This window comes from Battus philenor, unplaced genomic scaffold (genome assembly GCF_028537555.1).
Source record: "Battus philenor isolate CCGP_79_NKW_IND1 unplaced genomic scaffold, ilBatPhil1.0.hap1 SCAF_22, whole genome shotgun sequence".
In the NCBI taxonomy this organism is placed as follows: domain Eukaryota; kingdom Metazoa; phylum Arthropoda; class Insecta; order Lepidoptera; family Papilionidae; genus Battus; species Battus philenor.
The window spans coordinates 6,309,767-6,547,426 of NW_027181685.1; the positions used below are offsets into that span (position 1 = coordinate 6,309,767).

General features: G+C 32.1%; 1 protein-coding gene and 2 non-coding genes across 4 annotated transcripts; all 3 read left to right on the plus strand.

Moving 5' to 3' along the window:
* Positions 1-75,708: 75,708 nt before the first annotated feature.
* On the plus strand, positions 75,709-75,780 carry TRNAD-GUC (transfer RNA aspartic acid (anticodon GUC)). Its single transcript has one exon. It is a non-coding gene; the product is annotated as a tRNA-Asp (tRNA).
* Positions 75,781-86,637: 10,857 nt separating this feature from the next.
* Positions 86,638-86,709, plus strand: TRNAD-GUC (transfer RNA aspartic acid (anticodon GUC)). Its single transcript has one exon. It is a non-coding gene; the product is annotated as a tRNA-Asp (tRNA).
* A 7,244-nt stretch (positions 86,710-93,953) lies between these two features.
* Sox102F (transcription factor Sox102F) lies at positions 93,954-234,954 on the plus strand. 2 transcript variants are annotated; one of them, XM_068766981.1, is made up of 8 exons: positions 93,954-94,059; positions 145,952-146,497; positions 166,790-166,934; positions 191,064-191,087; positions 220,761-220,931; positions 226,360-226,588; positions 231,979-232,273; positions 232,657-234,954. In XM_068766981.1, exons 2-8 carry the CDS (start codon positions 145,956-145,958, stop codon positions 232,904-232,906), a joined length of 1,656 nt encoding a protein of 551 aa, XP_068623082.1. In that variant the 5' UTR covers positions 93,954-94,059; positions 145,952-145,955; the 3' UTR covers positions 232,907-234,954. The 2 variants fall into 2 exon arrangements, with proteins under 2 accessions (XP_068623082.1, XP_068623084.1); XM_068766983.1 differs by lacking the exon at positions 191,064-191,087.
* Positions 234,955-237,660: the final 2,706 nt, after the last annotated feature.

The following is a 237,660-nucleotide window of genomic DNA, read 5'->3' on the forward strand; positions in this document are numbered from 1 at the left end:
TTACTATTTTGTAAAGAAATATTTTGTTTTTGTTTATTCATTAGAACCTTCCATGTGCCTTAAAGATTTAAAAAAAAATAGTCGAATTTACCAAGACGTTCTCTTCTAAGTCGGTGACTTCGTTTCTTCTGCGGAACTTCTCATTTCTGATTTGATCCCGCATGGAAGCCCCGAGCGCTTTCCATTGCTCTCCGGGTGACCTTGAGCCTTCTTATAAAGCCTATCGTATGCGAATACGTCTCGAATCCATATGCCATCTCTGAAACACAAATTACTTACTATGATTGTTTTTTTAATATTATTAAATTGTTGTCTTTGTCTTATTCCATATGTTATAGTGATATTAGTTTTTTTATTATTATTACTACTTCTGGTACACGTGTTCTCTAAAGCAGTACTTAATGTATAATTTACACAAAGTATGTCTTTATTGAAAATTGAAACTACGACTTAAGATCGTAAATCACAGACTTTAGTCAGTAAACTTGTTCCGCAAGTGATTATTATTTGAATATTGAATCATATTATTTAGATTTCAGAACTAAATCAAAATACGTTATAATCATAATTATAAGCATTATCAAACAACTCATATATGTAATTACATAAAACAAAAAGAACAACATTAGTAAAAAACAGGACAGTGGGCGGGGAACATAGATCATTTAACCGATGGCCATAAGGCTAAAAAGTTCTAGGGTACCGACCCACGTGCCACAAGGGGTAGACGCGGATTGGGTAGGCCCACCACTAGATGGACTGACGCCATAAGATCGCGAGAAGTCGATGTAGATACGGGCAGTGCACGATTGGTCATCTTAGCGATCTTTGGGGGAAGCCTATGCCGTGCAGTGGGCGCATATCCGCTGAAACGAGGAAGAAACACATTAATCCTTTTACGACCACTGTTACTTCGGTGATTAGGTGTTTGTACGTTAAGTATCTACCTACTTTAAGCCTTTGTTAAACTTTAATATGACAGGAAATGCTAAGTTTTCTATTTGTCTATAAAATTTAGAAAATCATTTTGGTTGTGGACCTTTTTTTAATGTTTATTACTTAATATAATACTAAAAGTGAAGAATTCTAATTCTCTTTTAGCTAGTGTACACTATTATTTCAGATGAATATTTCTAAATGTTAATTTTCTATATAAAACAATGAAATAATTTGTCATTATAGCGTTATAATGCCCATACGATCTTATAAAAGGTCATCTAAACACTCTACCTCTCTTATTTGAGATCTATGAGGAATGCGTATGTCCGCTCTACGGATGAAATAACAATGGTGATGATTTAACGTTAACAAGTTTTAACAGCTTATCGACGTTTAACTTGCCACATAATTTAAATAAATCCAGGTCTAAGAGGCGGCCCTAGATTTAGATAAAATAAAAATGTAATGGCAGAGAATTTTGAGCCTTCGAGGTTAGTTAAAACTTTATCAAAAAGGTCTAGGATAATCTTGAACTAAGTAAAGCTGTATGAAGCTTTTAATCTATTTGTTCAGTCCGATGTTTATTGATGCGTGCATTTTAAAAATCGAAATTAAATTCGCAGCAAAAAATTAATTAGGGAAGATGTTCGTTCTAAGTTTATAATTAAGATAAAGTTAAAGGCACTTGAGTATTTCAAAAGTCTGCTTGAGAAATGTGTGTACATTAGAATGAAGCATTAAGCTACTTCAACTTGGCTCAATATCTTATACCTGCGCTAAGACAAGGCAGTCAGAAATCTCGCAGGAACCGGTCCAAGATAAAGATTAAGATTAATTAATAATGGTTTATTTTGTAAGGCTGCATTTCGAAGAGCAGGTGCAAACTGGCTTTTAACTGTAGAGTACAGTGACACAACCAATGTGATTAGATATCTTCTAAAACAGATAAGACGAATTATGAGAATAATGCATATTTGTGATCAACTTAATATTTTGAAATAGAATTTGAAACTCATAAATATTATTATCAAAAGACATTTTGCTAAATATATTGTTAGGTAAGTATTAATTAAATTACTTGTAACAAATAGCATTATAAGTACGAAAAATATAGATAAATTGACCTCGATAACATTTTTTTTGCACTTAATAATTAAAGTAAAACTTCATTACCAAGAAAGGGATTAACATATAGCGAAAGTTGCTATATATTAGTCCCTTTCTTAGCTAGGATTGACTTCCGCAAGGTAACGCCTGATTCTATTAGATAAAACTTCATTAAACATACAAGTTCAGATGTAAGAATCAGATGCTTAGAAGGAAAATAGCTTTGAATATACTTACCTTTTAAATTCATCATCATCATCTTTTTTAGCCGTGGGTCGTCTACTGCTGAACATTGGTCTACTTTATAGATTTCTAAAAGGACTGATTGGAAACGGCCGCATATTAAATTAAATCGTAACTTTAATATTATATAAGCTAATAGTTATTTAAAAAATATTAATTTGAAATTACTACTTTAAATAGGTCAAATTTTTTTTTATATTTCATGCTTACCTGTTGGAGAAACAGGAAGCAATTTTATGTTGTTACGTTAATAATGGCTTATTTTTACATTAATATTAACACGTAAATGGTCACATCGATAATTGTAGCAAATTGCTTTATTCGTAAGCGTTGCTAAAGTAATCGAATTTTTATTATACGCGATGTTATTTGGAACGGAGGGTGCTTAAAATTTTATTGTTCCAATTATATACACCATTAACATGGCAAAACATGCTTTAAAAATTCCATCACAGCAAAAAATATGAATTGTTTAAGTAAGTTGAAGAAAATTTTATGGGATATGCTACTATTACGTAGCCCGCATTTATTTGATAAGCATCAATAAAAATACCGTCGATTGGACGGCTGGTTTCAACGCATACCTCGAGTACATGTATGCACCGTTAATTTTAGGGTGTGTATGCACCCTAGTGTCTTTTTTTGATAGCAACCTCCAGAACAAACACTTACCGCTGCAAGGTAGCTATAATCGTCAATGCGGTATAATGTATTATGTATTTAAACATTTCTTTTGAAGTAACTCTGTGGTTTTAATTTATAATTTTGAAAACATTTTAATTAATTCAAAAATAATTTTATAAGCTTATTTACAAGCAACGAACTAATTTAAAAAAATCTTAGCTTCTTAAGTTCCATTTTTCAATCATTTTCACTTCATATACTTGCTTATAAAATGCTTTATATATTTAGGACTATGCGACTTACAAATGTTTATATGTTCATATGTAAAGATGCAGTCTTATTATTTCTACAAAAAATGTTTTCAAGAACGAAAATCACATTTTTGTAGTACGAAAAATGGTACAAACCTTTTTAAGCTTTATATCTAAATATATGTAAATAATTGAAATTAACAGCTATTTATATCGTTTTATAATTAATCCATAGATTTGACCTGATACCATATAAATTTAAAGAAATACCATGTGTTGACAACGATTTAATAAATCTAGTCTGGAAAGACTGTTTTTGTTTATCATTTTAAATCAAAAGTTTAATATACCAAAAACATTTGTATGACATTTTTGTCCAGGCATCCCGAGAAACCCGCTATGCAGTTCCGATGGTATGTCAGGTTTCTAAGCTTATGGCTCAATTCTAAAACTTTAAATCCGTATTAAAAACTATGGAATAGTGTTGTAATAAAAATATTGAGTGAATGTTGATTTTATGCAAAAAATCTTAAACAATGACCTGATTCACGGCACTTATTACTAATACGAATAACAGGTTTATTTATAAAAATTATTGCCAGTAATGCTACTGATCTATCGATGCATCAGGTGGTTATATTTTATGTAACCTCTTTAGATAAATTTTATCAGAAATAATGACCTAGCACTGTCTGCCTTATATGTGTTGTGATTTTTTATTCGTTTTCTAGAAATATACTGATAATGAGCAGTGGTAGTCCAACGGTAGAGGACTGAGACTTGCGATCGTAGTTGCGGGTCAGATTTCCGGGATGTTATAAAGTTCCTCATTCTCGTCGTGCTTATCAAAATACTGCCATCATCAACCAACTTGCCCAGCGTGGCAATTATGTTGGGGAATTTGTTTGGGGAAGGGCTATGCCTTGCAGTGGGCGTCTGTGGGCTGAAACGATGACAGAAAAAAATTACCATAAAATAAATAAACATATAACACAATCCTGCAAATCTTCCGTTAAAGTATTTGTTGACCAAAACTGATTATTTTACCAATATTCATTATAATCTCTGATATACGACACACGTATCATTATTCATAACAAATCGATAGTTTATATTCACCCATCAAAAAATTTGCAACTTATTTATGGGCAAATTGAAACTGTTTTTTTTCTATTGTATCTGCCCTATCATGAGTGGACAGAGACACTATTTTCATTTAATTTTTATTTATAATTTGCATTTTCTGAATTTATGTTTTTATTTTCTCGATCTTCTTTTATCCGTCTCAAAGACTTTAACAAATTCTTATTTTTTCCATCACACAGTCTTTCACTTTGAATTATTTTACAATTAATTTTAATTCAATATCTATGTATTATCGTCTCAATAATAAAAAAATAATTGACTAAGTGAGTTCTTAGACTAAGTCTTATTAGGAACCTTTGTAACTTTGTAGAAGGATTCATTACATTAAAGTTTAATTTGATTTTAGTTTCAATCAAGTTGCGTTCTTCTACCATTATTCTCACGACGTGCAGAAGTGGTCACTATAAATAATCTTAAGTAAATAACAATAAGAATAAATAAGAAATTTCTCATAGCATTATTAATAACACCATAAATATTTTTTTTGTATATTTCAAAAAAGTCGGAATGTCAATATCACAGAATTTATCTTTGTAGTTTACACAAAAAGGTTTTATTAACTATACATGCTCTTCACCACTGAGGTTAGACTATACATAACACATAAGACGTGAAATTTGTTTAAATAATTTTTAATAATAAAATATATATAAATGACAACAGATTGAGGTTAGCAAAGCAACTACGTAAGGCCATTACGATATTCCACAACATTTTATATCTCAAGAACTTAGATCCTGCTTCTCTATATTTATTTTATTACAGGTAAATAGTGAAAAAATTGGTGCCACAATATTTCCGACATTATCATCATCGTCATCATTTCACACATACGACGCCCACAGTTGGACATAGGCTCTCCATAGATTTCACTAAGACGAGTTACAGCCGGAATCCAGCATCTTCTTTGAAGTTGTACTATGGGTCACTCGCTGGTCCGTGGACTTCAGAACATTAAAGCCCATCGATCTTCTGTTCTGCACGCTATGTGGCCTACTCACTGCAGACGTCTTTAAGGTAGCACAAAGCTGGTCAGCGTAGTGATGTATGGAGGAGGCTTATTACTTCCAGTGAGCGTCTCTTGAGTGATATGATAATAATGATGACAATAGTTTGCTTTATAATCACATATGTTGTTTTCTAAAACTTTAAACTAGTCACTATTACAATTATTATTTTAAGAAATAATAATTAATATTAGCAATATAATTACACTACGTTGAATACATTTTAAAAGCGCTGGTTTGTAAAGAAAATTATAAGTTGTTTTTGAATCTATAACTTTTAAATTTTATTCCCTTCCCTTTATTTTAGGAACCATTAGGTTATTGTCATTAGTATAGTTTCTCTGTTGTTTTTAATGTAGTACTTTCTATAATTCAACACTAATCCAACTATTTATACAGGGTAATTGGTTTTAGATGTAAAAGATTTTAAAAGGGTGAATGTATAATTCATTGACTGTCTATATAAAAAACCTGATGATGTAAGAAAAAGTGTTTACAAAATTTAGATTACTATATATAAAAATTATTGTTTACTTTTAGTCCACACAATCTTTGTAATGCCAGTTGTTATGGTAACGTATTCCAATAGAAAAAAATTAATGTAAATTATTTCAAAGTGATCAGACTAGACGGGATTATTGGAATTAGGAGAAAAAGTCAAAACTTCTTGCTGAGAAATGAGCATCAACCTTTTTAAAGTTTTTAAGACTATAACTATTGAACTCCAGAGAGAATCACTGAAAGTATCATAAAATAATTAAGTACTACAAAACGCGGTGGTTTTTATTTGTAATTAAACTGCGGCACCGCCACGCGCTTTTGCCTTGCGTCTCGCGGGTAATCGTTAAAATAAATCTTAGTACGATAATGCTGGACTAACGAGTGACGCCACAATGCTGCGACAATCGGCGGCGGGCGCTTTCATCTTGACACTTTGTCTTTTAAACTGACGTCGGCGCGTACTGGCCTTTGGAAGACGTTTTGTTCGATTAAAAATTGTCGTAATTATAAAGGACTCTGTCCTGGGAAACTAGATTCTTCTTTACTTTGAAGCATTGTTTTAAAACAAAAACCTATTTAATTTGTAGATGTAAATGCTTTCCAGTAATTTAACGTCAAGTCGAAATCGGGCGGTAGCGCACGTTTGGTAGGTTACCTCAAAAAAATTAAATAAATATAAAAAAGATACAAAACATTCGATTGAAAAATGGATGTGTTAATAAATTTAAGTTCATACTTGGTTTGAAAAAACGGTTATTACGTTATCATAGTATTATTTTTGTACCTTATTTAAAGAAGGAAGGAAAAAGATTTGTAGTCATAGTAATGGAAATAACGTCATTGGGTACATAAAACTCATTATTTAATTTATCTCATTATTTTATTATACTTATACTCATACACATACACATCATATACTTATACTTATTATTTTATTTTAAATATATGGAATAATTTATTTAAATATCTACGTATACATTTGAAATAAAACAAACATAACTATGCAATCTATAAGACTTTAAATATATTTTCAAAGATTTACAACAATAATGATGTTTTTCACGATTTATCACTGAACTAACAAAATGTATATAAACGTAACTAGAGAACCTCTATAAAATTTTATTACACTTTTATAATTTCAATTATTCAAATTATATTTGTGTTGCCATTCTTAATCTTGTCTTGCTTAATTTTCCCCGAGACCAATCCTTACCTGGACTAATATACGCGTTATTGATTTATCAGATGCCGGGGTAATCTGCAAATTTCGCCACAGAGGCGGCGTCTTTGTTCCCGCGCCTGTTATCTTTTTTTTATTAAATTATCCACCTTCAAGAATCGATTGCGGCTTGAAGTCATCGCGAACAGAATTCGCACGGTGAAACTCAAAGCATAACTCGTTTGAGTGATTGGAGCTAAGTTTTAAGTGCATTTTATTAATTTAACTCGGGCACTGTTTTGTGTTCGAGTAACGTGAAATTTCAAATTGATTTGGACCGCAGCATTTTATGTTTATTTAACAATGCAGACGTACTTCGCTTAATGGCTGCAACGGCTGCGTTGGTAGTTAATTCAATTTTGTAAAAATGTATGTACATAACGTGGAAGTTCTATCAAAACAGAGACTTTGTTTAAAACTCGTTTAAAAAAAGATCATATAACTAACAATGTATTAACACTTGTTTAATGGTAAATCCACAAGTAATATATTACAAAATTTAAAAAAATCAATTTTTTTTCTATCTATATTCAAGAATAATATCATCTCACTGAGAATAAAGTAAATATTTACTTTTGCTGGTATGTATTCTGCAAAAGAAATTCATTAATTTCTTCATATTATTATCTACTTCAAATAATTTATACTGGTCACCTAATCAAGAAATGAATTTCAAAAAAGCCACTGGCGCCCTGAGCTACAAAATACCAATGACTATTCTTAATTCAATTAATACATCTATTAATCCCCAAGATTTTTACTTGTTGGGGCATTATGGTCAACTGTATACGAAACCATAAAGGATAGCAAAACGATATGGTCTTATGTTGCCGCAGTACAACGAGGATGCCGGGCAACGCTTAGCTACCCCCGGGATGTATCTTGGCTACTATGTTTTCCGAAAGAGAGTCGACAGCTAAGGACCAAGAATGACCAAGGATTCCCACGTAATGTCCTTCCAGAGAGTAGAGTCATAAAGAATTTTGTCCGCCCAGAAGATAACCCCTGAGGGGGTACAAAAAAAATTATACATTTATTATAAGTTACAGACAGAATCCGTCAGATAAATTAAATATTCGCTAATTTGAACAAAGATTAGTTTTATTTAATTAGAAAATAGTTATAATTGTGGTGATGCAATAAAGTTAGATTATATAGAATTTAGAAAGTGATTTAAAAACTTCTCAATCACGAGCTGTCACAAAATGCTCAAAATTCAAATTAACTATTTATTTGTATTTAATGTTTGAAGGATTATTATAAAAAAATGTTTTCTTAATAACAAATGAAAAGGAACACGGTAGAAGAAATTAAACATTACTTCTGTAAAGTTATTCCATGTCTTACATAGGAGTCTTAGTCTTATGTACTCTCTTATACGAAAGAGAGTTGGCCCGAGGTATTATAATTGTGTATGTAGGAGGATCTAAGCCTCTTTTTACATTGTTATTTAACCGTTTCAGTTCTAGAGAACCAATTTCCTTGAAATTTCAAAATCTTATGACTCACAGTTTCCATCACAGGTGTGATGTTATACAGTATTTTATATAACAAAATACTATTTGATACCCCACTATTACCCCATCATCCTCCTCCACTGCTAGATATGGATCCCCTTCATAGACTTCCAACAGGACCAGTGGGAAGCGGCCTGGATCGGTATTAAATACGTCTTCGATCAGACTCTACTTCAGAACTTTTAGACCTCAGCGAATATCTGTACTGCACGCTATATAACCTGCCCTCTGATCATTTTTTTAATCCGCTTGATATACCTGTCAAATTTATTACAGGATCTATAACATTGTAGTTGATGTTGTTCTCGTGTCTCGACAAGACTAGATAGAGTTCATCTCGTTATAAAATATGATGTGAATAAAAATCATCCTTAAATTCATAATAAACATCTTTTGAACGTTTAATCCCTATAATTATTTCATTAGCCCTCCATAAAAATGTATTGCGGTTAAATTATTCAATAATCGGTTCTTAAACCTTACCCCATACCGTTACATTACGAAAAACGATTTACAGCTGTACATTAAATTATTAAAACAACAAAGTTATTTGATTGCGTCCTATTTTGATTGCTTGTTAGTCCATAGTTTTATTGTGGAATTTTATTTTTCTATTATGGCAATATTTAAATCATCCAGCATGATTGAGCTGCAACAGTTTAGGATGTAATACATGTGGGAGGCCGTCGCACGCTGGTACTTTTTAACACGAATGCCGTAACGTAGTCTTCTTTATGTCTTAATAAGATATTTATGATTGTTATAGGGGAACATCGGCTGCTAACATTTATTAGTGGATGCTTAGTAATAACGGCTAAGTTCTATCCTTTGAGGCAAAATCTTAAAATTACTATGTAATACGAGAAAATATTCTTACACTTAGATGTCGTATTTATTTTACGAAACGGAATCCTAATTTATTTTGTGAATAAATAAATATTTAATATGGTTGTCACCATGTTAAAAAAAGAATATTTTGACTCTTTTATATATTGACACTATTTACATTTCATTGTAATTACTTCTCGAATACATATTTTGAAAAAAGGAATAACAGCTCTGTGTTATTTATTTGTATCGATTTTTATTACAATTGTCTATTGCTACTAAATTGGAATAGATTTTTTTATGAGGTTGATAAAAACAGTAATAAAAAACGTTATGTATAAACTACAGAAGTAAATGATTTTTAGATAACACGTAAATAAAAAACTGAAAGATGTCTCAAACTTCACGACTTACATATGTATTGCGTATAAATAAACATTCAACACCTATTTGTATATTTCGGACGTGAAAGAAAAATCCGCAAAAATTTCGACGCTAGCAAGGAATTAGAATTCCATCCGACTGAAGAAAAAATACAAAATGTAGCGGCCGATATCGGGACTGATCTTTGGCCATTTGCTAATTACTATACCGCGGAAGGCTTTGTGAGCTTCCGAAAAACTTTGATCCTGCTTTACGTATGAGGTAAAAAACAAGTAGCCGCACATTTTCAATCAGCCTAGACTTAGTTCAGATACTAAAAAGTAAAAACATCAAAAGATTACTTTCGGATCTTCCATCAAGTATTACGAATACATAATAGGATATGTTGAGGTATCTTTTAATAGAATAACATAAGTAAGCTAACTATATCAAAGAACACTAAAAGAGATTCTAAGACTTGCATACACTATATATGGAATTTTTAAAATCCTTAATTTTTTGTAATTTTAAAATTCTAAAAAATAATTTGTGTTTTTGATAGTAAAGTATTACAATGTGTTTATTAATATTAAATCCTAGACATAAGAATACTGCTAACATTTTTATCATAAAACGTCTGTACTTGTACATTTTGTCCTACAAAAGATGTTCAAAGAGTTTTCGGCTAAAATATACTGTAACTTCGATATTTAAACATTTATGTGACGATGATTATTTTATATTTTTTAAATGTTTTTGATTGAAGCTTTATATTTTTACATAAAGTTAAACGCATGGTTAGTAAAAATCATTGAAATCTTATATCTTCATAGAATAATTCTTTTAATTGTTAATTAAGCGTTACAAAATGTTGCTCTATAACCGAGATTCATAATAAACCTCTTCTACTAACGATCTGAATTATTTAATAACATTTGAAGCATATCTACACAGAGGTAATAATAACTTGTTTTACCTGATAGTGATAGAGGGTGCTGATCCGAAGCTGGAGTTACAAATAAATACTACATAACAGCTGATTGACTGAATCTGAAGAAGAAGGTTCTCAGCATTGAGAGAAACATTTGAACAAAAAAAGACATAACTTCTCAGTATTTTACTTCATCACGGGAAGCTTTTTGCATACATTTTTTTTCGTACATTTCCCTCTGGGTACGCAGGGACAATTTTTCAAATAATTTATTTACTTTCGAATTTTATTTCCACTCTCTTCTCCCATACCTCTCAAATTATATCACACGTTCATCTTTTTTTTCCCACATATTTTTTTATTACTTTTCATTCCATCTCCATTCATATTTCCTCCTGGACTATTTTTTTATAATTTTGATTTTATTATATATTTCATCTGTATTTATTTAACATTTCTGCTTTATAATTTTTATTGTCTTTTAATATTATAATTAATTTGTCTACCACAATTTTTATTTCTTATTTCATTATCACAGATTTTTCGTTCTATTTTTAAACTACTGTTGCGTTTTTTTGTCTTGTATCACTCTACTTTTCGCCTTTCTGCAATATTCCAGGAAAGTCTACCGGTTTGCCTCTTGTTCCATTAACAGGACGACATTGCTCTCCTCTATTTTAGATAAACATTCAACTAGTAACGCGCCAAATGCTGCACAGCCAGTGATCAGGTACGTCACATCCTGGTCCACCGCAAGTTCACAGATGCACCAGGTACTCTCCCTGAGTTTCCTTGCATCTACGTACAAATATAAATAATAACAAATTTTTAATGACCCTATTAATATGTATAAGCCTATTTCAGAAGTAAGCTACTAGTTGCTCATGGCAGACCTAAATTCAGCTAGTTATAGAGAGATTTCATTAACATACACGTAGCTAATCTTTTAATATTATTTATTGAAATAAAATTGAGTTAAACAACGATAATCAAAAAAATTCCTTCTAATTTTCTCGAGGTCATTGACATAAGAAGTAGACATAACGTCGCCGAGCCGTGAGAATTATCGAAAAACGACGGACATCGTTGCGATATTAGCATAATCAACTTCGAAAATTTACGGGTCTTGTAAAACCAGAGTCGACTTTACGCCCAGCGCATAACAAAACATTCGCTGCCTCAGATCAGTGTTTTTTTCTCATTATAAAACATAATGTTTGGTTTCATTTTACTGTTGCCTATTTTATAGACGACAATTCATAAATCTTTAATTAAATATTACAGTGAATTATCTTAAAAAGTTGTACACAAAAACCCAGAGGTCAATAACTTTTAAAATATCAGAATTCTTTATTCTAACGTTAATATGAGCTGCCACAGAGAACTGACCTCATCGGCCAAATTTAATCTAGACACTTTAAGATAAATACAACCAAGAATACACAAAACTACTAATGTATTTAACCCCATAAAAGTTTAACATAAATATCAGTGAACGTATAATCAAAATGTTTCTTTTATGTTAGTGACACAACTCACGCATTGTTGTGTTACTTTAAAATTGCTTATATATTCATTTATGTTAAATTTTTGATAACATTAAAACAAAAGCATCCCATTTTATGTTATGGCGTGAAATTTCGTCTTTAAAATTCGGTATCCGTAACAGCGATACGATTTATAACTATATAAAAAATAATGTCTTCCGTTAATAGAAAAAAAAAAATTCAACATATAAACATTCTACAGAAATTATTTCGTATAATTATTGCAAAATTAAATAAAAATTTATATCATCCATATATAAAAATAAAGGTAGATTAAAAAATAGTTATAAATTAATCCTTATATATCCCAGCGGACTGCCAAGGTGGAGTAGCAGTGGGCTCATGACAAGTTGCTGGGTCTTTAGGATTCTGGAATGGAGTCCACGGCTGGGCAAGCGAAGTATAGGACATCCATTCTCAAAGACTTCCTTTACTTCCTTATATGGGGAACGTTTATGTCTATAAGTGAATGTCATACAGCTGAAATGATAATGGCGATGATGCAACAATTTACAATAATTTGCATACGTCATATAGATTTTAAAAAATAACAAGAAATTTATCACATTTTATTTTATTGATCAAAAATAAATAAATTTATGCATGCGAGCGTCCATCCCTTTTTAGATAAAATACCGATCAGTATTTTGGATCTCACTTGACTTACGTCTATTGCCTTTGTAAGCCATAGAGTAGATATGTGTATAAAATATTCGAGGATTGACATTAAACATGCGAAGTTAGAATATTTGATATACCTTTATTCAATTTCTGAAAAACTTATTCTAAATCTAACATTTTGATACTTATCTATTTATTTCTAGTGCCAGTCTAAACAGAAGCTTATCTCCTTAAACTTATTTTCATTATTATTACTGGCGTTTTTTTCTACCTATTATTTAACTTGATTTTAAAATATGTTTTTAAGTGTGTATTTATTTAGTCACTACGTCTGATAACATAAATATAATCCATAATGGTTTTCCCATGTTATCTGCTTTCAAAACTCTTTCTTCATAATGTTAATTAAAAGGAAAAAAATGTTTAAACTTTTTGTACATCAACAGTTAGGTGAGCTTAAGACGGGTCGGCTTTTGCGCACTCAGACATTTCATAGAGCATTCGTCAAGGTTACCTGAAGGCTTTTAATCCCCAAATGCGGGTTTTTGAAGTAGCTCTCAGGTTTAGTTACTGTAAAAATGTTTGTGCTATAATCCTTCAACGCTTTATCACCACAAACTGGACCAAGTTGAAGTTCAAACCTCTCAGGCGTTCTTATGACGGTACCTGAGTGAATGCTGATATCCCCACTGGGGGTCTTTGTGCCAGATCACTGCACGCAGCGCCAGTCTTAGCGATTTTAGAGCACGGCGGCTTCCCAATCGGATAATAATGCGTGCAATATAACCGACAAGCTAAGACTTCTCTGGTTGCTCTTGAGCTGAGTAACGTAAACGAAATAAATAAACTAAGCGCGTTCTGCGCTCTGTGCCTTTAACCTTGCTGATAAACGTAGTCAGTAAGGTAACGGTTTAGATAAAACCCGAAAAAGAACACAAGCTTTGAGAAGCTGTCAACCGAAATTGTCGATAAGCAAAAAAATCGTAATATTTTATTGTTTATTAATTATTCAAGATTTTCACTTAAATCTAAATTGGTGTAACTTCAAGGATATTTTATACAGAATTAATGTAACAGAAAATCTGTTCTGCCTGTCGTATCTGCAATCGTGGCATGCTCTTTGACCAAACACTACTCCTATATTGAGAGTAGGCTTTCTTTGTGAATTATTGCGGGCCCCGTTCACAGAGCCGAACCCACCGCGTCAATACCTTAATGGGGCCCACGTTTTCACCTGCTATACTCAAAAAAGTAAAAAATACACGTTCGATGCTCGGGAAACAGAAAAAATCATTGGACGAATGCACGGGCTCACTTATGTTTTCACATAAAGGAGTAACGTCTACTTTACGCAATTTTGTCTTTAAAAAATATAACTATTTCTTGCGAATTAAAATATACTAAGTTTGTTAAAAACTTGTTCAACAATACAGATTTAGTTATAACTACTAAAAAAGTTATCAAACAAGCCTCTAAGTATATGAAATCTCTTAATTTAAAAATAAAACTGTTTTTTGATACCGCCGTTTAAAATTTATGAATTTATTTCTAAGCGGCAGCAATATTTTATATTAGTACATATATATGTAAATTTATAGCAAAAAATGCAATATTCGAGAACTACCAATAACATTATATGATATTTCTAATTTTTAATAACACAGAGCAGCGCACAGCGGTAGAGGATTGAGATTTGCAATTGTAGGTTGCGGATTCGATTTCCGAGATACAATTTTATACAATTCACACTTTGTACATTAAATACATAGGATTGCCACTGCTCACAAACGAGCTTCCAGAGGATTGGCAGCAGCATTCTCTGCGTACCATAATGCCACATGGCTATCGCCAACCTGTCTGCCGTTGCCGCTGTGGTCGTAATAGTGTATCCACCAATAAATGTCTTTGTGGAGGCCTTCACCTTCCAGTGAGCGTCGGTGCGCTAAAGCCTAATAATATACAAGGAAGGTTCTTATGAAAAAAAATGAAGTTGCTAAGATATTATTAAAATAAACTCTTTTCTATACCCAATGTAAGTTAAAATACGTCCCCTCAAATATTTGATGTAAATTAAAACCAAATAAAGATGTGTTAAGATATTATACATCAAATAATATACGGCGATATTATACCTTATGTGTTTCTATTTATAATTTTTGCTTCGCTCTCCCTATCGTTCATGAAGTGATAATATTTTAATCGAAGTAAATAAAGATCGAATATTTTATCAATTGTCGTATAAATATTATTCTTAAACCACAAGATTATTTCACGAATACGAACCAGTTAGTGGTAAAACTTTTAGTTTCTGAGGGCAATAGTGCTTGAACAACTTACCTAAGGTCACCTTGGACGTCTACATGTGTGGCCTACAACCTCTTTGTTTAATAAACCCTCGTGATTAAAAATTTAAAGAATATAAACGATGCCGAATACCGATATCAATTCACAAAATAGACTAAAGAGGGTGAGTTGTAACATATCTTAAGAACTCCTTGAAATTTTCATTCGTATTTATAAACACAAGACCAGGTAAACAAGAACCCTTAAACCTGATTGCGTTTCCCCTTTTCAGCTTATTTCCAATATCTGTAGAAGGGGATGGTGGGTCAAAATGAATGGATAGACGTAGATCACTCTATAAGGTAGGGGATCGTGGATTTACAACCCTTTTGCTGCAGATTTATGTGGCGTACGTTGGGTTAACCCTCACATGCAGAAAAGATCGCGTTTCTTTATTTTATAAATTACTAACGAAAATAGACCAGAGCCACGAATAATGTATACGTTTTATTTAGTGCTTAAAGAAAATGATTTATAGTTTAGTTGTGCGTTGATAGTTCCATTATTTATTACACATCTGTATGAATAATACATGGTTTATGTTAAACTAAGGTTTTTTCTTAATCTGCAGTTCTAAACACTATGGACGTTGTAAATGATACTGACAGTAGATTAATTATTAATACTATTTGTAACCAAACTCTTTTTTTGCTACATAATACAGGGTTATTTGGGTATTGGTATAAAAGCTCTAAAGGGGTGAACATACACCCGTTTCCAATTACTGACATAGATTTCATTCTGAAAAATGTTTAATTTTTTATTTATTCCATTAAATGCCACAGGCGAATAACTTCTGTATGAAGTCTGCAAGGACATACAGCACATAATAAATATTTTTAATATGTAGCAATACTTAATTTGAAATAGCTTTTTTATTGTATTTTCATTACGTTATTTATTATTTCTAAAACCACTGATTTTTGTATAGAATGTTCATTAGTCGAAAGTAGAATAGTTATACATCCATCCCTTTATAACTTTTCTTAGCAGTTGGTTTGAAAAAAATATTGTATAAACTTTATCGTTTTCGTTTTTCATTAAATTAGATTCAGCCGATTGAAAACTAGCAGCTGTGTGAATTGCATACCGTGCACCTACATACACGATTCTTAAACTTATGCGTAATAAATTTGGAATATATTCTTATTAAATGTCAATGATCCTCAATAATTATTCATTTATTAATAAGTAATAACTTAATCATGGTGACTTTGATAAGTATTTTAAATTTACAACCCAATAGTTATAAATGCAAACTAGTTGATTATAAAATTTAATGAGATAACGAATACATAAATTGTGTCTACATAAAAAAAATTAAGCAATCATAATGTAGCAATTAATGATTATTCCATATCAAACTACTTTAAGAGTCACGATAATAAATCTCTTATCTCCATTTAATAGTGGCTTTGATCGTTATTTTCAGTTTTGAAAGATATTGTCAAATACACAAAAAGTAAGTCCGCTTCATTTGTATGATAATTATGTTATCAATTATGATAATTTAATTACATTTTGTGTATTAGAGCTACGACTTTATTATTCTCGAAGTAAGTCGATGTAGCCTTAATTGATTAAAGTATTCTAAAGATAATAACTTGGTTACATAAACGGCTGCATCTCACTACACGACGTTAAAACCGTGAGAGACTACATACGCACCGCTTGCCTGGCATGAATATTAATTTATAGTTTGAAATTAAATCAAATGATAGTTTGATACGTAATTCAGTTAGTTGATAAACTAAAAGAGATAATAAGCTCACCGGATGACCATATAACTATAATGTTTATGCTTTAATAGAAGAGAATAGACCATGCATTTTTTATGTTTATGTAAACACATAAGTCCTTCCCTCCGTCTATTTTCGCGAACTTAATTTGTAACGCTTAACTTTGCGGGTGGATTTTTGTAACGTTCGTTCTTAGACTAACATAATTTTAAATTCATATTTCTAAACCTTATGATTCTAGAGATATCGTGATGAGTCAATGTGAAATCTCAAATATATATTCCCTTAATTTTATTATAAGTTTCCTTAAAACTTGTAAAGGATTCTTATGTAATAAAAAGCTGTAAACTTGGACTGCGACAGGTCATTACAATTTGACTGTACAAACTAGACAGCTACTGACATAATACAAAACAAGATATCAATGAAAATGAAAACAAATGTTTGAATTATGTCATTAAATGTTTCATCAAAACAATGTCATTAAGTTTTTATGAAAATATAAAACAAAATGAAAACAATGCGATTTAACTACAGCAACGTGCACTGAAACGGCGATATCTAAACTCATTACCTCCTCCACGTTCAAGGCCCGGGAGCATGTTCCCCGGTATCGATGCCGGTTAATTTTCCGGCAAGTGTAATTACCGCGTTTCGCTTTGTTTTTGCTACCAACTTTATTTGCATAGCGAAATAAGGAGAACGCTTCCCTTCCGATGGTGCACGTCGTGGTAAAGAGACTTCATTCAATATTAAATAAAATTAAAACATGACAAATCTTTGTAAAAATTTAATATTAATATGAATACAGAAATTGCCAGGAATCCCAAATCAGACAGAGCTTGTATCTAAGGAAACCTTTTACACCAATGAGCACGAATTGCCCTAAAATATCTGCTTGTGACGTCGGCCTACAAGGTAGATAAACTACCTTGTTAAGAACGTCGGAAGAAAAATCTATGAAAGAGGGCGAGGTCTAGCAGTGGACGTTCTATGGCAGAGGAATTCTATGAAATTATGAATCTTTCTTTGTTTGAACTGTCTGATAGAGGATATCGGGATCGAAAAGATTCATAGAAGAATGTAAGTAACCGAATTAGCTTAGCCAATTGGCAAGTTAAATTGACAAGATAAGGCAAGTAGGTGCCGCTTCCAACCGCTCTATTTAAAAGAAAAGTCTTTTTTCCAGCTTTGGAAGTTCCGCTGAAGAATGACAATGACAATGTTACGGGCATAACAGGCTCTATATAGAGAATCTTAGAGCTTAGTTATAGAAGTCTGGGCAAGGCATCTACACTGTTTTGTTAATTTAAACTAAGTTCCTTGCTGAAAATATTTTAGACAAAATAAGAAAAAAATGTGATTAATAAAAAAGAGTGGAGCTTTAAAGAATCTCCAGTGTTTCCCTGTCCAGGTCTAAAATCCCAGAATAAGCTAATAGAGACATTGTTCGGTGGCTCGTTAGCGGGATCAGATGCGCGTGCACCGCGGGGGTCTGGCGCGCATCGCGCTTGCGGATCTCCTCTTACCTAATGCATCCGTGCACTTAAATACTATTTAGTCCATGCGCGAATCCTTGCTCTGGCATTAATTAAGAAATAAAGAATAACTTTGTATTCCGTGTGAACTAAGATCAAATGCTAAAGTATATTTTAGTTCCTTGATCTTTTTAATAACTCACATTGTAAATAAGCATTAGGATCTAGTCAACGGAATAACTTAAAAAAAATTTATCATCAATTTGTAAGTGGTGGAGGCAGGAGCGAGATATATAACAAAGAACGCCCGGTTTAAGTAACTGAATTTCGAAAATAATTACGACATTTAAAAAAATAAGGAGGGCTTTAGATACTTTCGTTATATTCAAAGTATATCAAATTACTAGTGATATCACAAATCTCTAGAAACTACATAACACTCGTACTCATACATATATATATATATATGTATGTATATATATATGATATATACCATAATCCCCTCACTTGGCAGGCGGGTTGGCAGTCGCAGTGTGGTGATGTCAATGTACGCAGAGGACGTTACTGCCCATCCTCTGAAAACTTGTTTGTGAGCAGTGGCAATCCTATATATTTAATGCTAAAATTGTGATTTTTTAACATTGTATGCCGGATATCGAACCAGGGATCGCAAGTGTCAGTCCTTACCGCTGAGCAACCACTGTTCGACATGGACGCTAATTGTATATTTTCAATTTTATTGTTAGATAATTAATTCAGAAACATTTTGTTAATGTTTTATTTACACTTTTTTGCAAAATAATATCGTAAACACAAACATTTCAGTAAAACTCAAAACTAGTGCCAATCTCAATAATAGGTGAGTTCAAGATTTTTTTTTATTCAGGTACATAAACGGTTTTTCCGATTTTAATAATATTAATAATAATTGAATAATATAAGCTAGTTGGAAAGAGAGATAAAAACTAATAAAGTATATAACAACAGTAATAAACAATTGAACATTATATAGCTAGGTAACAGCTCAATCCGAAACAAAGGTTCTAAAAACTATTCAGCCAACTCTTCTTAGAAAGCCTTCGAGGTTTTGTTTATAACCCTGTTTTGGGGCCCTGGTTCAACCACTTTTATTGGTGAACCGGGTCTTTATTTACGTTACAAATTTTCAAACCATTTTAATTAATTTTGATTCTCATCTTTCATCCTTCTCAATGTATTACATTCTTTTGTCCGATTTCCTTCCATACATGGCTTCACTTCCTTCGCCTTCCGTCCAGATTTCTACATTTTTACGTTTATTATTTTTATCATTTGTTTAACAGAGCCTTCGAGGTTAGTGACTGCAAGGATTCGAGACTAAGCCCCTTCAGTTGTCAACCACCTAGTCATCTAAAAAGTCTGTAAATGCCCAAAGTAAACTGAGAGACGAGCGGAAAATAATGAAACATATCAATCTCAATATGTTGAGTACAGATGTCATATTATGTATACACCGCTATGATTTATTATCAGGTTAACGACCTGCTTGTTTAAAAATAGAAAAGTCATCCTGTCAACTTTCCGTGGTACATTATACAATCACGTCTATTTCTAAAATGTATTAAAACAACTCTCTGGTAGCTGTCATAAATGTTACTTCGACGAACGTCTGTTTTATTGGTCCGCATCCTCGGCTGTCAACGAAACGTGACGCTTGTTCAGGATATTAGAATAGGTTAAATAGGTTAGAATGTATATTTAACGGCGATATATATATATTTTACGATGTTAAAAATTATAGATAAATTATTAACACAGTCTTAGTCTATATAAAGATAACGTAACTTTATTAGTCAAATTCATCGTAATCATTCATCATTTCAGCTGCAGGTCTTCGACTACCAGATACAGGGGATGCCCATGGAAATCCTATATGATCGGTTGGCAGCGGCCTCCGTTGAGCGTTTTCAGATCACGTTAACAAGGTCTTTTGTCCACCTTTTATGGAACACGTAATACGCTGCGCTTTCCGGTCTGTGATCGTCACTCCAAAACCTTAATGTCCGTACGGCCGTCTGTTCTACGCGCTGTATGCTGCCTGGCACTGCACTGGCATTTCGACTTAAAAATCCGCTGGATTTTGTCGGTTACTTCCATACGTTTACAGAATAAAATAACAGAAATAGTACAATTAAATGGTTAAATGAAACAATGAGAAAGCGTAAAACCTTTACGTTAACTAAATTTAAGCGAGTGTAAAGCCAAGGAAACTCCTTAGAAGTGTTCGATTATCTTAACTTAAAAAATACATATATACGTTCCAAATCAGATAGTGCGGGGATGTAAAATTTTCGCACGGTTTACAGACTACGTCTGAAAAATTTTCATTACTTGTAATATTTTATAACAATAAATACTTTTTAATATTATAATTATTAATTTTCCGAGATTAAACCGATTAAGAAACTACAGAAAATCATTTATGTTATGAAGTTGCTAGTCATTGATCATAAATGTACAAAAGGTAACAGACACGAATAAATTTTTTAAATACCTACAATTTGTTCCATAATTTTACAACAAAATGAATATTTTTAGGTTATGAAGTTGTCGCGAGCAAAAAAAGATATTATATACAATTACGTTTCCTACTGACATTATTTGCGTTATTTATTCACGAACACTACTTATAATTTTGCTTGGTGGTAGTTTTATCATCACCATCATCATGTCAACTGATGAATGCCCATAACCATAGGCCTCCCCCAAAAATCGTCACAATGACTGGTATTGCACTGCTTGTGTCCAGCGACTGCCCGCGAAATAAAAAAAATTCTGCCATTAACAGTGTTTGCAACCTCAAGACAAAAGTTATGTCTCATTATCTCAGTAATAAAAAAAAATATTTACATCATAAAATTTAAGCACAATGTAGTTAAATCAGCCGTCTCGTATTTCACTTATTATCACACAATAAAAATTTGAGAATAACAATCAAATACACTTTTATCACCGATACTTCGAAACGGCAACTCTCAATAAATTTGTTAGAAATGACAAAACTTTATTAAAGAATACCTCGATTATACGGCATATGAACTGGTAGAACAATTAAATAACCCGTAAATGTTACAGTACCATAAATTACACAATTAAAAAGGCAATTACAGGGAAAACTTCGCTTTCAAAAAAGTGACCGCGCAAGATTGAAAAATAACGTCGGCCATTAAAACGAAATGCGAGTTCTTAATTGAGTCACAATGACAGGGGGAAGGATAAAACACTCGGATGTACTAAAATAGAAAGAATAACAAACAGATGTTTGGGTTGTAAAAAAGGCCAGCTCGCGTAACGAGTTAAGTCATGTTCACACAAAAGAATGAGCGACTAAGTATACTTGTTATTTTTTAAGTTTTTTTTTTTTAATGATCGTTATTATGCGTACGTAGAAAATTTAAAAGAGTACTCAACAGTTCTCTTCTGTCATACCTTTTTAAACAATGAAAACTATTATCAAGACACTGAAATTACATCCAATAATTATAAAAAAAGCCTCAAATATTTCCAAAAAATTAACTTACTTTAGATTAAATAAGCTTTAAACAAACGCTTAAAAAAACAAACCAGCATGTATTTCTGTAAAATAATACTTAAAGATTTTTTCACAATTCGACGAATATCTACAGTATAATCGATCATTTATTATATTATTTTAACCCATGAATGTTTGTAATTGTTAAAATTTTAAATTCAATACAATGAAAATACCTAGTTTGCTGTGTTACATAAATTTTTTTGCATTAATTTAGATCGTAACAATATTTTTTTTCAGTTAAATCTATAAGTTTTATTATTATAAATTCTTTCCAATAACAGCGCTCATAATATGCTATATGGTGCCAATTTGCATATGAAAAATAAATCCTTTTAAAAAAAAATATGTATAAAATAAAGTGTAATGTGAAAATGCGCTAAAGGTAAGACGCACCTCCTCCACTATTTTATTTGTCACTCCATATTTATTGTTTCAAAATCGCTTCGAATTACCCCTTAAAAACGCTTCACAAGAACAGGAACCAGTTAAAATTAACCCTAAACTGCCACCGATTTGTTAATTGTTGGGGAAGCTTTTTTGGCCGGCAATTTTTTCTTGTTATATTTATTTATAAACGTTCCCTCAAGGCGAAGGGTTGATGCTAATTTGAATTTTATGATCTCTATATTTACATTGCGTTGTATTCCCGAGAGATGTTCACGTTCGCGGCAGTAATTTATGATTGTCTTGTTTCTCTGTTTGATTATTACTTTTCGTATGTACCTGCACATGTACATACGCAAATATATACAATTCAACATATACGGCTCTCACTTTAAGTCCCATTGGCAAACTCACATCTGCTCAACCATCTATGACTACTATGCTCGGAATTTTTGTATTATTCATTTTTGTAAGTCCTGTAGTGGCGATCGAAAACCGGCACAGCTCAGGAGATCCATCTTCAAGACAGACTTTGTCAAGATCGTCGGAAGACGCTCGATACTGAATACAGCCTGCTTGCAACCGGTCATATTGTAAATCTTTGAAGGTTTCCTACGGCTAAAATAATGATTTATTTTTTAATTAATTATGATGTCAGATGTTTATACAACATTTGTACTCCTCCTAAAGATATAAAAGCTTTGTGTTTCAATAATTGTAACTTGTACCACTACATAAAAAGTCTTAAAGGCGAGTAGTATGAAAGTTTGGAATAAATCTGTTCTTAATTGCTTTGGATATAGATAAATAGCAAGGTAAATTATAATTATTTTCATTTCATTTTTATTTAATATTGGATTTTTGTAAATTATTTATTTTCTTTTTCTAGTACAATATGTATACTACTTACACTATTTCATTGGAAACCAAAGTTTTACAATAGTAACATTAACTTTCTTAGGTGACGATTTTGTTGGTTTTGTTAGATAAAAGTACATGGAACAAAAACAACAAATTTACTTTTATCTTGTTCACGCGATCTAAAATATATACAACATATATTTGACACAATAATAGAGTTCATCAAATAATATCGTAAAGTTGCTGCCGTTAGGGCAACTTTGATTAGATCGTTCTCGTTAGCCTCAGGATTGTGCGGGATGTGCTATGTACGGGAACTTATTAACGATGATGGAAACACACACAAACACAGACAAGTTTTTGTTATTATAAGTTTTATTACAGTATAATACTTATGGAACTCTGTTGTACAATACCGGGCTTAATAAGATTTTATAAAATGATAAAAAAATTGTTTACTGAAATACTTTAAATATAGGTATAAACATTTTAAGTGCTTTTACTAATTATCATCTTCATTTAAGAGGTAGCAGCTGCAGGACGTAGGACCCGAAGATATTTCCACTCAATGAGGTTGTGCTAAACTGGACTTGCTGGTCTGTGGATTATACTCGTGAATCTGAAGGCGCCATCATTCAATCCGCATGGCTATGTTGTTTAATTTCACTCGGCTATGAATTTCTTCATAATTCGATCTCGTAGAGAAATCCCAAGCATAACTCTCTTTATCGGTTGTTGAGACTAGTTATTTACAAATTTTATCTAACCTTTTTCAAATGTAGTTAAAGGCTATTTTTTTGCTACCTCTAGTCCGCTCCGACAGATATATTATATTTTCAATATGGGACGTGGAAGCTATAAGTTCCTTAGTTAGCTAGAGCAGCCCTGGCGCAAAGACCCATACGAGAGAGCATACTTTGGCTTGGCTGTCACTCGGTACGTATTTATATATACAGACACCGCGATATCAGTGCTATGAACCATATGATTTTACGTGTTTTTACGCATTCATTGAGACTAAAAAAATGTTTATGAATTATCCTGCGGTGACATAAATATGCAATAGCCTCTCGCAAAACTGATGTCCCCACAGTTAACTTTATAAATATCTTATCGTTTGTCGTTTTTTAAATATTTATTTCAATATTTTTACCATATAAAAATATTGAATCGCACGCATACGTTTTTTTCTTTTAATTAGGTCTTTCAATCACTTGAGTAAGAAAGAAAAACTTTAAGAAAAAATTAAATAATGACATTACACCATATTATTATTATTATTTACATTAGATTATTTTAAACGAAGTTGTTTACATATATCGAAGAACTTTATGAACGCCATTACAACTAATGCATATCAAAAATTTTAATCAAACGCCCGATATTAAAACATAAACAATGTGAAAAGGAAATTCAAAAGTCGAACCTGTGAGAATAAGATCAAAAGAAACACAATTTCATCCACGTCGAAAGAATATCTGAATTTATTAACAGCGGAAACAAAAAATAAAATGCACAATAAATCGTACTGGAAACCGCCTCTTCTTGATATTTTCTCTCGAGAAATTCCAATAAAACTATAAAATTATCGCACGTACTGTCGTGTAGTTTCAGACGTAGCGGTATAAATAACCATTTTTTATTCTTATGAATTATTTTATTATGAAGTACAATAAAATCCTTGTCTGGTTATAGCTGGATTGACAGCTCTTGAGGTTTTTTTAAAAAATACAGAAAAATTTCGATTTAAAACTTTTATTTTTTAAACTATCTGCAATATTCCGTTCTCCTATCTTTGTGATGACATAATTGTTGTTGTGTTCGATGTATGTGTGACACAAAAGGTTCCTCTCCAAAACGAAGATTATCATACTTTTATTATTAACAATCAAAATAAATCTGTCCTGTCACCGCGATGTATATTACAAGTAGGAAACCATCCAGATACATCGTGGACATATATATATAAACCAGTAAAATTACATATCTTAAACTCATAAGTCGCACCATGTTAGATTAAGTGACGTGATAGCAAACGAGGTGCTTTGCAAAACAGTTACCATATCTGGAAACCCTCTCAAATAAATCAAGAAATTAATAATTACAAAATAAAAATTTATATTTTCATTCGAAAAAATAAAAGTAAATATAAATATTATTGTTATTAAATTAACCGCAGTAAATTAAAGTATGAATTGTTAGTATTAGATAGGAGGCAGACAGTTAATTATTCTTTCTCCGAGAGAAGCTACAAATGTAAATGTAAATGACGTCATAATTTATGATCGGCCAGTATCAAAACAAACGAAGCGCTGTAACCAGAATTATGAATTACGACCGTGGCCTGCTGCTCTACGACACGTATAAAATTATTTCCAGTTTCTAAACTATTTATAATATTATAATAATTTTCCGCTCCAATTATTCCGCCGCTGACACGTTTTATTAGTATATATACGATTGTTATGCCCACCCCGCAATAAATAATTTTTATATTAGGCCCGCCCTGACAATATTATAAACAAAATTTTCGGTATGTGATGCCACATAAATTATGTAACCGCCGCTGTCAAATGCATATGACAGGAATACTCCTGTTAACATGACGGTTGCCGTTTAACTTCTGCTTTTATTACTTTATAGGATTTTAGGTGTTGGTAATGAAATTCGTTAATATAAGTTCATCTATTTATAACAGGTTTAATTTGTATGTAGTCCGACATTGGTGTTAATAAATGTAGATTATAAACATTGTAATACAATGTATTTTTGTTGTTATATGTTTAAGATATTTTAAACTAACTTACATTGTACACCCACTTCAAGACTCTTGTCTTTTTATTATTTCCATACTATGTTTGCTGTAAGGCTTTACCTCGAGTGATAAGACCGCCGATTTGACTTTGTATGTTATCACAACCTTTTTCAAATACTTTTTATGATATATATATAATATACACACACACTCTCACACATAAATATAAATTATATATAATATGAATTATAATAAAACCATACTTCCCACTTTTACATTAGTTTTAAATAAAGTATATAGTTGTTACATATCAATATATTCATGTATATAAGCTTTACCGTTATAGTTACATATTTTATGGATTTTTTTTCTTATAAGATGAATTTATTTATTTCTTTTATTCGCTTCTAATTACTAAATACAAAGGTGATATTAATGCAGCAAGCATTCACTACCTGTCAACCTTAAGGGTGAAGCAGTGATAAAGTTAAAAATAAAGATATCCTTCAAAACCCTATATAAATATACTTAAGAAGTGTATGTCTCGTTATTTAAGTACTAAAAGTAATAAAATTAATAAAATTGTCATTAGGAACTATATTCTTTATTTTAAATTTATGTTAAATAAAAAAATTACAATTATGTAAATTACAATTTAAAAATGGGGGGCATGATTTTATTAACATTAAAACTTCGAAATAAATAAATGTAAACAACTCCTGTAATAAACATAATTTTCAATGCACATGTATCGTTATATGTTGCTTTAACATAATACATTTCCTATAAAACATGATGTGTCTTATATGTGAATGTTCTCATTATACGTCAGAAGCCTTATTATTACCGGCTTCTCTTCTTAATCAAACTTCGAGGGAAGTGTAGTAATGCCTTTATTATCGTGTCGTTAAGAATGATTGCACAGAATTAGCCAGGGATGAACTAGGATTCTGTCATAAATAAAAAATTACTCAATTATAATTATGCATCATAACATAAGTGATCCTTAAATTTATTTTTGTACATTAGTCACAAATTTAATATTTTAGTAAATTTTATGACTTACCATCATCATCACCATTACAGTCGTTGAACGTAGCCTTCTGGACATACGCTACACCTAAAGATTTGTAGCCTCTCGGGAGAAGGTGAGAAGTGGGAGGAAGAGCTGAAATATTTTTTTTAGAATTATTTTATGGCGAAAACCTTAACAAACAGTAAACAATTCATAATTCATGTAATTTATATATATATATTTTGTGCTAATGTTAATAATTGGCCCTTTAGTGCGGGATTATGCTCTATTGAATACAAACCACTGTTCGCTAATTTGTGGAAACCAATATTGCGGTCGACCATTGATACGCCTCAATGACATTTATTCAAAAAAGCCAACAAAAAAAATAATAATGCTTTGTTAATTATTACTCAAAAAAGAATAAATTGAAAAAGGTTCAATAAAAATATCGTATTATAAATGTTCAAATAAAAAGGGAATATTGAAAAACATTTTTTTACGTAATAAATATAATAAAGTTTCATGTACCCAGCTCTAAACTAACAGCGAGAGGTTCGAACAGAGGGGAGCCGTCATAATCCCTAATATTCGTGGGCTCTCGATCATAACACAGACTCGAGCCACAAAGGTGACGTAATAACGACCGCTAATCCCCTATTGTAGCGCCATCTCTTGACAGATTGCGACCAGGTTCAATGGAGATTACGGTGCGTGCCGCTAGGGGGCGCTTTGTTACCGCGTTTATTACGGGAGAGCCGCATTGTGCGGTGGAACGCTTAGGATAATTTGTTTTTCGTCGAGTTCACCGCGGGTTTTCGATTTAGAATTCTCCTAAAGAGTTGTATTAGCTGGAAAGGCATATTAGAAGCCGCTTTTATGGAAAGCTTTTCACAACGTGTCCTTTTTTATACGGTTGTTGGAAATGTGCTCTTTATAAAATGGTGTGATGAAAGTTTGACTAGTGACATACACGCGACAAAGCAGAGTACAACACTTCATTTACGTGTATTATAATAAAATAAAATAACATTTTTAGTAAAATTTTATCAGTGAACACCAATAAATTTATTTTATTAACTGATTTGTCAAAATAACGATTGCCAATGTGTGTGTATTATATTTTTAATTATTTACGCAATATTTATTATCATGAATTCATATGACCGCGAAACATGCTGTATATGATGAAATACTACAGAAGCATTTTTTTTACATTTTTTTCAGTTAACACATTTATAAAAATTATAAAATAGTACAAAATTGTAATTATTTTTTTAAATTTGATTTTACTATTTATTAGATAACATTGATATAAGATATGACGTTAATATTTAAAATCAAATGACATATGGTTATCTTCGCTCTAGATTTCATAATTAGGCGAAGTATTCTAGGCCAATAAAAATAATTCCAATGAGCTAAATCTATATAAATAAATAGTATTATTAATAATGTATCAATCAATCACATTAAATACGCCATTTATTACATAAGAAATTAACTTTAATAAATAAATTAAAGACGGATACTTGGTATATAAACCTATTGTGTTTTATGCAAGTACAATTAACGTATAAAGATTTTTTCATACTGTTTATTGTCTTTTCGACCGGTAATTAGCAATGGTTGGTTAAATTATTAGTAAAACATTGTGTCAATAAATACATAGTTTTTCTAATTGAATTTAAAAAGAATTCAAAAAGGTATGCAATTTTTTATATTATATTTAAATATTCATATACAATTCAAACGCATTAGCGTTTTAATAGAAAACTTATTTTGTACTCATAGGATTAAATGTTTAACCCGAAAATTATTTAGTTGTGTCTCCCGTCAGTCCAGATGATGGATCGCGGCAATAATTGCGTCAAGCCCGCCGCACCCCGTGTAATTTGTTGGAAGAGGGGGTATTGCGGAATGGGGGGCGATTATTGATGGGTTTGCCAAATGACGGGTTACGCTGGCATTGTTTTTTTGTTATCGCCTACTGCTTCGTTGATTTGTTTAACTCGCTATTGATTTTAGCAGAACCTATATCATGTGCAGAAACGTGTGGTATATTTTTTTATTATCGGCTATTGGTATATAGCTTTGTATGTCTCGATATTGATTTTTGTTGTACCTACATCAAGGACTAAAAATTCTGGTAGATTTCTTTGTTATCAGCTATTGCTACATCGAGTGTGTAAGATTATTGGGGATTATTAATTCTAGCAGTAGATTCTCATTATCATGTACATACATGCATAGAGTCTTTAATGTTTATATTATTTAAGAATTATATCTAATAGTATGAATAATAAGAATTTATAAGAATAAAATGAAACATTTTAATTTTATTCAGAAATATTCATATATTCATTTGAAGGTTTTACTAATAATTTTCGCTGAACTTATATCATATGCAAAAATGTATGATTTATTCTATTGTTACTACGTCGATTTGTACGTTTAACGGTTCAAGCAGAATTTGCATCCTGTATAGAAAATTACGAGCAGTGGTAGCCCTGCGATAAAGAACTGAAGAGTTGTTTGCGATCGTAGGTTGCAGTTTCGATTCCCGGAATACATTCTTATATATAATTAAATTTTGTACATTAATTACAAAAAATTTCCACACTGCTCACAAACATATTTCAAGAGGAAGGCAGCAGCGTCCTCTGCGTACCATAACACCACACTGCGATCGCCAAGTCACCTGCCAAGCGTGGCGATTACGGTATATCCTCTCATAGTTATCTTTGAAAGAGGCTTATGCCTAACAGTGGGTATCTAAAGGCTAAATCGACGAAGATAGAAAAGTAGTTTAGTTTAGTAGTTTTTTCTTAACACATATTGCTATTTTGATTTGTATGTTCCGCCATTGATTTTAGAAGAACCTACCTTAAGAAGAGGCTACTGTTATATTGAATTGTTTATCGTTATCAAACGATTAATATATAATTTTTATATCGTAAACAAATTATGCTTATCACATTAAAATCATTTAAAAAGTCGTACAACCGGACCGACATCCAATCGCATGCCGGACTACTTTTATACGGGAAAATGATTATTTTTACTCATCATCGACTTAAAATTCCCCGAATGCCAATCAAAATCACATTTCAACGCCAAAGTACGCTCTTGGGCATAAAGTTCGTTCAATAAAACATAGCGTGTCATAATCGAATCTCTCGCGTTGTCACTTTATAGCTCGTATTTTCAAATGAAATATCCAATTTGGTCGCGTAAAATTAGCACCCGGCTGTACGATGCGCGAGAATACTTATTCTTTATGAATTTTTTGACTCGTTCGTTTGTTTGAATTTCGTTTTTTGTTATGCGCAATTGTAGACAGGTTTACACTCGCGCTGTATGGCCATTTAAACACAAAGTCCGGATCAAAAATACCAACTGCCTTTTATCAATTTACAAGATGCATTTAGAATTTTATAATAAGAAACGTGAAGTTCACGCCATATTCGTAATTTTTTTTACTTTATATTTTAACATTAGTTTTTTTTACCAGTAATATTGATTTAAAAAAGGTTATCTTTGGATACCAAATAAAAATATTAGATCGACACAATTTTTTATCATTAACATCCAAGTTTCATAAAATCTTTATTAGTAACCAAATGTAATGTAGGTAGTAAATTTTTTTTAAATATCTTAACTATATTATTCATGTTAATGGGTGTAAAATATTAAAATGAGCGAATGAATAGATGCCTAAATATCCAAAAATAAAGGGTTGTAAAAATATTTAATAACACAATAATTATATAGTAAGAAAATACCTTTTTAAAAATTCGGATTACTACGTATTAAAATTAGACATTGTTTATTACATGTGCCTGAAGGCTTTGTGATGCCAGCAATACTTGACCTTCGCATTCCATAGCAAAAAATCTGGTAATGTAACAATTTTAAAAACTAATCAATTTATACAGGGTGATTGGAAAAACGGGTCTTTACTTTGCAAAAACAAGATTTAAGCAGCGGCAGGTCTATTTTATAATATGTCATCTAGGCAGGTATTTGCGCGATGCACATTTGAACTACAGCAAAATATTATATAAAAGCATTAAAAGTATTGAAACGTTGAAACAATGCGCTGTATGTGATTTTGTTTTTCATAACCCTGGTTTATCGGTATAACTTATTATATACGATCAGGTTATCCAAAAAAATTACTATATTATTCAAACAAAATGATCAAATATAATGGACTATTTCTAAATCTATATAGATAATAAGACTCTTATATACGCCTCTTAAACAACGAGAGCTATTATTTTCTTTTTTTTTTTATATTTACGAGTAGCACTTAGACTACAGAGTAAGTGGGCGTTAATATTTGTTGCATAATTCTAAGCTAATGCATATATTAGAAATCACTTGTGTTGTTCTGTATTTTGTATTTATTATTTCTACACATATTGTTTTATTCTAGACAGCAACAGATTTGACGAGACATTGACAGCAATTAATAGTTGCAGCCGCTTGTTTTAGTAAACAATGAGCAGTGGTGGCCAAGCGGTAGAGGACTCAGACTTGCGATCGCGGGTTCCATTCACGGGATGCAATTTTATATAACTGACACATTATACTTTAACTATGCATCAGTTTTCAGAAGACATGCAACTGTGTTCTCTGCATACCATAATATCAACCTGTGATCGTAAACCTACCTACCAGGCCTGGCGGTTATGGTACATCATCTATAGATATTTTTGAGGCAGGGTTATGCTTTCCAGTGGGCATCTATCGGCTTAAAATAGAGATATATCTACTCATATAGTGCAGAATAGATTGCCTCTGATGTTTTCAGGTTACCAGAGAGATCACCCATCAGAAACTGTAGCCCAGGACGACCACCCATATGGTGGACAGTTAACACTGGTGGACAATAATGAAATGTTATTTTATTAATAATTAGTCTGATACCATATTCACAAGTGCATAAAAGTCCACACATTTCCGTTCTATAGACAACGTAATTTACGTCAAATATTTCTTTACCGTTGCATCCATTACGTCTATGTTTAATATATATTTTTTTTTATTTATCACACGTTTTCTATTCTCGTAGCCGCTTATATAAAAAGCAATTGTAATAAATTCGGTTATTAGAATCGAGCGTTTAAAGTAAATTATATCACAAAATGTGAAGATAATATAAACATTGTAAATGAAGATAAACGGGACACGTGTGGTGATGGGCCGCAAGCTTCCTCGTGAATTATATAAAGCATTATGTTGTTAATATTTTAAATGCAACTATTAACAAATGCGTTAAGGACCAGTTCTTCACAGACAAGTATTGTATTATAAGAAAACGCATTACTTTTCAGTTTATAATTCTAAAATAACTTTCAAAAATAGAACAGTCATTGTATTATTAGATTTTAGCTTTCAGTAAACACCTATGCAAATTAATGTCAATAAAGTTCCAATATCATTATTTCAGCCGAAGGTCGACCATTTCTGAACATAGGCCTCCTTTTTATATTTCCCATAGAACAATAGGTTGAATGCAGCCTGTATCCAGCGCCGATGATATTAATAAAGGTGTGTCTGGCCACTTTATACGTGAATGTCCTACGCAAGGCGGGATTACAGGTCCGTAGTCTTCGTTCCAAAATTTAAAGGCACTAGCAGCCATTAGAGCTGTTCGTTACATCTGCTCACTGCTACTTAAACTTGTCATCAGCTGAAGGTATTAGCAATGAATCGTATAATTGTATTTTATGTAACGCAAAATGAAGTGTTCTAACAAAAAGCAAGAATACGATTTAGTAGAAGTTGTTGAAAATTTAATAGTTTTAAACGCTACAATTGCTTCGCGGAAGATATATCCCTTAAAACAAATCAGAGTGTCACATTATAGAAGAATTATGTAGTAAGAGTCGAAATACAAAAAACACAAAAACTGGAACATTTGTCTGACGTCAACAATGCTCTAAAATATATTATGCGGAGCCGCATATTAATTGCTTGTTGTGAACGATTAATTACATGTTTATCGAATTTTACTGCAGTTTATATTATGTGACGTCAAAACATTTTTCTATTTCGAATTTCAAGAAAGAATGGATTAGCCGTTAAACAAAAATATTACTAAATACAATTACACGCGATCAATTACAGTTGTATATATTTCTTTTATTAACTGAAAAAACTGAACATGAGAATTTTGAAACAGAATAGTAGTCTAATATTGTACCACACATATCATATGTATATTTCATTCTATGTTTTTAACTCCTACTACAGCTTTAATATTTGCAAATCATAAAGCGCGCAAAACAGGGTGTTTAATAAATGTGTAAAAGTAAAATTAAATATATGAAGAGACTCATGCCCAGCAGGACAAGTTTCACAGCGCAAGAGATGGTAAGAGATGTGCAATTTTAGGCATAAAAATCTTTCTCTGAAAAGTAATATGAGAACAACTGATTAACTATATTAGCATTTCATTTGTTTATCTATAAGAAAAGTAATATATTTTTTTATGAATGCGAAAGTGCCTAACTAAACATATTTTTTTTGTATATTATGCGAAAAATAATAGATAAAAGCTATACCGATTGTAAATAATAAGTTACAATATATTTCCAGAAAATAAAGTCCTGCTTAACGCCGCAATGATTTGACTGCAAGACCCAAACGAAACAGAAATCTGGTAATACTGCTAGTAAAATGCCCCAACTGGGGCTCTCGTATGAGCCTTCGATCTTTGCTACCTGTGAAATAGGTTTAGACTAAGCTCCGAAAGCCAATCTGCAGCACTGAAATAAATTACAAAAAAGAAAAGAAATGTTATATGAAATTTTTTAAAGCTTACCTTGCTTTGTTGTCAAATTATATAATAACGTTTAATATTTAAAAATGACTTTTACTTTTGCTCGAGTTGTATTTACGTTACTTATTTTCACATAAAAATCCTTACTTTACAATCAATTTCTAAAGTTACGTGCCGATATCGACACACAGAATAACATGGGAAAGTTTCGAAAATAGCTCGATAAAGTTTATGCATATCTGTAACATTATTTCCAAATAAAATACCAAAATGTAACAGAAACGCGTTATTATTTTAAACTTTGTTTACTTTATTTCTCATTTTTGTAACGGCAAAAGTTGTATTAATTATTTTTACACGCCCAACGCTTGCGCCGTCATTCTGGTATAAACAAACCGAGGCACGTATCGCGCTGTCATAGTGCGCTTCTGGTGACAACCGCCTTGATATTGTAATCCCCTAGATTATCACATATACCCAAACCATCCGAGAAACGCGACAGAGAAAAATTAAAAAAAAGAAAAGTAAGTTTCTTCTTAAAATAACAGTTCAATATTTTACGCGCTGTCTTCGTACGTGTTATGATTATACGCCTCAATGCACGAAAATACAATTAGTCACCGATACGATGCAGTTTAAAGAAATCCCACCATTTTCGCCAAAGTGCATTCAATAACAAAAGCAGTAAATAAAGAAGTTTAAACGTCGCTATATTTCATTCAGTCCAGTCAAATTATGATGATGCGAAGATATCGTACATCATAATGAAACTGGCTATCCAAAAATAAAAAATATACACAAAAAGAAACTCAAGCGTTGATTTAAAAAACAATGCGTTCGAAAATGGCTGGAAATAAACCAACCGGGTAATTTGTCAGTCGTCGAAGTTTGACGTTTCATAGACAATTGGAATATTATCTGTAATTTTCTCCACCGAGTTTCCTTACGATCATTGCCTGTCAACACTTCCAGCCTATTGTCGTCATGACAACAAAGGCTCTTTCAAAAATGTAGTAAGGTATAAACCATGCCTTTCTAAAATGAATCTTAGGTGTGAGACTGTAAGACAAAAATAAATAAAATCAATTCGAGTCGTATTTTCATCAGCCGGAGAGTGATTTTAAAAATAAAGTGGGAATATTTTAGTAAAGATTGAATTGTATTCTGCGCTCAGAACAATAGACCCGATATTTCGGTCGAACTCTGGGAATGACAGGTGCTGAGTTGTTACTAATGTTTGAAATTCCAGTGTACAGTCAGAAGTCAAAACAAACAGATAAAATGAAAAGAAATGTACTTTGTTATCGGCGAAAGCTGCAAATTTCTTTGCAAATGTACACACGTCTAATACATAAGTAATTATTACAAATCACGCACCGCATTCTATTATATTCATGTTTATATGGTTTAATTGTTTTTAACAATATGGCTAACTTCAGTTAGCACGTGTTATTAAAAGCCCATCTTACGATTACATTGCGTTTAGTCAATCATGGAGTTTATTTCATATAAACCATATATCACAGATTAAATGTTCCTAAAATTGAAGTTATTATAATGCGAATGGCTTAATGAGACGGACAACTCTATGTAGTGTGCAGACAGAGGCATATATACTTATACAAATAATATATTTATTATATACTATATAACATATTTATTATGTTAATATATTTATTAAAATATAGTGTGTAATATTCTGGTCAGTTTTACTAAGCGGGCTCCATATTTTCATAGATATAAAACGTGTATACATTTATCAACAATATACCTGTGGAACCTTAAGAATTAGACACTTGAATTTTTATAGAAATGTATTTTTCACCGAGAAGAGTTCGGAAAAGGAAGTTACTAAATTCTGCAAAAGGCTTAAGGAGGCGTTCGTTAAAATGCTTATTTTCAAAATATAGCGTGTCAACTTGGCTAGAATATTATGTTGGCTTGAAAAATATCCAAGAATAGATTTAATGAAATTACATCCACAAAATTCAGTGCGGGTTATTGAAAGTGATCACGAAGGGCTAGTAATTAATATAGCTAATATAAAAATTCATATTTGTCTGTGTATAGATGTACTTTTTATAAATACAAACAGCACCGAATTTCACAACTGTGTGATATTAAAAAGTTTCATATTAGTACGGGTACAATAAACGGACAATTTACGCCTAAAACTTGCCAAATAACTTTCAACGATATAACTTCAATACAAATTTGAAGCTCTTTAAACATCATAAAAAAATTACAAATATTTCATCTTAGTAATATACTAGGAACAAAGTACTCGACAATAAATATCAATAGAACAGAAAGCGTTTAACACAAAGAAATTTTTAAATTTCGAAACACTACGCAAACGACAGCCGAATATAAAGAACACAAAATACAACCGCAATGTTAACAATAAACAAAATTAATGTGGTTTTCTAAAGCCATACACATTCCACTTTTAAGATGGTAACATTATGCTATCATTTATAATCGTTAAAATGCCGCCGTAATAAAAATATCCAGTTATTGTTTAAATAAACAATGGACGAGAGACTATAAAGAGCGAAAGCATAGACCACAAAGTGACATTGTGCCTGACGTGTGAAAATGTAGATTATGCAACAGACAGACGTACCAATGCGAACAGTTTTTTGATCCATAATTTTATTGAAAATTATTTAAGTACTAAGTATTAAAAATAATAGCAAATAGATGTAGAAGTAAGAACAAGAATAATTTTAATCCCAATCGGGTTTATGTGAACCTATGGTATAACTTCCTAGTTAGAATATCAAGACTGTTCGCAAACGAAGCTTTGCGCAGAGTTTACAATTAGCAAATACTACACTATAGTGCATACACATCATTACCTTATGAATATTTAGGTCATTTCAACCGTAGAATGTCACCATCATGGACACCCCCATGGACATGGGCCACATCCACAGATTTCCTATAGAACCGGTAGAGACCTCCTTTATTTAGCGTCTGTCAACCTTGTAGGTTGATATCTTACACTACGTTTGCCGGTGAGATTTTAGGCCAAGAGCAAACAACACCCTGCCCTCTGACCCTCGGAATTCGCAAAGGCTACCTGGACCTGCTAGCAGTGCAAATCAGTTTAAAAAAGTTGCCGACCTGAGGTCTCCACTACAGAAACCCAGCTTAAAGGCCCCAGCTACCACTTATTAGCCACAATAAATGGCGCTATTAATAACAAAATTAAAAATGTTTTTTTACTGACAAATTTAAAATAGTTTTATTTTTCACTGATATATTAACTAAATAGCCATATTATATCACCTTCAATTCTATCTTTTTTTTAAATACGAGTAACCAAAAAAAAATTACAGAGTAAATATAATGCGGAGGTGACGCAACGTAAGCATCAACTGTACACTGGCATATTCTTTGAGCGACCGAGTGCGGCGGTCTTGCAACCAAAATAGCCATACAAAAATATTGAAGAGCGTTGAAAAATAGATGTCAAACATAAATGAGAATAATAAGATGCGACGACGAACACTCGATATCTGGGACGAAATACTCTTATGCTCTTTTACATTTAAAACTAACTACTAAAAGTTATCTGTAAAATGCGGAATGTGATGAGGAAATATATCTCTATGTGATTATCGATTTGGTTCTTTTTTACATGATTTACCTCAGATGTACAAAAAGGTGTAGATTAACAAAAAATAATCGATACAACTTTATTACGTAACAAAAAATTATACATGTGATTTTTCACTGTATGTCCAGACTCATCACGATGCGTATAAAACCATAAACCTTATTGAAATAAAATTTCGTAGTAATATTCCTTATATCAACTACAATTCAGCTATCAATGAATTTTATCAGATTAAACCCGGAATAAATATAAAAAATAAACGAATTATTAAACCATAGCTCTTCTACATTATAACTTGCCCGAAATAAGAATGAATTTTATGTAATTTCATCCACAAGAAGCAGTGCATCCAGGGCGGCTAGTATATACTGTATTGAAGTATCTTTTCAATATTATTTACCAAATGTTTCTAAATATAACACAAACTTTTAATCATAAATATGGACATTATTTCGTAAATACGGAGAACAAAAAAAAATTAGAAACCCTGCCTGCATCCAGAGACTTTTCGCGATTTTAACCATGTCCCCCACGGGCCCCCCACGGGCCACGGTACGTCTATCAGCTCGTGATCACTCGATCTTATCAAGATAATCACAAAGTAGATATGTGTTGACTAATAAAAAACATTTTTGAAATTTTTTCAAATTTTGTGGACGTTTTGTCCTCTGATCTCTAAAATTATTCCACTCGCTATAAGTAAACAGATACGATCTGTTGACAACGGTGTGTTAACTAAATCTCAACCCAAGAGAATCCGAGAAACAAACAGATAAGTTGGTTAAATTGTAACGTATCCCCTTTCTTATACACTGATTGTAAATATCAAAAGGGTTCAAAAATGTGTTATTATTTTTTTAAGAATTTCAAATAATTATTAAAAAAATTAAAACACACTCACTTGTTTTTTTTAGCCTTTGATTGGTGAATTTGTTTTAAATAATACTGTTCTTTCGTATAAAAAATACTAGTGTAGTTTCAACTATTTTTAGCGCGCATTTTACGTACTATATTTTCTTCTTTTGTAACCGAATTTATCGAGCCGTTCCCGTTCTTACCAACACATCTAATAACTCAATTTTAGTTATTTGTAATAATAAAGTTTATTGTTAGTGCTTATAATATAAAGTGTTATTAACTTTTACGATTTTAACAGTTTCAACTAACTCAAGTTACTTAAAATCCGCAAGCTAAAAATTCAATGTTGTAAATCTGAATATTTCGTAACGACTCATTCTCTAGACAAACGTAATATCGTCTCGTTTCGCATGCGCCACTAATAGCGGTGTGAGAGGCACGTGTTTTATTTCTAAATCAGATACATTATATTTGTGTGTAATAGTATTTTTTCCTCATAAAGCGTCACTAATAGCGGCGGCCGAGCTCGCGCGCATCACTATCAATCACCCGCCCCGAGCCGCAACAATCTTGTTTATAGGAATGTTAACCGTGTTTATTTCTATAGCTACCACATCTGTTACAGGGTGGACGTAGTTTAGCACTGAATTTTTTACATCAACCCAATCATTATCGGCTACCGTAAAATATATCACATTACCCGAAATTATCTCAGATCTTAGAAATTTCTCGAACCATCAGTGCTAAGAACTTGCAAATACAGTAAGTTATCGTCATAAATCGTCTAGTTTAACGCTGTTCAGTACTTTCAACAGAATAAAATCGGAACTATTTTTTTCTTTGTAAACTAAATGCATCTACACATAAAGATATTTTTCACAAAAGAATTAATTATTATTCATTCGTTCATTCATGTCAACAGATAGATGCCCAATGTGAGGTATAGGCCTCCTTCAAAAATTGTCACAATAAATGAAATAATTATTATTAGTGATCCATATCAAATATTAGAATGCTTTATTAACTAAAGTAAAAATGGTTATCTAAATTGGAGCCAGTTTGAATGAGCCACTAGTAGACTACAGCGATATGCATTTTACAAGATTATTTTTAAAAACCTGTCATTAAAACAAATTTCCCTTGATTACCACAAATTGCGTCTTTGCTTTAGTGTGCTAGTTATGGTAGTTGCAAACAAAATCTTAATAGGTATCGGATTATCATCAATTAAGGCATAAGATGTCTGCTAAACATGGGTCTACCACAAAAATTTCCAGTAGCACTTGTTGGAAACCGCCTGCTTCTAGCGTCGCCCGACAACCTTCACAAGGTCGACCGTCTTCACTGCGTTTACCAGTCTATGGTATCAACTCCGGAACAGTATCTACAGAGTCCGCGTGCTTCATCTTCGACCATAATGTGGCTTTCCACCAGACGAGCTGGTGGTCAAAAGCGGAAAAAAAAACGTTAAAAATTACTGCCCCAGCGGCGAACTGTTCTGCACGTTATATGGCTGCCAACTGCCAGAGAATGGAAAACTTGTGCCAACAAATAAAATATATTTATGTCGTTTATATCCTTATTATATTGTTCCTTTGGCTGATAGCTTCTACTTAAGCAAGAAATTATAGAAATTATAGATGCATATGGATCAATTGTCTTGTAATTTTGAATGACATTATTTTAAGTAGATAAGAAGCGATTTAAACATTGATAATTCAACGGTTAAAATTATAAACGATGGCAATTATTATAGCGTTAAAAAATATCTATGAATTATATCAAAACTAATAGATTTCTGCGCAAAGAACTAAAATTATGTTTTTTTTTCAATTGTTCCTTCGTCTGACTTACACGATTGCATCCATAATGACAATGCAATTTTCATAAATGACAAAAGTTTTTTCTGTTTCGTTCAGAAGTCTGTTATTTCCCCCCGCATCCTGTACCAATAGATGCGGAACGGTATCTTGATAAATACAGGGTGTGCCGTGACAAATGGTAACAGAGTGTTTTTAAGTATTTTTAGAAATAACGCGGCGGTGTGGCCCGCTCTGTTACTAATTGGACACACAATACGTCTTCGGCCGGGCAACGGCTAGGAACGGGATCTAATGTTATTTCTGATGCTCTGTACTCAGTTCACAATTACAGCCATCTGTCAAATTTGCCTGCAAGAGACAAAAGCTCTTAATGAGACGTTTCCAGGGCGAATATTTTCACGTAAATATAGCAAGCAACGTTGATTGTTTAAATATTGTTTTATCTACGTTGTACCATATTTATTTCAAACGTTGTAATATTTCAATGTTTCTATGACCTGGATACAAGATTTTTCAATGAAAGAGAATCGGAAGACCAGATCCACCACGCAGTTTTATCTATTAATTGTTCATTTATTAAGTGTATTTTTCACTTTGAATCATTTGTGTTTGTCTAGACAAATATGCACGGAGAGTTGATAAAAATGATTGTCAAACTGAGCCCTACCATCAGGGCTTTACATTGTAGGTTTTTAGTTGTGGTCATATCCACACTACTTTCATTCAGCTTTGACAGTAGTAATGATATAATTAACATAAATGTACGGCACACGAACGTTTACTAAATTTTAGTTATAATTTATACAATAATACAAAACAAGGCGATACCTACATACGATACAATACTATACCATATCAAATATTCGCTAATATCTGCATCAGTAGAGAACTGCATGCATCCTTAAAGTTTAGACAAACATTGTTATGTACTATATTTTCTATGTTACTTGTAATGATATAATTACTATATGTGTAGTTTTTTTAGTAGAACTTAATACACTGTTTCGCAGACATTCATGTACATCTCAGTAGTTTAAAAGTGACAGTGTGGTTTCGATAGTATATAAAAAGTTGAATCACAAGAAAAAATATTAAATAACTTAATAGAACAATGAAGGTATGTGAGTTCCTTTTAAAAATAATTCAGTGTATTAATAATAAAATAATAATAATGGAACATAAAAAGACCGGATCTTTTTAACAAATTTTAATATACTTAATAATGATTGACATCTTTCGATTCATAAATCAATAGCATATGATTATCTTATGGTTTGTGACATGATCTACTTATAAAAATGCCGTCAAAGATATCAAAGTAAAAATATGCACAGTAACATAAAATTTTGACGCATAATCTGATAATTATCTAATCCAATAATTTGTATAAGTTCATCAACCTTGGAATTCGAACTTTTATTTATATTCTAGACTGCAATAAATTCGACGAACTTTGACAGAAGCTTGAGAATAACTTAAGTGTAATGTTACACTTGTAAAGATATGTAATATTTAGCTTACTAAATTATAAATGAGCAGTCATAGCTCCGCGGTAGATTATGGTTTAACCCCTATAGATATCTTGGGGGAAGTAAATCACTTTATAAGAAATCGGTCATTCAGTAAAATAAAATGTAAATGGTGCAGACAAAATTTATCTGAAACCAAATAAATAACAATTTTTTACTTTTTATGTATATACAAAGTAAAAGCATATTTATACTATTGAGATTAACAAAGCCCAATATTGTTTTGTTATTAAAAATTTATTTTAAATGATTTATATTTACACTTTGTCTAGAGAAATCGATATTTGTCTGTTGATAACACTTAATGAAAATCCGCTATAGAACTTACATTTTAATATTTGAAATGAAATTGTGACATAGGATTATTGTAAAATATCCTATTTATTTTTTTAAGTTTTGTTACCATTTATACTTTATACAATAACTTACTTGCTGTGATAAGAGAATCGTAAAATTTTCTTTTTAATTTCAATATTCACCTTGCTTGTTTAGTTTTGTAAAAATGAAGTTAGCATTAAAACGCATATTGTTGCATTATTTACGATAATTCATTTAAATTATGCTCGGTATTGGCCTAATCTCATCCTGTACGCAGCTGCGCAATTCATACGTTCCCAGACCTCCAAATAAACTTCAGCGCATTCCACAGTGTGAGAGATAAGTGAAAATTTAAAAGATGAAATGTTGACATGCGAAGCGAAAATAATATTCCGACAGCGAATATGTCAGACACCATTTTTCATCTTCAAGTAGCGCTCATAGAGTATTTCCTGAATAGAAAATCACAAAACTAACAAGCTGTTTGTTAACGGAAACTTATTAACATTCTAATTCTTATAAATTAATTATAACAGACGTTTACAGATATAATAAGTTATTTTAGAACAGGAATACATTTATATCCACTATTCAACCTAGCGGAAAATTATTTTGACAAACATCGTTTATTTTTCTAGCTCATACAGAGAGTATACAATTATTTTATTATTTAAAATTTACGTCCAAGCATGTCATTATTATAATTCTGAGTCACCGGACTAATACATAATATATTTACTGAATTTAATTTAAGTTTATATAGAAGAAAACAACTGTAATGAGTAAATAAAAATAATTAAATATACGTGTAAAACTATTATACTTATAATTACTATCTAGCCTAAATAAATCGTATAAAAACATTTTTTGTTTTTCTTTTGTAGTAAAAGTTATTAGTGCCTACGAAATAAAAAGAACATATATTTTTTTCACTGTTTACAAGCAATTAAAACCATGAAATTTAAAACTAATGTGACGTTATAAATAGACGACATTGTTAAACTCTATGGGTGGGCCTGCAGTCTATATCGGGACAGTTGACAAAAGCTACTTCTTACCATAAATAACGCGTTTTCGGACAATCAATAATAGCTGGTTTACTGTGTCCGTCATTTGGATTAAAACAAAATTTAAAGCCAATGTTTATTTTCTCGTTCCTAACGCGAAATGAGAATTTTAAATTAAACACATAATGCTAGCTCCAGAAATATAGTTTGGTATACCTTTTACCAAACTTAGCAACTGTCTATGGTACAGTACACTCCCGTATAATGCTTCTGATTGACATCTTTTTTAAAAAGTCTCTTACAGAGGATTTCTAAGAGAAAACAAAACTTGGAAATTATTTTCTGTACTATTTTAAGATATTGTGTCCCCATAATAAAAAATTATCTAAGTTTGACGTGTGTTCTTCCCGAATAGGGGCAAATTTAGTAGTAGCTTGAAGTTAGAGGATGCTATTTTAGTAGAGCTCGTTCTGATTCGAGTATCTATCAAATTATGCTCTTCTGATATTCTTCTTGTAACGTCAGTAATAAGATTTTGAGTGATGAAAATAAATATATGAACAGGAACGTAAGAATTTCTACCAACAATTTTTGCTAAAAATTCTAACTTTAATATAGTTATTCATATAACGTATATGGAACATGGTTTAGAGTTATTAGCTTGCATGTGTTTTGTTTATTACAACCACTAAACATTTCCTTGAACAATCTATCGATAAGAAAAATTTAACCAAATGTTACATCTCTACGGTTTCTTTAAAATCGTTATGCCTTAAAGGGTGCAGTTTAAAACAAGGTTTTACTTAATAGCATTTCTTAAAACAAATCTACTAGCGGGAGCAACAAGAATCGTTTAATTTGTATGAATGACTTGCACGTCGACAGACTGCAGTTGATAAAAACATTGTTAATGGTTTAAGTTTGAATGTTTTCACCATATATTTGTTTACCCTCGTAACAAATGACTGTTCCAACCTCTTTCGCGTCTTATATTGTGTAGATTTCTTTAAGATTGTAGTCAACAGTTGTCTCTAAGAAATTACGGAGGGCGATAAGACCAACAATTGTACTTCTCCTTAGACCTAATGAAGTGTCGTCTATTTCTATAACTTCAACTATTTTTATGTTCACATTCAAATGTCAATGACAACTTTGTTATATATAAGTAATTGAAAGAGTCTATCTTCTCTTGGATGGATCGCTCCACTTAATAAACTGTTTATACCTTTCTTCAAAATCATAATTTCAGCCGTAAGATAACTGTTGCTTGGGCCTCTCTTTGATTTCCAATAGGTTGGAAGTAGCCCGCATCAAGCATCTTCCGACAACCTTAATAACGCCGTTTGTTCACCTAATCGTTAATTATATCATATCCGTACAAATTGGTAAGATTCAGTTTGTTACGATTGAAGCCAGCGGAGATATTTAAAACAAAAAAAAATTGAAAGAAATATAATTTAAAAAGCATTGATCTTTTTCTCTTCATAAAACTTTTCGTAGATGGTAGTTGTAGGGCAACTTTATGCTAAACATTTATATTTTAATGACAAAACTATTTACAAGCTCGATTCTCTTTCTAGATGCTATAGAAAAGTTATCAAAAAGTTTTATAAATAATGTGAAGTTTTGAACTAGCATTTTTTTGCCACATTTTAATACCGATATGATCCTAGATCAAAAACTAAAGTACAAAGGTACAAATCAGCATATCCCAATTTAAAATTAAAAAAGTCACGGAAAAAGTTTTATGAAAACAAAATATAAGCAGTTATTATCACTGACAAGCGACATGCGACGAACTAACAAGGCGTGTAATATTAATCCTACACAGAATCGCATCACCTGACACATTGACTTAAATATGACACAAATATCAAGTATTCCAGAACGCACGGCATCACTAAGAAGCATAACAAAAATTAAAAAAAAATAGTACAAAAAAATATTCATTTGCTTAAGAAAAGTAACCCATCGTTGTCACTCATTAGTCTCATCCCTTGAGCAATAAAATAATTCAACTTATTATTTAGGCCAAATTGTTTTTTCGTGTACTACTCGTTGTGTAGTCTGTTATATATAAAATATTCGCGTTAAAACGGTAACACTTATTGTTTTTTCTCTACTTAGTCTCACCTCTTAACCAATAAAATTATAAAGCCGTGTTAACATTGACCAGTTGAAGTAAGTAATGCAGAAAAAATGGAAGCTTCTTCATTAGATACTTTGATGAGTCACTATTTTCTTAATACAAATAGACTATAAATAATGTGGAGGAAAATAATAATTTGTGAAAGAATGAAAATGGAAACATAATGATGTCAAGATACGTATTAATCACATGAACAAGTACTCCAATGAAAGTGAAAAGAAAATAATTGAATTGTTAAAAAATAATAACAATACGCTACATTTGACCGTAAAATGCAACAACCAACGAGGCGCCAAGTTGCGCGTACGCGTCAAATAAATCAAGTCCAAATCCAGAGCCAAACAGTTTCGTAGCCAGAAAGATTTTAATACAACAATAAAGAACCGCTGCGATGTTGTTAACCCACAAATTTGCCCGCTCAAAACAACACATCCTTTTCAACTCCTTCCACGGCACTTATAAGAAAGGAGGGAATAATTGACCGACACGTGATATTTTTTACGACTTCTCAAAACGTAACAGTGCCCTAACACTCTATAAAGATGGCATTTTCATTAAAAAACGTTTCGTTTCATTTAAGTATAATGCATGAGGAATATTTGTATACGAAAGTTTCGGACACATAGTTAAAGTGTTGGACTCTTATGGAAAAAAACTTTTGTATCGAAAAAATCTCCTCTGCATATATAAACTCCAAATTTTTAATTCTTTTTTTATATATTATTTACACAAGTACAAGTTAACCTTTTGTAAATTGAAACACATGTAAATCAAGATAGTAGAAACAAAGCACAGGTGACATAATAAAGGATAAAAATAAGTTATCCTCAAAATAACCCAACAAGAATATACTTACAAAAAATAAAATCCATCCTTATAATATAACCGAAAATAATATATGGATATAAATCAATATAATTAAAATTAAAAATACTTGCACTAAAATATATATATGTACAGCATAACAATTATCCTCGTTTTAAGGCGCTTGATGCAAGCTCTTTCAGCCGTTCCTATAAAAATCAATGGACGAGGTTGTGTCCAGATCTGAAACGATGACGATGATAATAATAATTTATTATAAACAATGACCCTATGAAGCTGTTTCCATAATTTCTTAGCCCAAATATCTTTAAGATTTATTTTTCTAGATAATATCTGATTATAAAATCTCAAATTACGGTGATTTTTTATGAGATACCTAACATTAAATTTAGCTCGAGGAGTTGGTAGTTTGTTTCATCTTTTATAAAATTACAATTGCATTAAATAAAAACTTTCCATTTATAAATTTAAATGGTATTTATTTCAAGTGATTCATTACGAAAATATTTTATTTTCGCTTATTAAGACGTGAAAAATGCTTTAAATTTGTGGAGGGAAACACAATAACAATTAAAGTTCTTGTCCATCCAGCCGTATTTACGGTTCCAGTCTCAATTAAAGACACGGAGACATCCTCGCTGCGTTCCCGCTTGATTTATATCGCGGCCCACACGGCACGCCTCTGTTAAGGGTTAATTAGGGATGAGCTCGGTGCTTTAAATTTATGCGCCTCTCTTCGCGAAGACAATTGATTGCAGAGCTACCACCTCTGACGCATTATTTGGACATTTGACAAATATTTCGACAATCCGCATGAAGTATTTTTTTTTCGATATGGCTGCATTAATTACATTATTTCTCGTGGTCTTTAAATTCGGACTTCATGAGCCATGTAAAGGCCTATGCTCGAGACTTGTCTTTGTGATCTAATCAGAAATGATAATAGCTCAGCGATTTAGTAACTTTCAGTGCCAGTGGGCCACTCTATTTAACGCGCCGACATTTGGTATCCAACACAGTCTTATTGTAAATCTCTAAAAGGCCTATATCCACCAGTGACCATCCAAATGGCTGACATGATGACGACGATCTTAAGATATAATTCATCATAATTTGATTTTCATTCTAATTAACTACTTTTTTGTTTGTTTTAGGTACCTACCTATGCTGATGAAGTAACTCCGATAGACTCCAATCACTGTAATCTAGAAATAATACAATTAGTTATTTTCATAGGTTTTTAACTTACACTTTTTTATTATGAGGCAGTGTCGCTGAAATTAATTCTACATTTATTTTTGAAAACGGGGCTATGCGGGCTATTTTTAACTGAAAAGCTAGAGATTCCCTGAGAGATGTTATTAAAGAAATTTTTCTAAGAGTTTCTTCTCAATAAATATTTAAAATTATATTATTTATGAGCCAAAATATAAAACCTGATACAAAATACTTACTTCCAAACTATGTTATTTCTAAAGGTTAAAAAAAATTACAAGAGCAACAGTAGGTGGACATTTTGATCAAGTGTAAACACAAACTTGAGCAGTAGTAGTCCAGCGGTAGAGAATTGACATTGATTATTGGAATACGGATACAATCTTATATAGTTCAAACATTGTGCATTATTTATATAGGATCGCCATTATTTACAATTAATTTTTCAGATGATAGGCAGCAGCGTCCTTTGCTTATCATAATACCATACTGCGATCGCCGTCCTGTCTGCCCAGCGTGGCGACTATAGTAAAACCCCCACAGGTATATTTATGGAAGGCCTCCGTCTTGCAGTGGGTATCAAAGGGCTGAACCGATGACGACACACAGCCTTATCTCGTCATTATAATGCTACTGAAACAGCACTACCGTACCTCAGGAAAGCACAACAAGGGACGAAATAAAATCAAGCATGGTGTAAAGCTCAGTAAATTAATTCCATTAGCACCATAAACAGTAAAGTTATAAATTTTGTAGCATGTAGATGCTCTGTCCGACAAATACAGTATAATAAGTTTGTTAAAAGCAAAATTAAAACTATCAAATTATGGATTTTTATCGTGAACGACAAATCATGTCGATTATACAATATAACGATACGTACACTAAAATAATGTCGATACTTTGTTTATCTGTCCAACACTACGAAGTGGGTATTCGAGAACATTTCTTGCACATCGATTAACGGTTTTACCAGTTATATTGCTAGCTATTTGCCTCTTTGACTAAGTCTACAAGCTTTGTAGACAACTTTTGTTCTCCTTGGAATGCCTGATTGGAATTTTAGGTATACACTTTCTACACACAATAATTTTTTTTAAACAGTATTTTACTCGATGTTCCGTAATAACTTAACTTGAGATGTCGCTAGACGAATAATACTTTTGTCTTACAAATACTCCTATATGCCTCATGTAAGCAATTTATTAGTTACTTTTTAACTAACGCTAATATTTACTGTTTCTTATTCAGTTATTGATACTTGAATATATTCTATCAAAATTGTAGACAGGAGTACGTACATCTACAGTTTACAACATTTTTTTTAATTTGGAGTCTGTACATGAAACTTATATAAGCTAATATTACCATATTTAATTTTTTTTTCAATGTATTTTTATCCTATCGCTGTATGCAGCGATGTACGATGTGGAGCAAATACTTGATAGAAATTGTTAGAATTGTTTCCTGGCAATCTTCAAAAGTAAGTCGAAATCGCTTATCACTAAACCTACTATTGTTTCAAAGGCAAACTAATCTAAGACACGAATACTAATTTGTTAACAACAGCTTGAAATCCAAAATACTTTTATAGCCAAATAGATGGCTGTGATACAATCCTAAAAATATAATTATGTTCGGGGATTCTGAGATATGATTTAAGAAAGAGCCAACGAATGTCACGCAGAGAACATATATTTCATCCGGAAAGATTACAACTAAGACCCATTATGACGTTTTATACGACACAGTAAGCGTTTAAGTGGGGCTATTTTAATTTTAGAGTTTTTGATAGTTTGAATATTATTTTAATAATATTATTCGGTCCAGGTTTACTGTCATTAAATTATTAAAAATAGTAAATTACTAAAAGCGATCGAGTTGATGCTATTATAATATTACTGTATAATAATAAAAATTTCTGAAGACTAATAATGAACATGATTATAGATACATAACAAAGATATTTAGTTACATTACAGTTAAAGGTAATCTAAATGAAAATAAGATAATAAACTGAAGTACCCTATTGTGTAACATAATTCATTGTACTCACATGTTAACTAAAGAAATATCGATATTAAAAATCGATAGATAAGTGAAAGCAGCTGAAGCCCAGCGGTAGAGGACTGAAACTTGCGTTCATAGTTCAATTTCCAGGTTACAGTCTTTTATAATTCACAATTAATGCGTTAATTATGTCTTATCACCACTGCTCACAAACAAGTTTCCAGCGGATAGGTGGAAGCGACCTATGCGTACCATAATACCACATTGCGATCGCTAACCCGCCTGCCAAACATGACGATTATCATGTAACCTTCCATAGATATATTTGGGGGAGGCCTATTCCTTCCAGTGAGCGTCTGTGGACTGAAACGACGAAAGACATTATATAGATAAGTGTATGCTTGAATTGAATACATATTTAATTATTGTTTTATTTCTTTCGTCACAAACTTTGTAGTGCCAGAAGTTATAGGCCCATTGCACTCCAATTAAAAAAATATATCTAACATTTTTCAAAATAATTACTTTTAACAGTAAATTAGAAATATGTGTAAAAACTGTAATGTTTTTGTTGAAAAATGAGCTATACTTTAACCTCTTAAAGCTTTTAGACCTATAACTAATCACCCCGTAATATCGATTAAAATACGAATACACGTTATTTATGTTGAAAAATACAACAATGTAAAATAACAAAATGTGAAATGTATGTACGTATATTACACTGCGCAACCTACAAGTTGAAAGCTTTAGCCGTATCGACGATAATAACTCTTAGTTGTACAATACGCGACCCTAGACACCTGAGTGCGACCCCTATTATCTGCCGCTATAATTAGTGTACGGAGGCTTTCTCCGGTAATAATTAGATAGGTTGCAACCAACGTGAAATATGCGCAGATACCCGTTTCACAGACAAAGCCGGAAGAGAACAGCGGGTTTAGAATATCCAAAGTGTTATGATACACTCGTTAAGATGTATGTAATATTTAGGTTACTAAATTATAAATGAGCACTATTAGCTCAACGATAGAGGACTGAGATGCGCCTGTAGATCGATAACCGTAGATATAATCTTATACAATTCAAGCTTTGTGCATAATTTATATAGGATTATCACTGCTCACAAACATATACAAAAGTTGGGCAGTAAATGTCTCTGCGTACCATAATACCTCACTGTGTTCGCCAACCCACCCAATATGATATATCCCACCATAGATATCTTTGAGACATACCTATATTTTGCAGTGAACTTCTATGGTTTGAAACGACGATGAAATTATAAATTATTTTTTGTACAACATCTCATTAAAGTCGTTTGTAGACGCTGAATTTAGACCGCGTCCAACCAATGCTATTCTATCTATTCTATTTATGAGATAACTATGGGGTTCAATTATGTCCAACATTGGACGTCTTGCGGATAGAATGATGATTATGTACATCAACACAGAAAAAAAGGAAATCAGATGAAAAATATGAAAAACAAAAGGAGGTTTCACGGTCACGTTCATATATTTGAATTAAGATAAAATAATTTAAATCATGTCAGTAATTATAACCAATTTAGAAAAAAAATGTATACTGTTTATACTTGTATCGTTGAGTAATAAAGTAAATTATTGCTGTAATTTGAAGGATCAGCACCTCAATGTATGTACCTAACCTGTAAACCTCAATGTAAATGAATAAAAAATATGTTATAAATTTGACATTTATGACATAGACGGTAACTTAACAACGGTAATAGATGCACCATAAATTAAAAAAGATATTTATTAATCAAAATAAATATAACCAGAAAAAAAATATTATTCATTTTATATCGTTTTAAAATGAATTAACAATTAAATTCGCTATAACGACAATTAGTTGTTTTTTCTTTAATTACACAGAAATATTGTAACGATTTTATTCCATTATTAGTTACGAATGAAGTGTCGCCACATGTTCATTACCGCGAGCCTTGATGCTTTTTATTGCGAATCGCGATATTAATATAGACAATACATTCAAAACAAGTTGTTAATAACCACGTACAGTTTGCTAGTACAGTAGTTCTGTGTCAATAAAATGAAATTACACGTCTGTAAGAAAAATACTCTCATTAATTTATCTTTTTGTAAGACGCGTTGTGGACACAGTGTCTCATTGAAAAAAAGGGATGGGAATCGAACATTTTTACTGTTACATGAATTTCAAAAATTCTGAGTTTTTTTTTAATTTGATTTTGACACTTCCCGTATATTTGTAATTTTTTTATAGATTTAAAAACTAAATGAAGGTTATATGTATTTTGATGTTTATTAATCTATACGAACTGAAAGTATATATTACCTGTTTTATATATGTGCGAAATATGTATATATGTTCCTCCATATATTGTTATCGCGTTATTTATTATTTCTAAACTAAACATTTAACCCTTTAAAACTTTTACACATATTACTAAACATCTTTTATGTTCAAAAAAGATAGATAAATATTGTGAAGGAAACTATATTTGGAATATTATATTACACAGTAGAGCACTTTTCAATTTGTTCTATTGATTTGATCATAAGTATAATTTTTTTAATGAAAAATTTAAAAAGAAACTTGAATAAGCGGTACGTCACTACGACGATCGTATAATTACGAAACGACAAAGTGTGGTTGACATCAACTCAAATGTTTAAGAGAGTGTATATTCTATACAACGCCTACAATGCCTTTGAAGCGACTTTGTCTCACTCCGCAATTATGACACCCCTTATGTATCTCAGCATAGTCTTCTTTGCAGTTCATGACTAAGATGTGTACTTTATAACTGAAGCATAAGGTTCATAATTTAAATAAACTTAACTTAATTTATGAACACAGATGCGCTATAACCCGTACATAGGAAGGTGGTAACAAAAACACGTCAGGTTTTGGATTGTTCAAGACTATTTCAATGGTCGTTATTCGTTAAGGTGGATGATTTTTTTTACTTTTTTAATGAATTTATTAACAGCCTAAGGGGAATAGTTCCTTTAATTACTCTTTTAAAGACTACTTTTCGCTTGCCGGATTATTCACACCAATTTGCGAAGCGAAAAGTGTGTTTTATTATTTATTTAATTGCGATGGGTTATTATCCAAGAAAAAAAAATTCAATGAAATTTTACAACTCTTTACAATTATATTAAATTTAAATATATTCGTAAAAAGTTTCAATGGGTGGCAGTTCACTAAACAAATAAGTATATACATTCATATTGTTTTTTAATACTCAAAAGTGTCTCATTTTTCCGTTTTCTAAAGTATAATAGTTTATATGTGTTTACCTTTTAAATACCGGTGACAATTGTAGACATACGACATCTGTTTTATTAATGAAAGATGGCTTATAAATAAAGTGACATGTAAATTATTTATCTTAAAGCAGCAGCAGCAACTCCCGACTGGACACATATAAAAACACTGTAAAGTCCGTGATGACAGTGCTGTCTTTTAAGATAAAAGTTACATCTATTTTGAAAAGTCTAGTAGAACGATTCCTGGAAAATAAATATATCTAAATACCACAACACAAAGTGATGATTTCCGGATCCAATACATATCGCTTACGGTGGGACTTATAAGAATGATCAAGGTCACCCAGAGAGGAAAGAGCTAAGCTTGGAGTTTCGGTCAAATCGGAAATGAGGAGATACTCGGAAGGACCAAGGTTACCGAAGAGTTATTAGTCCGAAATGGCAGGGGGTGGTCCATTCCTCTTGCAATGATGGCCGTTAGGGCACAAAGGTAGTTTAGTGGCGATCACAAGCCGGTACATAGTAGTACATACATACATCGCGGGAAGTGGCTGGATGCGGACAGCTTATGACTGGTCATCGTGAGAATCTTTGAGACAGGCCTATACCTTGCAGTGAGATCACAACTGAAGTGAAAAAGTACTACGACCTGGTCAATGAAATAATACATAGTGAAGTTGAATGGGGATAAAGTAACATGTAACTCTCTCAAGGAGTCAGATTGATGAAGATGTACCAATGTAAACCAGCTACGTCGGCCTTTTATTTACCCATAAGAGAAAATTGTGTAAGAAAAATTGTAAAAAATTATAAAACGCTGTCGTGCCTCGCAGCTGGGAGAAGAAAGATCCGTATCAAATAGCGACAACCCCCTCCCAACTACCTGCGTTTAGTAAAAGCGAAAAAAAAATTAAAAAAAAAACACCAGCGATACAAATTAGAATTAATAAAAAAAAGCTACGTCAGTCATCAGCTCCAAGCCACGTACCTAGCAATGGATCCGAAACCCGTTCATTTATTCATGAATTAATAAAATATATCAATGTTACTGTTTGGCTTTATACAACCATTCACAGAATAATAAAAGAGGTCGAAAATTTCCAAGTAAATGATAGGAAGTTAGTTAATATTTAGTTATAACGGCGAGGTATTACGTAAACAGCGTAAATATGGATCTATGAGCCTGGGCAAACGTGCAAACATCAGGTTATTACCTAACGCGGTAAACAGTTTGCCGTTACTCTCAATAATGCATAGCCGCTTAACGTTAAAATTTATAATGTTATGTAATATTAAAAATAATATTCAATATCACACAAATATTTACATTGCCCATAACACGTACACAATGAAATACACAGACACCAACAAGCACAGATACATATGTAAAGAAACAAATATCTAACAATTATATTTTGTATTGTGCCGCGTTTATTTAATGTCGGTAAATCAGTGGCTGTTTACCTTGACACTTCATAGATGGCGCTGTTAATAATGGTGTTATGATGGCGTCCATTACGGTCGGCGGTGGGTAGAGCAGTAGATTTATTGTGATGTCAAATTGATAAAAAAGATGGGAGAATATACTTTTGAAAAGTAATCTACAATTTAAATTTTAACTTTAATTGTCGTTCATCTGTTCTAAAACAAGGCATTATTGTTTTTTTTTTAAACATACACCAGTATAGTCGAGAGAAGTTGTCTTATACATATACGCAACAGTTACAATTGTAGTTATTTGACGCTTGATAGACTAACACTGTAAAGTTTTCACAAAACACTTTAGCAAGCTAAAAGAGGCTGAAAACCAATACTACTAGGCACTGCCGTACTGTTTCTTTTCCTGTATATATATATAAGAATCTGCTATTATTAGTGTAATACAGCAATGAAATGATTACATTATTTCATTATCATCATTATCTCAATGGTAAGATGTCCACTGATAGTTGTAGGAGATATTCACCGTTTTCTGACGACTTTAACAAAGTCATCTATTCACATTAAGGGTATTACATAAAAATAAATTAATTCAAACACTGCTAATGTGAACAATATGTTCTGGTGTTTTAACAAGGATGTCTTTCCGTCTTGTGGGCAGCTATTCTACGTTGCGCTTACCGATCGATGGTCTTCATAATCATCGATCAGCCACGACAAAAAGAAAATTATAGATATCAGACAAATAAATATGAAGGATCGCAATAGTGCATATAACTCGAATGTCTATAAAAAACGAAATTGGCTTTCGGTATGTTTTTAAATTATTAATAAGACTGACCTATCCCATGCAAGTACCACAAAGGCGCAATAAACATAAACAAAAAAATAACGGAGGGTTCAGCGGACTAAAAATTTCACGTAGTAATGAGAGTGGGCCAGTACATTCATATTTAATTGGCGCGGACTTGGTCGGGCTAGTTTACGAGTCTCTATGGGGCTCGGGGGTGATTTTAACATTTTTTTTTTCAAATGCCCGATAGGTTCAAGAGGTATTGTGGAGAGGACAGTGTGAGGACACGTTCGAAAACAGAAGACTATTTTTTATTAATATTTGTGACGTGAAATTACTTAATAATTTCTACATATTTACAAAAATATATTTATAATTTCAATTAGGTATATTTATTTACTGTTAAATAGGTATCGTGTGCGCTATAGCCTCCAACTTTTATTAATTTATATAGTGAAAACTTACTCCTTTTTGAGAATAAATAACAATAACGGATTTTTAGTATAAAAAGCTTCGTTGAATATTTTCTCAAACAGAAACATAAAGTTATGTAACCGATCTTGTGAAAACAGTAATAGTAATTAAAAATAAGCGCTGTTAAATAGCAACATAGATAAGCTATATATCTTTCATATGTTAGAGACACGGTCGGCCTATAAAGCCTTACTCACATATTTTTTCCATTTATATGTTTTTAAAACATAGAATTGTATTATTAAACTAAAAACTATCCTAGTCAATATTTAACAAAGTATAAAATACGCAAAGTCATATCCATAAGATTCTTTCCGCGGAAGAGCCCTGCAATAGTCTACAGAGCGAGAAAAAAATGCGAAATAATATCGAAAAGCAATAAAAGTGAGAGCGATACCGCTATAAAGTGCAGACAAATACAGGAGATAATCGAAGCGAGTGGTGTACGGTATTGTAGAGTTTATAGCTCCGTAATATTTTAGTACAGGTTTGTTTGGCGCGAGCTTTTAGAGTGAGCTGAAGTGGGGTTGTAAAACATTTATATTTCTTTATTTGGTTGAGTAAAGCGTCGCATATCCGCTGACGAGGTATGTCATACAAACTTTTGTGTTATGCGCTATAAAAACATATGACTAAGGCAATTCGTTTTACGACCAGGATCTTCCAGATGAAATAAAGATTCACTAATCATGTTAATATCTTAAAAAAATAAAATTCTAGTAAGGAATACAGTTTTATTCATAACTTAAAAGTAATAAGGTATATTTTTAGCACATACACAGTCAACATTTTTTAAATATGTCCCATAAAACAACGTAAATCTAAAATAAAGTAAGGTCAAGTAGTTAATCAAAAATGTACTAGTAAAATAAATATCTATCCATCATTTTGAAAATAATTGCCGACAAAATGCTACCTACACATACTGCGACAATCTTTCTGTTTTTTTTTTTTTTAAATAGCTCCTTCTATCGGGGCCTTTCCTACCCCTAACTTGTTTCTGGAATAGGGGCTTTTATTTTTCTTCAATCTTTTTGTTACTAAGACTACAAATTTTTAATTTTTTAAGTTTAATTTCAATATCACCGTGAACATTCTTTCTGCTATCATCATGCAAGAAGAGTGTGCAATGGCTTGTTTCGCAAAAAAATTGTAGTTTTAGTTAAGCCATGAGTTCAAAGCTGTCTGCACGTAAGGAAAAAATGTTCTTTAAATGAATTTTCATTAACTTTTCTGAGGAAATACCTGCCCTGTCACCAGATGCACGTTTAACTTTGAATTATGGGACAGCCTTTAAATTTCCCCTCGAAGATATCGAATATAATTGACATGTTGTTTTTTATATAGATATATAAACAAACAGACATACAAAACATCCAAAAATGCCCGTATTCAATCTACTCGTGTGCCAAATACTTACGTTGTCCAGATCGAAACAAATATTTAAATTGTAAAATGTATCGAACACATCACAAAATCCCTAAAATAACCTATAATCCTTACGCTATTAAAGTTGGTATTCGTTCATGTGACGTACTAAAATACGCGTAAAAACTGAATAAACCGATTGCAACACTTACATTACGGCATTTTAATTGAAAGTGGAAACTTTTGTCAGTACCGACTTTTCAATGAATAGTCATTAAAGCGAGTTTTAGGGTTCACAAAACATTTTCACAAAGATTTCATTTGTACAGCGATGAACAAACGTAAGCGCACTCTAATCCATGTATTGTTAACAGGAATCCAATTTAAAATTCCATTGAGAGAGCAGACAAAGCTTGATTGATCGTCGCTTTAAAGGTATTTGTAGCGAACGCTCTGATCGTACTGTACGAATGTTTCTCTTGCCGTCTGCTGTATTACTATGTTTTCGAATCTGATTTATAAGACATTTTTTTATTTGTATAATTTTTGAATTTATACAAAAACATTTTTATTGCAGAAATATATATGACTTGGATATTTTATAAGCTGGAAATGCTTTCAAGAATAGGAAGTTTAAATAGTTTCCGTAATTTTTTTTTCTTTAATAATACAGAGATGAAAGTATAATTTGTTTACATAATTATTTTACCATCGATTGCTTGGGTCTTACATTGCTAATATTAAAAAAATCATATACATTTATTTTTTGATTTATTTATTTATTAACGTATATTTATAACCCAGCAAAATTATTTTTATTTGTACGACGTTATATGAAACTTATGTGAACATAAATCATGTTTTGTCGTTGAGGTGCCAAAATTAAATAAATAAACTACAAGCGATTTAAAACGTTATTTCGTATAATTTAATATATTTCTATTTTAATACACGTAAAGAAAGTATGACAGGAAGGTAAAGTTAAAAAACCAATGTTGATATATGTTGAACGGACGGAAAGAAATTCCATAATTAAGTAATTTAATAAAATATTTTCTGCAGAATATTCCAGAAGTACGAAAATTTGTTATCCAAAAAGTCACATGAAAGACAATCAAAATACATTGATTCATTGTGCCGTTTATTTTTAAAGAAGCTTTGTGTAAAATTATAAGAATATATGTAGCTCACTAATGATAAATTATATAATATGTTAAATCTTTTACTGTGATACATTAAACGAATCTTATGTTATATAATATAAAAACAACGTTAAAACATTTAAAGAGCGTGTCCTTTCTTCGTTATCATAATTTCAGCCGTAGGATTTCCATTACTAGACATAGACGTCCTTCAAAAAATTCCAAAAGGACCTTTTGAAAGCGACCTGGATCCATCTTCTCCCGGTAACCATGACTAGGTTTTCTGTCCACTTTGGAGGTTTACGTACGATTGCAAATCCGAGGTCTCCACACCAGAACCAAAATAAAATCATTCCAAAACTAAAGTGGATGATATTAAAGTAATTTTGGAATATAAATTATGGAGACTTCAATAATTTTACTTGTAGATTGAAAAAGAAAAATAACTATTATGATTTTTCTGTACATTTGCTTATTATAGCAAATACTTTAAATTTAGATCAATACCCAATCTAACCTATTATGTATATAAGAAAAGCCAATTCGCAGTAAAAATACTTACAAAGATGATAAATTTGCATAATTTTAACAATTATCCAAAATTAATCGCACACAGTTTCGACGAGCGACTGAATGGAGGGCCTTTATATTTCAGTTTCATATTCAATGTTCTCTTATTGCTCTGTGCCGTCTTCCGGTGGACAATTGCCAAGAATCGAGCTAAGGATATCTCCTAGTTCTTTCTCACTAGTGTAGAATCTATATATCTATCTCACATTAGCGCAGAGAATTCCCTGAATGAAAGGTTCATTTCATCGTTTTGCAATACCGCGGGATATGAAGCCAAGTAGTGAGTGAATATAATTTTGTCAATCCTCAGATCGGTAGCGGGTAATGAGTGTTCGTGATACTGCCAACAGAGAGGTCAGTCCGGGCCACAATTCTGTAAGCGGTTCGCATTAATCATCATTATAAATTAATTACTGTTGTTAGTTACTCTATTTAATTTAAATTCTTTATTCAACATGGTATGGATTACATCGCTAGATTAAATACCTCAGATCTGGCAAGAACATGCGAAGGAAACTTGGCAATTCTATAATTCTTTTCAAAGAATATAATAGTAATAATTTTAATTACAATCGAAATATCCTGGAAGCGAATACATCAAATGGAATCATTTACTATTTTAGTAACCATTATGTAGTAACAAACGCGAGAAATAGCAACAATTGTTTTTTTTTTTAATTGTTTAAAGTTGCTTTCTGAACTTTATATGAAATCTTATTGTAAAAGCTTACACATTGACTATGGGAGAGTAGAAAGATTTACACGATGAACTCGAGTCTTCACACCTTTACATTTATTATATCATACGTAACACTTCCACTTCTGTACATACGCCTCCATAGACCATAGAACCGATAAAAGGCGCCCTGCACCTTTTTTCGACAAACTTATTAAGGTATTGACATTGTAAAGTCCTAGGCATACAAAATTCATGCAGATTCAGGGCTTAAAATTGTATATCACACTTACTAAGAAATCTTGTAATTCTACAAAAACATTACCGATTTCTTAGAAAGTTGTACCGAAATACTCTGTTTTTCTTTTTATATATATTTTAAATAAAAATAGCAGGAATAGCACTTTTTTGTTGTAAATAATCAGTGTTTATTGTGGCACCATTACCACATATATAGGTAGTATGAAGTAAGATATATTCATAAAAGACATCGCAGTAGCTACTGAATGATAAATATCACCGATATGTTTAAAATAATTAGGAGATATCATATAGCAACCTTGCAAATCATTCAGAATTAAATAATTAATTCGTTTGAAATTTTCGCTTGTCTCGTACAGTTCCGCGGAAGAATGACAGACAAGAATGTAATCGTTGGTGGTTGGATATAATTTCCAAATATCTGTCAAAGTGAATAACATCTCAGTCCGTTTGCGACCAAGGGAGCTTAAATTTAACGAAACGTCAAAACTGAGTTTTAATTTAATAAAGATTTTAGGTCCGATTTCAACGTTTGATACGCTTTATCACAGTTTTAATCAACATCATCCGACATTGTTATTGTTATATATTTATACTTTAAAATTAATGTTCAATCAAAGAATATATGTTTTTATTTAATTAAGATTGTAAACAAAGATCACATTAAAATATCGTAATAACTGTGTGCCGTTAGTTATTTCCATAAACGGGATGACATTTACGTCAATTCATTCTTCTTCACCATCCATTCTTTCGCTAATGTGGTAATGTGTGATAGCCTGGCCAACCGACGAAATTCGAGCAGCCCTGAGTCAAAATAATAAACGTGTATTTAGTGACATTAAGTCACTCCATAGAACGTCATCCAATGTGATCTAATAGTCTCTCTATTCGGTAACAAAGTAATATACAACGCCCCTAACCTAGAGCCTTCTATCTTAGCTACTTAAAGTGAGATTTAAGCCAAGCGTCATCTGCGCTTTGTTTTGAGCCTCTGGAATCTGTTAATGCCAGTAAGGCAACATTGTTGTACTCTACGTAAAAAAAAAATGTGCAATTTCCTTATATATTGTTTCAACTGTTTTCATATCACGAAACTTACTTTTTTAATGATGTTTAACTGTGTGTATATCATCATTACCATCTTTACAACTGCAGGATGTCTACTGCTGGACGTAGGTCTCACCTATGGATACCCAATAGGATCAGTGGGAAACGGCGTATATCCATCGTCTTACGACGACTTTAACAAGGTTTTTAATAAATAATATTTTTCGATAGCCTTAGTCGAGCACAGTAGAATAATCACCAGCGTCGGAATAATATGCTTAATCATGCGTTGCCATTTATCGTTGGACAGACTTGAGAAATAAACATTTGCAAATAGGTCTAAGTATTTGTGTTGATATAAGAAAAGGTTTTTTGTAACTGACGTGAAAGAAGCAACGACCAACCGGTTTTAGTATACACACAAACACATCTAATCTCCGGAAATACATACCATAACTAACGGTTAATGAAGGAAAATTGTCGATAATGAAAACACTATTTAACCTACAATTGTTAATGATCTTAATAAGGGAACCTAAATACTTTGATAATTATAAAATAGGAATTCGATCGGCCATCGCGTAGTACTAAGAACTTGTTAGGATTCCTATATATTATAGATCATTACGTGATCAGAAATTAAATCGTTTTACAGTCAAACACTTTTATCAAGAGTGATACACAAAGTTTATGAAGAAACTCACCGAGGTTGGTTATTTATTTTGTGCGGCTATATTTAGTGCATGATTGATAGATCAGCAGTTTTTGTTCATAATTAATTTTGTACTTACATTCAATTTATTAGCAACAAGACGTGACAAGGTATCTAAGTTTGAAATGCTAACTAACAATCAATATGTATTACTGGTGATGACTTACGGCAGTAAAACGTGATCACTCACTTCTAGTCGTTTCGGCAAGCTCACTGTAGCTTTATGGAGAGAGTTGTGTAGATGTTCGAAATTTTTCACTATGCTACAAGATCAAATTAAGCACTATGTTCAATAGTGAACATCCTACGACTAAAATGACAATAATGATCAATTAACCGCTTGATTTACTGTCACATCTCTACGACAAAATTGTATCCTAAAGTTAGATTGTAAAATTATTACTTGTAACCCATCAAATATCACAGTTAATTCACGCTTAAAATTCTTAAATGAATTTACTTCATCAAAATTACTAGCAAGTCTTCACTTACACATTACGGTACTATAAAATTCAACTTAACTGGAAGTTATACTGGCGTGCATAAACAATAGTTTACTATTAACCGCGAACATTAGCGCGGTGGATACGACGGCACGGATGCTTCAGTTAACTGGCCAATAAATGTCTTCACTTAATTTACGCCAGTTGTAAATAAATAAGCATGTGTTTAAGGTTAAACTCGCTATATATTTATAGAGACATCGGTACGTTTAATATGGTGAAAAATTACTTCCATTAAAATGGACACGACTTCTTTTTATGCTCTTCACTTTCTAAGCATTATTATAAAATTATATTATTCTCGTAATGCATTGATATAGGCTAATCAGATACTTCTTAAAATTAATCGTTAAATAAGGAAAACGAACGAAAGTAATCTATACACCTCAGCGTATTGACATGATAAAATGGCAGGTCACATAGCACGCAGAATAAAGACCGCTGGAGTCTAAAGGTGTTGGCCAAAATCCACCCTCAAGAAGAACAGTTGATCTTGTTATGGTAGTAGGAATGCCTTACATGCAGGCCTATGTGTTGTAATAGGATGTCTTACGTCCTTTACCACTGAAAATCTTGTCCATGTTTAAACACCTCGGAATCGTCAACTATCTATTTCCAAACATCTTCTGCTTTTCTCAGGGGTAATAGTGAGTCCTTTTTAGACTTCTTCACCAGATCATCAGGTAGATCTTCAACTAGATAATTCACCGTCTACTTTCTCTACAATAATCACTTTGTTATAAAGGCGAGTTCTAATTGAAATATTATTTTATTCACAATTACTTTTGGGGGAATCCTGCGGTAGCTTGCAGTAGGCGTATATCGGCTAAAAAAAGAAAAATATGACTTTAGCTGACCTTCTTATAAGAGATCTTTGGACAGCTACATTTAATAATAATACTGTTTGTTTATTTTTGGGTTTATAAATCTAAACTATAACGTCACATTTATTTTATATAAAGAACTTAAGTTGAGATTAAATTAAAGGGTCTGTCTCCTCGATGATTCTGTAACATTATTATCTTGTAATAGACAAAACACTAATCACGAATTGTCAATTGTAAAGTCAACGTTTCTTAACGAAGTACTTCCCTTGGTAATAATACATTCACGGTTTACAACCTATTAAATCTTGAATGTGAATTGTCAGTTAATTTAGAGAATTACGAGTATTTTAGCATTAATTTTAATTGATCGACAATTATACTGTTCCATGACAACAACTCGCGTACTCGCACGGCGGACATAAAATCCGCTAAAGCTTATACCATCAGGAAGGGAGGTAATGATTCGTAACTAACGACTATTTTAATGACTAAAAATATTAAATAACTCTCTGGCTAACGAATTTTATTAAGACGATTAAACCTTTTTATTTAACATTGTTATATTTATTATTATGTATTACAATGTTTTTATCACTATTAGTATATACAAATTAATGAGCTGTCTACCCCAACGGTACAAGACTGAGATTTGCGGTATTAGGTGCAAATCCCGGGATACAGTCTTACCTAATTCACAATTTGTGCATTCATTATTTGATTGCCACCTCTTTTTTTATGATAATTTTAATTATTAAATTTAGAGCAATTGTAGCCCAGCGATAGAGGATTGAGACTTATGATCGCAGATCACGGGTTCGATTCTCGGGATACAAATTATGTAATTCATACTTTGTGCATTAATAACTTCGGATTGTGACAGTTCACAAACAAGTTTCTAAAGGATGAGCAGCGTATCCATACGCAGTATACCATACAGTGAACGCCAATCTGCGAATAAGCAATTTGGTAAAACTATATTTTTTTGTAGAGTAAAGCTATCTCTGTGTTTGTTTTAATAACTGTATGTGTACAATGAAGGGAAATAATTAAGCACAGAATTGTTTTTTTTTATATCATCTAAACCTTATTGCAAAATCTCTAGAATTCATTTAAAAAAAATTTGTCACGATCGTTTTTTTTTCCAAACATGAATTATTTATCACAGTAAGATTGAACACGTACCAACTAGATCAATTTTATAAGTTGATAATGAATAAAGGTACGATTAATTATAAATGACTAAGTTACTAGGCGTTATGACTATAATCATATTATATTAATTAGAAACAAAATTCTATTTTATGTTCAATTGGACTCTACTGGCATTTTTTCCTGACCATCCTCTACTGCAAGATTTAGCGCTACCCGCATGCCAGCGGCTTCCTGCATTCTAACAGACAATAATTAAAAGCCAAAAAATAACAGGAATTATTAACGAATAAATTATATTAGCGTTAAAAGGTTCGCTTTCCACAAAAGAGAGAGACACTGCAGTAAACGTAGATATCGTTAGTGATTTAAACGATTTTAAAACGTGTGATAAAGTGCTGTAGGATGTGAAAATAAAAATCGGAGCTAAAACAGAACGCTCGTCGACAACTCCGCGCGCAGGATTAAGCCGTGTTCTTCCAATACGAGAATGTATCAAAGCGTCTATTGTGAGCAAGGTTAGTTCGACGCTAAATTCAAAACGTACCCTACTTTACGAGTACACGCGGCGCAACAAGTGCAACAACATGCAATTGAGACGTCGAACTACCCACGCACCATTGTACGACCAAGTGCAAGATATTGAGCGTTGAAACAACAAAAACGTGATTTGTTAGCAATTTACAATAAATTTTACTTAAAGCCATTGACAACTGTTTGTGATTTTATATAGTAGTATTTAACTAAATGCTATTTATTACAAACAAATTGGGGGAATACCACTGTTTTCAATCAAATTTTTAATAAAACTTATGTAGCACACAAAATAACATTGTATTATTTTTCATTTAAAAAGTGAACGTTTTTTCGTTGTTGTGGATACCGGGCATTCCTAAATAATAATCATAATTAATCACGTAATTAAATGTACGGCCATTTTGTAAACACAGTTAACTAAAACTCTGCATAGTTCACACTGTTGAAATCAATTAATTAATTAATAAATTCTGTGCAGCCGTATTAAGTAAACTGACCAAGTTACAACGAGAAGGTGACCGGAGCAACCATTTTAGTCAACTAAAGATGACTTGAGAGCAATTAATATTCAATGTTAGTTCCGAACGTCTGTGCCGGTAAATAGACGAGAGTTTTACTCCCTTTTATAAACCGCAACTAGATTATCAGGTTGCATACATCGCATGTTACTCTTTCTATATATTCGGCCTTTACTTAATAAGCTAGCACAAGACTATAAAGTTAAATAAAGAACGCCAGTTACAATATATTTGTACAGGCATTTCTTCCGAGTACAAATATTTTGTATACGTAAATTCCATTTACCTGAAAAAGAACGAGACCATAGAGCGATAGCCTTTTTGAAAAGACTAAACCTATATGTAAATTATTGATAATAAATTTGCAGACAGTTATGGCTTGATGTACACTATGTTAACATTGCCGTCTATGGTATTAGTCGTTTTGACTCATTGATGTGTTCCATATTTAAATTTTTGGCGTGAATCACACCTAGCCTTCGCGTTTAATTTTGATACTAAACTATGTAACAATTTTTTTAATATAAAAATAAATTAACGTGGTTTATGTAACCATTTATAACAATAAAATGGGTGTGAACTTTTATTGTTTCAATCCTCCGGAAGTGAATGTTCGAGCCCTTATCAAATCTGAAATAAATTCATTGTTAGGGGAGCAACAAGTGAGCCCTTGCTGTGTGACGTTAGTATAGGGCTGTCGAATGTTAATATTGTTTATATCAGTAAATTCAATGCTTTCCAAAAACAGTTATATTTAGAGATTTGTATTTTAAATTTATTATTTTACTTAATATGTGTATTAGTTTTAATGAAAATATATTTAAATTTTAAGACAAGTGTTGTTAAGCATATATTCACGGATATTTGTAACAATTACACAAAAAATTCGAATTTTTTTTAAAAAAAATTAAAATTACAAACTAAAATATAAACTATTTGCAAAGTAGTTATTAAAAATAGACTAATAACAGTACAAAATCAAAATGGTTTAAATCTTTGAAAATACAGGAGTGGCAACCCTAATAACAATGTAACCCTAAATAATAGGGGTTGCTCGTAAACATTTATCTAGCTGTAAAGTGATTCGTCAGAGGGCGCAACAAGTCGCAAGTGTGTTTGTGGTCCATGTCAACAATGAAATAATAATGTTAGAATGCACATTGTAAAATCTTTGTTAATACAACCTTATTGTTACGTTTTTCTAACATGTGCCGACAAGGACATTAGTGAATGTGCTCCCTCACCTTATAGCATATCTTGATTAGATACGTTATTTACACGTATAAGAAACAAATTACCTGAAGATAAAGCGGTGACATTGTCCAGACCAGACTTATTTGGTTTCAGGAATATTGAATATTGATTGACGTGTTGTTCTAATAGAACTTACTATTCCGTGGACAATAAACATAGCTAAAGCACATACTACTTAGTTGGACAAGACTTACGACCCAGTCATCAAAACACCTAGGAATGTATTTACTATGAATTTGTATGATGTCAAGTAGGCACGAGAGGTTTATTGCTGCGATATCTTTCTATAAGTTGCTGAAGGTTTTTGGCCTGCCACAGGCGAATATCAGCTTATTTCAGTGCCTAGCTTCAAAAGTAGCATTGGTAGGATTGTTCAAAATTTGATCAGAGGGGAGTTTGATGGGTGAAGTAGAATGCTTATTGCAAGCAGGAATCTTTAATCATGCTACGATGGTCGTCTGCCTTATGCACTGTGCTTAGTCTCTTCCCATACAACGTGATGGCGAATCGATGGTATGCTTAGAAATTACGTCTCTTTTTGCATCATTTTACGGTCAGATATAAAAATGAATTGAAATTTTGTTAGTTATTATAAAATTAATCATAATCTAATTAAAAGCATACTTTAACGCAACAGTTAATAACGTAGCGTTGCTAGGCCGGCGGACAAGATTCAGGGCATTCTTAACACGAACGAACTACATGTACTAATTTTTAAATCCCTGTGTTTGACGCCTGAAACCCTATTTTGTCTTACGGTATATTTTTGTTCGTTAATATTTAGAGATATTGTAATCATTTTCTAACTATTATATTGTTTTGGCTTTTAATTCTTGAGAGATAAAAATAGCTTGCAATAGAGATATGTGCAAAACTAAGAAAGGCATAAGGCCTAAATAGTTTAATTTACTTCTTTTTTATTGTTACACAATCAGCAAATAACAACATTTCATTAACTTTTATATTAAAAATTGTCGTAAAAAATACCGATAGAGTTGAGTAGATCTTTGGCGAGTGAATGATCAATGTACGTACTCTGGTCATTCACTCAAAAATCCTTGTGACCACATACTTGTATTTTAGTGATCTCTATTTGATTCTAACATTTATATCAAATTGAGCTATTTTTGTATTCCTAAAACGTACATAGGTGACCACTGAAAATGATTGACGTAGATATTAATTTATGTTACAGAACGATATATTATATATAATTTGTGTTGTGCCCTAAAACATATATGCGCTTTGTAATATCAGAGTAGATATTTAAATGATAATTTTTTTCAGTAGTTAGTTCTTCTGAACTATGTGAAATTGTAATAAGAAATTTATTATACGTAAAATTTCTCGTAAATTTTTAACTAAGTATGATAGAGCGAGTGTGTAAAGACTAAATCCGTTCGCACCGGAAACGACGATTCTACGGTCGGGTGGAGATGCGACGGAACCGCGGACATTTTGCGAGGACGCATCCGCCATTTGTAAACTGAAAAATATTGTTCTTTGTCTATATTCATTCTTTTATCTTTTTCCTTATAGACGTATAGCTGAACGTTTTATATAAATACCTTGAAACTATAATTATAATACATTTTATATTATATTTTATTAGTTTTAAATAGTATTTAGTTATTGGTGTGATAGCTTTCAAAGGGGTGAATGTTGCAAACATTTAGCCCATTTTTTGTCAAATATTGTATGGTCAATTAACATGATTAAATAACGTTATGATAATATAGTAGTAAAACAAACATATAAAAAATAATCATTGTTTACTATCTGTCCCTGCAGATTTTTTACTCCAAGAAGTTATTGGCCTCTCGCATGCATATAAAAAAGATAAATTGGCCATCTTATACAGAGTGGTTTGAAATAAATGTCTTTTTGCTGAGAAATAAACAATCTGCTTTCATAATAATTAAAATGTATTCATGATAATATTAGTTTGTGTCATTTATGAACTCGACTAATATTGCACCACTGAAGACAATCTGATTAAAAAAGTTGTTTGATCAGCATAATTTTCAATCATTTATTCATGTTCATTTTAACCATAATTTTTTAATTATGTTTCAATTCGTTGCATTGTGTTATTAATTATATAATTTTTGCTAAACGAGTATATTAAAATTTCATGTTATTACTGTAAATTTATAACAACTAAGGCTGAACTAATCAAATGAATAATTAAATAAATATAATAAAAAAAAACTTTAACATAATTTCTAAATTCAAACATAAACATTTAATGGTTTAATTCGAAATCAAGATAATTCAAAAAATGTATACATTTTTGTCAGAGAAACGCAAATGTAATAAAATATCAATTTAAGATTTTTATTTATCAAAAAAATATATATATTTACAAAGTTCTTTAACAAGAGATGTATCATTTTTTTTTCTATACGTCTACGAGTGAACCAATCGTCGTCGATCATCTGTTTTTTACATAAGAAAGTATTTCATAGTACACAGGGCTAAATGTGAAATAAATAAAATCTTACCGCAAATAACTCTAAAGTAAAAATCAATAAGTATGCACATCCTTTACAGAAATGGAGTGCATAAACACACGCATGCTCATGCAGTGTCCATTCTTAAGAGAGCACAGCACTGAGAATAGATCACAATAATTCATAACCGTTATGCGCGTGCGCTCGTCGATAATACCGTAGTCGGGTTATTACGTATTGGCTCAAATCAAATACTGTGAATAAATATTTTTACATCCTGAGCGAGCTTAGTCCGTCGAGCGGCCTTAAGTCGGAATGTTAAACTTACATTAGCAGCCAGTGACAGGTCCCCTTCAGGGGGCCTTATAGCCTTATTACTCCACAGAGCGTCCGCCTAAGCGATCTAAGTGTTCAGTTACCTCTTAATCCGGTGAAACTATAATATATACTCATGCGGAGGATCTATAGAGAGCCGCCGAGCTTTTCTACCTTAAAAGAGGCGCCTAAGTACCCTCTGACCCCTGTCAGGCAAAAAATAAGTTTAGTTGCTTTGAAAAGGTTTTGGCAAAGTGCTGTATGAATCATAACTAGTCATTTTGAACTGGGTAACTATCAGTAATAAGAGAAAAATTATCGAAGCAACTCAAATGAAATTATTCAAATCTTAGCTTAAACGGCGATTTCTTTAAGGCTACCACTGGATCAACCTATTTAACAAGAAAGACCTTTATATGTTCCCATTGCAGGAACAAATACTTCTTCTGACAGAGAGGTTAAGTGTACATAGTGCACTATGTGGAATCACTGGGATTGGTAATTATCATATGTCTATATACTAACACTATTGAGTAGTTTGAATTTTATATAATTCAAATAACGTGTGGTTCTGAAGTCGAACCGGCTGGCTTCAATCGGCTACAAATGTTCCGAAATATATATATTAAAATATGCATAAAATAAGAGTTATAAATTGTAACATGCCAATATGATCAGGGAGTTGTACAGGGACTTCAAACAAAGCGTGCTTCTGACGTCGCGGCTACAATAATAAGCGGAAACGTTGCCAGAATGGCACGGCATGTCTCGGTGGGCACTGTTCGAGAGTACAAACTATATGCACACATAATGCAACGATTGACAGATATATCGCGAGAAAGAAAGCCGAATGGATCACTTGAAGGAAATAATAATATCGTATTTAATGTGCTTTGATGTTCTTCCACTATATATGACAAGTATTATTTCATGCTATGATCGGTTTATTTTATTTTTATGTTCCTGTCGTATCAAGTGCGTTCCATCACTCATGGTCACGGTTAGAACTAAAATATAACATTGTTATACCGAAATACCCTGTACTAAGTCAACATAAATAAATATAAATAATCCAGTATACAATCCAAATCATAGAAAATAAATGTGAAAATAACATGTTATCTTCATTCAAACAGATTCAAATAAAAAAATTTGATGATGCTTTATATTCTTGTTATAATAATCAAATAACTCGTGTTTATAATTAGGTATGTAAAGGTATAAAAAGCAACAGAGGTGTTTCAATTTATACTACTACGTCTTTTATGTTCAATATAATACTGCAAATCCGTGATAAATAAAATTTAAAAAAAAATGCTCGAAGAATTTGATTTTATAGTGGTTATGAAAAAGACAGTAATATGATGAAGTGATTTGAAGTTTTCGCATCATCTATTTTAAATTTTATAATTTGAATACTCCAATTTAATTGGATTATAATTAACAGAGTAATATAGCGCTTACTTTATCAAGCTATAAATAAAATAAAACGGCATACTAAACATATAGATACTATTATGTTATTTAGTACATTCCTGTGCATATTTACAAAGGGCGTGCACCAGATTTCGATGTTACACTAAATTTAATGTGTTCCAAGACGACATATTTATCTCTTGCGCAGACTTCTGTTTCAATCATATCAACATGTTGTAAAGCTGTCTTTCTGTTCGTCCCGACGTCCTCACAATAACGGCATTGTCATTCCGTGCACTTGCCAGGACATGTTCTAGGAAGGGATGAGCGTAATAAACAACAGTGTAATGTTCCAATGAACGCTCTCTACTTAACATTAAATGTACGGATGCATTTTCAATACTGAGAAGTTAATGGAGACAAAAGAAATGTAGTTTTCCCCATTATAATAAAATAATAGTTAATAAAATGTTATTATTAAAATCTAGATGTGAGTCAGTGAGGATATTCAACTAAACTAAAAATGAATCTGAGACCTTTACACAAGATAGATTTAGTCTTCCTAGGTCATTGTTTGTCGATTAAATATGTATAATAATTCACTCTGTAATAAAATACAAAAATTTATATTTTCTATATAATATCGTGTATAGTTATTACATAGTTATTTCGCTTTTTATTTTATTATTTTATTTTTTACAATTGTACAGACCTAGTTTACTTCAGTTATCGAATTAATTTTTATAATATTATTACTTATCTTTACTTACTTTTGTTCCTATTGCATTTGCAGTGGGCAATAAATATACAGAGTATGCCATATCGATCAATATTTTTTATAATTAAATTCTAACAACCGACCTCAATATACAATTTCATGGCTCAGTTAACGCAAGCGGGGACTCTAGTCACATCGATTATCAGCTTGGCGGTCGTGCGAGAAATTATCTTAAGAAGAGACATATCGAAGGGAGGTCACATTACGTAGCCACCACAAAGTCCAGATTTGTTTGTGATAAAAGGAAATTCTTCTATGACTAACTCTCCGAAAATATGACACTGAATTAAAGCATATTATATGGAAAGAAATGGCTGCGGTTTCACTAACTTACACTTGCAGACATGATTTTGAAAACTTCCACAAAAGTTCCAGAATCTTATAGCCCCAGGGGCCTTCTGCGCGTTATGTAGCCTGCCCTAAACACGACAGTTCTACGTCCTTTGAGCTATGCCGGTTATTTGACGCTCGTTCGTCTTCGGATCTGCTAATTTCAGATTTGATCTCAGAGACAAACCTAGAACTTAGCCCTCTCCATGACTCGTTGAGCTCTTGTAAGCTTTCGAAGGAATACCAGAGGTATTCTACATTTTAATTCATCACGGGTACTAACCAGTGATGACTTCAATATAAAAAACGAACATTCGTAAAAATTTTGAATTTACAATGTTTGTTAATAGAATTATAAATATCATAATCTGACTATGTTCTTAATTAAAATTAAACGATAAAATGTTGTTTTTAGATATGGAAACCATATAAGCAATGACGTGTATTATAAAAGAAAAACATGGGAAACTGAAAGTTTAGCATAGGCAGTGTCGTGAGAAGTCACCAACAATTTAAGAAAGTCGCGCATGTCTTGCCTTGAATTACGAGTACCAGCATGTTTTAGCCTTAACATAGGCCTGTTGTAGTGTGGGAAATCAATGTTACATTCGCATCTAGCTCTCCGGTAAATCTCAGGATTTTAATACACTTTACATTATTGTTTTAACATTAACTTGTATATTTAAATGACTTTATTAATTTTCCCTGATAAAAATTGATTCCTTTCAGCTTTGAAAACATTGCTAAATTTAAAGAAAGATTTTTTTTTTAATTAGCCTAATTGCATAGTAGTTATTAATGACGAATAGCAATCAGATCTTGCATGAACATGTAATATGAACCAAAAAGTCAGATAGTATAAATAAATATTAAAAATTTCAGTTTTGTCATTTTATTACGTAATAAGAAGACGTATATACTAAATACGCATAATTACCATATTACGAAATTACAAATCCAATAAAAATATTAAAAAAACTATGTTATGTGTACCAGATTTTATGAAATAAAAATCTGTACGGTCAGGTGAACGTACACTCAATTTGTCGCTTACTAATAATAAAAGAAAATGAAAAAACATTTTGTCATGTCACTACTTTCTTAAATTGATAATACATCAAAGTCATTTCGAATATTATACGTCAGACTTCAATCAGACTTAAATCGATTACTGTGCCAATTTTTTTAAAACTCAAATCGTTCACAATCATTGTTAATGTTTTAAATTTGTAATACGAAATAACACAAAGCAAAGCTATTTTTTCGAATCACTTGCAGTACGTCTTTGTTGTTGAACGCACAAAAAACATTCTCAACAGGACAATCAAGTTCTTTATTAAATGAATATGAGCATAGGATAAAATATTATCGCTCGCAACAAAGTCAGCATCGATCAGTTTTTGCCTTATTTCAGACCAGATTTAGCTCAGACAATTGACTTTGTTCGCCATAAGTCAGACATAAAACGGATGCCAGTGTCAAAGTCAGATCTTATTGTGTGCTTGAAGGATATTAATTATAACGGAGACGTTGTTATTATGCGTAAGAGACTGGATCGGCTTTCAAGGGAACCTCAAGTGCGGACTCAGGTTGAGAAACGTCGGTCAAAACATATTGTGCTATTTTTTGTAGCAGAGTGTGAACTTGTTTTGTGAAATAATTTAAGTCACTAAATTTACTATTGATTGTTCGCGATAACATGTATAAAATGCATTACTCCTTAATTTTTATTAATAAAATTTTCTAGTTTATAATACCGTATAACTATAAAATGCTATCTATTTCTAAATTTATTTTTTGATTTGAGAGATGATGCAATCAAGTTGTAGTCTTGTAGTTAAATATATGTTAATCATTTTATCGTATACTCGGACTAACAATAAAATTTATAAAAAGATCGCTTTCGGACGCTATTTAAAAGGATTTTTGACCGACTGAAGTTGGTCAATAGACAAAACTAAAATAATATTTTGGAGAAGAAATACGTTAAATATTATATTTAAATAGTTCATAATTAGTTTTTTTTGCTATTATAAAATATGTTACTTCGGTCTTGCACATGTGGGTCCAATGTCAGGTTACCGATAAACATAAAGCACGAATCGATGACCGAACATTATCGTAAATGTGTTTGTGACTGAAAGGATCATTTAAAACCTCTTCATACTTTTATTTGTTTTTTACACTTTTTATATTGACAGCTTGTGTCGCGAGGTTTGTTCGTTTGTTCTGTCAGTCTATTGTTACATATTATTTTACTGTTACCTAGTTTTTTTAAATAATAAATAAATTACCCTTATCATTTTTATTTATTTAATCCATTAATACAGTCCAGACGCTCACCGACATTTTTGTCCTGTATAAGTTTTATGTTTCTAAAATACTTTTCAGTTAATTGTTTATGCTCTTAAAGATATGAGAATATGTCTTAAGATATGATGCTGATATGATGATGATATAAGAACAATCATTACTATTTTGCTTATTTGGATCGGTTTCTCACTGCTGCCCGAATGGCACTTGCAGATTTCGCGTATTCGAGGCGTCAGGGCATAGCAGGCGCCTACACTTAGACCTCTTTTAAAGTAGTGAAGCTCGGAGTCTCTTAGTGAATCCTCGGCTTGGGCCACTACATACAATTATTTCACCGGACTGGGGCGCCGCCAAGCTAATATCTCGCATCGGCGAAGGCAGCTTGGATCGACTACGATTAAGGTCTCCCACGAGGGGATCTTAACTTGGTCTGATTCGTCCATAATATCCGCTTAGCATTCCAGCACAAAAGCGCCAAAAATCGGTCGATTTGGACAATTACTATTATCTGACAAATAACTTTACTACTACTTTAAAAAGCATCAACTAGGAGAGGAAATGCCAGAAGAAAGTCCAGCAATGTATCTATCTAGTATTATCGGGAGTAAGCCTCACTTGTAATAAACGTTCCGGCTTCGTTTTTGACAAGATTGATTGGTAAAAGAGTAGCGAACTAATTTGCTGCAAAACTCTCTTTACCTTATCAAATTTAAAGATACAACTACACTGTAAATATCAATCAGGTAAACAGGTTGATTGGTTATTTGTATTAAAGGTTTATAGAGGTGAATATATATATATTTGAATCGTCAGCAAAAAAACTTTAAAGTTTTTCTACCCGTTTACAATCTAACTCTATAAAGAGATCGCTGTAATATGTTACATAAATATTTTCCTTCTATTGAATACAACAGTTCAATAACTTGTGGCAGTATAGTCTGATAGTTAAGAAAGTAAACAAAAATAATTATAATATGACGTAAGGCCGATTTTGAAAACTTTTTTTATACTTTACTATCATTATGTGATTTGCTGTTTCTGAGACTATTGATTTTTTTATAGGTATCGAACACACCAGACATTAATTGACAACATATCTTTAACCAATCAGTCTGTATATACACTCTGTGTATAAATGACAAAGTGAATAAATCTTCTGTTCGCTGAAATAGTCTTCATTCGTTTGATACTGCCCTTATTTACGGTAGCAGCGATTCCGATCGGACGCCCGTGCACTTTGATGCATCGGGGCTTCCGAACGCTTGACTGCCGAGGCATGCGGCTCGCCGACGAAGCGTCTCTTTTCTATTACAATGAATACCGAGCGCCACTTTAAACTAACATAACCCTTCATACTTTTACTACTTTAAATGAATAAGTATACTTAACGATTAAAAAGTATTGATACAATAACAATATTTATTTCAAAATAATCAATGGCGTCGCTCCGAGATAGAAGCATGAAGAACCAAGATCACCGACGATCGTCAAAGAATTACTCATCTGAAGTGGTAATGGTCAGAATACATCGCTCGTTTTACCAACAGCCATTGGAGCCGAAAGGTTTTCGAGTGGTAATCACAAGCCGTGGGTAACCTCCTTTAGATGAACCGACGACATAGCTAAGATCACGGGAAATCGCAGAGTGCGAGCAGCGCAAGACTGATTGTCCTGGCGATATTTGGAGTCGGCCTATGCCTACCAACAGTCCTCTATCTTCCTACAAAATACTACACTAAGCACCGCTTGTTAAGTTAAAGTAACATTATAAATGATGTACGGTGTTATCTTTTTTCAATATCTAATACTGAAAAAGGATAAAGTTGTAGCATGTCCACCCACAAGGTGGACGGGCTATCTTATTAGGGTCGTTTGAATACTGATTCAGGTCACTTCCAATTGGACCTATACGAAACTTATGAGTAGGCTTATGTCCAGCATTGGACATCCTACGAATGAAACAATGATGCTAAAAGAAATAACTACACGTCCATTTACGGCACACTAATAAAGTGAATATAAATACGGAAACTAGAGTATTTGTATCATATAATGAGAAATAATCAACATCACATAAATAAATATCAAGAGCACTAATTCAATATGCAAAGAAAGAAGACCGTAAATCGTAGTCCAATAAGAATACTAGATCGCTATTTCGGGTAACTGTTCCGAAAGTTCAAAAGAGCTCGGAAAATCTGGAGAAGCTTATAGTTGTCGGCAATGTACAACAAATATACATATATAAATATATATATACCCGGAATCACTTATGATAGTTTTAGCAGAGGTTTAGATATACTCGATTTCAAACAATTAAAAAATGAAAACATAATTCTGTATTGTACTTTATCACAGACTTGCGATAATTGAATATTATTTTGGTCTCTTGGCACGCAGTCCTCGGTAGTATAGTGGTAAGTATCCCCGCCTGTCACGCGGGAGACCGGGGTTCGATTCCCCGCCGGGGAGGGATCACTTTTAGGTAATATTTTAAAAGTATCGTATTTTAATTTTTTATGATTTAATTATTCCCTTACATAAGGATAAAAGTATTATTTTGATAAATAAATTTAGTTCTATCTGTTACTTATAAATGAATTGAAATTTATTAAGTCATAAAATAATTACGACTAAAAATAAAATACCATTAAGCCCGGAAATAGTAGCTATGAAATACTTATTCACGTCTTAATTAACAATCGCAACGTGGCGACCGACATTATGCCATTATTATGTCAAACAGCAAGCGGTACCATCGAAAATAACATAATAAATAATAATTCTGCTAATAAATAAACCGCAGCCAGCATACATAGGCCATTAGGGCGGCTTAGTGCCCTAACTCCGATGCTAATTGGTCGTAAATTACTATAATTTGCGTTTCTGCCCACCCCGTACCGCTTTAGTCTATCATGCACGTAGTTATCGAGGTTACGTAAAAATGCAGTGGTTATGATTTACGATGTTCGGCTCGTTTGCGCGAGTCTAAATAAAAATTGTTTCATTTTTCTTATAACATTTCTACGTACAATATTATTTTTTTTCTCAAAAAAAAACCCGATTTATGATACGTATATGATATCACTTGTAAATAAATATATGAGATTTTAGATTAAAGATTATTCTTACTTGTTTTAAACGTGTACTCCTAAATCTTTTTATGATACCAAACTGTAGTACACAATACACATTTATTAATTCATTTGTTCATTTATATCTTTGGTCTACTTAAGATCAGCGCTAAGATATTTTATAATCATAGTTTTATTTTTTTAACTAAAAAGATATCCAATATTTTTCATGATAAAATATATATCTCATTATTGATTTATTAGAAGGACATGTGAAAATAGTCTCTGAGTGCAAATGTTTAATAAAAAGTGTAAAGGGTTTCAGTGCTGCTTGTGCTTTAAGCTACGTGCTCATATAAGATATTTCATTTTACATCAACTTAATGTTACTTACGACTATATTCTCCCGTTGTTCTCCACGATGACCAAATAAGATCTACTTGGCTAGACTGACTCACATCGAGACAGCTGGACCCCAAAAAGTGACTGTCTTTTGAGGGGACTAACATAAGACCGAAGTCTAATCCAGAATAAACTTGACGGGCTGTTTTTAAATGAAGATAATGTATTAAATAGGAACATATCTTAATTAGCTGATTTTAACATTCACGACATTCTTATCAATTGTGAATAAGTTGCGAGCTTAATACGAGCAAGGCGTGTGTCAAATACGGCGTTAGTACTGATTTCTTTGACGCTCCCCGCAGTGTAATTTCACATTTATGATACCATAAAGAAAATAAAACATGTCCAGGATTAGACCTCTATCGTTTAGCGACCTCTAGACTACTTTGTGCAAAACATTTTATAAATGAAATAAAATTGAAAAAGTCATCTTTCTTAATTAAAAAGCGAACCCTCGTAATGTCTAATCTAAAGTAAAATATCGCTATAATTAACTGCCATAAAACGATCTTACCATTAGCTTTCTTTCCCTTTGAATTAATACAGATTAAACTTAAAAAAACGCCAAAAAGATTCGTCAATGTATATCCACATATCCCTACATTCTTTTATGAATCGACACAAAGTGTCTCTTAATTTCACCTCCCCACCGACAAGCTTTACAAAGTTGTATCTGTAAAGTACAGACAGGAAAAAAACACATTTAATTTCCTTTTATTTTTAATCATAAAGTAAAGTAAAACACCTGGCTGCAGATCTGTAAAACCAAATTTTTTATGGGCTAATGTTATCTTCTGGAATGCTTTACATGTGATATTTCGTTCACACGAGTTTTTTTTTTGGTTAAATTTTTACCACATGCATGGAAACTTAATATTTTTTCATTTCTTTCTTTCTCAATTATCGATTTTGGAAATAATTTTTCCTCTCTCCGTAACTTCCTTACTCATATTTTTTAATCTAATATTTAGTCCTATTGTCTTTAATTTCAAGTGTTATATTTACAACTGTTAAATATTTATTTTTTATATAGTCATTTTACATAACCAACTACAAGAAAGTTTCCGGTTTTTGTATCTTTCTTTATACATTTGTATGCAAAGACATTTCTATACACTTCTAACTGTAGTGCATTGAAAAAGGTTACTGATATAACCCAACGAATCGGTAATTTGTAGAAATAATGCGTGGGCTACATAGCACAAAAGATGCCCGCTAGAACTTTTGGATTTTGTTTAAGTTCTGAAAAGAAGACCACGGACTGGCGAACGCAACTTATAGGTAAACATCTTGCGCTTACGATTGATACTGGCCACTTCCAACCTATTCTATTAGAAGTCTCTGGGGGAAATTAAACCTAATGTCTTAATGACGTTTAACAGCTAAAATAATTATGATGATGATGCATAGAAGTACATTAAAAATCTATTTACGCCTTGAGTGATGAAATAACTTAAGGCACTTATATGACTCCTACGACTATAGTCTGTTCGCTTATGAAAATAAGAAACGCGTGTTCATAATACCAACTGGCAGTAAGCATTTCGAACGAATGTCTGAAATACGGAAGGTCACAACTTCCTATTTATTGAGAATTTTTTAAGTGTCATAAGCTAAGTGAACATTAGTCTTTATTTTTTAAAACATATAGACATAGAGATCATAAATTAAAAATTATGTTACTAAATAAATAGAAACTTGAGTAAATGCTGCTATTATAGATTTTTAATATAAAATAATAAAAATTTTATGAGGTATTAAATGTATCTTATTTGTGGACGGTACTTTAGGAGGGTGTCACACAAAGACCCGACTGCTCTCTTCCTCCGAGCTCTTTCCTTCCACTTTTTACTTTTTGGCCCTCTTGTCTCCCCCTGTGTGCCTGTCCTCTTTGCTATGTCCTATGTGAGGGTATTTTGGTCTTTTTACTTTTTCGACACACAAACGTCTTTTGTTAAATACAGCGCTTTATTTATATTTGCTAATACATTCATCAGTATGCTCGTTGAGTTAATTAATTTGTTTTTTTGTTTCATTTTCATTTACATGTAGATATCCTGCCATTTCGAGCATTGGTAGTATGTTGTTAAAGGTTCGCACATTTTGTGAGTTGTACAGGATGATTAGTTATGTATAAAAGCCTCCAAGGGGTGAATGTATGGTACAACCCATCCAAAAATTAAATATTTCAAAAATAATAAATAAAGTAATGAAAATAAGTGTTTTCAAAATTCTGATTATTACAATTAATTATGGTATACTATCTATTTCTTCAGACTATACTGCCAGGAGTTATTGATCTGCCGTATTCCAATTGAAAAAATAAATGAAAAAAAATATTTTACATATTAGAGTATGTACTTCATGGATTGGAAAAGGTCATTAGATATTGGTTAAAAAGCTTTTTAAATAAATATTTAAAAAAACAGCCTTTAAAAGCTATACATTCAGCTCATTAAAGCTAATACACATATAACCAATCATCTTGTACATGAAATTGCCTCAAAAATCTAGTACTAACTCTGCGTAACGGCTCGAGCCGAGCCTCCCATAGGAAATTTGAGCTTACTTACTTAAAATTAGGTTTACCCCAAACACGAACAACGGTAAAGAAATCAAGAAATACCTTTACTACGCAACTAACAATATACGTACACATTTTTATAAGTGTGTGGATTATAAAGAAAAATTTATTATTTTATCATTCTAAAAGTATATACATGTTTTCTGATGGACTTGCACGCCTTCCCAAGAAGCGCACTTGGTCACTAATTAAACAGAAAATAATACAAAAACACGCTAAATTATACGTTAAGTATTAATTTCCACTTTTCGAAAATAAAAACAAGAACAAGAAAACGTGTTCACACCTTCAAACGATTGATGTAGAGAAATTTTTCTCACATGTCTACAAATCCTTACTTCGTTATTGTTGATCAAATTTATATGTATATATTAACTCTGTGAGGTGAATAGAATATAGGTACAATTAATTAATCATGTTTGCGTGACACAGTACAAGAACTTCACGATAAGACGTGTCGGTTGCAATGTCGGAAGCGAAAAACTTCTCACGCAATCGAACCTCACAATCGATACATCTTTGATTCTTCCCAGAATTTTAAACCTTGTTACTAAGAACACATTAACCAGAAACATTCTTCTTATTTCGGCCTCAGATTAAAAAAAATAACATCGATGTATATGTTGCCTTTCGAATATGATTTGTACTGAATACTTAATGCTTATTAAGATTCTTTAGTAACTTATTTGAATTAAACAAACTTTATAATTGCTTTTGGCTTTAAACACATTGTTCCTTTCACTGATCAAGATGGAACGATCGACATGGTCATAATTAAAAATGTCCGCTTGGTGATTATGTTCACTTAATCATTTCAAACTACTGCGACATACATCAATAACTTCAGATACATTTTAACTAATTAATAGTTTTTCTCATGTTCTTTTTGAGTGTAGTGTTTTGTCTTCATTTTAATTTTTTTTTGGGTTATTGTTTTGCATGCGCGTTATTGTGGTATATAAATTTTTATATATCCCTATCTATATATTTACTCTCTTGATACATCTTCATTTGTGCAGTAAGTCATACTTATGTACAGCTTTTGACCAGTAATGTAATGAAAATAAAGTAAAATAAAAAATCTTTTTTATTTCGTATCCTTATATTTTAACTAACATTACACTACATTCAACCAACAATACTAAACAAGTAACAGCAGACTCGTGTTTTTATTACTTTTATAAAAATTATTGCTTAGTATACATAATACTTAAGCGTTTATTTTGTATATGGGCCCTTCTTACATTGACGGCCTCCTTCGTCTTCTTCTATGTCTCTCTACCATTGCCTTTTTTTTCTATTTATTAGGTCTTCCCCCTATTCTTTACATTTTGTTGTTCCTACGATCTACCGTTTGTCTTAATATGATGTATGTCATAAGTGTATGAGGCCTTTTTTTTAGTTCGCTTTTAAGCAATAGAACGAGACGTAGGACTTGTCCTCGCGGGTATCTTTATATCGGAAGGCTAAGTATTTCTAGTAAGGCCGAAGGTGAAGTCTTCTTATGTCCTTGCGCACAGTTACTCCAACGTCGTCGTCGTTATAAATTCGTGCGTCGAAAAAGGGAGGGGCCTCCCCCCTCCCTGGAGTACCAACGACCGCGGCGTCTGCGGATTCTAGTCGTTGTTATCTTTTCAAAATGAACCTATGAATAAAACCTATACGCTTCACAGATGACAGCACATTATACATCACAGATATTATAGTTCAAAATACTTTATAGAAACATGTGTGTCTTCAAAATACCGCACCCACGACTGTAGTACAGGCGTCTAGGCGCTTTCGGTGTTTTGTGAACTCGAACCTATTCCTTGACTTACAAAAAGATCTTGAAAAAAGTAGAAATCTACTTCTTAGAAATGAATGTGGCGTTAATTTAATTTAATGCTCTTTATTGTACTTGTAACCGAAAGATATAAACGGAGTTACACTCAAGACAATTTCTTTCATTATAATATGGAAATAAAAATAGGCTAATTAAAGCAGATTATTAATTTAAAACAATTATGAAAATTACATCGAAACACAATATATATATATATATATATATATATATATATATATAAATATATATATATACATATATATATATATATATATAAATATAAATATATATATATATACACGAATCTGAACGTATTAAATAAAAAGAGAACAGTTTAATTCTGTCGCGAGTTAAATAGATCTTTCTAGTCTATTCGTAAATACCTTTTGAACGATATCCTTTGTTGCCTTTATGTATTGAACGTAAATACAAAGTCCTTGACTCAAAGCAATGTTTACATTCATTCAAATACAATGAAAAGAAAGCCAACCACATTTTCATACAAAAACGGTACCTATCTATTTCGCTTGAAAGCACCGAAGCAAGAATAAGGGACAAACAAAATGTCTATAGAGGCGAGACTAAACATTTCCAAGACGATGCTCTGGGGGCGTCAGGAGAGGGTGGTATGGGGTGGGTGGCACCACACATATCTACACCGCAAATTTTCGTACAACCTCACACATAGATCTTGCCAGACGAAATTTAACTTTATGTTTCTTAAAATAAGGTTGACACAATGTGAATAATATATATTTATGTTTCCTTAAAACAGTTACATATTGTCCATCCAAGAAAGGTCTCTGATAGTGCATTAAACAACCCTTCGTTGTACTGTGCCGGCGCTGATGGAAGAGACGAAGTGGTTCATGTAAGAATGGTTGAGGTTGGTTTACAAATTGTTCACGTGTGCGAAGTACAAGTTTATTTGAAACGAAACAAATCTAAAGCAACATAATACGTATGTAGATTCGCAAGTAATGTTTGTATAGCGCTGAAGACAATTTTACAAGATTGTTTACTTTGCGCTTTCCTGATTGAAACTAGCAAAGTGCAGCCTGCACTTTCCTAAACTACATTTCTGGTTATTATGTTTTTCATAGAAAGAAATAACTACACGAAAAATATTTACTAATAATTTTGATGAATTATTGCTTTACTGCCAGTCCATCACATCACCAGTTCACTATTATTTATACCTTTCTAAGGCACATATGATAAAAGTACATGCTAATTAGTTATAAGTGTAAAAGGTTTAACAGGAATGTATACTACATTTGCTTTCAATTAGTTTATGGTACATACATTTCAAAAAACAATGGACTTAGAAATAATACATAACACAAGGAACGATTAATACATACATATATAGAAAAAGCGTTTTTGAAATTCCGAAATTCCGAGTAATCCGTTACTGCATATTAAAATTAATTATTGTTAAATTTCTATCCCTGCTGTACTGCCAGAAGCAACTGGCCTATCGCATTGCAATAGAAAAAGTTTATCAATGTTACATATATTAAAGTAATCATTTTATAAATGTTGATTGGAAATAGGTGTAAAGCATTAAAGTTTTTTGCTAAAAATAAAGCTACACATTCACGTTTTTAGTTTCAAAGCTTTTTCATCTATTTCCCATCATCCTGTATTACGGGGATTGATAGTATTAATTTAAGCTTTGATTGCCGCTAAAAATATAACAGAAAAGAATCTCACAGACAATCAAATGATGGTGAAACTTAAAAAAGCATTGAGAAATCTGTTTTTTAATGTAATCAATAGAATAACAGCCTTTTCTATAAAAGCTTTCAATTTCAAATGAGTCGTTCTAAAATACAACTCATACGTTTTGGTATTAATATGTTATTTACAATTTTGTTATCTTTGCCGGTAGATGTCGTTATTTATTTGCTTGAGATAAATCGTGTATTCTGTTAGTATAACATAAAACACAAAAGAAATTATAAAATAAATATAGAAAGTAACAGGGGGAATTGTGTATAAGTATTTTTTTATTCAACAATAGAGAGACAAATAAAACCGAATTCAAGTTCGTGAGAAAGTCCATCCCCATTGAACAGCGTAATATTTTTACAATACATTTATTATATAATAACATTTCCTTGTATTATACTAAGCAAGGGGCTTAGCGAATACATAAGTACAGTCGTGTTGCAAAATCATTGTTGGTACATTCGCGCACGACGGCCTATTGCGCGGTTATTTGTCGCCGTCGGACAGGCAGCGACACCTGTCGCCGGCATCCGGTCCTCCGCTTAATGAGCGAACGCTTTTAGTGTATTCGACACGACATTATCTTAAAGCGGGTATTCAATACATTTCGTTTCTGATTCTCATGATATTTACATATCTTGTATACAAACGTATGCAAATATTAAGAGTAATAATTAAAAATACTAAAGAATTCATACGCAGAGAGGATTTAAGAATGTGTCTGAATTAATTTTACTTTTTCCGAGGTTGATTTTCGTTCAATATACTATGTTAAATTTAATGTAAGGTTTTGTTCATTTTGTCGGGTTGCTCTAATATTCTTTACTACTACTATATTTAAACTAATAGATCTAGATAGATAGTAGATTTAGATAAGGTACCAATAGATCTAGACTACAATTTATGAATAAGAAAATATTATTAGATTCGTATAATGCACATATTTAGAACGTAAAAAATATTTATACATGTTTATCAATATTTCAGCCGAAAGAAGTCTATTGCTAGACATGTACACTTCGAATAAGACCGTTTAGAAACGGCCTTTATCTAGTAATTTCCGACGGCCTTATCATTGACAATTTCGTTCACAATGTTAATTACATCGTATTTTTATTATACATCGACGAAACGAAAATCATCATCGTTAAGAGACGTTCGCTACTGGACATAAGCTTTTCTCAGAGACTTCTAATACAATTGAGAATAAGACAATCATAATGGAACAAAAAATATGAATTTTCTATTATTTTCTAGCGATTGACCAACGCCTGATTTTGGTATCTTATTAAGTTTTCTACCTATTATTATACATAAATTTAAATATCTATGGTAATGTATACAAACAGATACAGTCATTGAACCGTCGCTATTAAGATTCTTACCTGCACGCATAACTATAGTTGAATACTGTTAGAGCAGGCGCTAAGAGCACTATACCTCGTTCGCGTTAAGAATGTAGTGAAAAACTGTAGTTGTCCGTTGACCTAAGCGTATCCAGTAACTAATTTATTCGTTACAAATTATAAACAATGACGAAACATCTATTCGAATGTAACGATTGTGTCCAACTATAAGTTTGATCGGACGAACAATGATGTTTCACTGAATTCTTAACGCGAAAGAACTATGTACGCTCTCGTGACGTCACAAGTGCAGTCACACACGCGATGCGTTTCACGTCGCTAATTGTGCCGACGGTCAGTCAGCCACACCTGTCCACAGCATCCGGCCAACGTGCGGCTCTTAATGACCGACCGCTTTTAGTATCCCAGTTGAATCGCTTATGTAATTATAAACCGTGTAATATATCAAGTTCGGTAATCTCGCGGACTTGGGCATTGAGTGTATAATGCCGCGATAAAAACAACGTGAACACGCAGTTAAATGCTTCGTGAATATTAAAATAGTTGATAATCGAAGGCTTTAAATTAAAGTGTACATGATTTCACGTGATAAATAAAATCGTCACGGACTGCTTAATTTGGGAAAGATTTTCATTTTTAATTTTACCATCTAATGAGTGTAAGGCCAAGCCGAGGCGATAAAAGAGCTCGATGGCCTGCCAATAAATGTATGTAAATTTCGAATTAAGGCTGTAAAATGAATCCACGGGCTTAGTTACAGAATAAACGACCTGCTGACTGTTTCAACGTCCTACCCTCTCAAATTCACGAAATCTGTAAAAATACTAGCGTTAGTTCTTACCGTACACTGACTTTCTGTTACAAAATATGATTTCAACAGTTTGCATCTACCAAAAATTTTATTCTACATATATCAACACATGCTATAGAAGTCTATCGTGTGGTAGCATTATAATAATATTAAGAATCGTCAAATTTTTGATTCGATCCTGCTACTTTAATTCTTCAGAACTTGCTAATAAACTTATTAGGTTAAGGTGATGAGGTTATAGCTGTTAGTTGTCTTCGCTAACTCAATGATATATTCATGGAATGTTGTATTTCTATCCCTGTTTAAAAAAAATTGATTTTACTTCCCTAAAATAATTATTTATCTAATTATAGGGTATTGGTTTAAGATGTGGAAGGTTTAAAAAGTCTATCTAGTCTAAGGTTTAAAGAATCTATAACTCATTCGTCAGCAAAAACCTTTAAAGCTTTCACACATATTTCCAATCAACCTATATATAGTGATCATTCTGAAACACTACTAAAATGCGACAAGCCAATAACTTCCGGCAGCAAAGTCTGAAAGGTCTGAAGAGTGAAGAGATAGTAAAAAATAATTAATTTTAATATGTGATGCTTCGAATTTCTAAAAAGCTTATTCTTATTATAAAATCATTAGGGTTTTTTTCTGAAGCAACCAGCAGCAAGTACTTGCTGTACTGCAGCAAAAAAGCTATTTCAAATTTTTTCACGTATGATCATCCTGTATATTTTAAGCAACGAGAAACGGGCGGCGGACAGCTTCTATATAACTAAATAAACAGTTTATGCAATATATGTGCAAAAATAGTATTCTGATTTCTAGATGTCAACTAAGAAAATAAATTATCACTAATCAATGTCTCCTAGAATTATAAATATATTTACATCCCACATTCATTTACATTCTTTCACACTTGAAAAAAATTCCATTTACGTATTATTTAATATCCTATGTATATTCCTCTCTAACTACTGTTGCTTATTGTATCATGTTTTTTTTATACATAGCATTGTTTGATGTACCTCTATTGTCCAGAAAACAAGTAAATTTTTACCATCAACATTACTAATTACTTTATCTATTCACTATTTTGTTAATGAGGTCTGTATATTCCATAAATTTATTAGAAAAACACTTACATGGATTTAAATTTTATTGTTATTAATATTAGAGTTTTATCTAATGAAATTTTTTCATTCATTTATTTCAACTGATAAATGCCTACTGGAAGACAGGCCACCTCCAAAGAACGCCACAATATCTGGTCATGCGTTGCATACATCCAGAGAATTCCCGCGATTTTGATTATGTCGTCAATTCAACTAATACCACGTCTATGGATTCCTCGAGAACCTTTCGGGACTTATGGCCATCAGCGATCCGTTAATCTTCTCATTTCTAATTCAGATTCGCAGCGAAATTCCGAGCATAGCCGTCTCATTAACTCTTATTTGACTTATAATTACATGAGTGTAATATAAAATTTAAGATTAGAAATATATTATATTCTTTCACCAAAGTATACATAATCCTCGGTAGTATAGTGGTAAGTATCCCCGCCTGTCACGCGGAAGACCGGGGTTCGATTCCCCGCCGGGGAGAATTTTTTAGTTTCTTTTTTAGGCACTACATAGAAGACCTATGGCCTATGACCCAGAACTATACTATCAGTAGAGATGATGTAAACAATACATCATAAGATCATATTTTTAAATAACTCTTTTTTTAATCATTTGTACTATGAAATATTGTTAGTACAAAACATTTAAATGTCGATCATTAATTACCAAACGCACTTTGAATCTTAAAACCAATAGAGAGTATATTTTTTGAAAAATTAAAAATTACCTTTATATTAATAATTAAATATAAGATGATGTTTTATGCGTCTAATTTAGATAGAAAATATTATTTTGCTCTCTATTCGAATTTTGAACTAATATTTTACAAGGATACAGATACAAAATTATTATAAAATTTCTGGAGGTAGACAAAGGAATATGATTATCTATGACATAAGCGCCAAATGCGCATTCCCGTTCTAAATTTGAAGCGGAAAAGTGAACAACGCCAATCCGACAATAGAGCGGAGACGGCATTCCAATTCGGTGCGCTATTGTTGAGCATGGCGCCGCTATTGGCCGGGCCTCACAATGGGCCACGCCCGCCGCACAATGCCCTATTGTCGTGGCTACCTGACGTGGCAGTGTGACGCCCATGGGAAAACCGACGAAAACAATCTGCGTTCGGTAGCATAGTAACCTGTATATATATAGTTATATTACTTCACGGGCGTAGACGTTACTAAAAAAAACAACTTTCACGTTCAATTTACAAACGAATAATATTTTTTATTTAGGATTAATCTGTTTTTAATCATCGATTAAAATGATTTGCTTTCGCCTGAAAACCGTGTTAGTTTTAAATAAAAATTGATCAACGATCAACGGAAGATGAAAGGTTTTTCTTAAATCAACTTATCTGTAAATTTTATAAAGTAATGCAATATTCTTTAAAAGATAATATAAGTTTTAATCAGTTTTAATTTGTATGATTTGTAGAAGGTCATTAGTTAATCAATTGCTATTTCAACATATGAAATTTAAAAGTAATAGTGATAGTTTATATTGTTTATGAAAAACATTCATATAAATAAACTAAGACAATAATCCTTTATGTTTATGTGTAAAATGAGACAAAAATATATAATTATTTGTTAAACTGTGATTACCGTATTGTTTTTAATGAGAATTTTCTGAAGTCAAAGGCAGATTAAGAGGAGCTTAACAGTTGATTATTTTAAATATAATACAACGTGACTAGTTCTGGAATAGAGACCATGGATCGGCAATCGCAAGGTAGGACATCTACCCTCAAAACCTTTTTAAGATCGTTGGAAGACAGGATGCGTAAATCTATGAGAGAGGCCTTTGTGTAGCAGTGTACATCCCACAGCTGAAATGATAATAATAAATGTGACTATTTTGATAAAGCTTTTAAAAATTTACGTCTAGTATGTTACCGTTGCACGTTAAATTAATAGCCTGAAAACGTATCCGGTTTATCTATTTAAAATACAATAACTTATAACTCATGTTAGTTGTAAAACAGTTTCCTTAGTATAAATATATATAATAAATATAACGTCATTAAAGTGACGCCATACAAGCATCGTTCATAATATTTAAGCTGACCAAATAATTTGTTTATTTTAATTGAAACTATAAAAAATTCAGGCGAAATAGTTTATTAAACACTCCAAGCAAAACATCGTTTTAAACGTTTCCTCTAACCGCGTTATAGCAGAGAGCAAAACCGTAAATATAAAATCTTTCGGTAATAAAAAAAGCGAAACGTAAATCGGTTCCGCTCTTAAGTGCTCCAAATGGGACGCGACATCTACTCATTTTTCCTGTAAAAGCATCGGTTTTTTTTTATAAAAAAAAAACTAAGTGAATCGGACATCATCTGTGTTAAATACCATTACGTGGCCGACAAAATATCAAGAGATCTCCGGAATCTCTACAAATGAAGATTAGTCTGACTAATGTATCCATTTGCGTAAGTTAGTGAGGATATTTTTACGTGAAGTAGCGTAAAAATGTCTCCCCTCATAGGGTGGCGGACGCGATTGACTTTTGGACGGCGCGGGAAAAACCGACACTGACAGTTCAACTTGTTAACAGAATGTTGTCGCATTTTTAAAAATAACCATCTAAAAAAATTTACGCTCTTTTCCATTTATCTTTATACGTATTAAATTGAGTTTAATTGTTTTTAGAAAAATTCTATCACAGCAAATTCGTTATATTTTAGATTGACCCGTAGAGAACGCCTAAATATATTAAATCCACCATTACACGCTGTAAAAAAAGTAAATAAATAAATGGTGTCATCGTTCACGTTCTATTCATTATCACCATAATCAATGCGGCTACATATCGTTCTCTGCTATGCTTACAAAATATAAAGTGCAATGTGCATCCTAATATAGTAAATGAATATCTGCTGTTTGTACTAATAATAACAAATATTTTAAAGGATGTAGCATATTATTAGCGACCATTATTTGTCATATAATATTCGTAAACACATAGAACCAACACTGAAATTTGTAGTTAATTAACTTAACTGGTAGTGGCATTAGACAGGATACACAGCGCGCAGAAAGGATGACCGCTGGAGCCATAACTTTATGAAAGTAGATCCCGTACGAACCGACAAGTACAGTGTAAGACTTACACCAACAACTTTGTTGAGGTCATCGGAAGACACTTAATGCAGGTTGCAAACAACTAATCTTATTGGAATATACTTAACGATCGATTCAAAAGATAACATTCTTTAATTATTACAATTAAAATCAAGCATATAATGACGCTTATGAAGTAGGTAAGGAACTCCTTGAAACACATTAAGCAAACATTCATTAGACGCTTTCAAAGAAAACGCCTCATCAACTCCCCACAAATACACGTCATACGGCGTCTGTATTCGAACCGATATAATCCGCATTCCTTCAGACAACATCAAAATGAACTTAGTTTGCGCGTTTGATATGGGAAAGTACATGCAGCGGAGGGAAGGGTGAAATGAACCAGTTATGTTGAAAATGAGGGGGAGCTTTAAAGAGTCGAGCGTGGGGACCATCTTGAACTTTGCCGACTTAATTATGATGAGACGAATACCTACGCAAGTGTTAAGATTGAGATACACGCCGGGTAAGGTATATCACTTATCTCATTTATAACTACATTATGAAAATAGATTTGACAAACATTTAAATAGACTTGTTCTGCCGTTTTATTTCATCCTTGTGAGCCTTCCAAATGTAATTTTTTGGGTAATACTTTAATACTAAAGTAATTACCTTTTATTATTTTTTATGTACTGTTAAAAACTTTAACGTTTTAAAAATAGTTTGAGATTATTAATAAAGTATTTATAAAGTTGATGTAGCAAATAAAGTTAATAATGCATAACAAACAAACCGGATCACAAAGACAAAACTGCCAGGCACTCGTTAAACAGTGAAGCTAATGGTGGTAAAAAAAAGTTGTCAAAAATGTCAATTTTATGTAAAAAAAATAAATGTTACAGACGAAAACATTATACATGTTAAAATAGATACAGAAATCCGTTTAAATTAATTTTATTTATAATCTCAGAACTTTATCTTTTTATCAAACTGTTAGAAATGGCGAACACAATCGCTAGTAACTATTACTAACACGTCTAGAGAAGAAATGTATTTGCAACGTTTTATTACTAAAAAAAATATGTAATAAATTTATACATAGTAATTATAATTTTAAATATGTTATATTATGTAGATTATATAAATAACATGTATTAATGTACAATTAGATTTTGATGCAAAAAAAAAGTTTCGCTATTCTTTCAATATTATGCTTACTTGTTATATAGCAGCAAATTAGCTAAATTTAGCAGCTGAAGTGTGTTAAAAATCGCATGTCAACAGATAAAATGCGGAGAATTAACTAAAGGGATTCGGTGGGATTTTTCGAATGAAGGCAATTCCGGATTTGACAAAGAGCCGGCTGGTTCACCTTAGCCGGTGTCGGCTGAGGGCGCGGCGGGCTAATTGGCGTCACTTAGCGCGTCCGCGCTATCTATTTAAAGATCTCCGAACGCCCGCTTTGAATCTAATCCGCGAGAGTTCACGTCGCATTGTGGCATTTCCGTCTCCACTCTGCGACTTAAACCTTTTCTTTTTTTTTATTACACAAACAATGGCATTCGATTTGCAAATGCATTTTATTTTTAACCGCGTTCAAAAATATTTAGATTAGATAAACTTTTCTTTAAATATGTATTACATTTAAATCGTTGAGCAGTTGGTGTCGAAAGGTTCTTGGGTGGCCATTATACGTTACGCTTCTTAGTCAACGGCATACACTTCAGAACTTTAAGGCCCATGCGGTCATCTGTGGCATATCTTAATATAAATGACCTCATAATTAATGACAAAAATATTGACCACTTAATTTTGTACTAATTTGAAACATGAAGAATATATTTCAATTAATTCATTCATTTCGATCGTTAATATTTATTTTAATAGATAATATAACGTATCGTAATAGTCAGCAGAATTTACAGCATGTAAAGACTTCACTTCGTTTGTAAAATAAAGCTATATTTTACAAGCACAATAAATCACTGTAAGTATTCATAGCTAAAATATTACTTTTGTAGAGGTTAAATCTCATAATCTCTGTAACCGAGAAACTTCTGAAGTAACCTCATTCCACAAAGTCCCTTATTCCTTTATTCAAACAAAACACCAAAAACCAATCAAGTAATTGCTCGAGCCCCGGCATCGCTAGCGCCGCATCCTCCGTCGATAATCTTCATTACTGAGGACAAAGAGGGTACGACAGAGTCCGCCCGCCACCCTCCGCCTCACGGAGGACGTATTTTTGGCCCCATCGCACATTATTATCACAAAATTATTTTCCGAGAATTCCGCTCTCGAAAGCTCAAGCGCTATCAACAAACAAATATCATAATTTCAACTAACAATTATTGTATTTCAATATCGTAAAACATAAGACAAATTTTGATCACTTTTTATGTATATTTTACTGGCCAATTTACAATATACTTATCTCGCTAAATGATTAGATTTCATAAGAAAAAAGGGTTATTCCTAAAATAATGAACACAACTTGCATTATTATATTAGAGTTAATTTGAGAGAAATATTCAAGATAAATGTATAATCTATCAAATTTAGATCTTACCTTGTTACTGCATGAACAAAATCTATAAAGAGGTGAATGCTGGCCCATATTATTTCACACAGGCTTCATCGATATACCTGATGCCGTTAATAAAAACAACTTTTCGTTTAAATCAAGTTCTAGCGTGAACTGTGAACAACTAAAGTTGTTGCACACAAAAGACTAAGCTTCGACTGCATCCGCTTGCATGTATAGAAGCAACGTTTCGAATAAAAACCCGCTACCCAACCCATCCGACGTTTTAAACGTCAAACAAAAAGCAATTTTCGCTGAAACCAGTATAATAAAGATAGGAGGGGTCACCTCATCCCACGGCGTAGATAATACCCCGTGTGCGAGGGGTAGGGGCGTGTGGATACCCCGAGACACACATTCCTCCACGCCTGCGCTGCGACGCTATGTGGGTCATATTGTCCTTCGTTTACAAGGAAGCTCTGTCTGAAAGGAAACTGTATTGAATGCCCGCAACGAACCGCCGCTGCCGAAAGTTACTCCAATTTTAACAAATCTCTTCTCTTTTTATAAATAATTAAATGATACAGTATGTTATTTTTGTGAATCTGTTGTGTTGACAATTTTAATTTTGTAAACGTATTTGCAAATTAAAATTAATTTTACGCGTTACATTTTCTCGAATTAAAGATGATGAATATGTTATAAAAACACAATTTGTCAGGAGATGATCAGAAAGGAATTCTACATAAATATAAATTGTCATAAACGTATGGGTAACATCCGTTCTAAATTTTATGATTCGCCTATTTTTAGCGTCGCGAAGCTTTACACCAGGCGCCTTTTTTTTTTCTTTTAAGAGTTATAATGGTGTCGTAAAATTTACAATTACACGACACTTAAATCGCAGTGTACGCGATTAAAAAGTTAACAGTCGTGTTCAAGTGACGAGCTCTGAATTTTGCGTGATTTTTTTTAATATTTTTTGTGTTGAGGAGTATTATCTTAGTATTGCAAAAGTATCAACAAAATACAACCGTCTAATTTTGTTGTGGGCTCTTCTCCAGGGCACGTTTGAAAACCTCGTAGCTGAAGGATGCTTTATAGTGGAGTACAGTCTGTTCTAGTTTATATCAATTTGGACTTTACCATCATTTTTCTAATGACGTACGTTAGTTATGACTGGATGTGTTCTATGAGAATAATAACATCAATAAATAAATAAAGGAAAATTTTGTTCATGGAGGATACCGGTGGCGATCCGAGCCGCGGGCACAACAATAGACCGCGCCAATCGCACAATCCGACCGTATCGCACAATAGAAACGCTTTCCTCTGGCCACGCCTTGCCGACACAATGCCAACACGCCCAGCCGCCGAATAAAGAAAATTTTCTTCACAAATACAAATGTAAGCGATTGTATCGACTTTTTAAACGCCCTCAGACTAGATCGCACTCCCACCTGTGCCTCATTGTGGTGTGCGAAGCGTTTTCACAATGCTCGCCGCGCGGGGCCACGCACACTGCATCGTGATGCCTGGGCGGGGCGTAGAGAGGGACGGGCGTTGTCTATCGGCCCGGGCACGACAGAGAGGAGGCACCGACGCACACAATGTTGCGCGCTGGAAGAGGACGGCTTCGAGCTCTTTGTATAGATTCCTCGCTGTTATTGCTCGCAGACAATTGATTGTGAGCGTATTTCTGATGAGCGGTGATGAAAAGGTCTCTCCGTTCCAGCGGTCGAGGCGAGGACCTTCACAGCGGGACCTGGCGGGCCGCGTTCGGTTCGGCCGACGGGTGTTGAGGTGTCGGAAGGACAGCATTGTTTTCAGGGCAGTGACATTAGGTCGGTGCGTCCCTGTCGCTCGCGGCGCGGGGCGGCGTATTGTACGGCGTATTGTGGGCTCGCTTCGATCTGCCAGCATTGTGTATCAGCCGCGCGCGTTGTACGGACGTGCGCTCCGTTGCCTCGCACTACACATCGTCGCTCTCGAACTGTTCCATCGCTGATTTTGTGTTCGAAACTGTTGTGTTTTGTTTTCATTTATTTTGTTCTGTGTAAGTGACTGAGACTGTGTAATTATGCCAAAGAATCGTTGTGATAGGACGACTTTGGTGTGTCAATTTTAAGTTTTTTTCATTTCTGTTTCTAATTATTTTTTTGTTCATTTCAATCTGCATTTTCACTGATGTTCCAAAAGGCGAGAGGAACAATGGTAACACAATTAAAGGTATTTATTATTTTTATAATAATTAAATAGCGTTGTCCATTTATTTTATTAACAGTTTTAAAAGTTTTATGTCTTATAACAATCCGGTTAAAATTATGATTCGCGTTGAACGTCGAGCGAAATATTTTACAAGGAGTGAATACAAAAACTGACATTTTTTCCTAAGATATCAATGTATTAAAATCGAATGCTCGTAAGATATCTATTCGTTTAGTCTCTGACAAAAATATTTTCAGAAACGTTTTAATTAAATTTAATAGATCGATATAAAAAGGATCGTACGATTAAATAGCAAGAATAATATTCAATTTATTAGTTAAGCACGTGTTTAATTTTTTTTTTTTTTCGTTTCGGGCAAATCTCTCTATACCATATGATATACTTTCCCCGATGTTACATAAAAAGAGAAACGATTGAAATAGTTATCGCCTAATCATCTCTAATTGCAGACATGAATATGACACCCGAATTTAATAAAAATATATAATGCGAAGAAATGAAAAAGGTTATTAAATATCAAGACGTATGCTTATATGTAAATACCTACCGGTTTTTGCAACGTCAGCGGACAGTCACATGTTCGCTAGTCGTTTTTAATCACGACTTAAGACACTGTTGTATTAGAAGATTGTAAATATGTCTTAAAATATTTCTATTCTCAAGGTATTAAATACGAGACGAAGTATTCCAGTTCGATCTCCTCCGCGATGGAGATAATTGGAAAACGACAGTATGAATATAATGACACTTTTGATTATCTAATATATATAAAAATTAAATACACGATATTTAAATCCACATCCAAATAAAAACATAAAAGTAATTGACAAATTAGGATAAAAATATTTTCATAAATTAGCGAAATGATTTTTTATAATTTTATTATGAAACCATCATAAAAATATTAATGACTTTTTTTAAGTATTTAGGATACCCTTTAAAACTAATATAATCAATATTTCTTGCTAAGTTTAAAGTCACTCAAGGAGTCATGGTGAGGACTATGTTCAGGATTTCTCTAGTTCTTCGAATCAGGGATGATGAGATAAATAGACGAACGAAAGGAACCGATGTTGCTTCACGTATTAGCATGCTAAAGTTATAATAAGCAGACCACATAGCGAACAGCTTATAGATCTGGAGCGGCTACCACCGACCGGCTAAAGTCTCGTATCGTACTTGCTTCGGCAATACATATACTAACGTCGCATATCATCAAACATGTCCTATTGGAAATTTATTTAGGAGGTAGATCTCTAACAGATGTCATCCTACCGCTGTTACGAAAATGATGATGAAATTACATTTATTTATATACTGTATGTATATATGTATATACTGTTAGAAGTATCTTCTTTAGACGAATGATGGTGTATGTATTATGCTAGCTTGATAATTAAAGAAAGTGGATAAGTAAATGGTAGACTTTTTTACTCCGTGCTTATCTGCAATCCATCCCGGACTATAAACAGTCTTTTATCACCTCAGCAGGAGTTATCTCATCCTTCACCATCTATCACCAAGTTTATAGACATAATCGCGCTTCAGTAGTTTTCTGTAGTTAAATGAAGGAAAAAAGTTAAATTCTAAATGTGCATGATTTATTATTTATTTATACGCACAAAAAACAAAACATAGTATAATTTTCAATTGGTTTCATTTAACAAAATACAAACCTAAATTTGTTTGCCTACCGTATACTTCTAAATATTACCCGTAGTTTAAAATTGATTAAATTTTTAAGATTTTTCTATACGATCCGTAAATTTACATATACATCTTATTTTTATGCTACGACATGTTAATGAAATAAAATATTATTACGATGCAAATTACATTTGTGCACCAAAATTCTGGGCAATGGGTTGTCGTCATTACATTTACCTATTTTATTTATTTATTTATTTACTCTTTATGCACACAAAAAATGTACTATGGCGGACTTAACACCACATGCGTTCTCTACCAGTCTGGTTTAGGGCAGAGGGTAAATAATCGAGACAGGTGCTTAAACTATAATAAAATAGAACATACCTACTAATGATATAATAACAAGTTCTTACATATATACATTTTTTATTTTGTTTTACAAAATAATTCTTAGAAACACTGCTGAGTTTTAAAAAGGAAACTCTAGCGTAAGCTGCCGCTTATTTTCTAGCATTTAAAACCGTGTAAGCATTACAAGACTACTTAGAAATTTTAGAAATTCAGCCGAGTTCCATTCATACTGTGGCTACGGACCTAAATGGATTATTTCCCATTGAGCTCAACCAGAACTAAAACAGCGGGTTGTTTATATGTGTGCGTATATCGTACGCATTTAACCTGGCTATGTAAAACTAACCATATTCTTTATCATCGTCCTAGGTTTTTTTTACTTACGCACATAATCCTCCATTAGTATATTTATTATTAATATAAATGTGCATTTATTATATTAAAATTGGGAAGGTTTTGTGTAAATATCATGATATTTATATAATTCTATTACGTGATTGTCATGGTTTGTCTTATTGACGTTTATAGATTTCGCAGGTTTGAGGAGAAAGAGCGCAGAAGGCGCTTGGGCTCACCCTCGTTGACGTAACTTAGCTCGAGGGCTCCCGCAGGATCTTCAGTTCAGACCGTTATATCACATACATTATTACCGGATTGGGAGCTCTTATTTAGGTTATTATGTTAAATTAGGTAGGTCCTTCATTCAATGACTTGGTGGGAGGCTTTTATAAATCTGTCTTATCGACATTTATAAGGTGGCGGTATCTACAATTACGGAATTTAGTTCAGTATTGAGGTACTCCGAATTTCTCCAAGATGAAATTCCGCTGACTCTAAATACACGTTTAGTATTCATATTAGAGGGTCAAGAGAGGTCCAAAGATCGTTTCATCAACATCATCATTTTAGCTGTAGGATGTCCACGGTTGGAAAAAGTCTTCCGGCTTTGATTTCCAAAAAGACCAGATCTAACAAGTTCTAACGACTTTAAGGATAGATGATCTAAGCTTAAACTCTGTGGTCTCCTCTCACAACCCTTAAAGACCTCGTGGCCATATGTTCGGCGCTCACTAAACCAATCACTGAACTTATGCATCGCAGGGTTTTGTTCTGTTTTAACTCCATCGTGTTACTATAACTTTTCCACTTACTTTCTAGAGAAAACAGGATGATTAGTTATAAGTGTAAAACTATCCAACCACCTTGTATGAAGCGATGACTCTGAATTAACACATAATATTTTTTTTCTACAGAAATGTTACGGGTCAATAATTTCTGGCAATACAAAATTTTAATTAAATATTAATCCATGTTTTGTAAACGTATTATCATTAATTTATTTGCCATTACTGAAAATCATAATTTTTGTGTAAGGCGTATCATATAATTGGCACGTAATGAACTATGTATAAACCTCTTTAAACTTTTATACCTGTAACCAATCACTATGTACATAACGATATATGAACTAGGGCAGTGATAAAATGATATTTTAATGCACAATAAATATAATGCGTGCGAAATGCGATTTGAAAATAATTTTATAACATTACGGTAGCCAATAAAATAAGATATAGCATGGAAGTCCATTATAAACATTGCAGTAGCAGTTTTTATTGTTTCGTATAAACTAGTCGTATGTATGATTTCTTTATAGATTTTCTACGCCGTCATACTTTATTAAGTTTATATATGGGAACGTCATAAGCAAAGATTATATATTTGGATAGATATAAAAGCAGGCGTATGGCGTATTAAGGAATGCTTATGTATCAGATAAATCGGGGGAGGCTAGGAATCCGCTAATATATTTTTTTTATTTTATTTATTAGTATTTTAATAAAGCCGTCTCCATAATTTCTATTAAAAATCGCAGACAGTTATCCGTCCCATTATCCGGTTATTTTGTTATTCAAAATATAAAAACACCAAGTATTCTTCCAGAAAAGAAAGCTTTGTCCACCACGTGGCACCATCTATTTAATATATTTGCGTTAAAAAAATAATGACTTGCCGTTGTATCCTAGATTGTGCTAAATCATGAAAACGAGTTTCTAATTTCTGACATGCTTCAATTGGCGAATGTGAACACGGTTTTATATTTTAAAAAGTAAGAAAAGTCTTTATAATAATGACGCATGTGGATTATGAAATTGCTATCGTCGTTAATTTACTTCGTAGGTTTTAAATGACGATTTGTGTACAAGTTTTGACATGATATTTTCAATAGGTAACCGAGTTAACGGGGAGATGCTCGAATGTCCATCAGGTGCTGGTAGACGTGGGCCTTTTGTTACGCTAGGTAGGTCGACAAAAAACTCTATGTCGCTAGATGTCCCCGGGTGCGGGCGGCGCAAGGCTGGTGATTGTTGCGATCACTTGAGGAGACGTTTAACTTGGAACGGGCGTCTATTACCTACTACGATGATGATGAACCATATAATATTAATTCAATAAAAATTTTCTTTAGATACAAATCTCGCTGAAATATATTTGAAAATATATGATCGCCTCATTGATCCATATATCTCATTAGCTCAGGAAAAACATTAACTGCGGCGCCATCTAACCGGAAAATAGCAATATACGCTATTTTTTGGCACCAGACATAAGTGCCGTGGTACTTCCTGTTTGTTTATGAATGTATATATGAAAATAAGATTAATAATCTGCGATGTATATATTTATGAAAATATTAAAATTATATTTGGAAAGCTCGCAGTCGTTCAACGAGCAATGGAGAGGGCTATACCCGAGGTTTCTCTATGAGATCGTATCTGGAATAAGGAGATTCGTAAACTAAAGACAGTTATCAAAAGAGTCCAGTCGAATTGCCAAGTAAAAGTAGCAATGGACAGTCCACATAGCGCGCTGACCACATAGCCGTAAGTACCATCGGCACGTCTCCCTTCCACCGAGAAATTAAACGTGTAATCTTATATAACTCTACAAATTTTAACTATTCATACACGCCTACATATTTCGCCGATAAATTTTCAAAAAGACTGATTAAAAACGACCAGCTTTAAGCATCTTCCAACTAACTTAACAAGATTGTCTATCTAACTTGCGGGTGGAGTCGTCAGCTGCTCTTGCAGATCCGTGGTCTACACTTCAGATCCTCAAGCCATCCGTTCTATACGCTATGTGGACTACCACTTAAAATTGCAAATTTACTGGGCTATGCTTACTTTCATCCTTCTATTCAATATTTACCATAATACTCTCCATGGTTTGTTGAGCGGCCCGAAGTGAGATTCGTGTCCACAGTTAGTTATAAATGGCAACACATTGGTTGTAGGTTTAGTTTCGAGTACACAAGAATAAATAACAAATCTAAATAAAATAAATACTCACTGAATAATGTCTTATGAGTATTTTGAATAGAAAAGTTGCATTAAGATCCGATATAGATTTACCATAGTATAGTTTGTACGCACGTCTTAATTAAAACAGAATATCTGTTGTAGCCGTGAAGGGTATTTGCATACCGAATTTTTTATCGTTTAGGAGTATGCCATCGGTTGATATATATAATGAGGCACAAAGGGGCGCAAGGCGTTTTTGGTTTGATTAATTTAATTTATCGCAAATAAATTCCACGAATTAGTATTGAAATGGCATATATTTAAATAATTAAATACGATTTTAACTTAATGGGAATAATCGATTACTCGTAATGAATATTTAAAAACTAACAGGTACCAACAGGTATTTGATGGTTATTGAAGCTTAGAAAACATCGTAAACTATAATAGAGATTTTAGAAAAAATATTCGTTTATGATTAACGAAGTTCATTAACTTTAAACTCGAGTATAATATCGTATCATATATAATATAAAGTATAATATCACGAAGATATTAAAACATGTTATATTACGTTTAAATCTATTTATTTTAGGAAATAATAGTTCAGATAACTTAAAATATAATTTCGAAGTGATGATGTGAATTAAAATGAAAATATTATATCAACGAAACTCTATGCAAATAGGCAGATGCTATATTTCTACAAAAATAAAGATATTTGACCTAACTTTGCTATGTCTCTTTCTAATAACCGTCTGCATCACACGACATATGAATTTCAGCTTGTCTACACGGCGAACCAATATTGGTCACTTGTCACCGATGTGTGTGTGTGATTCCTATTATTATAAGATCACACACACACATGGGTGTGTGTGTGTGTGTGATCGCTTAAAGACGTAGATATTTTATACGTAAAAATCGAAAATTTTCAAGTAATCACAGTGTAAAGTAAGATTTTATTTTTTATTGCATGAATTCATTTCTACAAAATCGTACGTGTGTACAATTTTGTAGGTGTTCCTTTTCTAATGTATACTTACTCAATTTATAGTCTATGTAATCGATTAGGTTAGTAAATCAAATTAAAAAAAAACAGCATATATACTTGAGAACTGGCAATACAGCAGTAGAGGACTGAGATTTGCGATCGTAGGTTGCGGGTTTAATTTCCGGGATGCAATGCTATACAATTAACACTTTGTGCATATAGGGTTGCTATAGCTGAAAAACAAGTTTCCAGAAGTTGGACGGCAGCGACATCTGCTTACCATAATACCATATTGTGATCGTGAAGGCTCTCGCTGCCCAGCATGGCGAATGTATTATATCCCTCCATTGATATCTTTGAGGAAGGCCTATGCCTTACAGTGGACGTCTATGGGTTGAAAAAACGATATATAGTTAGTCACGTTTTTACCAAAATTCTTTCATAAAACTCGGCTTTGAACATAAAGAACTATACAGGTATACAATAATCAATGACTTTACTTCTCATATTAAACATCCTAATTCTTTGATTGGAATTCATGACTTTTCACGTGAAAATGTGTGGACTATATTTACCTTGCATATTATTCAATAGCTATAAGGGAATGTGAATAAACTTCAGAATTTTTTAACGATTAATTGCGGATATTCTCCGCACGTATATAATTTCAATTGATGGACGCCCACTGCTGCACAAAGACCCAGAGATCGTCTGTGCTCCAGAATTTTAAGGCCCCTGCGGCCATCAGTTCCACGCGCAACGCGATCTACCAAAATGTCACTTGAACACGCCAATCCGCTGCGCTTTATCGGTTACGTTCGAAGAGAAATTTCGAGCATAGTGAAATTGTTGGACTATTAACAGAGGTAAAATAGTTATTTCATTATTCATTTCTAACCACTTTAGACATTCTATTATGATCACGAGAAGAAAAGTGTAAATCGTAAAATAAATGCCACAAGAGATCAATTTAATAGAAACAGGAATCAAATTCAGGTCTACTTTTGAATAATTCTATTATTCAACATAAAATAAGAGGCAACGAAAGTTTCAAACACGCACTGGTCTGACAAAAATTCACAAAAACGCAGCGTGTTTTGTTTAGTGTTCGTGTTTACATACATAATTAATAAACTACAATGTTAAGATAGCGTTTACGCGCTCGTTTAAGTTCACGCTCAGGTGTTTGTTTTGTTATTCAAAATGGGCCTAAATTGAAAAAAAACGTAGCCGTACGTTTAACTGTCAAATGAACATCTTGTCTTGTAAAAAAGAGAATCATTATCGGGATGTGTTTGCTTTCAATTTCAATGAGAACGCTAACATGAAATAAGTCAGCATAAGACAAAAATTAATAAAACGTCGTTTATGAATCAAGCAACAGATGTACAGTATTCCGTTTAAACGTTACAGTGGCGTTCGCAGATGTTAAAAGTCGCCCAAATCCACTTGATTTATCGCTCGTCACATTTTTACCGTTACGTAAGTTCGCTCAATCGGTTATTTTACGGCAAAACATGTAATCATCATATTATATTAAAAATAATACGTATTCGCCATAACTGCGTCATTTGATTATAAGAAAGTTATAGTTAAAATGCGTACACATAATAATATTTTGTAGTTACGTTTAAAAAAACATATACACAATGATAAAATAAGTGCGTGTACACTTATTATTTTTTTTACTTATAATGCGATCGTAATGCGTATACAGTAAGGAGGTCATATATATATAAAATGCTTCCACACAATGAGACATAAGAACGTCCAAGTAAAAAAAGTCTACAAAATGATACTCAGGAATACGCTCTTGTTAAAATTAATACGTTTATACAATGACGCTTAAATAAGCTATACTCAAAAAATAATGCCTGTACACATTGATACATAAGAAAGCCCAAATACAAAAATGCTTATACACAATGACAGAAGAGAAGGCAACATTTTTAACTCTATAATAACGAGGTTGTAGTTAAAAGTTGCATAACATGATAATTACAATTCGTTCGAAAAATATGTCACTTTTACAAAGACAAGTGTCGTAATGATACAACAATATAAGCTAACAAGAACTTTTCACTACATGAATGTAATTCATGCATTCATTTATATACAGTGTCATGTCCTTTACGGCTTTTGCAGCCACATCAGGCTCAAGGGTCGGGTGGCTCCGCGAAATAAAATGTAATTATGGGAGTACAAACAATGCTTGGTTCTTTTACTTTGAGCGATATATACAGGATGATCGGAGTCCTTGGATACAGACAGCGCAATATCAGTCATCCTGACGATCTCGGACGTGAGGCCTAGGCCTTGCAGCGGACGTTCATAGACTGACGCAATGATAATAATAATTATTTTTCTATTGGAATATATTGGGCCAAAACCTTTTGTCTGTTCTGCAAGAACACGTAGGAAACAATTATTAATTTTATTGTCATTACGACATTAATTATTTCTGAAACCATTAATTTTTGATAGGATATACCAAACATTATTTGACAGCGAATGAGTAACAAACATACACGTTTAAATCTTTTGCATCTATAACTAATCGTTCTGTATAACAGTATATATCGTACATAATGAACTAAAGTTCGTATAATGTATTCACACAGCTGTCGTGTATAAACGGAACAAACGTTCACATGGTTAAGTGCAATCTTTGTCACCGGTTTTATGGGTGACAATTGTTAATTGCGAAGTTCGTTTTGAAGCGTCAGATGCTGCGGTGAGTTGCAAAGAGTCTTACAAGAGGCGTATTACGGTATTGTAGTTGCCGGGTTGACATCCAAATTGCCGTTCACGATTTAAAATTAAGCAGGTCGTAAATTAATGCGGTGCGAGGCGCGAGAGTTGGATCGCGTTCCGATACATTTGCGTGAGAATTTATCTCATTCTTCAATATACTTTTTAATGGCCGTAGTGTTATTGGTGTGATAAAAAGAAACACAGGTGCTAAGGGTCTTAATAATAACGTTGATTTAAAATTCGAATTGAGAATATCATTTAGATTGTTTACACGGGATTATAAATGATTTAAATTTTCTATTTACTAATAGCTTACCTTCAAACAGCAATGAAAAGATCCGTCGAAAGTAACCAAAATTGCTCAGGGAATTGGTAAGTTTTGGAGTGGAAACTACGAACGTGCAAGCGCACATAAGACTTCCACTCTCATGGTAGATTTGTTATCAGAAAACGCTGCATGCAGATGCACCCTTCCAATCTTATTGGAAATCTATTGGAAAAGCCTATCTTTAAAAGTGGACATCCTGAAATAACGACGATGACAATGTGTGGTTTACAACGCGGATGGTTCGAAAACTCGAGCTCTTTTCAACTAGCTATGTGAGTTTAGTCAGAATCAAATTTGCTTATCTACACATCAAATGCGTAGTCATAAATTTCAGATTTTTAATTTTTAGAATCAAAATATCGTTATTTTATTACCTAACATCGAGGACATTTCCAAATAAGCAAAGAGTTATAACTATTATTTCTACGACACATAGTTACATATTAAAAATTTTATTGGAAACTAAATTGTGTGTTATAAATTTTATTACTTATTTAAACAACCTGAATTAGTAATATACTATGTGCAATTCGGTCGTAAATTATTATCTGTATAGAATCAATCGTCGATATGAATCATTGGTAATTATAAATGTTTTTTTTTTTATTTCATTAACTTCTCCGTATTAATCATTAATAATTAATATTTTAGTGAAGTCAAATATTTATTGTTCACGACTATTATTTTTATAATGATTCCGCCGAAACCTTCATTTTTTATGAAATGTTATTACAGTAAATAGTTATCGATAAATGAGTAATTTTTAGTTTAGTGACCTCACGTAAAAGTCTATGAATATGCAAGATTATTGTATTTCAAGAATTTTTGTGATAATTCAAACCACTCTAACCTTGGTACGGTACTCACAGGCACCCTAAATCGAATGCTAAACACATTTTGAGTGACAGCTAGGTCTTGAACTCCAAGCAGGAGAACGCTGGCGGCCTTTCAACCCTGTAGAGCGTCTAACTTAACGACCTTAGTCGAGGTCCTATGTGGAGCTTAGTTAACTTAAATAGATCAAAACGTAAATAGATAACAGAACAAATACCAAGTAAAACTTTAGTGTCAACTGTCAAACAGCACTTTTCAATGACAAATATATGAAACAAAATACAACAAAACTCCACTGGGTTCTACTGATTCGAATTTAAAATAATATTATACGCCTAAAATCGTGTTAAACACTCTCATCGCTTTATTTCTAAAATAATGATAATGACGATTTTAAAATACATTATTCGGTGTACTCGTAAATAAGAAATGTCATGTCCCGTCAAAAGGACACGTATGTTCGAAATTTAAAATAAGTTGAAAACCAGAATAACACCGGCAATTGTTTTTAATAAATATTATTTATCATATTAACCAACAGGAAACCGTCTCACGTATTTATATTAAACAGTGCCCGCAATGAAAACAGTCGTAAATCCAATCGAATATAAACCCTAACACGCACCGGATGCAATGGTTATTAAAAAAAGAGAGAAATTGTAACTATTTAACCGAACAGATATACTAAATAGGCAACGTCAAAGATAGTGTAGCCGTAAACATATGAGATGTGGTTGATTTTATAAGCGATTCATCGATCTTTAAAGAATATTTCATCGGATGTGGGTGAGACGTTTAAGCGGGCAATGGTTAACTGAAACGCTGCGGTTCTTCAAAACTGTTTAATGGGTCATAAGTAAATGAAGTAAGCCTGTGACGTAATACTGGTTGTTTAGTTAAGGCACTCTGTTACTTTAAGCGCCGGTTACTTCACTGGGTTAACGATTACTTTATTGTGGGTTTGTTAAGTTTGAATCGATTACAAAAATCGATTTGGATTTGGTACTACGACGCAGCTATTTAGTTAGATTACTAACAGTAATAACTTATCGGTCGCATTTTTCGCAGAAACTCGGGGATTATGATCACAAACATTATACTCTTGTTTTGGCACGCCAAAGTTTTTAAAGAAGATGAAGATGGACCATAACTTTACGGTGTTTCATTGGCGTACGGACTGCACTGTGGAACAACGAAGCTTTCTGTGAGAGATCCCCGAACATTTATAATTGACAATCGAAAACAGATGGGTTTTTAATGTTTAATACCACATGAATCTTCCAAAGAGTACATAGACGAACAGTATTGTTAAAATAATCTTTTGCTAATCCAAAAATAGTTGTAAGAGAAGAAGTTGTGCTCTGTTGTAAGAGAACTATTTCAGTCCGTCAAATGGCATGTGAGCTTATTATTTTATTGTAATCCCAAATTTGTTCTTAATATAGTAACATAATTTTGCAAGTCGTTGCGTGTTTAAAACGATTTATCTCGTCGAGAACCAATACAATCCGCCCAAATTAAGTAGGTCGATCACGTAGCCCGTTACAATTGTGACATGTAATTCGCGTTACAATTCGACGTAACACCCTTCTTTTACCGTACGTAATTTTCAAATTAATTCCGAACACGTAAACGTTACGTCTTTTTGTTCGTTCTCTCGATTTTCTTATTCTATCTGTAACGTGAAGTAATGGCTACATTAATGATTTTACAACACTGCGTTCCACTGTTAGGATTAACGTTAAATCAATATTTATAATGATTGTAATCAACTATTTAATGGAATCAAGCGTTACTTCGCGGAAGTCCATCCTAAGTAAGAAAAGGACCAATATTTAGCCACTTCTGGCGGCACAGAGAACTCTGTGTTTGGCACTAATCGGTGTAACATAGCTCCTGAAGATGCCCCGTGGAGGGGTGAAACACGTGTTGAGTGATTTGGTGGTGGCGGTTGTGTGATTCGCATTGTTTGCCGCATGCGCATTTATCAACGGGCTGGCGGGCGGTGCATTCCATTGCACGACTACCACTGCATGTGCGGAAGTGGCTAAATATTGGTCCTTTTCTTACTTAGATTGTAATCAACTAACAAACTGTACTTTGTACTGGTAGATTCATCATAATCATCATCATGCTAGCTCATATGTACAGACAGCCCACTGCAGGGCATAGGCCATCGACTTCCCCCGTAACCTTGAGTATTTCATTGGTCCATTTATGTCCCACCGACAACGCGTCTTCCGGCTCCTTGTCAACGGCCTAAATCTTAATTTAAACCTTCCGTTTTTTATTATTTTTATTCTCAGTAATTGTTTTTACCAGATGTATAGCTCTTATCTGGTTTTACTTAATCCAACTTTTTCAAAAGAATCTATCCACGACATATTTAAATCTACAAATGAGAATAGGTTTCAACTATTTGTTATTAAGATTTTATTTATGATATCTATTTCGATTATTTGACTTACAATAAACATAATCCTACTGTAAAATATTTACCAAAAAAAATGTCGAAAAGTTTTACAATAAATTCATCATATCAGGGTCCTGTATTTTTTTAAGTTACATTTTGTCATTTCGACTTAAAGACTTTGTAGGTAGCCCAACGCAAATTCAATTCCCGGGATACAATCTTATATAATTCACACTTTGTACAATAATTATATAGGATTACTGCTGCTCACAAATCAGTTTCCAGAAGATGGGCAGCAGTGTCCCCTGCGTACCATAATACCACACTGGAATCGCCAATTCGCCTGCCGAACGTGGCGATTCTGGTATATCCTACCATAGATATTTTCAGGGGAAGTGCCTTTGCCTTGCAATAGCAGTTAATGCAGTTAAAATTAAGTGATAACAAGTAGGCGTGTATGTAAATATGACTATATTGTTTACAATGTATATATAAATTATACATAAACGTTTACATGTAGTATGTGATATGCAGGTAGAATGAAGGTAATTACGGTAATTCTTCCAACAGTAGACATCGAACCTTTTTTCATCTGTTTTTAAAGTTCATGGATATACAATTATCATCCACCTGCTATCACCATTTTATCAGACGAAATCGACTATTTATTATAATTAAATGACTCTTCTCTTGCTCAAGTATTTTACATTATTTTTTTTTAATCGTAATATCTTTAAGAAAATACGACACACCAAATTGTATTGGTAGTAAAGTGATTACAAAATTTAGGGTTGAATAAAAACAAATTTATTCGAATTTCACAGTGAATAAATTTAATTGTGCCGGTAACAATAGATCACCCCTATTCAAAACCCCTTCCGCAATCTCGATTCTACTAGACGAGAGCCTTCCGTTTCTTTCGATGAACAATCTTACTGAAGGACAAATGACTTTGACTGTGGTGCAAAGCATAAACTCCTAGCGATATTAAGTTCTATAGTTTTACTCGAGATATATTTATATTTCTGCTGATTTAGCTGTGTAGTTTGTGAATAATAATAGCATATACCAATTTCTTTAGATATAAGTACTCTATATTTTAATATATAAGTACCTCGTGTTAAACCTTAGAACGTTCACTGCTAAACATAGGCGTTAGAATATAGATTAAAAATAGGATCTCTAATGGATTCAGGCGTTATTTTGCGGAAGTCCATCCTAAGTAAGAAAAGAACCAATATATAGCTACTTCCGCCAATGCAGTAGTAGTCGTGGAATAAAGTGCACCGCCCGCCAGCCCACTGATAAATGCGCATGCGGCAAACAATACGAATTACACAACTATCACCGTTAAATCACTCAACACATGTTTCGCCCTTCCATGGGGCAACCTCGAGAGTAATGTTACACCGATTAGTACTAAACACAGAGTGCTACACAGAGCGCATTGGGGTCCTAGTGTCTCGGGGTAAGTATAATCTTGCCGCGCTAATCAAATTAGCCATGTGGAGTATAATATTTCGAAAATAAATATACAACGCGAAGTACCTTAAAAATTTAATGAACAAATTATTTCAAGTCGATGACTCGATAATGAATGCTACAATGATGTAAATTTTTAATCGTAATTAATTACTTACACACCCACCTGTGTAGTCTCATTTAATGCCTAATTACCGTATACACGCAATATAATATATAATAAGTATAATTATAATCGTGGTCACCATTTTTATTACTAGACATTATATTAAAATCTCGTGTTACACGATAATAAGTCAGAGCGCGTAACTTATGAATATTAATAGAAAAATATCTAGAAATATATTCAAATTTTTCTCCAGAAATTTGATAAAGCCAGTGTTCTATTAATCTATTACAACTAAATGTCAAGACCTCGTCATTTTTAATGGAATAGCAGTCATAAATTTTGTGCCGAACTCGTTAATCAAGAAATAATTAAAATACAATGATTTTGAATGTTATATATTGATCGAATAACTAAATTATTTGTATGACAATAATAGTCGACCGAGTCGAGGTTCTTTACTCTCGGAATACAAAATATTAATTGATAGCTTATGCCGTAGATTTCTTCGGAGGGGCCGGGTGGGGGGAGGCTTGTCTCAATCTTAGCGAAGAATTATTTATTTTTAGTAAACTGACAACTAAAATGTTATGGAACGTACGTACAAAGAGGTTATTTTCATCATTTCAGTCATAATATATTACCAATAGTACCTGTTAGATATAGCCTTCATCCAGGATCTTCCAACAGCCTTAACAAGGTCCTCTATCCAGCTTGTGGATAAATGATCTACGGTGTGTATGTCGCTTAGTGATCTTAACTCTAGAAACTTAGAGCCCCGGCGGCAGTTAGTTCTGCGCATTATGTAGCTTGCCTACTGCCACTAAAAATTGCCAATTCGCTTGGCTCTTGATTCCTAATTCGATCTCGTCGAGAAATCCCAAACATAGCCTTCTTTTTAAGGCTACAATTACCAGACCACTTTTAGTGCCCGAAGACATTACTAGATATCTATACCTACCTACCCCTTACCTTTTAAGCTAATTATCTTTAAGCAATAAATCTACTTCTGCTATTTTAAAATTGTAAGGAATACTCGCATTCAATACTTTTTCTGAAGAATGCCTCCACCAGTCTCTACCGGTAAATGGAGACCTTGTTTGAATGGTGATTATATAGTCCCAGCAACCATCCGTTCCCGGTAAGAGTTCGCCGACCTGTAAATCCGGTGGAATATCTATTTTAACGCCCGGGCTAAGACTCCTATGGGAGCTTTCGAGTTCAATTATTAAATAAGAACTATACCCTCAACACCTTGACACTGTTAGTCCAGGAAAATTGTAAAAGTCATTACTATCAACATTGGTGTAGTTATCACCCGCTAGATGTCATCACTTGTACCAAAACAGGTTAAAAATTGTACTAAGAGGGTTGTAGGTGCAATCTACTTTTAGCTGTTCATTGTTCGCCGGCGCCGACCCCTTTGGAAGCGAGCACGTGTTTTATTGTGCAATTACAGGACAAACATTGTGCGATCACCGCATGAATACTAAGGAAGTTCTTTTGTTAGACAGAGAAAAGACGCATACTTCTGGTTTAATGCGCAAGTCTACGACCCTAGCATATACGCCGCGCCTTGATTTTCTCGAAGTCCATTACTTGTGAGTAGTTATCTATATATATATTAGTTTGTTCGTATAGGATAGATTCTTCATGCCTCTTATCTATATCCAAATGTTGTCTGGTAGACATCGCGTCCAATGATAAGACCGCCTCTTGTACCATATGAAATGTTTCTTTTCTCCCCTATTTATTGTCTATGGTGTACAAAAAAGTGTTAATAAATAAATAAATAATATTACTGAACACACCTTTGGTATTATAAAGGTACGGATATAAACTAAAAATACAATTCGGACTTTTATCTGTCGTTGAACACTTACATAATCCTTTCGTTCTGTCCATTGATTCGATGCTTGATTTAAATGATGAACACAAATTGGTAGAGAAATCACTACACTTTTTTATTTATATAAATGTAATACCTTCATGAAGTCAATTTTCACTCTTATAAAGCATTAAACTTAAATACCACAAAACATCTATCGACGTTTCAGTCAAATTGCCCACTGCAAGGTATAGGCCTCCCCCTAATATATCTATGGGAGGATATACAAATCGCCACGATTGGCAGGCATTTCAAATACAAACCAGTATATAAAATAATATAGATAATGTTTTTTGACCATTACGAATTCTTTGGGAAACCCTTCTTTGTAATAATTGTTGAAAATTCTAAATGGAAGCGATGACGTCATCAATAAAATTATTCTGACAATTCCCCATTAATGTGTTCTCCCCAAAAGTTTCACAACATAAACATTTTAGATATAACAATAACACGTGTCGAATCCTTTGATAATTCACTCGTTCGAAATTATACCTACGTGATTTCTCGAAGCTCCTTTGGATTCAAAAATAAAGGGTTTCCTGTACCAATTGTCAAACGACATTCGACCCTGTTCAAAGGAAATGGCCATTATAACGCACCTTAACAATAAGGCATGCACACGTGCTCCGGTTTAGAGCTGTGAGAATGGATTCGTTTTGTGGGACAGATCGAACTTCATGGGATCATTTCGTATCTTAGTTTATACACGATAGATATCAATATGCCTTGGTAATTAAAATTAAAAACATATTGTGCAGTGCATCAAGTATTAGATGAGGAAGGAAATCCAATGTAGATACGTATTAAAATGCAGATTACTTGTAAAGCATATATAATATATAATAAGAACAACTACATTTTACATAGTTAGGCAGAAGTGTAGATTTCTCTTATTTTACACGACGGTATATATATATGTGTGTGTGTGTATTCTTGTATGTGTGAATGTGTGTATAGTAATGTATTTATTTGTAGGTACGTACTCCATAAACTGCACTCCCTTTCATGTCTCTGATCTCCATCCAAATGTTGTTTAGTAGAGATCGTTTCGAGCGATAAGACCGCCTCTTCTTCTTCAATACACGTCTTACACAAAATATGTATAGCGGCGAACATTATCGGTATCGACTTTTCTTAGTGCTTAATAGGTATTACTCGAAGTTTGTTCCAGACTGAAAAATAATTCGTGTAAACGCATCCTTAGTATATTTGTTCATCGAATACAGTATAGTTACAGCGACCTTCAAACCGGTACAAGATAATTTTTGCGGACTACTGTTTGACGGCATAAATAGTCATGACTATAATCTGTTAATTAATTTTTATATGTTCATTAACATTTTTAAGCAGGATATAATAATAAACTCAAATCGATTTTTTAGTAATTTACAAAATTTTTAATGCAACTCGTTTTTGCTATAGAAATAAACTGTAAACATCAAATTAGTTCAACGTGTTGTGAACTAAATAAATATGTGATATCTAATTAAATTTTGTATGAAACTAAGAGACAGTTAGAAGTAAACATGGCGGCTGTGTAGACGTCTGTTTGTTTGTACAAGTGAAAAATGGGTGATGGAACAAAACTCGATTGACATGAAGCTTTCGTACTGTACAGGGATTAATTTGGAATAGGTTAATTATAACGTTTAATTAACTAAACCATATTTATTGTCATATGTTATTTCTACGAGTATGTGAAATCAAACCTTAACTAAAGTTTTTTTCAAATTTTAAAATGAAGAATTAGAGATCCGCAGAAGAGATAATCATATAGCTCTGAAATTGTCTAGTACAGTGTATCCCAACCTTTTGGTGTCAAGCCCCATCTCAGCATTTCTTAAATACTTATGTCCGGCTTATGTAACATGAATATTTTTTAATACTAAAAAAAATATTGTTCACTTAACAAACTTATATGTTAGGTTTTAAAAAGATATCACTAAAAAGTTCATATCGAAACACGATAAGTAAATTTTCTAAAATATAATTAAAAACTAAAATTCAAATTCCGAAATATTTACAATTTTATATAATTACTAACGGTAATTATTTAAGAATTTGCTTTTTCGAAAACGTTAAACTCCGGATCGAAAGTGTTAACTCTGACGAGTCAATTTTTAAATTCCCCACAGTAGGGCATGGACCCCACGTTGGGAAACACTAGTCTAACGATTAGGATGTCTCCCCTACTCTTACTAGGATTCAATTCCCGTCATCGGAATAACATTCGAATCAAGAAATCCAGTAAAAAAAAAACAAGTAGAAGGTACTCATGACTGTGGATTTAACAGTTCTTAGTGGCATTAGACCACGGCTAGGCGTCAAGAAAAACGCTCACAACGAAGAACTGCAAATAGTAAATTATTAAATTGATAATTGAATATAATATGAAAATAAAAATTATAACAAAAACCATGCGAACAATTTACTGTTAAAGCTAAATAACCTAATCATGTACTATCAATTTTCAATTCACATTGAAACCAAATTAAAATAACGCAGAATTGTGAGCCTTTTATGAAATAAATTGAAGAAACTTGGCGTTTATACGATGAAAATAAGCCATAACAACAATATAATATAAAAAATCTGATACACGCATATCATTTTGCGACAACCGCTACTATAATTTACTTATGGTGACAGTAATCTTTTTATAGTAAAAATTGATTTTCAATTATAGGAATATTCACAAAGTTTGAATGGCTGGTTTTATATAAATATTAAAAAAATCTAAAGCAAAAATATCTTTTTGTTACTAGGGCAATCTTAATTTACTAAAAGCAACATAGCAATTTTTTAATATTAAATTTTATTAGTAAATTAGTTAAAAATCCAATTGTCGGAATATTCACAAAGCCTACATGGCTTTATTTTAACTACACCTCTTTAACATGATGTAAGGCTGTAGCGGGTAATTTCTTTATTAATAACTAATAGAATCGATCTACGTTAAGCATTATAACGTATTTTATAGTAGATGCGCAGCCTAATATTACCTCGCTAGTAAACCTAGTTATAGTTTAGTGATTGAATTTAGTTAACACGTTTATATCTAAAATCGGAACGAATTAAAAGAAAAAAAGCACAAAGCTAACGGCCGTAAACATACACGCTTTCTATGAACTCGAGTGGTAGATAATATAAAAACTATAACGTGTATTCCGATGAAAAGCAAACACATTGTTCTTACAATAAAGCCGTTGGTCCTGCATCCTGTTCATATTTTTAGTACAGTTCGATGCGTAAACTCGTAAAACACATTTATTATAAATATGAACGTGAGCGATAGTAACGTTTTATGGAAAAAAAAATGTTATAACAACAATCGAGCGCGTTTTGAACTTCCGTGGGCGTCTGCCAAACTTTTGTAGGTGCTATACATATAGACACAATGTACGATCATAGTTTGTTTTAGTACTCAACTCGCTGTCCATCGCCCGTTTCGCTTTTGTGGGTGTAATTTTATAAAATTTTGTTAACTTCTAACACATCTAAACAAAGTCTATAAGTTTTATACCCATAAAAGCTATAATTTGTCATTGTTCTTTTTTCAATAAATCCTATGGTAACCCAGTGGTAGAGACTTGTGTGACCGACACAAATTAATATAATTCACACTTAGTGCATACATTATATGGAAATGCCACAGTACACAAAAAGTTTCTAGATGATGGGGCGTAACATCTTCTGCATACCATAATACCATACTGCTATCGCCAACCCGCCAGCGAAGTGTAATGATACTGGTATATCTCCCAGTTGGAGTCTATGGGCTGAAACAAAGACAGCTGATTTCCGAATTTTATACCTACGATATCATGTATAAATCTCAAAAAGAAAAACTTCAGGCTCAGTGATAATAATGTAAGATATGCTCTGAGAAATACAATAACCATTAAAATTCATACAATATTGTCTAGTATTGTCTATCTTCATTGGCAAAAAAGCGGCTTTTTTTATACGGAGAAATGGTTAACAGATGTTTATCTATATGGACGTGAATCATTCCAAAACTGCTAAAGTGAAACGCGATTTTTACCGCTCGAATGTTATGTTTTTTTACTCGATTTTTAAACACACAGGATGTATCTATTAGTTAACTAAGACAAGTAAATATACGGTAACAGTCACTTAATAGAAAATTATTGTTACATCTGAAATATAAACATATTTTACCAAATGTTGGTCTAATTGTTCGATGGGGAACATATAATTCGATGCTATAATTACTTCTACCTCTGGGTAACTTTGTCTTTTCAAATATAGCCAGCCGGCATAAGGTATCTATTGAGAAATCATTTCCTGAAAATAACTCGCTCGCCTCCGGGTTTTGTCTCGGTTTTATGGTCTTACTGACACATTTACGTGTGTCTCCCTTTTGACTATATAACGTTACTGCCGGTTCGTTTTACACTCAATTATTTCATTGTTATAGAATGGGTTCTATTCTATTGATAGCCAATATCCATAGTAATAAATATAGCGACCATAATGTATATTACATACTATCTAAAGCTACATCTAGTTAAATTTGACTTTAGCAGAAAATTGTTTCCGCCTTTGAGACCTACGGTATTACATTTTTTCAATAACACTTCTCAGTATTTTTTGGAATTATCTTACGAGAGTCGGGTTCATCGCGTTGTAGGGAGAGGCTCCGGACATTTAAGGAGCTCGGCGCTGACGACAATCCTATGTTAATCTACACCGACCAAATTCCCTGCCTCAAATTTGAAAATATTTTGAAACGAGCTCATTAATGCTCTTGATAGGCCTAAATCATTTAAAAATATTGAAGTTATACCTTTAGCTTTCACCTCCATTGCATACTAATTTATATTTGGTTGACCAGGTCATTCTTATTGTTCATGTTAATAACTAACTTATAAAATGAAACTCTAAATATCACGAAGTTTCCAATAAAACAGCTTTTATATAAAGAAAGATATTAAGTAACGGTTTTTAAATTAATTTATTTATTTAATGACAATCTTCACATTCTCATTGCTTACATCATCATCACCGTCATGATTTTAGCTATGGGACGTCTATGGGACATAAGCCTCCCTTTTTGATTTTCAGTAAGACCGATTAAACCTCATATATAACAGTTAGCTTCACTAAATATAAATGGATTTATAATAAAAATTGTAGTATATATTTTAAATGTTGTATATATTTTAATTATCTAAATGGATTTTGACTATAGACAATAAGAAACAACATAATCGATTCTATAAATAATGTCGAACAAGAGAACGGATCCGAGCGTGCACTCAAAAGCATTGTACTGAAAGATAACGCAGCACATGCATTACATTAACACATCTGGACGCTCGCACTGAGAAAAAAATATCGAATTTCCAAACTCGACTCTCGTTTTGCAATTTTTTTCTCCCTTCTCCCACACGGGAGATGCTTTGTTCCTCTCTTTATTGAATTAAGTAATTTCTTGTTAAACCGAATACTCATTTCGACAATGCTTCGAACTGTTGGAGTGTATTTTATTTTTTACCGACATATTCGTATTGATTACAAAATGTCTATCGTGCCAACACGATTGAATCAACAATGTGTATTTAAATCTTTTATTTTTATATTGGTCTAAAACATTATTTTTCTTTTAATACATAAGTCATATAGGATTATTGGTTGTAGGCGCTGTAAAGAGATGAATGTATAGTTAATTTGTCAGTGTAAAGTTTAACTCTTATTTTTAATCAATCTGTATAAAGTGATCACTCTGAAACATGTATTTTAATGGGCTACACAAATATACGTAAAAAAATTAACAAGGTGAACTTTTTAAAGTTTTTAGATTTATAACCAATTACCCTGTATATTAACATAGTATTTGAAAATATATACAAAATTTGGGTTTATTTATCCATGTGATTAAATATTTATTTTTGTTGCAGGTATATCAATTTAAATATGTTGACCATTTATAACGTAAGTAAAAATTAACATTATCATTATCAATTATAATTGTACTACATTATTTATTAATTAATTTTATACGGCTAATTTTGTTAGAACTATACTTTTAAGTAAAATTTATTAATGCCCTTTGTTTATAATTAATTATTCAAAATCAAACCGTATTAATTAGAATCCATATTTAATTACGGATGGCGCCTTTCGGGCAAACATTACAAAGCCATTTTGTCTCTGGTCAAGTGTTACCAGACGTCTGCCCGGCCATAGACAATAATATCTTTGTAAAGACGAGTGCGCATATAAAGAGCATTGTGGCCGAATCAATTAACTCATAATGTGGTCATTGTGAAATATGCGCGTAACATTGTCTTAATGTATCTCTTTGGTGTATCGTAAAATAATGTTATAGTTCTATTTATGGCCGAGACGAATTTATTTGACAGATAAGTCGAAGGAGCTTTTTCGTATAGTGTTACTTACCAGTCGAGAATAGTTTATGACTATCATTTAGAGGAGGCTTTAAAATATAATTTGTATGTAAATAAATGATGACGGAAATATTTTATTGACTATTTAATATTGAAATGAAGCATTCGGATTGTATATCTGTGTAAAGAAGCGCTTAGCCAAAAACTTATATCAAGTGACACTAAACACTTTCTGAGAACATTGAAGATGAAAGGTGCAATGACCGGTAATTTAGAATATAGTGTAAGCCGTTCAAAACATGAAATTTAATGGAAGCGAGAGATACGGGAAACTTTAAAGAGGCGGTTATTATTGTGGAGTAACCCAAAACCGGCACATGTGTCACATATCGTCCAGGATTGCGATGCCACATGTGAAATGAAAAAAATGACTAAAATCTGTTGTCACTACTCCCTAAGGTATGAACAATGCTGTGCTCGGATCTTGATCTTTCCATTTTTAAATTCAACTTTATTTACGCTAGCACAGAGTCTAAAGTGTTATGCTACACGCGAAATTTACGGTCGATTTCAAAGAGACAGTACGTTTTGTGACGATTTTTTGTCCAACCTTCCGTAACCTTTAGCCTGTGACATGGATTGTAGATTAGGCATATTGTTGACCTTTTTTACTTCCAATTTAGTTGCACGTGTTGTTCTGTTTTTTTGCTTCGACTCGTCATTTTCAAGGGCCGCTTGTTTTTGTTGAAGATTGTACAAGATTCGCATATGTGTGCCGCCGGAGAGACAACTGTCTGAGAGAATGTATTTCGCGAAAGTCAATTAATGGTGTGTTTTAATTATCGTTTTCACTCTGTACTGTTATCTCACTATTGTGTACAATTAAAACTCAATTGTACCCTTTCGTTATATTCCTTTTAATAATCCATACAACACTCATAAAAATCCTATAGTCTGCAATAACTAAATCCAAATGTAATGACAAAATCTCACTAAATAATTTTGATTTTAATCTTCATTATCTAAGTAATGATACGTCTTATTTCTACTTTAACGACTCTCCAATTACCGGCGTTTGGCATTCTTAAATTTATTTTTGTGTATACAATATACATACACTTATACATGCTATAATAATATATTGATATCTATAGATTTTGCCTATCATCGTGATAATGTAATGATCTATCCAATATGTCCAATGCTGATTCTACCATACCGTCAAAGCAATTTTTAATGAGATTGGTCAAACATTTCGACCGTTTTCCTTATTACACTTCGACTAAATAAAACTCGTAAATTTAAAAATTAAAAATTTTCTTGAAGTAAACATTTTATTACAACACAACTCTTGTTATTCAAAAAAATATTTTTATATTCTTAATTGAACAGGAACAATAGTACCTCATTAAGCAAAGTTTCTATGCATAATTTTATAACGGCATTAATTAAAAACAGACATTTAAACCCACATAAGAGTGTTTGCATAAAATCTCTCGACAATAATAAAATAGGGCTTAAAATGAGCACTGTGACAGTCTATGGTGAAAATATTCAAATAGAAATCAAGCTCCCCATTAACGTCCTAATTGGGTGTGAACCAACGCCTTGTGTTCTACGAATCCTCATTTCCATACTGTTAAAGGTGGAAACGTCTGCCATCACAGATTTATGGGCAAATCTCCGAGATGTGTTACGAATAAAAATAATAGAATTGTCGTATCTAATAATAAAGCGGTCGTTTCCGTTCGGGTTTTGGTTTATTTTGGTTGTAGACGCGAATATTATAGCGCACAACCCCGTCCCCCGCGGGCCCCGGGCCCACTACGAGCTAAGCGGCAACATTTTCATAGTTTACTTTTAACTACTATTATTGTTAATGGCTCGTGTACGACTACTGGTCTTTAATTAGCTGCAAACGTATAATGTGTTCCGTTAAATGTCATAAAAATATACTGCGATTTATATTTTATTAATTTTAGAATTTTAAATTATCACAGAAACAAAAAAAAACCCTGTTTAAAAAAATCTTCTTGGAAAACATAAATAATCATTAAGTACATACATATATAAATATAAAATAAAACAGACAATAGCCAACCTATTATGTTATTTGTTTTAACAAAAAGCTTAGATACAATCTGTATTAAGAAATTCAAATCTAAATACCTAGCGTCGATTTTGATATATTAAAGCGACGGTGGAGTCAATATATTCAAGGTGTAAGTTTTAATATATGTGTAAATTCTATATGTGCTTATATACACACAATGATGCACGAAAATACTCATTGAGTAATTGCATTGTGTAGACAAAAGCTATATATTTTTTTTGTTGTACAGATAAAAAATAATAATTCGTTCACATTACATAGTTACATCTTATTCTTATTGGAATAATTAATATAAACAAAAACGTTTTAGCTGTTCTTGTGTAGTTTGTTGTAAACACTATGTAATACTTTTAAAGACGAGTTTAAAATGACAAGATACAATGTATATGTCTTAGATAAAACTAAAGCTATCTAACGAAAACCGCTCAAAACTTTTTACTTCTGTCAATTTTTATAATATATATACGAATCGTGTTAATTTATTAATCGTAAATATTTATGCAAATGTTTTCCTTTAAACAGGAGAAACAATAAAAAAAGCATTGAAAGCATATAGCCGGGATTTCACAAGGTGGAGCCGTCACGACGTTTTAATCCGCATAAACGAGCTCTTCCCGTGAAACAAAAAGAAATCCGATGAATAATGTCTAGTCTTTACTCCCTCGCATGCAGTACACAATAACACGTGGCTCCGTTTCTACCGTTGCCGGCTCAAAAGAAAAAAAAACTTATCTAGTATTTAGAAACTGTTATCATGAACATAATACACAATTAAATGTAGTAATATGAAAATGCAATAAAACTTTGCAATCATAGATTAAAGAAGATATTTTTTATTTATGGAGTTAGACTCCATAATATCCCCCTAGTTTGAATCAATTTTTAATTATCTCATCGTTATGGCTACGACTATGGCACCTCACGATCACCATTTTCTTGAATTCAGCCGTAGAATGTTCACTGTTCACTAGATATAAACCTCCTCCATACATTTCTAATAGAGCCCGTTGAAAACGGTCTACTTAAGACTTTAACATGGTTATCTAGGCATATTTTTATGTTCACGGACCCTTGCTTCGTGAAATCAGTTCCGATGAAGCTGTAAAAGCTCCGTGACTGACAGAATCGACTTTAACCAAAATCAAGCTGTGCATCTTGTTCCCGTCGACGTCCAACGCTGCGCTTATCTAACATAACAAAATTTTAAATGACCCCACCAACGCTGATTTGGAAGGACGTTTCGTAAATGAACTGATGTTGGCTCATGTCAGGCCTAAATACTTCGGCAGATTATAGATGAATTTCGTTGTTATACCACTCACCTCTTCATCCACCGCATACAAATTTAACCATTAATTTGTTCGCAGTCATTTCGTTGACTTTGTCGTAGTTTTTGATCAACATAGTATTGGATTCACGTATATTTGTTTACCAAGGTAATAGTAACTACACTCTCCAATATTCCTAAACATAAGAATAGGTATGTTTATTTCATTTATTACAAAAATATTATTCCGTATAATATCCACAAAGGAATCTAGCAACTACAGATAAACAGATCTAACAAAGAAGAACACTTGATTTACTTGACTACATCGAATATGACGCATTTAAGATTTAAGAAGTTATGGCTAGCAGAAGATATAACGGGTCAATTTTTATGTGTAGGATTAAAAGGAATTAAATACGCTCAGTAATAAAAACTTATTCCACTAAGAATATAGGGGCACTTTCGCTAACGTCGAAGTAGAACGAACACCACTTCTGTTTTATTGTTGGAGCCACGCTTTATGACTGGATTGTGTACACATTTAGAAATATAATGCTTGGTATTCACTTTCAACTATCAAGTTTAAATATTTTAAATCATATATCCTATATTTTAAATATTTGTATACATAAATAAAATATATTACGTATTTCAACAAAATCTAGTATGAAACTTATGCACAGACCGTTATTTTTTATTACAAGGAGATATAGCCCAAATAGTGTAGTAACTCTGACATCTCTAAACACACAATAAATCAGCGTATCATCTTGAAACATCGAGACCATTTCTTTTATATGCCGTCGGAACAATGTAATTTGAACCAACCTACATACACATGACTTACAAATATTGATCCACGCATAGTTGTAATAGCTTTAAAGTGATAAATGTAGAGCTCATTTGCTTTCAATTAATGTGGCGTAAATAACCCTATACAATAATAAATGATAGTAAGAAAAAGCGTTAAAAATGCAATTACTAAATATTAAAATTAATTAATATTTACTATCAGTGCTTGCATACTTTTTAATACCAAAAGTTATTGGCCTATCGCATTACAATAGGAAAAATGTAACATTTAGAGAGTGATTACTTTATACGGAATAATTGGTAATAAGCTTATAAACTAAAAAAGGGGTTTTGCTGACAAATGAGCTTTAAATTTACCTTATATCTTATACATTACACAATTCAAAAGCGTAAAATTTTTAGATCAAATCACCCCGTTCTTTTTTACAAAAATCGATCTACAACGCGGTCATGCTAACAAATTTGTTCATTTGGTAAACCAAAATTATTATTTAAACATAGTTAAGCAAATATTTCATGTCTTTTATTGTTAATATATACTTCATTATAATAAGAAAAAATACTTTTTGAAAATTTTTTAACATTGGTTTGTTATATTAATAATACTTCATTCATTCTCTCATTTTTTTAATCTTTTTTATAAGAATCATAAAAAATATAACTTTAAATCCCTAAGTAAAAATACGACAGTGTGTACTCGCCACGTAGTGTTCAATCACACGTCTGTTCTGGTATCTTTGGGATTAAAATGAAACTTTTATGGCTTCGATTACGATATGCCTAAACACAGATGCCTTACAAAGTATTGCTTTCGTTTTAAACCTTATACATATACCTTTAACCGTTTGGTAAAATTAATATTCAATGACTATAGATTTTAGACAATAGGATATTAGAATGGGGATTCGTATTAGGCACATTATAAGTCTTTATAAAGAAATTTCCTTGAAAGTAACATTTATAGAAAAAAGATTCCTAATACAATAATCGAAGGAAAGAACTTACATTGAACAGACCTATTCACTGCTGGTTTTCATTATGTTTCATTTTAATTATGAGTAATTAATTGCATGTTTGTCAAAATTACCTCGCTACCGTAATGTTTATTAGGTGTATATTTTAATAAAAACCTTTCGGAATCCGCTGTACGATTTATTTGACAGCCATTATTATTTTATTGCCATTAAACCGCGGCAACAAAACTCCATACCAACTAAATGTAATGACGATGTAGAATCTTCCAATAAAAAAATCATCTACGGGATAAATAAAAGCTTACACAACAATGACTATTGTGCTGCCAGTTGCAATCATTAGTATTGATGACGCAAATACTACAAGTCTCAAAACATACGATGAAAAAACATCGAGAGCCAATCAAGAGCGTACAGAAGCACACAATGCGATGTCTATTAAAGAATAAGATGTATACAAATGTGTAACCTCGTAATAAAGACGAGGGAGCGCACACACAAAAGTGGTAAAGAACGTAATGATTTGGAAGAGAGTGGACGTGGAAGCGTGAATGCGAGGAGCGAACCGTGAAAATTAAAAGCGAAGCTCAATCGCCGCCGCTCCTTTGTATCGCACAATGTACGCACGACGCTCGGTCAAGGCCTTGATCCTGAAGGACAAAGGGTTGCAAGGATTTGTAGATGGCTGTGAACTTTGCGCCGGCGATTATCCTCTCGAGGAAGGCAGAAAAACTTTACAATATAGTTGGGATACGCCCAACCGTACTCAAGTATTACAAGATTTTTTATGCCATATTTTACAGTTCCTTATATATGTTGTAATAAAATATGACATGTTATTGTTACGTAATCTAATAACTTTATTTCAAGCAACGTACATCAATATGTTGCGCAAAATAGAGCACTGCCCGTATGTAGTCGCTTAGAGAATTGTATCCAAGTTTAGTAGCATCAAAGTGAGATCAGCGCAAATAAAGGCATCGGAGCTGGACCAAAGCAAAGGGGTAGTACACAATGTCGGCGAGGTCCAAACAAAAACTGACAACACAATGCGGAGTGGCCCAACAACAGTGGCCGCTCATAAATCAACCTCTGACAAAAGTAACAATGGTATTGAGGGTACCTTATAAGAGATCTTAGCATTGTGTTCATTCTTTGATGTTCACTAATAAAACCTTTGATTAATATCGTATAGACGGAACCAGTTGGTATGCAAATAATGGGTACAAAAGGAAGGAATTCCTCGGTAGTCGAATCACACGTGCTAGGGTGTGGACAAAGAAGCTAATGCTACATCTCTTTCAAGATGTTTTTTGTTGGCGGTAGACGTTATTCTCACTGGACACGGGCAAGCATCGGCTGGACTAATTCCTGTCTGAACTGTCCTGACCGTTTCAAGTTACGTTTTTCTTCGACAATGCTAACAATTTTTATTATTATAGATAACGGAAAAAATGACGTAACAAATAAATTCATAACAATTTAATTCCAAAGATTCAACTTTATATTACATTGATTTTTCTTAAATAAAAAAAGTAAAGAAAAACAAGAGAGATAAAAATATACATGACCGATATACTTTATTAAATTCTTGGTAATTTGTCATCTTATAATAGTTTCTAAGAAGAAAATAAGTGGTTGCAATTGTAGCGAGACATGTCATATGATTAATTAATAAAAAAAACTACGTCTATCGAGTTAAATCGAGCATCTTTATTTAATTTTGTCTTGTGTGATATGGGTCAGACATTTGGCCGATCGGTGACCCTCTGATAATACAGTTTTTGTGGTTGAACCGTTTTATTGTTTCCATTTTCGTGACATTATCAATTGAATTGTGTCTGTTTAATTTGGGTTACACGAGATAATTGTGTTGTTGAAGTATAATGTTGTTTGGTTGATTACCTTTCGTTGCTAAGTGTATACTTGTTTAAATTGATATACAATGTTTAAATTGATATACATACTGTATTGTTAAGTTTTAAAGTTTTTTTCTTTTAAGTTAGTAATGAACACAAAGTCTTCAGATTTAGCGATTGGTAAATTTCCCATGATAACGACTTTGAAGTCATTTATCTAAACCGATAGAGATGTTTTTAATTAATATGTCAGTCTTTAAAACAACTGAACAGGACCTGAAATCGGAGAAAAACAATAGGTTCTCTTACTTTTAATTGTATTTCCTTCCTTAGTACAAACAAAAAATATTTCTTGGTAGAAATAATGTGAAAAATATTAAATTCAGATCTGGTAGCATTCCATTAAATTGCTTCAGGTTTATTATGAAAAATAGTATATTCCCCGAATTGTAGTGTTTGCAATAAAGTGGAAGGTGTATATGTTATAATAAGATGTTTTCGGACAATAGACTTTACTATTGAAACTATCTTTAAACAAATATGATATTGGTGCTTGTGATATATATATTACATCGCTTTTATATAATAGGCAAATTTTTATACAAACCAATTTGTTATTACTATCTGGTAAGTAGAAAAATATTTTTTGAATATGATGGAGCGACATATTAAATAAACCATGTAACTATATATCAAGTAATATTAACTATCGAACATAACAAAAAATAATTTTGTGTAATTAATACCGAATCATAAAGGCTGTACTTGTGTGTCGATAAGTATAGAAACCTTATCGGTTTAGATCAGAAAAAAGTATAAAAATTTTTAACATTTTTGTTATTCAGACAAAATTAATTGATTGATGTCTGTTTTTACTGTCATCATTGCAAAATATTATTTCTAGGTTATCTTAAGTTCCTTATTTCTTCTTAATTGTGAGGTTATCTGTTTTCAATATTATCGGTTGCGTTTATATTTATCACACAAACATGTAAACGAAATTTTTTATCTTTATTAAAGTTTTGTGCATGATTTCGACGTATTATTTTTACTTCATAGCACAATCGGTATGTCAAGCGTGTTATTTGTAATTTTACACCCTGACTGTATTGAAAGAATATTTACGTTAAGGATTATTATAGAATTTCCTCCTGAATTACATAGAGATATGGTGATTTCTGTCCGTAAAGATTTAAGAAAATGTCTTTTGTTTAATACATTATTTTAATAAAAGAAACTTTAAGTATAGAAAGGGTATAATAAATACTACGTATTAAATTAATTAATTTACGTAATTAATTCCTTGATAAAACAAGTACTTCTTTTGCATTATGATTTTCTCTTCTTTGCGTGTTCATTTACCACTTCAAAAATTAATAAATATATTATTGATAGAAGTATTAGCGATTGTAACGAAGTTTTTTTTTTATTTTTGTTATTTAATATCGTAGATCGTAGCAATAACTTGACAAGTCTTCATCAAACAATAAAATTTGGTTAGAACATATTTTTCATTAATTAATTGGCTATTTTGACAATTAAAACGTTATATCAGCGTATGAAACCAATTTTCACATAACTTTTAATCAATAGAGTCCAATGATTTATCGTTAAGAAACATAAACGTTATTAGAAATAAACATACAGCCCGTACATAAGTCTTTGCGTTAATCATTAATCTATTTATTTCAATTGGTGCGGAATAAAATGTCAATATTACAGTGTTAAAATTTGTCTAACAGTCTATGTATGTACCGTCAAAAAAAACTAATGAAAAATTAAAAATGGACATATATAATGTTTGTTTTTATGTATGTACACTTGTATTTAATCTTTGTATGTTATTCAACGCTATTATTGCAAACAACTCTGTATTTTGGCTTTGATAATATTCTAGAAGGCACGTCTGGTGAGTTTTATTGGAAAATAAACGGAATCGGGCACAAAAACGAATGAAGCAACATCCGTTTCCTAGAGCACTGAAAAATGTTTGTTGTTCTGAATAACATGAACGTTTTATGCTAAAGTATTTGACATATAAAAACAAAATAGAGCAAACACTAAACGTTGTTCAAGAACCACGGTTGCACATATTCTATTTAGACTTTGATTTTTAATTCTAATTTCATTATTAGGTATAAAATTGCATGATTAAACAAAATTTAAAAATATTAAAACTAAAAGCTATACCAAATTATTGTTTACAGGGATAAAAGCTTTAAAAGCGTCAATGTCTAGTTCATTTATCACCAAAAGTATAATTTATCAGCGCATAACTTTAAAACTTTTACACCGATATCTCATCACCGTGTATAAAGTGATCACCTTGAAATATGTTGCAATAGTTTATGCATTCTATTGGAATATGACAAGTCAAAATGTTCTGCTAGTACAAAGCCTGCAAGTACAGATAACATATATTATTTAAATTTAATAAAATATGTAGTAATCAGAATTTTGGAAAGGCTTTTTTTATTATATTATTGTTTTGTTATTTATTATTTTTCAAAGCATCGATTATGAGTTATAAGTCTTCACATCAACCTACTGTCATAGGACTCTAAAAAAAAATAACCACGATGACGGGTCAAGCTCTCTGCCTGCATCCAGTGACTTAACTATAAGGTGTACCAAATTCGAATCAACGAAATTTTTAGATGTCAACTGAAAAGTAAACAATGGTTTATGTGCAATAGTTATTAATTATTTCCATTAATGAAACGGAAGTCTCTTAAACGAAAATACTAATATTACCAGCGACGGGCGAAACGAACAATATGATATCATAGTGTCTATAAAACAAACCTGTTTATAACTTGCAAAGATTATAACAATAATTCTTGATTAGTGGACTCCTCTTTGTCTTTAGTCAGGCTCGCAATATCAATCCCTTGCTACAATATTAATACAATGTTGACTATAATGTCAGACGGCTTCGTGTTGGTCATAATTCTATTTGTCATTTGCTTTGTTTCCTCTTTAGAAGAGCGTGCCAACCGCGCTGTCCATTTGTATTGAAATAATTCTCGTGATCTATTAACAAGCGCGATATAAAATTTTTTCTAGTATATCACAAGGTTTTTAAATTCTATTTTTTACATATTTAAGTGTCTTCAAAGAATTCCACAATGCTTATGATTTTTGATTATAACAATTCACAGTTACGTCGCATATTGTAGATTTAAAAGATCACAGAGAAACGAATAAACAAAAACCACCTCTGAAAACTATTATTTTAAATCATCCGTTAATACGTTATACTGAAATATTTTTCAGTGATTCTGGCACAGCCTAGAAAAAATTTACGCGTCATTGATTCGCCACATTGTTCAAATGCACTATACGCTTATTGTGTTCTCCCTTTGATGTGATGAAATTTATTCCGGTTTTAACATTACGAAATTTTTGTTTTTTATTTTTGTTATTCTATTGATGTTCACACTTTACATTCTCAGACTAAGCAAACATTTTTTTCAACAACAGAACATAAAATATTTGAGCCGTGGTAGCATAACGATAGAGGGCAATATAATATAATACACATTTCTTGCATTGATTACATAGGATTACCACTGCTTACAAACAAATCCCATCTCCAAAGATTTGGTAGTAGCGTCCTCTGCGGAACATAATACCGCACTGCTATTGCCAACCCGCCTGTCAATCGTGACGATTATTGTTTATTTGAAGAAGGCCTATGCCTTTTAGCGAGTGTCTGTGGGCTGAAACAACGAAAACATAAAAAAAATCCTATTAAAAACATCAATTTTACTTAATAGTAAAATTCAGTGTTGCAGAGAATTTAACGTTTAGTTACATTATTGAAACAATGTTGGCTGGAATTTTGAAATAAATTCAAACTTTTATGCGTATATTTATTACGTATATACTTAGTCTACAAGCTGCGACCAACCTACCATGCCACGGTTGAAATTGTAATAGAAAAATTGTAATAAACGCAAAAAACAAGATGAAAGCACTTATTACCCTGATATGAATCAGTATGTATTAATCACCGATGTATAATCAGATATCCAAATCAATATGGTTATTGGTTATGACTACTAGTGCTTATTCGTTGCGCAAAAAATATAGCATGACAGAACTTGTATGAAATACCATTGCAATTTTTTTTGATGAATTGTAAAAGAAAACTGTCTTAAACAACATTTTGCGTACCTCGGTTTTAAGTGTTTTAATCCTAATTTAAAAACGCCATTTAAAATTTAAGTGTTAAATTCACTTGAGGTAACACCCATCAATTACTAGATTCAGATCATAAATTGGATAGTCTTTAAAATATTGTTTACTTCTAACTAAATAATGTTATTTTTTACATGTATTTCTTCGTACGTGAAATAATGTAAGAAACAGTGATAATTACTTATCAAATAACTACAAATACACGTTAAAAGTATTAACGCAAACAAAATTAATGGAAATATTATTCCCGATCATACAATGGACCCTCGGCTCTTTGATGTGACAAGAGAAACTAATCAATGGCTATTGCTGAATACATACGTTTCTTTTTGATCTGAAGTGAACAAAAGTCGTGTGATCTTACAAATATGAAATCTCAATAAATATTTCGACATTTCATATACTTTCTTTGTATTAAATTTGTTTAGCGATAAATAAAACATTTTATTTCTTATAAATAAATTATTTTTTGTTAAATTAACAGTTTTGCCCAGACGAGTAGTGGTAGCGGTGGAGTACTGAGACTTGCGATCGATACGTCGCGGATTCGATTCCCGGAATAGTCTTATCTGTATTTCACATTTTGAGCAGTAATAATATGAGATTACCACTTCTTTCAAATAAGTTTACAGAGGATGGGCGGCATGCTCTGCGTACTATAATAGCACACTGTGATCGCCAAACCGCTTGCTAAGTGTGGCGATTATGGCATTTCCTCCGTAGGTATCTTCGGAGGAAGCCTGTGTTTCTCAGTGGGCATCTATAGGCTGAAACATCGACTTATAGACATTCTAAACTAGTTGATGCAGTCAAAATTGTGCGATAACAAATAAGCATGTATGTAAATATGGTAAAAAATAACACAAAATTTAAAAAAAAATTCCATCTTACATTTTATTTTTAAAACTATTATTAAAAAAAATCGTATCAAACCGACTTTTTTCGCATTAATTATTCTCTGAGATCTTTATCTTAATTTAACGTATGTGATAAAGTATCGAGCTGCGACAGCGGTTTTATTATTAAATTCATTACATAATTTACTGCCATGTTTATATTTTTCTTTGATAATAACGTTTATTTTATGTTATATCTTAATTGTAGTTGACAACTTTTATGAATTCAAGCTATTTTTGATAGGCATCAGAAACCATAAATATCGGAGCATTTGTGTCTTTTATCTATAGTAGATATCACAAGTTGATAATTAAAAATCTTAGTAAAAAATAATTTTAAAATCCTTTACGCCCGTATATTACTTTAATTAGTCTTCAGTAATTTTCCACCGGCTAAAAGCAAGCAAATAATAGCCTGATAATATATAAATCTCACAAATTTCTTACAAACATCGGGGTTATTCGCTTAAGACTACGTGGTGTATTTTCAAAACCACTTAAACCATTTTTTTAAAAGCCTTAATTTTTTAAACAATTAGCTGATTCAGATGTGGAAAAGATGTAATCTCTTTTTTCTAGAGAAAGGTATAATTTAAGTCTAACATTCGATCAGATTATTTAGTTTGGGTAATAAACAAATATTAATGAATTCTAAATAAGATAGTTATAATAATAGACAATAAGCACAGCTAACTGATAACAAAATCTTTTAGGGAAAATTAGCAAATAAGTTCAATGTAAACCTAATGGTTCACATATCATCAGCGATAGAATAGTAAAGACATCATTATTCCAACATATTGTACATATCCAATAGAATAACAAACGCACATAGCTGAACGCATAATCAGAATCGATTCTAATTCGTACCCATCGAATTGTGTATCGCAATGAATCGAGACGCATTACAGACGAGCCCTCTTGTTTGTCGGATCGATTATTCCGCATCATCTCTCTTTTATTGGGTACAAACAAGGCTTGTGGGGAACCCTCCCAATCCCACGAATAAAGTTTGCGTACATGAAAAATAGTTGTGTATAAGTTGGGATGTAATCAAATAATGACAATTTTGTTTTTCATAAATAATATTAACGTGATTGGTATTTTATAATTAATTAAATATTTGCAATGATTGGATAGAATCGACAACATGTGTAAAAAGCCCAATGGGTAAAAGAAAAAGACGCCGCCCAAGAAATACATCGAGTGACAAAATAGTAACAATACGGAAAAAGAAAGGAGAAGTATAGGAAAGTTTGGATTAAGCTGAAGGAGGCCTTTACTGAGTGCGGGGTGCCAATGAGAGAATGACGATGAGGAATTTTTTTTAGTTGTTTGAAGTAGAGGCTTTATATATATTTGAAAACAGTAAATAAACATAAAGCAAACATTTAGTCTTAAAATATCACAAGTGTATGGCTTACATATGTTATATGAAACGAAGAGAAATTTGTATTTCGAAATTTTCATTATATACGTGATTACTTCAAATAATCACAGAACTCTATTGATGTTAGATTTATATTTATATCATAAAGCATCTATTTTAGTTTCCTAACATCATTGCAATACATTCGCGTTAAAGAAATAGTGGCTAATATTTGTCAATAAGCCAAGACGTGGCTTAGTAACGTGAAAATACTGTACACTAAACTTGTCCCTATTTGGGCCCCCGAGCTAAAGAAATTAATAAGAACATTACGTATCTCAAATATATAAAGTGCAGGTGTGATCTTTTACGGTATTTTACACAACATAACCTGTTGAACATTGTTATGAACGAGCCGTGTCAATTATAACAAAATGAATGTCTGGGATCTTACGTTTATAGCGTAAAAAACTTAATAATTACTTAGTCTTAAATTCACTCGAACAAACCACTTAAATCACGTGAGAACTTGAAAGATTATAATAATCAACGGCCGTTTAAACGTAATGAGTGTTAAAGGCGTTATGCAAGCACAAACAAGCGCCGCGCAATTACCATTATAAAGTAACCGCAAAGCTAAACACAACAAAAACGTTACGAAATTAACCCGAAAATCTCACTTCAGGAACGTTAAACGAAATGTTAAGCACATTACGCGACTCGTGACAAATAACCGCAAATTGTGATTGTGACTCCTTGAAAGGGTTAATAATGGGCACGAAGGCGTGGGATTGTGTTCAGAGCGAACGTAATTCAGTTAGAAAGCTCTCTTGTGAGTAGATTGAGGTATTGTGCCGCTGTGTTTGAGTCAACAAGACGCTCGCCTTCAGACGGTTCGCGATTAATAGCGCCTACGAACGCACTTGACTGATTTTGCGTCGTTTAATTAATAGTTTATTATTATTACTCTATTACTGGCTCACCACATGCAACTACAACTACACATACAAATTCTAATTCAAATATCTTTATCCGAGAAGGGATTTAAATTTAAGAGGCCACTGTAGTCAATCTATGTAAAACTACCATTCGGCAGGATGTTGATCTGTAAAAAGAGCGAGCCAAAAATTTTGGTTGATGTTTTTATGAAAAAATTAACATTTTATCATACATTATAATATTAACTTTGCTAATGAGACAACAAACTATGTTCCACACATTTTGATTTATACTGGCTCTTGAATGCTATGATAAGATGTATTTAATAATATATTTTAATGTTACATTTAAAAACTAATAATAGGTGAATGCCGGAGAAATAGCCTTCGTAGTAATTTTTTAAAAGCTTTCTATTGTTTTAATCACTGAAATTATATAAGAGATTATACACATTTCCAATGGAACAAAGTTTTAAAAAATCTTATGAAGATATTCGACTTATAGCTTAACAATGTATTTACTGATCAACGACAAGACTCTTTCCGTCGGCACATTGTTATTGACACCTATAAACAAGCTTCAATGATCACTTTTCAACAACAAACTTTTTAAAAGATATGGAACTACTATCAAGGGAATTTAAAAAGCCGTCCAGCTGACTTTATTTTTTAAAATTGTATAAATAACAGGAGACAAATATCATTTGCAATAGCATAAGAATATAGTGAACACAGCATGTATTTTAACAGTTTAAATGAAATCAAAAATTCATTAAAGATTTAGACATTTTAATTGTAACAGAATAATTTTTTTAAAATTTTGATCTTATTCGGTACTTTATGAACAAAATATATTTAATGTAATGTTTTGACTATCATTTGTTAGGAAATATCAGATCGAAGAGCCTCAAGGTTGATATACAGTCTCGTCAATGCACCTCCTATTACGACTTTTCTACAAACAAAATTATTATAGATCAATATAAATTAATATATGTCCTTGTGTATTCAAAATCAGTTCATAATAAAACTTTAAATGAATGATAATTTAAAGAAATTTCATTAACAAGCTTATAATTTTAAAGATAAATTTAATGTCCAAAAGCTTTAATTTAAAATGCTCGGAATAATTACTTTCATCTATATAGATTGATTTTAAAATAATGACCGTTTACCTCAATTCCTGCTTTACTTTTTATTTTGCGTTCACTTCTTTAAAATTTTGTACCTACGTTTATTTGTAATTTCTATTTTTTTTTCTTCACCTATATTATTAAAATTTGAATAAAGGACTAGTTTATTAAACTCTATAAAAATATATGTACTTATCAATTTTATCAATTAGAATTATTAAGCTATAAGTTTATAATCATCTATATATGTTAAATTTTTTCTTAGTTGCTTTGCATATTTTATCAAAAGCGATGACTGGAATAAAATTCTTACAAAGTTAAACTTGCCGATCTATTCCTTTTAGTTGTTTTTTTGCGGGTACTTAATTATACAATGTATATTTTACAATAATTATAAAACGTTTCATTAAAAAGCCAGTAAGTATTAGGAGAACCGAAAAGTAATGTTTCTGTCGACATATTTTACAGAAAAAACAATTGATTTTTACCGCTCCGGCATTGAACATTTGTGTACTAGTTGGCAAAAGGTTGTTGATAACGAAGGTGAATATATTGTTGATTAGAAATAAAAACTTGTTAAAAATATAGTCGTGTGAATTTAAACTTAAGAAAGCAGCATTACTTTCCGGTTCCTAAAACATTTTTAAATTTTATTTGTGTTTCAAAATACTGATATAAACGTATCAAGTGAACAGTATTGCAGACCGTCCCCTTTAAAAATTATACGTGTCTATCGTCTAAATTATTCATAAAGGTTGAGTAGATGCGCCAAAGCGACATTATGCATTATATATACATTATGTGATATTAAATCTACTTTCGGGTTTTCTTCTGGTCATATTATGCGGTCTGTATCGTAAACTGTTCGTTTGTTATGAAATAATCAAATTCCCACAATGTACATTATTATTATTGACTTAGTAATAACACCTAATCTCCGTAATAATAAAGCTAGCTGTTCACCACCCGCTTCACGTGGCCCGCTCTCCCTTTTGTGGGTGTAATTTTACCGAAACCTAATCTTGACAATTTACTGTGTTAAAAATAAAATATACTGGCCAAGATATATACCTATAAGGTAAACCAAAAAATCAAAATTATTGTAATACTCTTAATAAACATGTATATACGTTTTTTTTAATATTTACGGAAGAACAATCATTATTATTATTTCACGTTTTGAGATTTAAACTTGTCATCAATGTTTTCGCAAATATCGGCTTGTAAGACGTAATCATATTCAAAGTGGTCAGTAAGCCGTCGGGGTCAGGGCTCCACAGACGGGGGTCGAGACTGTCACAATAAGTGTCCGACGATCCCATGGGTCACGGTGATCGTCTCCCGTTCGCCTTTGGGTATCTTAAGTTACAACCGATACACGAAATAAAATAATTCTTTTATTTGGATACGGCATTTGTACTAAAAAACAGATTTCACATTAAGAATTATTACTTATGTTTTTGTGTTAATTGTTGATATTTAATGAAATGCTCAATTCATTTATAAAATGAAAACTCTAGTAAACGGAGTCTAACATGAATTGAACATCAAAATAAATTTAAAATATAATTATACATCTACTATATTAACATCGGACCCTTTGTACTTCTATGTTCGCAAAATGTTTAGTCAAATACTCAAGAGATTAAACAATAATTCTCTAAAGCCTCTGTTATGTCCAGTGAAACCCGAATTGAAACGAGCTCAGTGCATCTTAGACAACATTTCAATTTAGATTATTGCGTTCGTTCTCTCAAACAACAGAAATTCATATTGAATTTCAAAAATCTTTGTTCAACACAGGATAGATTGCTTATTGACGTCAAGATGAATAATAACTGTTCGCATTATAAACGCCTTAGACTGGAGAAGATTAGAGAACTTTGAGATTATTATTACTTAGAGAAATTAGCAGGACTGTTAACAATTTTTTTATATGTTATTACATATTTATTTGAGATTGTTCTAATGTTTTTGTATTTCGGTGTGCTCGCCAGATCATTCTCAAGGTGTGGTATATTTTATGAAGTCATTTACAGTGTAGTAAATCTTAACACACAAAATCGTTTATTGATAGTTTTCTTTTTAAACCAGCAATAGGAGATTTTGGAACATTACCTAAGACAGTATTTTAAAGCGTATAAGTTACAGTTAATGAAACCGCGCCATAAGTAATTGTCTTATTAATACTTTCTTGCTATATTTTCACCGTCAAATATTGTGAGATATTTATTCAATTAATCTCAATTTCATAGAAACTAGAATCAGATTGTGCTCCCTTTATTGAACGCGTTCTGAAATGAGAGCACGCAGTTAACTCGGTGGTTTGTTTTAAAAGTTACCAAAGCTATCACTACTACTGCATACTAGAGATAAATAAGCATCGATTTTTTAAGGTTTTTAGATAATTAAAACATCGCTCATTACACGGAGACATCGTCAAACGAACGGCTGCGGACTCAAAGATGAATAATAAAATCGTACTGTGTACTTTATTCATTGACCTTCCAAAATTAACAGAGATAACGCTCACAAAGGCGCGGATTGAAAGGGGCACCTTTCACTGATTCGCCACTCTTTAATCTTCCATCGAAACAAAACTTGGGATCGTAACAGGATTGTCTGCCCGTTCATTTACTTAGCAAATTATTCTTTGTCGAACGGAAACGAAGGCTTTGAATCCATTAATTCTCTGATGGGGTCACAAAGAGGTGGTACGAATTAAAATAATGTATTCTACGACTTCAATGGGATCCCTCCGTCCGGTGCGGCTGTTATTACAAGAATAATGTATTTAAATCAGAGTCTGCTTTCAGATGAAGATGCCCCGCTTTGTGAGTCCACCGAATAAGTGATCACGTACGGTGCCATTAGGATGTGTTTTATGTGCAAATTATAGACTACCGTTTTTAAATTCGCTCGAATTTCAACTCGACCGCCTCGAACAATTTGAGTTCGTTATAAAGATTCAATGGCGCATCTATTGTAAACTTTATATTTTTATGATATGAAATAAAACAAATATTATTATTGAATAATTCACAAAATATACGTAATTTTCACAGAAGCGGTATTGGAACAAAGTTCGTTTTAATTGCTATCCTGATTGAGACAAATAGTACACATAAACACGGAGTCAATCCCCACTGTCAAAAGGGTTTTGTGAAACTACCCTCATGTTACCAGATAATTTAGAATATCATCACCCCATTGCCGAATATTTGAAACAAACATTTCGATGTATTTATTTTGGTGTTTATTTTAAAGCGTAATATGTCGTGTTCCACTTTGATGTCATGAAATCGCTTCTGTTCTTTGTCAAACGCTCAAGGAATTACATCTATAAACTTAGTCGTTTAATTCTGAATTTTAATGTCTTCTATTTTGAATTGAGTTTCCTTTGTAATTTGATCGTGATTTACTGCTATTCCACTACACGTGAATACGTACAGAATTATTGCATATGGTTGGTTGGAGTTTGTTTGGCAGTATGAATGGTTCATTATACTTAGGGATAGCTCGAGCGGGGTGGAGATAATATTTGCGATGTACACCATTGTTTATGATTTGGACAATTGTTTGTGTTTCTCTGTCAAAGGATGCGCACTTGTTTGTTTTACAGGAGGTTACTTTGAAGGGAGTGGGGTTGAATAAATAATAATACATGCTCTATCGTTTAACATAAAAGACGATGTTGCGTCTTAAAAATAATTATAATAAATCTATTTTATTATTTATGTTTAATCTATCATTTCTTATATTATTTATATTTTTTTTATAATTTTACCTTAATGCTTAACTACAGTCTTATTTATCTATTATAACATCCAAGGATAAATATAATCTATATTACAAAATTTTCACACATCATCGACTAATTAAATATAATAATACAACATATTTCGTTAGTATAGAGCATTAAATATAATATTAACAGACTATATACGAACTCGATTTTTCTTCGATTTTGTTAGCAATTTCACAATAGTGTTTTCGGAAAAAAAAACATGAAATAATAATCGTAATATAGGCCTCGGAGTTAGACTAACTAATCCAATGAGCTCGCATGAATTACTTAGTAATATTTCCATGTTCGGTCAAGTTTCGTACAACGGCGTAGAAGGAACACCTTTGAGCAAGTTTACCCCGGCTTTCGCTATAATGCTCGAACAAAATTCCTCCATCGAAAGCGTTCCTTTGCGTGCAACGGAGCGGGAGTGTAGTGGGTCTTGACTTCAACGCGGCGCTTATTTTCATGTTCAACTATGAACCCGCTATTTTGTTGCTACTGTTTCGATTACGAGCACTTTGAACGAGAAACTAACGCGAGACTTTTTTTTCAGTAACTGTGAATTTTACTATTGTTTTTGTTTCTATTTATTTCTATACATTAAACGCGATAATTATTAGCTGTTTCACATTGCTACTCATCAAAGCAGCGGTACAAAATTTCTTTAGACGCCTTGTCTACAAATTGAAGTCTATTCGACCATTCGTTAAGTTTTAAATTGGACTTGGAGTCGCTGATAATGCACAGTGATGTTCCCGACACAGATCAATTTTTCTGCTTTTCTTGGTATTCTATCGATCGTTTAATAGCGTTACGAAAAAATAGCGTAAGATTTAAATTTGAAAGAAATCAGTTTCTTATTTTAAATAATTAAAAATTTGTTCCATAAACGTTCCATACTTCATAATTTTTTGAATGATCCTACCGATCGACCTAGCAACATAAGGTCGATCGATATTTGCTTCGAGACCGTTAGAGATAGATGGGGCCGATACTTATTTCTAAAATTTAGTTTATAAATATATATCTAAATCCAAATAAGGAACAGTTCTATCAATATTAAGTAAAAATTATCATTTTATACAACGCATACAATATTGTTCGAATATAATCATAACAATTAAGCAAAATACAGAAAGGTAAAATTTTCGTGATTCCCCCTAAACAAGAGGGTCTGATGAGGATTATAGACTATTGTGCTCTCGTCCTAAGGTCACTGTACTAGACGAAATTGTAAGCGGGAGAAACAATTACGCAACATTTGCTCCATACAATATGCTTTTTGAATTTCTCTCAGAGAAACAACAGAAGGAAGCATTTTGATTTACATCATTGTCAAAAAATGTTGTGTTAATTACTAATATAGAAAAATATAATGAGACACATGACTTATATTTTAGTCATCTAACGAACCATAGACATCAATGGATAAATAAAATATGAGACCGAAGAAGAAAAGCTTAAATTTTTTTTTTACCAGTAATTCAACTAAAAAACAAATCAATGCCAAGCTTAAACTGGACAACCTTAAGAAATGATTAAAAAAGTCTTAGATACATATTTTTGAAGTATATTTATATCATGATAAAAATTTTAAGTCGAAATCAGGCCGTTGCAATATGTTTTTGTATGAAAAAAAATCAGAAAAGATAATCCATACGGTAGTAGAAATAACATGATAGAGTGCGTCAATACTTTTGCCATTATTTAAAAAAATACTTGCATTCATTTTTGGTAATCTATCCAGATTGTTATAAAGTGATTATTTAGTAATGGTTATTCGTATACGGTTATTTTATTTGATTAATACCTAAGCACCTAATTTGGTATTTTTTTTATTCGTAAAATTGTATTTATAAAATAGAAAGTACTTATACATTGTAAAATAAAAAAAAAACTCTTTTGAATCGTAAGGAATAATCGTACGTTCGTGATTGAGCGTAAGTTTCATATCTGTTGCGCTTTGTGATAGAATTCAACTTGAGATTCATCCGTATCTGTGTCTAGCCACAGACATCTCGTTTCAAGTGTAGCAAGTTGCGAATACCTGAAAGCCGTACATAAGTAATTAACGCGGACTGTGCAACAATAGCCCTCGCGGGTGATTGGTGCATTGTTCACGCGATATTAACTGTATTGTTTGCGACGGAATAATCATAATGTCGTCATTACCCTCGAAGGGAGGAGGGAGGTCGTGCTCCTAAACATGGAAAGGGATTACATTATTCATACTACTGTTCAGTTTTTGACATTTCATACAAGTAAACTGAAGAAGTAACTATTTTTGTGTCCCATGTTTTTTAGTTATTATATATTTTGAAATTTTTGTCCAAAAGAATCTTCTAAAAATATTTAATAACTAATACAAAAATATCAATGAAATCACCTGTCGTGATCAAGTGTGACCAAGGGAAATAAAGATTCCTTTTTATCTACATAGATTTCCACATATATGTCCTGAAAATAATAAAAAAATATATTTTGATTTCGTTCTTTAAAATTGATTTACATGGAGTCTCGAATTTTCATAATTATTTATAAAACATATCATTACTTTGTTCTCAGGTATTAAGTAATAAATCTTTTTACTTAGATTTAATTATCAATTTAGCTATCATTATTAAGCAAATGAATATTTTAAAATATAATTGAAAATATTTGAAAGAACTTAATCTGTATTTTTTTGAAGGAATTAACAATTTTTTATTATAAATCAAATAAATTATTGAAGCTATTTTTATTCTCTCTCCATGTTTCCGTAGCATTGCAAACTCGACTCGCGTTGTCGCGCACCCGATGGGTAATTTCCCCCATTGTCAATCACAAGAAAGTCTTACGCACAATAATGACATGTTATTTTCTAGATATGACAATTTTTGTGTGCCTTTTATTTAATCAGGGTTTTATACAAAAAATCTACAATTTACATAGGAATAATTTCGTATAATGCAGTTATAAAAGCCCAGCGGATTGGTAATTTGAAATGGGTATTGGCGGGCTATATAGCGCTGATGATCGCTGGGAGCTTAAAAGGTTGGAATGGAGACCAAAAACCGACAAGTACAGCGTAAAACAAGGAGGACAGACGACCTTGTTAAGGCTTTTGCAAATATCACAACGTTCACTGTAATTAATAACTTATTATGGTATTTACGTTATATAAGAAGACAACAAATTTACAACCATTCAAATAAACTTTTATCAAATTTAAAACGAACTACAAAAACGTATGAGAATATGTTATCTGACTTATTCTTGTTTACAATTTATATTCTATTTAAAATAATGAAAATTGACAATATGAATCTCATGCCGCATCTAGAACCGGCCCCCGTATACATTCTACGGTAGTCTTATACTCTTACAATACATAAATAAATTAGGAAAGGGAGTTTTCTTGTAATTTTCCGCCGATAATTCCACCCCCCTTCATAGCGTTCAATGGATGCCAATTGTGCGAACGCTACGCTGTTTTGACATGTCATTTTCTATGTTTTCATTTGTGCCGCAACGTGTTTCAGTTCATTGAAAGGTATAAAAAGTAAAACTAACACATACATGTCTTTAATAATTGTTTCAAGTGTTTAATTTTAATACAATAAAAAAAATAGGGGTTATGTCTAATATGTACCAAATGATATTAATAATAAAAACTGTTTCCATTCACAAACAGACACGTAACTAAACGATTTTTTTTAATTCTCTTTGAAAGGGCTTATATATATATATATATATATATATATATATATATATATATATATGTACAAATATACTGTTCTAAGTTTAATAGACAAATGATCTTGAACCAATATTTTTTTTTGTGACAGGCAGTCATGCTGTGAATTAATCGGGTTGATAGAAATTACGTGTATATAAACTTAGCTGTCTATATCTATGACATACTCGACCAAATTATCAACGTTTTTATCACTTTTGAAAGACAAGAAAAATACGCGTAAATTATTCTCACAACACGACGAATGAACTAGAAAAATAACAAACGAAAACCTAATTCCTCGAAGTGATTTCTTCTTCCATCTTATTGTAAATAAAGTTATTATTGAATAGAATAATTCAGTTATTGGCCAATGAAGAAAATTTCTTTTCCAGTGTTTTTTTTATCTGTTGAAAGGACGAGAAAAGTCTGCGCATTCCTCATTCAATTACCGTCGCCTCACAATATTTCTATTTAATTTTTATTTTTCATTGTACCGCCAGCGAACGTCCCGCGTGTTTTATCTGCTTATTCGATTGAGACAATTTATTCTGTTTCTTATTTTTGTTGAATGGTTTCGATAGGAAATAATTCTAATATTCTCTTCAAGCATATTTATTCCATTTTATATCGATAGATTATAAGTATGATAAGCGATATTTATAAAACAGAGACAAACTATTTACGAACATTTTTCAGCCTCTTATTTATGAAGGGTATCAAATTTCTATAGATTTTATACTCAATCACTGTTGATGAAAGTAATAGATTTGTTATCCTCTCTTCTAAAATGTGCCAAATTAAAGCATCTTTATAATACTTAAAACGACATAAAAGCGTAAATAAAAATCATAACGTCTTCATAAGGATTTTTAAAGTCACTATAACACTACATTCCGGTTATTAAGGAATACATTTTATTAAAAAAAAAACAAACGAAATATTCTATCTAAATCTTGCTATAGCGAATGTTGTAAATGCTTACTACATGTAAGTGCAGACGCGATAATGTGTTATATCATAATAATATAGTAAGAAATTATAATTAAAGTATAGTCAATATATAAATTGTTGTATCATATATAAATAAGTAAATAAATAAAATGATAATAAGAGGTAATAAGGAATAAAGATTTAATTAAATAGAATCCCGTGTAGATCAGACGAATATTGCACCTAATGCTAAAATTCGTTTTACGAAGACGCACTATTCCTGACCTTTAGGCGTCTCGTCGAATTATCTAAGACGGGGCGTAGGCAATTTCCTTCAACTAATAGATTGGAAACTGCAAATTCGTCACGATGACTTGCTTGACGGACCGTCCGACCGTCTCTTATTAGTTTCTAAACGGATGCGTGTTAATATGTTCAATAAATTACAAGTCGTGTGACCTTAAACATCGATTAAAATCATGTGACGTATTTCGAATAGTAATCGAATAATCGATTCAGATGAAGAAAACCTGCTACATCAAAGGAAACATCTTACTACATATCTGGTAGGGATAGATGAACGCTGACCTCACAAGCATAACGTAATAAGTTCTTACAGAACACAGAAAATGTTTTTTATAAGTACTTTGATCCGTTCACAATTAATCGAATATTTTAGTAAAACCTTCGCTCCAGTGCGAATACAGTTCAGAAATTTTAATGCACAATAAAAAAATTAAATTAACTGTAAAATAAAATATTTATCATAATAACTATGTCAAATACAAATATCTTAAATTATAAATGTACTCTCACAATTTTAATAGTCTGACTTGTATGTTATATATGTAAATCGATAATAATACAATATAGCAGTACTGAGCTCATACGTTTTCTCTATACACGTGGATTTCAATACGGAGCGTAGTAAATGAATATCCATTTTGCACTTGACAATAATAACTTTGAAACTGATTTATAGAAACGATTTGCGATTGTATTCACGTCATTCTATCCCTCAATAGTTTGTTTCAATCTTGCAAAGTTATTCATGCGGCGATATGTTCCAATTTCAACTTTATTGTTTAAGTCTCAAGGAAATGTATGGTGCATTAGAAATGTGTAGATTGTAACTATTAATTTCCTTTCCATTACGGTCACAATAACATCACGCGGTGACGAGAACAATATGGCGTGTTGGCGGGAAAATCGTCAAGTCAATTACATTCGGAAAATTGATTTAAAGATGAAGAAGTTTCTCGAACATAGCCATTCTGTGTTGAATACTAAATAACACCACCTACTTATATTTTATATTTTTAAAATAATATATTATTTTAATAATATAGATAATATTGTTTATTATAATTAAAAATAATATTATTTTTTGTTAACAGATAAAAAAGAAATATTTTTCGAATAGTTTTTTTTATTTTTTTATTCAAATTAATTCTGTTTAAACTATCTTTAGGAAATGATGTGGAAAAATGTTAAATAAAAATTTTAAGCATTTACCTTTTCCTGAATAATATACGAGGGTCAAACTGAAAGTTCTTAGAAAATCAAAAACTAAGCATTCTAGCAAGTTATTAGTTTTATTATAACTTTTCAAAATAGCGTCCATTTACATCAATACATCGCTGCATTCGATGGAACCATTGAGAAAAGCACCTTGCCCACTCGGCCTTAGGGGTCTCTTCGACGGCGTTTTGAAACGCAGCCACTGCTTCTTCGGCGTCCATAAAATGTTTTCCTCGAAGTTTTTCTTTTATTTTCGGGAATAAATAAAAATCGCAGGGTGCGAGGTCGGGGCTATACGGCGGGTGACCCAGTAATTCCACGTCTGAGGTCGCCAAATAGTCGATCGTTTGCCTGGCGGTGTGCGACGAGGCATTGTCGTGATGAAGGAGGATCCTGCTGCGAGGTCGTTTCTCTCGAACTTTTTCCAAGACAAGTGGCAAACAGTTGTTAGTGTACCACTCTGCATTAACCGTTTTCTGATCCTCTAAGACAACTGTCGCGTAATGACCTATCTTTTCGAAGAACGAGGCCACCATCTATTTTCCAACACTTCGACCTCTCTTCACTTTAGTTGGCAACTCTTCGGAAGGAAACACCCACTGAGCAGACTGTCTTTTGGTTTCCGGATCATAACAGTAAATCCAGCTTTCGTCACCCGTTAGTATGTCGAACACAGCATTTGAGTCACCTCCGTTAAATTTTTGGATCATTTCTCGGCACCAATCAACACGGCGGAGTTTTTGAGCCTCGGTCAAATTATGCGGTATCCAGCGGGCACAAAGCTTCCTGACCGCTAAATGTTCATGGAGGATTTTGTGCACTTGACTCATACCTATGCCTAGACTTGTCCGAATCTGCTGATAGGTCACTCTTTTGTCAGTCTCTATCATACGCCGCACAACACTGATATTGTCTTCAGTCGTCGCTGTAGAAGGCCGTCCCTCACGCAAATCATCGGTGAGATTAGTTCGACCACGTTTGAATTCATTAAACCAGTTGTAAACTGTGGCACGAGATGGGGCTTCATCGTGAAAAGCCAATCGAAGTCTATCATAACTTTCTTGTTGACTTATATGACATCGAAAGTCATAAAAAATCATTGCACGAAAATTTTCTCGGCTTAAATTCATTCTGACGTGCACAGACAATTTTCAATTTGCCGCCAAATCGTAAAACAAATGACAAATGAATGAAATGTATACTCAATATTATTGGTAAAGAGTTCTATTCTCAAAATTTAAACTTATTTTTTTAATATAATGCTTTTAAGTTGCCAGTTCTAAAAACTTTCAGTTTGGCCCTCGTATTTACCAAAAAAAAAGTTTCAGGCAATAATACCTATAAAATAACAAAATTACAAATACAGATAATAAAAAAAAAACTTCTAAAATGCTTTCAAAGAGTTCAATGGGGCAACAGCTGATTTCAATTTCGCGACGAAGGGGAGACGAAGTGGAACAATGACATAACCAAATTGAGGGCAAATTGTTTTTGTTAAACGGGACTTTAAAAAGAGATTTTACCAGTATAACACCAGGAAAATGCCTTATGGGATTTAGAAAGATAAAATATCTTTACCAATTATCGAAATACTTGTTTCACTGTCTTAATAAGTATCCAAATGGTATAGTTCTGTTCTGTGTGTGTGTTTTTTTTTAACTATCATGAAGTCTTTAAGTGGAAGGCTATAATTAAATCTATATAAAGCAATACATTGTCCTCTTTTATTGATTCAAAACTGCAACATCGTACAGCTGCGGTTATTGCCGAAGACGCAAGGAATTCTATAGCAAATTGGCGTGGGGTTACGAAGAACTGATTTTTTTAATATTAAATTTTTTTGATAGTATTTTAATTTTTTATTTATATAATAATTCCACTAAAACGGGTTTTAAATATTTTTTTTTATTTCCACACTTATATTAATAAAAAAATAGGTATATGCTAAATCGCCAAACTTAAAACACAGTTTGTTGGTAAAAAAAAGAGATTATTAAACTAGTGTTATTTCCTTTCATGAAACTAAAAAAAGTATTATGTTCAAAGTGATTTGACAAGAGATGTCTCATATAATAAATTAAGTTTTATTACATCGATCGACGTTGATCGTATGCTTACATAACAAGGATATTAATAGAACATATGTTAAACCTTAAAACAACTGAATGTCTACGCACAAATAAAAATGAAATTAATTTTGGCTAGGATATTGACACAACTAAAAAAAACTATAATGTCATTAAACCAGTATCGATTAATACAAAAATAAAATCATTCTTAGGATTCTAGAAAGCGGGAACTGCAGCGCAGCTCGTCCATCGGACAAGCCACTTTGTTAAGAATATCGGTTCTACTGAAATACTATGGGAAGGTCTATGTCTAGTTCTAAAATTTAAATATTTGCTAAATAACCTATGAAGGAAGTAAAAACTATCTTCTAAGCTTATATTTATAAGTAATTGTTATTTAAAAAAGTGTATTAGTATTTTTTACAACATAAACATTAGAACTATAATTATAAAAACTAAAACATACAAAGGGACGTCAAGAGATATTTAGTTAGAACTTGTATCGAAACTAAATTAACTGACTGTATACAACTGATTCGAACGCAAATAAGCTTCAAAGCAGAAACTCCAGACACTATCTGAACAAGAAATTCATTTGTTGGCACAACCAATGAAGACTTCCTGCCCAGATAAATGTGATCTATACGGATTTACAAACGGCACACTATGACCCGAATAAGTAAACATACGAACACATGATGGTGTCCTATCACAAATGCGATATGGGAACCTTCTTCGTCGGTATAACGCACACATTAACAAACCGTATTAGTTGCTTGAATGATTACGGGCTTAATCGGATCCGTCCGCCTTTCTGTTTCTTGGATATACAGACATTAAAGAGGAATTTCGTGAAACACTTGGAGATCTTACACGATTGGACGGCAGTCATAGTGTAGCGGACACCTTAAGTCCAAAGGAGGCAGAAACTGCAATTAGTACAATTAGCAGAGCCCAATTAGGTGCTTTAACGAAGCGAGTTTCCTAACTAGTCGGAGAGTTTGGTGACAAATACGACGTTTGACGTCCGACCTGAGTCGGATCGTAACGTTTGAATGTTATGTTTGTGTTAGTTAAAATATATTTCCATGATTCATTGCGATGGCTCCAATTAGATTGCTCGAATTAATTTAGTGCCTAGATATAAAAACTAAAAAAGACTTATATATATCGATAGTCGTGAATAATTTATGAATATAATAATTTTAGTAAAAAACAATTAAGAATTAAAATATCAGTAGTGTTGATCTTTTAATAAAAAAATAAAAGATTCTTGTTTGGTTTTGATTTATTTTAATCGTTAGATGTCACGGCCATTGAATTGATTATTTCTATTAAATGCAAAGTTTAATATGTTATTAAGCCGCATATTTTATTTTACTTTCTTCTTTTTCTTCTTGTATGTTCTGATAGAAATACTGATATAGACAAATAATTTCGCTTTATTATATCTTGCGGACAATAGAAATAAGTCGTTGAGTGCAAGAGAAATGGCCATAACTATGGTGTATACTCAATTAAACGGGTTTAGTATTACAAGAATATGCAGTTATTGTTAAAAAAATTATTACTTTAGCATTTCCATTACTTGACATAGCTGTCCCCAATAAATCTCCTATAAGACCTGTAGGAAGAGACCGACAACCAATGTTTTCCGTTAATTTTAAAGTGAATCGTTTGTTCACCTCGTGGGTGGACGTCTTACGCTGCGTCTGCTGGTTTGTGATCTTCATCCTAGAACCTTGGCCCCAGTCGCCATCGGTTCTGCGCTCTGTGTCGCCTAAAATACTCATCTATATTGTTTGTTACAGAAACATGTCATCTAAACGAAAATCGCCACCGTCGAAATTGCAAGAAGGCGCCGCCGACACTGAGAGACCTGAAGCCGGCCCGGCCAACTTAGATTTTTCCGACCACCAAGAGTCAGACGATAACGAGCAACAAAACTACTACAAATTCTCACCAAGCTCCTCCACGAGAAGTTCCATAAGCGAAGAGGAACCTTCGAACTTCGAAGACGAGCGACCCACAAAGAAGCAGCGATTCGATCAAACATTAGACATGACAAACAATCTACTAGTCCCATCATCTTTCCTTAGCCTGCACCAAGTCAATGATTTGCAAGCAAGAAGACGCGGCTCTTCCGAATGCAGCAGCCCCGGTGCGGAAGCGAAAGTTTTAGGACTCTGCAATAATAACAATTCATTGCTGAATCACAACAGTGCGTTATCCCTAGCGCCTCCTCACAAGCGGTCTATGGATGATGTTCTAAAGAGATTAACGTCTAAAATGAATAATAGCACTATTAAAGAGGAAAAGCGACCTACGCCATCGACCACGCCGGTCAAACAAAACAAGTACGTATTTATTTACTTTTAATCGTTTAAATTTTTCTGTTTTGTATTAATATACGCAAAGAAATCTCTGAAATAATTTCGACGGATATTTCGCCGGCTTACACTTAGTCGACAGAAATAATTAAAGGGAAATTTTGCGGCGGAAGTGCAATAGCTATTTAATTGTAAATATTGATATGTTTTCTAAAGCATACAATGATATTTATATATGAAAATAAAAGGCATCTTTCATAAATAATATTTAATTTCTGTAGATATTCGAATTATACTTATGAACTATTTCTTTACTTTATTTTGACAAATTCTTTTGTAATTACATAGTTATATGTCATATTGTCATTGGCTGACATGGTGTCGATTAAAAAGCTCTCCTAGACATATTATAGTGTTAATTATATTTGATATTTTAAATTGTATCTCAATTCATGAGCGAAATTAATTAGTAATTACATATAAACGTTAATAAGTACGTATGATCTTCACGTCACCTTCATTATTGGCAATTTCCGATATCATCTCACTAATCAAATGTTTTGTTTCATTAAACATATCGAGAGATACGGAAACTATTATTCAAATGACGAACAAAGTTATTATTAATGCGACTGTATTATAAACAATTCATATTTCATCATAACATTCATTTAATATTTATTTTTGATATTGACCTGTACTGAAATTACGTATTTAATTTGTATGTGGTTAATTATACGCTAGTTTTTTTTTATGTTTTTGTACACAAACAATATGGAAAACGCTGGATATGGGTAGTTTCCAACTGGTCTTATTAAAAATGTATGGATGGGACATAGCGGTGGACGGCTGAAATGATGGTAAAAAATAATTAAATTTTAATACGTGATTATTGGAATTTTTCAAAACGATAGGAATAGGGTGTATAGCTCATCTGCTGTCTATTAAAATATTAAGGGGACCGGAAAGTAATGTTGCTTTCTTAAGTTAAACTCACACGACTACATTTTTAACAAGTTTTTATTTCTAATCAACAATATATTCACCTACGTTATCATCAACCTTTTCCCATCTAGTATACAAATTTTTGATGCGTGAGCGGTAAAAAATCTATCGATTTTTTTTGTAAAATACGTCGACAGAAACGATATTACTTTTCGGTCCCCCTAATATAACTGACAGCAAATGAGCTATTCACTCACCATTTTAAAGATTTTACATCTATAACCAATCACCCTGTAAAAATTTATTTTTTAAACATAAAGGCCGTGTAAAGTTAATAAACTTAAAAGGCTGGTCACTAACTTTTATAACCAACAAAATATTAATGTACCGCTAATGTTCATACTAAAATAAATCGTGTACACACCACGTTACTATCCTTAGTGCGCTCACAATTTAATTGGCCGTAATATGACTCATTAAAAACAATGTTAAGAGTCGGACCACCGCACGCTCACTATAAAAGCGTTAAGCGCCGCCTTAACTAGGTTTTTATAGATATTTGACTTTAAGCGGGACTCGTCCTGGGATGTTCTGTGACGGAAGTCGTAAAGTTCCGGCAGGTCGCGTTGCTTGAGTTGGGTTTATTTTGACTAAATATTATTATCACTCCCATTAGCGACAGTTAACGATGTGTTTGATTGTGCTCAGTGTTGCAAATTTATAGTTTAAGCTTGTAGAAGCGATATTACTATAATAATGAAATATATTACTTCATAGTCTCATATATTTAGTAAGTTCTTCATTATCCTTTCAGCCGCCGGATGTCTACTGGTTTTAAACCTCCTCCTTAGATTTCCATTACGACGGTTAGAATTGCTTGCATCTCTCAAGCTCTCGCCTAGTTAAATTCACAAGGTTTACGCTAAGATGTTTCCTTAGAAATCCGTAGAAACTTTTATGCGATAATGATGCGAAGAAAAGGCAAGATACAATTATTAAAAAATATATCCCGAACGAGAGGTCCCCAATAACGGGGACCACAAAAAAAACAATTGCAAATTCACGGAATATCTTTTAGTTTCGGTAAAAAAAATTAAAAAATAAATACATAATTAAAATGTCCGATTGTTTTGATAACTACTGATCATTATAAAATAGTGACTATTTTTTCGTCATACGTGAAACTCAATTATGAATTTTCGTATCGTAATCACATCATCATCATTTCACCCGTAGGACGTCCACAGCTGTATGTTGGTGTTTTCCATAGATTTACAAAAAAACGGGTAATAATAGGCATGCATTCAGCATTTTCCGAAGGCCTTAACAATATCATTTATCCACTTTATGAATGGAAATCATACGCTGCTTTGTGGGTATTTTTTATGTTCTTCACATTATAATAATGAATCTAAATTGTATCTGTTGATATTAAAGCTAGCATAGAAGCTTTTAAAGCAACATAGGAACAGAGCTCGCGTAACGGAAGGGTCCACGAACTTAACAAATTAAAACAAGCCCGATTTCGTCTGTTCTACGTTCTCTCATTAGTAGCCTATACGCGTGTAAGTATATAGTGTAATGATTAATAAGTATGCTGTATCATTGTACCGTACGGTAAACTTGTACAATGTCACATATTGCAAAAATATTCGACTTGAAAATGCAGTTATAATAATTTTAAATTTATTACACCCAATAAACCACAATAAAAAATATTGTTTTAACTAAAAAAACATTGTACACAAAACTGAAGTATAGTTATGAAAATTAAAACAGTTAAAAATTATCAAAATAAAGAAAAAGCTGGGCTAATAATAACTACCAATGATTGTTAAAAGTATCCGCCGTTTATGAGAAAAGTGCTCTTTGTACTAAATGTATTAAAAACTCCAATAAACAACCACTCAAAAAATGTATTAACATTGTTTCTATTACATTTTCTTAAGTGAAAACATTTAATATTGCGATGAAACTGATGTCCCAGTAAACAAATCCAGATGACAAACGGGAGAAATAATCGCATCGGATACTTATTATTTAGTCTAAGCCGTATCAACATGAACTGTATCAAACATATCAACTATATACATTGCAATTAAGTATCCAGTTTAAATAGATCCCCGACCTATGGTTGTTAGTGGTATATAAAACTAGTTTCCCGCTTACAATACGTTATCAGAGGTCATGATATTTTGGACGCAGCTCACAATAAAATTAGATATAGATAGTATTTAATAATAGAGGTGATAATTGTAAGGGTTAAGGCGGTGTCAAGCGCGAACTATGTCAATATTTGTATTTACGCGCTCTCCGTATCGCTGAATAGTGCTTATCTTCGTAATTAATAGCTTTTTCGATAACAGCGATTGTTGTCGCGGATGTATTCGTCTGTTGCTAAGGGTTACATATATTGTGAAGTGAAATTTGTAAACGGTTTTGTTCTCTTATACGTTACTGTATAGATCATAACATAAGTCTTCACTGGTGAAATGAACGGAAATAAACCAAGAAGTCAAAGTCCGTATCGGTGGCCAGAGCAGATATCGAAGAAGATTGAGATGCAATTGAATGCAAGCTTTACATAGTCCTTTGGCGGATATCCTACGCTACGCTGCGCTTCCGTGGTCTCTGCTCCAGAAGTTTACGATGAGATATAATATAATTAATTACATATAAGTTTCATTAAGTTTTAATTAGAAAATTCTAATTAGAAGTTACTGGTAGACATGAAAATTACGAACAAATTTATTGGAAAAAGTTTTTTTGTTTTGTTAGCCAAATTAAGCTGTTTAAATTATTATATGTAAAACAATGGAAGTAGACTTATTTTTAGTTTATATGATATTTAGTTAAATTATTGACTTTCTTACACCTATTAGGAAAAATTAGAAGTGAATTATCGGTAGAAACTTATATTACTTACTTATATACGGTAGAAATTTTGTTCTCAAGTTTCTACCGTATCGTGCATATACCAATTTTATCACAATAATTTTATAAATACGAAAATATCTTTCGAAATTTCAACAGGCATTATATCATACAAGTCCGTGCAATCAACGTTCGACATAAGTGATGATGCAATCACAGTTCCGACAATACAATACACGGTCGCAACTCTGGCCAAATCAATCCAATTCGTATAATTAAAGATAGAGCCATCAGCGGTCTATTTCCTAACAAAAGATCCTAATACCCTTTCACGGGTTTTGGGATATTAAGACAAATGCACGGCCATTGTCCCGCGGGCGGTGTACTAATTAATCGCCATGTTAATCGCCATCGCTTCAGATTAAGACGTGAACTCGTAATGTGCCTCAATCTATCTCAGTTATGGCTGTGTCGAGCCCATATTTTGCTGCGTGGAACATGTTAAAAGCGCAAGCGATGACGATTATTATGCCCCTCTATCCAACGCCTATAATCTATCGTTCCCAAACTGGTTATAAGGTACTTGACGTTTCCGAGGAAGCCCTCGAGCCTTCACGAAAGGACTTTTACACTAAACACCTTCCGCACTCTACTCCCTCATGCTTCCGTTACCTGTAAATGTGAATAAAGCAGCAGTGTAGCTTTATAATAGTGCAAATATATTACAGGTAACAATTAAAAAATATATCTTAAAAATTATTACTACTCCCCACAATCAGCAAAATAAAACATCGGTAGAAAATCGGTACTTTTTAGGACCTAGAACAGTTTTCCACGCCCGGCGCCCGAATGGCGGATTACGTGTCGTTCTATTTCTGAAAAGAGGTTTTGCCCATAATAGTTAGTTGCTAATAGACAATGATTTAATATAATATTGTCTTTCGTCTATAACTTAATCCCACACAACCAGCGGGCCGGCCACAATGGAACAGGCCGTAATTTGTACAATGATAAATATTTTTTGAAAGCACAATATAAGTATTCGAAATTATAAAAGGCTGGCAACATTAGTTAATGTGAATATCATATTTATTATTGTCGAGGGATCACCCGGCGGCGATCTCATTGTACTCTGTATTTAAAACAATGCTTTCTGTAATCTACATTCGAGTATAAATAATGATTACGTTTTATTTGCAAACAATGATATATTTGATTGACTGTCTTTTATTTCGTATAAAGCAACTATTAACAAAGTGAAGGTAGTCAATTCTTACTAGAAGCCCTCGTTCAACTAAAATATTCAATAAATTTTAAAGTATAGAAACGGTCAAAGATTTTTTTAACAAATAACACAACGGAATACTTAGGACTATTTATGAGTGTGTGGATGGTTCTAAATAAATATTAATTGAATCTGCAATGATTTGTAGGTACATGAGCTTCGCACATACTGTTTTTTGCATCTTTATCGCGCAGCTATATCAACAGAAACACGGACTCAATGATTTCTGTATGTTGCTCACAATCCTAATTGTTTCTGTGCTATGATAGTTTTTATTTTTACATTTCTTTTTCATAAAGAGGCGCTTAGAAACATTTTTATGTGTGTATAGAAGCCCGTTGGAAATGGGTTAAAAAGCTTTTAGAGGTTATTATATAGTTCATGTGTCAGAACAAAAAATTTTATAGCTTTTACAACAGTTTTTAAATCAATTTTTATAAAGTGTTCACCCAATACGGTACATTATTTTATTTTCTATTCAAATGCGACAGGCATATAATAAACAATAAATAACTTCAATATGAAGTAATTCAAATTTTAAACAGTGAGCCATACATTCACACAACTAAACACTCTTTATAAATTAATTAGGAAAAAAGCAAACTTTTAAAAAGCCACTTCGTTTGACCGAAATTTTTTAGATATTACTAATTGAAATGTAATGAAATAGTGTTGATGATTACCAAGGAGCACAAAAAAATAAGCCAGTAATCGAATCTGACAATGTGCTTTCATCACGAGAGACGTTGATGTGCGAAATTCTAATAAAAGATCTTAGTTGGTATATTAAAATCGCTTACTTTGCGTAAGAGATTTGAAATACAGTAACAATAATTAGTAATAACCCTGACACAGTTATCTAAATAGAAAAATGATCTGTATATGTTGCAAGTAACGACATTTGTGTAAACATCTCTAACCGCAAAAGTAACGTATTACAATTTGCAACCTACTTGTGTGTCATTTTTTTTAATACGATCAAAGCAAAGGAGGAAAATGGCGTCCGTATTTATTTTCTCGAGATTTCTAAATATGCAATTTTTTATCTGTGTAATACTTTTTGAATGTTAGCGGGTAAGAATGAATGATGTACTTCATAGTTTATTTCTAATTTTATAAGGTACTTATTGGCAATAACAATTTATATTGATAATTTATCTTATATATTATATACTTAAAATCACTATAACGTTAGTATAATGCCCCATTACCTTATAGTATCTTGTTAATAAATAATTTAGTATCGATTATTTAAAGTTTGATTTTTATAATTTAAAAACTTAAATAACATTTTATGACTAAAATAATAAAAGTCTAGTATGAGTACGTCTAAAAAGGCAAACATATTTCATAGTTTTCCTGTTGAAATTTTTTTTTAGAAAATATTCCTTTAATATTGATCCGTAAAGACCAGTCTCGTAGCAATCTTTGAGGGAGGCCTAACCTTACAGAGAAAATATTGGCTGACATAATGATGATATTATAGTGAATGTATAAATTGTCCTATTCTTTCTAACATCGGTTCGTAATGAGATATAAATATGTTTTTTTTTCTATGTATATTATATTAAATGTACAAAAAAACAATTATTACGTTCTCTGATCATTCCAAAATTTAATATATATAAAAACGTCACCTTATACTAAGCAAAAACCGAAATCTGAACGTAATACGAAAAATAAACCACAATGCTTGTGTGCGGTATTCACAATTTATATTGTGCGATTTCATTGATTCAGGTTTAAGTGTATTGCTTAACTTATGGTTATATTTTAAGTTGCATGTAGTTGAACAGGATTTAAGGAGGGAAATAACATAAACCGTTTGACAAATCCGTCAGTCTCTAAAGATCAAGACCGCGCAAACAATATTGTCAAGGCGAACCCAACCGGGACATGTCAAGACAATCAACAAGGCGCGGACACAATGCCCCTTTGTAAGGCACAACGACGCTTTATGACCAATGACAAAGTGGCATTTTGCAAAGATTTGCCCCACACGTGAAAACAACAGTACCGCATATTATATTAAATAGAATTGTCTATTTAAATTGATGGTTTATGTTTATTGAATATAAGTAGTTTCATTGTGTACGATGATACTTGTATTGAATATTTATTAAACTTTAGCATTAAACAAAAGTAAAATGGAATGTAAATCGTGTTACAATTCAGTGTAAATATCTATCTCTTTCATATTTGGTCTAAGAACACGGTAATAGTTTAATATAAATGACAATGTATTTTATCTTTGATTAAAAACGAAGCGATGTTATGGTGAAAAAAGCCAAATAAGATAATATTTTTTTCTCATTATTTGTTTTTTTTTTTTCTCTGACTTCGATCTCTCCTCAACTTTAATCCGCAGCCACACGCATGGGCGAATGGTTCAGGATATGGAGAATTGAAATATACACTCACACGCCTATAGTGTACTTTCGGGCGAACGAATTTTATTAAGTTCGTGAACACTTTAGTTCCGCGAAGTTAGTTCCGATGAAGCTAATGATGAAGATGAGGCTTTTGCCTCCGGACAAGTAGCATTAACATCATAGATTCAAACACAAAGAAAATTTCTAACAAGTCTAATTCTTTATAATTGAAAAATGTAAATAATTGTGTGATGTTAATGTAATAAAAGTAGTGTATAGTATACGGTTATAAACTGCCCCATAGCTGTGAAAGGAAAGCTATTTGTTGCAAAGATATCATTTCACAACATTCCCAGCGCGGTTGCTAATTCTAAAGTTTATTATAATTTTCATTATGAATATGGAGTAATGTATTTTATATTACACTAGTCTACGTCCGCAATTGTAAAGGTACGTACATATTCATAAATATTATTTGTACTTTGCTAAGTGAAACACAAATTCTAACGCGATGTTGCGTATTTGAAAATTTTGAACAACCGTTAAATTGTTATTGCAGGATAATAACAAATAATTTATTTGTTATTATAATTGAATCTTTACCGACAATGTAAGCACGACATATGTGAGTACTTATACTTTTGTTTTTTTTTTCTGTTTAAATTCTAATGAAAGGGAGAAATGAGACGAAAGATTTGAACAGTTACAAGTAATATAAAGATGTGTTTACATACGAGAATTAAGATGTACAATAGCGTACAAGTAAAGATAGATAAAATTCGATTTCGACATCATCTTCTCGTTTTAAGGACAACTCAATCATGGGTCAAACAGGGATTAACGCATATACTAAATCTGGTTGAATAGCAATCAGAAGAAAAATGTGCCAAATTGTAGAGTAAACATAAAAACCACCATTTGAGCATGGGCAAAAAAAATGCATGTAAACTTGTTCTTACTTAAGCCTCCCACATAGATTTCCAATCGGACCGGTAAGTATAGACACAGTAATTCTACACGATATATGTTATCTTAAAATTTAACATATTATAATCCTTAGTTTGAACATAAATAAAGAAATAAATCTATATTTGATATTACTAACAAACACATAACATAAGAATGCTGCGCTAATTTGAATCAATAGGTTAACAACAGAATGGAGAACTTACATCATTTGTTCATGTCAACGATCACAATAGGCTAGACCTTAATTAGTATTCATAGATATCCTTAACAATTCGAATACAATAGAGCTTTGAGAACGAAACAATATACTAAATCCTTCATAAAGTTAAAAGCTCTCTATGTTTGGAATGTAAGGAAATTATTAAATGTCTGATGTATGCCACGTATTTTTATTTGACTGTGTTGAGATTTATGTGTTTTATAATTATTTGTATCTATACGATTTGAAAGATTTATTTGTGAAAGAGCTTTTGTTTTATGATCCCATCATCATCGTCATCAATATTTCAGCAGAAAAAAGTTCACAGTCAAACTTGAGCCCGATTTTAAATTTCCAATAAGACTGATAAGAAGCGGCTTGCATCCAGCGTCTTGTTTTTAAAAACGTTAATCAATAAAGAATTTGCTAAAGCAAAGGTACTGTTGTGTCAGTTTCAATAAATTATTGATCTGTAAATTTTCTGGCGCAACAATGAAGGTTCTAATAACATTTGTAATATGCAGCGTAAACTATTTAATAAGAAGTTTATCACTCGCATAAAATTGACAGTATCAAGTTATAAACTCAATCAAGTTTTCCGTTGCGCCAATCGTGTAGAAAACGTAATGACTCCTCATTCCTTTGCAATTATGTAAGCTCAGAATCCGCTGCCTACTTTTGCCTAAAGATAGTCACTTTATCTGTTCAGTTCAACGATTCGACTGCGTAACGAATTATGACTATTGCAATACTATTACATTGCAAAAGAGCATTTTCTGACTACGGTTTCCCGCCTTCATCATTTGAAATTGGAATGCAGCGTTAAGCGCAGCTCAGTGATTGGTTCATACAATATTCAGGCCGGCCAATCGCGACTCGGCTGTGTCGCCAGTGCATCAAAAATTCTATCTGAATATACCGCCAGTGTGGCGAGCACTAAAAATGATAATACCCTAACATGGACAGCCATACAATTTGAAATGAAGAATTCATGCAATACTCAGCGTTTACATTTCGTATGTATTTTTATCGATAGCACTGAATTGAACAGGTCCGGTCCATTTTATTTATTGACATGATATTCATAGTACGTTTACGACGCGATTCTTGAAAAACAACTTTTTATTAAGCGCATAGCAGTAGTGTGTTCGAATAGAAAATGGTAGCCGATATGTATGTACATCGTGTACACGTTATTAAAGGGAATTTTTAAAACAAGCTTTATATTGTTATTTTACTAAAACAGAAGTTCGAGTGGTAATACCTTTTAACTATCTCATCATTTCAGCCATAGGAGGTCCACTTCTGGTCATGGACCTCTCTTAAAGATACCCTATAGTGCCCATAGCTACTTCAACTTCTCAATCCGCTGGGCTATGTCGGCTACTTTGAGTAAATAAAAATTAATTTAAGTTAGTGTCTACTTACATAGTCTGATTTTAAAGGAATAACACTTCTTAGAACTTCTGGTTAGTAGATAGATAGATAATTTTTTTTTCAGATTGCAATTACCCAAACACAACAATAAACAAAAATATGGAAGCAGAAGACAAAAAAGCTACACATAGAGTAACCGTGAAAAAATTAAATTTAATAATAAATTAAAATATTTCTGCAGATATAATTAATGTGTGTGTCATATTATATTGCATGCATGGTATGTGGAAATGACAAGCGATTAAGTCCATATTTACAATTGTATAAATAAAATACATGAAAAAGTATTTCGTTTGGAAAAAAAAAATTAATGTAAAGCTGTTTAAAAAAATTTAAAATAATAGACACTGTAGTTTGAATTATGATGTGCATAACATATAAAACTTTCCATTGATTTTTTTATTATTATCAGTTAATTTAAAAAAAAATCCAAAAATAGTTCATAGAACCTTCTCGTAATGTTTTCAAACACAACATTCAAAGTAACCTTTAAATTTTTGAACGCCAAAGCTCGCGCGGCTTCTTTCTGACCTTAACCTGATTTAAAATGCTATCAGTCGACTCCCCAGCTCGGTGCTTCAATACGCTACGCTCCTGTCGTCCCGGCCTCAATAAAAACGCAAAGACATGACGGACGGCGGCGGCGAGTGCCTTTTAAAATAATAATGAGTGCATTGTTATCTCAAAGAATAATGTGGATATGACTTATTGCAAAATTTATAAATAATGGACCGTACATCTTATGGTTAAATATCAATAATTTATACTAAATAACGATTGATCAAAAAACCTAATGAATTACAATTACTGTTTTCTTTGATGAAATGTCCACATTGTAAATAAAACATTTCCTTTATTATTACATTGTTAGACTAGGGCACAATCCTACGCGTGACTGTGTCATCATATTTTATGTCATTTATTCTTTTAAGATTTTAGCCAATGAACGTCGTACTTTTATGCCTAAATTTAAACATATAATTCCATTATAAGCATCAGTCTTACCTAATTACATTTTAAATGACTTCATAGGAGATAGCATATATAGGGAATGACGTGTTCGCTTCCATGCTAATATGAAATTATATATTCTTTAAATAAAATTTATATAATGCGGCTGATTTCCTTTCACCTGATCATCTCACGTCTGATCTTTGAAATTTAAATAATCTAAATGGTAACATCTGCATCAATAAATAAACATTTTTAGTCCATTAATAATAGAGAACGTTATAAGTTATTATTTTGTCATAGAAATAATTTGAAAAAAAAAACTGTAAAATAAATGTTTTTCTGTAGGATATCCACACTAATCGAACACTTGTCTCGCGAGGGGCAAACAAGATGAATAACCCTAGCAAGTTACCGTTGCCTGGCGTTAAGGGATTTTTTATTGTTGCCCACAAATTGTGTCGGCGTGTGGTTGCCCCCGGTGTTGCATACTTTATGTCGCTCACATGATGGCATACGGCACTCCTTTATCCACCGGCACAAACTGCCTACTGACGAGACGTCAATATGTACTTTTAAAGACGTACTTATAAGCTTTTAGTTTTTACCAATTTTCATATTTTAAAGCCTTCTCAAAATATCCAAAAAGTATCCAATACTCCGAAAAGACTGACTACATGATTCTCATAAGGGTGATACAACTTGCGTCCACTGAAGTGAACGCTTCTAGAAACTTCCTTGTTGAGAATCGAAGTCAATATCTTTGCACAATTATTCATTTTTATTTCTCTTTTCATGAATTTCAATCAAAAGTCTGATTCATTTGATTATTGTTTAACGGGTTTGTAAGAACGCGCAATACAAGTTTATGCGCATCCCAACCAAGTTTAATTATAATATTAAATTCATTATAATATAATTTTAAATTCTGAAATTTTTAAAAATATTTACTATGTACGAAAAGTGAACAAAAACACTTAGATTGGTTAGTAGGTGTAATATACATATATACACTACATAAACATGTAAATAATAATTTATTTTAAAAGGCCTTCGCCAAAGACTATGGGCGGACATACTATTATCACCATGCATGGCAGGCGTGTTGGTGATAAGATCATAGCAGTGTGGTATTATGGTATTCAGAGGACGCTGCTGCCCATCCTCTCTCGGAATCTTGTATTTGAGCAGTGAAAATCTTATAATATCAATGCAAATAGTGTAAATTATATAAGATTGGATTGTGGGAATCGAATCCGCGATTTATGATCCCAAATCTCAGTGAACTACCACTGGGCTACCACTTTTAAGCTTTGATAGGGTGGGTATCTTAAAAATAATAATTAATAATGGCATTTATGATTCCGGTTAACGTATTACTGGACGGAGGACAAAAATAAAGTTAATTTGTTTCAAATTATGCAGGAGAAATTAATCTCTCGGATCTGATTAATTGAAAATTTACTCGATCGGGAAAAAAAAAGTTATAATTATCGTCCGTCGCGCACGTCAAAGAAGCCCTATCTGCGAATAATACAGCTGCAATTATTTTCTCATTTACTTTCTTCTCTTAGTTGTAAGCCATCAAAGGAACGTTAAGAATTTTGATCGAAATGAGGGGACGAAAAAATCAAAGTACAGTTTCCAATGTAAAAATGAAGTTTCATAAAGACATGTTTTCAGAATTATGACACCGTCAGATGGGAGCGCTGTTCACGATATTGGATCGATGTTTTTTTTTTCCCCCGCAGTCTCTTAAAAGACATCGAAGTTTCGAACACAGGGTAATTTGAAAGCGAAACGAACTTTATCGTTCTCACCGGACAGGGTGTTCGTTTGATGACAAGTTTCGTAATTTTACGATACGATACTAGGCGGAGTGTTTGATGTAAACATGAATCGGTATTACGTGAAAATTTATTTAATTTAAATACTTATTACTATTCCGTTATAAAACTTATATATAACTCTTAAGCGTATTTTAAGTTAAATTAATCGTGACAGCAATCATGTAAAACTCTAAGAATTATATATTTAATTTAGTCTAGTCTTTTCTTATCATCTATTTACTGTCAGTTCTGTGAGGGTAATCTGAAACTAACCAATTTATAAATTTAGTAGCAACTTAACCTACATCAAGTCATTGTGCGTATATTGGACGGACTTGACTTATCCTGGGACAGTTGGACCCCATCACTGTATGCATTAATTGCGTCTTATATAAGTATAAAATCTCATTCCTTATGAGTAACGGAAAGTTGAGACATTAGTATGGAAAAGCCGGTATAATTTATAATAAGGTGGATTTTATGTAAAGTGTCTACAAAAAAGTAAGAAGATGAAGTTGCATAGTAATCTTCCTCCAAAGTCAACACGAAGACAGGTTTACGTATTCAACGACTTCCCGTTATCTATGCCGTACCTGTCCAATATGAATAAATGAATAATATTTCTGATCCTTCAATTGATTTTATTAGAAAATTTTATTTAGATAAATTTGTTTACAGAGATACCCTTTCTTGTTCACGTGTTGTTGTAAATCAGACTGTATAATGTCAAAATTCATCGTGTCGGCCCCTTCTCGGCATCCATTTTAATGACGTCACCCCTGTTCCAGACACAACCCTTGAGAGATGTCGTTGTATTCATGATGCGTGCCACTTGCCTTTGTTTTTCGTCACGTTATAACCAGGTGCTCTGTTTACTTACACACTTATACACTAATAAAAATAAGATCCTGTTCAGTTGATAAATATTTATTTATTTATTTCAAACCAAGCACGCTGACAGCAATACATAATATAAGTTTATATTTGTTTTATTTAACAAAGTACAAAAAAATTTTGTGTGTTATAGGCATTGCTCTAACCGTAATTACCTTAACTTGCATCTAAATGTTAATTACTGAATAAAACAGAACACGATAGAACTTGACATGAATAATATATCGCATGTTAAATTAATTAACGCTAAGTTAAATATAACCAATACTTATTTCAATATTTAATACGAATTAAATTTTAATTATTTTTTAATATTATCCTATTTTAATATGTAAAAAATAACTATTTGTTACTTTTACTTATTCAAACAAACTTATACGTTTCAATGGATATACATTTCACATATTACTTACTCTATTGCAGCGCGCGTCTGAAAATGACTAATTCTATATTAGAGAGACTTACATTTCCTATCCTCCTCCCCGTTGTCTCGTCGTATCCCTGACTTCTAAGAATCGTAAATCATTTTTTGAAAAGTATGTGGCGTACTACATTAAGCAATCGATGTCGGTCGTCAGCGATGTGCAAATGCTTCAGCTATAGTGGTATTGTTCCCTTTTCGGACCAACGCATTGGCTTGTGGCGTCGTTGTCGCCCTCCATTTATATTTCCAGTGATCAAGAGTTTGTCCGAAATCCGTTACTATAAGCGATATTCGTAATTTTATTTTATAAGATTAGAGTCCATTTTTAACAGGTTAAACTTTTGACGGATTTCCATCGACATTGTCTTACAGTGTAATTTTAATGAGTTATATGAATTACTTCAAAAAAAAAAAATAATTTACTATCGTTTAAATATAGAACGATATTAAAAGGGTTGTCGATTCGTTGCCGTAACCCGTCAGCGGAGCGAAAGTAAAAATAAAGGGAAACTGTAAAAAGGTTATCCTCTCCGCTAAAACAATACATTAGCTAGTAACCCTGTCAGCCCCTAACAGGGGTGACTAATAGAGCAATCCACTATCGCTCGATGTTTCGATAGAATCGATTCGATTATTCCGACTCACGGCTCACCACTTCACTTACCTTCGATTTAGTTAATTCTCTTTATGGTTTACAATTTTGATCTTTTTTTACTGTCAACGTGTTCACGTTGCAATTTATCTGTTCGATGTTTTGGTGTCAATGTTACAATCGATATACGTTGGTTCTCTTAACACAATTAAAATATTAATTTTACATATTTTATTTTCATTTTATATGTGTACAACATATTACCAAAAATTTGCCGACTGCGCTAAACCTTTCTTTGTGGTGATCTTTGTTGGAAGTTTATGCCTTACGGTGGGCATCTATTGACTGATTTATGATGATGAATTAAATTTAGCGATAATCACGAATAAAATTACGTTAATACAATAAACTTTCTATTATAATCAGCTGATTAAAATCTTTGTGAGTAATATGTTAAGTTAAGCAAAAGATATTTCAATATGTACTACAATATATAATGTTTAATATGGTACTTTAATTTAAGTAAAATTTTTTAAAACATCTTTATTCTATATTGTATGAACTAAATGTCTTTTTGGTGGCGTGCTGTGATCGTGGTGTAAGTAGGGTGAATTTGTTAATAATATATAAATACTTTTTTATTTTTTCAAATTAACTTCATTCCCTTCAAAGTAATCTCTGTCCAATAAAACTCACTTTTGCCATTGCTTTTTACAGTCCTAGAAACAGTCAGAATAGTTTCTTTCCGCTACAGCCTTCAAGACCTTCTTTGATTCGGTTCTTATCTCCTCAATCATGTTACAACGACATCCCCACATCAGATTTTTGAGTTTGCTGAATAGCCAGAAGTTGCACGGAGCCAAATGAGGTGAATACGGTGATTGCAAAACCATATGAGTCGAGTATTTGACGTTTTTTGAAGAAAAAAAAAATTGAGCGATTTTAGTCCAAATCCAGACTTGACGAGTTTGCGACACAAAACATCTTTTAAATAGGTTTGGGTTGAGCCAAATTATATTCTATCCTTTGACAAACAGACGCTTGGTAAATATTATAGGCAGTCTTACCAACCTAGTAAAAAAATTACCTGCCTTCCTAATGCCTGGGAGTTATAAATATCAGTTTCACCTTACTTTTGATCACAGGTATTCCTCGATGCTCTCTCGATTTTTAAAGATCACAATTTTTTCTTTTTTTAAAAAAATTAAAAAAGTTAGCTTGCACTGCAGATTTGTTTGTGACGACCTTTGCAAGGCCATCACGGTGGACACAGGTGGACGGTCTACGCTGCGCGGTCCAGTCTGTGGTCTCCACCTTCTTTCTGCTTAATGAAATGAAACCATTGCTAGGTGAAAGTGAATTATATTTACTTGTAAAGCCTTCTTTACCCTTTTCTTAATAATGTATCTGTAGAGATACATCAGAATTAAAAAAAAAAAACAGTGGCATCAATTTTGAACGCAAAGTAATCATTTGTATGTGAATGTTTAGATAATTTCTTAATTTTCGAACGCTTGTTCAGTTTTTTTTTTCTGTTGGCATCCTTGGGTCTTAAAAGTCAAGTGGTATGAATATTAATGTAATATTAAAAAAATCTGCTAAGATAAGGGCTAAAAGAGTTTAAAATATATATGTAATTTATCATCATCATGTCAGCCTGACCTGTCTACCAATACTTTATATATATATATTATACAATTATTTGACATTAATTGTGTAATGAATAAAAAACGAAAACATTAGTAATTGTGGTGTGAGTAGTACGAGGGCGTTCTTATTTCTTAAGACGGTAAATTGTAAGTGGCGTCCCAGTGAGCAGGAAAATAAATACCCACGCTCCCTACAGGCTGCTTGCATTACACTGTCCTGCGTGCGTTCACCGGGCACTATTTTGTTTTCTATTGACTTATAGTAATTCATAGTTAATTATTAAATATAGGCACGCTGTGTGAACTACAAAAATAAATAAATTACAAGAGTGCCCTTTTAGCGGCGACTTGTGGATTAGCAGTAAAAATAAGTAGATATTAATTTTTAATTCCATAACATTTAACACAACTAAATAACGATAAAACATATTGCTTAACAAAACATTACACATATAAAGAATATAATAATAAATACTGAACATATCTTGGCAAAGAACAAGATGGAAGAGGATTGTGGAGAAAACAAAGACGCCAAAGACTTAGATGTAGTTCTTTAGGAAAAAAAAAATTAAGTAATAGAAATAATAATGAAAAAAATTATAACAGTTTATTTTAAAGTAGTGTTTCCATTTATCCGTCATAAAATATAAACAATTTATATTTATTCTATCAATGAAATAAAAAATTAAAAGTGTAATTTAAATATTTTACATAACAACAATTATTATAGTCTGTAAAAAAAATTCACGTTCAAAAACCTTTTTATAAATATTTGTTTAAATTTTGTACCACTTAAACACAAAAACAAGATTTAGACAAGGCAATCAAAATTGCCTATGGCAATGACAGTAGTTAAGAAAGTTAATACTTCGTATACAATTACGTATTACCCTTGTAGCAACATACTAAATATTTTATGTATTGAAAATATTTATAATTTGATTTATATCAATTATTGATTTCAAACTGTCAATTGAATGAAGCTAAAAAAATTAAAACAACTTTATTGGGTCACATGAGTGGTCCAAAATTGGTGAACATATGACCTTTATATTGACAAGTGAAAGCAGATTGATTGTGCCTGTTGTCATGGTTGAAACGGAATAAAATATGAAAGTGACCATTTGATTTGGCTTCGACCTTATATAATTTTAGTTGATAAGTTTAAATGTAATACAGTTCTTTTCAATTGAAAAGAACATACAACGAAACCTTTCTTATACCATTATTTGGATCACCTACTTCGTCTGATTAAAATAAATCTGCCATAAATTTGAGTTTATTTCAAACCTATAACAAATCATTGTGACATCACAACAAGTGAAGCTATATAGTTTATTTAATAAATAAATCTCATAATTAAATATAATCTAATACACTCGATATTGCATTATTACTAATAATAACAGATTCTTCTATTCAGGATATCGCCGTTTTAACCCACAGACGTCCACTGCCAGGCACAGGCCTTACTTAGATCAAAATAATTAAAAAACTCAAAATAATGTATACGTACATATACATATTTTAAATAATGTATGGTAAATATTTATAAATTATCACGTTAAGAACTATATCTAATTGTATGTTAAAACAATAATTTATAATATAACAATATTTGTTATAAGTTGCCTATAAAGATGTTGACAAAAAATAAAATATAATTTCATTTTTGACAACGTGCGAAAAAAAAATCCCTGAGTAAATTCAAAACATTTTTAAGCATACAAATGTTGGTTTCGCTTTGTAAATAGTAAGTCCGTCTTATGATGATAGAAGCGAGATATGTCATGTGACAGCGCCTTAGAACTAACTCTGAAGTCCGGGCGTCGCATTAATAATTCAGTTCCGCTTCCGATGCATTTGTTTGTGGCGCCGACACTGCAGAAACTACAGAGAGACCGCCGGAATACCTTATTACTTCTCTGAACTTATATCTTGAACAATATGATTTTAATTCGAAAGATCTTTAAAGATGTTTATGCTACTTTCAAAAAGTATTTTTTAATTCAGGTTCTTAAATCAAAAGTACAATAATTAAGAAATCTCCGTTAATATTTCACTTCAATGTGTCAATGGACTTAAAAGTTAATCGTTAATGACGGTTGAAAAAAGAAAAAATATTTTATTTAAATAAAGAACGTTTCAATTTATTTCGCCAATCGTTTGTACTCGTAACTTGTTAACACAATGTATCTGCGAATATAAATTTATATCTCCACAGTTTAGGGGTGTATCGTGTAATAGCCTTCTTTGTTGCCGTACAACATGTTCTCTGTTGGCCCGGAATGGGGTCGTCATGAATTATTTAACAAGACCTATAGACACTGTGTACTGTAATTTCGCTTGGCAATTTCACTCTGTATTTGTGCATTCACTGGAGATTATTTTTACATTGCGGTCGCTATTTTATAATAATTGTGATAAGGTTTTCTTGTCACAAATATTACAATTAAAAAAATACAATAACCACTTGACGTTATCATCAGAAGAATGCTAGAAGAGCCAAGTTTTTAAGAAACTGGAATCGTATTGACTATATTGACCCTATACTGGCGTTCCTAATCTTAAAGGTGCGAGGGTTCCAAACGCACCCTCGCAAGAGATAAGCCCATAACAAACTTAGACGGTTATTGTTTTGTCACTTTTATAACATTCTTAATATAGTAGTAGATCAATTAATTAATCCTATGCTTTATTATCACTTAAAATGCTTCAGGTTATTTTTCGATTTTAATAAGGTTTTGTTTAATGAACATCTTTTATTTGTAACATGATAATTTAGAAACATTAGGTGTTAGTTTATTGCAATACTAAACATAGTTGTCCACAAAATAAAGCCCAGAGAAAGAGATGACGAGCTTTTATTTATTTCTATTGCTAACATACATCGCTGTTATTCAAAAATTACTAATATTTTTATCCACATTGTCATATATGACACAATCGACTATTTATCATCACAATGTTTTCCTAACAAAGGTTTTTTAAACTCTAAGTTTCTAGATCTTTAATTATAGATTACATAAGCATTTATCTTTGTTATTAATTCATAATGTAATTAGATACACAATTTCGTAGTTCATACTTGTCGGGTCACGTTTGTTCTTCTCTTTTATTTACCGATCTAACTTAGTGTTGGCCTTTTACATGACTACCCGCAACATACGATAACGCGAGACAATCAACATCCAAGGTCATCTATCGGCGCCATCAGAAATTACAACGTCACAATCGCCATCTTTCATTTTTGCTCCACACTAAATTTTTTAAGTTTTAAATAATATTTTACGATTTTCCTTCTCAAAGAATGTTGACGTGCTATATAAAAAATACAAATACTCTTTCAATTTACAGCAAACGTCATTACATTCCATTCGCCATATTTCAAAAAGCAGTACAACACGGAAATGGTTTAAAAGGTACTTAAAACCATTTCCGTTCATGTGTTAAACGGAAATTCTGAAAACATTCGACAAAAAATAGTTTTTGCCATCAACCGCCATTGAAACCCATAGCTCACAATACTATTGATCAATCCCACCTTTCAATCCCCAGTCTTCCACTCGAAACCAATACACGCGGTTAACTATTGCTTCTATTCAACCCAATCTACTAAATCCCAATTAGAGCTCGACACTTATTACATTATACAACAAAGCGATACCGTCGATATGATTTGTCACACGTAAATTATCGGAGCCATAAAATTTGCCTTCCTAATAAGGAATGAGGTTGTAATAACAACGTAATGAAAAATTTTGTCTCCATAAGTATTTCTGAAAACTACGTTGACATATAACAATTTTACATTTTTTTTTTTTAAGTTTTAAAAATTTTAATTCTACCACTAAAAATCGGGTATTAGATATGTTGTTAATAACTTTTTTTTCTTGTAGTGAGAGACGAGGCGTTTTAGACGCAGCCGCTCTTCAAGCCCTGGCCGGTGAGAGTGTGCTGGAGAAAGAACGACAACTATCGGAAATGATATTGCAACTCCAGATGGTTAGAGAGCAACTTCTGGCACAGCAAGAACACGCTAAGGTAAGCTATTTTTGTTATTAACTGTTAACACCTACAAATTCAAGAAAAAGAGAAACCGAATACAGAATAAGACAGTACAATTTTGTTTATTTAAGCAATATTCATATTTTAAAAACTCAAGCGCACCACATATGTACGAGTTAATTTTTAGTACATTATTCTGGAACGGATCTTTTTTTTACTAATTAATAACATTTCAATTTTATTATAAGTTTTCAGTATGTAATTTGCGTCTAAAAAACTACTCACAGATTTTAAAGCTCAAATTGAAATTTGAAAAAAAAACGTTGATTTATTTTAGTCAAAAATACGGCTTTTACTTTGAGATACAAATAGCTTTATAAAGAAATGTATGTAGATTTCTAATTGTCAATGTTTTATAGACTGTTGTTTACCCTTTCAGTAAATTAGGTTTGTTTCGCACCGGTTCTGTTAGGAAAAGTTCTGCACTCCACAAGCTTTGCAAAGCACGCTTACGTCCCTTCTCAAAATTGGATTTTGTTTTCAATTCGTACGTTTTGTATTGAAAATTCAACCTACAAAAGTTACCTAACACTGCAAAACTGTGTCAAGTATGTTAAACAGAATTACAAAAAAAAAAAAACAATTATATCGGGCTTGGTGGTATATGTATTACTAATAGTTGGAAATGTAATATTAATAAGTAGCCTTGTATTATTGTTGCCCTGTTGAGACGAAAGCCACATCATTCATGCGAGTCCGGCTTAGTATTCTAAATGTTAACGTCCGAAGTTTTGCCATCTTTAACTTAGTACGTGATAATTTCATTTGTGTCTTCGATTTGGAACAAAAAAAATTATTTGTAAAAGATTATTTCTTAATTATTACTATAAGTATAAAACGTATTTTTGAGTTTTTTTGAGGGAAGACTGTGAATATTTTTAATCACTAGAAAAGTGACTGGCCGCTGCCCTAGTAGCCGAAGCAATACAAACCGCCGAAGATCGACAAATTTGCTTAACATACCGCGCGACAAATATTCCTCTTCTTTCTAACTTGATTTTGTGACACAAAGGCTTTTGGAATCGACTTCAAGATAACCACTATACTACCGTTGATTTACGAACTAAAATATTGTTCAATTTTTATTTATTATTTAAATTACACCACAATCAAAGGAGTAATATTGATGCAAAATTGATTTGCGTACATAAGTTTATAATTATGAAAGTTCTGATTGGAAATATTACAGTGTTTGTATATTGGACGTGCAATTTGTCTTTAATTTGACTGGCGCAGCACAATGGGCTGAAAGCCTTTCATCTCAAATCAATTTTCACGTTGAATACGGCGCGTAGTGTAGGCTGCGTTAGGGCGCCGCCAGTCTGCAACAAAGACACTCTCATACTAATGAATCAGCGATAAAAACTCGAACAACACTCGATCACATGCCCTCTGTCGCAGGGCTGCCAATATTCAGACGTCGTCTCTATTTTTTAATGATCCATAAATCATTTTCATATTCATCATTATCGTTTCGGCCATAGAAAGTCCACTACTGGAAATAGGCTACTTCATAGATTTTTAATAGGACCGAATAAAACAAATCTGCATCCTGCGTATTTCAATGATCTTAACAAAACCGTCTTTATTTCTGTGGATGGATGTTCTACGGTGCAGTGTCAAGCAGCCATTTGTTCTATGCGTTATATGACTTTCCCACTGCCACTAACTTGCAAATCGCTGGGCTGTCTGTTACTTTCATTCATTTCGGATTCTTTCGATTCGGTTCCTGGTTCTTTAAATAAAACTCCACGTTTCGTTAAGCGACTGTCATGAGTAGTAACACAAATTGGCCCGTAGACTATCGTTTCAAGACATTGAGGTATATTCGATAATTTAGATTTTTATTTAAATTTTTTAACAATACCATGTCAAGTAAGTAAATTATTTTGAATTTGTTTATAATTAATCGACATTTAACTACTATAACTATTGTCTAAATAAATATTTTTATCAATTTAACTAGATTTGTGATTAAATCCTTCAATAAATTTATCTATATGGCATTATCAGAAATTTTTAGATACACTGACGTATAAAGTTTATAAAATAAAAAAAATAATACGTGAGAGAATAATATCTTGGATATAATTTAATCAGCAGCGTATTATAAGTTCAAGGCAGTATATTGCTTTGCATTATTTCAGTTAGCCTGGTATACAGTGACACCCCTGCGATTGTTGACGGTACAGATTGAAGAGGCCTGCCGCTATAGATGCACTGCAAATGGGAGCGGCTAATGGCGGACTCACGTTCGCATTCGCGCGCTTTTTTCAAATACAGAACGTCCCTTTGTTGACTTCCGGATCCATTCGGTATAGGCGCAGTCGATACCGCCTGCTACGATTTATGTTTTCTTTTTTTTTTTGGTATACGTTTTCTGTCGTATGTAGTGCCAGTGTTATTGCGCGTACAAGGTATAAGAAGTAAAATTAGTATTTATGCTGAAATGAGTACAGACTACTCTCCACAGATCATCAAATATTTGCGAATGGTTGATGCACGTTCATTAATTAAATATTTTATGTAAAGATTAATAAACTTGTAAAACATTTTTTTTTCATATTAATGCAATAAGAGAAGCAAGGTACACGATACGTACTCTCAATGAAAATTAATGTCATACTAGCCGATAGACGACTACTGCAAGACATAGGCCTCCAACAAAAGTAACTGACAAAACGATGTCTTGCAAAACGGAACTTAATTGACATTAAAGTTGTATCATGGCTTAAGCAAAGATTTTATAATGAAAATATAAAACTTTTATGAACAATAAAAACAAAGTTTCCAGATTGTTACTGTGTTGCAAACACTTAACAATATAAAAAAAATGAAAATGAACGATATTCAAAGCCATATGGATAATTTTAATCCGTCTGGAAGAGCACTCATTCGAATTAAATATCAGAACGCGAAATGGAGAGCAGTGTTGATAACTACGTAAAACACCCCATATTGTAACCACCCACCCCTCCCACTCCCCCAGACGACCAGACAAACGGAAATATGAAAATGAAACGTCGAAACGGAAAAACGCATCAAACGTCCGCACTCGACGCCAGCCGGACAAAAAATGAACACAAACGCCGCTTAATTCGCAAAAAGCCCGTTTGATGTCGCTAATTGACAATCAGCTAGGGGACGCGTCTCATTGGTCCGCTTCCGCGTTCCATTTTTAAAAATTAAAGACAAATAAATTACCGGGGTGGGCATTTTTTCTTTGTTTTTGATGTGATACATTGGGTCGAGTCGCGTTAAGCTATGAGAGGTATAACCTCGAATACCTAGGTGCTCTTTCAACTCCATATTATTGTAATATTTATTACAATTTATTTCGCTGAATATTTGCACAGAATATTTAACGTGGTACAAACTACTTAAAACAACTGGTATATTTCTACGTAGTAAACTGGCATGTTTTTCTTTCGATGTTTCGATTACTCAGTTTCTTTTCATTTTAGACATAGCTTTGTGAATACATGTAAAAGCTTGAAAGCTTTAATTAATTTATGGGTATGTTCTATCACTTCTAGGTTTCAGACCTAATAAGTATCACTATGATAATATAGCAACAAACAGCGTTTTCAAGATTCGAATTGCCGTATTAAAATTATTCATTATTTACAATTTGTCCCTGTTAGTTTTATGCTGCCAGAAGTTATTGGCTTATCTCATTAGAAATTATAAGTTAATTTTACATATTTAATACTAATAACTTTATGCAAGGTGATTGGACATAGATGTAAAAGCTTTCAAGCTTCTTGCTGACTAATGAACTTTACAAAGGCCCACTTTGAGAGTAATGCCTTTATAGTTAAAATCAAATCACACCTCATTTTATGTCTTATAGTACGTTACTAGAATTTTAATAGTTATGTAACTAAAAAAGATTGCGCAAATCGCATTCAGCCCACATACTGGCAGCGTAGTTTGTATCTCGATGAAGAAGAAACGAATTTCAGTCTTAATGGGCACCGATTAAAGTTGCAAATTAAATAAATGCGGTGCGAAATATAATCGTTGTAATGAACTATTTCTATATTCACTTGAATTTCTTTAAACGATGAAATACTCCGCGCCGCTCGTTGCGCTTTAACAGCCCGTTCCAAACCACGCCACCTGCATTTAACCGACCAACGACGGCCACACGTGTCGACAGCTCACACCTTTTAAAAAATCCTCTCATATGAAAAAAAAATGTATTTCCCGACGTTCAAGGGTTACCGGTGTCAGACCAATTAGTTGCTGAAAGAAAGCTGAAGGACCGACGGTCATGACAACGTTTTTTTTTTTTATTTAAATAAAGTTAAAATCTTTGAAAGAATATTAAAAAGTTACGGCAATGAGTGACACTCGGATGTATCGTAGAGGTGTTTCGTTAAAGCTTTAAAATTAACGCCATGTGACGGCAGCGGAAATATAGATTTTTTTTTCGTCTTACAAACATAGCAGCCGCGGATTAAAAAATAACAGATGTATTTTTTTATAGCGCGTTAATTATATCTGCCTACTTTTTTAAAAATTACACTACTCTTTAATATATTTCAGGATTAGTCAAATATTCTTAAATTCACACTTCTGAACAATAATCGTTTCATAGCTATCATCTATATTAGAGTCAATGTAGTTATTTTTGGCGCGAAAAACTAAATATTAACCATTACATAAGATCCAGATGCTTATAATCTTAACTTAATTTCAAAAAAGCTTTCAATAATAAAGGAAAACAATTTAAGAATATATATTTTTTTTAATTTGTAATGTAATGAAGAAAATTTCTTAAAAACATATCGATATTTGAAGTAACTAACTGTATATATTTCTTGTATTATACATTCATTCAAACATAAGAGTAATAAATACTATTAAAGATAATTATAGTGTAACTCTATGAGTTTGGACGGACTTTTACAGCGTTCGTAGCATAAAAGCTCAATCTCTCATCAGAATTGATTAAAACGTACAGCTTCCATTTTATAATATCAGGTATTACGATTGGAAGATGTTTGTTTTTTTTTATATTTTAATATAACATTTTATAATTGAACAATATTATAAATATTTTTAATCTCTTTCTGTATTGAAATATATACATGTTTCACGTAAGTATCAATAACTTCACTATTGAGTGCATTATGCTTTTATCTTAATATTCGATATGATTTTACATAACTATTAACTATCGAAAATCTTTCTTTATTTAAATTTGTAAAATCTGAAATCATTCTTTATTTAAAACTTACTTTTTATTTAGTTCATTTTTTGCGCTTTAAAAAGAGTATGTCCATTTTGTTGTAGTTTTTGCCTGCTTTGTGGTTATCGTTGCGTAAAATATTTATTTAATTTTGTTTATATGTTTAACGAATGTTAAAAATAGAAAATGGAACTAATGACAATCATTGTACAGTTATGCATTAGTTGCGTGACTAAACTCCCGCCTACTCAAACCGTCGCCAATCCACTTTATATCCACTTCAAAGCTCTATTTATACCTAATACACTACCCATTGTTTTCCCAATGATAACGAGCGAATCAAATTATTGGCCGCATACCTCTACGTAGTATCGCAAAGCATAATAAGCCTTACAGACATAAATATATACGTAATTCTGTTAAAATTTGCGAGAATCGCTTTTACTAGGGCAGTACAATAGAGTGGTAGGGATAACAATTGTCTATTGTGTGATGCCTATCTCTTTTGCGCATCGCCGGTCTGAGTCTTTGTAGGAACGGGTCCGGTATATATTTCTATTGCGTTCTAGCACAATGCTCCGTGAAAATGGGCACGCCTTTGTCGTTGGAATTTTCCGCCGCTCGTCCCATTTCTCTTCGTTTTTATTCGAAAGCTCGCCAGCTAATGCGCATGTGTAGTGCTTCCTCGATCTTTAAAATAATTACATATGGAATAGAGGTTTTAAGATTTTATGATCACTTATCAGGTAAACAGGTCGGCGTATTCATAAATACGTATATTTTCATTACATTTTCTTTTCCAGCTCTCGGAGGCAGTTACTTTTGGTTGCAACAAAATAATTTCGCAGCGTATACATTATTCGCTTTATCATTTCCTAACCGTTTTGATTAGATAAACGAGAACTGTTGGTGAGACATATCACCGTTTAATACGAGTGAGAAATCTTTATATTTCGCGGAAATACCCACATTTCTATTATTTAGCAATAAAATAAGTTAAAGATTTTATTAAGGTATACCGCATTGATTTCAATTGGGTTGATTTACCATCGATTGACCACGTTTTTAGGAGGTTCTTATGGATAAGAAAGAGTGGAGAACTTTAATTTCAGAACTTGAATGACAATTCAAGGTTTATGTCTTTGACAGTTCGCTATGACCTTCGTGCATTTGACAGTTTACGGGCAGCGCATTTATACTGTCATTTAACTAAAATCACAAAAATATTTAATGTATTCCATATTTTAGTAATAAGTAAAGTGATCTCTCAGAAATATGTTACATTAATTTTTTATCGCGTTATGACAAGCCAATTACTTCTGGTAGCACAATCAGTCATAGCAACTGTTATGATTATATATGCATGTATACATTAATAAAAATTGTTGATTTAAAATAAATATTTAAAAACTTTGTCTGAATATTACGTATTCAAAAAAATCGTCATATCTTATTATTATATTATTGTGTATGTACATCACTAGAGTATTAAAAAACGAGACAGAATTCAAACTAAGATAACCGCAACCAGTGAATTTAATTTGTGCAAAACACGTAAGTGGATACTTCAAATGCGTAAATAGCGGACAAGTGAGCCGTGGTCTGTATTGGCGCAGATAGTGCCTGCCAATCAAAGCGCTAGGCATTGAATGCCTAATAGTGCTGTCAGAGCTCTAATCGCAGCCTCAGTGCTCGATACTTAATTGCTGGGATGCATCAATGTATACTAAAAAAAAATCGATTTAAATAATTACATAGATACTCTGTGCTAATGTCGACAAATTAAACTATTTTATAGGTTATTTAAGGCTTATTAACTACGCTATTTAATTAGATGATATCGATGATGCATAACAATCAGATAGTTATAAATAAATAAATATTTAATTAAAGGTTAAAACGTTCGAGTTACTTTTTAAATTAGATTAATGTATAAATTTATTTTACGTCTGATTATAGTTATAATTTATTCTAACCTAACGTATGTTAGCTTGCCTGTCATTAAAATTGGATTTTTATTTTTTAAAGCTATGTACTTGCATGTAATAATGTTAATGTTGTTGAAGTAGTATGTAATTTTTAACAGCAATGAATAAATATGTGTCGTTAATCTGATAAAGTGATTCAAATTTCGTCCGAATTTTTTTGAGCGAGTGCGTATCGAGTGCTATTTATAAATGCACATCTGTTCGCAGTAGGCCACCTGTGCGAACGATCTTAGCTGTGTCCAAAATTTTCTTCTATTTACGATTAAATGGTCACGGTCAAATAAATAGTTACCGGTTATTTTCTTATTTTATCGATTCATTAGGGACAATGTGGTACAGATATTTTACAACAATATAAAAAAAAATTACCGACCTATTTATAGAATCGTTTAAAGATGAGTTAGTATCGAGAGATAATAATATGTATGAATATAACGTACATACAATCGAATGCAGAAATATTACATTTGGATATCCTTAATAATTTTACTGAAATTAAATAATGTATATTTAAGTATAAAAATCTGTATTGTATTAGGACATATTTTACTGAAAAATCGATTGATTTTTACCGCTCCGTCAGAAATAAAAACTTGTTAAAAATGTAGTCGTGTGAATTTAACTTAAGAAAGCGACATTACTTTCTCTAATATTATCTTGTATGTAATAAAATTAAAATCGTTTAATTGTATATTGATTTGTCATCATTTAGAGAGCCCTTTTACAATATTTTTTTCATAAACATGACCAGGGCTGCTAAAACCCAAAATAAGCAAACATATTTAAAATTTTGCAATGTTCAACGAAACTTATGAAAATGTATTCACACATTTAACGTTTATAAGTCTATAGATTTGATATATTTTAATTTAGATATGCTGTTAAATAAGTTCGCAGTATGTAAGCTAGCTAAGTCGCTCACATTAGATGTTCTAGTTGACACAGTCATATCAATAACGGTAAAGCCTTGGTTCACTGGAATGATCTTCTTGCACTTGCACACCTAGCTTCACCTTTGTCGTTTAAGTCACGTATCTAATGGCCACATTACTTTGATTAGCTATTAAGAGGTAAGATGACTTGATGTTTTACATCTTAAGTACTGTTTGAGATAAATAGACTGTATAAAAAATCGGTCATACTACATAGTTAGTACATTTTATTGGTTACCCTTGCGAGGGAATGTTTTAAAGCATAAACTATCACATTTTTATTGCCAATGCTGTACTTTGTAAGGCAGTTTGCGTTGCAGGCATGCGTTTAGTACTATCGCAATATACATCCATCTACGTCGTAGAGTCTGCATGCCTGTATCTATTGAAATATTAAAATCGTTCTAAGATTCATAGGATAATGTCTCAAGAATGTTAACTGTTTACAATTTATGACTTGAATGTTTAAACATGTTACTAAATGTGGGTACGTGTAAATTATTTCAACTTTTATGGGTATAAATAAGTGGGTTAATTTAATTTGAAATTCTCGATCTCATAAGATCTCAATGAGAAGCTATTACTGAAGACGAGATAAATTGTTGCCTTTCGTATTTATACGTAACAATGCAAATGCATGAAGTTTTTTTTTGGCAAAATCCCTGAAAAATTGTTTCTGAAATAAGACTCCAAACAAATATACCTTCAGGTTAGGTTAGTTCAGGTTAGGTTTTTTGTATTTATAATAGTATTTTACGTTGCCCAGTTTCGGAAGCCAATATGCTGATGGAGATTTATTATCAGATCTCGCTGTGAAGTGTCGCAAGTGCCAAAATAGGTGAGAATGGAGCCAAATTAAATAACTATTGTAATAAATACAATTTTCAATCTGAACAATTGAAAGAACGGAAAAATTACATGAAAATGTTATAGGTAGAACTGTCTGTAATTATATCTGTAAATATTTAAATGAATGATTTAATTGAGAGTCTATGAACTTATAAAGGAGTATTCGTATAATACGTTACTGTATTTTAATTTTTAAAAATATAACAATTGTTCAAATAAAGGGGTTTGCGTATTATACACCAAATAGGAATTGGTAGGCCAGCGGTAGAGACTTCTGTAATCTAATATAATACACACTTTGTGCATTAATTATGTGGGAGCGTCCTCTGCGCACCATAATATCACACTGGGATAGCCAACCAGTCTGCCAGACTTGGTGATTAAGGTATATACCCTTATCTTATAGATATCTTTAGGAAAGGCCTTTGCCTTGCAATGGATGTTTACGGGCTGAAACGAAGCCGACGGCTTCAAAGTATAGACAACATTATTGAACTGTGGGTGACAGTTCAACAATGTTGCAGACAGTTCAACACTATATCATTATATATATATATATATATATATATATATATATGTATATATATATATATATATATATATGTATATATATATATATATATATATGCAATGAATTAGCTGTCTAATATTTTCGATGGTTTATGGTTTTCTAAAAGACATGTCAGACTTGTTGACATGACTAATATTATTGCGTTCACTAAGACATACTTCCAACAACAAAAATATTTCGGACAATCTTCTCGTATTCGACCAACAGCGAAATGTCCCTAAAGTTCAACAATGCAACACTTCTTTTGTGCTATATTATGGTATGTCTATATTTAGACACAACCATAAGTAACTTATATTCATCTACTCTCAATTATTGCTGAAATACATTTGTATGAAACAGTTATTATTTTTGTAAAGTGAAAGAAGCTTTGAAAAGCAATTTTAATATTAATTAGCCTTTCCAGAAAAGATTAAAATTTCTTTTAAACCTTCCACGGAGACTTGTTCAATGGTTGCATTTTGTACGAATTCATTCTAGTAAAAGTAGTCTGTCTGAAAGAAAAGCCTTTGAGAAAATCATATTTTCTGCCTTTTTCTGGACGTCAAGAGGGTGTTCAGAGGGGTGGTGGGGGCGTTTCATAATTAAATAGTGTACGCTTAGTTACACGAAGAAGTCTTAAAAGTTTTGTAAGGGAAATCGTGGACCGCGTTCTGTACAGAACCGACATTTCGAGGGTCGTTACTAATTTACAAGTTTCACATTATTCCTCTGTTACTGTTAATTAAGAGTAAAATGTCATTTTTAAATTCTTGAGTTACTTTATCCGGTTTGTTCTCGTTAGAAAAGAATAGCAATTTTATTTTAGTTTTGATATAATATATTATTATAAAAATCATAAATCCAATTTATACTTAGAAAATTAATATACATCTTTAGATATAAGCCAGCGGTATTATGATCAGGGCTGTGTAAGCCTACAATAAGCAAACATTAGCTTTGTATTTCGTTTAATGAAACTTATGCAAGCTTATATTACGCATTTCTGTAATGCAATTTGTAATTTGTTTATCGAATCCTTATTTTAAGAAATTAACACATTAACCGTAGATTATTATTAGTAAAAATAATAATCGTTGGATAATGCTAAAAGTTTTTTTTTATAAAAAAAAAACTTAAATTCTCGTCAAGGTGCGGAAACAAAAATCAAACGGAAAAGCAAATTAACCTTTCCAATGTACGAAACTCATTTACCGATACAAAACATGCCGGCAGCCAATAGAGTTGCCTGAATTGGAAAATAGGTACGTGCCGAATGAAAAGAAGTCTGAAACTGGTACCGAATCAACACTGAAACCCGGCGCTTTGTCAGTCCCATTCAGGCGGAGGCACACAAATGCTTTTCTTGGGCCTCTTTCACAGTTTTCTATAGAGGCAATAAAGGTTCCCACGGACACAATGAGCCGGGAAGGCAAGGAGAGTGATGAAAAGTTGGGAATGTGGGCCGCGCTCCCGAGGCGGCCTAGTGATGCGACCTCGCTCTTTTATTCATATATCGACAATAGTTCTACTTAAATATTAACAACGACTTTCGTTGTTAAATTATAAACAATAATTTAATTTGATAAGATACGTAAGTCTCTAATATCAACAACAAACAACTGACAATTAGAGAAGACAAGGCTATATACAGACTTACGTATCTTGAGAATCATTTGGACTATATTTTGGGAGGGTAATGGCCTATTCAGATCTGCTTGGCCGAACTTGGCTTGTCCCGAGACACTAGGACACCGCAATTAAATAAATTAATATCGATTATTGTCTCAAAGTTTCTGGTGTGTTATGGGCTGACAACCGTAGTGTAGGACGTTCATTCATAAGGGGGATAGACGACCTTATGAAGGTCGTCAGAAGACCCTGGATATAGACCACTGTAGGCCATTTTTAACCAGTCCTATTGGAAATAAATGGGGCATCCATATATTATATATGATTTAATCTCTATAAATAACTTTCGAATTATTATCATTAATTTTATTCAAAATGATTAATGTCTAATTTGTAATTATAGAAAGTATTAAACACATTCTTGTTTCTATATTAAATACCGCCCTTGTCGTATAAAAGCTTTGAATAATCTGCTTCCAAACAGTCCTATGACAAACCTGCAAAGGAAGCCTATGTCTAGTAGTGAACGTCTTACTTCTAAATCTATGATTATGATATATATTGTTATTAACATTTAAATTATGAAAAGGTTATAGTACAGAGGTTACACTTTCACATCTAAAGTATTATTATGAAAAACATCGTTATTATTCTTTGTACTGGTTGTAAGATGTAATTGTAAGTCAAAGTTATGTAATATATCGATAGACGTAACGGCTACTGCGGCCCTGGCTTGTAGGTCTGGTTATTCCCGTCACTTTCCAATTATTTTTGCGGGCTTTCTTCGCTACAGTCCGCGCTGAATGCGGAACAGAATAGCGCCTGGTTTTAAGGAATTACCCGCTTTGTCCACGAGTAAATGAGAGAGCCGCTTAGTTTTTCCTTTTCTAGCAACTTGCGGTTAATTTATTTAATAAGTTGTTGCTGAATAGACCTCAGCGAGCTGCGAGTGCCGAGGTGAATCGGATTTTCCATTTTCTTTTTTATATTTCCACGCACAAAAGGGTCTTGTGTTTTCGGTTTTAAATATAAATAAGACATGCTTTCTTTTTACGATAGCTTTATCCGGGGAAATCTTATTTTAAAAATTAGCAGTGCGAAGGTGAGCTCCGTTTACATTTTATATTTGAATTTCTTGAAAAGACTTTTTTTTTCTTTGTAAAAAGGGCAAGAAAGAAGGTTTTATGTTAAGGTAACGTGGGTAATTCCCAGTACTATGTGCAAGTGTTTCTGTGTTTGAATACGATACGAATTATAATTTCTTGAATAAAATTGAAAAGCGTTTAGTTTCGTTAAAATACCATAACGTCTTTTTCATTCATTTACCTTGTAGTTAATTTTTATTTTTATAAAATTTCGTAACAATTAACCGGCACTGAATAACTATATAAGATCCTTTAGTGTTTTATAATAAATTGTGCGACCATGTTTACTGAAGCCGATAAGAATTGTAAAACCTTTGAAAATGGACGACAGTCTGGTGGTTAAGTAAAGGTGATACACACTAATATATAATTCGCTATATTATTAACATTTTTAATCTTTTTACGTATGTAAATGAGGTTTTCACTAAAATAATAGAGGTCAAGAAATGATAAACATCATTACAAAAAATAAGAAAAGCTTACAGCGAATGGGTGGACCCCGACTAGGTTGACCAACAACATACTTAAGGTAGTAGAAAGTCTCTGAAGGCGGGCACTGCAAGATCAAGATCGTGGTGAACTTTGTGCAAGGCCTAAGTCTTGCAGCGGATATCCGCCGAACTTTGTTATTGTTTTCGTTTAATGACTCTTAATCCAATCAAAATTAAAAAAGATTACACGTAGAGTACAGTATGTAATAATAAATTTAAGATTAAGATGTGATACATTACATTTATATCACCAAAATGATTTTTATTAAGAAATGAAAAGTAATCGATTCCCTTTAAACTTCAAAATCGATTCGTCCGCATCTAGTGTGGGAGTGCCTTTAGGCGTCCGAAACTTGAATTCATCAAAATAATGCGTGGAACGTGATCTCGTGCCGAGTCTCGGGATGAGCGTTCATTTCGTGATGCGTTACGTTTGACGTGAAATGTTTCGACGTACGGCAACTGCCGTTTCGTTCGGGTTCTTTTTTTAAAAATTCTTTTATTAATTGCCCACCCATTGTTGGCCGGCGGTACACTAGTGTTGCTTTGGATGTGGGAACGTTTCTCTGCAGTCCTCTGGGATTATTTTAAATATCCAGCTTATCCAGACTCCAATAATTTATTTTTGTTTTTTTTTTTGATCTTAAGCTTCCTAACCACACTAGTCTGATTTATATACTCACAAACCATTAATATAGAAACATTATAACAAGGAAATTTCTTCGGGAATACAACATTCTTTACTTACTTTAAATACTACCATAAGATAAATCTAGTTAAATAAGCGTTGTTTGTAATATGTCCATATAAAACTAATTTGATTAGTCACTAAAGACTGCGTAAAGTATAGACATATTACTTGAATTGAATCCTAAAATGATGATTTTTACTTCCAATGTTTTCAATTTCAATTCGTTTCATTGTGTCCGCAATTTATGTATCCGTGTTTCGTGTGAGCTAGTATGTATGTAATTTACAATTATATATTGTCAAGAAATATGTCAAAGCTGCTTATAACATTGTATTAATTATATTACGTGTATAACTTATGTTATTTTCAACTCATAATTACCTTAACATATTCATAATGACTTTAAGAAATCATCAATTGAATAAAAACGTCTAACGACGAGAAACAAAAATGATTACAAATAGTTTAAATCAAAGGTGTTTTCTATAAATTATAAAAATTGAGAATGAGGCTTATATTGGATTCCAGATCATATTCACTGTCATCTTATTGAACTAAAACTACAAATTTACTCAGTTATATATCTATAGAATTAGTGTAATACGGTATGATATTAATCATCTTCGGATATTTGACGACATATTTTTATTTTACTTGTTAGGACTTGACCATAAGACCCGAGACCTCATATAATGTTTTCGAAATGGTATCAATTTTAATCGTATGTATTAAGTTAACAAAAATCTGCCTGTTTTGTAACGTACAGGCACGCTATAAGTATCATGAAACATTAAAAATACGCGACATTTATTATTTTTGGTAGTATCAAAAGACTAACAAAGTGTAAAAAACAAAAATAGTATTAAACAACTAAAGCAGTTAATTTCGTCAATCATTTTTAGTTGCAACAGTTTCTGAATTTAAATAGACAACAATATTAATATCCAGCCCATAGTTCTTTCAAAGCATAACTTCATATTTCCCGGATGAATAAATTTGTCGTATTCATTTCATAACAAAGCCAAACAGACGATGTCATTTTGGTGCATATAAGATGAGGGCGTTGGACGGAAATGTATTTATTCATTATTCATTTACCCCATTAATATTTAAAAATAAATTACTTTTGAAATATCGAACACAGAATGATTAACTAGATGTTTAAACTTTTTGGTTGGATGTACGTTCTGATATCAGTTGTCTTATAACAAATTTCAATATCATAGAATTAAGAAAATAAAATTCCAAACAGAAATTCCTGCAACGGTATCTGTATAAAAAGGTATAAAGAAATATTTGCGTAATAAACTTATATTCGCGATTATCATTGTGCGATCTCCAAAAGAAATTATACGGTATCAAATTTTTGTATTTAGTTTTAGAGATTATTTTTAAAATTTAATCGTTATATAAGTATGGGCAAAGATACAATTAAAACCTCATTTTAACAAAAAAAAATCTTTTGCCGGTAGAGATTGTAAAAATTACGAAATACAATTTAACAGACAATATCAAATAATTGATGATAATATTGTTGTAAGATGGTCATATAATTATTGAGAGATAAATATTTGAGTGCACGGTTCTCGCTTGTGACTTGTACCACGCTGCAACCATTCGGACAGCGGGCCATAGATCCGTCATCGGCGGTCACCCAAATCCTGCTATATATTCACGACCATTAGTATAATAGACGTCAGAAGCTGCAATCACTAACCAGATATTATTTAAACGCTTTGTTTATTTAATATTTCATTGCGACTTAAGACGCGATCTTTTGTATCAGACAATACATAAATTTTTAACGAACCAAATATATTTCTTTAGAAATTTTTGTGACATAGTTACAAATAATATTCTCTCTTTTCATTAAAACAACGATTAATTACAGCATGTGTTTTCGTTAAGACTGTCTATTTTTTTTTTTAATTGGTTCCAATTATAAATATGAAACTAAAATATATGACATTAAATTCACACTAAGTGTAATGTATTATTTCTTGTAAGCAATCACCGTTAAACCGAGCAACAAACACTAGGCTTTCAGAAAGAAAGAAAAAAACTTTTTGGGGCTGTTATTTTTTACGCGTTTAGGTTTTTTGTATGTTTTTAAACTTCGTTAATTGACAAAAAAATGTATATAACAATTTCTTTAGGAATAACTTCAATTACTTTTTAGATTGCTTATGTGCCCAATCTCTTATTTAAAATTTCGGTTCTTCATTTAATTTCAAATAAATATATGTATTATATATCCAACAGAATATTTAGCTCCTTCTAATGTATTTGTCACCACAATCGTTTAGAGCATCACGATTGTTTTTTTTTTTTTCAAGAAAATGTTTTTACGCGGTCATCCAGACAGATTTACGGCCAAAAAGCTATTCCATTGTGGCTAAACATTTTATTATTGTCTACCGTTTGTTCTCGATTTCATATTTCAGAGACAAGTCGTTGTGGATTGTAAAAGTTTTATTTCAATTCCCTATGGCCTCTTAATTTTAAATTTACAACATTTTGTAAATCTTCTGTCTTCGGATTTATTTATTTACAATTTAAGTTTAGTTGTATCATCGTTCTTGTCGTAAACTGCTTTGTAATAGTACTTAATTTTAGTAACAATTTTGTTTGTTTGAAACACTGTATTTTAAACGTTTCGTCTCATGAGAGAATAAAACATTTTTAGTGCGAATTTTCGTACATTTGATAGCAAACAATTTTACTAATATATATTAGTTATTAATAAAAAATAAACAGTATTATTGTTAACAAAATAAAATCTAACGATAGATAGTCTAAATCTAAGGCAACGAAGAACTTATCGATAGTAATCCAAAGTAAATAAAATTATGTAAAACATAATTATATTATATACAAATATCTAAACCATCTAGCTTTCGCCCACTCGTTTCTCATGGCCCGCGATACCTTTTGTGGGCCTAATTTCTTAAAATACATTTTTGATATTTTTTTAAAATGCCAAAAAAATATTCTAACCAAGATTGATATCTAGAGTTAGTTCAAAAATATGCATTTATAATAAATGCTCTCTCATCTGCTTGCGGGGTTAATTAAAAAAAATCCGTTCTAAGCTGACCTCTACTTTGTAATAAAAATATTTCTACAAAATTTCTTGTCTTTAAGCCTTATGATTTCTGAGATATCATGATGAGTCAGTACAAAGGAAATCTCGTATATTTAAATTAACAATTCCTATAAATAAAGTTGACTTCCACGTCGGCCGTATAAAGTAAAAGCTCAGAAAAGCACACTAGTTACTTAACGAAATAGAAGAAGACATGAAAGTAGCGTATCTAGTTTCCAACTTTGTTTACTGTTATCTTAAGAGAGAGACGTTATCTGATCGATCGTTGGTCCATTTTGTTATAACAACATTTTTATTGGCCAGTCCGTTTATTACATTTACAAAATTAAATGTAATGCACAAACTTTCATTTACGTTTGCATTGCCTATTTGTTTTTAATTGTTTCTTTACGCTATGTATTATCTGCAATACTTATTTCTTTTTTCCTGCCTTGTACACTTATTGTGTAATTATTATAAAATACATTTTCTAAAGACAGTGGGCAGGCCAGAGATCGAGCAGAAAAGATGACCGCTAGCTCTTTAGAAGGTCCTATGGGCGATCTGTGGAGGACACCTATTTACAACGATTGACATCCTTCATCTGAAATAACAATGATTACTTTCAAATGTCCTTAAAGTCCTTTCAATAAATGTAGGTGTTTTATCTTCTACTTCATACGATTTTAATTTTTATCAACATAGCGACAAACAGTAAATTTATGAATTTTTTCGTTTTTTTCTCCTCTAAATCATACGACAAATTCACATTTTGCATAAATAGGTAATTATATATATCTTTTACTGGCAAATTAAAACTGGTTGCTCATTGAAGGTCAGGAAATGTTATTATGAAGTTTTTATGCCAAAAATTTAATCAATAATGAATACCTATGATATTAATGTTTCCTCCATTATACAAAGACATCCGTTGCTTTATTGTTAGGAACGTCGTGAGACCGATATAAATGCGCGTCGACGAATCACGTTAAAACTCGGGAAGTAGATTGGCTGGCTCACATGTTTCTGAAGGTTATTCGGCAGTGTTCACAACTGTTTACGTATATTCAGTTATTTATTTATTTATACTGCAAACATAGTTACAATTAAAGAAACATTTAGGTAACACTAACATTTTTAAAATAAAATACAAAAACGTAACCTACAACGTTGTCCGCGGGGAAATATATATATATATATTTATATATATATAATTTACAATAGATTACACGATATACATAATTGTGAGATTACTAAAAGTCTTATAGGCTTCTCATTTCCCATTACTTCACATCAATAACCCCATCCTCGACCCATTACAATCCAACACGAGGACGCTACACCAAAGTCAAACATAAGTTCGCTTCTAGGGACAGCCGATTCCACCCCGCCACCGCACACAGCGGCTGGCCGAAGTAGGACCTGCGTCACACTTTTGATCAAACAATTGATCAAATGTACTTACACACGTGTGGTCTACCTTCGTACGAACATCTTCATTCAACTAACGTCAACTGACGACGTTCTGAATTCATTTTGTTAATTTCGTGAACTCAGTTCTGAAAAAATTGCAAAAACCTCCCGCTAGCACCATTAACATCAACATATACAATATATAGTTCGCATTATATTCATGCTAAATATTTAATGTCATTAATGTCATGCCATGACAGCTTAGCCTAGTGGCGGTAAGAGACAATTGATTTCCGGCGCGGACGCAGCCCGCGAGAGGTCAGTAGTCTAGTGACAGGGTAAACAAGCCGCGAACAGAGGTTACAATGTAAACGAGCCACGCGAGGTGCTTCTTTGATCTCACCGGTCCACGATATAGGGTTGTCGCATACTTTTGTCATTTGAATACAAGCACAATTTATTTATTTTCATGTATTTATTCATTATAAACATAACTATGAATGATCTCTATATATACAGGAATATTTACCTTTTCAATTAATATGTTTGCCGGTAAAAAATATTTACTGTAGGGCAGACGAATATTTTGTGAAATTCACCTTCATCATCATCATCGCATCAGCCGGTAGACTTCTACTTCAAAGCCTCCACCAAAGTTCGCCACGATGACCGGTCTGGCATTATCCGCATGTAACGACTTCTCCCGCCTGCCAACTTATTGAAAGTGAAAAATTTATTACGATGGCGATTGGATTGTCTCTTTGACATCTGAAAACTTTATTATGCGACTGATAGTATGTGTACAATCTCTTAAACTATTATTTGGATGTATAAAGAAAATGACGTCGCTACTTTACCGATGCTATTTCTCCGACGTGTAGAATCCAAAAGATAATGTTATATCATAATATCTATTTTTATAACAGTTAATGCTAATATAACTACAGCTTCAAGCAGCGTCCACGTTTAAAAAATATTTTGGATTAACTTATTAAACTACTAACTATTTATCTCTAGTCTTGTTTATGTCAGAATAAAATTGTTTTTAATACTATTTAACCATATGAATTACTCATTTAATAATATTATACACTTTTTATCACTTTAACGCATATTAAATTCAAAATGCCCTTAAAAACACATTTATACATGAATGGCTTATTACTAATAAATTGACTATTATTTAATAAATAAAAAAATACTTTCGTGTATTACGCAGCGGGGTCTTGTTTGGTATGCAAATTAAACGTCATTAGAATAATTTGATTAGGTTTTGATTTTAATTAATTGCAACCGAGATGCTAATATTTGTACTAGACATGTGATGAAGACGTTATATTGGTGATTTAAAATAATTGGATTTTATTTCTATAGCTTTAAGATAAAATTTAAATTGTTTCAAATGTCTAAATCACGAAATCATTTTCATATTCTTTATATGTACATGGATATATTATTATGTCCATGCTGCATATAAAAAAGATTGATATAACGAATATTTTAAAAATAATGTGATAAAATGAGTAGATAGGTGTATATTATGCGGGCAAATCTGAGTAGGTATCTCTATATATTCTCAGCGCATAGATATATTAGTAACAGAAATTGTATAAATTAGAATTATATGTATAAAAATATCTCCACATATATGTTTATAATTATACCACTTATTATCAAGTTGTCCCTCTTTGCCTCAATACCATTCTGTATCTAATAACGATATGGTAAGAATGCGTTTACACGGAAGCAAAACTTCAAACAACATTTGTCGTTTGCAAGTTATAGATTTGGTATGTTTCAGTACTAACTTCCAATTATCCTATACATAGTCATACTTCGCATTAATTCCTATTTTTTGTGTCACTTGCTGTTCTTATGCAAACAACGATGCAAAAACTATAAATCAACAAATAGATTTAGTCTACATCTTTCGTCGAAATTTCGTCAAGAACGAAAATAATAAAAAAAATAGAAATAAGTACATGAACAGCTGCGTGTATTTTTTGCAACCCACCTCTATCGTTTGTCAGTTTCAAATGTATACAAAATTACGGTCGAAGAAGAGCTTTATAAACTCTTTATAAATTTGTACACAGTATATATACAGATGTTAAATTTTCTTTTTTTAATAATATGTTGCAAAACTTTTGGACCAACCCTTCGCATCACAGAGCAACTCGTAGATCAGAGTTTACATTGCCATCATTCAAATGTATGAAGTCGCTATTTACGTTTGACCAGAGCACTCATTACGGATTGTTATTGGAATAATAAAGAGGGAGATACGTATCCGTCTAGATGCGAGATCGTAACGCGTTTCCGAGTATTCCTTTCCAATTGCGAAACGCTATCGCTTTATTCGCTGCGATGATTCCGCGAACTGACACTCTTGTTGTTGTTTATTACTCTATGTTTATCTGTACTAGTTTTGAGTGAACTCGGACGATTTGACGGAATGTTTAGAATTTGAAAAGTGTTATTCTCTAAATACTCTTCGTATATAAATTTGTTTGTAATTTTGATCGAATAATCGTGTACGATGTTATTTAAAAAGCTTTAGAAATCAAACGTTTAGCGAACCCGATTGCACGCGTCAGCGATGTTTTTATACAAGTTCTATAATACCATTGATGTTCTCATAAAAATATCTATCTTGCGTTGTACCTTATTGTACAGATCGATTAGATGTAAAAGATTTTTAAAGATGAATGAATAACTAATTTGCTGTCACTAGTTGACATTATATGTTACATTCTATACAAAAAATTATAGCTTAAAAATAAAGAATAAAAAATACGTTTTCAAAATTCGAGTTACTACGTATTAAAATTAATATTTTTTTAGCATTCGCCCCTGTAGATTTTGTACAGCCCGAAGTTATTAGCCTATCGCTTTCCAAAAAAAATGTAATATATTTCAGATATTCACTTTATAAAGGTTGATTGGAAATAGTTGTAAAGCCTTAAAGCTTTTTGTTGCACCGTTTACCTAACAGCTGTACGCATTTAAAACTTATACACCAGGCAGACTGTATTGTGTTGCTTATTTTTATGCACCTAAAATACTACGTTTTGACCGAGGAAAGTTTATAAAATAATAATTTAAAATATAATTAATACGAATAGAAAATATCTTAATAAGTCTATGGGAATGAAAATATATTAAATTCATAACGAATTTATCAATAAGATATCTAGTTACGAATCCTACATATTGTTTATTCATTTCCCGTACATAGAGCCTTGTATGGATATGGGATATGGATTATCCATAAATTATAGCTTAATCTTACATTATGTGTCCTTATTACATCTACAATTGCTTGAGCTAAGCTTTATCCACTTTAAGTACACTCATAAGCAATTAAAGTAACAAACCTCATATGTTGGCGACTGTACATATTTTCTTTATATATTTTTGTATTAATACGAAACTTGTACACATGACCATTTCAATGCCGTTTTAAATTACTGATAATTAGTAAATTTATTTAGTACATAAATATTGGAGCCTTAATTAATATTTTGCGAAATTAATTTAATAAAAAATTTGTTTTAAAATTATACCAGTGCCTACATTAGTTTCGATAAGGATATATGACATATAAATAAAGTGCATGGTTATTATATTAAAGCATTATATTCAGAAGCTTCCGATTTATAAGAAGGGACCATCGGATTGCCGATAACAAGTTAAAATGTACATTTTCATTTGTGCACGTTTCTTAAGTTTTGACATTATTATCGGTTTTCGAGAATTTAATACCTTTAAAGCATTTCGAATGTTGCAACCCGAATAATTAACATGCCAAATGCGTTATACAATTTTATGCGAGTTGTGAACATAGTTAGGCTAAACAGAAATCTTCACAAATCCGTACGCGGCGCCTTGCGTTGTTACGAATGTCTATCGCTTCGTTTTTCGACAATTTTACAAGTGATAAAACGTCCTTGCAGAGGTGAATCATTTTTACAAACATGTTTCTACGCCTACTGACATATCAACAACGTTACAAATAACACATGAAAATACTTAGATTGTTTTTTTTCAATCATCACACATTGCATTATTATAATAAACTATCTATATGTTAAGTTATGTTTATTGTACCCAAAAGTTTTCTTATGTAGCCTTGTCATTGATATTGAAACAAATATAACAAAGTAGCAACAGGAGGAAATTCACTGTTAGATAAAATCCTTCTTCATAGACTTATGGAGTAGAAACTACGACTCAGAAGCGCAGTGCGGGGTGTCCTTGTGCGTGTACAGACATTTATTAAGGTTGATGGAAGATACTGGATGCATGCAGTTTTTTACCGTTCTTGTTAAAAGTATATGAGGGAGAATATAAGCGGTAAAGCTGAAATGATGATTTTGGTGATTTTATAAAGCCTAGAGGACTTTGGAAGTAAATAATTGTAATTGAAGTAATCTCGTATTATCGTAAGTCTTAACTTTATTTCTAACGTATAACTTAACCGAACGTCTTATTGTTACAAACATACGTTCCATAAATAATGTAATTTATATATAATGTTTTTTTTCTTTGAAGTAGACCGCATATGCCATTAAAAAGTCTGCGTCTCGTTTTCTAAAAGCAACGTCTGCCAAAAGGCCAGCGCGTCAACAAAGTGCCTTAAATTTTTTAATTGCGAGTCGCCTTATGATTATTATTCGCCTTTGTGCATTCAGAGGGCAACATGTGTGGAGGCTTTACGGAGTAATGTGCGAACAGTGTTGCCTGCTGGCCCAAGTCTTAAGCTCGTAGCGATTTTCTGCAATAACAATAACTTAATACAATTACACTACGAATTATTTTATAATTTCAGATTCTAAACTTTTAAAATCAATATCACTCCTCAATTCCTTAAGTATACTAAAATATTACTAATCTTACGGTGTAAATATAAAAAATTTCAGGAATTAATATGTTGGTTATAGATATAGATATATTTAGTAAAAACTCGCAAAAAAATTCTTCAATTAAACATTTTTTTATTTTGGAATTTAGTAATAACGTATGTAATACACAAATTAAGATTTAAAATAATGGTGATTTATGGATTTTATTGCTAGAAATTATTTTATTTTTTCAAATATTAAAATAAAACGAGTATTAGTAAAAGCAATTTTTTATTTCTATATAAATGATACTTCTACATCTGTCCCGTCGTGTCAAAGAGAGAGATTGACAAATATAACATCTAACTTGATGCGTATAAAGTATAGATCTTCCGCGTAAAATTTTTAATGTATCTTTATTAAATATTTACCAAGCTAAACTTATCATTTCAGCCATAGGGCGTTCATTGCTACATAGAATCGAAACATACCCACATGGAAATATATACATTTCCAGAAAGAACAGTTGAAAGCAACTTGCATTTAACATCTCCTGACAACTTTAACAAAGTCGTCTGTTTATCTTGCTAAACACAAAATGTATTTTTATGTAGTGCGAAGTTTATCTTAATTATGTGTTATAAGCAAAACATACATATTTAGAAAAGAAAAGACGCGACCGCTCATGCCATGCACCCAAGCATTAGAATTTAATAGCGTCGCTCCTTAAGCGACACCCTGTATGTGGACCTAACAAGACTCTTTTTTCAGTCGGCACAATATTATAATATTATGCTCATTAGTGGGCATTTATTTAAGTTTGTTGACACAGACCCTTATTATAAAAAAAAGCGTTGATTTTTCACGGACGTTGGAAGAAAAAGGTTGCCTGAGTATGCTGTAGTTTTATTTCTGTTCATAATACCTAAAAGATTGTACCTAGCTGTAAATGAAAGAACTCTAAAGACAATAATATTTAGTAATATATTCTTTCAACATAGCATCAATGAGTATCATAAATGTTATATGTTGTTGATGCCTACACTTGGTATATGTTAATAATTGTAAACCCTGTAGACGGTCTTACTTAAAAAAAAACAGTAAAATAAGTATATAAATGAGTATATATATAATAAATTAACATAAAATCACTTATAAATATATTAAGGATCTGTTAATTTCACATATTAAGAATGACGATTACAAATATTAAATACAAAATAGAACGATCTTAATGAATTGTTAAAGGTTATTTTATGACTCTAAATTTGTTTTATTTTGTTTACAGGTATCATTCACCGCTACGTATTACGTACGTGTTCGTAAGTTTCTATAATTTTCTTTCCTTCCGCCAAGTAAATCATCATTCATCATCATTTCACACCTCATCACTTCTAGCCCAACGATATTAGCTTAATAATTATCATATTGTAAATACGCTTTTTCTTTTGATTACATTCTGAGCTTTTAGTTCAAATTGTTAGACATATTTGTTAAGGAATGTCAACTTAAACACGACTTTGATCATCACCAGTCCAGCTGTACGATGTCTACTACTAGACATCGCTTATAGATTTCCAATAGGACCAGTTACAAGCGGCCTTAACAAGGTTCATCATCATTCCATTTTGTTCACCCAAGACGCCCTAGGTTGCGCTTGCCAATATATGGTATCAAAATCAGAACCTTAAATTTAGACTTGAAAAATTATTCATATTCAGAAGTAATCGATGCGAACTCAATGACCGTCATATATTACACATACATAAATTAAAAAGAATCTTTTATCTGAATCGCTAACGGGACAGGTATAGTTTTCTGCTTCTCTCACACAAGTTGATATAGTTTTAGGAACAAAAATGTTACTCCTCCATTCGCATCTCGAGGGTACAAAAGCGTTTTTTTTTTAAATATATCCACACTTTAGGTAATTTGAATCTCAGGTTTATTTCGATCTACCAAACGTTACATCTTTTATAGGATTTTTATAACAATGCTTGTTCAAATATAAAGGAATAACTTTCGTAAATAAACACTGTAATGTCTAACGTAAAATAATTGAATTTTATTATCAACAACCATTCACTTACGACGCTGTATTAACGCCGCTATTTAAGCTAATTACGAAGTCACCGAACACGCCCAATAAAAAACATGGAGCGGGATGTGATCTGATAAAATTAGGATGGTCGAGTGCCATCAAGAGCCTAAAACAGTCGCCACCAGTAATTAATAAACGAAGTTCCCACAAAAGTACCGAGAAACACGAGACCGCTTACAACATTTCACTTTTAATAGTTCCCTTTAATTGCACTGCAGTGTACACACGGCCATTGGCCGACCTACACAATAAAGTAAAACTCACAATAGCCCTTAATGCAAGGTTATAAAGCCTATTATCATATTTAAAAAATCCACTTTGAAATTATTGAGATAAAAGTCGATAATTCCGCTCTTACTATTGTACATAACGAAGCGTCCACGTCGTGCCCATACACTTACAGAAATACATTCAATATTAACTTTTACAGTGAATTCTTAAGATTCAAAATTAAATGTACGTTTTGAGGGTGTATTATAAACATTTATAACGTGACCTTTCACGTAATAAAAGAAATGTTTGTTAGTTGATTAATAATGGAATTTCAAATAATACGTATAAACATGTGAGAGACCCTAATTAAATGGTCAAATCTTTATAACAGTCATTTTGTGGTACAGTCTGTTTCAAATGTCAATTTGACATTTGACAGTACGACAACTAACACCTTTATTTAACTATCTTTAAGTATATAGCTCTACATTTATGTAATTATTATTTACTATTTAAAATTACAAATAAAAATTTTAAACGCTTCACAACATTTTTATTCAAAGTTGTCGCGTATTTACAAAAGAAACAAATTTTTTTATTGTTGCCCCCTACTATTCGTTCTGACGTTAATTCATCTTTTATGTACTTTATGTCGACATTACAAAGATATTAAAAATTTCTATTCATAGCCCCATTTTATAAAATTAAAAAAAAACTCATAGGTGTGTAATGAACACACTAAAACATGTCTTATGACACTTATTAACACATTTACTTGCTTTAACATTCTTATAAACGCATTCATATAAATGAAATGACTGATTCCTGTGGACCTACTGCAGAGACAACGACAGTCATGGTTTTTACTCATATTAAATTTACATAAAACCTTTGAGATTAGTTGCTAAACAATCAAATATTTAATAAAGTAAAGAAATCGATAATTATATTGCATCTATTTTACATAGGTAACTGTAATATGTGAGTTATGGATATTTGTAATGATATGGAATAAAAGAGAAAAGTAATAAGCTATGTTTTTCTATATTTTAAAATTTATAACACGTAAGAAAAGAAACAAATTTTTCTTTTATTGCGTGAAAGGTAAAGTTAAAAATATCACAGAAGGATAAATCATTTAAAATTATCTTAGGCAATTTAGGGTGATATAAGTTGTTGATAAAATTCATATGAGGCGGAAAATTTGATGAGTGATCTTTAGTAGATGCAACCAAGTAAGATTATAATTACTTATAACTATTTCACAACAATGTTTATCGAGCAATTGATCTGTGGTTCGGTTCTTTCAAGCAACCACGATTTGATATGAAAGGTGTCATCCCACAAACCTTTGCGTCGACTCACTTGATGAAGCGTCCATCTAAGCCATCTAGAGTATCATAATGCATTGGAATATGGGAGACCTAAACATAATCCAATATAATAGAAGCCGCTGGGTGTAAGCCACTTCAAAGTGATCCGATTGGAACAATAATCTATGGAACAGGTCTAGCAGCAAACATCTTAAAGCTGAAACTGACGATACTACAATTTTGCAATCAGTGGGACTTAAACAAGGGAATAAAGGCTATAAACAATTTGGTTAAAATATGTATATTTTTTTGTTATTATGAATGACTTTCATAAACATCTCTAACAACTTCAAACTCGCTTCTAAGCTTTTAATTCTAATCGTAAATTGTTCCAAAGGAATTAATACCAAACTTTCTATTTTAAACTGTTAGAGAAATTAATTATTACTTGGTTGCATTTACAAAAAAAATCACTTATCAAATTGTAAGCCATCTCATTTCCCGCCTCATATGAATTTTATCAACAACTCATTTCTCCCTAAAATGCTTAAGATAATTTCAAATGATTTATCCTTCTCATGGAATATATTAATGATCGGGCTGTGATATTTTTAACTTTAACCAGCTAGATATGAAATTCCATCTACCGTTCGGCAGCCGTCGACGGCAGGTAGAAAAGGAATGTTTTCTACCACAATCAACTCTAAATTGCTGCTGTTTAGCTTGTGATTAATTGAGACATTTGTAAAGAATCTGACATTCTTAAAACTATCTGTGTTTATTACAGTGTCATTTATTTTCGGGTTTTTATTCAAAGATTAAAAAAAATTTCGATTGCAGACAATTTTTAAAAAGTACTTGCCTTTTTTGGTTACAAAAATTATTTAACTAAAGTTAATGACTTTAAACATTTTTGAATCGTCTCATAAATGTTTTACAGTAATCTATCTCACACACACACATGCGTGTGTGATAACTGTATATTTTGGTTAACAAGTAAAAATTCTAAAACGCTGTCACGCCTAGATTTGTGTTTTTATGATATGAAAACCATGATAGTCAAAAAATTATTTTTTTTTTATTTACATAATTATTCACTATGCCAGTCCGTCATTTCGTTTCGCCCACTGTAAAGTATAGGCCTCGCTCAAAAATGGTCAGGATAACAGATCATAATTTTGTTCACCAAGAAAATTTAATGTCTTATAATTTAAACATTTGGCACTGGGTTGTAATACTCGAAAGACCAAATATCGTAACGTTAAAATAGTCAGTTCAGCTTTGCATAATCTGTAAGGTATATTCAACAGAGCCTTCCCGCGTACATAAGTATTCAAAGCCTGTCTTTTCAGTTGTCCGTCTGTCTGTCAACAACAATAGAGATGACAAAACAAGGGATATTTTCCCATATGGGCGCACAATAGCGCTTTGTGAATGCGCGCGCATCTTAACAAATGCCATACTCCTTGGTCTTCATTGTTTTCTTGCTGTTTCTCAACCTCTCACGAGTTCCTTATGACGAACTCTAAGGATCTTAAAAAAGCGTTTATTATTCATTAGTCTTAGCGATTTTTTTTTTAATTAGCACTAATTCGTAGCACGAAAAAAAAAATATTTCTTGTAAGTTAAAAGATTATCTTTTATTCGATTATACTATTCGTTATTATTGGCCAAATTTAAATTTTATTTAAGATACGGCCATATTGTATCCATCTAAAATTGGAAATGCAGTGAAAATTTAACGATTATAAACAGGTGAATTTGTATTTTATTGTACTGTCAGTCGATGGTCTTGAATAAACAAAGATAAAATTTCTATATATTTTTCATTATGAAAATAGATAAAATCCGTCAACAACGCATTAAAATATAGATTACAAAAAATCATGGTTTGTGTAGAAATCAGAATAAAGCAACTAAGTGTTTAGAAACCTTTGCGAAATTTTGCAATGTTTTAAATTCATTTAATGATTCCACCGACGCAACGGAGCACAATACATCGCGACGTTCGACAAAAGAATGAGTCGAGTAAAGATATACAGCGGGCGACGGTTTTGTCTTGAGCCATAGACAAAAGCCTCTTTCAACCGTGAGACAATGAAGTTGTCTTTACCTCATTTATCATACAAGCAGGTAACTTTCATCCAATAATTACAATGTGCTGAGAAGCGAGTTTAGATATTAGAGAGGCTTTGATGGTATTCCATTGTAAGTATTATATTTATTCGCTGTTAAAATATATAAATATTATAAAATGCAATATACATCATAAAGGACAAATAGATTATTTTACATGTTTTCTTTAATATCATATTCATTAAATAAATTCCTCAAAATATATATATAAATAAGACGGGTCATCAATTCAAACTCAAATATATCTCGTCGATTTTGGCAATTTTTTTGAAAGTCCTTATGACGGCAAAAACTAGAAAAATAATAAAGAAAATGCTAAAAACAAAACTTATTTTTTCCGTAGAAATTATCTGTCCCTCGTTGTCAATCAAAAAATTTATTATTGTGAAACATAAAGCGTTACAATGAAAATATAATCACATGATTACTGAAGCCTCGCAGTGTAAGAAATAGAAAATTATTTTTTGTATATTATCGTTGCTTATTATTAGAACAATAAATTAATAAATAAAGTGATTACCTTGAAATACGTCTTATTCGTTCCTTTTTTTAGTAACTTTTAGGTATAAAGACTGTAAGGGCAGCTAGTATTTCATAATTATAAATATAGAGGCAGGCATAAAAATAAATATAAAGACTTGTAAATTAGAAAAATATATGAAATTAAATACAATTAAAAAGTTATTTAAATCTAAAACCCGACATAGACATCAAACATACTTTTCCGTAAAGTCAATCATAAATTCATGAGTTATGGGCGTGATTAGATGTCATGAAGATTTTAACAAGCATGTAACACGGCAGACAATATTAGTAAACAACGTTAATTAATTACAATAAGAATGAACATTAGAGTAAAGTACACAATCTTAAAAATCACAAATATCAAATGAACTAACATATCTAGACCTCGTTAATATTATAACTTTAAGAGAAACAGAGCTCCTTATAAATTAGCAGTAAATGTATCCAAAATGTCCACAAAGCTATAAGTTGGTGGCATTAGACGAAGTAATTTAATAAGTTGACAATACCTGGAATCACGTTACATGCGTTACAAGGTGAGAAATGAGTCAAAACTTGAAATTGGTAATTAGGAGGCCTTCGCCTCAGATTCCCACTGATATAAAATACGTTTTGTCTTATACTTGTTTTCCCACTTGTGGTATGCGTGCGCCGTACACATTCTGATATTGTCATGGGTATTTTTTTTAAGTAGGACATTTGATCTGGCGACAGAGATTTCGAAGTTGTAAATTTTATTTGTTATGTCTTCGATTGCTATCGTAATGTTTTCAAATTGTAGTAAAACTATTTTCCACTATTTGATACTTACGTAACTATAATAACAGAAAAAAAATATGTTCAAGGTGTAGTCGTGTTAATTATTTACCTAATAAATTTTGTTTAATTGTAACAATCAACATTTAAATTGTATTTGAACTACAATAATAATCTGAAAGTATAATTTATGTATGCATACGTAAATTAATACTTTGTTTTTACAAAAATAAATGTTTTGAATTAGGACCAAAATTTAATTGAATCATTAAATCGAGGCTTTTAATTGAATCAGGTAAATATTTATTGAAATATAAACATTATTACATGCATTTAAAATTCAATTTTAATTTGAAAAAAAAAATGCTTTGGGTTAAACAATCGTAAAACAAAGGGAGCAAAGCCGCGCAGTTGACTCCGCGGGCGGTAAACGAGAAGGCAAAGGCAGAAGCGATTTCCAGCCAGTCGGAAGCTGTTTGCAGCGCTTGATGCGCTTCACAGGAACTGTATTGCCGTTGTTCCAAGAGTGCACTTGTGCGCTAATTGTTTGCGGAAAGGGTTCGTCAAGTATTGTTTCCCCACAGTTTTTAGGGTCAGAAAAAAAACATATATTTTTAATTATTTTTTCTAAAAATGTAACGTACAGCTTGCTTATCGAATGAAGCTGTTGAGGGAGTAAACGTGAATTTTTATATATTTATTTTAATTCTTAGCCCGCTAAAAGCTTCCGATTTGAAATTGAAACTAAAAATTCTTTATTTTGCCGATTATATTATTAAAAATCCTTGAACCAAGTCAGTAGTCCAAATTACCAATGAAAAGAGTCAAGCGTCTAGTTGATTGATTGATGCAACGAACTACCACGGAACTTTTGCGTCTGACTGTACCAGTACGAAGGCACTTGCGCATTTTGCAGCGGTAATTTTTCTCTAATTAAAATTATTCCGATTGTCGTTCTGTTCGTGCGGCGTTCGTTTGTTGTGGTTCGTGACGCGTGCCATTTCGAGCGCTCTTGTGCTTTTTAGTGCCTATATTTACCCTTCGCTTTCGCTGCCGAAACGACATCGTACAGCGAAAATAATGGCTCGGTGGTGTGCTTTTTTATTTTTATGGCACAAAAGAGTTGGCTTTTAAAAGATACGTAATTCTTTTATTTCATAAACCTTTACATTTAGAATTTCTTAATCCGTCAACTACATAATAATTTGCGCGGTTTATTTTTAGGTTATGTATGTATTAGGAAAGTATATTTTATCATGGTTTGGACGTGCGGATTCGGGAAAGTAAAAAAAATTAAAAATTGCTGGCAAAATCATTTCTAAAGCTTATCTCCTCAAAGTTTCTTCCGACACATTAGCGCGAAAAAATTAAATCTTGTAATATACGTACGACAAGTCGACCACGCGTTCGCGCCAAAAAAATTCACAGATAACCATAGACAAATCGTGCCGGAATGACGACGCACATCCGCTAATGACGCAAAAATCTCTTATCTTCCGACAGACTGACGTGGGGGAGACAAAAATGCTTGTTTAAAAAAGGGGGGCCGTGAAAGCACTCTTTGTAGCCAATCGCAGGGTGATGGCGGTTACTATGATTTTTCTCACGTTGGGCATTAATGGGCATTTTATTGGAATTGATGATTATTTATTTCATTGTTCTCTTTTTTTGTTTTAATATACAATTTATCACCGTTCTTTAGATTTTGTCTGTGGGTCGTCATAATAAATGTAACGAGAAACGATTTTTTTATGTCCAAATTAACACTCAATTCGTAACAATACTTCAAAAACCTCGATAATTTGCCTACAGTTGTTTATGACAAATTAGCACTACGAATTATACGTACTAGAGGATTTTTGAAATAGTATTTCATGATTAAATTAATATTCAATTATATTACTAAAAAAAATTGTAAAGTATTTATTAATATTTTGAACGGTTATATAGAGTCGTAACGTCAAAATAGCGAATAATTATTTATTTATTGCTTTATAATTATCTTATTTTTTATTATCTTTTACATAAAATAGAAAGATCACATTCCATAATGGATGGAAAAAGATTTGTATATTAATATAGACGGATACGAAAAAAGAATAATTATATAATAAATAAAGAATAACTATGAAGCTACTGGAGTGACTTTTCATTTTATAAAACTATTATTTATACGTATATAAAAGGTACTTATGTATTATCTTACATATAATTAATGATTTCTCGTATGTAGCGACAGAGCACATAATACTTTATTTTTCTTATTACTTCATTAATTATATTCAATCAATAGTTCTCATCTGATTTTACATCTATATAAAATAAAGACCGCTATTGAAAATCACTTCATAAAGCTTATATAATCCGACTGTATCACAAAATACACATTGATGGACGAAGACAAAACACCTTGTTTAATAGGAAGGAGGGTTAGTGGATACGGAGGCATCATCAACCGTATTAGTCGATCCCATTTAATAGGCACCCCTGAACAGGGGCAAAAGCCAACAGAAGGAGCATCTTTGTTTAACCAGATAAAATCTCTTTGACAATTTGCGCTTATTCAAATAAGCCGTCCCCTGATACATAATGGCGTAATTTTCTGTCAAATCATAACGTTTGTTTTGTCCGCGTGCCTTACCTATTTTGTAATATTAGTCTCGTTCCAGATTCACTGTTTAATGGTTTAATACTTTGATTAGTAAAACAGCTGCTACGTTATCTTAGTACTTAAGTTATTAGGGGCTAATTAGAGACTAGACTCAACTTTTTGTCAGATTTTACACGAGGCATAAAATAGACTTTGTTAGAAAAAAATTGTAAAGAAAAAGTATGTATATGTTAGGAATATAAGTATATTATTTATACTTCTACTGCTTCCGTAGTATGGTTGTCTGTAATTGCCCTGTGTGATAATGTCGTTTACCCATTTTACTTTTTTGTTTATTAGTATGAGACTTGAAATGTTTCCTCGCGTGTACGATAAAGAATATTAAATAAATATCTAAAACAAGGATGCATATTTAAATGGTTTTTTTAATAAAAGAAACCTAAACAACATTATGTTAGTGTGTGAATGACTTTTAAGTATAAAGCTTAAGGATATATTGCTCTATTTTTGTTTGGAAATTGTCACAAAAAACCCATTTGAATTTGTGTAAGCTCAAATTAAAGTGCTTTACTTACTTTAACCTGATCTTAACCTGTTTCTACTGTCTATCAAATTGGACTCTTCTATTATTTTTCATAGTATACACAATAATATGTCTGGGTGAATAAAAATCAAAATACATAGTTATGAACATTTAAAAAAAATATTGTTGGTCGAAAATTTTTTTATGAAAATTAACATACACTTCAAATTCATTCATCTAAACAATTAGGAGAGAGACTAAATCTAATTATAACATGTTAATAAAAAAATATCTATTAAGTAGGTGTTAGTATATGAATTCTCGCATGATGTATCCTAAGTGAAAGGAATACGGGTATGACTTCAAGTCTAGTTACAAGTAATAAACAATGAATAATTATCATAAAGTCTTACACCTAAATATAATTAAAATAATTTTATTCAATGTATTATAAATAAACACGATACACCCACATAAAAATAAACACGTTTTCACTCTTTCAACAATTTCGAAGTAAAGCAAACAGAACTTAACCGTTCCTTTCTAACTCGGGTTAGATGAAAAACGCCGACAGACGACGTTGAAAATTAACAAAACAGATTACACTGGCTGGTCTCAAAGCGGTTGGGGGCGTTGTTTGTCGCTGATTCTTTCCACTTACACGAACACGAGGCTAGAAAATGTAAAGCGTAAAACACCTTTTCACTAGATGGGTCTGCCTATGTGTCCTCGTGATATGCCTAACAATTTCCGACGGATTGTGTAATGAACATTCTTTTAATGAAACTGTATCGTACAATCACTTATTTATAATCATAGACATAAAATAATTAAACAATAATATCTTACTTCTTGCTTTACCATTTACATGACATTACACTACGTCCATTTGAACAAACGTGGCCCTATAACGATATGTTATTATTAAAACTTATTCTAAAATAAATACATTCAATGAAATGTAATTTTTGATAACATATGTATTTATTATTATTGTAAGAATAAATGCAATCTAATCAAAAGTTTACAAATATTTTCTGCAATGGGTTTAATAATGATTTATTGTTGGTGGTGAAAAAAATCACTTTTGTCCATAACAGTTTCCTACGCAATCGAAGTGAAAACAGCGATTTTTAAAAGAAAAAGTTATGAACTTACATTAACATAAGCATACTAAATAGAGCGTCATCTGATACCAATCAAAAATTCAGGATACAATCTGCATTATCGATTCCTTAAAAGCTAGGATATGGTAGAATAATAAAGTACGTAATTAAATATTAAAATAGTTCGATTTATTTGTTGTATTTAATTTATCTTACTTTTACTTTAGAAATTTTAATTCCTTTTTTAATCAATAAACATAGATTAATAATTGAAATATAATTAAGATTACAAAACTGTTCAATCATAAATTAGCGTGTATACCTATTCGAGTTCCCGCGTCTTTGATTGCGTAAACGTTTATGTGTTCAAGGGAACGCAATTCAGTAACGTTTCGCAAGGCTAATATACAAATTCAAACACAAATCCGGCGGAGAACATTTCCATTCAAAGCGTTTGTCAAATTACCCCCGCTCCCTCATCGGGCCCTTGTTTGTGAATTCCAATTCCATCTTTAAAATCGTTGCTGATTGTCTGTTTACATTTCTCTCTGCTTGTTTTGAATTTAAAGACGTTAATTCAACTTAGACCTATGAAGTTTCAACCCCTCTGTACCATCTCGCGCTGTTAAAAATCAAAAAGGGGTCAATACTTGCTATACACGCTGGTGGTTTAATAATCTTTTTCACGTTTTAAAATGCTTGTTTTAAATTTGATAGAAAACATTACAAATTTAAGATGATCGAAAAATCAAAGAACGTTATAATTTTAAAATTGTCAATCAATTGTGTCATTGAAATACTATTAACGGTTTCATGGTTTCCCCTGCCCCCATATAAAATTAGTACGAAAGAAATTACTCAAAGATTAAAGGGCCCCTCATTTTCAACGCTGACCACTTGCATAAATTATTTTGTACGAAAGTCTATCAAAGAGATAGCCTCCTTTGTGTGAAGCACTGGATCGAGAAAATTAATTTGGGATATTTTTTCAACAGCCCCATTATAAACGTTATTATAAAAGAGGATCGTTTCTGTATTGACATTTTCTTTTGATGTCTTAGGTTTTTGAATAATGAACTGTTTGTCTTTGAAATTGTATATTTATTTTTTTATGTTTATACCTCACATAAATTTAATAAGTTATATTATTATAACACTTGGTAACGTTACCTAATTATTAAAGTTTGTATACATTATCTTATCGTATTCGCTAATTATCTCTGTTTATAAATAATAAAGAGCTTTTATATAAATCACAGGCTATTTATGTTAGATGATAACATTGATGCTCAAAGCTGCGCCTATGCGCACGATCTTCTGTACCTCCTGCTCTACTATAGTCACATATATATTACAACAAAAAAAAAACAAATAGCTTTTATAACAACGAAAAAAAATCATGAGCCACAATATATGAAATATTCACCAGTGCCTAATAACAATTTTAAATTGAATAAAAAAGATTAAAGAAGATGTATAAAATTATACATTTAATTATCTTTGTAAAAATATTATTAATAATAGGAAATTAAGTATTTATTGTCTTTAAAACTGCTATAAGAAAGGAGGAGATCCGTAAAGAATGGAGACCGCAGACCGGCAAGTGCCGCGTAAGACTTTTAACCAGAACCTTGTCCAGGATGCAGGTCGCTTCCAACCGGTCCAGTAGGAAATTCACAAAAGAGTCCAGCATTGGATATCAAATAGCTGCAAAGATGACAATAAAGTTGTTGTAAAAATAACTAAGTTTAAAAATACTCTGCAAACTGTTATTTAAATTTTGGACAAACTGGCCTCTTCGAACGCTAATCGCGCCGGTTCGATAGTTGCCATCCAAATGGTTGTAGAGGCACGGTTGGACGGAGAAACACAAAATGAATACACCCGTTTGCGTACCCTATACAATCGAATGTACTGAGTAGGTAGGCACCATTCAGATGCCGTTGAAAACTATTGGGATCAAAACATTCATGTCAATATTCCATTAAAATTGATATATTAAATGTAATACTTATCTTTTTCTTATTTATTTATAAATTACATATATCATCTTAAGTAGTGTTTATTAAATAATAACTTGTAAAAAATCTTGAGAGATTGTTTAAATGCTAATATCGCTAAAGCCTTCATTTCCAAGCTCTATGACCCGGTTTGCGCAGCATAGGACGTCCACCTAAAAGATAGTCAGATGACCTTGTGTAGATTGTCCAGAGACGCTGGATGCAGACCACTAGTAACCTGTGTTTCTCTACGAAGGAGACCCTAGGTCAGCAGCGGATGTGCTACGGCTGAAATGATAATTATGAAATCAATTTATAAAAGTAATACGAGTGAATAAAGTTTTTTTTTTAATCATTATCAACATTATACAAAAACATTCCGAAATAACGGACGGTTGATAATAAAATTCATTTAATACAACTTTGTGCTCGGATTTCGCAGAACCGACATTAATGATCCACAATGGATCCTCCATTCATAGTGCAAATTCAGTTACGCCTAGCAATTTCACTCCAGAAAAGTGAATATCTATAAATTAACATTCCATTTAACACTTTCTCTGTATTGATGTAAAGTCGTAAATTGTGTGTCCGATATTACCGCTTACATCAAAGACGGTTAACTCAGGATGTGAGATTGAAATTCCTGATCTGACTAGTAATAAACTTACTTCAGCTTAAAAGAGATTTCAAAAGAACGAATAAAAAACGCGAAGATGTTATTATTAAAATCAGTACGGACGGAAGAAAGGGGGCTCCTTTAAAATGACACCGGCCATTCTGCTTCGACATCTTGTTTTTTTTAAAGATGGCCGACAAATCTCACACTTTATTGAGTTTTAAATTTAGAGAGGCGAGACGGGGAGAAGCAATAATTGTGTGTTGCATTAAGAATTTGTCATTTACATTATACTTAACGAGTGTAAATACAGTTAAATTTTATTTTAGTATTTATTTTGCAATCAGCAAACAGTCTTCAAGTTTAGGACTTATTTCGAGATTAAACTTTTTAATTTACCATATTTTTTAAACATTTCAGTCATTTATTTATATGCCAATTGTGTTTTTACTTTAGAGAATGTGTTCCGATATTTTTAAAAATGAAAACAAACATAAATAGCATTGGATCAGAAAATAGTTTTCCGATTAAATAAAATGTTTTCGTATGACAAACCATTGTGCTTCAATTTTGGTTGAATTTTTCACAATCAAGAGCATTTCATGAAATCTCATATCTATATGTATCGAATAATGATACAATTTATAAATAGACTTAATCTTGTTTTAATCACATTTTTAATTAACAATACATACAAAAAAAATTGAATCACCAAATGTTTTGCTAAGTGCAACTCAAGAAGGACTCGATAAATTTAGCAATTTTTTTTAATAGTTTGGATAAGGCACGAGGACAGTTCTAATGGAGAGAAAGCTAGAAAAATTGCAAATAATACAATAAAACCCATAAATATCTTTCCGCAAACTAATCAAAGAACAAATTAAAACACCTGTAGCTAACTGTCATACAAATGACGTCAATCAAAAACAAGTGTTGGAATGTATTATAATAAAAATTGGAGAAATTAAGCATTAAAATTAAACTATCAAATTACAACTAGTCTTGAAGTATATGATAAAGAAGACTTATTTTTGTAAATAATCGTTGTTTATTTTTAAGATATAAAACCAATGGACCAAATGGTCACTCTTAAATAAGTTTAAATTTTTTTTGTAGGTCGCAAACAATAGACTTCAACAGAATATTTAATTTTGACGAGGCAGCCAGTCTACATAAAAGTATACAAAAATTAATATCTAATTCCCTTAGTCACGCTAAAACTTCAAAACGACTTCACCGATTTCATTTATCTTCAGTTTTTTTTTATTGTAAAAGGTCATTTTATTTAAAAAAAATACCGATACGGCTGGCATTCGCAATTTCGATAAATAAATCGCATCGGAAAGTCGTTGAGTGTTTGTGACATCTTGTCTTGAAATCCCATGTTTTGTCATAAAACCAGTTGAATATGTCATGTTCCCTTGTTGAACAAAGCTTCAATGTTATTTATTTACAATCTAGTTTATCTAATGGCATTGCAATAAACAATCCGTTTTTAAAATCTTTTTTTTTTTTTTAATTCATTAAACATCTAAATAATTATTTATAGCTAAGACATGACGACGTCTGTCAAATAAGCTAGTAATAATAATGATTGTTCTATTTTATGATTTTATTGCTAGAAAGAACCAGATAATAAATTTCTAAAATCATAATATATCCGAATGAGACAATCTTTGCTCTAGCTTTAAGCGTACGCAGTCAAGTTTCCGAATTTTTTATATTTTAAAATTGTAAGTACAATCAAACAATCAGTGAGTTGCGACTAAAATTAAGAGTAAAAAGAAATAGCACTTCTGTTTTCTATCAGAGACGCTCAAAAGTGTTTATTATTGGTATATACACATTGTGAAATCTCACTTCTAATACTTACTTCATCATTCGTACCCCCGATCGTTTGGATAGACAAAAGAGTAGTGTTTAGTTGGAAAGTGTAGTATTTAAATAGTTCCGCAGGCTAACACTGAACAGTACACCGTGTTTGTTATTTTATGAAGTGCTTCAATGTACGTACATTTATTGTAATGTCCGTTCGTACATCACAAAGGCCGCTGTGTTTATTTTGGAGCGCGGGAAGCGAACGCATTTTGTGTACATTCACCAATTTTTATTCGGTAACTATTCTTAAACTTTTGAATGTACTTTGAACGCTCCTTCGGTGGAATTGTATGGTAGTAAATATTTACTTTTGACCGCATATCGTTGACGGCGAGAGGTATCTTTGTAAATAACGAGCACGTGGCAGTGCGATGACGGATTTTATCTTTGCTTCCTATACTCGATTTGGATAAAACAGTATTTCCTTAAACAATTATTACTTTCGTGTTTTTACATTTTTTAGGAAAGAAATGATGATCATGATTGAACAGAAACTTTTTAAACGTGACACTACTGTCCTTAATATATTTAGTGTTACAATTTTAAAGAGTAAAGAAAAAGAGGCTTATATTTATATTATTAAAATTGACATTAAATTAATAAAACTTAAATAATTTCACATGAAGTGAATATTGGGTAATAAAGAACATTAGTTATAACAATGAGAATGAATGGACTAGATTCTGTCGGGGAAATAGGATAATAAATATTCAAGTTAATAATGGTATTATTTTTATTATTTTTATATTAATTATACGGGATAGGCCTGTTATAAAATAGACTTCATAAAATAAATACCTATTTTGTGGTAAACTGTGTACGTTTTTATAACAAACTCTAATTTACTGTCTCTGAATTATTATTTATAAAATTTAAGAAAGGTGAAATTTGTAAAAAAATCCTGAACCCCTACAAAACCCTACATTTAAATTTTTTTAAAAGTAAAAAATATTAAAATAGATTTGAGGCTCTTCTCAAATATGGGATCGTTAGAAACTCCCATGGCTTTAAGTTAATAAGCGCCATTATAAGAGAGCTCTGATTCTAGTTCTACTGGCGTAATTCTCATAAGGATATGTAACCAAAAAATCCGTCCGAGTTTGTTGTAGGATCTTTTAGATCAGGGCCTCTTAGGAACCCTTGTAGTTTTTGGTTGCGCGTTGCAGTTATAGAGAAGTTCGTATTCTTTTGTTTTCTATAAAATTGAGCTCTTCTAACATTCTTCTCATGACATACAAAAGTGATCATTGTGGATGATCCTAAGTGGATGATAATATTAATCAAGGAACATAACGTTAGATTTATGCTTCTTAATACCTGTGTTATAATACACAGTATTTGCGTAATATATTTTTCTACAATACGTGAGTCTATCGAATACAAAATGTTTATAATTTACTAAGTCCATATTAAAACATTGAAATTAATTTCGCACAACATCGTGTTTAATACATTACAATAATTGTTATATGATTCTAGAATAAACAGAAATCCATGTCTTACATTGAAATAATTCCATTTCACAAACCGCGATTTATAAAATTAATCTCACTGATATGTAGACAACCTTTTACAGCAAGTTGAAGACAGATTTCAAAGCTATGTGATGAAAGAGCAGTCTCAGAGTAAAGCTTTCTGAGGATTATGTAGTATTAACGCACTATCGTGGACCTTTCATGAGCTTTCGTTGTGGTATTGTGTGACTTAAAATTCTAACCAATATCCTTTAATGAACATATTGTTACACTACATTTCCTCTAATGGGGCATCTACTGTTTAGCTAGTTTTCAGGGTACCTAACCTTTAAAATATTAAAATTACGGAATGACTGCTTAACAAAACATTCTATACTTGCCACAGACCCTTTTGCAGAGTGTATTAGTTTAAAATAAAATTTATAATTGATGCGCAGTATTGGACTAGACAGATTACTAAAAATTAAAAGGATTCGATATTAAAATTATTTCACTCTTCATAAAATTGTCTGTATGTAAGCGAGACTTATTATAGATTTTTTTAAGTATATTAAAATCGTTAGATAAATAAGGCTTCATACAGAAGTTGAAGCGTCGAGCGAATACTGTTCTGATGATATGTAGGTTATATTTTTCATGGCCACGTTTGTATTAAGAAAAAATTGTCAAAAACTTCACAGGGCAGTCTTTGTTTCTATCACCAATCGTATAAACATTATTATATTCTTGTATGAATAGTCGTTATATTATATTATTGGTGTCGATCTCAAATGTTCTCCGTATAAAGCTATCATTGCTGTATTACAAATAATATATCACAACTAAAACTCTCAACCTGATTTTTTCTTTACACTACATAACTTAAGATCTCTCATTTATATACTAAAGTTTAAAAATCACCACATCGCTAGTGAAGTGTGTATAGGCCTTTATATTTACAAGCATCAATCTGCGATCTTTCATTAAGCGTAGGTTATTTTGATTGTTTATTAAAACAATTTAATAACTGTGTCGATTGAAATAGAGTTCGCTTTAAAACTCCTAACATTCAATTTATTACATTATATTTAATTTATTATATCTCTGGTTACCATTATCTATAGCGGCAAAATAAAATGCTATTATTTTAATATCGATGTAATTCTGAACTGAACACATAAAATATAGTTTTAAATGCAAACTATTCGATTAATTTAGTCATCAACCGTTAACATATTCCGTGCATATTACAGGAATATATACATTTATCTTTTTCTAATTAAAATTGAAAAATTTAAGGAAAATTATATTTGTCACAAAAATTTCAGTTTTCGTATGCCATCCGACATTTCATCGAAACATCTAGATTTTTTAATTATGTCTAGTATAATATATATTATAGCCTAAATTAATCTTATGAAATTACAATTGGTTCAAGTTACTGTTAAAATCAGTACATTTGAAAATCTTACTAGGGCATAGTTGTAGTTAAACCTTTCAAGGAGTGAATGTATAGTTCTTTTATTATTTCAAATCGCTCTGTGTAGTGATCAATCTGAATTGTTATTAGGGGGACCGGAAAGCAATGTCGTTTCTCTCGACATTTTTTTCAGAAAAACCCATTGATTTTTACCGCTCCGGCATTGTAAATTTGTATAATGGATGGCAAAAGACTGTTGATAACAAAGGTGAATATTTTGTTGATTTTAAGTAAAAACTTGTCAAAAATGTCGCCGTAAGAATTTAACTTAAGAAAGCGACATTATTTTCCAACATTATTTACCCCAAATACATTAAATTGTTTTTTCTATCGAAATCGCTACAACAAAAGTTAATAATTTCTGTATAAAATCTGCAGGGACAAATAGTAAACTATAATTAATTTTAATACGTATAGGAATATCGAAAACGGAATTACTTACTATATCATCAATGCGTTATTAACTCTATTTATAACAATTGATTTGTCATAGTCAGGGTATACATGCCTATACATTCAACCTTTTAAACTGTTAACACCTTTACCAAATCTCTGTTTACGTTTGCTTATACGCCTAAATCGTAATACAGTTTTTGCTAAGTGGAAATTAGGCTTTAAACCGCCAATACTTATTTCTCCGCTAAAAATATCAAAGTAATAAAAACACCTGTTATCGATGATTAGAAATAAATCAACTATAAATAAGGCTTGAAATAATTCGAAAAATCTAAATAAATTACTCAGAATAAATTGAATCTTTACAAGTGAAACATGTTATAACGTTGTAACAAACATTTGACCCGACTCACCATAAAAAGCTCTACAAAGCGCAGACATTCATCTTAAGCGCGCTTGCTTCGCTGCATCCTCGTTACTGCACAGCCTTTACCCGGCTCTGCCAGGCTTGTTACCCGGGTGGTTTGCAACTTGCCTTTTTACCCGGATAACTCGCTTGTTACCCCCATCCGGGTGGTTAGCTCGAGTCTCCTCCAATTATTTCAGGCTCAAACCGGTTGGAAGAGGACTGATCTTTTTTTTTATTTTTCAAGCACGAAAGTTTGGCTTTAACAATTTTCAATTTCTGGGTTATTTAGGTTTTGTATATTATAGTAAGAGTTGCGCGTTACACGAGAGTGCTCTAAAATTGTTCAATTTTTTCGAAATATTAAAGATCGGTTCTAAATTTTGATCTTTTTTTAATATTCGCAACTCGATACTACTAGATAGATTCGACGTTAAAATCTCTTATTAACATAAGACCTCTTTTCTACAATTATAGCCATTTTCGGTACCGAATATACGATTTTTTCATTATTTCCTATTATAGTTAAATTTTATTTATACTTGATACTGCTTTTACAAAAGATTCTGTATTTAAATCAAAGATTTAAACATAGTTGCAAAGATCATATTTGCACTACATGGGTTACAAATAAAATAGATTTTGTCGCTTTTATTACTGCTATAAATGCCTTACATACCGAACAAGTAAAACTGTATTAAAAATAATAGAAAACTATATTTTCTATTTCTTGTTCACATCTTCGCTACCCTGGAGATTAGGCCGGCGTCCATTAGCGACAAAGGACAGGTGTTGCGTCAGTGTGCGCTAAGCTTTATTAATCTTTTCTTTTATAACGTGGAGGTTTCGCACTTTTGCGGAATCTATATTTATGTGTACTGAGCTTTGTTAATATTACTTTTATTCGTGTAAGGTTTCTTTGTCTTTTTGTTTCCTTATTATACACCTTAACTTTGTTGCATTTACTTGAACCGATGGAAAAAACCGTCAGTGTACATGATTTTCAAAGATTGAACACTAATTATACTGTCATTGTCATTAATATTACTTTTGTTTCGGTCTTACTGACGGTTTTAATACAAATTAATAAAAATGCAACTAGGTATATTTGCTTTGACACTCAGACTTGTTGCAGTTTTCTGGTTCAAGCATTGTTTGTATTTAAAGCTCATTTGTGCTTATTACTTATCGTATTATCTTTTCATCGTTTTATTACATACACGCCCACTGCAAGGCATAGGTCACCCCAAATATATCAATAGGAGAATATATCATAATCGCCACGCTTGGTAAGCCGGCTAGCGATCACAGTGCTGTCTATGTGCCGTCCATCGTGTGGTAACTTATTTGTGAGCAGTGGCAATCATGTATATTTATTGCACAAAGTGGGAATTATATATGATTTGTCCCGGGAATCCCCGCGACCTACGATTGCAAGTCTGTGTCCTATACCGCTGGGCTACTGTTTCTGACTTATTAACAGCAACATTAATACGCTTTAACTAATTGTTCCTTGACGAATGGTTCTTTAACAACTAACAATGTAACCTGTGGTTAGATTTGATTACATTATCGTCGCGGGTAATCAACTTAGATCATCCTTACAGGAATGACTAACCTGGAAGTACTAGGTCCCCCGCGGATGTCATAAACATAACAGTTCTATAAACAATGTAATCGCTTTTACAATAAGATCCCAAATAATATTCAGAGAGCTCCTTATGCAGATTAAATAAAAAACTATCAAATTACCTATATATGTTAAAGATTACTACACTATTAAATTAATTTCTAAAAAATAATGGCACTTCTTGTTCATCATTCATTTTTATTGTTAAAATTATTCATTCACAAGTTCATTTTCACGCTATTTCAATGTTAATAAATATGTAATATTACATTGTTCTAAAAAATATAGTCTGGTTGAGTTTCTTTTATGTGTTCTTTAGGTCGTTAGATATTATATGAACAGATGGTACTCTTCTCAACTTTTATATTGTATGTACCGAATGCTAGCAGCGCACCAGTCGCAGTGGGTGCCTATCAGCTGACATGTATGATATATTCAATCAATTTTGAACAAACTAGCTTATAAAACAAGGTCATCGTCATTATTTGACCAACAGCTGGACATAAGCCTCATACAAAGATTTACAATAACACCGTATGGAAGAGACAAACATGTAATTCAAAACCAGTCAAAAAACTTACAACCCGTATATGCACCAAAACAACTTTTAGAAACAATACAATTTTATCCAGAAACTTAAATGTTATACGAAGATCTTATGTATACCAAGACTAAAAAATACGCAAAGGAATTTTCAACGATTTTCTTTGCATTTTTTTACAAACCATTAATCCTTTACAGGGTCATTGATTTTTTGTGAAAAAAAGCTAAAAAGGGCTAAAAAAGCTGATTAATCAATAAAAACTATAAGGCTTCTCCATTTATTTTCAATTAACCCTGTATGAAGCGCTTACTCTAAAATATGGTACATTTTTTTTCATTGAAATGCGGCAGATCAATTACGAATATAAGTGTGCATTATCATTACATTATTTATTATTTCTGAATACATTGATTTCTAAATATGGAGTATCATAAATTAATTCACAATAAAAGGGCTACATATTCACAACTTTTACACCTATAACCAATCATCTTGTATATACGTAATGATATCTAGTTTAAAAATCTTATTTACGGATAAATCAATAAAATTTATGTCCGCCTAATTCTCTTTGCCTTAAAGTGTATTTGTAGTAATTACTAAGTTTATTTTTTACTATTTGCTCCAATCTATAACTAAATGAAACGTTATACCCCTACATTGTAAAAAGAACGAGACTTGTACTGTATTCCTTCTACCGCTGCGAATCTCACAAAAGAACAAACCTGTTTTAATTTAACAAATCGCACTGTCTATTCTCGGCGTGCAACCGCGATTCTATTATACGGTACCTGGTTTGTTTAAAAATGAGGTAAATTATAGGATTGAATGCAGAGCAGAATAATGACGCCTCTCAACAAACTCTATCGCCCACAAAAGGTCATCTTGAGTGCGTGTTAGAATAATCAGGACGTGTCCTTGAGAACATTTTTTTGTTTAGTTAAATTAAATCAATGATTAACATAAAATATATATCTCACTTTTCTTAATTAAAATAATTAAAAATGTACATTCTTATGTTTCCTTGATTAATACCTGTAATTTAATAACAAAAAATAAAATATTACATAACAAAATGTAAATTATCTGATATAAAAGTAACATGTATTAAATAATTGAAAAAAAAAAACAGTTATGTAACTCAAGCAAAATTTTAGGGTAGGAGATTTTAGGAACATCCTCAATTTTCCAACGTTATTATTTCCGCCGGCTAACGGAAAACAAAAATAAACATAAGAGTAGGTATGGAATAAAAGAAAAGTTGAAGTGAGACGAGCATCCGGGTAGTAAAGAACAGGCAAGAGGCAAGACAGGCGGGAGTAGGGGATCCGGGAGAAGGGGTTTGAGTGGGATGGAAAAGGGGGTCATTTTCTATGTTTAAGCGAGTCTCTCGGGAGCTACAGCGGTCTAGGCGTCCCTCTGGGTTTAACTTTCTTTGTTTATTGCCATCATGTTTTATTTTGGCTGATATTCCTGATTTAGGTCTTTTCGTAGTCAAATTTTCTAGAACGTTCCACCTCCGAATGCTACTAGTTTTTACGGTTATGTTAGTTTTATCGCAATTTAATGCAGCGCTCCCGTTCGTAACAAGATGAAATTGAAATATATTATTTAAATTTAATTGATTCTTCTTCAAAAGAAACCTATTATCATATTTTACTAATTAGAATAATTATTGTCAATTATTATTTCGATCATTTGCTGTTGCATAATAATAAGATAACATCTGCTTTGGCTTCTTTTTTATATTCAAGTCTTTACCTAATTTATAAATATCACATAGCTGTAAATACGTTTTTATATTACGGAATGGATACCTATAGTAAAATATCACTGAAAATTAAAAATATGAGAAAACAAAAATGATTTCTGACTACCAAAACAAACAATCGACTCGAGACTCTTAAAAAGACAAAAATTGCGAAGGGGAGGTCGGGCCACTCCTGTAAGAAGTACTTACATTGTTTTTGAACGATCCGCCCCCATCACCGCGGTTACCAAATTAGTGTTGTGGTTCCAACGGGAGGTGGTTGGGCACGTGCCTAGTGATTTCTGTTTTTTTTTTAATTACGCAGGCGTTATATAATTACGTTTTGTCTTTTTTCGTTCATAACGAAGAGTTTTTATTGTTTTTTTTTTTTAATAATTGAAACAGAATTCTTAATTTTGTGCATTGTTCAAATTTCAATACATTACAGTTTAATAGGTTGCCAAGCATTTAAATGAAGTTAAATTACCTTTTTTATTTATATACATATATTTCCATGCAGAGTGCTGTGCTCGGTATTTCTTTACGAGATTAAATCAGGAATGACGAGATCCGTAGACGAACAGAAGTTACTGTTAAAGAGCAGAACACATGGCTGCTGGAGCCTTAAGGTTCTAGAGTGAAAACTACAGGACTGAATGGACGAAAATAACCGATGTAGCTCGGCAGATTAGCAAGGTTAATCGACAATGGGTAGGACTTGAAGCAAGCTAACAAACGTAATGGGAGGACATTGTGAAGAAGCTAACATATCCTAGATCGATACGCCATTTAAAGGTCCCTTTACCTCTAGAGACTCCGTTGAGCGTCTTCCTTAGTGACCTAAGAGCTAGGCGGTCTTTCAAAATGAAGAAATAAATAATATCCGTTACATTACAAACCGCGATTCCAAAGGATAATCTCGAGCTTAGTCACTGCAAAGAAGTCTAGTTTAAGAGTATTTAGCGTTCTGCTTCAACAAACTCATTGAAGCTGTAAATTATAAGTCTTTTAAAATTCTGGGATATGTACCGCTTAACGGACGACCGGTTGATTGATCACAACCCGCAGTTAATATTTAATAGGAAAGCTGTGACCCAGATGTGGAAACAATAAAATAACAATAACTAACATCTATATAAATACATATATATCAAATTCAAAAATCACTTTACTAATTCCGAAATCTATTTAATGTTTTTTTTTTGTGACGGACAAAATTGTTAAGGAAAATAAATAGTAAAAACAATACCTTTTGTTTACCATACAAACCACACAGTGTAAAATTATCTACCGCTAGTTGCCACACATTTCACACGCACCAAAAATAAAAAAGTAACGCATTATTATAAAGGCATTGAATCAATAACTAAGGTGAAAACTAAAAAACGTGCTTTGTTTTTAATTTTGATATTTCTGTTGAACTTGCGACACGTTGTGAATTTTGGACACTACAAAGTCTGTCGGGGAAGTTAAACATCATTATGATTATTTCAAGAATAGGATTTCCAATGAGACCGATTGGAATCGGTCTGATAGTAAATTGTAAATAAGGAAACGTTGTCTCTACCTTTCCACTCAACATAGTAAATCATAACAAACACGGCGTTCCATGGGAGACCCCATCAAACCGCCCGCAAAACGCATAATCACTGCACCGCTGATGGCCGATACGATCAGTGCATCGACCATTAAAAATCGCAACTCACCGTGCATCACAATAAGCGGATCAAACTTGCGATAAACGCATGGCCGACCGGACAGGCGGACACCCGCGGGGAAACCGGGGTGAACGTGACAGTGCTGGTTCTCAAACTGAACTTAGACGGACAGGGGTTTTTTTCAACAATATTTCAATTAAACAAATAATAAAATCATTTAAAAGATTATTTTATTATGACTGGTTAGGATGTGGATTAAAACTAGTGTAGTAATAAAACTGTTATTTACTCTCTCAAATTTATTCGCGGATCTGAATGTACGCATGTATCATATAGTTTCATAGCATATCTTAAGCACTCCTTTTCTTCGTTTATAATCTAAAATTAACAGTACAATGTTAGATAATTCATGTTATATAATTCAAGGGTTTTAGTTGATCGCAATGTGTGGATATTGGTGCGCTGACTCAATTGCATGGTTAATGTTATATGATTGATGCACACTTAAAAAGAGCAATTGTTGAGTTTCTGGCCTGCTCTTTTCAGCAGGACAGCATTCCGAGAAGTGGTAGCTTACTACTTATAATATTAAAATAGTAATTTACGATATATATATAAATAAAAAGACATAAAATAAAAAGATAGCCGCTGGTAGCGGTACTTAACATGTACTAACGACCTTGTTAAGGCCGCTAGAATACGCAGAATACCGATCGCTTCCGTCTTACTAGAAATCTATGAAGAAGGCCTATATCCAGCAGTGAAAATCAAAAGCATCTAAAACTTCTTTTTGAAAACTATGGCAAGTCATGAACTATAGTTTAATAAATCTATTTTATTTATATTTGCAACAGTACATTTGATGCCCGAGTGATGTTTTTCATAGCACGCTAAGTGAAATCGCTTTGGATTTACAAATTATTTTTGTAATATAAAAAAAAGTTTGAGGGCCACTGGGGTGTACTGACTCACTTGATAGCATTGACAGGTTAATTGAAGGGAGTCATAATATTTTTATTCAATTATATTTTTTTATGTACCAAATCCAAAAAAAAACTGTTGGAAAATGTAAAACATACTAAGACTTTAATAACAAAAAACGATCGACAAAAATAAACTCGCATGTCTTTAAAGACACTTTTAATAGTTTTTATAAATTATTTTGGTGATGCGGAAGTAGCGAAACATAAATTTCAAATTATATGTAATAATTTCGTAAGAAACATCTGGTATTCGTCATGTAAATATGTAATTGTTATATTTTGCATCATTAAAACTTAATAATGCATTTATAAATCAGTAAATTAATAAGCAAAATACATTATCATTATTTAAAATAAAACAAATTTGCCGCATCATAATTACGCGCGTTTCTGAAGCATTACATTCAAATATAGAATGCCAATCAACCGTTTACATATTCCCACATTAGATGCAAACGCTTGTGCAGATTTGAAATAAGAAGCAGAAAAGCCACAAAGCGGTCCGATAGGTCGTCAACACCGAACCAATCTGCCGATCGATCGGACGATCGAGATAAAAACGAGTCGCAATATTGCAACTCAGCGACGTAATAATTAATTCATGGCGTTATTGTGCAATCTGGTCGCGATATTAAAATGCATTTAAAACAGCAAGAAAGGGATGGAGTGTTGCGCTGCGTCTGAGCAATTCAGTTACGGGTGGTCCGAGAACGGTTCTTTTGTCGTCGTAAAATTTGAAAAGAATTCATGACTTAATTAAGAATTTTCTTACTGTCGGTTTTTAATAAGTCTGTTATTGTTTATTTTATATTTGAATTCCGAACTGCACCACCAAGCTATAGTAACTTAACAAATAAATAGCTTAAAACTCGCGTTGTATCAACACATTCAAATGTTATACGAGTTATAAAATATTAATTGCTCTCCTATAACCCTTAGTGCCTTAAGACAAAAACGTTCTGACTCTGAGCGTCATTGACAACCTCATTGTCGCTTAATGAGCCACGGAGAGGTTATGCCCAAGATTTCTCTATGAAATCGAATCAAGAATGGGAATATCCCAGCGTTTTGAAAAGTTAAAATAGCAGTGTGGGCAGGCACAGTGCAGAGAAATAATGGACTCTGGAGCTTTGAGGTTCTGAATTGGAACTGTGGATTCCAGCAAGTGCAGCGAAGGACGCTGGAAGCACAAGGTAGAAACACGACTTTGTTAAAGTCGCTGGAAGGAGTCCGTTTTGAACCGGTCTTGTTCGAAATTTGGGAGCAACTTGTATCCGGTAGTAAACGCCTTAAAGCTGAAATGATAATGACCATACAAGTAACTATATTTGATTTACCTATTTTCTAGTTTATACCATCTGCGATTTAATACATTCTGTAAAATAACCAGCCTTCTTTTTCAAATATCGATTCCAATTCTTGTCGCCAAATAAAAGTGAAAACTAGAATTCCAATTCGATATAATATCTTATATAGGTACAAGAGGTAGACTTCGAGCTTATTGTGAAGAGGTATGGCCTTTAATGCTCTGCCTCCTTAAAAGATTTGAGGCTGTAATATACCAGGCAAATAGCATTTGTTGTCCAAACAAACTACAGATTTTACAAACAAACATCATTACGATTATAAATGAAAATACAGGAACTGGAATCGTATTATTAATTTCAAAACACAAGGGCTTTTTAGCTTGATATCTAAAAAAATGAGATAAAGAGACGCTACTCGTATGTAGCCACTTAATAGTTTACTAATAAAGATACGTGGTTCGTTACTGCTACATAAATCTTTTGTTGCGTGAACAATTCATTTTATTTTATCATCACATCACTTAATACCCTTTGATGAGCCCTGTCCGTGCCCTTAAGCCGATTCGAGCCCTTTTTATATTGCACTATACAGATTATCAACACATTTAGATCTGCCACAGTCTCCGGCGTGAGGGCTGCGATGTACGTATATACTTTCGTCTTAGGTTTATAAACGGTATCCGCCTTTGACGAATTCATTTATGATTCATTGCCACTACATTACATTACAAAGCTTTTAAATGCATGACATCTGTCATACAATGCTTTTAGAGAACTATAATTTATAAGAGTCCCGCCTGGATGTTAGCACTGCGAACAGTCCGACTCTAATGCGTATCAAATTTGTTTATTTCTATTTTCAGATCATACTATTTATTCTGTACATACATAAAATAGAAACAGGAAAAATTAAGTAACAAAATATTCATACAATCAGAAATTAGAAAACGAAAACAAACACTTCTGGCAACTCAGAAAATAAAATTAATAGCGGATTAGAGTATTTCTAAAAATGTTAAGAAAAGTTGAATACTCAATGTGGCCTGGTTAGGTATTTCAAATATCTACTAATTCTTCAAATCGCAGACATTCTAAATGAATGACTAGAATAATATATCTAGGAATGAGGACATGTCGACTAGTGACAGTAAATATTATGATTTCACCCGAGATCTTGCATCTCTTACGTCAATGTGACGTCTGTTTCATTATACAGCTTTCAGTGTATTTTCACCTAATCTTTCCAGTCTATTACACTTCGACCTTATGTCAATTAACTAAGGGTTAAAATCGGTTGTTGAATAACAAAAAACCGGGATTACACTATTTTGATATCGGTGCCGACTTTATAAATTATGTCACGGTATGTCCGGTCCTCGTCTCTGATCTCTTTGTCAGTTTTCATTACGTGATTCTCTCCTGGTATACGGTTTTTGATGTATTCTCCAACCTAATCCAAGCTTTCATCTTAATCTAAGCTTTTTGTTAGAGCCGCGACAATAGGCTGTTGGAAATTTATAGTTGCAACGAAGAAATTAATCTTTGATTATGAAATATGGATGCCGCGTGCTGCGATACCGTTTGAAATTCATCCGGCTCGCCCGATAGCCAAGGCCGCAATGACGGATGGTTTATGTTTCCCCAGTTATTTATACCCATCACCATCTTTATTGATTGGACATCGGCGCGTACGCTGAGCCACGCGACGTTAAATCACGCCCAACCGCTTCTATTGGCAACGATAACATTGACCCGATATTTGATGACATCGTTCAATATTCGCCGCACTCTTGCATTTACTCCCTCGTCTTCTTTACGATGATGGCTCACCTGTTCCAGGAGCACAATAAATCGTACCAGGCGGTCATCGCATCTTAAATCGTCGCATACATTTATACTATCAGAGCACGACCGTAACGCCAAAACGACGGTCGGCTGTAAAATGTAAACACCGAGAGCTAGGACGTCTCCGCTGCTATTAAATAAAAGTCTTTTACATTAGATAAATCGCGCACGTTATTCGGGACCATCTGTCCCTTGCCGATTACAGCAATACATTATGCTCAGTTTGTTGTTTTTAATAAAAAGTTTAATCCGTTCAGTTATGACGGCAATTTGTCTGTTGGATGGAAAAACTTGGTCGATTACCGGTGGCTGCGCGTATGTGTAAGGGGGCACCTATAACAAGCGTGCTCTTTTTATTCGCGAGATTTTGTCGTGTTTATTTATGCGTTCGCTTTTGTCTTCCATTAGCGCTTTGTTTTTATCCGCAGCTTCGATAATCCACTCGAAAGTGTTTTGGGCGTAAGAGGCGCGTTTGCTTTTCAGTTTTTTTCCCGGTTCCATTTATTTCCTGCGGTGTTTTGTCATAATTTGCGTCGACGTTGTCTGTCGTCCGGAAACTGGTCTCATCAAGTTGTATCGATTTCATCACCTTATAACGTGGCGGTGTGTACAACCATTAACAATTCAATGCAGTCTTAATGAAGAGCCGATAAAATGTATATTGTCGCATTCGTCACGACTGCCGCGCAATTAATCGGCGCTTCTTTTTTGTTTTGGGAGGTCGGTTTATAGGCGTTAAGATTTAGTGACCCGTCGTCTCGCTTGATTTGTGTACATATCTCAGCACACTCTTTGTCATTAGCGAGCATTTGATAGTGCCATATATCGTTTAGAACAAATTTTGCGCGGAGAGATTTCCCTTTGACACCGGGTATCGCAACGACGGAGCCGGTTGTTTTTACAGTATACCATTTTTTGCTTTATTCTTCTAACGGTATTGTTAATATTAACGGTCACGTTAATATTTTTAATATGCAAAATTTTATTCAGTGCGATGGCACTATAGCTTCTTTCCAAACTGGATTATGATTAGATTTGAAATTAATTTTCCTGTTGATTATCTGACACAAATCAAAGTCAATAAAGAAAATACGTACAAATAAGAATATTGTCTTGATTATAATATATACAATATTATTAATATTATATAATATTATCTGTAAGTATCATAGAAACTTTTACCCCACATTGTAGTGTTAGTGAAACCGCTGTATTGCACCTTAGAAAAGCGTGGTAAGGAGGGGGCCAAAGGTAAAAAGAACATGAACGTTGACGGATGCCTGATCGAATGGAACGGTCCATATTCCATTATTTTAAAATAAGAGGTTATGGAGACTTGTTATGGATACAGCGTTTCAATAGTCAGGACAGTGAATGCTTTGTTCTTACGCTAAATGACCTTTTATATGAAATGCCTATTATCATTTTTTCTGTAACTACTATATACGTGTTTATTATCTACTGGCTGCCCACCATTCGCTTCGCGAACTTAATAAACGCGCCTTTAACTTCCTTGACAATGAAATTTCGTTTCTTAGCTGATCTCTATTTAGAAAAAGGAATAATCTGACCAAATTTCAAGTTTCTAGACTTTATGATTTCATTGATTTTGATAATTGCGCCTTTCATGGTTCCCTTTTTGATTGGTAATTGACGTTGAATATGTATAAAAACAATTAGAAAAAATATAATACATTTTTAAATCATTTTCATCGTGCCAGCTTTTCGTTAACATGATATCCTCATTACAGAACATGGGCAACGTATCGGCAGAATTGGAGCTGCAAAGATTGCAACAGGAACACTTGCGGCGACAAGAGCTCGTGAGGCGTGGTCAACATGGACTTTACTCTGGACATCCGCTAGGGCTACTGCCTCTTTTGGAACAAATGCGACCACAGCCGCCTCAGGCACCGTCAAATGTGAGTTATAATTCATTCATTTATTCATTTGAGCCATAGATGATTGTCTGCAACTGCACTTAGGATAGAAGGATGTGAGGGTTGATATTGAGAGGGGATGTCATCGGGACGGTCCGATTTGTGATGTATGACGAATGTACGAGTATTTTTGTTTAATTAAGGTTTATATATAATGTTTAAAAAAGTTTGAAAGCAGCTTACATCCAGCTTTTTCCAACCAACTTAACAAGGTCATCTATCCACCTTGCGTAAATACTTCGCTGCGTTTGCCGATCTGGTGCCTGTGAGTTATAATGCCCACATTAAAATATCTCTCTTTTTTCAGCCGCTGTTCTATATCTCAAATAGACCAATTTCCATCGTCTGTTATGTTTATAAACATTAATAACTTATTTTCCGGACAAAATTTTAAAAAAAATATTAACAATCATTTCCTATATTACTATACGTCGTACGTTGTCTGGACATTTTATCCGATTTGCTATTACAGATATAAGACATGGACTTTTTGTACCAAATTCAGGGACCTACCAGCTCTTAGTGCAGTAAGGGACGCTCAGTGTTCCGCAAAGTGTTCCCGGCTTAGATTGTCGCATAAAATGTGTTTCGGTAGTTTGAGAGCCTAAGATCGATGTTGTCAGTTTCTTGATACAGCAACTAAGTTGTTAAAACAACGGAGAATAAATTAAAATTTCGTTTCACCAAAACCTGTTTAGTCGAACCGAAGCTTCAAAACTTATTTAATATCGTAATAACACATTACATGTTCAAAATAATTGGAACAGACATACTTTCGGCTCCGCGAATATTTTGCCCATGAATGAACGAGATTGGCACGCAACCAACGGAGATTAAATAAACGTAACAACGTCTGTATGACAATGAAATAAAACTGAAGTGATAACCGTTTCACGCATTATAACTGAACCTTATATCTGACAGATTACAAGAAAATAAATTAATTCAAATTTTAATAATTTTAGACGATTTATGAGTTTAAATAATTTTGTGGCCATAAGATTCATTTGATGCTATTATAACTTTATTATGCGCCTTTATAGAGCATACCTTTTTTATAACTTTTATACTTTATACAGAGAAATGTGTATTGGTAGTTTTGGAGCCTTATTTTTATATAGGGAAAACTGTATTACGATTTAAGCGCATAAGCAAGAGTATACATATAATAATTTTATGATGTAAAGCTTAATGTCAAGTAATCTATGGTACAGAGTAGAGACTCTATGGTAGTTTTATAAATAGCGAATACCATCATTATAATATAAGAAAAAGTGTTTCCAAATTTCGTACTATCATGTATTATAATTAATTATTGTTTATTAACTTGCAAACTGTGTATTAACAAAAGTTATTGGCATGTCGCATTAGCAAAAGATTTGAGATCGATTTTAGAGTGATCACTTAATCCAGATTGATTGGAAATAACTGTAAAGCTTTTATACCTATAACTAATCATCCCCTAAAAGAAAGGTTAAGTAAAAATTGTCAATGAATACTGAAGTAATGTATACTAACAAGGGTTAAAAAATCATTTTCTCATTCAAAAAACTGCAAATGTTTCAATGTAACATTGGGTCAAAAATTTGACTCCCTTTTTAGAGAGTTTCGATTTGTAAGGAACAAACTTTTATGTTTCTATTTATGCAAAATATTTAGTTGGTTATATTTAAATTATTTCGGCAACTCCCATTAAAATAGTTAATGTACCCTTAATATTTTGAGCATCTTTGTAGTAGTTTTATTACAGAACTTTAATTACCGCTTTAATTATATAGTGTCTTATTTTCTTAGCTACGTAAACGTTGATAGGGATCTGTGCCTCATTTTCGTGTACTTGCTAATAAAATCTAAAAATATGTTCAAATGCAAATAAGCAAAAATTGCCAAATGTTATTTTATCTTTTACACGAAAAAGAAAAAATTCAAATTTAGTCTGAGGTATCGAGGACCTATACATTTTTATTGTTATTTTGTATATTTTAATTAAAAGACGATGTTTAAAAAATACAGAAACCTAATGTGAATAAAAAGTCGTGTTCTGATGTATATGTAATTTATAGACATTTACTACTTTCTCATTGTTATTGTTACAGAAATTAGAAGTATAATTTGAAATTATGTAAATCCAAAAAATAAGATTGATTTCTGATTATGTTGAAAAATAGAAATACAGAATTTAAATCTTGACGTATATACATATATGTAATACGATGAAAACGCGCAAGCAATAAATCAATTAACATTGTGTCCCATATATTAATTTAAAGCAGTATACGGGTACGACAAAAAATTTAATAAAGATATGTAGATTTCTATTTTTTAGGTTATTGACATTAAAAAAACGAATTTTATTTACCCTGCGATATTCTTTTTATTACTCTACTAGAAACATTCATTTTTTATTTATTTGCTTTCACGTCACAGTCAATAATGTTTTTGTAAACGACAATCAAAGGCTCATATTACAGTCGTCTGAATTTAAATGAAAATAGCAATGGTCGGACCATATGCTGAAAATTACTGCTATACCCAAACTATATACTATAGTCGGTAGTAATTAAAGAAATTCAATACTATGCATTGTTGGCAAATAACATTAAAATAGCACGTTATATTTTTTAACTTATTTATAATCGCTAATACTTCCTTCTAGCACACAATTTTGACTTTGATTTATAGGGCATCTATTTATTATGTAATGTACATAGTTTTTAACTATCATTGAAATTAAATACAGGCAATAAACACAATATATTACAAAACTAATGTTCCCTCGTTTCGATATATCAAAATGAAAGTTGCTCTGAAACTAATTACTCGACAAAAACCGGTGTTGGTTATGTAAAAGTATAATTAGATGCGTTCTCGACGCTTGCGGATCATTCGTCATCTATTTTTTGACTATAAACGTACCATTAGATTTTGCCTTATACGTTTTATTAACGCAATATCCTCACTTAAACCATCTATTGAACTCTGTTACATCGTTATCGCAACAGCGAAACGACGTTTGTAAAAGCACTGTTATAATTAGCGACTAGCTTGCTATTTTAGCAGTTATTTTATATATTTATTGCTAACACATTATACGAACAAAATATAAACAATTATGTATAATACGTTTTAAAATTCGGGTATACTACTTACTTGAGATGCATCCCCTATTCACAATATAAGGATATTCATATCTATATGTTAACATAGTTAAATTATTTTAATTCGTAATTAAAAAATTAAGTGAATTAATTAGAAATAAACATGCATGTTCGAAAAAAGCAAGCCTGTGTATAGTTAGAAAATTACCAAAGAATTCTTAAACAGTAATTTACCATATGCGTAATTATGTCAATCTTTTAACCGATACGTTCACTATAGAGATATGTGTTATTGGATCCTTTTGCAAGACGTTGTATTTTTCTGCCAAACCGGTACTGGTAGATTAGATGAGTAACCAAACATATCATAAATAAATCTGGGTAACACCGACAGCTTACAACCTATCTTCACTTTATTAAAAAGCGATAATTGTAGTATAAAACCGCTGTGACGCACCTTAGGAAAGTGCGGTGAGTTGGGGCCTAGATCGGTACTAGTAAACAAAAACCGATTAAATCATTATTGTGCTCTGATGGGTAGCATTGTCGGAATAGTAAATGCATGTTGAGTTGTTGTTTCACCTAAGCCGAGATGCCATTTAGGAATGCATTTACGTCTGGTCACTTTATGGAGCTATCGCGACATAATTCGGCGGCTATTATAACAGTACGTTGGAAATAAAGTAGTACCAAAAATAGTGCAATAAACAGTATAATGTAATATGATAATTATAAAGAAAATATGTGTTAAATGTTTGAACAATAAATGTAATGTTGCAAAATAAAATAGTAAGGAAACCTAGAATGTAGTGGTTGAGGATGGATGTATGGCTAATGGAATGAAAGAGAAAGACTGGGAAAATTGTAGAACGAAAGAAACAGTACGACAGATAATATGATACATGAAAGAGGAGAATGATAATAATAAAATATATATATATATAAATTATTAGAAATAAAAAGTCCCTGTCCCACACAAGATAGTGGAACGAGAGGTCCCCAATAGCGGGCACCATATATATAAAAAAGGCCGTTGGAATGAAACTGCCTGAGCTGGAAGCTGCTGAGCAAATGACCCCAGTCTTAGATTTTAGCACTGCGATCTATGCGATCTATTGCAAACGATTAGCTTTAGTTCTGAAAAAAAATCTTTATCACCTAGTGTGAAATGGACTTTACACTCTACCGCCTCTGAATAAATAAAAAAATATTCAACCTCTAAGCTCAAACATCAGTGAAGATTAAAAGAATGATATCATTTGCAATGTTTCATGTACGTGTGACACAGCAGTGCGAACACGAGTTCCAGGCGTATTTCGCAAAGTACATAACGACATCAAAGACAAATTCTCTTTCAAAATACATAAAACTGATCAGGCGCCTACATCATTTCGTTTTCAACATTACATTCTCGATATATTTTACACGACAAACGTTGTTTTTACAACCCACTTCCTGTAGTGTAGAAAAAAAAAATATTTTCGTCATCTCAACTATTTATACGTGTTGAGAAATATTCATTTTAATCTGCTATATTAACTTTTAACAAGCTCTATAGTTATCGATACATAATATTACCTGACCCTAAATAAACTATACACGGTGATTAATTATAGATGTAAAAGGTAAACCTTTTAAAAGGGGTGAATATTTAGCTAATATGTCAGGAAATAGATTAAAAACTTTTACACCTATTTTTTTTATTTCGACAGATCTTTTCTACTGACTCCGCTTAATCTGCAGGGACAGATAGTAAATAATAATCAATTTTGATGTATAGTAATCAATATAGTAATCAAATTTCTGAAACCTTTGATTTTTGGATAGGACCTTATTTTAATTGACTACAAATGTTGTATACATTCACCTCTTTAAAGTTATTACATAATCACACTGTACACACATTATATTTAAAAAATGTAAGACTTTTAAAACACCACTTAATGAAAAAATTAACGCCATTACAGTACAAACGAATTAAGATTGTAAGCTACAGTAATCATTATGTCTCGAGTTTCACATTACTTAGCTGTACGAGGAATATTCATAAAACAGTATAAGCGTAGCTCGTGTACCTCCAAATCGTCTCGAGTTTAATTACTGTTTACTCTATGTACTTGTATCTTGTATTATTTTGTATATGTACAAGTAAATTTAATTTATTTTTTATATTTCATATAAGTAAGTTTGTATTCTTATTAGACAATAAAGGTTTTTTAATCATAACACTAAAATTATTAGGACACTAGAAGAGAAAGATAATATTTATTGTGATTGTGTCTGTGATCTAATATGGTATCACGAAATTCCAGGTCGTCCAGAACTCTCCGTGGCCAGCTACGGCGCAATTAGCTCAACTGACTGCAACTGCCCGCTCACCACCCCCAGACCCAGATGCTCCATTAAACCTCAGCAAACAGCGGTCTCCGTCGCCAGCACAGTCGTCCATCATGCTGCCACGATTCGTGCCCTATCCTCCGATGGAAGAGAGCCCACAATACAGCATGCAGAAGGAAGATGACTATAACGCTTCCTGTAACAGTAAGTATTTGCTTATAAGTGTGAATGGAAAGCCAAATTGCCAAAGTTGTCTACAACGGTTATTGGATATTATTCCTATTATATTTCAAAGAAATCACAAAAAACACTAAATGATAGGAAATCCAATTTCTGCAGATAAACCATTTTTGAAGAAATAGACATGAAAATGCAATTGTATACCATATGCTTTTATGTTAATAGCAAAAGAGTTGTGTAATAATCAAAAGATCGGAAGAAACATTTTATGAGTGGCTAACTTAAAAAAAAATGTATGTCATGTATTATTAAAATTATGGCCACATATTAAAAAAAAAGTAAATTATTTATATGCATCGTGGGATGTTCTCTCCTATATTGATGCTTAAAAAATTATTACATTTTAAAAATTTTATAAACAATCATTATTTTTCTGTAAACAATTAACAAAACTTTATACTGCAATGACCAAAGAAAATATAGCTTTTTGCCAAATCATGTATTTAAAATGACTACTACCTTCAACTTTAAAGGATTGGGTAAAAAAATTGATATGCAAATTGGTAAGTAACATGAAAATAAAACGTAGTCTTATTTTTCACTTATGTTTGTTTAGCTAGCACCTGAGCTTTCGGTTTATATCGCCTTGACGTTGATTTATGGGATCCAGTATTATGGGCATTACTTTTTATAAACATAAAATTTTAATGCTATAAAATTAATATCGTAGGGTAATACAAAGAGAATATATGATTTGATAAAATTAAGAAGTGTAAAGTAATTAATATTAATGAAGTTGGTTAGTTTTTCCAGTTATAATGATCATGTATCCACCAGAAAATTACAATAAGGTAGTAAGAGGTAACCATCATTACTAATATTAAAAGTAGTGGATAATAATATTTTTCTTAGAATATATAATATGAAATAGGCAATGTAAGCTTGTACGAAATAATGTTAATAAAGAAAATGTGACAGCTTTCGTGTGCAAATAGAGCTTACACGGATCTGATAATATTGTGACGCCAACGGACGTCACATGCGCGTACACAATCTAAAAATATTATAACGGCTGTCTAATCAACTCATTTATAACGTTAACCATTAATTTTAGATAAATATTTTATTTACAAGTTCTTTGGTAACAGGTGTAAAAGCTTTAAAGGGGTGACTGTATAGCTCATTTCTTGTTAATTAATGTATTAGATGTACTCTATCCAAAACCAGTCAGAAAAAATAAATGACGTATTATGTTGGAGTAACAAAAATTTCGGATTACTATCTGTCCTTGCTGACATTGTACTGCCAGCAATATAAAAAACAATGTATCATATTTCAGAGTGATCACTTTAAATAGGATGATGGGAAATATATGTAGAAGCTTTATACCACTGAAAACAAAACACCTATAAACAAATCATTCTGTATACAGATTATAATAATTATAGATAAATAATTAATAATTATTTTTCTTACGTACATAAGAATCAATAACTTCATCGCAGATAAAAAAATTACGGTGTGTGATTTGGGTTTTTTTACAAACTTCGTGTTATACTCTGTGACAGTTATTCATTGTATGATGTTACTTCGCGTAGCAAAGGCTACCACCCTGGCAACACTAAAACGGAGTCAATAGATATTAATACTACAAAATATACGACGCGTTACGTAATTCACAAGCGAAAATAAACAAGGAATCGCGAATAAATAGATAGTAACGTCTTGAAATGCGAAAATGAAGAAATGTTGCGTGTCGCTACGAAACATTTTCGCGTTCCAATTTAATTGCTAAATATAATTAATTCATCACGAATTCTGCAAAGCGGGATTATTCCGATTAATATCATACTCTACCGGGATACTTCTCTAATTGAGACGTGTACTTTGTGACATAAGTTATATTATAATCTAGGCTTATATTATTGTACTGCCTTTGATAAAGGTAACCGTTGACATTGCACAAAGTTTTTCTTCGTGATTCTTCCTTTAATGTCATCTGGCTAACCCCAAAACGAAACAATGGAGGTTTTTGTTTTGTTTTTCTGTTTATTTAAGTATAAAAAAGATGCGATATATTTTTTGAGAAACTAACATCAGTTTTGCTACAACTGTGTATTGTAAAAGAACTGGACAAAAATAAAACTATGGTTTTATGTCCTAACGGGTAGCCGAAGAATGTCACAATATCTCAAATATTATGAGAGGCAACGCCCTACATCGCAGGAACATTAATTGCAAGCGATAATCATCTACGAGTTGTTTCGTGAAACTTTGGGAGTGATTTATTTTTATTGCGTCACAGACATTAAGCGTTTACGTCCTCTATCTTGTTTTGTAATGCAGAAACGCCGCAATAGAAGTCAGTGTAATGAAGCTTCTAGCTAAGAACTAGCTTCTACATTGATCAATTTGTTTATATATTGCCATTATATGACCGCAAAATTTACTAATAGTTAAACCTTGTTTTCGGTGCGTTTTTCATAAATAAAAGAAATATGTCTAATGTTGAATAAATATTTTCTTTAGCTTTAGACGATAGATAGTTTATTTATTTATTATCTGTGTATTACGATAGTCGAAATAATAATATAAAATTTGATTATAAGAAAACCTTAATTATTTAGTTCTAATGGAAATCTATCGGAGAGGCATATATCCAGCAGTAGATGACGCATGGCTGGAATAAGAACGGTGATATTTAAAATAAAAAACTGACTTTGTATTTGCTACTTTAGAACGTAGGCCTTTTCGAGTCTTAGAATTAAAAATACTCTATAAAAAATTATTCTATAGGTTTTTTGTTTTTTATGTTAATTTTGAGCTGCATACATATTTCATTTGTTATTTATTTTCACCGTCTATCAACGCGCTTAAGAATTTATTACAAATTAATTAAAGGCTCGGCGCACTAATTTGTAATAAGCCTTAAACAAGAAAAAACTTGACACATGGAATCGTTAACCATTATAAACAAATATTTACCTTGTCAGAAAACAAACAATTTTTAAACTGATTTAACCATTGCTATAAAAAATATTTAAAAATGCCCTCGCCGTGACAGAAACATTTATTTTAAAACGCGTGGATTTATTGAAGCAAAGGCGTACACAGGAAGCTGATGTCTTTTATGAAAATTGTTTCAATAATTAAAAATTTATCTGTACTACGAAATGAACTTCGAGTTAATAAAAAGAGAACTTCTTTAATGAAATTAATATAACTAAACAGTATAACAAATAAATGGCAACTACTTTAAATAGTTGGCGCAAATCCAAACCGAAATAGTTACAAAATAGTTGATGTCGTTACGCTTCCTTTAAAACAAGAGAATTGCATGAAACGAGTAATAGATGGCGCTCACGACGCACGTTTCCGCTCGGCTCGCTCATCCTACTCTACTGTACAAACGGAAACATAATATGACACGAGATCTTAGAGACAAACGTAAATCTTCTTTTTGTCACCGCACTATATAAAATTTAACTTTACCATTATTATTTTTTTAAATACTTTCTTATTGCTACAAAACTTTTGATACAGTGATTAAAAAAGAACTAGATAAATTTAGTTATTGATTTCCTATGTATCGATAAGTAATTAAAGTCTAGAAATTTAATAGGTGTTGATACAGATATACTCCATTCCGGGTTCCTTTAAAAATTAAAAGATAAGGTAACAGATGAAAGAGGAGATAGTAGAAAGTAGTAAAATGACTGAAATATTTCCTTATTATTTTTTATTCAAAATCCACATAAAACAAGTAAATTAACAAAAAAATATCATATTCACGTCGCAACTTGTGGATAAATTAACGAAACTCAAAAATAATTAAATACATTGAAAATCAGAGAGCACGAATAACTTTTCTTCGCGACAGTCCCGTGTTCGTTCCGAAACAGTGTATCGCACGCAAATCAACGTAGGACGTTATAAATTATCTAACAGCGTGTCAAATTAATACGAGGAATGCACGGAGTTTGAAAGGAGGATGTTTCCACGCCGGCAAGCTTATTAATTGTATGGACACTTGGTTGCGAATCCGTCAAGCGAAATGTTAAGCGGATTTGTCAGTAACTGACCCACATACTTACAAAGGTGTGCGGGGGTGCGTTGGACACAGAAATTACATAACAACCGACTCTAAATCCGTTTCTTGTCGTTAATGTCATCTTGCTCTGTTTTAATTACATGTACCTCGATTAGATTGCTTGCATGCTTATTCATTTATATTTCAATATGTGCGATTTATCATCATGTTTCTATTTATGAATAATTATTTTTACACATAGTCAATTAAATTTTAATTCACTAAAAATAACATGTAATAAAAATAAAATATTTAATTCCGATAAAGCAACAAAATTATATATTTATTTCGTGCATGTAAACTAATCTTTGTTTAGAATCCATCCAATCGATAACATTTTAAAAATATAGTAAGTTAGAAAAATAACAATTTCTTCCGTTTTTAACCTATAATTGTAGTTTTACATAGTTCTTTAAACTTACGCGTGTACCCAAAAATAAGTGCGCTAATAGAAAAAATATTTATAACAAAATACAAAGTTATATTTAAATTCCATAGACAATCATTACCTTTTTCTTTTGAAGCGTCAATAAAGTAGCATGAAATTCTAATCTTTATTTAACGATTGTTTTACGACATATAGTCAACTGCCAACGATTATTTATTACTCAGCTTAGCGCAGCTTCCGATCGACTCTACAGCTCAAGTGAGACGATACATTAAAAAGTTATAAACGCCGGGAATTTCTTATCTCCACTTTATAATGGAAACCGTATAATTTGAAGAAAGGCTTAATTGGGGACACATTTAATGGTGACATTGTACTCTTGTTTAACGCAGTTAAAACAATTTCGAAGCCAAAAAAATTATGGGTTTATAAAACTTAATTTAAATAATAATAAAAAGCTTCTAGTAACTTTACAAACCGGTTTTATTCCGTTTAACAGATACTTTCAGTTTTTCCCACAAATATTTAACTGTAATGTTTGAACCTTTAAAAATACCAACTATAATAAACATATTAGATACCAAAAAAGGATAAAAAATGCGGTAACAAAATAAGAACATCTTTGGTATTAATATTTTATTGAATTCAAGGAGCATATCACATAAGATAACCATTGTGATAGTCTCCCATAAAGAACTGTTAACGCTATTGAACTTATATATTTATATCTTATATCTTTATCTGATAGCATTTTTTTTAATTCAAATCGTGAGTCTTTCCTAGGATTGCCAGTAAAAGTACAGTTTACCGTGAAATAAATGTGTTTTGACGTAACTGCTTTCATATTGATGACCCGATTCAATTTAATGATATCGTTATTATTAATATTAAAACTTGTGTTTTACTTTATCTAATGAATACTTTACTTGTTTACAGCGTCATCATGGGGACAATCACCACCGGAAGAGGCCGAAAAAGCTAAACTGATCCGTCAACCAAAACGCGATGAGTCGGGCAAACCACACATCAAGAGACCAATGAACGCTTTCATGGTTTGGGCGAAAGACGAACGCCGAAAGATCTTAAAAGCGTGTCCTGATATGCATAATTCTAACATATCGAAGATTCTTGGAGCAAGGTGGAAGGCAATGTCAAACGCCGAGAAGCAACCATATTACGAAGAACAATCGAGATTGTCCAAGTTACATATGGAGAAACATCCAGATTATAGGTAATTTTAAAACAAAATTTGACGCTACATTACTTCAGCTAGTTGGCAAAGCTTCTTTTTAAAACCTTTTTACCTTGTACCTTCATTACCATTTTTACAATGTTTAAATTATCCACCACTAATCAGTGTTTTTGGTCCCTGAACCATTAGGTATTTCACACCACTGCGACACACATCAATTATACCTACAGATAATTTAATTAGTAGTTAGTCTTTTGTCGTGTTCTCTTTTAGGTTTTTTTTATTTTCATTTTTAGTTTTGAATTTAATAGTTTTGAATGTCTAATAGCGTGTGTATTATTGCGGTGTTAAATAAAACGACAAACATTTATGTTCACTTATTTGTTTTATTTTATATCATCTAAATTTAATGTTTTCAACAGGTACCGCCCGAGGCCGAAGAGAACATGTATAGTAGACGGAAAGAAAATGCGGATATCGGAATATAAGAACCTAATGCGTACTCGCCGGCAAGAGATGCGACAGCTTTGGTGTCGAGATGGAGGCAGCGAACTCGGGTTCCTCCCCACTCTTCCGTCTCCAGGCCCCTCAAATACTTCTCCACCTCCCAATGGCGGGAATTACATGAACCCAGCGTTTTCTCCGCCATTATCGCCTAGAGAGGAAGATTGAGGTACGGCGCGCGGCTGGCCTTACCCGCAAGCCGCGCCCCTCTCAATGCCTCCCTCCCACCATCCCTGGTAACGCGGTAAGACTTAAGAACGATTGAAGACTTAGAGTTTAATCTCGTTGAATGTTTTCGTTCTAGTTTTCCCTTTAAGTGTAATGATGATTAGATTGAAAATGAATAACTCTTATTGTGCTAGAATAACGATTTAAGTACCTTCTTTAGGTATTTTCACCAGTATAGGTTGTCTTTAAATGCCAGTGTCGCAATCGGATCTCTCTTTTATACAAATATCTAATTATTATTATGAGATTATTCCATTAGTGATTTAAGAAAATCCTAAGAGCACTTTTTCCTTGTAATCTTTTGAAAACATACATGTATATCGTTCCAATTTCATCGAAGTTCTTGGATTTCGTGCACTTGTGTGAAAAAGCGATATGTGCCAATTACGTAGGTAATAAACCATCATTTAGAAAATATGTATATAACAATAAGCTAGTTGTTTCATGGAATCATGTAATATAGGTCTTTGTCACTTAACGGCAAGTAATAGCCTTGTAAATAAGCACAATTCTCTTGTAGATAGATTTACGTTAATTATAATATTTTACATTCAAATTATGTCTAGGCTTAATACATTTACAATTTAAGTGGTAGTATCTACTTGACATATGTACTATCGTGTGGCCATGTATAAATTTTAATTAAATCCTAATCTACCTATGTAATACTTAGAAGCTCTAGATATAAGGTACTAAAATGTATCAAACCAAAAATTTGAAGCGGAATGCTTGAAAATTTATGTGTTTAGAACACGACTGTTTTATTGAATCCAGTGGGTAGTGATTGACGATGGTAACATTAAATACTCATAGACTTAATCTGTCATCGATGCCTAACAAAAGTGTATCGTGTCACAGATGTAAACAGATTTTATTTTCTTTATTTTTTATGAAATGGAATTGCACAAAATTATTTGAATATATACATTTATGGTTAAAAAATTTGCTACGCTGGTATCATTGGTTAGTTGTGGTCAATTCGACGAACGTCAATTCGTTTTCGGTTATAAACATGATACTGTTTTAATCAATGCTTAGACAGCCCACCGAAAATGTGGGTATATACATAATCAAAATCAAATATTCGCTTTATCGAATCGTGCAATTTAAATTAGTAGAAATAGTCGCTAAGTTATAGTAGAAACAAGCATAATATGTAGCAATGTAATAGTTAGTTGAGTGATAGAGAAAAAAGTTGTACAGATATTGTAGAACGAAACAAGTTTGATCGGTTATGTCGTTGATTGCCATTTAGTTTTGTTATTTATTTTTCTAATACTATTTCTTTTTTGTTTTTTTTTTGTGATGTGGGCAAATCTGTTCGTTAATGAGAATTGTTTTTACTATACGTTATAAAACCGATGCAATCGCCAGAAACGACGTAGATGGCTTTTTTTGGTAGTATAGCGCACAGACGTTCACTCTTGTTGAACCTCCGTTGTGTGCTCATGTTGTTATTATATGCCAGTAATATATATCAGACTTGAAAATAGTGTTAACATTGTAAGCGTAAATAAATTATTGTGTACGTGAAATTTAATGTCTTATCTATTACGTAGTGCGTAGTATTACATAGTTAATGTGTAAGGATTAAAACAGTGGCGTTAAATTATTTATTTTTATGTTGAACCCAATTGTAAATATGCGATATTTTGATGTAAACGTTAGTAATTGTGGTTATTTAAATGATCGATACTTAATCCGTATGCGAATCGCATAGATCTCGGTCGACTTCATACTTATTATTTATTTAACAGTTTTGACGGAACATTTTTTTATAATCTGTAAAATAGTACCATACAACTTGCCATATATTTACGTTTTGTAAACGAAATGCCTACGAATAAAACTATCCGAGTACTTAAAAATTACGTCTTGTTATTTTTTTAATTTTTAAACAAAGTATTTTTTTAATGATTGATATTATTTTGTTGAATTTCTACGGGCATGAATAAGTAGGTAAATTATAGATTTCAATACCTAGTAGGTATTATAAAGCAGGTCACACTATTCAAAAATTGTGCCAAAACTGAAAAGTTTAATAAAAAGTAAATATTAAATGAGTTGTTGTTTCATTTCTTTGTTATATCCATGTCATCCACTATTTGTCACCGTTGGAAACACTACATATATTTTTTTCCAAAATCATCGTGATACATCAGAACTTGATTATGAACATTGATTTTTCTTACGCTTTCTACTCCGCATTTGACCACCAACTCGCCTGATGGGAAGCGATGTGGTTGAAGATGAAGCACGCTGAGTTAGTTGGTACCTATTCACTTTAACCTTGAAGAGGCCTGAGTTATAATTCTCGATTTGGAATCCGAGAGTTCGTTCTATATCGATATTTCTTGAAATTCATTATCATCTAGAAGTCGAACAGCACACCGTTTTAGATAATCAAGAGCTTGGGAGAGACATCTATGGAGAGAACTTATCTACTGGATAAAAATATAATTTTTTTAAAAAGGTTAATGCTGTCAGTTAATGTATAGTACACCCTATGCATAAATAAAAGGTTACAGAACGTTATTTGACGTAACGATGATATAGTAAGTGTTTCAAAAATTCGTGACTACATATAAAACTTATCTGTCCCTGCACAAGCCAATGTTTAATTTCAATAGAAATAAAATCAACGTAATTTATTGCAGTGTTCACTTTACACTAGATATTTGGATGTTATATGGTAAATTTTGCGAGGTGTCACTATTTTTTTATACCGATTTGTATCTAATTCTTAGCCATTGAACATATAGCTTTGTAAAATTTAATCAACTGACAATATCGTAGACGCCCATTATTTTTCATAATGTCAACCCTATTACCACAGATATACAACCGGAGGTCTCGTACTGCTTTCAAAAAAATTAGTTCATTTTTATATAAAAAAGGTACTTATTATAAACGGCACCACAGTAGTTTTGATGATTTTTTTTTTTGGAAAGGTTTATTTTGATTTTAAGCGTTTTATTTTATGCTTAATAATTAAAAATTAGGCGCAGATTAGCGCACTTCAAACTGCCAAATATGTAGCTGCAATTGCGTTACGTTCGTAAACATCAATAATTTATAAAATGCGGGTATAATCGTAAATAACTAATTGTGGGTAGACACGTAAATAACTCATTCAATTTTTTTATTATTAGATTATGATTAGTAATACATTGGTATGAGAAAAATAACCATAATTTATTACAATCATTACTACAATTAATTACATTTTTACATTACAAAAATATGGTAAATATCTTGTTACACTAATCGAATATACATTGTTCTAAGTACATTTATAGCAATAAAAAAGCTGGTATACATCGAGTCAACTAGAGGCGAGGTAATATAAATAGTTATAAAAACAATTAAATTACTTTTAAAACAATGAAACAAAATATTGAATATGTATGGGGCATTTCATTGATGTTACCGGTGATGTCATGACGATACTAAAACGTGGTCTCTTACTCTGAGCTTCTTGGCAAGCTCACAACACCTCAACAAGTCATAGACAGGGATATGTTCGGGCTTCCTTTAGGAGTTCGAATCAGAAACTAGATAGTAGTTGAACGAAGGTCACCGACAAAGTTCAACGAATTGGCATAAAAGTCAGTTTTAGACCACATCGAACGCAGAATAGATGACTGAGGCCTTAAAAGGTTTTGAAACGGAGACAGCTAACCAACAAGCACCAAGACCTTGTGTTAAGGTCGAAGGTAGACGCTGAATGCAGGTTGCTTCAAACCGGTCCAATTAGAAATTTAATGGGAGAGTATAACATCCTATGACGGAAATAATTATAACGATAGAGCATTTTAGTTGTTTCCCAATAGAAATAAATTACTATCTCTACAACACAAATTTAAATAATAAGTATACAATTCTTTAAAATATCATTCACACAATTTTTTTATTTATTTAAAATAAATTCTTGTATCGAAAATTTATTTATTCCTTCATATGTACGACCGAGGAATTAACTTATAAACAAAGATAAGATATTCTGAGTTTTTAGCTGAAATTAAATTGTTGGCTTATTACGGAAATCACGCGAATGTGCGAGAGAGACGACTAACTGAATCTACTGGTGCGCAGGTAGGTTTTTATTTGAGACCACACACTGCTATGTACTTTTCACAGGTTAGAATAAGGGACAGACGTTTAGCTTATACCTCTTTTTATACAGTGATTGCTTATAGCGGTAAAAGTTAAAGGGGTGATTATATAGCTCATATGTGTGATACATTCTATCCAAAAACCATGTATGAGAAAAATAACGTACTAATAATATCGTAAGAAAAAGCGTTTTCAAAATTTGGATGACTGTATATTAAAATATTTGCTGTCCCTTTGTATTCCAAGAAGTAATTGGAATGTCACATTCCAATAGAAGTAAATCATATTTTAAAAATGATTGTAAATAGGTGTAAAACCTTTAGCTATTGACAAATGAGCTTTCACATTTAGAACCAGTAAACTTGTAAATAGCCAAGTTAGACAGCTTTATTTCGGGCAGCTATTTTGTACTATCTTAAGGTAGAATTAGAAAATATTTCGTAACTCATTGAAGCCGACTCCTTATGAACACCTAATCTCTGCTTATTATCTAAGCTATGACTTTTGCAGCATCCCTGAAAAACAGTTACTGCGAACTTGTGATCGTCAAGGATAGTTTGAAAGTGGTATTTTCATAC

What these genes read in the sequence shown, in the direction of transcription:
- Sox102F (XM_068766981.1), top strand. Translation starts at nt 145,956, where the DNA reads ATGTCATCTAAACGAAAATCGCCACCGTCGAAATTGCAAGAAGGCGCC. An exon ending in CACAGCAAGAACACGCTAAG is followed by an intron (nt 166,935 to 191,063) that starts GTAAGCTATTTT and finishes TTTTGTTTACAG; the next exon opens with GTATCATTCACCGCTACGTA. An exon ending in CATTCACCGCTACGTATTAC is followed by an intron (nt 191,088 to 220,760) that starts GTACGTGTTCGT and finishes TCCTCATTACAG; the next exon opens with AACATGGGCAACGTATCGGC.